Below are 288,358 nucleotides of genomic sequence, written 5' to 3'. Positions count from 1 at the left end.
CTATATACAGACCAATATTACCCCCATAGACTGATCACTGCATAATGACTCTATATACACTATACAGACCAATATTACCACCATAGAGTGACCACTGCATAACGACTCTATATACAGACCAATATTACCGCCATAGAGTGACCACTGCATAACGACTCTATATACAATATACAGACCAATATTACCACCATAGAGTGACCACTGCATAACGACTCTATATACACTATACAGACCAATATTACCGCCATAGACTGACCACCACATAATGACACTATACATTCTATATACAGACCAATATTACTGCCATAGAGTGACCGCCACATAATGACTCTATGTATGCATTATATACAGAACTATATTATGTGGTGGTCAGTCTATGGCAGTAATGACTATATATACACTATATACAGACTAATATTACCACCATACAGTGACCACCACCTAAGGACTGAATACCACCTTATTTTTTTCTCAATAAAACACACCGTATTGCCTTAGTGATGTCATCATACACTATACATAGGAGCTGCAGCCAATCACCGGTCACCTGCAGCAATTACATAGGACGGATGAGGCCGGAGAATGGCTGCAGCTCCTATATACAGTCTATTCACTTCTACACCTCTGCTGGACAGTGGAGTCAGCAGTGCTAATACACACACACTCACTATACAATGTATATATATATATATATATATATATATATATATATATATATATATATATATATACACACTAACACATCCATGAAAACACATACAAATCAAAACCATACAGTCCATACAGTACACAGACATGTAACACACTACATTCATCCCTCACTACACACTACATATACTGTATACTTACTACCACTAGCAGCATGCTGGGAGTAGTGGTGCATCCTCTAATGTCCATGCAGCAGCAGCAGGCTGGGATCCTCACACTGCAGCCTGCAGCCCTCTCCTCCATGTCCCGACTGCTGTAATATTACACCATGTGACACAGAGGAAGTCACAAGGTGCAGTGAAGCTGGAGGGAGGGGGAGGGGAGGAAGCACACTCTGGAGCAGAGCGGGTCCTGCAGCCTCTGTGTGACCCCTGATATCAGCCATCAGCTGTAGCCAGGGATCACTGCCAGAGGCTGCAGGACGCTGTCTGTGCACTCCTGCCCCTGACACATACTGTAACTGGGGCAGGGGGCCCCTGGGGGATGGGGGCCCTAGGCATTTGCCCTGTCTGCCCCCCCCTAACGCCGGCCCTGGTGAGAGGTGCACTATATGAACCCCCTTTTCTTTCCTTTACCTAGACATCTTATTTTTAGGAGCCACATTGAGCTTCATTTATATATTTGCTCAGATTTTATAATTCACTGTTTTTATTCCATTTATTATACCATTAGGGCCCTATGGTAAATGTTTATGTATTTTTTATTGTATTGATTTTGATTACACTGTGCTTTTTTAATTTAACAATATATCCATTTGGGCAAGTACCTTTGAGGATTGGTCATTTCTACGTATTCCTTTATCAGGCAAAAATATCAGATCAAATCATTTTTGAACTGTAACAGTTATAATGTAATATATATTATCAAGTGCATCAATTGTAACATATTGTATGTGGGTGGCACCACACGTAAGCTCAAAAGGCGCGCGTGTGAACACTTACATGACATTGAGCAACCCGGAAATAGGACCGTATCAGGAGCATCTAGACATTTGATTGACGAACACCAGGGCTCCACAAAATACTTCCGTATTTTTGCAATAGAGAAGGTATATACCTCAGTAAGAGAAGGTGATATTCAAAAATTACTCAAGGATAAAGAAGCTTTCTGGATGTTTTGCTTAGACACTTGCTACCCGCAGGGCATGAACTTGAGAAAAGAATTATTGATATATTATTAACATGCTAATTCTGCCTCGAACCAAGGAGATCATCTTATTTCCAATTGTGCTGTGTGTTCTGTGTGAATTGTATCTTGTTTTTCAAGTGCTAAATGCACATAGTAGTTTATTGTGATAATTGCCATGGGGGTTTATGACAGCATTGTTTATGTAATAGTGAGGGATAATAGTGCTTTTTTGTGTTGTTTTTATTAAGTATGATGTTATTAACTACACAGTCTGTTACTTCACGGGTGACCTCATTCATTAGTCTGCAGGTGTCATCTGCAGCCGTCCTCAGTGAGGCGACGGGTGGTACCGATGACGTGCACTGCCGCCTAAGCAGCTATTTAGTGCAGCTTTGCCCTATGGGGTATAGCCATGATTAAGGCTGCAGCTAGCAGCTGAAACGCGTAGGTGTCTTGTTGGGGGCATGCTGCAATGTGTGTACAGGGACGGAGGCCTTCAATAAATCCATTTGCAAGCACTCCGAAGCTGGACTCATTTCTTTGTTGGATTACAAGTGGCACCTGTTGAAGTGAGAGCCGGTGCTAGGAGGCGCAGTGGAGAGGGTAAGCTGGCTCCTTTCTTTTCTACTATTTATTTATGGTAAACTTCAGTTGCTATTTCTCGGCCTCCATCCCTCCAGCTTACTCATATTCCTTTGTTATTATGCTCCTCTGTGTTGATTTGCCCAACCTACAGACCCATATGAATTGTACGTTGCAATGACAGACTTAACTTTTCAATAAAATATGCTGTGAAACCACAAAAAAAATCACTTTAGGGGATTTTGTGTTTACACTGTTTGTCCTATGGTAAAACTGACATGTTATCTATGTTCCTTAAAGGACAATTCCAGCGGGACCTGTAAAAAAACAAAAAAAACACAGACACACACACACACCATACTCACCATCCCTCCGTTGACGATTGCCACTTGAATCGCCCGCCATCCGCGTGTCCGTCACCTCCAGCCGCCGTACTGCGATCTCCCTCACTTCCGGGTTTATGGGAGAGAAAAGGCTGCTGGTGTGCTTGCGCACCGGCAGCCTTTTCATTGGCTTGAGCGCATCACATGGCTTCCGGCAAGCACAGCCAACCCAGGGCTGAGCAAGCTGGAAGCCATGTGACACGCTCCAGCCAATGAAAAGGCTGCTGCCGTGCAAGTGCACCAGCAGCCTTTTCCTTCCACCTTCACTTTACCAGAAGACGCCGAGGAGAGAGAAGACCTGGCCCACCCCCCAGCTCTGACGACATAGTCACAAGATGGCACCCGGGAGAAGAGGACGGGGGTCGACAGTAATTGAGTATGTATATTTTATTTAACTTCTGGGTGGGGCAGTCGGGGGTTGGAAAGTGGGGGAAGGGGGCCAGATAGCTTATTGACACACATTACAAAGTTATATAACTTATATAACTAAAAATTGTGGGAGTTGTCCTTTAAGTCAGTACGATTACAACAGTAGGCAACTTAAAAAAATTCAAACATAAAAAAAAAAACCTTAATTAGTTAAAAAATTCTTCTATTACCATCCCTATAACACTTTTATAGGGATGGTAAGGCAATAATTTAATAGGTCGGGCAATTACATCAACCACGTATTTTTTTGTGTACTCTAAAACAGATGCGTACATAGTTTTTTTCTTCACAAGAACCTGTCTACAGGATAAAAACCTAAAGAGGGGCAACTGCCATGAAGGGGATCTACTGCCTGTCTGCACCTACGGTGACTGAACTTCTCTTCAAGTATTCTCTCAGGAAGTCCTTTAACTGTCCATGACTGCCCTCGGCATAGCAAGACAGTATAATGGATGATAGCCAGACCACCTTTTTAAAAAAAAATGTATCAGTGCAAATTGGATGAGCGGAAGGAGGATGAGGAGCATGAACAGGAGCAGGAAAGTGTTATGGACACTGCAGAGAGTAGCTTCAACACATCTGTTGAGAGTCTTATCTTTCTGGTAAGGACCGTGAATTGTTGCCTGTTGGCAGTCTGGAGCACATGGCAAACTTCTTGTTAGGCTGCCTTACCCATGACCCCCATGTCACAGCCATTTTTGCCAACAAGGATTACTGCCTCTTTACCTTCCTCGACCCCGATATAGGTAGACGTTCACTTATCTTCTTCCCCGAGAGGAGAGAAGTACGTAAGTTCAGCTATGCCGCAAGGCCCTGGTGGAGAAATTGCTCAAAGCCTTTCCATAAGACACTGCTACCGGAAGAGAACTTGTACACACAAAAAATAGCTGTACGCTCATAATGTATCACCATTTAGGGTGTTAAGACCCAAAATTAATATATATCCTACAAATTGATCAACACCACAATCAAGTAGAGAAACAATTCATTTTTATTGCACAAATGTAATAAAATTATTTATATAAAATAACATACATCACTGGTTACTATACAGACAAAGAACCAACAACCAGGGGATACACAGGGTACTGGTAAAAAAAAAAAAAAAAAAGCCAGGCCACACTAGTTAGGCACCAGTATGTGCCATGATAACATAGAAGAGTATTAGATTACATAGTACTCTGGCTCCATCTGCTGGCTACACACAATAACACATATAGAGTAATTAAGGCACTTCATGCATATCTGTGACTACCTATAGCCTTTACACCAACATCATAGAAAGGAGAAAAAAGCAAAAGAAGCACTAAAAAAATCAGGAAAACTCCCAAAGGGTAAAGAAAATTTTTTTTTGCCAAAAAAGAAAACATTTAAGGAAAACACATTATCACTGCTACCTGGCTTCATCAGTATCCATGGGACCCCTGGGACCGCCTGACACGTGTTTCACACTTCCATGCTTCGTCAGGAGCACAGAAGCATGGATGACGAAGCACGGAAGTGTGAAACACGTGTCGGGTGGTCCCAGGGATACTGATGAAATAAGGCAACAGTGATAATGTGTTCCTTAAATATTTTTTTTTTTGCAAAAAATGTACTGCTCTCTCTTTACCTTTTGGGTTTTTCCTGGATTTTTTTGTGCTTCTTTTGCTTTTTTTTCTCCTTTCCGTAATGTCGGTGTAAAGTATCACAGGAACAAGTTTCTCAGCAGAACATCGCCCATGACACTGCCCCCGCCATCTTGTCTTATTCCCATAGTGCATTCTGGTGCCATCTCTTCCCCAGGAACAACTAACCTTTGGTTCATAGAGGGATAGTTGTTCCTGATATATCAGTCCCAATGTTCACTGTGGATGTGCCTTAAGGCCCTATTCCACCAACAGATCTGACGACAGATTATCTGCCAAAGATTTGAAGCCAAACCCAGGAGTGGATTTGAAAAGAGGAGAAATCCAGTCTTTCCTTTGTGACCTGTTCTCTGTTTATAGTCTGTTCCTGGGTTTGGCTTCAAATCTTTGGCAGATAATCTGTTGTCAGATCTGTTGGTGGAATAGGGCCTTTGGTCTGGCCGCGGTGTACAACAGATATACGCAATATAGAGTTGTGCCTATTCACATTGCACAACCAAACCAGGTGAGTGCATTTTGTGGTGGAACACTTCTCTGGTGACTATCTAGTGGTGGTGATACACAATAGGTACCATTCTCCCCCCTTCCCTCTTTTCCTTTCTTCCCCTGGTAAGTGACACCAACACGCACCCGGCCATCCACATGAAGGAGAACGTGAGCTACCAGACCAAAAGCCTTCATCCATTGCTCCAGGCTCTATAGTAGACGCTTTCTGTGGCCAGTCTGTGGGGCCCCATAGACAGCAAGCTGTGATGTCCTAGCCAGCAGGACCTTTTTCAGCACTTTCCTCTTCTGTAGGATCAGCCCAGATAGAATAGCCCCCTATCCTGACACGCACACATGTCCTCGAGACCCTGCCCCTGGTTCCCTGATTGTCTTTCCTTGGACACTTTTGGCATACCAGGAACACTCCACAAGACCAATGTTCTGGAGATGGTCTACTTCCGGCGTCTACACATCACTTTTTGGCTCTTATCACAGTTGCCCTGATCCTTACATTTAACAATTTTTTCTAGTACATCACTTCATAAACCTATCACTTTTATCCAAGTTGGGTTGAAGCATTTTTTATAAATGGCAGCAGTAATGATGGGCCATATACCACCACCACTGTGGTCATCATAATGGGACATTGGGAGGTGGGGATCAAACATCTAAGGGATTATCCGGTGATTTTATCTAATTGAAAAATTCTATAAAGAATATTCTACAATTACACATCGATGTCTCATGTCATTAATTCTTTCTGGAATAATGATGTTTTCCCTCTGTAAATGAGCTCCTGTAATTGGGTGTTCTGGGAAATGGATCCTCCATGGATTCCTACAATAACTTTATTAACCCTTGGTTTAGAATTAGACGCAGATGGTCTATAGGGAAATCCTCTGGTTCCTGTATGTTTTTATAAGACAAGTCCATTCACAGAGATGACTGGATGTGATGCCGGATGTTCTGCAGGTTTTTGTGTTCTTTATACTATGAACCAGATGCTGCACCACAAATACTGACTCCAAAGATGATCAGGAGCTGTAACTAGATGTCTGGTTGTTCATTGCTTCATAGATAACTCATCATTGCTGTTTCCTCCATGTTGTAAAGTGACTTCTGAAGATCTTCTGGTAAATTAATGGGGCTTTAGGCAGCCAAAAATTAATAGTTCTGGAGAAGTAAAGGATTAAGTAGATCACAGATGGACCATGGTTGAGACCAAAGACCTGTGAGTGATTGCCCTGCCATCAAAGAGTACAGAGGATTTCATATTAAAAGTTAGGGATTTGCCTTGCAGGTAAAAATTGATGGAAAAACCAAAACGTTCACACTACAGTGATGTTAGGTTTTGTATGGGATTCGGGTCTGGAGATCGTGCAGGCTGCTCCATGTGAGGTCCCCCAGTCTCCTGCAGCCGCTCCATGTGAGGTCCCCCAGTCTCCAGCAGCCGCTCCATGTGAGGTCCCCCAGTCTCCAGCAGCCGCTCCATGTGAGGTCCCCCAGTCTCCTGCAGCCGCTCCATGTGAGGTCCCCCAGTCTCCAGCAGCCGCTCCATGTGAGGTCCCCCAGTCTCCAGCAGCCGCTCCATGTGAGGTCCCCCAGTCTCCAGCAGCCGCTCCATGTGAGGTCCCCCAGTCTCCAGCAGCCGCTCCATGTGAGGTCCCCCAGTCTCCAGTAGCCGCTCCATGTGAGGTCCCCCAGTCTCCAGCAGCCGCTCCATGTGAGGTTCCCTTAGTCTCCAGCAGCCGCTCCATGTGAGGTCCCCCAGTCTCCAGCAGCCGCTCCATGTGAGGTCCCCCAGTCTCCAGCAGCCGCTCCATGTGAGGTCCCCCAGTCTCCAGCAGCCACTCCATGTGAGGTTCCCGAGTCTCCAGCAGCTGCTCCATGTGAGGTCCCCCAGTCTCCAGCAGCCGTTCCCTAATGATGATGTGACCTGAATGATCTGGAGCATTGTCCTCCATGAAGATGACATTAGGCCTGTGCTGTTCATTCAGAGGCACAATGACTGGATTACTGAAGTTATTCAAGTAGTATGGCCTTGGCTTACAGGGAGAGGGGACCTGCCGCTGTAATGTTCAGCCCGATCACTGTAGTGCAGGGAAAATGGGCTGAAAATAAAATGGAACAGAATAGGGCTTTTTTTAGGGCCGCTCCATCCATGAGGCAGAGTTAAGTGTCTGCCTCAGGCGGTGCTCTGCTGCAACTAAAGAGGGGAGAAGCAAATAAGCCTGCATTACTTCTCCATGTACAGTACATTCATGGTGTATACGTCTGTATAATCACAGTCTAATGTAAATGAATGTGTGTGTGTGTGTGTGTGTGTGTGTGTGTGTGTGTGTGTGTGTTAGTGGTGTATCTGTCTATATGTTTATAGTGCCTTTGTGTTAGTGGTAGGTATGTGTGTGTGTGTGTGTGTGTGTGTGTGCGTCAGTGTTTATCTGAATATATGTTTATGGTGCCTGTGTGTTAGTGGTAGGTGTGTGTGTGTGTGTGTGTGTGTGTGTCAGTGATGTATCTGTATATGTTTATGGTGCCTTTGTGTTAGTGGTGTGTGCGTGTGTGTGTGTATGTCAATGGTGTTTCTGTATATGCTTATAGTGCCTTTGTGTTAATGGTGTGTGTGTGTATGATATTGGTGTTTCTGTATATGTTTATAGTGCCTTTGTGTAAGTGGTATATGTGTGTGTGTGTGTGTGTGTGTGTGCTCAGGAGTTGGTCCTGAGGCCGTAAATAGGGCACTTTAACAAAGGTACTGTATATCTAGGCCATGCTGTGTGATACCAGGGCAAATAACCAGTGTTAAAAAGTCAGAACCTTTTGAACAAACTCTAAAATGTTTGCCCAAAACACTGCAAAGTTGTACATTTTTGAGCACATATAGATGTGCATAGTTTTATATACGCCTGGGTAGGGGAGGAGTGTGGTGGTGTGGTTCACATATGGGGGGGGGGGGCACAGGCACATTTTTTGCACAAGGCCACAATGCAGTCTGTGTCCGCCCCTGAGTATAGGCTTCTAACTGCACCATTCACAAAGTGTAGGGCAGTCCTGAATTGAGTAGACACGCCTGCCCCGTACATTGTAACACCACCACCACCAAAGGCAACAGTGACTGATGCATAGTTCTCTCAATCATGTCTCCAACGGCCATCATTTCTGCTCAGCATGAATCGACCCTTATCAGTAAACGGCACTGAGGCCTACTGGTCCCTTGTCCAGAAGAAGGAGAAAGCTATGCATCAGCCAATGTTGCCTTTAATGGTTGTGTTACAGTGCACAGGGCAGGTGTGTCTAGTGGTGGTGGTGTTACAGTGCACAGGGCAGGTGTGTCTAGTGGTGGTGGTGTTACAGTGCACAGGGCAGGTGTGTGTAGTGGTGGTGGTGGTGTTACAGTGCACAGGGCAGGTGTGTGTAGTGGTGGTGGTGGTGTTACAGTGCACAGGGCAGGTGTGTGTAGTGGTGTTGGTGTTACAGTGCACAGGGCAGGTGTGTGTAGTGGTGTTGGTGTTACAGTGCACAGGGCAGGTGTGTGTAGTGGTGTTGGTGTTACAGTGCACAGGGCAGGTGTGTGTAGTGGTGTTGGTGTTACAGTGTACAGGGCAGGTGTGTGTAGTGGTGTTGGTGTTACAGTATTTAGGGCAGGTGTGTCTAGTGGTGTTGGTATTACAGTGTACAGGGCAGGTGTGTCTAGTGGTATTGGTGTTACAGTGTACAGGGCAGGTGTGTATAGAGCTCATAGCATCATTGGGGAGCGGCTGCTGGAGACTGGGGACCTGACATGGAGCGGCTGCACTTTTTCCAGACCTGAATCCTATAGACAATGTATGGGATCAGTTGAGTCGCCATGTAGAGGCTCGTAACACTGAACCTCAATGACCTGGAGGACGCTCTTCAAGAAAAGTGGGCTGCCATGCCTCAGTACACAATAAGGAGACTTGTGAACAGCATGAAACGTTGTTATCAAGCTGTAATTGATGCTCAAGGTCACATGACAAGTTATATACAAGCCGTATACCAACCACTGGGGGCAGCTTTTGAATTCTGTGAATACAGATGCAGGCGCCAGTAGCGTATTATAATAGGTCCTTTTCGGGCATGTAGCTCGGGGCCCAGAGCTCCAGGGGGGCCCATGGCCACGCAAAAAGACTTTCAATGGTGTATTGTCTCCTGGCTACAGTTCTGCCATGATTTGCAAAAAAATTGCTTCTTTTTTACCGCAATTTTGCACAAATCAGATCATCATGACATTATTTATCCTGTGCTATGGACACTACGCTAGTGCTGTCATAGTTGCAGTGGGGTGGGGGGGCCCAAGCTTGGTCAACAGCCCTGGGCCTCTGGTAAAGTTAATCCGCCCCTGGCAGGCGCACACGGATGCGCCTGCATGCGAATTCAAAGGCAGTAAAGATCATCCGGCCCGTACTGCAGTATGGTCACTATGATCTTTTCTGACACCGGTGACCTGGTCGGTGTCATACAAAGCGGGAACATAGCCTTAATATGTTTGTGTGGCTTTTTGGGGACTCATATATTACAGACCCATAATACTGTGTGATAGGGGCCTTAGTGGTCACATTGAAATCTGCGGGTTATATTTACCTAAAGATAGAAAAAATGAAAATTAGAACTAAATAAAAATTGGTGAGAAATTCCCTTTAAGACTGGGTTCACACACAGTATATATGAGGCAGTATTTGGTCCTCATGTCAGGTCCTCATAGCAACCAAAACCAGGAGTGGACTGAAAACACAGAAAGGCTCTGTCCACACAATGTTGAAATTGAGTGGATGGCCGCCATATAACGGTAAATAACGGCCATTATTTCAATACAACAGGCGTTGTTTTAAAATAACAGCAAATATTTGCCATTATATGGCGGCCATCCACTCAATTACAACATTATGTGAACAGATCCTTTCTGTGTTTTCAATCCACTCCTTGTTTTGGTTGCTATACAGCCTCAAATATAAGTAGTGTGAACATAGCCTAAGGATCCATATTGTACTATGCTAAGGAACATATTTTTTTATCCACAATCATGAAATCTGTCTTCAAATGAAGAAGGGACCCTAACTTTTCCTCATCCCTCTGACCTAGAAGACTTTGTAGAGGTCAAGGGCAAATGGCCTTCCCTTGCCCAAGCTTAAAATTGACCCATCTGCAACCTAGGATGCTGATGAACCAATGGTCACCCACGATTAACAGGAACACGCATAAGGACACCATGCCCTAGGAGTAATAAGATGGGGTCACATCTTCTTCTGATCCCTTATAGACTATTTATAGGGTTTTTTCTGCATTTACACGGCAGCATCTAGTGGCCAGAGTAAAAACCATTATACAACACTCCTGGAACATACTAGTAGGGTAACCGGCTTTCTGTGAAATTGGCCTTTATGTGTTTATGTCTGAGCGAGATTGTGAGCCCCCGCAGGTAGTGGTTCTACGTCTGTGAGGTCTGATGGGTATGCTGGGTGCCATATAAATAACAGGACATTATCTGATATCCCAGTGCCCTCTGATATGTGTGGTCTTCCACTGACTATGTTTTGCCATGTTATATTTTCACAGCTAAATATAAGAGAGGAGACATTGCACCTTACCCCTCCATTGGTTCATTCCACCTATAATGGAGGGGAAGAATGAGACGCATCATGGCTTCATATTAATGGGCTTCTCTGATTTGCCTGACCTTCGTCTTCTTCTCTTCTCCATCTTCACGGGAGCTTACATCATCTGTATTGTAGGAAACCTCTCCATTCTTATACTTATCATATCACAACCTCAACTTAATACCCCCATGTATTTCCTGATGGGGAATTTGGCATTTGTGGATATTTGCTTTACATCTATTACCATTCCACAGGCCTTGTACGGGCTGATCACTGGAGACACCTACATCTCCTTCAACGGCTGTATGCTGCAGCTCTTCTTCTACATGATAGCCGGTAACATGGACAGTTTCCTTCTGGCAATCATGGCCTTTGATCGATACTCTGCAGTCTGTCATCCATTGCGTTACTTAACCATCATGAGTCCGAAGACATGTATCTCAGTGGTGGCCTCTTCATGGTTCTTCCTGATCCTTCACTCAATTATGTTCACGGTCATATCCGCCTCTCTTGCTCACTGTGAGTGGTTTATACATCACTACTTCTGTGACTGTCCTGTGGTATTGTCGTTGTCCTGTTCAGTGCCCTATTACCTTCAAACAATAATGCTCGTTGAAACCAGCATCATAATCCTTGGCCCAGTGTTCTTCATCTTGGTGTCCTACATACTGATCATAATAGCCGTGCTGAAGCTACATAGTTCAAAAGGAAATTGGCAAACCTTCTCCACGTGTTCCTCACACATCATCATGGTCATCATCTTCTACAGTACAGGCATATTTATGTATTGTCGTCCAGGCTACGTCTACACTCCTTTATATGACCGGGTGGTCAGTATAGTGATTTGTCTTTTTATCCCCATGCTTAACCCTTTTATATACAGCCTGAGGAACAAGCAGGTGACATCAGCTGTAAAGAAAGTTTTTCTACAAACTTCAAGCTGAGAAAAGTTAGTAGATCCTTAATCTGGTGGCCATCGGACATTATCATTCTTATTAGGGAAAGATAAATAAAATTACAAAACTTACCAAAATGACAATTTGAACAAGATTTTACAAAGTTTGTGCAATTTTTGTTTTGTTGGGGAAACAAGGGGAACGTGGAGAGAGATGAATTGTGAATGGACACATAGGCCACGGTTTACTATAAAGAATGGGCAAGCAGCATACAGACTCCTAAATGTTACATTAGAGATTTATGTAAGAATTTACATTATCCCTATCCATGTCATCTTTCTTTGGATCATCCTGTGTAAATACAGTAGAGAAGAAGGCATTTAGTAGATTGGCCTTTTTACTCCTCCTCCACCATTACACTATTATTATTATTTCTAAAGGGACCAACAATTTCAGGTTACATTTTTTTAAAATAATTTATGAAGTGTTTTTACTATGTTTAAGATGATTCAGGTTTATTCACAATAAACATAAGTTGCTAGTTCTCTGCCCCATCCCTCCAGCTTCTTCATATTCTTCTATAGTGTGTTATTATTCTCTTTCATGTTTATTTCCATAAGGAACTTAGTGTTTTCTGAAAATATTCAAATTCGACTTTGTAATCTCTTGCAAGATTATTAATATTTTAAAAAAAGATGTCCAGTGCTGACCCAATACCAATATGTGGTAACCCACAGTTTACTGCAACCCTTACAATACTGCCCTCCATGATGCCTCACTAGTAACTGTGCCCCAATCTGAGTATTTTCCATCAACATCCACTTTCTGTTACTAAGCCAGTTGCTTACCCATTAAACACATATATTCCCCTATTTCGAACATCTTTTATTTTACATATGTACCAACTTTTTATGTAGTACGGTATAAAATGCTTTTTAAAAAGTTGAGATACACAAAGTCCACAGTCTCACCCAGGCCAAGTCTAGATACACAACGTCCACAGGCTCACCAATATCCCATCTAAATACACAACATCCACAGTATCCCCCAGGTCCAGCCTTGATACACAACATCCACAGCCTCACCAAGGTCTAGTCTACATACACAATATCCGCAGCCTCCGCCAGGTACAATCTAGAATTGAGCTTCTTATGGGAGCTGTGCAGATTATTTCGATCTCTCGTGAACCCATACTGATACCACGTTACAGGGTTATTTTATTAAGATACTTCAGCAAGGCATCTTCTTAGGAAAACCTCAAATACACTTAGGAACGAGCACTTTGCTTCCTGAAAATCTTTGTGTTTTTTTTTACGAAATTTGAGCTGCTGATCACGAAAATCACCTTGAATATATCACATACTATTTTTCTGAAATCTTCTGTTCTAGGGTTTTGGGGTTTTTTTCCCATATATTCTGGCTTTCCATGTATTGCCCTTAATTTCACTAGTAATCATTCTCTCTGTTTCGTTATGTGTTGGCTTTATTTGTCTATTTATTTTGATCTTACCATAACCTAACACAATCCAGAAGTAGTAAAGGGTCAGCACACCAAAAGTGAGTTGCTTAGTGTTTCAATATTTATTATCTATATCCCAATAGTAGAAAGCTGTGCATATTATATTGAGCGTCAATAAACTTTTTGGTTGTGGTTGCTGTGTAGAGGGCACTCAGTACCCATCCCACCTCTTCCACATTACTTTGCTTGGGTGCAGACACAAAGTAGTTTCCTGTCCACCCACAAACCTTGTCTTGTTTACCTACCCTGAAGAAGGGCAACCACATCCAAAACATTGCTCAAAATCATATGTACAACCTTCTAGTAGTTGGATGTGCATAATAAATATTGAAAGCAAATATACCACTAGGTACATTGCTTTGTGTTTTTTACATGAACAGACTGGCGGCGCGTAGATGTTAGTGCCATGGTCCTTTTTTTGAACCGCTGCCCAATTCCTGTGCATGGTGCCAGTCTATTTCCGAGCACCAGCCATGAAGTATTGGAGAGGGGCCCACCTGCCCCAGTGTGACAAAAAAAAACTCCCTTCTGTGACTTCCATTAGAAGAGGAGGGGAGATAGTCACATTAGGGGTGGGCATACCAATGCGTCATGCCGGGCTGCTGCTCGGGAATAAACCGATACAGTGCACAGAAACCGGGTGGCGGTTCAAAAAAAGGACCATGGCACTGACATCCACGCGCCGCCAGTCTGTTCATGTAAAAAACACAAAGCAATGTACCTAGTGGTACAATGGCTACACTAAGCTACTCACTTCTGCTGTGACAACTATTCACTACTCACCTTTATGTTTGAGTGCCTCTGAGCTGTACCATAGTAGTCTGTCTTTCCTACATTTCTGAACAAGATCAGAGAAGTGCTGCCTGCAGTGTTCAGTATTTTATTGTAACTTTAAAAACATAACTCTCCAAATGTATAAAGAAAATTAAATAAAAATTAAAGAGCGAAAGTTTCCCGCATTGAGACATAAAGATAAAACATTAAAATAATTCACAAAAAAAATCATAAGAACACGAGAAAAAAAGAATACATTGAGTTTTTTTTAGAATTTCTTTTAGAAAATAAAAGGAAATAAAATCATAGAAAAGTCAAAAATAAAAACATTATTAATAAAAATATATATATATATCCATCAGCATCAAGACCAAAATGGCTGTATTCCTATTCAAAGGATATTAACACCTTAGCACTTTAAGGATGTGGCCATTTTGGCCTTGAAGATAAAGCGTACTTTTCTGTTTTGTTTTTCTGTTTTATTTTATTGATTTATTATTTTTATTTCATTTAATTTTCCTCCGGTGGCCAGATGTTTGGATTTGTAATTGGTTTGTGTGGAAAATGCTCGGATTCTCCTGGGTCCTCGCAGATAGACAAGGTTAGTTGATGAAGGAGATGTTTCCCTCCTCTGAGGTTCTGAACACTGTATTAAAAACCTGAAATGGATCATCTGGGGAACTGTGCATCGTAGTATAGATAATATAAACCCTGACTGGTACAGTCATATCACAGACCAAGGAGTCAATGGTGGGCTTAATCTATGACTTATACACAGGTAACAAAGCAAGCTGTCCCGTCATGTTCCCTTATCTTGTATCTCTTTTATCGTTATGTGTTTCTACTTGTGAACATGAAACATTAGAAATTGGATTAAATGTAGTCTACTGGTGACCAGGTTCAGCCCATTTTTAGCCATGCTCTCACAGAGTCTCACAGAGTAGTCACTAGATGTCTAGATTCAGTCCATTAAAGCGACTCTGTACCCACAATCTCACCCCCCCCCCAAACCACTTGTACCTTTGGATAGCTGCTTTTTAATCCAAGATCTGTCCTGGGGTCCGTTCGGCAGGTGATGCAGTTATTGTCATAAAAACAAGTTTTAATCCGGCAGCGCTGTGTCTAACGGCCGGGGCTTACATTTGTATATGCATTAGGCTGGCACACCCTCTCTGTCCTTCCTCCCCACCCTCCTCATCATTAGGAATGCTCCAGGCAGATTGTTTCCTATTCCCCACCTGTGTGTATAATGAACATGGGCTGGATAGTTAATAAACCTGTGCAAAGCTCAAACAGCAGTAATGATGAGGAGGGTGGGGAGGAAGGACGGAGAGGTGGTGCCAGCCTAATGCATATACAAATGTAAGCCCCAGCCGTTAAACACAGCGCTGCAGGATTAAAAGTTGTTTTTAGGACAATAACTGCATCCCCTGCCGAATGGACCCCAGGACAGATCTTGGATTAAAAGCAGCTATCCGAAGGTACAAGTAGTTTGGGGGGGACAGATTGTGGGTACAGAGTCGCTTTAAACTTCGTGGACCGAGCCCGGTTACACTTGGTATAACCCAACATACTGTTACTGTGCCAATATACACTATGGGGGAAATTTATCAAGGCTTTTGCACCCATTTATCGGTGAATAATTGGATTTTTCAAGTTCTATTTATGAACCAGTATTCGACAGGCGAAAATTTTTTAGATGCGACTTTTTTAAAATCTTGTTTTGAGTATTCACCCAAAAATTCGTATAATCCAGGATTAGCGCCCAATTAATTATTTGCGGCTTTTTAAAAAGTCGCACAAACAAGTGCAGGCTTACGTCTGGTCAGTACCAGGTGAATATATTTGCGCAATTTTTGCATATTTGCGACTTTTTACTTAGATAAATTCACAATGGCAGTGCTACATTTTAATGAATCAGTCACAAGCTATCGGAAAACAAAATACACACCAATCCTCATTAGAATAGTCGCACACATTAGACTCCTTAATAAATGCCCCCCTATGGGTGTTGAGTAATTATTAGCAATAAATTTACTCTTACCAGCCTGGATGGGATATTTGCCAAGTTTTGAAGCAGTAAAGGAGATATTGGACCCCCGAACCATCAGAACATGGTTGTTTGTATATTTTCCTCTGATCTATCAATAACCCTCAAATATTTTACCCACCAGAGGTGTTAGACCGACAGGCCTATAGTTTCCTGTCTCACTTATTTCTTGCAGAACTCTGGGGTGGTCGCCATCGGGACCAAGTGATTTGTGTAGACTAGAAGACGGGAACACAGAATTTTTAAGATTTCTTTTACATTGCCCTCGTACACATGGAGTCCAAGAATGAGACTCACCATGGGTTTATTCTTTTGGGTTTCTCAGAGATGCCTCATCTTCGTCTCCAACTAATTTCCTTCTTTTTCACTACGTACATCTTGTGCATTTCAGGAAATTTCTTAATTTTCACGCTCATAGTATCGCAGCACCAGCTTCATGCTCCTATGTATCTATTGCTGGGAAACCTGGCAATGGTAGACATTACTTTTACCTCTATTATCATACCAAGGGCTTTGTACGGGCTCCTGTCAGGAGACACTAACATCTCCTTCCACGGATGTTTTCTGCAACTCTTCTTTTTTCTGGCAGTCGGTAACATGGACAGTTTCCTTTTAGCCATTATGGCTTTGGACAGATATGCTGCAGTCTGTCACCCGTTACGTTATTTAATGATCATGAACAAAAGAACATGTATCTGCCTGGTGGCCTCCTCCTGGGTCGTCGTGAGCCTCCACTCCACCTTGTACACAGTAGTGACGTCCACCCATGACTTATGTGCTTGGGTTGTTCACCACTTCTTTTGTGATCTGCCTGTCATCACCTTGTTGTTCTGTCCAAATACAGTAGACAAAGAACAAATGATTCTCTTTATTGAAGGAACTACAGTCATCTTCAGCCCAGTGCTCTTTATCTTGGTGTCTTATATCCTCATCATCAGTGCCGTGCTAAAGCTAGGTACATCACAGAGAAGGTGGAAAACCTTCTCCACCTGCACCTCACACCTTACTATGGTCACCTTGTTCTATAGTACAGTTATTTTTATGTATTTCCGACCAAACTCCATCTATTCTCCGAGTCATGACCGAGTGATCAGCATAGTATACAGTATTGTTATCCCAATGCTTAACCCCTTTATATACAGTCTGAGGAACAAGGAGGTCAAGGCTGCTGTATGGAGGGTGTTGAAATAGGTATAAGATTAGTGGAAATAAACTTTCACAACTTGGAAGACACTGGAGGACATTCTGCTGCTCTAAATGAGATGAGAATCAGACAATGGGTGCCACAGGTGATGTGCCCACCATTTATTTAGAAAAAAAAATTGTTCATAAAGTCATCGATAGGCGATACTGTAGCTATGCACGCCAATTCACAAATGTTAAATATGTCCCATTTGGTTTCCAATAGGAATGGTCCGAACCGAGTTCGGTTCGGGTTCGCACGAACCCAAACCCTCGGTAATGATTCCAGCTGTCTGCCCGCTCCGCGGAGTGGGCGGATGCAGCGGGAGGACCGCCTGGAAAACTGGGATACAGCCATAGCCATAGGCTGTATCCCAGTTTTCCAGGCGTTCCTCCCGCTGTATCCGCCTGTATCTGCTGCCGAGCATTCAGGTTCATACGAACCCGAACCTCGGCAGGTTCGGACCATCCCTAGTTTCCAACAATGCAATACATTTGCAAAACCATAATTTTCCCTGCTGAACGCATTTTCTGGAGTTCCCATTGTCCGATTTCCTCTCATTTGGAGAATGGCCTACATGAGCCCTTGAGTTTACTTTCACTAAGAGTCCTTTTACACAGACAGATAAATCAGCACTTGTTTAGCGAATGATGATTTTTTTTTTTTAAACAATAGGCGCTTGCTTAGAAAAAGTTGTTAATGCAATTGTAATTACTTTCGTGAATATCATTGTAATCGCTTTAGTATATAGACTGTGAATGATCGCGATTACGTATCTATATACCGTGAACAATGAGTATTTACACAGAGAGAACGATTAACAATGAATTTGAGGTCAGCTCAAAAGATGCGATCAATGACATATGAACAAATTTTAATTTGTTGTTTGATCGTTGTTGTGTTCACACCTGAAGATTATTGTGTAAATTTGAACGATTTAACAATTTTTAGCACAATAATCGGCTTGTGTAAAAGGCCCTTATCCCCCTATATTGTAAGGAGGAGCCATGGTTTATGGTTCAGGTCCTGATTTTTTTTTCTCTACTTTATTGGTTTGTAGATATGTTCTAAGAGCTCATTGAAATAAGGATTTTGTACTTATGTTTTAATGTCTAAATTGCAATGTAACAACCAGATTCTGATTTACAGATCTGTAAGTGGTTCAGTGAAGCTGTAGGCTATCCGCTTATTATACTTGGCACAGGTAGGGAGAAGGGTTAATAAGAAACATAGAATATTATTGGCAGAAAAAGACCACTGGGTCCATCTACTCTGCCCTTTTAGTATTTCCCAGGCAGGTTTACATTCACTTACTGTAGATTTACCAACCACATCTGCTGGAAGTTTGTTCCAAGCATCTACTACTCTTTCAGTGTATTGATATTTTCTCAAGTTGCTTCTGATCTTTCTCCCATTAACCTCTCACCGTGTCCTCTTGTTCTTGAGTTTTTCTTCCCCCCTAAATCGACATTCAATAAAGAATACTTATTGATACCTGATTCATGTTATAATGGTACAAGCAATATTCTATGCCCTTGTAGTTAAATGTTTTAAGCATATAAATTTCATAAAAATTTAAAATGGTCACTAACCTTTTATTCTAGTACAAGCAAATATAAGAAACTATGTAATATATTATTATCATACCAAAATACCTCTTTCTCAACTTAGAGTTCTTTTCTTTGCCACTCCTTCCTTAACTCAAAATTCAATCTGAAAAATGACTAAAATCTATTTGTAGATTTAACAACTCACTGAGGGATCAGATTACAGCTGCCTTTAAAAATCAATGGGTAGAGAGGGAGGGAGACAGGGACAGACATAGATGCCCTGCTGAAATCTCTAGTAAGTTTTATATCTCCCCCAGAACAAGATACCCAGCTTACACTACTCGTTGCTGCTCTATAAGACACATCATGGCGGGTAGTCTACACCCACACTCAGAGACAACACAGAATTAGACATGTATCCCGCAGAGGCAAAACTTGTGAGAAATGTCATACAAGTTATATAATAAAAACTTTTTTTTTTAAACACTAATTTGTAGCCCCCCAGGGGACTGATTGCTCGTAAAGATCAATGCAATACATAAGTACTGCATTGATCTCTGCAATCAGCTCTCCATTAAGTTTTGACAGCAGCACTTTACTGGTTAATAAGCAAGAGCTGCATTTTCCCTGGCTCCTCTCTGTACCCCCTTAAGGACCCCATACAGCTATGTTTTGGGTCCTTAAGGAATTAATGGTGTTGCAATCTTGTGAGTTTCAGGGCCAAGGCAGTGTGGAAAATTCATTGTCATGTTCCTTCAGCCCCTCCCTAGTGCCAACACAGACCTGTTGAGCCCCGAAAGATCACAGATGGGAAGGGCTTTATGTTGTTTACATCAAATGTGGAGCCATCCATCCATGATTCAGCAGAAAGTGGGACACATCACTCCTGAAGACCTTTTACCATTTGCCAATATCCATTGAGGTCATTGATGTGAAATTTTTTCATGGTTCAGGAACAGCCAACAAGTGTGGATGTTTAAGAGATATAGGCACCATACTTCTGGAGCCCAACACCTCTGTAGCTTCTGTGACAGATTTGCTTCTACAGTGTAAAAAAAATACCCACAAAACTCAAGATGGCTGTTTTTGGAGAAAATCATGACAAAAATCTTAAGGCCAAAAAAAAACAAAAAAAAAAACTGCAGAATCCACAGATGTGAAATATTGGAGCGGGCTTTATAGACAGTATATACAGTACATATACACCCACTACTAACGACTGACATCAGCAATCACACAGATGTCAATCACTTTATAATTTAAATGTCACTGTCAAAACGGACAGCATTTAAACAGAAAGGCAGGCAGACACCATTAGTCTAAATTATGTTTGCCTTAAGACTTGCAGTGCTGAAAAAAACCCTTTGATCCACTTGGCAGCTGTAATCTAACTGACCTTCAGATTCTTATTTATTGACTGGTATCGGTATAGCAGACATTGCTGGGTGGAGACAGTGTTGTGAGTTACATCAGTACCTGCCCAGAGCACCTCTCGCTCTTGTGTTTCTATCTCAGGCCCATAGCTTCATATACAGTGGGGCCATTTTCACAGAAGCGACTTGACCCATCGCTATATCTGTAGAGTGCTTTGAGCTTTAGCCATTGGGCTCCCAGGTTGCCTATCTGAACATTATGAAAAGTTTATTATTTTCCACCGTACATAATTTGTGTCAGTGACATCCGGGGGAATTCATCCGCCGCACATAACAAATCCCAGTGTCTGGCTCATTACCTCTCTTGTTGTTTAGGGAAATGCAACTCCGTGGGGGCCACAGCCGCTCCTGTATATAACCTCAGCTTTCTGACTGAAAATTTCTAATAATAAATAATCTTTTTCTTCTCTTCTCCCTGTTTATCCCTTCACCACCTTCTCAAATGAATTATTATATGTGCTATGTCTCCATGTCCCATCCTACGTGTCAACCTCTGGCTGCGCTAACATGACCTTCTGAGCTTCCATCGTCCTCGGACTTCATTTTCTTTAAAATTTAGCAAACTCTCATAATTTTTAGTCTTTATTCTTCAAAGTCTATCGTTTTTGAGATAGTTCATCAAAGACAAAAGGCTTGTCTTGCTCCCATAGTTCATACTTGTGCCATCTCTTCCCCAGGTAATTGATGCACCAGGCTGTCCACATGATGTAGAACGTGGTCCATCAGACCAGACACCTTTTTCCACTGCTCTATGGCACTGATGCCCATTGTAAGGGGGACAGAAGTTAGAATAGGCACAAGCAGCTGCCATGTCCAGTGTGATCTGACTACGTTCCATCATAGTCAGCAGAAAACTTTTCGGCAGTTTGCTCAACAGCAGCTCTTCTGTAGGATCAGGCCAGATAGACCTGCCTTCACCCCTAAACACATCAACGAGCCTTGGGTGCCTACAACCCTGTTGCTTGTTACCCCATCTTAGTCAGTGATTGAGTGGGTGAAAGGAGGAAGCATTGCTCAGAGAAGAATAGGCACCACCAGGGTAGACATAGTGTGGGTTTGGGGGGGTATATTCATTTTATAGCAGCCTGAACCTATAAACAAGCCATTTATTGGGCCAAACATTTGTTTTATCACCATAAAAAAAAAAAAACTTTTGTCCTAGAGTCGTCAAATGTTTTGATTGGTAGACGTCTGAGTGTCAAGATTTTAAGATCACAGCTTAATTATGGATTGAGTAAAAAGTCTACAGGTATTGATTATTTACACTTGATGTCAGTGAATGGAAACATGTACATGTACCTGCAGAGGCTGAACCACCAGCTAAGGGTGTGTTGACAAGCCTCTAGTCCAAGTTTTTTACCTACACTTATACACTGTAACACACAAGGGAGGGATTGGTGGCTCATTTGTTTAGGTTGATCTAGATTAGAAGTATAGTAACCAATTCTTCAATAAGTGATCAGGACTAGGTCAAGAGGGTTTTCAGCTTCAAGAGGTGAACAGAATTGGTCCCATTTATTGACAGCAGAGCGCTTACAAATAGTATCTTCATGTAGAGTTATTATGTTATAGGCAGGTCCTGACATCGTCCTTTTTCCCAGGTCCCTTCTGCGATGTCCATGTCCACTTACAATTCCTCCAATGTGCGGTTTGTCCTCCTGGGTTTCTCAGATGTTCCTCAGCTTCGGTTCTACCTCCTCTTCCTGGTCTTCCTCATGTACCTGGTTGCACTTCTAGGGAACCTGATCATCATCTTCTGTATAGTGTATAACAGATCTCTCCATTCGCCCATGTTCTTTTTCCTCAGTAACCTCTCCATTGTGGACATATGCTTTGTATCAAGCACCATCCCAACTCTTCTCTCCACCCTGATGTCTGATATGAGGTCTTTCGGATTCCCCTCTTGTATTGCCCAAATGTTTAGCTTCATCTCCTTCGGAAACCTGGAAAACAACATTCTGGCCGTCATGGCCTATGACCGATATGTGGCCATCTGCAGCCCACTGAACTACAGTTATAGGATGAGAAATAATTGGTGTATTGCACTAGTGGTCCTGTCCTGGGTGGCCGCCTGTGCTCACTCTCTTCTTCATACCCTTAAGGTGACAACCCTTCAGTATTCGGGAATAAAGCAAGTGAATCATTTCTTCTGTGAAATTGCCCAAGTTTTGTCCGTCTCGGACTCAGACACGTCTTCCAACTTCTCCCTGATCCTCACTGAAGGGGCCGTGTCTGTTGGTGTCCCGTTTCTCTGTATCATCTTGTCTTACACATACATTCTGGCCGCTCTCTTTCGTCTTCATTCCACAGAAAAAATGCAGAAGACCTTCTCTACCTGCTCCTCTCACCTCATCACCGTCTGTCTCTTCTATGGGACTATTGCTTCTGTCTATTTTCGCCCCTCGGCCAGTTCTGTAGGTCTAAGAGAAAGAGCAGCCACCATAGGGTACACGCTACTCACCCCCATGTTAAATCCCATTATATACGGTCTGAGAAATACTGCAATGAGGAAAGTCATGAGAAAGCTTCTTCAGTAACTGTCAGGCGTCTGGTCATCCTCCTCCCGCTGTCACCAGTTTTCTAATAGGTAATTATTAACATTTATTGTGTAAAAAAAAAAAAAAGACATGCTGAATAAACTAAACTTTTTCTATTACAAAACACTACAGATTCATTCCTGTACATAGGAAACAATATTATAACAGTTATATTCTTGTATATAGGAGGCAGTATTATAGTAGTTATATTCCTGTATATAGAGAGCAGTATTATAGTAGTTATATTCCTGTATATAGGGGCAGTATTATAGTAGTTATATTCCTGTATATAGAGAGCAGTATTATAGTAGTTATATTCCTGTATATAGGAGCAGTATTATAGTAGTTATATTCCTGTATATAGAGAGCAGTATTATAGTAGTTATATTCCTGTATATAGAGAGCAGTATTATAGTAGTTATATTCCTGTATATAGAGAGCAGTATTATAGTAGTTATATTCCTGTATATAGAGAGCAGTATTATAGTTAAATTCCTGTATATAGGAGCAGTATTATAGTAGTTATTTTCTTGTATATAGAAGCAGTATTATAGTTATATTCTTGTATATAGGGGGCAGTATTATAATAGTTATATTCCTGTATATAGGAGTAGTATTATAGTAGTTAAATCCAAACGAAAAGAAAAGAGCTTGCACTCACCAAAAATCACTGCAAATCAATCCGTTTATTCAGTCTTGACAGACATGTGTGGGGAGGGGGAGTGAAAGCATAGGCATCCTGATGGCTACAGACTGTTTCCCGTGGCTAACCACGCATCTTCCGGCCTGAGTAGTTATATTGTTGTATAGAGGGGGCAGTATTATAGTAATTATATTCTTATATATAGGAGGCAGTATTATAGTAGTTATGGGCAATTGTAGAAAAGTAGAAGCGGTCACTCACAAATTTTGCTGTAAAATGCTTTATTGATCCGGGGGCGAACACAGCAGGGAAGGTAAATGAACGGGTGCAAGCAGACAAACGTTTTCACACGGTCACACGCTTCGTCAGGTCTGCCAGACCTGACGAAGCGCGTGACCGCGTGAAAATGTTTGTCTGAGTGCACCCGCTCCTCCACCTTCCCCCTTTCCCTGCTGTGTTCGCCCACGGATCAATAAAGCATTTCACGGCGAAACTTGTGGTGAATGACCGCTTCTACTTTTCTACAATTGCCTATGTTGGACTGTATTCTTTAGCGTTGAGCACCTCCACTAGCCGTTGCACTATACGATCCAGGATCTAGCCTACCGCCTTCTGGAGTCGCAGAGTCAGTTGTGGAATCAGTAGTGCCGGCCATCTGACCTTTGCTGACATTATAGTAGTTATATTCTTGTATATAGGAGCAATATTATAGTAGTTATCAAACAATATTGATATAGAGCAAAGACCACAAGGTACTCACCGAATCTGCAGCCTTGAGGCCTTTTTATTTAGCAATGCACATCAGAGAGGGAGGACAGGTGGACTCGCGGGCACATACACCCTTGGGACAGCCGTTTTACTGCTGTGTTATGATCTGAAGGATGTTGTCTTCCCCGATCTGGGTATGAATCCATCCCTGCAGACCGCAAACACCCATACATGCTGTCTACCCAGGGGCTGATGGGATCTTTCAGCAAGACAATGCAACATAAAACTTTCCAGTATTAGGCCTTATTCCCACGCTCCGTAAAATTGTCCATGATTACGGATCAACTTTATTACCCATTGATTTCTACTGCGCTTTTTAACGGATCCGCAAACCATTTTGTGAAAAAATAGGTCCCAGTGCGGATTGTGATAACAGTACAGATTAACCAATAGAAGATAATGGGATCCGGGAAAACCGCAGATCAAATCTAGCCAAACTATTTTTTTTTTTTTTTTTTAACCAGTTCAACATTTTTGCAGATGCAATCACGGACCATTATGACAGTGGAGTCATCATATTAATACGACTCCACTGTATATATAACCTGCAGTAGATGTCAGGCAAGAAGCAGTTTGCTGGTTGTGGCTGTTTATATGACATCCTGCACCCATATAAAATGCTCATTTTTCCTGAAACCCATGGGGCCGCTCACACGTACACACTCATCTGGCTTTATTTCTTTATTTCAGACACCAGAACTATCGACGATTCTATCTTACATACAAGCTCAGAATGTAGGATACAAGGGGGACATTTAGTAGAAATTGATGATGCACATTGGTAGCAAAAATCTCATTCAGCACAGTATTATTACATTAGTGTTGTGGCTTCTTTACCCCTCCTTCATTCACCGATCATTACAAGACGCCATCACTGAGATCGATACTAACACCCAGTGTCTCAAAAAGGGGAAATAAATATATAGATGAAATTCATGTGCCCAGTTATAAGTGGTTGACGTCCCCGGAGCTGCTCCAATCATCATAGGGACACCAGTCATACCCAAGGTATGAAAATTCCCCTTTTTTATTTTCCAAACACAGATAAGAAAAGATCTACCTGGTTTCCATGAGTTTTACTGCCCCTATGATAAACCTGAACTGTCCCAACATGGAGACAAGAAGTAGTGTCATGAGGACAAATGTTCAGAAGTTTTTTTTTTTTTCTCTAATTAACCTTTAAAAGGAATTATCCAGTGCTACATGGCCACTTTCTTACAGAGACAACACGACTCTTGTCTCCAGTTGAGGTGCGGTTTGCAATTAAGCTCCATTCACTTCAATGGAACTGAGCAGCAAAACCCCGCCCAAACTGGAGACAAGAGCGGGGCTGTGTCTGGAGGAAAGTGGCCATGTTTTTGTAGTGCTGGATAACCTCCTTTAAATCTAGAAATAACTAAATTGTATAAACACAGTTGTAGGACTTCCATTTAGATCAGCAATGTCAAACTCTGGCTCACAGTGCCATTATTTATGGCCCGTTGTGGAACCGCTGCGACACATTGGTCCTGGCAGGCGGGAGGAGGTGTCTTACTGCCATATGTACCCATAGGACAATGGTACGTGCAGCAGTGATGCAGATGCTTTGCTCCAGAGAGGAGCCTGATGCAGTGGCGACTGCTTTCGTTGAGACTCAGAAGGGGGGGGGGGGATGTCCTCCTGCGGTGTCCTTCACTTATACCACTTTTCAGGTAAACTCGTATAGGCAGTGACGGCCCATGGACAGGCAGTGACTCAGAGGAACAGCATTGCTGCCAGTAATTGGCTGAGCAGGCTGTCACTGCCAATATGAGTTCATCCTGAAAGTGGCAGCTGCAGTGGTCAGCGGGGGACCCAGAGGCCCAGCAGGAATACAGAGGGCATGTAAAGGTAAGAATAGGCCCTTTATTCTAATCCTTATAACTGCACCAAAATCACTGGATATCCCCTTTAGTTACAGACATGGGGAGGGAACTCTACCTTCCAATCCTATGTTTGTCATGCTATAGCCTTTTATTATATCATTTATTATAGGAAAGCTGAACGCAACTGTGCTTCAATAAATACTCAGTTTGGCCCGCGACTTTAGTCAAATTTTGAGATTTGGCCAACTGTGTATAAGAGTTTGACACCTCTGATATAAACCCTTCTATAGTTCTCACAAACAAAAGGTGAAAATTAAGGAGGTGTAATTTTTAAATCACAAAGTTCCCCACTACCATTATAACGCAGGTGACTAAAGAAAGCTTAGAAGATGAGGACTGGACCCTGAGGATGATGGAAGAAGAAACCTGCAGAATAAGGCTAGACTCGCTTTTAGTGGCAGATTTCCCCTTGTATATTAAGAACGGATCCTAAAGTGATAAAACTAATGAACTTTCCCAAGAAAAGTTAACCTCATATGTTAATAAAGAAATCTTCTTTCCTCCACACACAGAAGATGGCCCTTTTAAGAGACACCATACAGAGTGATGGCCATTCTTTGCAACCAAGCTCAAGAATAGAGGATCCTTCACGATTGTCTTGGCAACACCCAAGAGTATATTCACACACATCAGATTTGTTGCACAACGTTAAAGGACCTGTATCCCCTGATTATAACCAGATACTAAAATATGATTCAAGGTGGTCGGGAAGATCCACAAGACTATACAAAGTTGAGGAGCTCAGGCGCTGATGATAGATGATGGGAGGTGTACTACCACTGAAGCACTTTATTCAATGGACAAAGAGTTTTGAGCATAATTCTGCTTTGTCCACTGACATTAGTAATACTACGCCTCCCATCATGTATGACACTGTATTATTCTATCAATCCAATCAGCGCTTGACCTCCTCAACTTTGTATAGTTTGTGGTTCTTCCAGAGCACCTTGGATCTCATCTTGATACCAGTTTGCCAGAATTGTGGAACAGGCAAGAGACTGTTCTAATTTATACATACTATTGGCAGTGCAGTGGTCAGAGTACGACCTCCGAAGGTAAGCGGCACTACACAAGTGCATTTATTCATTTACCGATTGCTGCAGAATTTCGCTATGTGCGCCCCTCTGATGTTCTTTTGTTTCTTCTTTCATCACAGATATTAAAACATGCTTTTCCTTTGTCTATTGTAATTTTTTTTATTTTATCTTTGTACATTATGGGGGCAGCCATCTTGATTCAGCTATTTTTTTTTTAATAACATTTAGATATATGATTTACAACAAGGCCCCTGGACAACAGACAGGAGCTGTGCTATTGAAATAAATGGCAAAGGTGACTGGGCATGTGCCGTGACCTTTATAAAGGTCATTCCACAGGGAAGGGGAGGCTGAACTGTGATCATCATCTGATGTCTCTCTTCTGGTGTCGACTTATCTGTAATTTCCTACGGCCCAATTTACAGCAGCCTGCTCCTTTGCATCACAGACAGAACAGGAAGTCTGGGCTGTTTTAGGCCTAGTGGTGAGAATGGAATCTACAAGATTATGGGAATTTAAAATAGATAGTAAAAATTATTTAAAAAAAAAAAAATCACCAAAGATTCTTAAAAAATGTACTAAACATAAAAACAATAGGTCATTCTCTGAGACTAAGTAATCGCTCGCATCAGAAATTCCTGCACAGAATCTGCTGTGTGTGAATTGGCCCCAGTAGATTACTTAGACATAAATTACTTTTACTTTTTTATTTTGGACCAGACCAGTAGTGTTCCCCAACCTGTGGCAAAACCACAACGCCTATCGTGCAGAATGGGAGTTGTGATTTTGCAACACCTGGAAAGTCACAGGTAAGGGAACACAGACATAGAGGACTCCACTACGATGTATTGGGCTGTACCAAACGTGCTGTGGTACCCAGGGGTGTTCAGTATATGGCACAAATTTTAAGAAAACTATTCATAGATAATAACTACATTGCAAAACTATGATCTATGCAAAAATCACTCAACAGGGGGCAACAGTGAGTACTGGATAAAATTTCTACAGCATTACACTTTTGCTCTGTCCTGAGGCATGATGGGAGAGGCATTCACAATAGAGAGTATATATAAAAAGGACACTTGATACCTCTGCCATATAACTGCTAATAGACTGGACATAGGGTCAGCAAATCATGGTATAGGTGTCCATCCATTATTATAGTCCCCATCAATACTTACAGTAGACTCCTAACCAACCCCCTAGCCCCTGACATCACCGGTGATGTCACTTCTCAGCGGAGGTGACATAGCATAGGATTATTATTATTGCAGGTAATCAGTGTTACTAACATTCTCTAACCCTGTATGTACAGACACGCATTGACATACATGAGGGCTACATGTGTGTATATTTACACAGAGACCTAAAGCCGTATCTGCTGTCCATACGTTAGAGGCACGCTTCATACCGTGCGGGCCATTATGATGGGAACATGCCGCTGTCATAGATGATGTAGTAATCCAGTGACAAGCTCAGTCCTCCCAAGTGGAGGTCCTATGTAAAACAGTATAAAGACTCTGCAAAAAAAAAAAAAAAAAAACTAAAATAAAAAAAGTAATGTCGTCGATATATCATAATATACCACAATAAAACCAATGTTCCTATAGACCTCCAGCAAGCACAGTCCAGTAGAGGGCAGCACTCAATACACGGCAGTTCTAATGCAGTATCCAGGCTACAATCGTACAGATCTAGGACTACTCTTCTGGTTATTGGGACGTGTTCATTCTTGGAAGGTCGAGAAAACTCAACTAAAGTCAGTCTCTATAACAGAAGGCCCCTGTAGATTTGCCTCTGATGATGGGCTTCTGGGGTTATTTGTAAGTCCAGCAGGCCCCTGCCCATCTCTGTCCTTTACAAACTTCCTTGTGCTTTTGGAAGCAGCTTTCCACCCTGAATTTGCGGCCACAGTCTTCACAAGAGAACAAGTTCCCCCCGTGCGTTTTCATGTGTTCTGTGAGGTGATGCTTGAGTTTGAACTTCTTGTGGCAGACAGAACAGCCAAACGGGCGTAGACTGAAGGTCAGCATAATATGGCGGTCGCGCTTAGGCTTTACGGCAAAACGTTTCCCGCACAAGCACCCAAATTTTTTCCCGTCTGGGGCTGCCACAAGCTTGACGGGAGCATGAACAGTTTGAGCCTGAAGAGCTTGGGATACAATCTCATTTCCATGAAGGTCCACAGGTTTTGAGATTGTGAAAGAGGTCGGTTCTGCCGCACCGTAGAGTTTTTGGGGGATACAGAGGGAAACGTCGGAGGAGGATGGTGATGACGTAGGAGGGATGACAAAGCTTAGCTCTGAAGGATACTCGGCCTGAACTTCAGTGACTTCAAAAGCCTTTAAATAACCTCCATCCTCTTCAGTCCGCTCTTGCTTGATGTAGATGACTTTAGGGCTTTCAGGTGACGAAGATGAAGAAGGGAGAGCATAAGAACAATTGGTTGCTACAGTCTCATCCAGGACATTCATACCGCTCTTTGAGTCCTCCTCCTCCTCCTCCTCTTCTTCTTCCTCTTCTTCTGAAACTCGAACCTTGATCACTTCATCATCATCCGAGCAACCCACTGTGACTGTCGGTGGTGGTGGCGGAGGGTCGTCTCGTGGTAGCTGGAAGCTGCTGCTCGGCGACTGGCTTTCACTGGCACGGCTTGACCAGGTCTGCGGGACATAAGCTTTTCTCTCTTTAAGAATCTCAGAACATCGGTCTACCACTTGCCACATCTGCAGACCACTGGCCACCAGGAGGTGTGAGGGCAACGATTCCATTTCAAGGCAAAGTCTTCCAGAGTAAATAAGTTGCAACAGGTTCTCGAAGGCCTCAGGCTGAATGACACTTGGCAAAACCAGGCAGCTGGTGTCATTCAGAAGCAGCTTGTCATGGAAGTAAGGGGAGGAGGCCGCCAATACGGTCTTGTGGGCTTGGAAGACACGATCCTGCACCTGGACAGAGAGATCGCAGAACTTGCCCTCCAGTCGCTGCTTGTTCAGGGTGTCCAGGAGCACAGAGCTGTAGTGTGGGAAGTCCAGCTGGATGCTCTCGGTCCCAGACATGGTGATGGTCTACAAGACACAATAACAGACAATCAGACATAACATTTGCAACATCACCCCCTCTCAGAGATTTCCCGTACGGTCATTAAAGTTTTCATTAGTGACGGGGCAAAAACTGCTGCATTGCTTATATCAGTCCAGACTTAGGGCTCTATTAAACGGGACGATTATCGTGGAAAAAAAAAAATATATATATTTTTTTTAATCGTTTGTATGTCATTGATCTTTGATTTAGATCTAAACCTAAAAAATCTTGTTTGCGATCGTTTATCATTAGTCGTTAATCGATAAAAATAACTCAGTGTAACAGGACCCTTAGGAGCCAGAGAGCCGCCCACAGGAGAAGTTTAGGTAAATGTCTTGACTAAAGGTGTAACCAAGGAACAGGAGAGTGTCAGCGGTGCTATGGCATTACAACAATCGGTGCAGATGATTAAGGATGGTAAAGGAGTTTTAGGTCAGGTTTACATTCATCGGGTGGCATTTCCCTCCAGCGCAGTAGAAAAGCACTAAAGGGAAACGTATCTTTGAAGTGAACCGATGTATTTCAATGGGACAACTTAAAGGAGAAGTGTGGCGAAAATTTTTACTTAAGTACTGTATTGCCCCCCAAAAGTTATACAAATCACCAATATACATTTATTACGGGAAATGCTTATAAAGTGCTTTTTTCCCTGCACTTACTACTGGATCAAGGCTTCACTTCCTGGATAACATGGTGATGTCACTTCCTGGATAACATGGTGACGTCACTTCCTGGATAACATGGCGATGTCCCGCCCGGACTCCCAGAGCTGTGCGGGCTGTAGCAGCTGGAGAGGATAATGGCAGAGGGACACTGAGGGACAGAGGGCACTGGAGGGACACAGAGCATCCCTCTGCCATCATCCTCTCCAGCAGCCACAGCCCACACAGCTCTGGGAGTCAGGGCGGGACATCACCCTGTTATCCAGGAAGTGAAGCCTTGATCAAGTAGTAAGTGCGGGGAAAAAAGCACTTTATAAGCATTTCCCGTAATAAGTGTATATTTTTTTTGCCGGACTTAGTGCTGCTGGATCATGCTGTCGGATCACCGTACATCAGAACATGACTTGCAACATTCTGAAAAAACATAAATTTATCAGTTTCATTTAATTTAAACCCAGCCTTATTCTACTTTTTAAACAAAACAGGTTTTGGGTTCTAGAACCCCTCTCTCAAGCTTTTGAGAAACCATAAGGGAAGAGGAGTAAGGTTTCTGCGCCATCTAATAATGTCCCACAACAAGTGGATTGAAATCAAGAGCAACAAATTCAACTCAATTTACACTGACGTCTCACAGTTAAAACAAAAAAAGTTTAGTTAGTTGGCGGTAACGTTGAGCGGACCTGTCAAACGTAGGTTTCTGCAACGTTCTACTAACCCAACCGCTCACAATAGGCTATATCCATGTTTTCTGGCAGCCCTAGGGCGGCATCCAACTTCTGCAACCAAGGGAAATCAAATGCCATGGGGTCGGGTTGGGAGAAAGTTGCAGAACCCAAAAAGTTTGATAGGTCCCCTCAACACTAGTCAGCAGTCTCATGTCTCACCATGGGTTCTGCTTCTGAAGAGTCGACAAGTACATTACAGGGGTCTTCTACGGAAATCCCACTAATACCATATGCATACGATAAACCATCAATAGCTGATCAGTGGACCAGCACAGCCAAATTACCAACAATGTATTGTATGGAACAATAAACCTCAGCTCTATGCTTTGTGTAGTCATGGCCACACCTTTTTATGCCTTGCCCCACCCACTTATTCTAAGTAGTGAGTGCAGTGTAAGCTAAAAAGTTGCAGATTCTGGTGCAAAAATTTACTTGATCCTTAATATAAAGGCAGTACTCAATGTGGCACATCTCTGTGTGATATCTGGGGGGCGACACACACCTCATTGTACTACTGAGGAGGAGAAGCAAGTGAGAATGGGCCAAGCAATGTCCTCCATTATAATCTGTAACAGTGTTGTCAAACTTGTACCCCCCCCCAGCTGTTGCAAAACTGCAACTCCCATTTGGCAGTCCAGGCTTCATGGGAATTGTAGTTCTGCAATAAATAGAGGGCCACAGGTTTATACCAGTGTATAGATCGATAGAGTATTATGGAACCAGCTGAATGTGCAGATCTAGGAGAGAGTCAGAACATCACTGCCGGATTACACTTTAGCCGGTGTAATCGCTTATTCTATTTATGCTACTCTTTGGCCTAAAAAAAAAAAAAAAGTTACAAATTTCTGCACAAAGCTCATCTGCACAAAAACCATTAAACTTTTAGCCTCTGCGAAAGATTTTCAGCACATGACAGAAAGCGGAAAGGATTTGTAAATAAAAATAATCTTCATGTGCATTGCACTGGACAGATTTTAAGTAGACATTAAAAAATAAAATAAAATAAAAAAATCAGCAGCAAATAAGCCACAAAATAAATGGTTAGTGTGCAGATTGTGGAACCCGAACAAAAGGTCGATGTGTGTCAGGAAACTAGTGCAGTGTGTGAATCTGAAGAATCTGATGTAGCTGGCTGGTGCTGTAATCCACAGACCTGACTAGTGTGCATTCACCCTCACACTGTAGATCCACCCTGTGCAACACACTAATCACAAGTCTTGATAACACCTTTAGGGTGCCTTCACACGTATGGTATTGCAGCGCATTTCACACTGCGAGTTCTGCAGTGATACTGGGTACTGTAAATTTCTATTGCTTTATATATTCACAGATTTTACATTCTGCTGCGAGAAAGTAATGCCCCTTCCCACTTAACCCACCACTGCCGGGCTAATACATTACCTGTCCCCGTTCCCGCTTGCTTCTCGCTGGCGTTCTGCTCAGCCAATCAGCGGCTGCGGCAGGACAGCGCATTGATTGGCTGAGCGGGACACCAAGGAGCCGGGGAAGCAAGTGGGAGCGCAGACAGGTAACAAATTAGCACTAAGGGTCCTATTCCACGGGCCGATGGGGGCACGATCAACGATGTAGATGAGCGCCGATCTGCTAGATCGGCGCACGTTTACTGGGCCTATTCCACGTCTCCAATGATCGTTAAGCGAGGGCTGCAGGGACATCATTACCGATGTCCTTGCAGCCCTTGCACCATAAATTACCTGTCCGGGCTGCAGCGGGGCTGTCAGAAGTGACAGATCGCTCAGCCAATCACTGGCCGCAGCGGTCCCGGCCAGTGATTGGCTAAGTGGTCTATCATTTCAGACAGCCCCGCTCCGAAGCTGCTGCGCACGGGACCCCGGGAGAAGGAGAAGACCTGCAGCCCGGACAGGTAATGTATGGTGCCTGGTGACTTACCTCCCCGGTTCCAGCGGCGGGTCCCGTATCGTGGCGCCCCGTACCCCCGTCCACTTCCTGGTGTGAGCTGCCACATGAGACGAGACGTGACATCTCAAGGCAGCTCAGCCATTCAGCGGCCAAGGCGGGACGTCACGTCTCATGCAGCAGCTCACACCAATAAGCGGCCGCAAGACGGAGGTACGGGGCGATGCGATCCGGGACCTGGTGCTGGAAACGGGGAGGTAAGTCACCTGCGCCGTTGATAACCACCCCCTCCCCGGCCATTGGTAAAAAATACCCCCGGACCGGAGTACCCCTTTAAGTCCCTTGGGCTGCTTTGGGGTAGCTCATAGTGTCGGATGATGGCTGCTGGTGAAAGTATCCAGGAAACGGGACTCTCCCAGTGCTGGGCCATGGTTTTATGCAGCAGAGAGAAGAAAAAAAAAGGTATCCTGAAGCTGCCAAAAATTCTTTTACAACGAGCGGTGTATAAAAAACAAAATGGCTGATTTATTAGATAAAATCAGTAAAAAAAAAAAAAAAAAAGGACATAAAATTAGGACCCGCCTCTTGTTACTAGGATACCGGACGCCAACTCTCTCCAGCTGCTGCACTAAACTCAAACACACTGTTACTGCTATAAATATTTGTTTATTTAGGTTTTAAATCCCCTTTTCCTGCCAGTTTATGAATGAATACGTCTAACAACTCATGCGTTATATTGTAAACCCCATTCTTTGTTCTTTTGGTCCATCCACACCTCAGACCATTGATGCATGTTACTATTGTTCACTGTTTACTATTGCTTAGCCCCGCCCCCCCAGAGTGGACTGGCGCACTTTTCCGGCTGATATAAACAAGCTGTTTGGCACATGGCATACATGCAATCTGATGAAGAAAAATAGAACTCCAGAAAGGCGTAATTGCTAATTTTATGTACATTTTAACTGATTTTATCTAATAAATCAGCCATTTTATTTTTTATACTTGAGAATTTTTGCCTTCGCCAGGATATCCACCCAGGTACTTTTCCTCTCTTCACAACATATTAGCACGGTAGCAGTGGGTTAAGAGGGGAGGGGCTTTACATTCTAGGTGCAAAAAAAAAATAAAAAATCAGAAGCAAATATGTAAAGCCATAGAAAATAGCAGCACCCAGTAAAATCTGCTGCGATACAGTATGTGTGAAGGAACTCCCATCCACAGCACATGACCCACAGCTCCATTCATTCTCTGTGGAGCCACCTGAAAGATCAGAGAGCGTTGTACGGAGGCCAGACCCCCGCAATCACTTACTTGTCCCCTATCCTTTATTAAATAGGCCAATGAGGTGGGGATACAGTGCACTGTCATTCCTGATTACACCTGAAGCATGTCAGGCTCCTCCCCCTGAAACACAGTGGGTGGAGTTTGGGCAGTCACAAGACTTTATAACCAAGAAGCCAGCGCATGGCATCTATAAGGCACTAGAGATGAGTGAACCTCGAGGATGCTCGAGTCGATCCAAATGATCGGCATTTGATTAGCGGTGGCTGCTGAAGTTGGATAAAGCCCTAAGGCTATGTGGAAATCATGGATATAGTCATTGGCTGTATCCATGTTTTCCAGACAACCTTAGAGCTTTATCCAAGTTCAGCAGCTAATCAAATACCGAACGTTCGGGTTTGGATGGACTCGAACCCGAATCTCTACAAGGCACCCAATACAATGAAAACACTGTCAAGGGCAGCACTATACACTGACCTATAGAGCTATACACACCCAGCTATACATACACTCACCGGCCACTTTATTAGGTACACCATGCTAGTAACGGGTTGGACCCCCTTTTGCCTTCAGAACTGCCTCAATTCTTGGTGGCATAGATACAACAAGGTGCTGAGATTTTGGTCCATATTGACATGATGGCATCACACAGTTGCCGCAGATTTGTCGGCTGCACATCCATGATGCGAATCTCCCGTTCCACCACATCCCAAAGATGCTCTATTGGATTAAGATCTGGTGACTGTGGAGGCCATTGGAGTACAGTGAACTCATGGTCATGTTCAAGAAACCAGTCTGAGATGATTCTAGCTTTATGACATGGCGCATTATCCTGCTGAAAGTAGCCATCAGATGTTGGGTACATTGTGGTCATAAAGGGATGGACATGGTCAGCAACAATACTCAGGTAGGCTGTGGCGTTGCAACCATGCTCAATTGGTACCAAGGGGCCCAAAGAGTGCCAAGAAAATATTCCCCACACCATGACACCACCACCACCAGCCTGAATCATTGATACAAGGCAGGATGGATCCATGCTTTCATGTTGTTGACGCCAAATTCTGACCCTATCATCCGAATGTCGCAGCAGAAATCGAGACTCATCAGACCAGGCAACGTTTTTCCAATCTTCTACTGTCCAATTTCAATGATCTTGTGAAAATTGTAGCCTCAGTTTCCTGTTCTTAGCTGAAAGGAGTGGCACCCGGTGTGGTCTTCTGCTGCTGTAGCCCATCTGCCTCAAAGTTGGACGTACTGTGCATTCAGAGATGCTCTTCTGCCTACCTTGGTTGTAACGGTTGGCTATTTGAGTCACTGTTGCCTTTCTATCAGCTCGAACCGGTCTGCCCATTCTCCTCTGACCTCTGGCATCAACAAGGCATTTCCGCCCACAGAACTGCCGCTCACTGGAAGTTTTTTCTTTTTCGGACCATTCTCTGTAAACCCTAGAGATGGTTGTGCGTGAAAATGCCAGTAGATCAGCAGTTTCTGAAATACCCAGACCAGCCCTTCTGGCACCAACAACCATGCCACGTTCAAAGGCACTCAGATCACCTTTCTTCCCCATACTGATGCTCGGTTTGAACTGCTGGAGATGGTCTTGAGTTGCCGCCATTTGATTGGCTGATTAGAAATTAAGTGGTAACGTGCAGTTGGACAGGTGTACCTAATAAAGTGGCCGGTGAGTGTATATACAGCACACACACAAGGACTCCCTCAGTAATGAATGTATGTGAGTGTGTGTGTGTGTGTGTGTATAATATATATGAGCACGTTTATAGCACTATAACACTAGGGCCTTATCTCCTCTATATAGGGTGCCTATTACGGGACACTTTAATTGATACTCGTATATTCAGTACCCAGGGCTGGAGGGCAGCCCTATGTATACAGGGATCCCCAGGTAATGTGCATGTCCTGCATCTGTATACACACAGCTGCTCTCCGACCCCAGACACTGTATATACAAGAATCAATCACACTGTCTGGTGATGGACACCTTGTATAGAGGGTATATGGCCCCAGGCGTTCCATATATACAATTATAGGGATATATATACACTTCTACACAGGACACCCTGTATAGAGGAGATGTAGGGCCCCGAGCTTGTTATATACAGTATTATAGGGTTATATACATAGCTATATATACACACACACTACACAATACCCATTACATATGTGCTGGGTCTGTATACAGAAATATATATATATATATATATATATATATATATATATATATATATATATATATATATATATATATATATATATATATATATATATATATATATATATATACACACACACGCACATATACATACACACACACACAATTACCCAGGGTCTGTATGCAGATATATATACACAAAGTCAAACTACATACACATTACCTATGGTTCCTTATATGTGCTGGGTCTATATACTGTATATATATATATATATATATATATATATATATATATATATATATATATATATATATATATATATATATATATATACACATACACATACATACATACATACAGTGGTACCTCGGTTCTTGAATATAATTGGTTCTGGAAGGCTGTTCCAGAACCGAGCTGTAAATTCCCATAGGGAACAATGTTAAACTGATTAATTGGTTCTTACCCTCCGTGGGTCAGATGCAGAGCACCCGGCCAACAGAGCGTAAGAACATTTTGATGTTCACAGGAACACTGAGAGGCAGGAGCGGGCGGGTATTTAAACTTGCCGCCGTGCTCCTGCTCCAATCAGCTGCGGGGGACACCCTGTAAAGAAGTGGGGATTCCCCTCATTATGATGGGATTCCCCACTTCTTTACAGGGTGTCCCCGGCAGCTGAGAGGAGCAGGAGCGCGGCGGCAAGTTTAAATAGCCGCCTGCTCCTGCCTCTCACTGCGGGGACGCCCTGAAGCCGGCCGCACTAACCTGTCATTCCACGTCCCCCCTGCCGGCCCGGATCTCTTCCTGTATGGTTCCCCCGCAGCCACACGCATCTGCTGTTCTGCCAGCAGCCCCGCTTAGGCTAGGTTCACACTGCGTTTTCAGCATCCGTTTAACGGATCCGGTTTTTTTAACGTCCAGAAAAATACGGTCAGCAACGTTTTTTTGTCCGTTTTGGTCCGTCAAAAAAAACGGATCCGTTTTTTTTTATAATGGAAGTCAATGGAAAAACGGATGCACACAAATGAATCCGTTTTTTGCAATCCGTTTTTTATGCGTTTTTTTTAAAAAACGGATGCGTTAAACGGATGCTGAAAACGCAGTGTGAACCTAGCCTAATTAGCTCCTTAACTGCTTCCACCCACTGGTCCCCGCCGCGTCTGCAGACTCTCCTTCATCCTGCAGACGTGGCGGGGAGCAGCAGAAGGAAGCGGCTAAGGAGCTGATGAGCGGGGCCGCGGGCAGAACAGCAGATGCGTGCGGCTGCGGGGGAACCATACAGGAAGAGCTCCGGGCCAGCAAGGGGGGGACGTGGAATGACAGGTTAGTGCGGCCGGCTTCAGGGCGTCCCCGCAGTGAGAGGCAGGAGCGGGCAGCTATTTAAACTTGCCGCCGCGCTCCTGCTCGGGAAATCCCCGCTTCTTTACAGGGTGTCCCCTGCAGCTGAGAGGAGCAGCGGCAAGTTTAAATAGCCGCCCGCTCCTGCCTCTCACTGTTCCCGAACACCTCTAACTGTCAGATGAACATCAGTTCAGCTGACAGTTATCCCCCTGATTTTGTTCGGATACCGAGCAAAACTTCAGGGGGAAATTTAGTTTGAAAACCGAGTTTGAATTCTAATATATATATATATATATATATATATATATATATATATATATATACACACACACACACATTACCCAGGGTTCCCTGCATGTGCTGGGTCTGTGTGTGTATATATATATATATATATATATATATATATATATATATATATATATATATATATATATATATATATATATATATAAAAACACACACACACACACACACTACATACACATTACTCAATGTCTGTATACAGTATATATATATATATATATATATATATATATATATATATATACATACACACTACATACACACTACCCAGGGTTTGCTGTATACAGATATCTCTGTATACAGCAAACCCTGGGTAATGTGTATGTAGTGTGTGTATATATAAATATATATACTGTATATCTGTATACAGACACTGAGTAATGTGTATATATATATATACACATACACACACACACAGTACATACACATTACCCAGTGTCTGTATACATATATATACACACACATTACCCAGGGTTCGCTGTATACACAGAGCTGTGCTCCGGCCCCGGGCACTGTATATATAAGTATCAGCTGTGGTGTCGGACACCGTGTATAGAGATATGGGCCCCCGGAATGATTACACACGGCAGGTGAAGAGGCCCCGGGCTCAGGCCACCTCCGGCCCCCGCTTACCTGTCTCTCCCTCCTCACTGATCGGTTCTACACTGCGGCCGCCCCGGGACACGGTCACAAGGACGAACATGAGCTTACCCTGTGAGCGCACACATACAGGCCCGGCCCCTGATCCCCAGTATATCACACACAGCGCTCACCACGGGAAACCAGCGGCAGGGCCGAAAACGACTTACTCCTGGGTTACCCTCGGGTCACATGACCCGTCCTGCTTCCTGTCACGTTACTGCGTGACGTATAAAAATGCCGGAAGGCGGTGCTCTACCACATGAAATAGCCGTTCCCGATCAGAGGAAGAGGAGAGAGCGGTGGGGAGAAATCCTGGGCTGGAGGCTGGGTGTGTGGGGGCCCCGGTCACCGTGTGAGGGCTAGTGAGGTAGATTACTCGTCATGTGATTGGCTGGGAGGCAGCACGTGACTAGCCGAGGGCAGTGACCCCTGTGAGGTAGGATAGGGCGGTGTTCACACGGTGTGTTTTGGTTACAACAGAAAATTTAGTCATGAATTATATCCCGGTCAGGTGTCTGTGACCATGTGACCATCATTTATTATTTGGGTGGTAATTTTTTTTTAAAAAAAGGTATTTTCCAAATTTCAGGTGGCGTTTGTGTCTACGCCATTCACCCAGTGGTAAAACTGACCTGTCATCTATGTTACTCACCTCAGTTTAATTACAACGATGGCAATTTTTAAAACCTTTATTTTGCTACATTAAAAAAAAGTGCTTAAAATTGCTCCATTACTATCCGTATAACTAGAGATGAGGGAATCGGTCAAAAACTCGATGCGGGAATATTCGGTCGGATTCACATCCAAACAAACCGCAATAAAACAGCCGAACCAATGTCGCTACAATAGTGGGACTAATACAGAGGAAGGCTATGGTCACACAACCTATATTTTCATAAAACCACGGCCGTTGTACAATGGCCGTGATTATTACGAGAATATGCGTTACATTGCCTTCTATGGGATCCCGTCCGGAGTGTATACACATGGGGGGACATTTATGAAGTCCGGCGTTTTTTACGCCGGGCTTACAAATGTCCCCTCAGCTCCGGACCTCGGGATTTACGTAGAGGTGCATCGCCTCTTCATAAATCCCAATTGCACGGAGCCCGTCCGTGCAAAAACTTTGAAATCTGGCGGCGTAGAGCTGGCGTTGGTTTTAGTATCATTTTTCCACTGGGAAAAATTATAATTGCAGCGCACGCAGAGGCTGCGCCCCCTCTCCCTTCCCGTAACGCCCCCTCTCTGGACCACTGGCGAAGATGGGGCAGATGCGAAAAAATATTTTTACGCCGATCTGCACCTAAAAAAGGCATTTACGCCTTTTCATAATGTCCCCCATAGCATATGCTCCTGCCGGGATCCCTAGCGGCGCAGCCGCAAACAACTGACATGTCAGTTTTCTGCAGCCGCTATTCATTGAAAAAAACCATGTCGGTGCACACTATGGAGCGAGCGGCTGGCTCCATAGTGGACTGTGGGGAGTTCTGATGCAGGCGCACACGGATGCGCCCACATCAGAAGTCTGCGGCCATAAAGATCAACCGTCCGATACTGCAATACCGGCTGGGATGATCTTTTCAGAGACCGACCATTCCGTGAATGGCTGGTCGCTTATTGTGTGTGAACATAGCCTTAGGCTGGGTTTGCACACAGTATATTTCAGTCAGTATTTTGCATCCTCAACCAGGAGTGGATTGAAAAAAAGGCTATGTTCACACAATGTTGAAATTGAATGGATGGCAGCCATATAACGGTAATTAACAGCCTTTGTTTAAAAATAACAGCAAATATTTGCCATTAAATGACGGCCATCCACTCAATTTCAGCATTGTGTGAACAGAGCCTTTCTGTGTTTTCAATCCACTCCTGGTTGAGGTTGCAAAATACTGACTGAAATATACTGTGTGTGAACCCAGCCTAAGGCTATGTTCACACTGCGTATGAATCCGTCCATAGATCGTACGCCGCCGTACATGTGCGGCTGAAACTACGGGCGTGGGAAAAATAGACATGCAGCCGGATGCGTACAAACCGCGAACATACGCCCGCAGTACAGTTATGCTTCCCTAGCTTGTTTCGAAGCGATCTGAAACAGGTCATTTACTTGGAAATCTTCGCCCAGCCCCGTAAACCACACAGAACCTTTTGGATCGAAAAATCAAGTTCAATTTGGCTGAAATAAGTACTGCGTATTGGACCGCATGGAAATCCACGGCCGTGAGTTTCAACATTTCCGTCCTCAAACAATGGTCTTGTTCATTTTTCATGGCGCCGTATACGATCCGGCCGTAAGTTCCTACGTAGTGTGCACTGTGCGGCCGTATATCGTATACTTTTAAGCGAACGCATCAACCTCAAAACTATGTGCGTATATTCGCGGTTCGCACTACGGACAGATTCATACGCAGTGTGAACATAGCCTTATGTTGGGTTAAACAGCTATTATGACAGTGGCAAAAACTGGAGGGAAAAAAAGTTAATTTTTGCTATCGACAGCAGTGGCTGTAGCTGTTAGTGGATCATCAGCGTAAAAAAAAAATCTATAATCTTTCTAATTATTAATTATTTTGAGAAGTTAATCATTATTTATTTTAAGAATTTAATTTCTTATTTTAATTTCAAAATATACTGTAATCAATATCTGGTGATCATTGAAATAACATCCAGTTTTTGGTGTAGCAGCGCCAAATGGGTGTCACAACACTCTGGCCTCCAAGGTAATTTAGGGACAGTATCCCACATAGAATCTCGGCCCACAGAAATCTTCATCAGGGGGTGAAGATGTATTTGTTCCACCGAGTCAGCGTCAGGGCCCATCCTCAGCTCGTCAGTCCAGAGGCAAAAGGGAAGGGGTAAAGCGTCAGTCACCGTACTGGTGTTCAGAAAGACACAGGAACTCAGGTACCCCAAAGCAGCGGCGGTACTAAACAGTCTAGCAGTGCTCCTGCTACAAACAACTGCCCACTGCGATCAGTGGTGAGGCAGTTTTTTATTGTCAGGGACAAATACCATGACCAAGACCAAGGCGTTTGGGTTTAAACCCAGATACTACTTCTGTGCATCAGCACATGGATTGCCACCACCCAATTGTTTAGAAGAACTGGGACCCCCATGCCACTTTTGCCCATAAAAAACAACAGCTGCAGCTGGCTAAGTTGATTGCCTTGAATTTCTTTTTTTAATTTTTAAAATATATAAATACAATTGAACAATTGTTCAATTAATTTAACAAAATAGTAAAGATTAACACTATGAACCACACCATAAGATAAGGGTAAAACCGGTCCATCTCCACGCTCATACAATCTATATCTACGTTATATCCCAAAATAAATATTAGCTACTGCCATCCATAAAATATTAATGTACTATTAATATAAATGTGCGCTCCCTGGCTCATTTGCATTATGCATAACCTAATATACAGAAGGTTGGCAACTCCATGCGTCTCTGTGTTTAATTGGGTGCACCTCAGCGCGGACATGTGGAGTTCGAACCATGGACAAGGGCAGTATATGTCCATCAGTGCCCACTGGATAAACGTCCTTCTGGGAGAGGTGAAGCTGCAGCATCAACAAATAGAGGTCACACCACTTTTTCCACCTAGTTCCATTCAATTCCATTTTTCATACACCACCCTGTCCCCATGGAGTACTAATGCCGTCAGGCTGTTCTGCACTTGCGCAGCCTTGGAGAACACAGTCTAACTGGGCAGGAATTGCTTTGGATCATTGAGGATGGAATTCCAAACTGGCGCACTTCTTAGCAACTGAAGGTGGGCACTGGAGCAGGGAGGAATGACACACGTTCCATGGCTATGAACCTACTGATGCAAAGGTTCCTATGCACCTTCCCAGGTCTCGAGGAGCTTCTGAAGATGTTGCAGGAAATTTGCACACACTTCAGCCACTCTTATGTGGCAAGTCACGCCCTTCGCCAGATCCAACTCCATTGTGGACTTCAGGAACATTGGCAATGTGTCAACATGGTGGAATTCTGTCCTTTACATGTTGGACCGGCTGTACGAAAATAAATTAGCGGTCTTTAAATTCTTTTTGACGCATTTTGGCAGTTTCACTCTGAACTTCAAATTTCAGGTCCCCCATTGACAGATGATGCGTGATACCTACCAATTTGTGGTCACACCAAACGGCCAGCAGAGGTACCAAATCACAATCCACAGAAAAGTCAAGTCACAATAGCCAATGGTCAGGGGAGCCAGATAACAAGAATATTGGGGGTAAAAACGCCAGGGTCAGAAAACCCAAAAGATAAAGGAACAATCCAGTCAGCCCCACACTGAAGTCTCCCTCCAATAGCAGCTGGTATTATAGGTCGAATCATACTTGGAATCACTCTTGCCCCTAAATATTTTTGACCCAGTGCAGTTCTGGGCAGAGAAGGTCGACATCTGGCCACAGCTTGCAGAGTTTGCTCTGACCCTGCAGTCCTGCCTAGATAGCAGTGTGGTATCTGAGAGGGTGTTTAGTGCTGCAGGGGCCATTGGGAAACCCACAAGGATGAGGCTATCTTGCCTCAGTGTGGAAAGGCTGTCCTTTATCAAATAATGTTCAAGAAATGTTCCCCCTTTACACCCCCTATAATATGATAATCCCCTAGGAAATACACATAGGCAATTTGCTTACATTAAAGTGACTGTATCACCAGGCCCAGGCAGAAGCACTGGAGACGCGTCGACTCACCCTTAGTGGGAGGAAACCCTAGCCCCTCTATGATAGGGTTCCATTGATTGTAATGGAGTCACGTCATGGAGGGGCTGGAGTTTCTTCCCACTAAGGGTGGGTCAGCCCACCTCCAGTGTTTCAGCCTGGGCCTGGTGGTACAGTCACTTTAAAAGGAAAAGTCCTGCCAGTCCTCCCCCCCAAAAAAAATTTATACAAATTACCAATATACACTTATTGTTAGGACTCGAGCCGTGCATTCAGCTCCTGGCATCGCAGATGTGTGCGGCCAAAGCAATGGCGGATTATAATGTAGGCGGTTTGGGCGGCCGCCCGGGGCCCGAGGCTCCGGGGGGGCCCATGCCGTGCCGCCCACATTATAATGCCGCCCGGGAGGCCCCCTCGCCACTGCACTCTTGTGACCGCAAGCATTGTTTCGCTTGCGGTCACAAGAGTCTCCTGCTGCCTCCGGCTGATGCGCGGCTGCCGGGGGTGTCCCGTCCTCTCCCCGGCAGCGCGCGCATCTCACAGCTCCTAGTGCCGCCTGGGGCCCTGACTTCCGGTACTGGGAGCGCACGTACCGGAAGTCAGGGCCCAGGCGGCACTAGGAGCTGTGTGATGCGCGCGCTGCCGGGGAGAGGATGGGACACCCCCGGCAGCCGCGCATCAGCCGGAGGCAGCAGACGGAGAGAGGATCGACGGGGGAACGCAGGGTAGGTGAGTTATATTTTGTTATTTACTGACTGGGGGGGGGGACCATCTATAAAGGGGGGAAAGAGGGGGGGACCATCTATAAAGGGGGAAAGAGGGGGACCATCTATAAAGGGGAAAAGAGGGGGACCATCTATAAGGGGGAAAGAGGGGGACCATCTATAGAGGGTGAAAGAGGGGGACCATCTATAAAGGGGAAAAGAGGGGGACCATCTATAAAGGGGAAAATAGGGGGACCATCTATAAGGGGGAAAGAGGGGGACCATCTATAGAGGGTGAAAGAGGGGGACCATCTATAAGGGGGGAAGAGGGGGACCATCTATAGAGGGTGAAAGAGGGGGACCATCTATAAGGGGGGAAAGAGGGGGACCATCTATAGAGGGTGAAAGAGGGGGACCATCTATAAGGGGGGAAGAGGGGGACCATCTATAAAGGGGGGAAAGAGGGGGACCATCTATAAGGGGGAAAGAGGGGGACCATCTATAAGGGGGGAAAGAGGGGGACCATCTATACGGGGGGAAAGAGGGGGACCATCTATAAGGGGGGAAAGAGGGGGACCATCTATAAGGGGGAAAGAGGGGGACCATCTATAGAGGGTGAAAGAGGGGGACCATCTATAAGGGGGGAAGAGGGGGACCATCTATAAAGGGGGGAAAGAGGGGGACCATCTATAAGGGGGAAAGAGGGGGACCATCTATAAGGGGGGGAAGAGGGGGACCATCTATACGGGGGGAAAGAGGGGGACCATCTATAAGGGGGGAAAGAGGGGGACCATCTTTAAGGGGGAAAGAGGGGGACCATCTATAGAGGGGGAAAGAGGGGGACCATCTATAAGGGGGGAAGAGGGGGACCATCTATAAAGGGGGGAAAGAGGGGGACCATCTATAAGGGGGAAAGAGGGGGACCATCTATAAGGGGGGGAAGAGGGGGACCATCTATACGGGGGGAAAGAGGGGGACCATCTATAAGGGGGGAAAGAGGGGGACCATCTATAAGGGGGAAAGAGGGGGACCATCTATAGAGGGTGAAAGAGGGGGACCATCTATAAGGGGGGAAGAGGGGGACCATCTATAAAGGGGGGAAAGAGGGGGACCATCTATAAGGGGGAAAGAGGGGGACCATCTATAAGGGGGGGAAGAGGGGGACCATCTATACGGGGGGAAAGAGGGGGACCATCTATAAGGGGGGAAAGAGGGGGACCATCTTTAAGGGGGAAAGAGGGGGACCATCTATAGAGGGGGAAAGAGGGGGACCATCTATAAGGGGGGAAGAGGGGGACCATCTATAAAGGGGGGAAAGAGGGGGACCATCTATAAGGGGGAAAGAGGGGGACCATCTATAAGGGGGGGAAGAGGGGGACCATCTATAGAGGGGGAAAGAGGGGGACCATCTATAGAGGGGGAAAGAGGGGGACCATCTATAGAGGGGGAAAGAGGGGGACCATCTATACGGGGGGAAAGAGGGGGACCATCTATAAGGGGGGAAAGAGGGGGACCATCTATAAGGGGGGAAAGGAGGACCAGCTATAAGGGGGGAGAGGGAAGAGGGGGACCATCTATAAGGGGGGAAAGAGGGGGACCATCTATAAGGGGGAAAGAGGGGGACCATCTATAAGGGGGAAAGAGGGGGACCATCTATAAAGGGAAAGAGGGGGACCATCTATAAAGGGGGACTATCTCCTATAGGATTAGCACCCTCCTCTCCTGACATCCTCTGTGCTGCTGGGACCTCCCCTATAGATCAGCACCCTCCTCTGCTGACATCCTCTGTGCTGCTGGGACCTCTCCTATAAGATCAGCACCCTCTTCTCCTGACATCCTCTGTGCTGCTTGGACCTCTCCTATAAGATCAGCACCCTCCTCTCCTGACATCCTCTGTGCTGCTGTGACCTTGGGGGGGGGCAACATCAGGGGACCAGGTGAGGTGGCGATATGTTTATTGGGGGCAGTGGAGGTGGGGTGGGCAATGCTTACTGGGGGTAGCAGCAAGGGACCAAACATTATGTTTATTGGGGCCAGCAGGGAGGGGAGGCAGGCAGGCAGTGTTTATTGGGGACAGGGGGGGGGCGGGGGGGGAGGCGCAGTAGCAGATTATAATGTGGGCGAATTGACTGGGGGGGGGGGCCCAGGTTGGGTGGACAGCCCGGGGCCCAGGGTACATTTAATCCGCCACTGGGCCAAAGCATTCATAACAACCGCTCAGGCCGGTTGCTGTGGGCGCGACAACGGCGTCCATAGCAGCCGGACTGCTTCTCATGTTTTTCACCTACTCTGCTCTGCTATTCCATGTTGTAGCAGAGGCCAGGGTTTCACTCCCCTGGCTGATCAACTTAGGTGTTGTGTGTGTGCTCACTGATTGTTGACTGACAACTGACTCACCAGTAAGCTGTCAGTATCTGTCAGTACCAGCATTTGTATCATGTTCCTGCCTGTGATAGTATCTAGCTCCTAGTTTACTTGACCTAGCGCTTTCCTGCATTTATTATCTGGTTACCTGACTTCGGCTATTAACCCTTTGACTACCCCACTGGACACAATTTTGTATTTCGCTGCTCGGTTGGTTTTGACTTGGACTCCTGACTTTCCCTTTATTGTGTTGTGTATTGTCTTGTTTTGTTCTGTGTTCCACTCAGTGAGATCAGGGACTGCCGTCCAGTTGTCCGCTGCTATTAGAGCATCTGAGGCAAGTAGGTAGGGGCAGTGGGGCGGTTGCCAGCTTCAGGGCTCACCTGTCCTTGTGTTTCCCTGTCCCTATCCTAACACTTATTATGGGAAATGCGCATAAAGTGCTTCTTTTCCCTGTACTTACTACTGCCTGAAGTCTTGTAGTCTTGCTAAAATGGTGATGTCACAACCTGTTGAAACGCCCAGAGCTGTGCAGTGTCTGCTGGAAAGGATGATGACAGGACTGGGCACTGGACCCTACAAATGAGCACTATAGTGACCCAGGCAGCTATGTGCCCAGCAGCTGCTGCTGCCCCTGGCACAGTTGTGTTGCTGGTATCCCTGTCCCCCAGGATAATACTATCACCTGTCTCACGGCAGGGCAGTGTTCCCGTCGGCCTCAGGGGATTCTCTATGTCCCTAAGTGTCCTGGCGCCTCATTTTCTAGCTGCTCCCATGTGCCGCAATAAATACACCGCAGCCTCCTTGATTTTAATGCTGTCCCACTGTCTGCTGTTAGTCCTATCTCTGTTCCCTTCCGTCTCTCTCCGCCGCTGCTGCTGGGCATGCACTGCATATATGCATAATAAAGCCAGCCTGGGCTGGGGATGGAGCAGAGTACCAGCAGAAGAATGTGAGGGGTGGAGTCCTGGCGAGGGAGCGCTCTGATCCCCAGCCCGGGACACTGAGGGACACGGGGTGCCGGAGGGACATTAAGCTTCCGCAGGGGCAGAGGGGAACACTGCACTGCTCTGAGTCGGGCGATAGTATTATCCTGAGGGTCAGGGATACCGGCACCACAACTGTGCCAGGGGTAGCTGCTAGGGACACAGTTGCCCTGGTCACACACTCTAGTATTCAGTTGCAAAGTTCAGTGTCTAGTCCTGCCATCATCCTTTCCAGCAGCCACCGCATAGCTCTGAGCGTTCCAGCGGGTCATGACGTCAACATTTTAGCAAGACTACAAAGATTTAGGCAGTAAGTGCAGGAAAAAAAACACTTTATGTGCTTTTCCCGTAATAAGTGTATATTGGTGATTTGTATAACTTTTGGGAGGCAATACAATACTTTTTCATGAAGTAGAGAAAAGAGTAGTTGCACTCACCATTCTGGTCTTCTTAAATCTTTATTCTTTACATGGAAAAAAATGAAAAAATACAGTGCGGACATACCAGTGAGCAGACGCTAAAATCAGATTTTAGCGTCTGCTCACTGGTATGTCCGCTCTGTATTTTTTCATTTTTTCCATGTAAAGAATAAAGATTTAAGAAGACCAGAATGGTGAGTGCAACTACTCTTTTCTCTACTTCATGATATTATACATATGACTGTGCCGTTATAGTTAGCACCACCAGAGTCTTGCCTCTTGTTCACACCGGGAGCTAGCCTTTCACCATGAATTCACACCGGTAGTGCCATCCACTCTTGCTCATTGCCAATACTTTAATAAAACGTTGTACGTCATATGTCCCCGAGAGGTGTTCAGAGCGGGGCCGCGCGGCGACCCCACTCTGAACCGCCACGGTCCCGGGTGCCGCTTAAAGCCCGGGACCGCGGGTATTAGCAGCCGAAAGCATCTGAGTGCCGATCTCATTGATCTTTGCTGTATAACTATACAGCAAAGATCTCAATGACTTATACTAGAAGTCCCCCAGGGGTAATAACCCTAACCCCAGGGGGGGAATAAACCTAACCCCAATGGGGAATAACCCTAACCCCAGGGGGGAATAACCCTAACCCCAGGGGGAATAACCCCAACCCCAGGGGGCAATAACCCTAACCCCAGGGGGCAATAACCCTAACCCCAGGGGGCAATAACCCTAACCCCAGGGGGAATAACCCTAACCCAGGGGGGGGATAGCCCTAACCCCAGGGGGGAATAACCCTAACCCCAAGGGGGCTTCTAGTATAAGTGTAAAAAAAAAGAAGTTATTATTAGTAAAAAGCCCCCTCCCCTAATAAAAGTCAGAATCACCACACTTTTCCCATGTTTTTCATAAAAGTAAATAAATAAATAAACATGTTTGCTATCGCCGCGTGCGTAATCGCCCGGACTATTAATTGATCACATTACTGATCTCGCACGGTAAATGGCGTAAGCGCAAAAAAATCCCAAAGTGCAAAATTGCACATTCTTGGTTGCATCAAATCCAGAAAAAATGTAATAAAAAGCGATCAAAAAGTCGCATATGCGCAGTCCGATAGAAAGAACACATCATGGCGCAAAAAATGACACCTCAGCCCCATAGCGATATACTTTATGCAAAAATTCAGCCTGTCATTGCAAAGTACAATTAGTGACGCAAAAAATAAGGGATCATGTGGGTTTCTGGGTGAAAAAATGCAAATGCTATGGCCTTTTAAACACAAGGAGGAAAAAACGAAAAGTGGCTCCGTCCTTAAAGTGACTCTGTACCCACAATCTGTCCCCCCCAAACCACTTGTACCTTAGGATAGCTGCTTTTAATGCAAGATCTGTTCTGGGGTCCGTTCGGCAGATGATGCAGTTATTGTTTTAAAAACAACTTTTAAACTTGCAGCGCTGTGTCTAACGGCTGGGGCTTACATTAGTATATGCATTAGGCTAGCACCACCTCTCTGTCCTTCCTCCCACCCTCCTCATCATTAGGAATGCTCCAGGCAGATTGCTTCCTATTCCCCAGCTTTGTGCATAATGAACATGGGCTGGGTCGTTAAGACTCCTGTGCAAAGCTGAAACAGCAGTAAATGTTCCTGGATCATTCCGAATGCTGAGGAGGGAAGGAGAGGTGTGCCAGCCTAATGCATATACAAATGTAAGCCCCGGCCGTTAGACACAGCGCTGCCGGATTAAAAGTCGTTTTTAAAACAATAACTGCATCCCCTGCCGAACGGACCCCAGGACAGATCTTGGATTATAACACCAGCTCAATGCATCGACAAAGTGCACTGTGCACCCCATGCCCCAAGAATAGTATTATCCAGGCATGACTATGTTCCTCAAAGAGGACATTTCCCTTCTTGTTACTTTAGCCATGGGGTTTTTCATCACTGGCACTTGTGCCAAGCATGGTGGACACACATTCTGACTGTTCTTGTTTTGTTATTTTTAGGATATCACAATGGTAGTTAGATGTTGCACAAATGGTTCACAAAAGGGTACTTGTGTGAGGTTTTAACAGCAATCTGTTGCTGAAAGGCCGGTTACCTTGCCTTATTTAGATTGTAGTCACATGTGAATGGTTTTGGTTTATGCGTCCTAAAAACTGCAACTGTCCCACAGCATGATGGGAGTTACAGTTCAACTACTGTGTTTCCCTGAAAATAAGGCATGGTGGAGGATTTGCAGTATAGGCCCCCCCCCCCCCAAATAGGACCCCCACAGCCACCTACCAACGGTGCTACCCTCTGCCACCCTCCACTGCTGCAGGCATACCGCTTCTAGGCCGCAGGTCTCGCTGTCACATCCAGGTCGCAGGTCCCACCATGTCAGAGGTCATGACGCATGTCGGAGGTCATGTTCCGGCAGCACGTCCCACTGCTGATGCTCTGTGCTGGGGTGAGTATTCTGGGGAGGATGTCTAATTTCTCTCCCCCGAGTTGAGAGAAATAAGAGATCCCCCGAAAATAGGAAATTGTGCCCTTTTTTTTTTTTAGATAAAATATAAGGCACTATCATATTTTCGGTGAAACATGGTATGTTTATCACAGAGACACAATGGGCTTTGTGGTTCCCTTATGCATATCTGTGAGAATGAAAGGCGTTAAATAGTTTATTGCACAGGAGTTGGATGGGGATATTTGGGTTGTTTTTTTGTTATTTCTCTCACATGTGATTTGCAGTTCAGTAAATTGACAGTATCCGACTATCCAGTAATCTGACTTTCCACTAATGAGGAACTACAATTTAATCACTCCAGTCCATTAATCCAGAAACCCAGTGCACTAATCAGAAATTGCAGTCTAATCCGGAACTCCAGGCCACTTCACTTCAGAATTTTGTTATCACACTCTGTGTCCAGTACAGTGCTGCACTGTTGTGACCTTCTCCTACAACACACATAAGCTGGCTGCACACTTCCCGGAAGCAGCCTATACAGAGTTGAGGGGGGCGAGGTCAAGGCCGGAAAGTGTGACTAGTGATTGGATGGCTGCAAGCGATTATGGTTAACATGTCGTCTTAAATTTTTGTTTATTGCAAATTGCAAAATGAAACTCAAATATTTGCTGCAAAGTTAATCTCTCAGATTTGCTGCAGATAATGCTCAGCACGAATCACTTTGCGCATCTCTACTTATAACACTTTTATTGTTTGGTCTATGGGGCTGAGCGAGATGTCATTTTTTTGAGTTACAGCAAGCAAATTACCCCCTTCCCCCCACTGAACCACCAAAAAAGGCATTTAAATGGTCACTGTCACTGTTGTTATAACTTTCAAAATCTAAACCAACAGTAGATGTGATATAAAGCAAGTTTGCAATTTACATTCATTATTTATTTTTTAGTTATCATGGAAAACCACTTTCTGTTTTCTGACTTTTTTCCTCAAAAAACAGGAAACAGTCAGAAACATAAAGTCCTGTGTATCCCAGGCCATCTGAGTGCTCACAGAGAGAAGGCAGTCATGTGAATGATGGATACATTGAGCTGTGACTCTCTGTTCTGGCCAGAATTCCTGTGTTTAATCTGTTTTTCAGGAGACTGGACCTGGATACAGTAAGTATAGCTGTTATATAGCAGCCGTCAGGAGACTGGACCTGGAAACAGTAAGTATAGCTGTTATATAGCTGCCTTCAGGAGACTGTACCTGGATACAGTAAGTATAGCTGTTATATAGCTGCCTTCAGGAGACTGGACCTGGATACAGTAAGTATAGCTGTTATATAGCAGCCTTCAGCAGACTGGACCTGGATACACTAAGTATAGCTGTTATATAGCTGCTTTCAGGAGACTGGACCTGGATACAGTAAGTATAGCTGTTATATAGCTGCCTTCAGAAGACTGGACCTGGATACAGTAAGTATAGCTGTTATATAGCTGCCTTCAGAAGACTGGACCTGGATACAGTAAGTATAGCTGTTATATAGCTGCCTTCAGGAGACTGGACCTGGATACAGTAAGTATAGCTGTTATATAGCTGCCTTCAGAAGACTGGACCTGAATACAGTAAGTATAGCTGTTAAATAGCAGCCTTCAGCAGACTGGACCTGGATACAGTAAGCATAGCTGTTATATAGCTGTCTTCAGGAGGCTGGACCTAGATACAGTAAGTATAGCTATTATATCGCAGCCTTCAGGAGATTGGACCTGGATTTCTGGTAAGTTCAGCTTTGTTTTACAGCATGATAACAACAAAAAATAATGAATATATATTGCAAACTTGCTTTATTTCACATCTTTCACATCCATTCCTAATCCATCTGTTTTGCTCGACTTGATACCTGACCTCCTGCCTGACTTTTTGACTACCCGTTTGCTTGCTGATTTTGTACTGCATTGCCTGTTTGGATTTTTTGACCCGGCTTGTTTGACTATTCTTTTGTGTTGTTTGTCCGTCTTGTTCCGTGTGCACGTATTTAGCGCAGGGAATGTCAACGTGGTTGTCCACGGCCGCCTAGGGCCGACTGAGGCAAGCAGGTAGGGACAGTGGGTGGGTTCAGACCTAGGGCCCACTGTCTTGTCGTGTCTGTACCTCCCTGTCCTGACAGAATAACCAGCCCAAACTGCCTTGGGGTCATGGACGCCCTGACAACGATAGTGGACCGTATGCAGCAGCTCAATACCTCGGTCCAGGAGCTTGCTGAACTGGTCCAGGTACAAAAGAAGGTTCCCCGACAAATTACCATTACTTCCCCGGTACCTTCTGAGCCTCCCGTTCAGTTCCCGGAGAAATTCCAGGGGGACAGGAGAAGCTTCCACGCCTTCCGGGAAGGTTGAAAACTATTTTTTAGACTGCGTCCTCGCTCCTCTGGTAACGAGGCTCAGAGAGTGGGTACTGTTATGTCCCTTCTCCTGGGACCCCCTCAGGAGTGGGCTTTTTCTTTGTCACCTTATTTACCTGACTTGCAGACAGTCGACCGGTTCTTCTCTGCATTGGGACTGCTTTATGATGACCCGGACAGTGCAGCCAATGCTGAGCGACGCCTGACTATGCTACGGCAAGGTGACCGACTGGTTGAGGACTACTGCTCGGAGTTCAGGCAGTGGAGCGGTCCTTCCATTTCAAACGACTCTGCCCTCCGGTTCCAATTCCGGGCCGGGTTGAGCGACCGATTTAAAGACATGTTAGTGGCCTACCCGACGCCTGGCACCCTTGAGGAAAGCATGACCCTGGCCATTAGGGTAGACCGACGATTGAGGGACCGACAGCAGGAAAGGGGTACTTCCATACCAGAACCTCCTTCCCTAAACCTTCCCCACCTGTGATACCCACTCTGGGAGAAACCATGCAAGCAGACGCCAAGACCAGACGAGCTCACCGTCTTCTGAGCAACCTCTGCCTATACTGTGGCAAGGCTGGACATCGTGTAAGAGGATGTCCTTCCAGGCCGGTGCCACCACCAAAAAACTCCAGGCGCCTGAGTGACTATTGAGGGGGTCACTCAGGCGCACAGGTAACCTTCACCAAAAAGAACAAGCTCTTATTGCCTATTTCTCTGATGTTGGGGGGAAGATGTATTTCTGGGTATGCCCAGGTCGATTCTGGGTCTTCTACAAATTTTATTAACCCCATTTTCTGGTCAGGTTTAGAGGTATGTCCCCTGCTGCTCAAGTGTCCAGTAAATGTCACTGGAGCAGACTCTGCCCCGTTTGCTCAAGGGAATGTACAGTATGTTACCCCCTGCCTTGAAGTTAAGGTGGGGTCTGTTCATGTTGGAACCCTGGATTTTCTTCTCATGCAAAATCTTTCTTCCGATGTGATTTTAGGTTTACCCTGGCTGGAAGCACATAATCCTGTATTCGATTGGTCCAGCAGGGAACTTGTTCGATGGGGGCCTAAGTGTGCCTCCCATTGCGTTGCTGTGTCTCTTGCAGAATGTTCCCCTGGGGAGGGAGTAATTCCTGAGTTCTTGTCTGATTATGTGGATGTGTTTGATGAAAGTGCAGTGGACGGATTGCCTCCCCACAGACCATATGACTGTTCGATTGATTTAATTCCCGATGCCAAATATCCCAAGGGTCGTATCTTCAATCTGTCTTGTCCTGAGAGGGAGGCCATGCGGGAGTATATTAAGGATAGTCTCCGTAAGGGCCACATTCGCCCATCCTCCTCTCCTCTGGGGGCGGGATTCTTTTTTGTGGGCAAAAAGGATGGTGGGCTTTGGCCCTGTATAGACTACCGGGAGTTGAACAAGATCACTGTTAAGAACCAACACCCGCTACCCCTAATGACTTGTTCAACCAGATAGTGGGTGCTAAATGGTTCTCCAAGATTGACTTGCAGAGAGCATACAACTTGATAAGGATCAAGGAGGGTGATGAATGGAAGACTGCTTTCAATACCCCTGAAGGGCATTTCGAATACCTTGTTATGCCTTTCGACTTATGCAATGCCCCAGCAGTCTTCCAGCATTTCGTAAATTATGTATTCCGAGAGTATCTGGGTCGTTTTTTAGTTGTGTATCTTGATGATATTTTAATTTTTTCTCCCAATTGGTCCTCACACATCCTGCATGTTCGTACAGTCATGGAGCTTCTGAGAGCCAATAACCTTTGTGCGAAGCTGTCGAAATGCCAGTTTGGTATACAGGAAGTCTCATTTCTGGGGTACAAAATAACTTCAAACTCGTTTGGTATGGACCCCCTTAAGGTCATAGCCATCGAAAACTGGGAGCGACCCAATAACCTGAAGGCTCTGCAGAGGTTTTTAGGGTTCGCCAATTATTATAGAAAATTCATTAAGGGGTTTTCGCTTATAGCCAAACCCCTCACTGATTTAACCAGGAAGGGAGCGGATCTGGTAAACTGGACCCCAGACGCTATCAGGGCATTCAACAAATTAAGACAATGTTTCTCAGAGGCTCCAGTACTGGCAAAACCGGACTTTGAGCGTCCTTTTATTGTGGAGGTGGACGCATCTGAGGTGGGGGTAGGAGCAGTCCTTTCTCAAGGGTCAGCTACTCTTACCAACCTCCGACCCATTGCTTTCTTCTCTAGGAAGTTCTCTAAGGCAGAGTGTAACTACGATATTGGGAACAGAGAGTTACTAGCTATAAAAATGGCATTCGACGAATGGAGACACTTCCTAGAGGGGGCAAAACATAAGTTGGTTGTGCTTACCGATCACAAAAATCTAGTATACTTAGATAAAGCTAAACGTCTCACACCAAGGCAGGCCAGATGGGCCCTGTTTTTTACTCGCTTCAACTTTGAGATCACCTATCGGCCTGGCTCCAAAAATGTCAAAGCTGATGCTTTGTCTCGCAGCTTTGACCTTGAGAGCACTCATAGGGACCAGCCCGATACTATTTTGAACCCTGGTGTAGTAGTGGCCATCTTACAACCTGACCTGGTGACTTTGATTGCAGAGTCTCAGTCCCTTGCACCCCAGAATACTCCAGAAACTCTATTGTTTGTACCCCCGAACCTTCGTCTCCTGGTCTTGGAGGAAATTCATGGTTCGGTGTTGGCTGGTCACCCGGGGGTGGCAGGAACTAAGTATTTGCTCGCGCGTTATTACTGGTGGCCTTCCTGGGCCCAAGACGTAAAGTCTTTTGTTGACGCTTGTGAGACCTGTGCTCGGTCTAAGGTTCCCCGTAGGCCACCTGAGGGTCTCTTACGTCCTCTGCCGGTGCCTACGAGACCTTGGACACACATTTCAATGGATTTTATAACTGACCTGCCTCTGTCTAAGGGAAAAACTGTAATTTGGGTTGTTGTGGATAGATTTTTTAAGATGTGCCATCTCATCCCTCTGTGTAAACTGCCTAATGCTCACACCTTAGCTACATTGTTTGTTAGGGTGCGTTCACACCTACAGGATCTGCAGCAGATCTGCAGCAGATTTGATGCTGTGTTCAGTTATTTAAATGAAATCTGCTGCAGAAAATCAGCTGCAGATCCTGTAGGTGTGAACGCACCATTAATCACATTTTGCGCCTTCATGGTTTCCCTGAAAATATTGTGTCTGACCAGGGCGTTCAGTTTGTAGCGAAATTTTGGAGAGAGTTCTGTGGGCGGTTGGGAATCTCCTTGTCCTTCTCGTCAGCCTTCCACCCGCAGACGAATGGGCAGACCGAGAGAATCAACCAGTCTCTAGAGCAATTTCTGAGATGTTTCGTGGCTGATGCCCAAGACAAATGGAGGGACTTTATCTCTTTGGCAGAGTTTGCCTTAGCACCCAAATATATCGGTCCGTATACCTTTGTGGAAGTTATTAATCCTGTGACTTTTAGATTAAAACTGCCTGCATCACTTCGAATTCACAATGTGTTTCATAAGGCTCTCCTAAAAAAGTATGTTCCTCCGGTGTCTCCGTCATCTCCCCCTGCTCCACTCATCATCCAGGGTGAGTTGGAGTATGAGGTGGAGAAGATTCTGAATTCTCGTTGGGTACAAGGTTCATTGCAATATCTAGTCCACTGGAAGGGCTTTGGACCAGAGGAACGAACGTGGGTTTCTGACAAAGACATGCATGCTCCTCGCTTGGTTCGGCGATACCACGTACTAAATCCTTCCAAGCCTGGTCCATTGGATAAGGGTCCTGAGGCCCCTCGTAAGAGGGGGGGGGTACTGTCAGGATTGTGCTTTAACCTGGTGTGAACTGAACCTGTTTTTGCTTTTGTGTGCCACACCCGCTTGCTTCTCAGCTATCTGGCAATGCAGAAGTTAATCTGATTTTCTAGGAGACTTGATCTTTCCAGCTGAGTAGGTCTTTGGACTGACAGGAATCTCTGCCTATCTGGAACCTGGATATCTGAGCGCCGGTCCAATGGGGGATTCGGACTGGGCTCTGGTTCAGTATAAAAAGGAAGCTAAGACAGAGTTCCAGTGCTGGTTATTAGCTTAATACCCTGATCCCAGCTTCCCTTGTCTACTCCTGCGATCCCCACTCCTAATCCCTCTGTTTTGTTTGACTATTCTTTTGTGTTGTTTGTCCGTCTTGTTCCGTGTGCACGTATTTAGCGCAGGGAACGTCAACGTGATTGTCCACGGCCGCCTAGGGCCGACTGAGGCAAGCAGGTAGGGACAGTGGGTGGGTTCAGACCTAGGGCCCACTGTCTTGTCGTGTCTGTACCTCCCTGTCCTGACAGTTTTACAGACTCCTCTCCTGTGAATAGTTGGTGTGGTGCCAAGATAATGTTTGCACCTACACTGGGCACAGATTCACATCTCTGACCCTCACCCACATTGCTGGCTGCCTCTAAAGATAGAACAGAGTTCAAACAGAAAATTATATGTCAAAGAAAGCCCGATCAGAATTAATATTTGGAGTGACCCAACTCCAAACTGTAACTGTATTTACTGTGTGATCAGGGAATGTCACCTGTACACATATGTCATAATCATGGCTCATAGCAACCATGTGATATTAGATATTGGCTGATAACATGGTCCAAGTGCAGTCATGTTTGATATCACATAGTTGCTTGGGATATTTCCAGATGATTGACGGTTATGTCATACTTCTAGGAAGTCTCTAGCCTGAAAACTGGTGATTGTTGTGAGATTTATACACCACGAATCCATTAAAAAGAGGAGTGTCCCTCATTACCATGTGACCGGCCTCCTCTCGGAGACATCACCTGCCAGAATTTTGGAGGGAAAAATTGTGCTTCTAATCTGAGGTTATGGAGGGACCTTTGTCAGTTCATGGAGAATCCATACTGCCCATATTTCTCTGCTGTACCCCACAGCCAGAATAATACTTCTGTTCACCAGTAAGGTTTTATTCTGTTTTTATCCTTTTGTTTTTTTATAACTGTTGCATTGTGTGTATGTATTTTTGTTTTCATATTGCTCTCAGGGCTCCAGACTAAAAAATGTACCTAGGAGCCATTGGCTCCTAACCTGAAAAATTTAGGCGCCAAATAGAATATTTGGTCGCCAGCATTTTAAAACATGTAAAATTAATGTTATGTTAAATGAGACTTACTGTGTGCAGAGGCCACGGCAGCAGAATCCTCCTCCTTTAGATCCTTTCTTTTCTTAGTTTGAAAACGTTCAACATGGAAACTTGCAACTTGACAACCATATACAGTCTGACTCAGTACTTCAGCTTCACTTGGCTAGCCTTTTAATGAGGCTTACTCTTCTGAACTTGAACTTAAAAGCTTGCAACTTGACAACAATATACAGTCCACTAGAATGTGTGAGGTGGTCTACAAGTCAGGTTCTGAGTCAGTGTCACTGACTCCCAGTATGTAAGTGCCCCCTGGCCATCCTTTATATTGTGGCCTTCTCTTCCTCTTTGAGTTGAACCAGCGCTTCACAGAGGGCTCAGGATTGAACAGTTCAAGGGAAGGGCCTTTGGAGCTTATGCGAATTAAGTCCTCCAGTGTTGAAATATGAAGAGAACTCCGGACTTGTGACTTGATTCTGTTTTGGGCAGAAAAACCCCTTTCACATTGTGCAGCTGATATAGGAAGTATTAACATAATGTGAATTAAATGTAAAACATTCCCAAAGTCAGTACAATATGGCTCCTTTGAGATGACCGTTTCCCACAAACTGCTGTAAGAAAGGTCAGCAAACTGCCCTTTAACTAAAAATTTCAATTGCCTCCATTCAGCTTGGATTGCTTCCACTTCGCAGCCATTTTTTAACAAAATGGTTTTATACCATTTTGTTAATGTGTCAATCTCCTCCTCTCCATATGTAACAAGATCATCAGGCCAGGAATCATGACAAAAAACAGAGAAACACTGGATGATGTCTGGACAGCCTGTTCTACCCTCCTTCTCACTACTTAGCATTACTTCAAATCTTCGTTCCAGTTCACCCACTGTTACTTCCACTGTTCTTCTAATGTGGTCATTTAGGTTTTCCATAAACTCCTCCTGTGCATCAAAATCTTTTAGCTGGATATTCTGAAAAGCAATACACCTGGTATGACTCGTCTTGCGCCTTTTAGCCATTTGACTTGCTCTCTGTGTGCCAGTCTGCATTTCCTCTACATTAATTTTTTTATAAAACTCTTGCAATTTGCCATTTCTCAGTGGGACTTCTTTAAAGTTGTTAACTGTCATGATACACGTTTTAATGGCAGCAACTGCTTGGGGAAGGATGAGAGAGTTCTTCTGGAGAGTCAGACTTAACTTTGAGATCTCCCCAAAAAGGTCATGGAGGAAATGACAAAATGCAACAAACATCAGGTTCTCCATTTGCTGCACAATGTGCTTGGCTCTTCCTGAAATGTCACTATTTTTTGAGGATACAGAAAGATGTTCCATATGATGGTGCACAGCGGTGTACTGCCCTTGCCCAGTTTCTTGATCAAACGACAGGAAAACAGAGAGTGCCCGGAAGATATGAGGTAGCCAGCGCTGAGTCTTTACTGCTGAGGGACAGCGGATTTTACAGCCTAACTCTGCACCAATGACTCTCAACTCCCGTTTACTTTTGGGACTAAAGTGATAAGTCTTCCAGACAAGATGCAGAAGATCATATACTTTTTGGACCATAGGTAGACATTTTTGTGTATTTAACATGGCCAGTTCCAAACGATGCGGTAAGCAGTGAAATGAGAGTATATGCTCTCCTATCTCTTTTCTCATTAGGGCACCTATACCACCTGATGCACCCATATTGACACTAGCTCCATCTGCACCAAAAGCACTGAGCTTATGGTGCCACCAATATGGATCACTGTGGTCTGCACTAAAAATATCTCCAATACTTTCTAGTATTCCCCGAGCATGGCTATGCTGAAGTGCACCTAATCCTAGCAGACGGTTCACAGGGACACCTGACAAAATATACCTGCAGTATACTATCACATTATCACTTCCTGATACATCAGTTCCACAGTCTGGTCTGATTGAAATGTAAGTTGCCTTTGCAGCTTCATTTAATGTTTGAGCTTTAAATTCCTCTGCAATGCAACCAATAATCTCTGCACATGCAGCGTCATTGTCATATGTCTTGGATATATCCATTCCATTTTTCTTCATAAGTAAGATTTGAGCCGCATACTTTGTAAATGGTAGCTCTTCACGTGCTATCATGTAGGCCACATTAAATTTAATCTTCATTTCTTTAAAGTCTTTCTCAGCTGTTTTTTCACAAGCATGAGCTACAGCACGAGCTAAAGGTGTCTGTTTTGGGGCACTCCTAGCTATTATACAGTCACAAGCATGAGCTACAGCACGAGCTAAAGGTGTCTGTTTTGGGCCACTCCTAGCTATTATACAGTCACCAGCATTTTTATGCTTCAGACTATCTCCATGTTTTTTTATTGTTTCTTTCTTGAAATGATCTGTTCCTTTAATGAAATCTGTCTTTCCAGCAACATCACCTGCCTTGGAACAAAACTCACAGTACATCACTCCTTTCTCTTTATTGTATTTAAGCCAAGGAAATTCCTGAAGCCACACACTCTTAAAATATCTGGTCCTGTGGACGGAAATTTTTGTTGCACTGCTGGAATTGCTTGCTTGATCTGATGTGCCGTTTTCACTGACTAATGAAAGCGTTTCATCTGAATTATCCATATCTATTATAGTAGACTGGCTGGAGGATGCATGAGCATCCTTGAAAAAATCTGTTATTTTATGTTTCGCCATTGAGCCAATTGCAGTAGCCTGTATCTAACAATAAGGATAATTACCTAATTGTCATGGACAAGTCCATTATATTAGTAATATAAAAGCCCAGGCCCCCCCCCCCCCCTGCTGCCGGTGTGTTCCCTCAGCCAGCTGCCATCTTACCGGCAATGATCTACTATATATATATAGCCCCCGGCAGCCGATGACATATAGCCCCTGTGGCAATGTATATGGGAAGTGGTACTGTGCAGTGTATACATACACACACACTGAGGGAAGTGGTACTGTGCAGTCTATATATACAGACAGAGGGAAGTGGTACTGTGCAGTCTATATATATATATATATATATATATACAGACACTGAGGGAAGTGGTACTGTGCAGTGTATACATACACACACACTGAGGGAAGTGGTACTGTGCAGTCTATATATATATATATATATATATATACAGACACTGAGGGAAGTGGTACTGTGCAGTCTATATATATACAGACACTGAGGGAAGTGGTACTGTGCAGTGTATATACATCCAGACACTGAGGGAAGTGGTACTGTGCAGTCTATATATATACAGACACTGAGGGAAGTGGTACTGTGCAGTGTATATACATCCAGACACTGAGGGAAGTGGTACTGTGCAGTGTATACATACAGACACTGAGGGAAGTGGTACTGTGCAGTCTATATATATACAGACACTGAGGGAAGTGGTACTGTGCAGTGTATATACATCCAGACACTGAGGGAAGTGGTACTGTGCAGTCTATATATATACAGACACTGAGGGAAGTGGTACTGTGCAGTGTATATACATCCAGACACTGAGGGAAGTGGTACTGTGCAGTCTATATATATACAGACACTGAGGGAAGTGGTACTGTGCAGTCTATATACATCCAGACACTGAGGGAAGTGGTACTGTGCAGTGTATATACATACAGACACTGAGGGAAGTGGTACTGTGCAGTGTATATACATACAGACACTGAGGGAAGTGGTACTGTGCAGTGTATATACATCCAGACACTGAGGGAAGTAGTACTGTGCAGTGTATATACATCCAGACACTGAGGGAAGTGGTACTGTGCAGTCTATACATCCCCTACCGCCACCCCCCAACCCCCCCCCCCACCCCAAACCACCCCACCACACCCCACTGACTACCGCACCGGCCGCCATCACAATAGACACACTACCCAGGCCGCGGTCCCCCCCACACACATTACTGGCCTGCCGTCACCCCTGCCGCCCCTCCGGTTATACTCACCCAGTCACCAACAATCTAAGTATGGTGCCGCTGGGGTGAACTTGAGGATCCGCCGGGTGAGGAGAGGCGCTGGATGAGTGTGGCGCCTCTGCGTCCGTCCGTCCAATGAATGACGGACGTGCTAGATGACGTCACTGGAGAAGTGTGTCCCCATTGTGCGGAGACACGCTTCGGTGCAGCGTGCGGAAGGCGGTCACTGTCCTTAAAGAGACAGTGCGCCGCCGCCGGGGCCACTCGCAAATGGCGCCCAGATTAATAAATCTGGGCGCCATTTGCATGATGTCAGTCGCATTGGCGACCATTTTGGTCGCCATCTGGAGCCCTGGCTCTGCACTATTGTGTATTCAATTTAAAAATGAATAAGTTCCTTCCTTGCAGTCTCATAGAACTTATACTTCCAAAGGAAAAGAAAGTTACCATTGTGTTATAGTGAGAATAGCTTGGTTGTTGGGATATAGTGAGATATCCATAATAGGCCCCTGTTCCCTGATAAGTATAGGTGTTGGCAGCAGATAGTTGAATGAGATATTGGGGTGCAGGAAACCTATGTGAGTAATTTAGCATAATACATCAAAAGGGGATTGTACATGGATTTATGTGGTAGACTCAATAGTGTTGATCACCCAGTGACTTGACCTGACAGAAGGGATTGTCACACTTGCTGTTTCAAGAAAGTTTAGAACATCTCCCAGCGTGTGACCCCAAACTTCCTGTAAGTAAGCAAAGAACGATATAAGAGGCCCAATTAAAATCAATGACAAATATCTGACCTGACTGTGACACCAGACTTCCCCTTTACGTTCTGCTCCCAGTGTAATCCATAGTGATTAGAATTATTTTATTTTTATTTTTATTAAAATTTTATTATTTTAATTCTAATGGTTTTGTAGAAATCGGCACGCTTATATGTAGTATGTCTCCACCTGCTGACCCAATGGTGAAGTGCAAAATTCTTGAAAGAGCCTGGTGCCATCTACAGGCAGTTGGGAAAAGCACACCATGGTGTGCTGCCTGCTGCCCTCAGGGGTATCTGTTGAGAAATAAAGATCCAACCCCCGCAACAGTGTCTGATTATTCTGCAATGTGTATACTGCAAACTTTGTAGTGTCCCTCTATACAGAACTTAAATATAGAAGAGGACTTATTCTCTGAGACGGTCCTTATCTTCCTGCATTATTAAGGGAGGACTTTCTTTCTTTACCTTCCTTTAATGGATGTTGCTTTTTAATTTCTGAAGGTTACGTACTGAGTCTGGAAATTCTATATATGATGGATTGTACAGAACTGACGTGGGATATTTTAAGATTGTTATTTGCTCTCCTCCCCTTTAGAGACATACTCTCACCTCATTACTTTGTATATGTTATTAAAAAAAATGCATTTAAGAGGGGAATCCCTCTACTATATTACAGACTTTATCCATGTTTTCCAGGACTCCCTAGGGTGGCATCCAACTTCTCCAGATGTCGGAAGTAAAAAGCTGAGCATTCTGGTTCAGAGAGCGCTGCCAAGCCTGAACAGTTCAGTAAGTCTGCTAAACACTACCTGTGATGATTTGGTCTGGCTCACTGCACAGGCATCTTCTTCCCACATTACTAACAACCCATGTGGCCAAAATCACATCCTCAGGCAAAGTTCCAGCAACATTCGGCAGCTATTGATGAAAATATGGGGGGCACAGTTTAGAACCCTGTCCTGGTTACTCCTGCTCACGTAGGTGCACGGCTCCTTGCGTTGTAGTAGAGATCTCTCACTGCAGCTGTGTGAGTTGGAAATTTCTATTCCGGATAGCATGCAGAAAACCACACTTGCAAACGGACCCCAGGACAGATCTTGGATTAAAAGCAGCTATCTGAAGGTGCAAGTGATTTGGAGGGGGGGGGGTCAGATTGTGGGTACAGAGTCGCTTTAAGGTTGCAGGATTTTTCATTACACAGTCATCCAGTTGCACCTTGTTTAATTTTGTTGGCCATGGGACTATATTGAAGAGAAGGAATAAAATGGTCTTGCTTAGATTCTCTATACCGTGTGAACAATGGCTTACGCTTCCATTATAACTTGTTCTCGTGACTCCTATCTGTTGCGTGGTTGCTATAATTTATTCTCAACCTTGGAAACTATCCATACCATAGTATTCGCTTACATACGTAATAGTCTAATAGTGCATTAGTAGCAGCCATGGGTTACCTATATTCACTAGTGCACAATCTACTCTGGGAAAACAGGAAAAGGTTTTACGAAATTTAACTGGTCAAGTTAAGTGTATTTGTTATTTAGAAAAACTTTTGTCACAGGAATACGTAAAAGGTTTCGAGGTCTTGCCGCTGACATCCCCACAATCTGAAGAACAAGCGAGTGCCGTAGCATTGTTTACTTCTGCACTGTCATGGGCTTTTATGGAGCCGCTCGAAACAGATCACAGTGAGCACAGGAGTGAAATGCGCAACCATGTTCTTCTCCCCACTCATTCTCTGCTCATTTAGACACAAACATAATAGTCCAAAGCATTTATGGGGTTGCGGTAAATATTCACACCTATAAATGGTAAGAATAGGCATACGAGAAGCAAAATGGAAGCTCGGACTTAATGAGAAGAATGATTTGCCTTGTTTACGGTTAAAGAGGTTTTCCACTATAGAACTATTCATAGCCTCACAGAGAATAGGCAGGGGTGCTGAAACCAAGCTTCTGGGTACTGCTACTTCAGCTGCTATTGAAGTGAATAGGAGATAAGGCTGCAGTGAACCCGAACTTACTGTAGTTTTGCTCATCTCCAATTGGAAAAATAAGTAAAGTGTTTTCTATTGCAACAAAAACAGTGAGTATCATGTCTTTAGCACTTGACATGCATGAAAGTATTCTGTTTAGGCTGGTCTCACACAAGCCTATGGAAATACATCTTAATATGACGTATTTCAGTTGAACTATCATCAGTATTCTATCAAAATTTTGTACAGTTAACACTGATCTCTTCTAGATAGGAAACTACAAGGGTTGTTAAAGGACAACTCCCACGGAAAAAATTTTTTGGCTTATTTAACATACTTTACAAAGTTATATAACTTTGTAATGTGGTTAAATGCCCGGTCTGGCCCCCTTCCCCCACTTTCCGACCCCCGACCCACCCCCCCCGGAAGTTAAAGAATGTATACATTACCTATTACGATCGTCACGGTCCTCTTCTCCTGGGCGGCATCTGGTGACGACGACGTCAGAGCCGGGGGGGCGGTCCAAGTCTTCTTCCTTCTTGGCGTCTTCATTGAAAGTGAATGGGACGGAAAAGGCTGCTGGTGCACATGCGCACCAGCAGCCTTTTCATTGGCTGGAGTGCATCACATGGCTTCCAGTTTGCTCAGCCCTGATTGGCTGAGCTTGCTGGAAGCCATGTGATGTGCACAAGCCAATGAAAAGGCTGCCGGTACGCAAGCGCACTGGCAGCCTTTTCTCTCCTATGGACCCGGAAGTAAGAGGCATCGCTGGACAGCGGTGACGGTGAGGCGTACGGCGGGCGAATGGAGTGGCGATCGTCACCGGAGGGATGGTGAGTATGGTGTCTGGGGTTTTTTTTTTGGGGGGGGGGGGGTCCCGCCGAAGTTGTCCTTTAAGGCTTTGGCTTTCTATGTTAACTTTTTTCGCATCAATGAAAGTTATATAATGTGTTACCACAATCTTTGTAATACTTTTTGAGAAAATTTCAGCACAATCTTATGTTCGATTTTTACCTAATCAGTGTTTGAAGATAACATGGTGGAGTATGTAACAGATTTCACTGCCAAGGAGAGCAGGACAGGGAGGAAGTTCCTGTTTCTGAAGGGAATGTCGGCCAAACACATTAAAGGGGTAGTGCACCCAAAAATTTTTTGCTTCAAATCAACTGCTGCCATGAAGTGCCAGAGATTTGTAATTTACTTCTATTAAAAAATCTCAAACCTTCCAGTACTTATCAGCTGCTGTATGCCCAGCAGGAAGTGGTATTATTTCCAGTCTGGAGAGCAGGAGAGGTTTTCTATGGGGATTTGCTCCTTCTCTGGACAGTTCCTGACATGGACAGAGGAGGCAACAGAGAGCACTGTATCAGACAGGAAAGAAAACACCACTTCCTGCTGGGCATACAGCAGCTGATAAGTACTGGAAGGCTTGAGATTTTTTAATAGAAGTAAATTACAAATCTCTGGCACTTCATGGTAGCAGTTGATTTGAAAGAAAATTTTTTTTTGTGCACTACCCCTTTAAGGCTGGGTTCACACTACGTATATTTCAGGCAGTATTTGGTCCTCTTGTCAGGTCCTCATAGCAACCAAAACCAGGAGTGGATTGAAAACACAGAAAGGATCTGTTCACAAAATGTTGAAATTGAGTGGATGGTCGCCATATAACGGTAAATAACGGCCATTATTTCAATATAACAGCCGTTGTTTTAAAATAACAGCACATATTTGCCATTAAATGGCGGCCATCCACTCAATTACAACATTATGTGAACAGAGCCTTTCTGTGTTTTCAATCCACTCCTTGTTTTGGTTGCTATACAGCCTCAAATATACAGCCTCAAATATACGTAGTGTGAACATAGCCTTATAAAGGTGCAAAGATCTGGCTTCCTCAGACTATCTGCTGTTTTCTAATTAGAGAAACACCTTAAGGGAATCAAATTCCCTTTATATAGCTGCAGTTCTTGATGTCTGGTTTGCCGCCAAAGGTATGCTATCTGGATGGGTTTAAAGAAGTTTTACAGATATGTTTACACATAGGAATTAATGAGGAAAGTTTTCTGCTTGAAATTTCCTCTTCTTTAGCTCTGGTGGAATTTGGGCAAAATGCAAGCGGAAATTCAAAGCCCCAATGACCTCTACAGGATTTCTCTAGCGGAACCCGCCCAAAGAATTGTCAAAACATGTATAATTGTATAAATTTATAAATTGTATAAATTTTTATAAAGTACGTATATAATTTCTGTAGACAAAACGCAGACATTGATACTCTTGTGTGAAAGAGGTCTAAATGTCCCCATATACTTTATACTGACAGTCAAACCCCATAGGTAGAAAAAGTGTATGGGAATCTGCTGAGACACCACCGACAATGTTGGTGAATATAGAAGTCGGGCATGAGAAAAATGAGGGATAAACCCCTGCTGAGATTTCCGGAATGTCCATTTGAGACCCCTCTGCTATTCAAATGCTGAAGATCACCCCTCTGCAGTTCCCTGGTTGCTGAGCCTCTGAGTGGCTCTGAACCCCAGAGTCACTGAAAATTTAAATGAAAAAAAAAAAAAAAAGCTTTCAGTGTAAACTCTAGGTAATAATGGCCCCCCCCTCCCCCCAAAAAAAGGCCAATAAAAATGCAAGATGTTATCTAAGAGTCATTAGGGAAATATGAATCGCCATACCCATGATGCTTTTGGGTTTGGGTTTTTTCGAGACAGCAGGCTGGCATTTGGAGTTTTTGTGATTTTTTTTCAAGAAATAATGGCTTTTTTCCTTCCCTAGACATATATATGTTAAGTCAGAAAACCACTATGAGGAAATTCATCAAGGACTTTGCGCCTATTTTTAGGTGAATAATTGGATTTTTTGACCATTTTTTTGCCCAAGTTTTATTTATGAACCAGTATTTAAGTAATTAGAAGACAGGTGAATATTTTTAGATACAATTTTTTAAAAATGTTTGTTTCAAGTATTTGCCCAAAAATTGGCCTGATACGGGATTTGCGCACAATGTATCACCTGCTCATTTTTAAAAAAAATTCGCACAAACTGGTGTCGGCCTACATCCTGTCAGTACCTGGTGAATTTGTTTGCACAATATTCTGCAAATATTTTATTCCCAAATTTATAAATTTTTTGTTAAATTACTCCTAGATAAAAAAAAAAAAAAATGACATGTTTTAGACTTAATAGTAAATGTCCCCCCTTGTTGGGACATATTGCCATTTTTTTCCCAGTTCTCCTGGAGTCACCTGACAAAGAATCACTTGTAATGAAAAACGCAGTGTATAAAACAGCAGTAATAAAAATGCCAATACTTATTTGCTTTGAAATAAAAATATGCCAGAAAAACTGCCAAAAAGCTGAAAAAAATGCTGTTTTATTTTTAAGTCAAGAAAAGAATATGTGAAGGTTTTTTTGGCAAATTTTGTTCCAGTTTTGAATAGTTATACTTTTCTTCATCAATAAAAATATCATAATTCTGCTGGTTGTCCTTGGCAACGACAGCACTTTAGTGCCACTTCGCTGTCAGACATGTAAGGCTGGGTTCACACTGCGTTTTTGGAATCCATTCAATGTATCCGTTTTTAATTGATTACTTTAAACGGACAGAAAAACGTAGTCAACACTACTTTTCTGTACGTTAATAAAAAAAACGCATCCATTTTGATCCATTTTTTTTATAATGGAAGTCAATGGATAACTGATCCAAACGGATGACACACAATTGCATCAGTTTTTGCATCTGTATTTTCCATAAAACGTATACGTTGAACGGATTGCAAAAATGCAGTGTGAACGCAGCCTAACCTAACAGACACAACAATGGTCTTTGGTCTCAGCTTTCTGAGGACAGCAGTATAATTCAGAATTTATCTTTAGATGTGAATGTAGAATAAAACATGTAAATCAGGATCAGTGTAAGTCAAGTATCGAGTATCGAGTATGTGACATTTTGGTAATTAATAGTTGCTGCTGTAAAATTACAACTCCTTGCATGCTGGAGACCACTGCTGTAGGTTTCAAAGGTAATGTTTCCACCCAAATCACACAGATATGTAAAAACACTTTCACAATTCATTTACATATTTAACTTTTTATTTTATTTATTGTTTTAAAAAGTATACACCCAAAAATAAGTTCGGCTTAGTCACCTTCATATAATGTGTATTTTCTCCTGTCACCATAAGGTTTTGATATGCAGCCACTTTTTTTTTGTTTTTTTGTGGTCAAGCAAACTTCCTGCAGAGGGCAGACATTTTGCTTGACCTTGGATCTCATCAGAGGGACCTAGCTGTAAGTTGCTAGAGAAAAAGAATTGATATCACAGTTTAGAAAACACATTGCAAACAGGAATCATCTTTACATAGTAGCATCTGGACGTCGCCAATTGAATCCTGCTTGGCCGCATATCAATATTATGAGAGATCGGGGGCAAATGTCCAAGATCAAAATATCAATCACAAACAGGCACTAAATTACAACCAACTGCATATATGTTATGATCATATAGGAGGGGAAGTAGAATGTCGTCTCTGTGTTGACCTGAAGAACAATGAGAGTCCTGGCCTCAGAGCTAGATGTCTAAGATTGGCCAAGGATAGAGGACAAATCATCCAAGACCCAATGGAGCCGATTAGTTTTGGCTCCTTCGAAAACTGCAAATGGCAAAGGAGAAGGTGAACAACATGCTTCAAACTAGTGGTTTTGCCATATACTGATCTCAGGAGCAAATGTTTTTGGCAAAAAGATCTTATGTGGACAACGACACCTGACTTGGTTTTCTACTTTAGACTAAAATTGACGTGGGCTGAAAATGTAAAATGTGAGACTTGTGCACAGTAATGAGACCTACAAGTTTCCTGGGTCTACACTAAATTGTCTGGAGTGACTCTGGTGTTCTCCATCACAACTGGAATGATTTTTAAAGCACCAACCAACTCTATTAATTTTGGGTTCATACAGACAAAGCCTCCATTGTTTCTTCAGTTCTTCACTATGAGTAAGGGACATTCTACTTCCTCTACAAACACGTCCAACCTCCGGAACGTATCACTTTATTATGAATCACTTTGGTTAATCGAGGATTCTGCATTCAACCACACGTGTGCATTCCTGGCTTATATCATGAGTAAAATGACCTTTAGTGGCATGGTGGTCACCTCTGGAGATCCCTGTGGTGAGATGTGACCGGACTGTCTGATGGGAGTTAGACAATGGACGTCAGCACCTGTTGTCTTGTTCGGTAAATATATAAATATAATAAATAACAGAAATCAGCGGCTGTCTGAGCTCTGGACTCACAGAACGACTCTGAATTCTCTTTTTTTTTCTTTAAATGTTTTATATTTACACAGAACGTCAAAAAGAACCAAGTACAATCAAAATTATCTTTACTGACACATTCATTTCGGGCCCGGCTGCTCCTGTCACCGAGGTGAAGAGGGGCCCTGCAAGTTTTATGGCACCAACCTCTGATATGGGTGAAACTAACGCCCTTCCCACCTCCCTCCCCCCATCCAAACGCAAGTTCCATGCGACCTTTGAGGCCAAGTTATTTATAAACTCCCCGTGTCACAGGAAGTGGAGTTAAGATTGTAAGCTCTTTGGGGCGGGAGACTCAGGTCACTGGTTTTGGCTCCGCGCAGACTGACAGGTTTAGAGAAATAAATAAAGTTCCATAATAATATTTAGAATATTAATAATAAATTATCTCTAGTCTCCCAGAACAGCTGCCCATAATAGGAGGTAAATGCACTATGTCCCCGTGTAACCAACTACAAGAGTCCATCCCCTGGGAGCTCCTCTTGTTTCTAGTTTCTCTATTTTCTATCAATTTTTGGCTTTCTCCAATCCTCAATTTTCCCAACCTCTGATCCTTCACCTCCCTATGCCAACCCTGAATCCTGCATCTCCACTATGACCTCCATCCACACAGCCTTTATCATGAGGCCATCACAACATCCTTAGGTCTCCTTACTTGAGACTCAATTCCCTGTGTGACAGGAGTCACCTCCGCTGGTCGGCTCAGAGTTTTTGCTTGTTTCGCACAGAACAGAGGGGTCAGAGGGGTGAAGGACACAAATGGTGATGGGTATATGAGGGATGAGTAGAGGTATGTGAGAGGGGATGAGCTGAGGGTGAGGGCAGGTGAATGAGATTATGTAGACTGGAGTAATGGTTGGGGAGGTATCCCCTACAGTGCAGATCTGTCAGTGCGAATCCCAGGGCCTCAGACCTGAGACAGAGAGCGGGGGTGGGGGATGGATTGAAGGAAAATTTAAAGGATCAATGAAAGTGGAGAGGTTTACAGGGTGACAGAGAAACTCATAAATTTAGGAGTCTATAGCAAACAAAGGCTTAGGAGATAGGATTCATATGGTGAGGGTCTTAGGATAAGTTCAGTGCGATATCCCCTTCTCTCTCCTCTCCACTTCCCACGTGTGTCCGGGGTCACACAGATTGTCTGCTGCAGGTCTGGACGGCACAGAGGGAGGGTTTCAGAGTCAGGGAGGAAAGGGGGTTTCCAGCCCCCTACCCCGTAGGCTTCTGGATAGACCCCTCAGTGGAGGAATCCCAGTCCCCCTTCCTCCCTCCAGGCTCCTGGACGGACCCCTCAGCTCCGGTTAATGATGGTCACTTGAGTTTAGAAAGTCTCCATTTTCTGTGATTTGGAGTCGAGGAGGCAGAGGTGGAAGGGCCCCATTCCATGGAGTCGCCAGCCTCAGACGCGGGTCTGCTGAACCCACGGAGGGAAACTTCTTCTCCTGTTGTGGGAGAGATAGAGAGAGAGCTTACTTACAAATGTAACAGAAAGACAGTACTGACAATGTAAACGTGTAAATGTCACATAGAGACACACATCGGTCAGCAGAGCTACACCCAGAGGTCACCTACAGCCACGCACATAAAAGCGCAAGACGTCCTGCTCTATACACTGGTGAACAACGAAGAGCGTTGTGCTATCATATCGGGTTACAATACCCAACCACCTTCTGTGGGATTGCCTACAAGAAACGAGACCACGCGGAAAAGCATTGCACATGACACAACATAGTAACATACAGTGACAATCCTTGCCAAATACAATACAAGAGCCTATATACACAGGGGGTGCAGGGACGGGGCATGTGTGGGGCTCCAGTGTACTAATATATATTCTATCAACATTCAGTGCTCGAATCTTGTTCTTGAGGGGTGAGCATTGTAGTCTGCTCTGTATGGATATATGTGGCTGCCTCTATGTATTCCATATATCCCATTTTACAGAGCCAACTGACCAATAATTAGGATGTTTTAAGGTGGAACTGCCCAATATGGAAGAACCAGGAGAAGACCCTTGGCTGGTTGATATGTTGATATTGATGGAATATATACGTTCCTCTTGGGATAGTGGGAGCTTCTTTAAGGAGCCAACTATCATCTGGCGTCTTACCTGGCCTATGCATGTTCTAGTGTATGTGGCAGGGAGGGGATTGAATTTTGCGATGTAAAGCACACCTCCAGACAAACCTGACAGAGCAGATGCAGTTCATCTCAATCCCAACACCTCCCCGCATGTCATACTCACAGGACTCCAGGAAGCAGAGGTATGGGCTGCTGTTTGCTCGGTCATCACACTCGAGAACTCCTTAAACTGTCCTTGTGCCTGCAGAACTGATATGAGGGAGGCAGGTTGTCACCAATGAGTTTCTTTCCCTGACTAACAAAATAATGACCTTGCAGGGTTAAAAAAAAAATCACTTGTTCACTCATTGGTCCTGTAGAGCCATTACTTTGTTACTATGACTTGGGGGAGATATTGGGGCATTGAGCTTAGCACCAGTAAAAGGGGTTTTCCACCAAAAGACACTCATCCCCTGTATGTGTCTAATGGGCAGGGATCCGAACTTTGGGACCTCCAATACCAATAAGAATAGCAGCCCCGTGCCCCCCCCCCCCCCCCCTTTTAAATGGACTGGCAGTTAGATATGCACCAAAGGCCTGGTAAGTATAGCTTAAGTATAGCACTTGGCTATGTTCACCTGCCCAATAGGGTTAAATAGAGTAGAAGTTGCATGTCCAATCGAGGGGGACTCCTAATTGGTAGGGGTTTTAGCAATCAGCTGTTTTTAGGATCCTGGGAATGAGTGTCTTTCATGGAAAAAAATACATAAAATCCAAATTTGTAGGTTTTTGGAGGTGTGCTTTACATATGCCCTTATAGGGTATATGGATTGAGCATCCCCAGTAAGATGCAGCCCATTGATTTAGAGGGCGCTGTGTAATGCTAGCACGTGTCATTGGGTGAGCCATAACATCTGGAAGATCCATTTAAGAAATCTAATTCAGATACAGTGATAGAACTCTCCTAGTGTTGGCTATACCTATTATTACAGATGAGTGCAACTCAAGCATGCTCAAGTCCGATCTTTCGGGATTTGAATATTGGTGGCATGGCTGTATCCATTCAAATGCTGAACGATCGTACTTGAGCATGAACGAGTTGCGTTCATCGATAGGGATTACTGCTGAGTGATTCTCAGAATGTGTGAGGATCCTGGATACAGAGGACTATTTTACTTAAAGTACCAGTCAGACATTTGGACTTTTTCATTCTTAGTTTTTTTTGTGTGTTTTTTTTTTACTTTTCTTCATAATGAAGACATGAGAACTAAGAAGAAATGAAGCTAAGTAGTAAACAAAAAGGTGTTTAACAAGCCAGAATATTCTTTATCACATTATATTATTCTTCATCTTAGCCCCCCTTTTTTGCTTTAATAGCAGCTTTCCGCACTTCATACAGTATATCTTTTCAAAAAGCGTCATGAGGTGGTCACCTGGAATGGTTTGTCAAGCTTTTTATAATGGGTTTAAGATAATCAGACGTGTTATGTAGCTGTATGGATTGGTTTGTACAGTGTTTTACCCTATTCAAGTATTGTTCTAATCTACTTAAGGACAAGACTTACTCAACTAAGTATAGAGATAAAACAGCCCATAATTACTTAAAGGGTACTTATCATTACAACAAATTTTTGACATGTCATAGGTCTGTATTGGTGGGGGTCTAGGTGCTGAGACCCCTGTCAATAACTAGAACGAAGAGATAGATGCGCCTTCTTTTCCGCTCTCACTGGTAGAGTAGCGGTGGACAGAATTATAAAGAAGTCTATGGAACCAGCAATCGCATCTACCAGAAGTTCCATAGACTCCATCCTCAAGTGCAGTCATGAAAACCATCAAACTGACTCTTATGAGGAGACCAAGAGTTGCATCCTCTGCATAGGAGACGTTCCACAGAAACCACAAATTACCAGCACCTCAGGTTATTGCCACAAAAGTACTTCACAGAGATGTACCAGACTCATCTCACCATCAACCGTGCAGAGGAGAGTAAGAATCAGGCCTTTCTGGTCAAACTGCTGCAAAGAAGCCACTACTGACAAACTAGAAGAGGAGAACTGTTGGAGCCCAGAAGAAAGGGACACTAAACGTGTGGGAATCTGTGCTTCGGTCTTTCTGGTTCCAAGTGCCATGACGTTGTGAGATGCAGAGTGGATGATTTTTACATGTGTGGTTCCCACCAAGAAGTTTAGAGGAGGAGGAGGATGTGATGAAGTGGGGGCTTTTCTCGTAAAACTGCTGGGATTTATCTCCAGCCACCCTATCTGGTTAAGCTTAGTCGACTATGATTTGTTTTTCAAACAGGACAATGACCCTGACCATGCCTCCAGGCTGTGCAATGGCTATTTTACCAAAAGGAGAGTGATGGAGTGCTGCATGAAATTCTGTCGCTCAACCCCGCTCAAATCTCCACCCATGCCAGTGACTCTATTCTATGGTCGGGAAAATTCCACCAACATGTCAAGTCTTTTGGTGGACGGGGGGATCCCCCCCCCCCCCGACCATAGAGTGGAGTATATGGCATTGACGGAGATGCACGCAAGCGGGGGCGAACAACGGAATTCACAGCATTTTATCTGCCACTATTCCGTAGTGTGAACCCACCCTCACAAAGTAAAGGTAAAGCAGCCAACAAGGTCTTAGCACCTCTGTGAATTCCTTCAAGATTGTTAGAAAACCATTCCAGGTGACTACCCCTTGAAGCTGATGAGAGAACAGCTAGAGTGTACAAAAGAGCGACTTTGAAGAATCTAAAATAGAAGACATTCTAGATTGTTGTACACATTTTTGTTTACTGTTTCGTTCCATAGTTTTCATGTCTTCAACAGGAAAAAAACATGTCCAACATTATACTGGTGCTGTATAATTATAGAACTTACATACGGAGAAAAACATTTTACCACATTCTTACATCTTTTTTCAAGTTTCTCCAGTTCCTGAAAATATACAGACCTCCTAAAGAGGTACTCCGGGCAAAAGTAAAAAATTCAGGGGGTGGTGGGAACATAATAAAGAAGCTATACTTACCTGTCCCTGTGCCCCTGCAGTCAATCACCCGGTGGGCTCCTTAATCTACAGAAATCCTGTTTTGCCATGGCATCACAGGAACTACCCGCTCAGCCAATCAGTGACTGCAGACATGTCCTGTCTCAGTCTCTGATTGGCCGTGATGTTACAGGACCAGGGGACCGTGAGTGAGGACCCAGGGACAGTTAAGTATAGCCTCTTTATTATGTTCCCGCTGCCCGCCTTGGATTTTTATCTTTGCCCAGAGTACCCTTTAAGAACTATAATGAATTCAGTGGTTTCCAACCTTTGGTTCTCCATCCATTTCAAACTTTAACTCCCAGCATGCCCTATGGGACTTTGGCTGTCTGGGCTTGCTGGGAGTAGTATTCTTGCTACAGCTGGAGAACCAAAGGCCGGAGACTATTTAAGTTTTGGATTGTCTTTTTGGCCCTAAAAACTGAAAAATGATAAATGCACAAAAAGCATCATTAACTTCAGCTGCATGTACTCAAATGGTGGTCACCATGACAGGAAGTCAAGTGGTCGCTAGTGGTTGCAACCGCTTGGTTGCTTATCTCCCACACATGATTGAGGATAAAAGAATAATATATTAAACAGGCAAATAACTTTATGTACAGTAAACTGTATTCGGAAATGTTGAGTTCGGCTTTAGTCTGTGTTGGCATCTGCTACGTGTTTTCTGGTATAGACATTAAGAGCTGGGAATTCTCAATGACTAAATTTAGTCAAGACATTACAGCCATTAGGATGCTCTTGTCTAGATATAGCTGTGGGAAATCAATGTGACGCCATTGAGAGGAAAGCTGACAAGATGATCAGGCAAGATCATTGACCTGTAGTGAATAGCCGCTAACTGCAGTGAACCAGCGGCCAAGTCGTATAAAGTGCGGTCTATCTACGTACGAGTCTGATGCTGTGCCATTTTTATATGGATAAATAATTGCCATGACGTCCTGATCTAACCGGGGAACACTGGATATAGTATCTAAATGCGAACAAGTCGAGTGTCCAATTCGATATGGAAGAGCTTTAGTCGAACAATCTCCACTACCGTATACATTATCAGAATCCAACTTTAAAAGCCAATCACAACTTGGAGGTATCTCAGATCTTCAAAACCTCGTTCTGGTCTATCTATGCCAGGAGGTTCCTTTTGGGTATATGGTAGACTAAGCCATGTCTTGCTATGGTCTTTTTGAATTAGGAAAGCTTTGTTTTTTAGACCCCCTTAGGAGTTACGTGCTCCATGTTTAGCTCTCAGCTTATTCCAGATAACCAGATCTGATTGGCTGCTGTGGGCAACTGCTCTGTTTTTTAGCCCCATGTCACCTCTGTTCATATATTAAAAAGCATATACGAAATACTGGGTTAATGCCGAAATGTTAAAGGATAACTCCACCCAAAGCATGAAAATATGTATTATCATGAAAAACGGTTAGTAAGTAGTGCTCAGATTATTTGGAGAGTTTGGGTCTTGGAATGGTGTAGTAGACCCACACTCCACCATTACCCCCGCCAATAACTGCTCAGGAGAAAAAGGTGGAGTTAGGACATAGTTACTTCCTTCTGAGACAGGTCATTTTATAGACTCCTTTCCTTGTACAACACCCAAATACACAGTAAATATTAGGATGGAGTTACCCTTTATGCTGCCCAAACCATGCATTTTTATAGTACCAACCCAGCAAAAAGAGCAGCTCCACCAATATGATAGGTAGACAAACAATAGAAGGCCCAGGAAAATATCACCATTTTTGGCTAGGAAACCTCCATTACTCTTCTCTTCTGTGTAAGAGAGTGACAACCCCCGTGTCTAAACGCCAGACTGGTTTGTAACTTTTTGACTACATACTGCAATCATAAGCATATGAATTTCCAAGAATGGGTGGAGCTGCTCTTGATAAAATGTTGATATTATAGACAGATTATTTCTTTACATGGTTCCGGCATCTCGTGACTGAACAAGCTATGAATTTACATCTATGAGCGTTCGGCGTGTTATTGTGACTATCGGACGGGGGTGATCATGGGATGACTCAGACAGAAGACAGGTGATATAATGAAATTCGCCCTTCTTACCATCCCTTACTGTCTTCTTCATTAAGTTTTAACCTGCGCACTTTCCCTTCCCATCGTGAGGCACTACTGCGCTGTGGTATAGACTGGCGCTATATAAATAAAGGATAATAATAGTAATAATTCTTCATATTGGCAGTCTTCCTCACCTTCTTTCTCTAATATCTATCTAGTCACATCCTTCTCCCCACTGTGTTGTCATCACTTCCTATGCACTATTGGGGAATATGGACGCCATAGAGAGGTCCACCAGTGGAGACCTACCTCTATGACCTAGAATGAAGAGCCACTCTGTGCGAGCTGAGACATCCTTTTATGGCTGCAATTTAAGGGCCAGTTCACACAAAGTAAAACTGGCGGAATTCCGCCAGCCTCGTCATAACGGCAGTCTATGGGAGGGCTCGCACCTCCTCTCTCCGCACGGAAGAATTGACATGTCAATTCTTCAGAGCGGAGAGAGGAGGCACGCAAGCCCTCCAATAGACTGCCTGTATGACACGGAGGCTGGTGGGATTCTCCACTGCGGAATTCCACCAGTTTTTCTCAGTGTGAACTGGCCCTAATATTACATTTCCCTTGCAGTGGCTAGCCACCTGATCCCCCTCAGGAGCCGCATTCTGAATATCTTAGGGTATCTATACTCAGATCGTCTAGCTTCTCCGCCTTATACAATCCCTACTTATTAGAAGGATCTATAGTAAATAATCTAATCTGATTACAAATTGTTCTCCTGCTGGAACCACCAGCGATTAGCTGTGATCTTTGGAGAATTCAATTTCTAAACAGCACCCCACAGGAGAAATTAAGCATTACAGGTCAAAAGATGAGCATCCTGAACAGCAGACCCCCATATATTAACCAAGAATTTCCTAATTAGATATAAAAGCTTTTTTCCAAACCCTTTCATATTGGGATATCTCGACTTCCTCAATACTATAACAAGACTGACTCACTATTAAGCCTGTATTTTCAGAAGCAGCTTGTTCAGGCCATTGGCCAGCAGGACACAACAACGGTTTCCTGTGCTCTTGTTGGTATCCTGAATACCCACTCACTGAAGACAATGAATGGTGGCAAGTAGTCAAGCATGGTTCTAGCAGGTCCTATCTCAGCTATTGGGAGAACAAAAATGTCATTGGGAACCCTCTTCTATCAGCCAAAGCTATGCACAGAGTGTCTCCACTTTAGGCCCTTAGCCCATTCTACCTAGCACTATCAGGACTTGTCCAGCAACTCTGGAGTGCAGGTGGATCCTGATGTCAGGAGATCTGTGACATGGGAAGGTTTTGTCCAAGCCTGATCTGAAGTTTAACAAGGTGACTTGTGGTTATTTCTCCTGCCATGTGACACATTTCTTATTTTATTCTAAGAACGTGTTCATATCATATTGCAGTAAATAGTTAAGGAACGTCTTTAATATACTTTTATCATAAGAGAGATATATAGTGCAGGTGGACACACGTGGTCAGATGTCCTACAGCCAGTGATGGCCAGATAGGCATCTGTGTGTCCTCAGGCCCCATGGGCATCTCTAGCGCATGGGGACCCAATCCTCCCTTCTCTATAATGAAAGAAGAGGATAGGGTCATCGCACAGAGATTTTCCAGCATGTCAGAGAATCTATGTGTGTGATATCGAGCACTTCCATCCCGTATCTATGGCCGGCTTAACAATCCTTAATATACTGTCACCTGGGGACTATGAACCAATCACATTACATGAAGTCCCTCTTTAATTTTACATCATCGGCTCTTAGTTTCTTGGACTTTTTTGCTAAATCCACAGATTTGGTCTTTGCCCGGTATAAATCTCTGATCCTTAGCCTTTTTGTTGCCCTCCCTTCTCTTTCCCCAGATGACAGACAGGACAGGGTGTGATGGTGATGTCACACACAAAGGCACAATGACATTGTAATTTCCACCTGAGCCTCGATAAGTCTCCTCTTCATATCGATTGGTTCTTGCGTGTGGTCCTTCCGTATCTCCTCCTCCACCAGCATCAACCTGGGGGGGCGTAACAAAAATGGCCGCTGAAAGCACCAAATCCACAAGAACAAGATACTTGGAACCTTCCCAAGAGTCTATGGTCAGTGTCACATGAGGAGATTTCTGTGCCATACGTATAATAATAGAAAGTATTAATATACCAAGTAATTGTGATGAAAACTAGATATCCAGAAATCAACTGAGCATAACCTCACATGTCACTCATCTACGGGTTAATATAAAACCCGAAAGAAGCCAGAGGTCCTCCCCGTGTGACACCACCTTGTGAAGATTACGGAATACCCAGAGGAACATGTGTCTACTATGTAGTTTGGTGTAGTCCATGAATGGGATATCAGTGCAAATGTGGGAAAGTGACTGTAGCAGATTTTCCTACTATTTGTAACCCGTGTGTTGGTTTAACTTCCTGATAGTGAAGGGATGGTATGGCCTATAGGTGCCCATAGACATTAGAAGACTGTGGCCAATAGATGATTTCGGCAGGATCAATGGGTCAGATGTAGAAGACTTCTCAGCAATCTTGATGGTTTTGTACTAGAAACAGTACGTAATAAAATATTTACACCCCAGTCCAATGTACAACAACATAAATTATTTAGACCCATCATGGATGATGTATGGATCTCGCCAGTCCAGACCAGCAGTAGGACTATTATAAATTCTTAACACAGTTGTCATGTCGTGGTGTTTGTGCACTGTTTGTGCACCTGGGGTACTCATGTGATACTGGTTTTGTCCGACAGTGCGGTAGTGGTGTGGTTTGATTGTGTATTACTGGTGTGGGTTGACATGGTAGTGCTGGTGTGATACTGGTATGCTTTAAGGGCATAGTACTGGTGTGGTGTGAGGGTGTGGTTCAGTACTTTGGTACTAGTGTGATTTGGTGTGATAGTGTGTTGCAGTGGCTGGTGTGATGCATTGTGTGACAAAGTGGTGTAATGGTGTAGTATTTGCAAGACACAAGTGTAATGTGATAGTGTGGTACCAGGGTGAAGTTATAGTGTGGCATGACAGTGTGATGTTGGTTTGATGTTTAGTGCCATGGTGTAATAATGTGGTTCCATTGTGTGGTACTGGTGTCTTGTGAAGGTGTGGTACTGATGTGATCATTTATACTTGTGTGATAGTGTTTGACGTTATGGCGCTGGCGCAATATGGTATGATTCAATATGGTACTGGTGCAGTCAGAGTAATCCTTACATAATAGACATGCTGTGACCACAGAACCAGTTACAGCAGGTCACTTGTGACCCGACTATGTGTAGCAGTGGGAGGGCAGGCTAGTATATAGTATATAAGGTATGTGGACAATACACAAGACAATGAAGTCAGTCAGTGGTTCTCCTTTAAGGTGGTCGGCAGTGGTAAACGTGTGCAGCAAAGCTGCTACCGATGAAATGTATTTACATTTTAAATTAAGATTGGAAAATTGTGTCTGTCTACGAGACGGGAGGAGACGATAGAAGAGTCATAAGTGGCTGAGCCCAATTTATAGTGGGAATCCGTCATTGAAAAAGAAGAAAACAAAATATTTTCTCTGGTGCCTGATAAAACCGCTGCAGGGACCATCAAGTTAATAGAATTTCATCAAAATTATACCAAACCACAGGAAAAATGTGATAAAAATATATTACTGGAGACTCGTAAAAATCGAGAAAAAATGGAAAAAACCACAAGTGATGGAAAAGAGATGTTAAAGAAGCATGGAAGAGGCTATACGTGACTATAAAAAATGGCGGCTTCTAACAGAAATTGCACCACTCCTGCCTATGGCATCTGCCTGCGTCTGGCACTGTGGCTCAGCCCTGTCGATCACAATCTCAGCCTATAGACAAGTGCCGCTGTTTCTAGAAGCCGCCATGCTTCATGTAGTCTACAGTCAGATGTAACAAATGCAAAATTACCAGACATATAATTATATGTGTATATTGTGTACTGTATGTTTAATTATATATAAGAATCTATATAACTGTATATTGTGTATGTATATATAACTGTATATGTGTATGTATCTATAATTGTATATGTGTATATTGTGTATGTATATATAATTGTATATATGTGTATATTGTGTATGTATATATAATTGTATATATGTGTATATTGTGTATGTATAATTATATATATATGTATATTGTGTATTTATGCATAATTGTATATGTGTGTATATATATTTGTATATATGTGTATTGTGTATGTATAATTCTATATGTGTATATTGTGTATGTATGTATGTATGTATAATTCTATATGTGTGTGTATATATATATATATATATATATATATATAATTGTATATGTGTGTACGTATGTATATTTTGTTTATGTACTGTATATATAATTGTATAGTATATATTGGTATATTGTGTATGTATGTATAATTTTATATGTGTATATTGTGTATGTATATATAATTATTTATGTGAATATTGTGTATGTATACTTATAACAAACATATCCCTTTCAACTGCGGTCCCCAGGGGCCCCGTCTTGTCTGCCGTCTGTAATGAAATGGACTCAAGCTCTTTGATTGTTACAATTTGCTCCTAAAAACGTTTTCGCTCTTGTCTAATAAAAGACACACAGCAAATTACCCAGCGAGGAGATTAAGTGCGGGGAAGCGACAGGAGAGATGTTATTATCCAGGCTGGAACACATCGTACGTTACACTCTCCTTCCGATTCGAGGAATACGAATTCCCTGAAAACTGCCATATTGTGCACAATAGAACTTCAGGGAGGGCCGGATCTTAGAGGAGTGTGAGTTAATGCATAGGAAAGAGCTTGGAAAATCAGACCAAATAAAGCGCGTGCCAGGAGATAGAGGATAGAGATGTATATATGTGTATTTGGTAAACCCCCCCATACAATGTAATTGAATGGTTATTAGCAGGAGCCCTGGTATTTCTGTATAGGCTAGTTGTATGTTATATGTGATCTTATTTGTATGTTTTCTCTGGATATTACAGTTAGAGGGGATCCCAGTTCCAGAGGATCCCCTCTCCCACCTCCCCCCGATCCCCAGAAGTAAATAATAGAGTATTTACCATTTCTAACCTGTTTAAGATGCTCTTGATTTGCGTGTCCTTCTCCATCTGCTGCATCCGCAGCCTCTTCTCGCTCTGCTCCAGGCGGGACTGATATTGCTGCAGCATTTTACTTGTTTGCTCCTCCTGGGAGAGGAGACGGCGCTCATATTCCTCCAGCTTCCGATTGGACATCATGAGTCGCTCTTTTAGAGAGTAGATCTCCTCCTCATATTCTTTCACCTAAGAGGATTGGTCAGACAGGGAGAAGAAGGAGAGAGAAGGAAAAATGGAGGGAAAGAGACAGAGCAATGAAGGACCTTGAGAAGTAAGGAAAGACACTGAGAAAGAGGAAAAAATAGAAGAACATCAGTTTGCAGGAAAAAGGATAGATTATAGTGGAAGTCATAAAACAAAAGGGTAGATCACTGAAGAAGTTATTAAAAGAAATGATAGATATCGAAGAGAAGAATAAACCATCAACAAAGTAATGAAACTGAAAGCTAAACCATGGAAAAAATTATCCGAAGGATAAACCTCTGAAGAAGTCATAAAACAGTAGGCTAGATCATGGAAGAAGTCATAAAACAGTAAAATAGACCATGGAGGAATCCATAAAACAAGAGAGATAGACCAAACTGAAAAATAGATCATGGAAGAAATCATCAAATGGAAGGATAGACCATGGAAGAAGTCATCAAACGGAGGGATAGATCATGGAAGAAGTAAAAAAAACAGTAAAATAGACCATGGAGGAATCCATAAAATAGAGACCAACCATGTAGGCACTTACAAAACCGAAGGATAAACCATGGAAAAAATTATAAAACAGAAGGATTGACCATGAAAGAAGTCATCAAAAGAGAAGAAAAGTGTCAGGGTGGTGCAGGAGGTAATGAGAGACCAATGTGTAATGTAAGACAATGGAAAGACAAGGATGACTGGACAGAAGGATTTAACAGAAGGATAGATAGACCATAGAGGACATCCTCAACAAAGTGATGAGCTACAGGAGAGGTAGTCATGAAACAAATGAAAATTATCAAACAGAATGATAAACCTCTGAAGAAGTCATCAAACAGTAGGCTAGATCATGGAGGAAGTCATAAAACAGAAAGAGAGACCATGGAAGAAGTAATCTAACAAAATAGACCATGGAAGAAGTTATCTAACAGGAGGATAGATCATGGACGAAGTTACAAAACAGAAGGATAGACCATGCAAGAAGTCATCTAACAGGAGGATAGATCATGGACGAAATCATCAAACAGAAGGATAGACCGTGAAAGAAGTCATCAAACAGAATCATAGACCATAGAGGAAGTTATCAAATAGAAGGATAGACCATGGAAGAAGTCATCAAACGGAGGGATAGATCATGGAAGAAGTCAAAAAAACAGTAAAATAGACCATGGAGGAATCCATAAAATAGAGACCAACCATGTAGGCACTTACAAAACCGAAGGATAAACCATGGAAAAAATTATAAAACAGAAGGATTGACCATGAAAGAAGTCATCAAAAGAGAAGAAAAGTGTCAGGGTGGTGCAGGAGGTAATGAGAGACCAATGTGTAATGTAAGACAATGGAAAGACAAGGATGACTGGAGATGTCCTCACCCTCTCGAGGCGACTTTCATCCATGGACTTGGAGTATTCTTTTAGTTTGTATTCTTCCCTTTCTATGTGTGCGCTCTCGATGTCGGCTGAAAGGTGAGGCATGTTTGACACCCAGGCAACTGTGCGTTCCGAGGCTGGAGTGACCGGGTTTAATGTGGACTGTTGATGTGAGTGCTGTGGGGAAACAGGACCATGTTATCCAGGACAGAGTTAGAGGAACAGGTGTAAAGTACAGGCCTGACCCCGACTCAGTGACATACCTGCTTGGTTATGCTGGGTTTTAACCCTCCTGCATCTTTTTCCACCGATTGCTGCCTAATTCTGGCCGCTCCGTACATTGGTTCCGGGCTCTGCAAGAGATTACCGCTGCTTGGTCGGGGTTTATGGGCGGCCTGCACCGTCAGTTGCTGGGATTTGCCCCTGTGTAGGGGAGGCGGCTGTGAGTCTTGCCTCCGCGGTACCCCAGGGCCAATGGTGATTTGTGGAGGTGAGAGCATGTGTTGCAGATTGTCTTGGAGGGAAAGCTGCCTCTTGCTGCAAAAGCAAAAAAGTTCTAATGAGCTAAACCTGATATAGAAGACATAAGGCCGCTGTCTAAATATGCCACAACCATGTAACGAACACCCAAAAACACAACACGAACACCATACACAAGCAGAAACGGGCCACCTGTGACTACAGGGCTGAGAGATGACACCAGATTAGGATTCCAGGATGTCTATAGATGGTAGTTGTACTATAATTCAGCCATCCCCCCATTTATAGTGCAGCCATTAATGATGTGGGGTGATGTCAGAGGTGTGCTATGTGTGATGAACCAGATGTCTTCCTTTAACCTCCCTCGTGCAGCTTTACACCATATAATTTCAGATGTATCCCCCTCCCCCCGTTTTATCTTTCCAGTTTTAGGCCATGTTCATACAGCGTATCTATTGCATAAATCACAACAGTTGTTGCAATTTGCAACAATGGCAGTGATTTATGCAGAAGATACGTTGTATGTGAATGTGATCCTGGCCGGAGGGTATACACATAGTATACGCTCTGGCCGGGATTCCATCCGGCCACATGAAAAACTGACATGTCAGTTTTGAGCGGCCGCTATTTATTTAATAGTTGCCGCAGAGAACCTGTCAGTTCACACAATGAAGCGTGCAGCGGTGAATTTGGATGCGGGTGCACACGGGTGCGGCTTTGTTCCGGTCCCGCAGCGCCGCTCAAATCCGGCACACGCTCACTTCACCCGCTGCTGTGACTTCTCTTCTGTGTCCTGTGTACGCCGGAAGTCACGCGCTTCCATAAAGAATGCATTGAAGAGCGTGAGTTGTGGCATACAATCACAGAAGAGGAGTCACAGCAGAGTCTGACGTAAGTGCGCGCCAGATTTGAACGGCGTTCCAGGACACCGATCAGCTGTGGTTAGTATACGAGCCTAGAGGGGGGGGGGAATAATTATATTAAAAATAAAATAATTTGTGAACTGCTTCTTTAAATTGAATGGAGCTTAGTTGTAAGACCACACACAACCTGGAGGTAGGGCCGGACTGGGACTAAAAAGCAGCCCTGACACCTAAAGCTCCAGTCAGCCCACATAAAGTATCAAGCCCCCTCACATGTAGGTAATCACCGACAGTAAGAAATCCCCCTGTAGGCAATTCTTCCCCCTCCCTCATAGGCAATCTCCCTATATGTAATCCTTCCTGTAGGCAATGACCGACCCCCCTGTAGGCAAACCCCTCTTTAAGCAATCCTTCTGTAGGCAATTCTTTCCCAGTAGACAATCCCCCTGTGGGCAATCATCCCCCCCAGTACATATCCCCCCTGTTGAATAACTCCACCGTGTAGACATCTAGACATCCCCCCAATTGGTAAAATGTGGTAATTTCCCTGGGGAGCTGGGGGAGGGAGCAGCCTCTTGCGGCCGTAGGCTGACAAAGTGGGAGCCAATGGCAGTGTACAGCTTTTAACTATATGCGTTCATTAGGAGTGTGTATAGTTAAAGGCGCCGGTGCCACTCCGCTCCTGGCGATGTGCAAGGAAATAGCACATCACCAGCCCAACCAAGGGCCCCGGCCTATCTGGCATTTGCCTATAATGCCAGATGGCCAGTCCCTATGACCTGAGGACAGGGGTGATGATGTTCTTGCAAGAAAATGTTTTTTTTAAAGCCTTTAATACCAATGATAATGAAATGACACAAATCATAGCTCTTTGCAACAGTTGTAAAATGAGATGTTCTTCACCAGAGATGTGTGCTGTGGTGACATCTAGTGGCCAATATAAAAAACAATATTTTATAATTGAGTTTTATATTCAGAATCAGATGACAATGTCTGTGGAGTCTCCTGGCTTCTTCACCTCTTCTCTTCCGTCAAAGACAACCCGCTTCTGCCCGCACACAACACATAGTCATCCATGCTGAATGTCCCCCTTGGGCTCAGACCGATGAGTTGGTTATGTTGCAAGGGAAACTTGCCAAGTTACTTGATTCAGCCCCATGATGTGTTCTATTTCGGATGCGGCTCTAGGTTTGGCCGAGGGCTCTCAGCTCACAATGCAAGTGATGGCTGCATTACATTGACTTGCATTGTGACTCCCCAGTAACTCACCACCCACCTCTTTATATTAGCACCTACAACAGGAAAGCAGCTCTGCAATGCAGCAGCTCACAAAGGGCTGAATCAGACCAAAGAAGAGGATGTGTTCATACAAGAACAACACCCCCGTCTATGTTGTGTTATGTGTTAAGTATTGGACACGGACGTGTGACACAGATATGGAATAACTATATATAAATATATAGTGATATATACATATAGTATTATATATGTATATAAAGGGATGTGCTATACCACCTCTCTACTCTTCCCACCTCAGCCCCAATCTTGCGCCCCCTAGCGGGGCTGGTACCTGAACTCTGACCCCTGCCGGCTGAACTCGTCGCTGTAGCTGTGACTGTGCAGCATGTGCTTTCCGGAGCTTAGGTCCTCACTCTTGCTGTAGCCATGGAATGGGGCAAAGGCGTCAGCTCCTGGGTCCGGCCGATGAGGAGCCGGGTGAGAGGGTGGTGCAGCTGGCCCATCGGGGGCCATGTGGAAGAGCGGGTTCTGGAAGGACAAGGGAATGCGCAGCTGCTGAGCCGAAAGCCCATCGGTGGTGACTCCCATCTGACTGAGCCGCAGACCAGCCGCAATGCTAGACCCACTGCCCTGGGAGAGCCGGCCCCCTGGGCGAAGTCCCCCAGATATGGAGGCCTGGCTGGAGTTGAGCAGGTCCCCCACAGCTTGCAGGTTGGACACACTGTTCATGCGGCTATCCTGCAAGTCTAACATGGAAACACTTTTGTTCACGCTCAGCATCTTCTGGTCTGGCTCGGTGATGTCTGAGCTGCTGGTGCAATAGGCAGGTGAAGAACGGGTGAGTGGGCGGCGCGACACAAAGAACATATCCTTGGAGGACTTGTCCTTGGTGGGTGAGGGTAGTCGGGTCATGTCAATGGAGCTGAGGGGAGAGAAAAGTGAAAATGAGGATAACCAGTAAAGTAACAGAACTGTATGAGGAGAAACTGATGCATAAGATGCAATGATGGGATTGTCTTGTTCCTGTAATCCTCAGAATCACCCAGGACAGAGTCATACACCACGCTGTACTATAGATATAACCCATCATCCTGATGTCATAGCCGTGTGGGTTAGCCCTATATAGTGCAGGTCCATTTTACCAGGATGATAATATAGAACATGAGCGGCATCTGTACTTACCTGTTGAGGTCTCGCACCAGGTAGCTCTGGAGCTCCGCTGATGGCCCCCTCAGGACAACAGGTTTTGGAGGTGGCAGCCGTTCTTGATGACTTGGTTGCCGCTGGATGTGGGGGTTCCTGAGCGCTAGGCTGATGTCGTTGAGAAGGCGAGGGAGGGGCCCCAACTTTATAAGAGCATCCTGCTCCAATAGTTGGAAAAACAGAAATCAGTGAGATCAGGCCATCACAGAACAACTATATAAACAGTATAACAACAATATATACAACTATATATATATCCCAGACATAGGGAAGGTGCTTGTATAGTACAGTATACTATATAGTATACAGAACAGAAAAATACGGTATAGTAAACCACATAGCATACAGTGTAGTACTATACTAATAGCAGTGAATGGTCAGTATAGTATATAGCATAAAATATCATATAGTACAGTATACCCGCTAGTATGACGTATAGACTAGTAAGGAACTGTATAGTAAATTACATAGCATAGTATAGTACAGGATTTCACTATGTATATAGATTAGTATGGCAATATTACATCATGTATAGTATAGTACAGTACAGTATACTATATGGTATATAGCTTAGCATAGTATTAATACATAGCATATAGCACAGAATAATATTACATAGAATATAGCATAGAGTAGTACACTACAAATTGTATAGCACAGAATAGTACAGTACAGTATACACCATGGCATATAGTATATATATTATTTCACACAGCGTATTGTATAGAATAATATAGTATGTTTATTACAGTTTACCAACCTGTTGCCCTCTAAAAGGGTATGTGCAGACTATGTAATACACGTGAAGACTTCCACCCATCCGATAGACTCAATGATATTCGCCAGCGACTTCCGCCGTCCACCCAAAGAATTGACATGTCTATGGGATGGGTGGAACTTCAAGCGGAGGCCACGCTTCTCTGGGCGTATTTTGCAGTGTGCACATACCCTAACTGTTGCAAAACTCCTATCATATCACACCATCCTTCCTTTCGGCTGTTATGGCATGCTGGGAGTTGTAGCTTTGCAGGTGTGGAAGCGCAGATTGGGGGATACCGTTATACTACATTGCACACACCATCAATAAGAATTCTGATCCTGATCCTTACTTTGCTCAGCTGGGGAATCACTTCCCATAGCAGGGCGTGCAGTGTACTCAGCTCCCGCCCCAGATCGATGTAGCCCTCGAAGTTGCTGCTGTTGGTCAGCGCATCCATGTTGGAGATCTCATACAGGAAATTCTGCATATTGGCCAACTCCGTCTCCAGGAACTCATTCATGAAGGACATGTGCTCTTCCTTACTGCTGAATCTGATGAGAGTGGCATCTCAGTATTGATCTATTTGCACAAAACTACTTCCTGCCCGTTGACCCAATGGACCGGTCTTCATACCCCAAAGCAACCACCACCCCTGATTCCGTCAGCTTGCTGTCCCTTCTGTGCGACCCATGTGTGTCATCATGCAGCTTTATATGTCTCAGTAATGAAGGTGAAGTCAGCAGGTTCCCTACGTAGTCCCTTGAGGTTGTCACTGTGTCACCCCAATGCATGGGCCGGTCTAGGCTCCCCTCTCTCTCCCTGTGCCACTCCCCACCCCTGCCCCTACTCTCACTTGAAGTTGAAGTTGGCCAGGTTCTGGATGACCTTAGCGATGAGTGTGAGGGTCCTTGATGTTTGCTCATCAGGATATTCCTGCATCAGGCCGAAGAGGCTGGGGGACATGATGGCCGGACACAGGAAGCGGAGGAAGAGAGAGGCACTGATGAGTCGATCTGCTATGTCTTCACGGCCGCGCTCCGCACAGCGCATCCTCCATGAAGCAAAGACTTCTTTTAACTCCCGAGGAAACACACTAAGAGTGGTAGAAAGAAGGAAGCAAGTAGATATAGTAGTAGAGTGTTAGAAGCCATGACGTAACAAGCACTTAAAGTGTACCTTTCCACTACAGACAGTGAAGGCTAGCCCAATAGCCAATGGCCTGGTGAACGGGCGCCTCCATTGTATGTACCAGGTACACTTTAAATGTGAGACAAAAAGGAGTAGGAGCACAGAAAGACCAACGAAGAGAAGGAAAAGAGTTGTGAAGGTGAGCGTCATAGAATACAAGGATGGGAAATACAGAAAGGAACAAAGGACATTGTCAGAACACGAAAAGGGAAGGGGGGGGGGAAGAGTCAAATGTAATGGAGAATGACTAACATATAATGTCTTATTCTTTTCCTGGAAATGACATCACATGACCAGACACTGACCAATGGGAGTTGAAGACTTTGCAAAGCGCAAGTTCGCAGCACATCCTGAGATTGGCCTGGTGATCGGGCAGGGCAGAAGGCGGACAACGCATGGGGTCAACCTCGCAGTCCTCCTCTGATTCATACAGTGCCCGAATAAACTCACCTGCCGAGAGGGAGAAGGATCAACATTAAGAGACAAAGGTCGACAATATATAAAGACAGAACTAAGTAATCACTGTATGTCCACTGTATATATTGGAAGAAAGGACAAGGTCCGTAAGAAAAAAGAAGCATCTTACCAATGGCTTCCTTGAGGTATCTCTGTCCTATCAGTTTCAGATACTCCTCTATGGCTTTAGTTGCAAGTGTGTTCTCACGGAGAATAAGGTGCTCTCTATCAAGGAAGCGATCGACCTCTGTCATAGCCATATCCGAGAGGAAGTCCTGAGAAGAAAGACACGAACCATGGACGATAAGCTATAAAACATCATAGTCACTAAGGGTGAGAATATAATACTGAGCCCCTCCGCTTTAGATACAGCCCATACACATTACACCCCATACACATCAGAAAAAAGTCAGATGAACCCAACAATTGTGGTGGAACTGGCTGATTTTATAATGTGTATGGCAGCTTCTCGACTCTAACCCGACAGTTGATGTTGGAGAAGACAACGATTGATACATTTTTCTGGATGGTCAGGGTCTAGGAGTTGAAATCCCCATCGACCTTCAGTTATAGCCAAGTGGGTGGTTGAGTGCTTCACGCCCCAGCTCCCTACAATCTCCTCGCTGCACAAGATGAGCTCCATATCCTTAGGCCATTAGTAGATTATAAGGGGTTCAGTTGTCCTCAATTTGTGTTTGGCTCCATTAAAGTGAACAGAACCCAGATGTAATCCCACACACAACCTGAGGACAATGGAGGCGTTGTTTTGGTAGAAAGCAGCCATGCTTTTTCTAGAAAACCTCTTTTGTTTATTGTTTGAGCAGAGAGCAGACGCGCAAGAGAAATTTCAGGCAGAACTTCAGCCACGCAGATCAGCCTCTTTTACTCAGTGTGCAAGGGCCCTAATAGATAAAAACGCAACCGCTTCAATCCAGGATTTCCCGATTGGAGGAGTTGTTGGACATTCATGTTGTACCTAAAGACATGACATTGTTAGCAGGTCCAGCCAATCTTGCCAATTAGGGTCCAATTAATGCAACCCAGGTTATCAAAGTCAATGAATCTTCAGATTCCTGATATTACCAGGGCTCTAAGAACTTTAGACGTCTCTATTGTGAAGCTCCCACCAGCAGTCCAGCAGTTTGCAGATTACATGCTATCTATAGGAGTCTATGAAGAAGGGAACGGAGGAAGAGGGTGGCTTAAAAAGGCACTGTCACCAAATATTTTTTAAAGAAATCGTTTTTTGCAATATACTCTTAATTATTTTTTTTTTGTTTTCTATGTTTACACATATGGCCACCAGGTGAGACACTTCCTGTCAAACTGTGCTCCATGCTCCATCTGTGCCAATATTTGGTCTTTTCACGGTTTAAAAAAAAAAAAAAAAGAGAGACAAGAAATCGCAGTCTATTGCAAGCTCACACACTTGGCTTGGTATTGATTGACAGCCATTCGTGAGCATGCGGAGCAGGACAAGTCCTCACATGTGTACCGCTGCTGCATGTCCACATTCAGTAGCAGAGAATCCTGCGCTTGCATTGTACGGTCAGCTCTCCTGTCACTCAGCACCAATCCTCTGTAACCACACAGTAACATTATACTGACTGCATAACAAAGAGTATTGTCTCCTGGTAAGCTGCATAGCTGATAATATTATTAGCAAAAGTTAATAATATACTTAGCCCTCAGTCGATAGACAACCTGCATGATGAGTAGGGGTCTTTGCTTGTGTGAGTGCACAAAGGATGGTGACTTCCTGTGTTTGGTCTCTTTTTTTGAACAGAGAAAAGACCAAATATCGGCAAGTAGGAAGCATGTGCATAACATTGATTTAAAAACATAGAAAGCATTAAAAAAGTGAGTATATTGCACAACCGCTGTTGATTTCCACAAAAAAAAAAAAATCGTGACAGGTACATTTTAATCATAAAAAAAATAATCATCTACTTATACCATGGCCTCTCTTGCCTTGCTGACGCTTTTCCTCTTTCCCTCCACTTTCTCCGTATCATAGCAGCTAATCTACACCCACTAGAGATGAAGCCCGCAGAGGGAAAAACTGGTGAAAAATACCATATGGATGTTATATAATGGCCAGAAATAGTGCCGCTCCCCATGTGCACACACAGGACAGCTCATCCTGACACAACATTGACGATTTAAATGATAGATTTCTGATACATACGTGATACATGTATAACGTGAGAAAAAAAACCTTGGAGCGTGTGGAGAGACCCAGGTCTACAGCTCCATACTACATAGACATAGTAGCGGACAGTAGTACAGTGGTAAGAACTGTAATAAAGAATCCAAAGAAAATTTTACGTCTTTATGATGTCTGAGGCATATGGAGGTCAAGCATAGCCATGTACATGAGGCTACCGTCTGATCACCAGTTTTGTATATGTTGCAGTGAAATGATAGACTCCAGGGATTTGATGAAATCCCGGGAAATGATGGGATGACCGCGCTGGTCCATTATTTCCCTAGGGATTCCCTTTCAGGGAAATGACGGAATGAACAATCGAGGAGTCGCCCGGCTCTACGTTTGGCGGTGGAGGCCGACAGGGAAGCAGAGCGGCACACCTCCCCGGCAGACATATGTCGGCGGGGGGCGGATGGGAACTCCCGGCAGCCATACGGAGGCAGACAGGGGGGGAGCAGAGCGGCACACCTCCCCGGCAGGCAAATGGCGGAGGGGGGCGGATGGGAACTCCCGGCAGCCATACGGAGGCAGACAGGGGGGAGCAGAGCGGCACACCTCCCCGGCAGGCATATGGCGACGGGATGGACGGGGGAGCGGAGCGGCACACCTCCCAGCAGGCATACGGTGTTGGGGCGGACGGGGAGCAGAGCGGAAGGCATGTTGCAGGACGGGGCGGACAGGACCAGAGGTGGACGAGGAGCAGAGCGGCACACCTCCCGACAGGCGTACGGTGGTGGGGACAGACGGGGAGCGAAACGGACAGGCCGGGGGAGCAGAAGGCGTGTAGCAGGGGAAATGAGCGGAACGGGGAGCAGAGAGGCAGACGGTGAGCAGAGCGGACAGCCCAGGGGGGAGCGGAGAGGCGATACGGTAAGCGAATTCTATGTCGCAGGGAGAAACTATAGAGTTCATTACATCATTTCCCTGAAAGGGGTCAGTGATTTGGGTCAATTCCCTAGGGAAATAATTGAACGGCGCGGTCATTCCATCATTTCTCGGGATTTGATCAAATCCCTGATTCCATCATTTCACTGCAACATATATAAGCACTGGACACTTCACGTTCCGGTCTTCACCACATTCACACTAATTTTGTTTGATCATCCAAAAATTTATTACAAGTAATTTAAAAAAACCTAAAGAGCTTTCAAAATCCTCACAAAGTTATTATATCAGCGGAGATCTTCGCATCTCAAAAAAATCAGCGCATGGAGATAAGCACAGAAAGCAATATCTCTGCGGCTAACCAAAAAGATCCAAAGCCGGGGGTCAATGGAGGGGTTCAATGTGTCACCGAAACTTCAGTCAACACTTGGAAAACTTCCCCGATGTAGCAGCTTTAATGTGACAGAAGACGACGGATGAATGCCGGCCCTTATCTCAAAGAGTCTACTTGAAAGACACAGAAAGACTCCACAGACTACCGAGCTAAATCTACGACCTATACCAGCCCAACTGGTTTCTAGAGGCAGACACTGTGCAAATGTGTGACATGAGGAGAGTAAAAACAAAAATTGGGAAAGACACAAAGGCACAACAACAAAATAAAATTACTAAACACTAAAGATGAGTGCAACTTGAGCATGCGCTGTTCATCCTAGACTGAGTGTTCGGTATTTGATTACCGGTGGCTGAAGTTGTTGAATGTAGCCCTAGAGAGTCCTAGAAAGCATGGACACAGCCATAGGCCATAGGCATGTTTTTCAGGATTCCCTAGTAGAGATGAGCAAATCGAGCTTCATTTAGCTTCGTACGAAGCTAAATGATCGGCTTTTGAATCCCAAAGGCTGTATCTAAGTTTCCCATGTGGTCCTCGGGCTATCTCCACCTTCTCCACAGAGCTGGCAGACAGCTGGATTCAAAAGTTTCGTGTGAAGCTAAATGAGTCCCACTTCCCTCATCTCTAATCTCTAGATCCAACGTCTGCATCCAATTTCTTCAGTCACCGGTAATCAAATGCCGAATGCTCAGGCTTGGACACGCCCAGACCATGCTCGAGTTGCGCTAATCTCTACTAAACTCTTAAAGGGATGAAAAAGAAGGACAGGGGGGCCTCCTGGTGTAATATTATCAGACAAGCAGGACTTCAATTAGGACAGGTTAACCTTTATAAAGCGCACTTTTTCTACCATGCCTGTAATACTTGAAACAGGCCCCCTAGAATGTGGAGGGCCGAAAAGCGTTGTTTTATAAGCAAATAAATATCCCTTTACGCATTTGTGGATGACACCAATCCCTTTGTGACTGCGTGGGAGTCTATAGGTATCTGCGCCCCCAGTGTGCCGTCTCTCGGTCCAGTGCCCCCTCTTGGGTCACATTGTGCAAACTCTTAAAAGGGATATTCCCATCCTAAAGGGGTTAAACATAGTTGCTTTATTCCAGAAACAGTGCCACCCTTGTCTCCAGGATTGGGTGAGGATTTGCAACTCAGTTCCATTGGAGTGAATGGAACTCAATTGCAAAATGACACATAAGCTGGAGACAAGAGTCATGCTGTTTCTGAAGAAAGCCGAAGATAACCCCTTTAATAATATATAGCACAATAAGCCATAAAAGCGTTATTCCATCTCGATTGACCCACAAATAAGAGGAAAACAGTGACCCAATGGCCAAGTATGGTCAGACCACCCATCATCTTGAGTAGGGAAGAGCGAAGCAGATTTGTTTTGCTTCATACAAAGCAAAGCCAATCGGCATTTGAATCCCGCGGGGTGGCGACTCCGTAAAGGGGGTGGATACGGTTTGAGGACCGCCTGCAAAATGCATGGAAAGCATGGATAAAGCTCTGGCTGTATTCATATTTTCCAGGTGGTCCTTGGGCTCTATCCACCCTCTTTACGGAGTCACCAAATGCCGATCAACTTTGCTCATCTCTAATCTTCAGAATGGAGGCCCGAGTCCCCTACTATTAGAATAAAGCATGCGCACAGCCAATCTATTTATTCTCTATGGAAGTGACGGAAAAAGAACGTCAGACTTCCCACAATCTTAAGAACGGGAACCCTAGTCTTCTGTCAGCATGCGCTCAGCCACTCCATTTATTCTCTATAGGAGCTGCGGTAACAGATGAGTAAAGTGTTCAACTGTTTCCAGCAGCTTCCATAGAAAATAAATGGAATGACAGCAGGCATGCTGAAAGAAGACTGGGGTTCTGTGCTCAAGATTGCTGAGGGCCCCCCCAAGGATTCTTTGTTTATGAATGGAGCTGTTGATCAGTGCCTGACCCGCAGCTCCATTCATTCTACAGTACTCGGCTCTTTTCAGAGGCTCCACAGAGAATGAATAGAGCTGCGGGTCACACACTGAATTGGAGCTCCATTCTAAACAAAGGAGTCGGAGAACCAATCTAGAGGTCGGAGGTCAGACTTGCCACAATTTCATACTTGCTCCCTTAGGCTATGTTCACACTGCGTATGAATCCGTCCGTAGATCGTACACCGCCGTACATGTGCGGCTGAAACTACGGCCATGGGAAAAATAGACATACGGCCGGATGCGTACGAACCGCGAACATCTGCCCGTAGTACAGTTCTGCTTCCCTAGCTTGTTTCGAAGCGATCTGAAGCAGGACATTTACTTGGAAATCTTCGCCCAGCCCAATAAAACACACAGAACCTTTTAGATCAAAAAATCAAGTTCAATTTGGCTGAAATAAGTACTGCGTACGGGACCGCATGGAAATCCACGGCCGTGAGTTTCAACATTTCCGTCCTCAAACAATGGTTGTGTTCATTTTTCACGGCGCCGTATACGATCCGGCCGTAAGCTCATACGTAGTGTGCACTGTGCGGGCGTATATCGTATACTTTCAAGCGAACACATCAACCTCAAAACTATGTGCGTATATTCGCGGTTCGCACTACGGACGTATTCATACGCAGTGTGAACATAGCCTTATCCTGTAAATTGGGGACAAGTAAGGGTAAATAAACACAAAAGTCTGGTGGTTCCTCGGTCTGACACTGCATCTCCTATTTGTAGCAGCCATGATAATGAAATCTGACAGGTTTCGAGTGGGTACCTCTTAGTCGTAGCATCCTGGATTATTATTATAAGTGAAAAGTCCAGTGGTTCCTCATTTTGACGCATTTGGAGCCAGTAGCTCTCGGTGGTGGTGAGCAGGATAATGAAATCTGACACATTTCAAGCAGGTACCTCTTCGTTGTAGCGACCAGGATTTATATTATACATTAAACGTCCAGTCGTTTGTCAGTCGAGTAGGCAGCGCTTAGTCACGGCAGCCAGAATAATGAAATAAAAATACTTACAAACAAGTTTCTACACATTTTATTTCATGGTCCTGGGTGCTACAACTAAAAGCTTCCTGCTAGAAACGCGTCACCAGTGTCATTGATATCATGTATTAATGGGGAGTAGCGATAGGGGGCGCTGAGGGTGCGGAAGTCTACCCTTCCCCTGTGAGTAGGCCAGTACTATAAATGAGGCATTATAATTAAGGGGCCCTGTGACAGATTCTGCACAGGGGACCGGTGGCTTCTCCATCTAGCATCTCTTAAAAGGGTTGTTCACAAAAAAAATTCCTTTAAAACAACTGGTGTCAGATAGTGCCAGAGATTTGTAATTTACTTCTATTAAAAATCCCCATTCTTCCAGTACTTATCATCTGTTGTATGTCCTGCAGGAAGTGGTGTATTCTTTACAGTATGACACAGCGCTCTCTGCTGCCACCTCTGTCCATGTCAGGAACTGTCCAGCACAGTAGCAAATCCCCATAGAAAACCTAACTGCTCTCCTGCTCTTCCTGCTGGACATCCAGCAGCTGATAAGTACTGGAAGACTGGAGTTTTTTTTTTTTTAGATGTAAATTACAAATCTCTGGCACCAGCTCATTTAAAAGAACTTTTTTTGTGAACTACCCCTTTATGATGGGAATTAGGAGACTAGTGAACACCCTAAGGCCTTCCGTTCCACTACTTCTAGAAGGTGAACTTGGTCATCTGTTTAAGTACAGAAGTATCGCAGTATAGTGTGACAGCCATGTTCACCTCCCACTGGAAGACAAAAGAGTAAAGTTTTTTTTTAAATAAAAATAAAATATTGTTTTGAAGAAAATTAATAAAAATACTAAAAAATGTAAGAAAAAAAAACCTCACACATTGCTGTTTTTTGTCACCTTGCCATAACAAAAACCAGAATAAAAAGCTCCATATAGCAAACCATTACTGGATAAAAGATGATGGGTGTCAGAGTATGGGGATATAAAGTCAATAAATATGGTATCACTCCGACTATACATGTAACAGATAACATGTCAGCGATACCACCCGGTGACATTGGAAGGAGAGGATGGAAAAAACTGAAAATGCCATCACTAAAAATAGCTAAATAGCTTCGCTGAGAAGGAATTAAACTTCTGAACCTTATGATGCCCTATATAAATAGATAGAAATGTCTACTAGATATAATAAATCTCACCTAGTCAGCAATCTGTGCCGTGTCAGTATGACTTTTAGAAGCAGGCGATTTAAAATTAAAAATATATATATTTAAATTTTCTAAAAAGAATAAACATATCAAATAAAATTCACCACTGAAACACATCACAGAAAATCATTCCGGTGTAAGTGCAGTTAGAAAGTTACATACAGGACAGGACATACAGCAGCTGATAAGTACTAGAAGTAAAGTAAAAATCTTTTTTACTGGAGCTCCCCTTTAAGGATGTCTAAGCGTTAATATATAGCTCTTTAGTGCCACTACTGGTGGGTTGCATATGTAAAGAAAGCATGGAGTTTGGGTCACATGACCCTTTCTTAGATCAGCTTGTCTGGCCTAAATTACAAAACTACGCTTTTGTACCCTAGATGCCGGTACCAGCTCTGGGACCCGAACTTATCTTCAGATAGAATGCTCGCTTACCCCGAGCTTCTCGGCTTCTGGAGGTGGTCGGCAGAATGAACGCAAATTATGTAACTCCCATTGACTTATATAGGAGTTGCACAAACCTTGCCTGAGTTATACTGGTTGCATAACTCCCATAATAGTCAATGAAAGTTATGCAAATTGCATAATTCACTGGCCACAGGGGGATATACAGGGTTATCCAGCCACAAAGCCATCTCTGACCACCTGACCAGCTATCCTCAGCTGCCCTGGACTACTCCACCCATGTCCCTTGTGGCACCACATAAGTAAAGGCCTTACGTTACGTTACGTGAACAGAAGTGCTAGTGGTCCATGTTGTTTCCTGTGCCCGGAGGGGCAGGGGGACTGGAGGCTGAAAAGTCGCTGATGTATTGGAGGGCAGGACACATGGCAGATGTGGGGCTGATCGGGAGGGTCAGTCTCCACAGGAAGTATGGCAGAAAGTGGACGGTGAACTAGTGAAGTGACTACTCCTACAATCCTTGGGTTGGATAGACGGTCTGTGGATGTGGATAACTTGCAGTTTGCTGTGTAGGGCGCTGCTGAAAAAGTGTAAGACATGTGCATTGGGTATCTAGTTCTGTGCTGTCTGCTTTGGCCATGGGAACAATGTTAGCCCAGTATGGAGGCTGAGAGAAAATCCCTAGTCCTGGTGGGCTGGTAGACAGTTGAAGTGTGAAATAGATGCCAGGTGGGCCTGTAAGTGCAGTCTAGATTATGGGGCCTTGGTAGTAGGCCTTTTAGGGGCAGCTAGGTTTAAGAAACATGGTAAAGGTATTACAGTTGGTTCCCTAAGAGTGGAGTTCGTTAGGAGTTAGGTGTTAGGAGGAGAAATGAAGGTAGCCACAATGAGGCCTAATGGAACCAACAGAAGGAAGAAGCCTATTGGGTAACAATTCAGTTAGAAACCATAAGAGGGTTAGTGCCCGTGATGGCAGCTAGTCATAGACAGGGGAAGAAGAAACAGACCAGGTACTGTGTAAAGTTACAGAGATCAGGGACGGTCTCCTGCGAAGAGAACTGGTTCCTAAGACTAAATTGAAAGCTAAAGCGACTCTGCCCCTCCAAAACCCATCTGTCCTGGGGTCCGTTCGGCAGGTGATGCAGTTATTGTCCTAAAAAACAACTTTTAAACTTGCAGCTCTGTGTCAAATTGGCGCAGCCTAGAGTACCCATGTCCTAGGCCTGCAACGCCTCTCTGTCCCTTCACCATTAGGAATGCCCCAGGCAGGATTTCTCCTATACACAACTTCTCTGAACACTGCACATGAGCTGGATCGTTAACACCCATGTGCAGTGTTCAGACAAGTGGTTATTAGCAGAAATCCTGCCTGGGGCATTCCTAATGGTGAAGGGGGCGGGGAGGAGGGACAGAGAGGCGGTGCAGGCCTAGGTCACAGATTCTCCAGGCCACGCCAATTTGACACAGGGCTGAAAGTTTAAAAGTAGTTTTTTAAGACAATAACTGCATCACCTGCCGAAAGTACCCCAGGACAGATCTTGGATTAAAAGCAGCTATCCGACAGTACAAGCAGATTGTGGGTACAGAGTCACTTTAAAATATTGTATTCCTGTTACCACTGCAATATGTGAAACATAAGGAAGTCCCAAGAAACTTAAAAATGACATTGCAGCAGATAGAGCTTCTGCAGGCCGGTGTCAGGGTGATAACAGGAAGGTATTGCTGCGAGGGCACGAAGATGGGTAAGTATAGTAGGAGGTAAGTATACTTTCTTTCCCCTATACTTTTCTTTATGTTCCTCTGCCTGGATGTGATTTTTTTTTAATCATGAGACTTTTTCAGCAAAACCTCATACAAATGTAACCGTAAAGCTTCTGTGCCTCAAACAACAACTGTAACTATCAAGATCACTATACCTACACCATGTGAGAACGGTCGATAACTGTTAGTTTGAATCACATTGATCTCTCAGTCCAATAACCAATAATAGCTACAAAAGCATAAAGTCCATGTTAGTTTCCCGCCACCACAACCTATACTGCTAATCTGTGTCAATCGTCCTCTATTCACATGGCGTCATCCTATTCACAGCGCAGATACCAGGATCAATGCTTCTATTCTGTTTCTGGGGAAATCTCCATAATTTCTAAGAAGTGAGCGATATCGCCCTCCATTGATAAAAAACGAAGGCCGTGCAAGAGAAAGACGCCATGAAGACCCTTCAGTGTATGGGATCTGGAGGACTTTGATGTATGGAGGAGCATTGTGCGACACAAGACAGATGGTAATGTTTCACATCGGAAGAAGAAAGAGAAGCGTCTCGGCGGATCATTGATGGAGGGCTGTGATGTTGGTCTATGGCCGGATTCTTTAGATTGCGCAGTACAAAGAGCTAATAATCTCAGATCCGGTTAGAAAGAATTTACCAATGACTACTCCACCCCCGACCCTGAATGGAGGTTCCTCAGGGAGTTGTCTCTGGGGGAGCCAAGTATCAAAGCCTGAGAGGTACAAAGTGGTGGCCTGCTGGGAAACGTCTGTAGACTATGTCGTCCTAAGAGAAAACTGAGACATGGAGGGGATTGGTGAACACAGGAGCCTAGGAATACACTGGGGACAACCAAGAGACCCCACATTTGCTCCAGATCCTTTATACAATTTGCCAAAACAATCATTTAGGTCAAAGCCACCATTTCTATTTTTTGGACACAATCAGCAACTTTTCCCAGTCTTAGCAAAGTGGGACAGCATAACCAATGGTCCTAATGTAAGTGTGATATAAAGGTTTAAAGGGGAACTCTGGATAAGAAAAACGTTTAAAAAATTTTTAAAAGTACATTTAAAGTTATGGTATGTTAACACCTCGTTTTCGGTCCCACGTCGGGCCACATTGACTTAAAGGAGCAGGACGGAGTCATTATGTAACTCTGTTCTGCTCATTTGCGGGACGTACACGGCTTTTGTGCAGGACTCAAAACCGTAGTCGACCACGCTTTTGAGTCCTGCACAAAAGCCGTGTACGTCCCACAAATGAGCAGAACACAGTCACATAATGACACAGTCACTCCGTCCTGCTCATTTAAGTCAATGTGGCCGTCGAGCTGCACGTCCGCATCCTTTTTTCACTGATTCCTGATGTGCAGCCCGACGTGGGAACGAAAACGAGGTGTGAACATACCCTTATATAGATGTGTCTATACAATGTATTACTGTATCTGTACGGTTCTGCCACACTGGTAGCTGATAGACATCCAGGAAGTGAAGAAAAATGGCCTCTGTGCAAATTCACATTGTCTCCTGCTCCTTCCGCTCTCCCACCTTAGGAGACAAATATTCCATGCCAATGTCTCACATTGTGTGTGTTTGCTGAGCACAGGCTGATGATGCAGATAGGGAGCAGGGTGTGATGTCACAGGAGGCGGGGCTGGATCCCCCAATCCCCTGAGTGATTCACCATCTCTGACCGGCCAGAAGCAGGTGCAGCACTAATTTTACTGATTGTGAATTGTGGGGGACTGTGATCATCAGCTGAAGAAAAAGCATTGCATTCTGGGAACTGCTTCACCAGGAAGGACAGAAACACAATACAGAACAACCCCCCCCCCCCCCCCAAAAAAAAAACAAATGGATTTTTGGTAGTTTCAAAACTAGGATGGACAGGTAAGTAATGCAACAAAATATAAGACAGCGCTCCATAGCGTAACTCAGACAGGGCTGAAGTGGTGAAAGTAAGCACATAGTACTCTCACCTGAGTAGGTTGTGCTGATGTAAGGCACAACTCTTACTGATAACATGTGAATGAACCGCAGCCACTCCCGACTAATCCCCACAGGGATTAAAGACAGTCAGTATCCTCCTCCACTCCAAGGCGGGTAAAACAGGCGCAGGTCCAAGAGGTAATATTGATATAAAATATCATAAAATTTATTTAAAGAATTATGCCAGCGACACAACGCGTTTCGAGACTGGTTCGGTCTCGAAGCGCGTTGTGTCGCTGGCATAATTCTTTTAATAAATTTTATGATATTTTATATCACTATTACCTCTTGGACCTGCGCCTGTTTTACCCGCCTTGGAGTGGAGGAGGATACTGAAGGTAAGTAATGCGTTATGCTTCTGCAGAAGTTTCATTTTTTTAACCTCTACCTGGAGTTCCCCTTTAATCGGTCATGTCTTGACCCCCATCAATCTTATCAGTTACAATGAAAACTCACTGCAAAAAAAATACTTCTGATGGCTTTATACAATAAATTACATTAGAGTGGGCACATACACACATACCTGCAATGACTTATGGCCACTCCTGCCAACTAGTTAAAAGATTTGCTTTTGCTTAACATGTTTACACAAAGATTAAAAGGGGTACTCCAGAGATTTTTCTTCTTCACATCAAATGGTGTAAGAAAGTTATACAGATTTGTAATTTACTTCTATTTAAAAAGCGCCAGTCTTCTAGTACTTATCAGCTGCTGTATGTCCTGCAGGAAGTGGTGTTTTCTTGCCAGTCTGACACAGTGCTCTCTGCTGACACCGCTGTCCATGTCCGGAACTGTCCACAGCAGTAGCAGATATCCTTCTCCCCAGACTGAAAATAATACACTTCTTACAGGACATACAGCATCTGATAAATACTGGAAGACTTGAGATTTTTTAATAGAAATAAATTAAAAATCTCTGGCACCAGTTGATTTAAAAGAAAAAAAAATGGGTGAACAACCTCTTTAATAACCTCTTCCCCTCATGTATGACCATCAGTGCTCGGCCCTCTTAAAACTTTAACACCCCTTGTGAAATATCAGAACCAATGCAAGGTGTAAATCTACGTACCTTGGCCTTCCCCGTGCTTTGTAATATATGTACCAGCGCACAGGCCACCTCCTCTTTGCTCTTTACGCTCAGCACCGGCTCCAGCACAGCGCACAACATCCGGTAGTTGTTGGTCACATACTCTGCAAACTCCTTATACAACTCCATGGGGAGGATGCTCATAGTTTGGTATCGGGACTTTAGGCGGATGGACGGACAGCTGCTCTTCCCCTTGTAGGATGTGGGCTGGGAAACTGGGTACCACTGCTCTACAAAATGGCGCCCGCTGATGCTGGCGATGGGCACGTTCACCATGCCCACGTAGTTGCTCTTCTCCTTGCGCCTCTTTTTATCTGTGTCCTTGTACAGGTGGAGGCGAAGGTTCCGAACAGCTGGCAGGTTGTTAAACTCAAAATGCTCCCCCCAGAAAACGGTCTCACCCCGGGCTTTGCTGGTGGTACGGGCGTACAAAATGTCATCCAGACAGAGCTCGCAGTAATAGCGCTTCTTGGGGGGAAGGTCGCGAGCTTCAATGATCCAAAGCTTGAGGACGTTGTCCACTCTTCGACTGTTATCCTACGAGAAGGACAGAAGAACGAAAACTGAGAACAGATGGGAACCATCGGACAACTCAATGGACTTTTAACAGAGCTCCAATGGCTACATGGTTGGAAGTGACACATGCATCCATCTAACCCACCAGGATGTAACATCCTCCCCCCCCCCTTGAAGATCCTATAAACTCGTGTCTATGTTCACACTGTTTTTTTAGTTTTATGGCTTAAAGAGGTTATCCAGCGCTACAAAAACATGGCCACTTGTGCCCCACTCTTGTCTCCAGGTTAGGTGTGGTTTGCAATTAAAGGGGTTATCCAGCGCTACAAATACATGGCCACTTTTCCCCCTACTGTTGTCTCCAGTTCAGGTGTGGTTTGCAATTAAGCTCCATTTACTTCAATGGAACTGAGTTTCAAAACCCCACCCAAACTGGAGACAACAGTAGGGGGAAAGTGGCCATGTTTTTGTTGCGCTGGATAACCCCTTTAAAAACCAAGAGGGACATATTGAGGAAGATTTATCAAACATGGTGTAAAGTGAAACTGGCCCAGTTGCCCCTAGCAACCAATCAGATTCCACCTTTCATTCCTCACAGACTCTTTGGAAAATCAAAGGTGGAATCTGATTGGTTGCTAGGGGCAACTGAGCCAGTTTCACTTTACAACATGTTTGATAAATCTCCCCCATTGAGCCTAAAAAATTCTCAGATTAGCCAAAAAAAAAAAATTACCAAAAATATTCACCTGGTACTGACCAGACTTTTAAAAAAAAACAGTTGCAAATGATAAATTTGGGGCAAATCCCATATTATGTGAATTTGTAGGTAAATACTTCTCCCCAGAAGAGGCAGATAAAAAAAAAAAAATTTCACCTAAAAAACATTCGCCCGTTGAATACTGTTGAAAAAAATCAGAAAAAAAAAAGGACCCACCATTTATGGCCGTTATTTTATAATGAAGGCCGTAGGTTGTACAGTAACGTCCGTTATTATATAATAACAGCCATTATTTGGCCTCGAACGACCAAAAAAAGACCAAAATACAACAGAACAATATAAACGAGACATTTTGACCCTAACGCTACACATCAAGTTTTAGTTTCCCAAACCGATAGAATTATTAACATGTCTGATGACTGGCGAGTTTATCACATGACAAACCCGACCTTCCAGCCACACTAGAGATGGCTGATTTTTCTAATGGAAAATCCATAAAAAAAACCTCAGTTTGTTCGATAAATATGTCGGTTGTGGCCGGTTTTATAAGGACACACCCACTTTTCGGCGTTACATAGAAAGGCAGAAAAAGACGACTTGGTCAATCTGGTCTGCCCAGTTAAACCACAAAATGACAGATCTGTAGTTTTTTTAGAGAGGTTTTTTTTTTTGCGGACGACGTTGGTAAATGTGGTGAAACAAGAAACCAACAGGAGAAACCATAAGACTATGTTCACACAATGGGATAGTGACAATGGTCTTTCTCGATGAGTGTCATTTTTCAGCGCCAAAAGACAGCCATCTATTGATGATCACGTGCATTATCTGCGGCCGTCATTATGGCTGTCTTTGGGCCCTAAAATTACGTAAATCCAAAAAGATGGCTGTCATTTCCCAGTTGTGGGAAGATAGTCTGAAATTGACATTTAATATGTGTTGTATAGCTCCGAAACAGGCAAAAAGAAGCGTGTGTGAATACAGCCTGGGTGGAAGCATGGCCATAGGCGTATAGACGTTTAGGCGCCCCATCACTATCGGACCGTCCGTGTTAGTGTTCAGGGACTCTAATCCCACTCATCAGGTCTCTATCCTCCTCCAGCTCTAGGAGAAGATCGTCACGCCTCACACATATGTGTCAGCAGCAGGTATAGCGGCATTGTAGATCTCACATACATTTAGCCGTAGCTGATCTTTGTATGTGCCGTATAATTACACTTATATACTGTTACTTAGCAACTCCGCAGAGCTTTGTGTAATACCCGCGCATCTACTCGTTTTCCATCTTTCGAGAAGAAATAAGACAATTCACTAATCTGGTCGTGTAAAGAAGATTTTCAGCCGAAATAAAACTGTGATTCACACCCGATCCCATCTCTATACAACATTTCTATACATCACCTGATCCTATACACTATGTGTATATAACATCTGAGCCTATACATCATCTCTATACATCACCCAATCCTATACACCATCTCTATATACCTCTGGGCAATATACACCATCTCTATACATCACCGGATCCTATATATCATATGTATATATCACCTGCCATATCTATACATCACCTGACCCCTATATACAATCTCTATACATCACTGCCCTATACAGCATCTCTATATATCACCTGATCCTATACATCATCTGTATATAATACCTGCCATATACAGCATCTCCATACATTACATCTCTATACTTCACATGTCTATATACATCACCTCCCTATACACCCTCTATATACATCACCTGCCCTATATATCATCTGCATATATCACCTCCCTATACAGCATCTCTATATATCACCTGTATACACCATCTCTATACATCACATCTCTATACATTACCTGTATACACCATCTCTATACATCACCTCCCTATACACCATCTCTATACATCACCTGTATACACCATCTCTATACATCACCTCCCTATACACCATCTCTATACATCACCTGTATACACCATCTCTATACATCACCTGTATACGCCATCTCTATACATCACCTCCCTATACACCATCTCTATACATCACCTGTATACACCATCTCTATACATCACCTGTATACACCATCTCTATATATCACCTCCCTATACACCATCTCTATACATCATCTCTATACATCACCTCCCTATACACCATCTCTATACATCACCTCCCTATACACCATCTCTATATATCACCTCCCTATACACCATCTCTATACATCACCTCCCTATACACCATCTCTATATATCACCTCCCTATACACCATCTCTATACATCACCTCCCTATACACCATCTCTATATATCACCTCCCTATACACCATCTCTATATATCACCTCCCTATACACCATCTCTATACATCACCTGTATACACCATCTCTATATATCACCTCTCTATACACCATCTCTATACATCACCTCCCTATACACCATCTCTATATATCACCTCCCTATACACCATCTCTATACATCATCTCTATACATCACCTCCCTATACACCATCTCTATACATCACCTCCCTATACACCATCTCTATATATCACCTCCCTATACACCATCTCTATATATCACCTCCCTATACACCATCTCTATACATCACCTGTATACACCATCTCTATACATCACCTGTATACACCATCTCTATACATCACCTGTATACACCATCTCTATACATCACCTCCCTATACACCATCTCTATACATCACCTGTATACACCATCTCTATACATCACCTCCCTATACACCATCTCTATACATCACCTGTATACTCCATCTCTATATATCACCTCCCTATACACCATCTCTATACATCACCTGTATACTCCATCTCTATATATCACCTCCCTATACACCATCTCTATACATCACCTCCCTATACACCATCTCTATACATCACCTCCCTATACACCATCTCTATATATCACCTGTATACACCATCTCTATACATCACCTGTATACACCATCTCTATACATCACCTCCCTATACACCATCTCTATACATCACCTCCCTATACACCATCTCTATACATCACCTGTATACTCCATCTCTATATATCACCTCCCTATACACCATCTCTATACATCACCTGTATACACCATCTCTATACATCACCTCCCTATACACCATCTCTATACATCACCTCCCTATACACCATCTCTATACATCACCTGTATACTCCATCTCTATATATCACCTCCCGATACACCATCTCTATACATCACCTGTATACACCATCTCTATACATCACCTCCCTATACACCATCTCTATACATCACCTCCCTATACACCATCTCTATACATCACCTCCCTATACACCATCTCTATACATCACCTGTATACACCATCTCTATACATCACCTCCCTATACACCATCTCTATACATCACCTGTATACACCATCTCTATACATCACCTGTATACACCATCTCTATATATCACCTCCCTATACACCATCTCTATACATTACCTTCCTATACAACACCTCATCCTATACAGGATCTGTCTATGCGGCCCTGGTCCCTATAATATTCCAGCACATAGCGGATAGTGGGGTATCCTATAATTGATGGAACGGATCAGTGACATGTAGTAATGGAGACACGCTGTAGACGTAAATGATTCATGAGCGCTGTCAGATTTAATAAACTGTATAAGACACAACAACTATCCCGTACTGTGGAGCGGCGTTCCCAGCGAGCGGACATTCCCATTGACTGCTCTTTAGCGTCTATGATGTAGTCAGCCCTAATCGTGTTACTCTGGGGTCAGGATACAGTCCTGGTCTGGGCTCCGCTACGGCCAAACTGAGCAAGAATGACGTGATGACCTGATAGACCTTGTGAGCGCCTCCCTGGGCATGAACATACAGCTCCATGTTGGGTACAGTGATGGGATGGCGACTGATCATATATCTCCAGGCAGGTAGATTTAGGCTCGGGCTACTGTGGGCTGACACAAGATTTACTGTCCGTTTAGGAGTGGAGTTTTCGCCAGGAGATCTGGAGCTTTACCTCACATATGTGATCTGTACCATCACAGAGATCTCTGTTATCTTCTAGGCCGCAGCTGAACACTGTGGTGACCCTACCAATATGGCAGCCGATAAGCTGGGAGTCACCCTAGGAAACTGCAGAATAGAGCATTACATAAGAAACCAGATGGCTCCTACTTGGTGGTGGGCTACCATGAGGATTTTGTGATGGCTCCTTTAAAAGGGGTTGTTCAAGGAGGAGAAGATGGCTGAAGCCTTCTGCTCCCTTGTGTTCACCTCCTGTAATTCCCCTTTAAAGGGGTTATCCAGCGCTACAAAAACATGGCCACTTTTCCCCCTACTGTTGTCTCCAGTTCAGGTGCTGTTTGCAGTTGAGCTCCATTTACTTCTATGGAACCGAGTTTCAAAACCGCACCCAATCTGAAGACAACAGTAGGGGGAAAGTGGCCATGTTTCTGTAGTGTTTGATAACCCCTTTAATAACTGATTTACTATGATGGACCTTTAAAGTTTCTTAATTTTAGTAACAATGCGATGACACTGGACTGCACTAGTAGCCAGGTAGCCCATGTGGCCAGATCTTTTCTGGTGCCACCATACTTGGGTTATATTCTATAGGTATACTACTACTACTACTACAGTAATTTGGTTACTCCCAGCGTAACAATGGCCATACTCATCATACACAAGCTGAAATGCGTACAGACACTGAATGGAGGTCAGCCATCTCCCATGCGCCTCCCGAGTACTCTGGTGGTGGTATCAGGCATACTGAAGTTTAACACATACATCTAGCATCAGGAGTCGCGTATCCCCCTCCCCCCTGAATAGAGCGATTGGTTATACACAACCACCAGCACTTCTAGATGGCGCTTGGGGCTGGTACTGGGCTTCTAATCCATAGGGTGAGGAGGAGCAGTGGACAGTGCGGGACTAGGAGGGTCAGTGGACAGTGCGGGACTAGGAGGGGCAGTGGACAGTGCGGGACTTGCAGGGGCAGTGGACAGTGCGGGACTTGCAGGGGCAGTGGACAGCGCGGGACTTGCAGGGGCAGTGGACAGTGCGGGACTTGCAGGGGCAGTGGACAGTGCGGGACTTGCAGGGGCAGTGGACAGTGTGGGACTTGCAGGGGCAGTGGACAGTGTGGGACTTGCAGGGGCAGTGGACAGTGCGGGACTTGCAGGGGCAGTGGACAGCGCGGGACTTGCAGGGGCAGTGGACAGCGCGGGACTTGCAGGGGCAGTGGACAGTGCGGGTCCTGGAGGGGCAGTGGACAGTGTGGGACTTGCAGGGGCAGTGGACAGTGCGGGACCTGGAGGGGCAGTGGACAGTGTGGGACCTGGAGGAGCAGTGGACAGTGCGGGACTTGCAGGGGCAGTGGACAGCGCGGGACTTGGAGGGGCAGTGGACAGCGCGGGACTTGGAGGGGCAGTGGACAGCGCGGGACTTGCAGTCACTCAGATGGTCGGAGCCGTTTACAAGGAACCACTAAAACTAAGCACCAGCTTCTTATGTCCATTAATAGAATAAAAGGGCCGAGAATATTTACTGTAAAGGGGAAATGATGATATTGTCCATATTCCAGGGAGCGGGAAGGCGCATTGTTCACTCTCACAATTAGATGACAATTATATTTCACCTTCATGTAAGGAGTCCTAAATGGGACTTTTCATTACATGTAATAAGCCGGAAGAATCTATAAGACAATTGCTGCATCAATTAGATGTGAGTTGTCACCTTCAAACGACTTTAACATCCTTGTTTATAATACAATAGAGCGGTGTGCCCACCTCTCACATGACCTCAGCTGACTAGAGAAGATGTAAAACACTACGGCCTGGATCACATCTATGTCAGGGGCTCCGGCCCAGATTGACATAACCAAATCAATGACCAGTCGCAAATGTGACAGACCCCATTAAAGTCAATGGGATTTGTTGGGCTCTACTGGTGTTTGGGGTGAAGCGCACCATTTTCTGCTTCTGCATGAGAGTCTATGACGGGATGGGACTCTTTTCTTGGTTATCTTGGACTGTTAGGAAGCGTTCACACACAGTGTGCCGGACCATTTATAGCTGTACTTTGCTGAAATAACTGAGAAAAGATTGTAAGTTTTTTTCAAAGGTTTTTTCCCCCTTATTTTCAAGCCTTTCCAAGGTTTCTAGAGTGTTTTTACACTTTGTATTTTGTTTTACCGTGAGATTTTCGTAGCCTGTTTGTGCTTATTTTTGTGTTTGCACATTTTACAGGCGCCAGATGCAAAACAGGTCCTCAAACAGTGTTATAAAACCGGCGCTGCCATCGTGTGATACCGTTGTATTAGGTCCAATATAAGTGACACATGCTGCTTCTTATGGCCGTAATAAGAAAACATGTGAGGGATAAAGTGTCAAATGTTTTTCCATCAAATTCAATGGAAGAAAAATAAGACAAGTGTTTGTATTTTAAGTAGAGATGAGCGAATTTACAGTACTAGCAAAGTGAAGCGCTTCACCAGGCCCGGCGGTCGGCTTGTCAGACGCCTTCCTTTAAATTCTGTGCCTCACCGTGCCTGGAAAAGCTGGATCCAGTCCTGGAAAACATCTTACAGTTTCCCAGGACTGGATCCAACTTTCCCAGGCACCCAGAGTGGAGCGGCACAGTGTTTAAAGGCAGCCGCCTGACAAGCGCTTCACTTTGCTAGTACTGTAAATTCACTCATCCCCAATTGTGAGGCATTAAAGTATCTAACCTGCTGCTATGTCCCCACACAGGGTGCTGAGGATGGCGGTAAGCCTCTTCCCTTCCCGTCCGCAGCGCCATTTTCGTGTACGCTGTAGTTCATATGCTAATGAGGCAGTTTTGTGCACTGGAGGCGGGACTACCACCCTCAGTGCCCCTTTTAATAAATATTGGGGCGGTGCCCCGCAGTGATGTCACTCCGGCTCTCACCATTGCAGAGCACTGGATGAATATTCAATAGAGGGGGCAGATCTGTGCACTGGGGGCAGTAGCCCAGCCCCCAGTGCGCCCAAATGCCTCATTAGCATATAAACGACAAAGTATACGGAAATGGCGCCGAGGATGAAGGGAGGAAACTATGTGCTATAAGAACATATCAGCAGGTTGATGCTTCCTACCTGCTTATAGTTTCCCTTGAAAGTGCTGTTTTTAAAAATTTTGGGGGACCAGCGTACTTGCACATCGGTCTTAAATTAGGCCACGCCCCCAACTGCCCCATTTATAAATCTCGGCTCAATGGGGAAGATTTATCAAACATGGTGTAAAGTGAAACTGGCTCAGTTGCCCCTAGCAACCAATTAGATTCCACCTCTCATTTTCCAAAGAGTCTGTGAGGAATGAAAGGTGGAATCTGATTGGTTGCTAGGGGCAACTGAGTCAGGTTTACTTTACACCATGTCTGATAAATCTCCCCCTGTGTGTCCAGTAGGCGGGGCTAATCCATGACTAATAGCTATCTCTTTATAAACACGTTCACTTTGAGGGCCGTCAGTTACCAGTAAGACCGCCCAATGGACTTCACTCAATAGGTTACATGTTATACTGAATCCTCCCTCCAAACGCTGTATATCAGGCAGATACTTCACCCCTATAACATAATGCTGGCAGGTCAGAAGCCATGGTCAACATTGAACAGCTGGAAAATATGTCATGGCAGGAAGCCAGGTTTCTGGTTCATCTGTATATAGACACCTGATGGAGGACCTATACAGTATGTCACTGGGGTCAATGAATGTCGCTGCCCAGTCTGTACAACAATACTTTATTGTAGGTATAACGGTATAAATGTATAAGGTGCATGCAAACACAACAAACCAATTTTGGACAGCAGTGGCCTGCAGTGCCAGCACAGTCCACAAGGGGCATTATAAGGATTGGATGGATAAGTATGTCCGTTCTCCTGCCCTCTAAGCCCACGCCTGATATGCAAGTATGGCAGACAAGGAAGACTTATTACACAGCAATACAGTATATGACTCTAGTCACAGAGCTAGAAGTGCATGGCTGAGAGCTTCTCCCTCTTTGCATGAGAAGAGAACCATAGGCCTATAATGACAGGGACTGTTCTAGCCTCCTGGTCCATGATTCCACCTATATACCATCCCAAACCTACCACACCGCCGTTGTATAATATGATAGACGGAGCAGTCACATATCCAGGCCTGTTGGCGGCTCAGTATAACAGGCACGTTATTACGTTACACCCATTACCGCTTCCTCACCTTGTTGGGCTTCACAGCTCTCTGAAGGTTTTCTATCCACTTGTCCCTTTCAGCAGCTGAGCGGCAGGCGAAGCACTTGGTCCCCGATGCTGTCGTCACCTAAAGAGACGCGGAAAACACGTCAGGCCTTGTGCGCACAGGGTCATGTCATAAAACACTTATAGATTTCAATGGAGCCAGCAAAAAAAAAAATATATATCTTTCAAATCAACTTTCCAATCAATTTATTTCTTATTAAATTTCTTTTAAAATATGTCAAGTCTTCCAGTACTTATCAGCTGATGTATGTTCTGCAGGAAGTGGTGTATTCTTTCCAGGCTGGAGAGCAGGATAGGTTTTCTATTGTGATTTGCTGCTGCTCTGGGCAGTTCCTGACGTGGACAGAGGTGGCAGCAGAGAGCACCGTGTCAGACTGGAGCAAATACACCACTTCCTGCAGGACATATAGAAGCTGGTAAGTACTGGAAGACTGGAGATTTTTTTAAATAGAAGTAAACTACAAATCTCTGACACTTTCTGGCACCAGTTCATTTGAAAGAAAAACATTTGCGCTGGAGTACCCCAGGAAAAAGCGACGTCCATCTGGTACATCTCCCATAGGAAAGAGAGGCTTAAAGGTGGAACCATGTGACTGTTGATGCAGAAATCGGTGCTGTTTCTTTGCCCATGTGAACAAGGCCTAAAGGCCTAAATGTTGTGGAACCTTTCATCTATTTCACGCTGCGGGCTTGTTGCCATCCCTGCGGGGACTGACTGACAGAGAGAGCTCTATGTTACAGAATCAGTGCTGGAAACCTCCGCTGCAGGTGTGAACAATGCCTTAGAACAGAGATGGGAACCTTCAGCCCTCCAGCAGGTGCAAAACTACAAAGCTAATCGGCTCTGAGGGCATGATGGGAATTGTAGTTTTGCAACAGCTGGAGGGCTGAAGGTTCCCTATCCCCTGTGTTAGGACAACCTCCCCCCTTTATCCACCTTCATGGTTCATCACTTCCAGGGAATACAGATGTGTCCTGGTCATGTGATCCCCACACACATGCCGTACAGTCTGCGGCCTGTGATGGAGTAGTGATCATTGGGCCAGGCCGCCCCCCTCACCTCAAAGCAAAACTCCTGTCCCAGGATGCTGCTGTGCACGGGTTTCACCACCGAATCCTCATCCAGGTTCAGATCCAAAGCCTCCGCCGCGCTGCTGGGACTGAGCAAGGACTCGTGGGAGTGCGACTCCTTGAAGGCCTGCATGAGACGTGCTCTGTGGATGGGGGAGACATGAAGAAGACATGATAAAACATCGGACATGGAATTATTCATAAGGAACAACGTACAGGTGCAACCACGTACCAATACAAGTGTAGTTTACTGAATAGTGATGTTCCTGATGATGTAACCCCTAAAAGGGGTTGTTCACTGTTTTTTGTTTTTTTTTCTCTTTAAAATCAACTGGTGCCAGAGATTTGTAATTTACTTCTATAAAAAAAATCTCCAGTCTTTCAGTACGTATCAGCTGCTGTATGTCCTGCAGGTAGTGGTGTATTCTCTCCAGTCTGACACAGTGCTCTCTGCTGCCACCTCTGTCCATGTCAGGAACTGTCCAGAGCAGGAGAGGTTTTCTATGGGGATTTGCTTGGACATGGACAGAGGTGGCAGCAGAGAGCGCTGTGTCAGACTGGAGAAAATACACCACCCCCTGCAGGACATACAGCAGCTGATAAGTACTGGACGACGGGAGATTATAATTTTTTTATAATAGAAGTAAATTACAAGTCTTTGGCACTTTCTGGTACCAGTTGATTTGAAAGAAAAAAAAATACTGGTGAACAATCCCTTTAAGTATTTCGTCAGTTTAAATCACGCTTATTTCTGTAATGTGGACCAAAGACATTGGGTCAGAGCCCCAGAGTAACATAAGTTGGTGATCCCACGAAGATGAGATGACAGCTTACCTGTCATGGTCAGCGCTCCGGAACCGTGGAAGGATCTGCCGGAAGCTGCTGGTTCGGTCTAGCTTGGGCTGACTCTTTGTCCTCTTTATGGAGCTCTTCAGGCGCCGGCTCAGGAATCCCTGCTGCATGGAGACACAAGAAACATTGGCGGTCAGAGAGTCCAGCACCATCAGTCGCTCCACCACATCTACACAAGAAACATGGACGGTCAGAGAGTCTGAAAATGCCAGACGCTCCAAGACATCTACATAAGTAACATGGACACGAAGAGAGTCCGGCACCATCAGACGCTCCACCACATCTGCACAAGAAACATGGACGGTCAGAGAGTCTGGCACCATCAGGCGCTCCGCCACATCTACACAAGAAACATGGACGGTCAGAGAGTCCGGCACCATCAGGCGCTCCGCCACATCTACACAAGACACATGGACGGCCAGAGAGTCCAGCACCATCAGGTGCTCTACCACATCTACACAAGAAGCGTGGACGGCCAGAGAGCCTGGAAATGGCAGGCGCTCCGCCACATCTACACAAGAATCATGGAGAGTCTGGAAATGCCAGGTGCTCCACGACATCTACATAAGTAACATGGACAGTAAGAGAGTCCGGCAACATCAGGCGCTCCACCACATCTACACAAGAAACATGGACGGTCAGAGAGTCTGGAAATTCCAGACGCTCCACGACATCTACATAAGTAACATGGACACGAAGAGAGTCCGGCACCATCAGACGCTCCACCACATCTACACAAGAATCATGGATGGTCAGGGAGTCCAGCAACATCAGGTGCTCCACCACATCTACACAAGAATCATGGATGGTCAGGGAGTCCGGCAACATCAGGCGCTCCACCACATCTATATTTATAGTGGCTTCCCAGAATCCACTCATTACTATTCAAGCCACCTAGGGCTCCATACAAACAGTGCATTTATATCCTACCATGATGTTTGTGCTGTCAATGACAATAGGGTTAACGCACACGACTCTTAGGTCTATACATTGAGTCCTACACATTACAAGGAGAATGTTCCAGGTCAAGGAGGAATTCGCAAAGCCTAAACCCTGACTCACTTGCTTAAAGGGTTTATCCAGCGCTACAAAAACATGGCCACTTTCTTCCCGAGACAACACCGCTCTTGTGTCCAGTTCAGGTGTGGTTAGCAATTAAGCTCCATTAAATTCAATGGAACTGTGTTACAAAACTCCACCCAAACTGAAGACAAGAGTAGTGCTGTCTCTGGAAGTAAGTAGCCATGTTTCTGTAGTGCTGGATAACCCCTTTAAAGTGACTGTACCACCAGGCCCAGGCTGAAGCACTGGAGGCGGGATGACCACCCTTAGTGGGAAGAAAACCCAGCCCCTCCATGACGTGACTCCATTAGAATCAATGGAACCCTATCATAGAGGGGCTAGGGTTTCCTCCCACTAAGGGTGGGTCGGCCAGTGCTTCAGCCTGGGCCTGGTGGTACAGTCACTTTAATGTCCTGGAGTTCACCCCAGTCCTAATCTACAATCAGAGAATGAACAAGGAAGCATAAGTGTGGGGAGATGTTCTACAAGGACCCCATAGACAATAGGACCTTTCAGGGCTTTGTTCCAGGTCTAGGCAATATGGCTTCTACATCACAAAGCCTAGACAAAGGCAAGCACCAAGCATATAGCAGATACAGACAGGACATGCTGACCCCATGCCTCTGAGCTCACCATATCTGCTACCACATCCAACCCTTCTTCAGTAATAGATCCCCCGACACCGACACCGCGCCATGTGGATTCTTCAAGTAAAAAAATTATTGCAGCTGCCTTACAATCCTCCAGTGTCTTCCTGCCCCATCCTGGACCCCCACACCATCAGGGCAACATATTTACTATGTAAACTAATTGTGCCAAAGACAATTGTGAAGGACCGTAACAAGACTGTGGAACCCCCGATCCCATCCGCCACACAAGGGGGTCCTGTCAGTATCACCTGTGCTTCCCTCTGGGCTGCTGCAACTGTCCTCCAGGATGGGGCATGTGCACTCGGTATAGCAGCCCCCACCCATCACAACTGTCCACCAGGATAAGGCCTGTGCACCCGGTATAGCGGCCCCCACCCATCACAACTGTCCACCAGGATAAGGCCTGTGCACCCGGTATAGCAGCCCCCACCCATCACAACTGTCCACCAGGATAAGGCCTGCGCACCCGGTCTAGCTGCCCCCAACCATTACAGTCTTACTATAACACCACTGTCCTCCAGGATGGGGCATGTGCACTTGGTATAGCTGCCCCCACCTATCACAACTATCCACCAGGATAAGGCTTGTGCCCCCGGTATAGCTGCCCCCACCAATAAAAAATTTTACTATAGTACCACAGTCCTCCAGGATGGGGCAAGTGCCCCCGGTATAGCTACCCCACCCATCACAAGTCTTACTATAACACCATTGTCCTCCAGGATGGGGCATGTGCACTCTGTATAGCTGCCCCCACCTATCACAACTGTCCACCAGGATGGGGCATGTGCACCCGGTATAGCTGTCCCCACCAATAACAAATCTTACTATAACACCACTGTCCTCCAGGATGGGGCAAGTGCCCCCGGTATAGCTGCCCCCACCCATCAAAACTGTCCACCAGGATAAGGCCTGTGCACCCGGTATAGCTGCCCCCACCCATCACAAGTCTTACTATAACACCATTGTCCTCCCGGATGGGGCATGTGCACCCGGTATAGCTGCCCCCACCCATTACAACTGTCCACCAGGATAAGGCCTGTGCACCTGGTATAGCTGCCCCCACCATTCACAAGTCTTACTATAACACCATTGTCCTCCAGGATGGGCCATGTGCACCCGGTATAGCTGCCCCCACCCATCACAAGCCTTACTATAGTACCACAGTCCTCCAGGATGGGGCATGTGCACCCGGTATAGCTGCCCCCACCCATCACAAGCCTTACTATAGTACCACAGTCCTCCAGGATGGGGCAAGTGCCCCCGGTATAGCTGCCCCCACCCATCACAACTGTCCACCAGGATAAGGCCTGTGCACCCGGTATAGCTGCCCCCACCAATCACAAGTCTTACTATAACGCCACTGTCCTCCAGTATAGGGCATGTGCACTCTGTATAGCTGCCCCCACCTATCACAAGTCTTACTATAACCCCACTGTCCTCCAGTATAGGGTATGTGCACCCGGTATAGCTGCCCCCACCCATCACAAGTCTTACTATAACATCATTGTCCTCCAGGATGGGGCATGTGCACCCGGTATAGCTGCCCCAACCCATCACAAGTCTTACTATAGTACCACAGTCCTCCAGGATGGGCCATGTACACCCAGTATAGCTGCCCCCACCCATCACAAGTCTTACTATAACACCACAGTCCTCCAGGATGGGGCATGTGCACCCGGTATAGCTGCCCCCACCCATCACAAGTCTTACTATAACACCATTGTCCTCCAGGATGGGGCATGTGCACCCGGTATAGCTGCCCCCACCCATCACAACTCTTACTACAACACCACAGTCCTCCAGGATGGGGTATGTACACCCAGTATAGCTGCCCCCACCCATCACAAGTCTTACTATAGTACCACAGTCCTCCAGGATGGGGCATGTGCACCCGGTATAGCTGCCCCCACCCATCACAAGTCTTACTATAGTACCACAGTCCTCCAGGATGGGGTATGTACACCCGGTATAGCTTGCACCTGACACACTGTACAAACTGTATCACATAACAACAGGAGGTGTTTCCATCCTCCATAATGTTTCCCTGTTTTGACAGTCAGCAGAAGCCCTGATAATGGTGATTAATTGCGGTGCATGGTATATTCCAGTGTTATGTAAGCTGGCAGCGATTAGGCGGCATCTATGTAACAATGGGCTTCCCCCTGCTCAGGATTCCTGAAATCCCCTGCCATCTTAGTACAGGCTGGATCTTCTGTTAGGGGCGCTCCCCGATGAGGACGTCATCTGTGTAATGTGAGATAAGTAGATCCCATTCATCTATTTCACGTGGTGCCTCCTATGGGACTGCATGTATGTAATTCTGAGCCGGAGCGGTAATTATAGTAACTGGGTCAACTAATTTGGTGGAGTCCCATGTATAGCGGAAGACAAAGCACTAATGTGACCACACACAGGTGTACGGGGGCCACACACACGGCATGCATCTTGGCCATTGAGTCGGCGGATCTCAGTATGCCAATCTCACTCCCTTATCCACCTCATCTCGGTCGGGACCACAAAGCTATCACCATTTAAAGGGGTACTCCGGTAAGAATATTTTTCTTTCAAATCAACTGGTTTCAGGAAGTTATATAGATTTGTAATTTACTTCTATTTAAAAATGTCAAGTTTTCCCAAACTTATTAGCTGCTGTATGTCCTGCAGGAAGTGGTGTACTCTTTTGAGTCTGACACAGTGCTCTCTGCTGCCACCTCTGTCCATGTCAGAAACTGTCCAGAGCAGCAGTAAATCCCCATAGAAAACCTCTTCTGCTCTGGACCGTTCCTGACATGGACAGAGGTGGCAGCAGAGAGCACTGTGTCAGACTGGAAAGAATACACAACTTCCTGCAGGGCATACAGCAGCTGATAAGTACTGGAAGACTGAAAATTTTAAATAGAAGTAAGTTACAAATCAATATACCTTTTTGAAACCAGTTGATTTAAAAGAAAAAAAATCGCTGGAGTACCCCTTTAAAGTCATACTGTCTCTCATCGGAGTCTGGTTGTTCAGATCATCACTGATTGCTAGAAAGAGAAGCACATGGCTGAGCACTTCTCTCCCTGGCCCAAAAGAGACTAGAGATGTCTCCGAACCCGAGCATGCGGCATTTAAATAATGGTGACTGAAGAAGTCTGGGAGTCCGGGAAGACATGTACTGTATACCTTACACGTACAGCCTTAGGGCTGCATCCAACTTCTTCAGCCACCAGAATTCTGCATGCTTGGGGTCGGACGAACAACCAGGGGGTGATACTGCAAACAATTTATTTTCATGTAAACTAAAGGTGAGGGTATGTCCACACTACGGAATCCTGCAGCGGATTCCACAGCTCGCCGCCGCGCGAAAGAATACCACTCATTCTTCGGGCAGACGGCAGAATCTGCACACCCATAGAATGATGTCTATGGGACCAGCATGTGGCGACGAGCGGGGGCGAGCTGCGGAACCCACGGAGGGTGATCCACCAGGATTCCGTAGTATGGACATACCCTAACACTGATCCAAACAACCGTTCATACCTCATTGCTCCAGAGCAAAAAGATGGGGCTGGACTAGTCAAAAAAGATTTACTATCTACAAATTCGCTGGACCAGTTGTCACCATATACCGAACAGGTCACCATTTTGGGTTACCAGACTCCAACCCCTGGATGGGGATGTATTACAATGGTATACGGGGCCCGGACACAACCTCACAATGGGCAAAACGCAGCAACATTGAACTGAACGATAAGATTCACGACTTCTCACAGCATCAATGTAAAGAACCATTGACAGTATAAATAATCTATGTGTTACTTACCGACGGTCGGAACGGGGCGGTGGGAGGGGCGTCCATGCTGTGCTGTTTCCCCCCTGGGACGCTTTTCCTCCGGGAACGGGCAATATGATAATCTACAGAGGATACAAGAGATAGAAGGAAAGAAGGTATGAGAGATGAGGTATATAGGGACATCAGAACGTCACAGACCACCATAACTCCTCCTGAGGCCGAGGACTTTCCTTCTGGTCTCTCCAGGGTTCCTCATACAGTCTCTATAGGAATCCTTACAGTTATTCTATCAAATCTTAAAGGAGAAGTCCGGCCAAAATTTTTATTAAAGTATTGTATTGCCCCCCAAAAGTTAAACAAATCTCCAATATACACTTATTACGGGAAATGCTTATAAAATGTTTTTTTCCTGCACTTACTACTGCATCAAGGCTTCACTTCCTGGATAACATGGTGATGTCACGACCCGACTCCCAGAGCTGTGTGGGCTGTGGCTGCTGGAGAGAATGATGGCAGGGGGACACTGATGGACACAGGGCACTGGAGGGACACTGAGCATCCCTCTGCCATCATCCTCTCCGGCAGCCACAGCCCGCACAGCTCTGGGAGTCGGGTCGTGACATCACCATTTTATCCAGGAAGTGACATCACCATGTTATCCAGGAAGTAAAGCCTTGATGCAGTAGTAAGTGCAGGGAAATAAGCATTTTATAAGCATTTCCCGTAATGTGTGTATATTGGAGATTTGTTTAACTTTTGGGGGGCAATACAATACTATAATAAAAATTTCCGCTGGAGTTGTCATTTAAGCTACAAAGTAGATGGGATGGCCTTTTCTTTATAGCAAGACTTAGGTCTCTTTCACACATCCAAATCAAGATCTATTCTTTTCTATAGGCATACACACCCCAAACATGTTACGGGTTTGTATTGGGGCCCGGATCAATGCTGCGAAACAAAACAGGCAATCCATTATACGGCCTGTTCGTAGCTGAGGGAAAGACTTCAGACTTGTGATTTAGGCCTTAGTAGGCTCCTCCTTGTGGCTGTAAAGTCATTGCTGAAAGTAATTTCCAATTCAGAATGGAAAAGTCCATTTTGTTTCAAGTTTTTTTTTTGTTTTTTTTTGTGTGTTTAGAGTTTTGAGTTGAGTTCCGTTTGAGTATTGATTGGATTTTTAGAGTCTTGGTTTGAGTTTTGTTGAATTGTTACCATCGTGGTCAAATTATAGTGGGATTTAAGGAGTTTTTAGCCAGTGTTGCACTCATTGAGGTTCCCTGGTAAATGAACAGAAGAACTTTCTTCATCAAGGAGCTATGGAAGTGACTTTTACACATTACTGAGAATGGATAGATCTGCTGGCTGGACTAGATTGCTGAACCTCACAGATAACCATTATAGAATAGACCATCATTTTCAGTTGACCACAATGGTCATCAGAGTAAGTTCCTATTGGAATAGGACTCCAATGCCACCAATTGGCTATGTTTAAACATAGTATTTCCATCAGTCTTTTGGTAATTTTTGGTCAACTCCTGGTTTTGGCCGACTGATCATAAGACTGACGGAAATACTATGTGTGAACATAGCCATACAATGAAACTTCTCCAAAAGACCATCTCTTTAGGAAGGCCACTCCTTATCTATGACACAGATGTACTGCAGTTCCACCATATATTAGGTAGGCTGACCATCTTCTTCAAGACCACCCCAGGAAGACTTTTTAATGCAGTCTTGGATGGAAATCTTAAAGGGGTAATCTCAATAATAAATATTATCCCCTATTCACAGGTTTTGGGATAAATAGTCTATAAGCGGAGGGTAGGGGGGGGGGAGACAAAAAAAAACAGAGGTCGGTTGCCTCCTAATGAATGGAATGGCGGCGTGCATGTTTAGTCAACGCTACATTCACTGTCTATGGGATTTCTGAATATTCAATGTTCAGGAGTTCCATAGACGTTGAATAAGGCAGTGGTCAACCATGTAAAATGGTCGGACCTTCACCAATAAGCTGGTTATCCTCTCTCCTGTCAATAAGGAATAGCCCCTATAACATGGTTTCACTGTATTTGGAAATCTAAACACTCAACCCAAAGCTGGGCATGTATTTGTGGAGTTTCCCTTTAACACACAAGATATACAGAAATATAAAATGCCTCTAAAACAACCAGAGTGCGTCCCGAGTCCTTAAAGATGGCGGAGGGGGAGGATACATCAAGGGTCGAGGGATCACCTATGTGATTCCTGACCTGTGGTTCACCCCGTCCTGTACTATAATAACCTATAATGATCCCCATTGCAAGTATGACAGTGGGGCAGGAGAAGTTCCCGCCGGTACTACTTCATGCTAGAAATGCAAATGAATAGAAATGGAGTTTATGCATTCTGGACCATTACATTTTAATGAAGGTCAAAGATTTCTGAACATTTATCTTTTCCCCAGTCATTTCTTATGCCGCCTGGTAAATGTGGCGGCGTTGGCCTGTACATCCAAAAGCCTTGGTGCATACAGATTCATCGGAGAGGGAGAAAAACAGCAAAGTAGTGTCTGGCAATGCACATCCCCGAATTATTATTAGACACACATGCACATCGGTGCGCGGAGAACGGCATGCACACCCGTGCGAGCAGATCCCAGGAGAAGAGGGAAAGATGAGGAATCTCAGCACGAAACGGCATAAGACACACGCGGTAACACACAGGAACACACACAAAGCTGTATATAAAACACACAGAGCTCTGTGCAGACGCCCACACAGACACATTGAAATGCGCCGGCTCACAGCAGTGAAATCATTCTATACAAGTATATAATCCACCCACACACAGTCATGCAGCCTGCAGAACATACAGGTACTGTATAGAGAGGCACAGGCCACGTATGCACACCGAGACAAGACACACGCAACGCCGCATCCACATGTATGGAGAGAGCGTGCACACACAAGTATACACCGATGCCTTTGCACGCTCCAAGTCCTCAATCTGTTCAGTCCCATATGTCACTGGATCCATGGTAATCTCGCTGCATGTTGTAATACAAGCCTTGCCGCCCCAGGTACCCCTGTATACATCTACAGGGGGGCACTAGAAGTTCCCAGATAACATACAGATGTAAATACACATAGAGGCACTACTGGCGGCGGGGATGGGGGGGGGGGGGGACACATGTGTGCACACTCAGGTACAACGCACCAGGCTTCTCTCTCACCTCAAGACTCAGCGAATCTTTCAGTTGCCATCAAATTTCATGTTCAAGACCTTGAGTAGGCCCAAGCTGTGGATGATGAACCCCAAACACGAGTGAGGACGGTGCCCCGGGGTGATGGGGGTGATGGGGGCGAAGGGTGAGGGGATAGGGGGGTGCAGAGCAATGGGGGGGGTAGGTGCAGAGCATGCAGAGCTGAGTGCAGAGATGAGTGTCCACTACAGGTTGGACGGTGCAACATGAGCAGGGTGGGATGGTCTGCAGTGTAAAGTAAGGCACTGCAGGGCATGCAAGGCAGGATGGTGAAGGCATGCAGGGCAGCGGGTGCAGGTCATGCGGTGCAGCAGAGCCAGCCGTGCAGGTGAAGCAGAGCAGAGTGCGGAGCGGTGTGTGCAGGGTAAGAGGCCTCCACGTTACCCAGCTCCCAGGACCAGCGAGCGCTGCATCCTTCCGTATTCACAGGGATGTCACTGTGAGCGTGGTAACCAGGCAACTGTGTGCACGCCCCCTCCTATCACAGGGACACGCACGGGGGGATCGCTTAACTACTTCACAGACAGCAAGGGAGAAAATGGTGACGGCAAGGAAGGAAACGCAACACAGCCCGATGGAGAGGGGGAAAAAGAGAACGGAAACGGGGAGAGAGAGAGAGAGATGTAGGAAAAGAGAGAGACGAGAGGGACAAGTGGAGGGGCAGGGGGGCGGCCGAGATGGAGAGGAGATGAGGAGGAGGATGGCTGAAGGGATGGACAGGTAGAGCGGAAGAGAGCAGGAAAATAAAGAAGGAAAAAATGAGAGATTTGGAGAGAGAAGAGAGTTGAGCTGAGCGAGAAACGTCTCTGTTACTAAGCAACTGTGCGCGTACCCTGTCCTATCACAGGGAGACCTCTTAACTCCTTCTACTCACTACACAGCGAGAGGGGAGAGAGACCCGCACACCGAGGAGAGACATACGGGAGGCACGAGAGACATACACACCGAGGAGAGACATACGGGAGGCACGAGAGACATACAGGAGGCATGAAAGACCCACACACCGAGGAGAGACATACGGGAGGCACAAGAGACATACGGGAGGCACGAGAGACATACACACAGAGGAGAGACATACGGGAGGCACGAGAGACATACACACAGAGGAGAGACATACGGGAGGCACGAGAGACATACACACCGAGGAGAGACATACGGGAGGCACGAGAGACATACACACCGAGGAGAGACATACGGGAGGCCCGAGAGACATACAGGAGGCATGAGAGATCCACACACCGAGGAGAGACATACGGGAGGCACGAGAGACATACACACAGAGGAGAGACATACGGGAGGCACGAGAGACATACACACCGAGGAGAGACATACGGGAGGCCCGAGAGACATACAGGAGGCATGAGAGACCCACACACCGAGGAAAGACATACGGGAGGCACGAGAGACATACACACCGAGGAGAGACATACGGGAGGCACGAGAGACATACGGGAGGCATGAGAGACCCACACACCGAGGAGAGACATACGGGAGGCACGAGAGACATACGGGAGGCACGAGAGACATACACACCGAGGAGAGACATACCAGAAGCACGAGAGACCCCACACACCGAGGAGAGACATACGGGAGGCACGAGAGACATACACACCGAGGAGAGACATACGGGAGGCACGAGAGACATACACACCGAGGAGAGACATACGGGAGGCACGAGAGACATACAGGAGGCATGAGAGACCCACACACCGAGGAGAGACATACGGGAGGCACGAGAGACATACACACCGAGGAGAGACATACGGGAGGCACGAGAGACATACACACCAAGGAGAGACATACGGAAGGCACGAGAGACATACACACCGAGGAGAGACATACGGGAGGCACGAGAGACATACACACCGAGGAGAGACATACGGGAGGCACGAGAGACATACACAGCAAGGAGAGACATACGGGAAGCACGAGAGACATACACACCGAGGAGAGACATACGGGAGGCACGAGAGACATACAGGAGGCATGAGAGACCCACACACCGAGGAGAGACATACGGGAGGCACGAGAGACACACACCGAGGAGAGACATACGGGAGGCACGAGAGACACACACCGAGGAGAGATACGGAAGGCACGAGAGACATACACACCAAGGAGAGACATACAGGAGGCACAAAAGACATACAGGAGGCATGAGAGACCCCACACACCGAGGAGAGACATATGGGAGGCACGAGAGACATACACACCGAGGAGAGACATACAGGAGGCACAAGAGACATACAGGAGGCATGAGAGACCCCACACACCGAGGAGAGACATACGGGAGGCACGAGAGACATACACACCGAGGAGAGACATACGGGAATCACGAGAGACATACACACCGAGGAGAGACATACGGAAGGCACGAGAGACATACACACCGAGGAGAGACATACGGGAGGCACGAGAGACATACACACCGAGGAGAGACATACGGGAGGCACGAGAGACATACGGGAGGCATGAGAGACCCACACACCGAGGAGAGACATACGGGAGGCACGAGAGACATACGGGAGGCACGAGAGACATACACACCGAGGAGAGACATACCAGAAGCACGAGAGACATACACACCGAGGAGAGACATACAGGAGGCATGAGAGACCCAAACACAGAGGAGAGACATACAGGAGGCACGAGAGACATACACACCAAGGAGAGACATACGGGAGGCATGAGAGACATACACACCGAGGAGAGACATACGGGAGGCACGAGAGACATACACACCGAGGAGAGACATACGGGAGGCATGAGAGACATACACACCGAGGAGAGACATACGGGAGGCACGAGAGACATACACACCAAGGAGAGACATACGGGAGGCATGAGAGACATACACACCGAGGAGAGACATACGGGAGGCACGAGAGACATACACACCGAGGAGAGACATACGGGAGGCACGAGAGACATACACACCGAGGAGAGACATACACACTGAGGAGAGACATACAGTACGGGAGGCACGAGAGACATACACACTAAGGAGAGACATACGGGAGGCACGAGAGACATACAGGAGGCATGAGAGACCCACACACCGAGGAGAGACATACGGGAGGCGCAAGAGACATACACACCGAGGGGGAGGCACGAGAGACATACACACCGAGGAGAGACATACGGGAGGAACGAGAGACATACACACCGAGGAGAGACATACGGGAGGCACGAGAGACATACACACCGAGGAGAGACATACGGGAGGCATGAGAAACCCACACACCGAGGAGAGACATACACACCGAGGAGAGACATACGGGAGGCACAAGAGACATACACACCGAGGAGAGACATACAGGAGACAGAGAGACATACACACCGAGGAGAGACATACAGGAGACAGAGAGACATACAGGGTGCAAGAGAGACATACGGGAGGCATGAGAGACCCACACACACAGAAAAGACATACGGGAGGCACGAGAGACATACAGGAGGCACGAGAGACCCACACACCCAGGAGAGACATACAGGAGGCACGAGAGACATATAGGGTACATGAGAGACCCACACACACAGGAAAGACATACAGGAGGAACGAGAGACCCGCACACAACCAGGAGAGACATAGAGGAGGCAGAGAGACATACACACCGAGGAGAGACATACAGGGTGAACGAGAGACATACTGGAGGCACGTGAGACCCACACACCCAGGAGAGACATACAGGAGGCACAAGAGACATATAGGGTACATAAGAGACCCACACACCGAGGAGAGACATACAAGAGGCACGAGAGACCCGACACATCCAGAAGAGACATACAGGAGGCACGAGAGACCCACACACAATCAGGAGAGACATAGAGGAGGCAGAGAGACATACAGGGTGCATGAGAGATCAGCACACACAGGAGAGACATACGGGAGGCACGGGAGACATTCAGGGTGCAAGAGAGAAATACAGGAGGCAGAGAGACCCACACACCCAGGAGAGACATACAGGGTGCATAAAAGACCCACACACCGAGGAGAGACATACAGGAGGCACGAGAGACATACAGGGTGCAAGAGAGACCCGCACACCCAGGAGAGACATACAGGAGGCAACGAGACATAGAGGGTGCATGAGAGACCTGCACACCCAGGAGAGACAAACAGGGTACATGAGAGATCCACACACCCCAGAGAGACATACAGGTTGCATGAGAGACCCACACACCCAGGAGAGACATACAGGAGGTAGAGAGACATACTGGGTACATGAGAGACCCAAACACCCAGGAGAGACATACAGGAGGCATGAGAGACCCACACACCTGGAAGAGACATACAGGAGGCATGAGAGACATACAGGGTACATGAAAGACCCGCACATCAAGGAGAGACATACAGGAGACAGAAAGACATACAGGGTACATAAGAAACCCACACACCCAGGAGAGATATACTAGAGGCAGAGAGACACACAGGAGGCATGAGACCCACACACCCAGGAGAGACATACAGGAGGCATGAGAGACCCACACACCCAGGAGAGACATACAGGAGGCATGAGAGACCCACACACCTGGAAGAGACATACAGGAGGCATGAGAGACCCACACACCTGGAAGAGACATACAGGAGGCATGAAAGACCCACACACCTGGAAGAGACATACAGGAGGCATGAGAGACCCACAAACTCAGGAGAGACATACAGGAGGCAGAGAGACATACAGGAGGCATGAGACCCGTATACTAAAGAGAGAGACATACACACCAAGAAGAGACATACAGGAGGCATAAGAGACCCGCACACTGAGAAGAGACATACAGGAGGCAGAGAGACATACACACCAAGGAGACATCCACACATACAGAAGAGACATACAGGGTACACAAGAGACCCGCACACCCAAGTTAGAGACATACAGGAGGCAGAGAGCCCCACACACTCAGTAGAGAGACAGACAGGAGTCAGAGAGACTGACACGTGGAGGAGAGACCAATATATAGATGAAAGACAGGGACATAAGAGGTGAACAGAGCAAAAACCTGTGAGGCCCACTACAAAATGTATAGAGACATCTAATGAATGAAAAGAGACACCTAAAGAATGAACAGAGACACCTACAGAATGTATAAAGACACATAAATTACATAAATTGTAGAGATACACCCACAGAATGCACAGAGATCCCTCGCAGAGAGGATACAGACAGGTAGAGATAAATAAAGACACATAGAGCTGGAATAGATACCGTACAGAATGTATACAGATCCCCCATAAAGAATCTATAGTGACCCCTTACATATTGTATTCAGAAGGCGCCTATAGAATCAATACCGATTCCCTATATAAAGTATAAAGCCTTACAGAAGGTATAGAAGCTCAAACAATATATAAAGATTACCTACTGAATATAAACCCTAAGAAAAACACCTATAAAATGTATAGAGACCCCCAAGTAACTCCTTCTCACCTCCACATGCCACCTAGTAATATACTGTGTAAATCATCAGCACAATGCAACCTGTTTAGTCTCATGGCATGACAGAAAGGAGTATCTGCTGCCATTGGCCAGAGGTGTAAGGGAAAGAAAGTCCTTTATGAGTACTACTGGCAAACAGCCCAGCTCTGGTCCTGCACTATGAACTGGAGAGAATGAGGAATGGCTAAGGGGAATCTCAGGGGCTTAAAGGGGTATTCCACTCAAACATAACTTTTGATATGTTGCTGCCCATAGTGAGAATAACAATTTCTTCCATAGTTGTTATTATCTATTCAGTCTCCTTCCCCCAGTTCTCAGCTGCCGCTTTCTGCTGAAAACAGAAATATCTGTGTGTGAGTTTTTCTTTCTCTCCATCTCCCCCCTCCCTTCTGAGACAGATGAACAAAGTCCCTGGCATCCCTTATCTGAAACATTGTAGCTTCTTTGTAAAGCTGAGAGGGTTATTCTGAGGTCAAGTTGCTAATGAACTCACTGTAATTAATCCTCCCAGCATGACAAAGATAATAAAATAATGCAGATACAGCCTGCCAGGGACTTGTGTACATCATCTGTCTCAGAAGGGAGGGGGAGGAGGGGGAGATGGAGAGAAAAGCTCACACACAGATTTTTGTGTTTTCAGCAGAAAGCAGCAGCTGAGAACTGGGGGAAGGAGGCTGAATAGATAATAACAAGTATAGAAGGAATTGTTAGTCTCACCAGAAGCGTCAACATATGAAAAGTTATGATTAAGCGGAGGACCCCTTTAATAACAGCAGTGACATCACTAACATCAACTGTCAACACTCTGGCAGGTTAATGTGACAAAATCAGACAGGTGTTTAGAAACCTTTTGAAACGACAGGTAAATCCCATACTGATGCTGAAATGATACATCCTGTAATATACTCCAGAGCTGAAATCTTCCAGCAGTTCCTTAGGGCCCTATTCCACCGGACGATTATTGTTTGCATAATCGTTAACGATTAACGATCTCAAACGACCGCTATTGCGAAAGACCTGAAAACGTTCACCCATTTCCATGGAATGATAATCGTTACTTATGATCGTAATTGCGATCGTTTTTCTTCACTATTTATTCTCTATTGCGTTCGTATCTACTGCAAACGACCGAACGATGTCTTATTCAATGCGAACGATTTGCGAACGTTTTGCGAACGATCAACGATAAAAATAGGTCCAGGTCTTATAAAGCGATCAACGATTTCTCACTCGGTCTTTAATCGTTAACTACATTTCAACCGAACGATTATCGTTTAGATTCGAACGATTTAACGATAATCTGAACGATAATAGTCCAGTGGAATAGGGCCCTTAGAGTACATGACAACCAGGAATACATGGAACTAGGGATGAACCCTGATGAGATGATTCATACGAAACTCTTAGAAATCTGTGGGATTTGGGACAGTGCCCCCTGGGGGAGGGACCATTCATTGATATGAGGCTAAACAGCCCCAAATTAGCCCCGACTGGAGACTGCTCCAACAATGACATATTTGTGTCAGTGGTGGATATCGCTCTACCGGGATGGAAAATTCTCACAGCGGGTGAAGGACACGACCTGTGCGCCCTAGAAAAGAATAAAAGCCTCTGATAAAGGAGGTAATACTGCGACTCTCTATAGAGCGGGATACAGACACGTCTGAGAATCCACCATCATCGTGACCAGGTACAAAAAAAAAATCACCCAAATGATAATTTTTCAAATAATTGATCCACATTATGCTAGAAGATCCAGGAAATCTGTGGATCCATCTTCTTCCCACACCTTGACCTTTTATGCCCTTCCAAAGATCCATAAAAAAGGGCTATCCTGAAGGGAAGCGACTGTTTCATGCATAGCATAGTATACTTGTGGTGTCCCACCACTGGTGGTGCTATTGGTTACACCCTTTGCAAAAGTCTGTACTTAAAAGTGTAAGTGGTAATGTGGCAGTACCAAAGGATTATCACTAGATGTCATTGTTATAAGTATTTATGTCCAGATATTGCACAGCTGTAGGAACTAAGGGGTTATTGTTTCTTATGTATCACATGGGTCTATACACCAATGAGAGTTCTTTCCTTTTCTAACCTATTATCTCTCTCTTTACTTCTTACACACGCACTCCTCACCCACTCACAGCACAGTTTACACATGGTGTAGGAAGGAAGAATGACATGGGTAAAGGAAGTGTGAGGTCTTCCTTGGATTTTGTAGTGGAAGGACGCAAGAATGGACGCTCCTTACAATAGTCAAGTTGGGGCCTGGCTCCTGCCAGGTCCCCAGTCCAAGTTCTGGTCTAGATGTTGAGCAGAGCACATGTACCTAGACACAGTTTTCCCTCAAGTAACCTTACTACACACTATGCAGTTAAGTCACCACTAGAGAGGACAAGTCAGGGATCATCCTAACCCACGCCATGGACAAGAGGAACACAGTGCAGGATGGTATCCACAAAAAGGAAAGGTACTGATCCGGATAGAGCAAAGTTGCTAGAACTCTATCTTGCAGCGCTGGTGTAATCAGAGAACTCTGACCACGCTGCTCATCCCTAGGTCTGGGGCTTGTGTCACTCTCTAGGACAGGTCACCCAACACTGGTGGGCAATAGATGGTGCAAAGACCAAATAGTCAAAACACGGGCACAAGTATTCTTTCTACTTTTAAGTATTCTACTTATTCTTCCTCTAAAGTTCTGGCAGAGCACAGTACTACTTAAGTTGGGACTCTCTCGACATCCCCCTCTCTACTTTTCTAAACCTTTTCTACCTCTCAGCACACAACTCAGTCAGCACGGCTGTATCACTTTTTCAACTCTCAGTACAGATCTGGTTTATCAAGTCTAAAGTAACTTATCAAGACGAAAGTATATTGTATTCTCCTGTATCAAGTATCTTCACAGTAAAAGACAACAATCACTGAACTCAGGGAGAACAGTGAAAAATTCCAATGAAGTACTCATTTACGAGTCTCCATTGATTGTCCCATACAAAATTTGAATATGCAAAAAAGGGGTCCGTGGAGCCTCAGTTAGGAGTCTCAAAACATGGGAATAGCCAGACAATTACAATTATATCAGTTTGTTCTTCACTATGAGATCCAGGAGTCCAAGACTAAGTTTCTAAGCCTTAAGATCCTAAAAAAGGTGTAGGGGAATATCACCAGAACAATATTCAGAAAGTCTGTCTAATCTAGAAGCCTGATATCATGACACAGCCATCATCCCATAGAGACGCATATTTAAGGGCCTGTACCTTATCAGTACTGCTCTATAATGTGCTCCATGATGCTGCTGCTTCTAAGGGTGTGCTATAGAGATGTAGGGCACTAAGCGTGTTCGGAATTTCCATATAGAATCGAAGAAGCACTGTTTGTGCATGTGTGCTGCCACTCGCTTTGTCTGGGGGATATATGACCTCCGTTCTCAGGATTGGTGAGGGTCCCAGTGGTTGTACCTCCCTCAAACAGCTAGTTTAATTATATAGTGAATAGGAGTCCCATACACCCTCTGGGTGAATGGAGCAATGGTTCATACATATAAATTTGGTTTCATGGCGCCCATTACATGTCCGGTCATTGACAGCAATCTCCATTGCCTTCATACGCAGTGATGTCGTGAAAAAGAAACCAGGACAGCTATAGACTGGAGCTGCATCGTCTGTAGGGATTTCATGGGACATCATGGTGAGTGCCTCAATCCTACCTGTGCTGGGGAGCAACACACTGCCCCCTGCTGTTGTGATGATGTGGGCAGGAAACACTGACCCCTGCTGGCGTGATAATGTGTGGAGGACACAATGCCCCCTGCTGGTGTGGGGAGTACACAATGCCCCCTGCTGGTGTGGGGAGGACACAATGCCCCCTGCTGGTGTGATAATGTGGGGAGGACACATTGCTCTTTGCTGGTGTGATGATGCATGGAGAACACACTGCCCCCTGCTGGTGTGATGATATGGGGAGGACACACTGCCCTCTGCTGGTGTGATGATATGGGGAGGACACACTGCCCTCTGCTGGTGTGATGATGTGGAGGACACACTGCCCCCTGCTGGTGTGATGATATGGGGAGGACACACTGCCCCCTGCTGGTTTGATGATGTGGAGGACACACTGCCCCCTGCTGGTGTGATGATATGGGGAGGACACACTGCCCCCTGCTGGTTTGATGATGTGGAGGACATACTGCCCCCTGCTGGTGTGATGATATGGGGAGGACACACTGCCCCCTGCTGGTGTGATGATGTGGAGGACATACTGCCCCCTGTGGGTGTGATGATGTGGACAGAACCCACTGCCCCCTGCTGGTGTGAGGATGTAGGGGCCATCACATAAGACATTGGTCACCCTTAGTAGTGATACAAGGACACTAACAGCTCAGTGATATGTACAGGGCATGCAGTTTATAGCTTCCAGCTGCAGGATAATGCTCCACGCACACACACGCACACACGCACACACACACAAGTGTTTCCAGGAATATCTCCACAGAATGTAACGTCTCCAGATTTACCACTGACCGAGCATTTATGATGAGCAGCATCACAACCTACAGTGTACAGGATACAGGATACACAGGCCCAGCTGTAACGTGTGGGCAAAAGTGCTGCAGGACGCCACACAGGCCCTGTATCCCCCATGTCCAACCGTATCTCATCTTGTATCCAGGCTAGGGGTCCCCTACTGTATCTCATCTTGTATCGAGGTTAGAGGTACCCAACTGTATCTCATCTTGTATCCAGGCTACAGGTGCCTAACAGGATCTCAGCCTATATCCAGGCTACAGGTGCCCAACTGTATCTCATCTTATGTATCTATTGTATGTATCTCATTACATCATACATACATCATTACATCATACATACATCATCATTAGAGATAAACAAATTTACAGTATTAACAAAGCGCTTTATTAGCTCGGCATTTGGCTTATCAGCCTTTGAACTCCTTGCCGCTCCACTCTGGGTGCCTGGAAAAGCTGGATCCAGTCCTGTCTATAGTCCTCCCTGTCTTAGCTGTAAATATACATATATAGCATATACACTGCCAATCTGATCACAATACATGGGAGGAGATCACACACGATGTCAAAATCCTTTATTTCCTTACGTCTGGAGGAAGTAACAGATCGTTTTCTGCTGTGTGATGATTGATGTAACATATACATACTGTGAAAATAAGGACAAGAGCAGTACATACATAAATAACATACATATCACACATACATACATACACAACATACATACACACCACACATACATAACAAACAAACGTACAAAACAAACAAACATACATAATATACACACCACACATACATAAACAAGATACATAACATACATGCATAGATACATACCACACATACATAACATACATACATACATACATAGATACATACGTACATACATACCACACATACATACATACATTACTTACATACATACATACCAAACACACATATGTACATACATAACACACATGCATAAATACCATCCATACATACTATACTTATATACATCCATCCATCCATACATACTATACTTATATACATCCATCTATGGGGCTTAGTGGCTATTACAGTTCTCTAGCAGAGTCCGGTGGATCTGCACCTCCTGCAGTAATAATTCCTTCTGTGGTGCAGCAATCTGTTACTCTAGTAGTATTACAGTCCGTGCACTAATAAAAGTTATATCCTACCCAGGGACCTAAGATAGGACAGCCCCCCCCTAACATCACCCACCTCACTGCCATCAGTCCTGTCCTCAGCACAGGGAGACGCTGAGAAGTCACAGAGACCTCAGAGTCCTCAGTAAGGACCGACTATCATCCGGCTGCTCCAGGAGTTATGGGGTTACATGGAATCCTATTTACATCTCGGGGGAATTACATTTTAATGGTGTAATCCTATAGAAGGACAATGGCGGCGTGCATTATTTATGGGCCGCACAGAGTGACCGGCCGCACAGTCATGGCTCTGCTTCCTGCGTCCTAGGGGAGGCGCCGACATTCAGAAACCATTTCCTTCAGTATAATAAGCCGGCTGGGCCTCTCCTGTCATCTGTCGTGTGTTTGGACTTGTGGTCTGCAAGAAAAACCTAAGCGACAGATTTGCTAAAATCTCAACTTTTAGAGATCATACTAAACAATGGAAATGGGCACCGATTCCCCGGAACCCTCGGCTGTACTGCTGTACTGCCAAAACCACGTCCGTACTGCTGATTGTGCATTTTATATATGTGTGTGGAAAATAAACCATACATACAAAAATCCATTGCAGGAAAATCCATGTCAGTTCTGCTACATGTAGCCCTACTGTCACCTCCAGAGCTACAATCAAACTGCTGCTGGATCCCACTGACTAAAACAACACATAGACACCCTAATAATGGAGCTGGTATCATAAGTGGGAGCGGGTTCCATTCCCCAAGTTCTGACCCCATTCCCTTGCAGAGAGATCCTGCAGTAATCGGTGCAGCACTGGGATCAGATGCACAGGGCAGCACTGGGATCAGGTGCACAGGGCAGCACTGGGATCAGGTGCACAGGGCAGCACTGGGATCAGGTGCACAGGGCAGCACTGGGATCAGGTGCACAGGGCAGCACTGGGATCAGGTGCACAGGGCAGCACTGGGATCAGGTGCACAGGGCAGCACTGAGATCAGGTGCACAGGGCAGCACTGGGATCAGGTGCACAGGGCAGCACTAAGGCATGTACAGAGTTAATAGCTGCAGTCTGTGTTGCACGGCTGATCCGTCAATGCCACCAGGATCCCGATTTATTTCAGGCTTGTTTTCCCTGCACCCGCAGCAGCAGTAAGAGGGGTCAGCTGAGGGAAAGCATCAAGGGTGTAGTGCGGTACCTGCCAGGTACCACCTACTTGAGCAGGCCAGGACCCCCATCACAGAGCAGAGGTCACCTGTACCACTGCACCAAGGAGGAAGGTAAGATACATACCATCCTTCTGACCGCTCTGCGTGAATTAGATTAGTCTAACCTGCTGATAGTTCCCCTTTAAAGGGGTTATCCAATGCTACAAAAACATGGCCACTTTCTTCAGTTCAGGTGTGGTTTGCAGTTAAAGGACAAGTGCCATGAAAAACCTTTTCCCAGTAATTGAAGCACATTACAAAGTTATATAACTCTGTAATGTGCTTCAATCACCTATCTGCCTCCCTTCCCTGTCTTTTCCCCCCTCCACCCCCCACCAGGAAGTGTCCTGACTCACACAGACCTGATTACTGTCGTTACCGTCACCAAGCTCTTCTCTCAGCTCCTTCTCCTGTTACACTAGCCTCCCCCCTCCCCTGCCTTGTCAGGTGACAGGCTTGCTCAGCTCCCATTGGCTGAACAACTGCAAGCCATCACTTGGACTGGGGAGGGGGAGGCTGCTGTAACAGGAGCTACAGCAGCCCTCCTGCTCATGACTCATCCTCACAAGAAGGAGCTGCCTGGTGACGGTGACGACAGTCATTAGGTCTGTGTGAGGTAGGACACTTCCTGGTGGGGGGTGGAGGGGGGAAAAGACAGGGAAGGGAGGCAGATAGGTGATTGAAGCACATTACAGAGTTATATAACTTTGTAATGTGCTTCAATTACTACGAAAAAGTTTTTCATGGCACTTGTCCTTTAAGCTCCATTCACTTCAATGCAACTGAGTTACAAAACCTGCACCCAAACTGGAGACAAGAGCGGTGCTGTAGCGTTGAATAATCCCTTTAAAGTTTAGAAGATAAGCTCTGATCTAGTATGGGCAAACATGGCCAGACCTTTCTATTAGGTGATATCCAAGTACAGTAAATAGCTGCCACTGGGCACCAGTGGGACTGGCTAGCTGCCAGACTGTAAAATCAATGGGACCTGTTAGTTGCCGGATTGTAAGTAGAGATGAGCCTAGAAAACTAGGATACAGGCTGTATCCCAGTTTTCCAGACGGTCCTCCGGCTGTATCCACCCTCTTTACGGAGCCTGCAGACAGCGGGAATCAGACGCCGAGAGTTCAGGTTCATACGAACCTGAACCTCGGCAGGTTCGCTCATCTCTAATTGTAAGACCAATGGATCCCATTAGCTTCCTGATTGTAAAATCCATGGATCCCATTAGTTGCCGGATTGTAAGACCCATGGATCCCATCAGTTGCCTGATTGTAAAATCCATGGATTCCATTAGTTGCCAGATTGTAAGACTCATGGATCCCATTAGTTGCCGGATTGTAAGACCCATAGATCCAATTAGTTGCCGGATTGTAAAACCAATGGATCCCATTAGTTGCCGGATTGTGAGACCCATAGATCCCATTTGTTGCCGGATTGTAAGACCCATGGATCCCATTAGTTGCCGGATTGTAAGACCCATGGATCCCATTAGTTGCCGGCATGTAAGACCCATGGATCCCATTAGTTGCCAGCGTGTTAGACCTATGGATCCCATTAGTTGCCGGATTGTAAGACCCATGGATACCATTAGTTGCCGGATTGTAAAACCCATGGATCCCATTAGTTGCCGGATTGTAAAACCCATGGATACTATTAGTTGCCGGATTGTAAAAGCCATGGATCTCATTTGTTGCTGGATTGTAAATGCCAATGGATCCCATTCGTTGCCATTATTCTTTGTTACTGAATGAAAGTAAAGAAAAAGGATAAAAAATCCCGCTCCAGTTTGGTGTCCAAAAACAATTGCTGGATTATCAGATTCCATATGACTGAACGTATGGATTGGCCATAAAACAATAAGATGCAACAAACATCTCATGTCCAGGTAACGGTGCAAAAACATTGGCAGCCTAACATACAGAGCGAGATGTTATAGTGTAAGGATCCTGATGGCCGGATAGGGCAGTCAGCGTCATCACTTACATCCAGACGTCACCTAATTGGAGAATATTATTATTTGTATCCTAGTTGGTCATCAAAGGGAATGTTATAATGAGCCTACAATTAAACAGCGCACCCAGAGGCCAAAGCTATTACTGCAGATAGCAGAATATATATTTTGTCTCCTGTACAGAGAAGCTGGGCACTACTAGTAAGGAGCGGTGTGGAGTTGGGGGGGGGGGGGAGGTTTGCTGGCATGACCCCAGTAGCCGTTCATTTATTCATGGGCTTATGTTGGCTCTGATACCTTATCTACAAGCCAATCGATGATACCATGTGCTCACCAATTCTGGGTATGAGGCCTCATTATAATATGCAGCTGTTCCATAGTTATAGATCACACAGATCAAACTGACGCTCTCCGACCATTACAAAATTACAACTCTTAGCATGATGGGAGTTGTGGTTTTACAACCCTGGAGAGCCACAGGTTGTGGGACACCGCCACAGAGCCATGCACCTATCCCGTACAGGTCACCAGGAAAGCTGCGTCGGCTGTCGCTGCTGGACACTGTATCGCTTGTCACCCAACTTTCCCAATAGACTCCAGTAAATAAATTATACAGAGGCCGCTGATATCTCGCCGGATTGGAATAGTCTTTCATGTCTGATTTTTATGCAATATTCCTCATTAAAAGGTTCAGGAACACATTAAAAAAACGTAAAATCTCGTCCTGACGGCACCTAATAAAAACCGTCAGGAGAGACACCCCCCCCCCCCCCCCCCCCCAATACGCCTGAGAACTAGGAATATATTTGATATTGGCGCGGCAGACATAAAATGCTATTTAATTTCATTCACTATTACAGTGCTGGGGGCAAAAACTAAAGAAGTGTGTGTGTGTGTGGGGGGGGGGGGGGGATGGGAATACTGTCAGCCCTGGGAGTGGGGAGTCTACCGGAGCTGGAAACGCGTCTCTTCAGAGACTATTCACATCATCCTGCTTTGATCTCTTTTCACTGGGCGTCTGGTGTCATGTAAAATGGATGAAATACATTAAACAATGTGATGTGGCGGTGGCGGCGTTCACACATAGAAGCGTTCCCGTGGAGGGGATTGGGGGGGGGGCTGCGTCCAGACCTGCCATACGCTCTCTAGTAGAACCTTCACCTAATGGGTTAAGTACAGAAGGATTGGACGGAGCGTAAACCATTCACTTCCTGCTCGCTCTCGGTCTGTCGCTCCATTCTGCCTTTGAAATCTGGTTCCTATTAATACGGCGTGCGGCTGCGGCACGAGTACAATGTATGAAAGCGTATTATTACACCCATTGTATCACTATGTATAGTATGGGTGCTGAGACCGCCTCACATCCACCATTAACAACTACAGTCATATATAGTACATCCAAGCTGCAAACAGCGGTGACTACTGCCTCTGCTCCCCTATAGCTGCTCCCGGAGTGCATATAGTGTGCGTAGAGCTCAGCGCTTACCAGGGAAGATGCCACAGATGCATCGGGTGTTGGCTCCTTAAGGGGAAGGGTTAGTCTAGAGTTGGTGGGCTAAGAGGAAGAAGCACCAGAGGTAATGTGCTCAGAGAGAAAGCCAGAGTTCCAGTAGAGTCAAGTCAGGCCGGATGTCCTCAACTCCAGAATGTGTCACTGACCTCAAAGCAATGGCCATCCAGTCCGCAAGTTTGAGAGAATACGCCAGTGTTTGAGGGAGCTGCAGACCCTAAAAAGCAGTCAGGAGGCAGGACACAAGTCCCATCCAGTAACAGAGAAGGCGGCAGGTGGCAGAGCTTGGCCCAAGTGTGGGCCACTGTCTAGACTACCTGGTCTATGTGATGGATGGAACAAATCAGCACCAGCAAAATCTTGGTTTTCACTCTTTTAGGTTCACCTATACCTGTACTAAAAATTGAAGCTGGAATATGTTTAGTTGTGGTAGGTGACTGTCAGAAACTTACCTGACCTGGATCCAGCGCCGTCCTCAGCCTCCGGGCCGCAGCGCCGCCTCCCGACGTCCTCCAGACGTCCTCCCGAGTGACGTCACGGATACCCGACAGCGTCCCTGGTAACCAGGGACGCTGCGGGCTCCGCTCACTCGGCCGCTCAGCTGAGCGGTGTTTAGCACTCAGAGTGAGTGGCAGACGCCGCTGCCACTCGCTCTGCAGTGCTACAGATGTACTAGATGAAGACTCAGGAGTCCGGACCAATGATGTTCTGGTCCGGGCTCCTGGTCTAGTACTTAAAGAGCCAGCGGTCATTTACTGATCGCTGGCTATTAGGTTAATTCCTGGTCCCAGCTCTCCCTTGTCTATACCCGCGTTCCCCGTCCTAATCCCTTCTGACTGCTCGACACGTTATTCTGACCTCCCACCTGACCTGTGACTACTCTTTGTATTACTGATATTGTACTGCGTTGTCCGTGTGGTTTGACCTGGCTTGTTCACTTCGCTTTATTGTGTTGGTCTGTCCGTCTGTTTTGTGTTCCATGTGCCTAGTATAGGGAACGTCATCATGGTTGTCCGCGACCGCCTAGGGTCGACTGAGGCAATTAGGCAGGGACAGTGGGTGGTTTCAGAGCAGGGCCCACTGTCTGGTTGTGTGTGTCCCATTCTGACAGAATAGCCAGCCCAAAAGCTGCCGTTTGTCACATGGACAACTGAACTGAATGAGATTCAGAGAGTGGGCATTATCATGTCCCTTCTCCAAGGGCCACCACAGGAATGGGCATCCTCCCTGTCATCAGACTCCCCTGACCTTCAGACCACTGACCGATTTTTTACAGCATTAGGGTTGCTATATGATAATCCCGATGCGGCTAATGCTGAACGTCAGCTGACGGGGTTGAGACAGGGCAGACATCCAGTGGAGGAGTACTGCTCGAAGTTTAGGCAGTGGAGTGGTCTCTTTCAATGAAACGACTCTGCCCTCAGATTTCAGTTTCGGGTGGGCCTTAATGACAGACTCAAGGACATGTTGGTGGCGTATCCTACTCCTGACTCTGTTGAGGTGAGTATGAGACGACAGACAACTGAGGGACAGACAACATGAGAGGGGTACCCCAGACCGTCCTAGAACCTCTATCTCACCTGTCTCACTCCCTAAACCTTCCCTTTCTGTCTTACCCACACCCGATGAGCCTATGCAGGTAGACGCCACTGATGCCAAAGCCCGACGAGCCCATCGCCTGCAAAATAATCTATGTTTCTACTATGGGAAGACTGGACACCAGGTTCGGCAATGCCCTTCTAAACCGGCACCACCGTCGGAAAACTTCAGCGCCTGAGAGATTGTCGAGGGGGTCTCTCAGGCGCACAGGTAACCTTCAAAAATAAACTGTTGTTGCCAATTTCTTTGGTTTTGGGAGATAAAAGTATTTATGGGTATGCCCAGGTAGATTCTGGGTCATCCACAAACTTTATTAATCCTATGTTTTTTTTCTGGTCTGGAGGTATGTCCCCTTCGGCTCAGGTGCCCAGTGAATGTCACTGGGGCCGATTCTGCGCCCTTTGCCCAAGGGGACGTACAATATATAACCCCTCATCTGGAAGTCAAGGTGGGGTCTGTCCATGTTGAAAATCTCAATTTTCTCCTTATGCATAATTTGTCGTCTGATGTGATTTTGGGATTACCCTGGTTGGAGGCACATAATCCCGTCTTCGACTGGGCCAACAGGGAACTGGTAAGATGGGGATCTGAATGTGTTCGCCATTGCATTGCCATATCTCTTGTAGAAAGCCCTTCCAAGGATCACGAGATACCTGAGTTTTTGTTGGATTATGCTGATGTATAGGCCGTATGACTGTGCCATTGATATAGTTCCTGGTGCCAAATACCCTTGAGGTCTTATATTTAATTTGTCCTGTCCTGAGAGGGAAGCCATGCGGGACTACATAAAGGACAGTCTGCATAAGGGCCACATTCGTCCGCCCTCTTCTCCTATGGGGGCGGGGTTCTTTTTTTGTGGGCAAAAAAGACGGGGGTCTCCGGCCCTGCATTGATTATTGGGAACTGAACAAGATTACTGTTAAAAATCAGCACCCGTTGCCTTTAATTCCTGACCTGTTGAACCAAATTGTGGGAGCTTCTGTAAATGGTTTTCCAAGGTGGACTTGTGGGGGGCATATAATTTAGTCAGAATTAGAGAAGGTGACAAGTGGAAGACCACCTTCAGTAGCCCAGAGGGACACTTCGAATACCTTGTAATGCCCTTTGGGTTGTGTAATGCACCGGCGGTCTTCCAACATTTTGTAAATGACATCTTTCGTGAACACCTTGGACGTTTCCTTGTTGTCTACCTTGATGATATTTAGATTTTTTCCCCAGATTGGTCGTCTCACCTGATGCATGTTCGTTTGGTGATGGAGCTTCTGAGACAAAACAGTCTTTGTGCCAAGTTGTCGAAATGTCAGTTCGGTATACAGGAGGTGTCATGTTTGGGTTATAACATTACTCCCAATTCCTTTAGTATGGATCCACTCAAAGTAGCAGCCATCGAAAAATGGGAACGTCCCAACAACCTAAAGGCCTTACAAAGGTTTTTAGACTTTGCTAATTATTATAGAAAATTCATTAAAGGGTTTTCAATCGTAGCCAAACCCCTCACGGATTTGACCAAGAAGGGGCGGATCTGGTAAACTGGTCCACTGACGCGATCAGGGCATTCGACACACTTCGGCACTGTTTCTCAGAGGCTCCAGTACTGGCACAACCAGACTTCGAGCAACCGTTTGTAGTTGAGGTTGACGCATCCGAGGTGAGGGTGAGAGTAGTCCTATCCCAGGGGTCGGACACTCTTACCCACCTTCGGCCTATTGTGTACTTTTCGAGAAAGTTCTCTCAAGCTGAACGCAATTATGACATTGGGAATAGAGAACTGTTGGGTATTAAGATGGCGTTCGATGAGTTTCAGTGTCGAAGACACCCCCGAGAAGCAGTTTGATACGATTTTAAAACCCGGGGTGGTGGTGTCTGTCCTGCAACCGGATCTGGTGAAACTGGTCGCGGAGTCTCAGAGTCTGGCCCCCCATAACACTCCTGAGTCTCTCCTATTTGTGCCGCCGAACCTTCGCCTCCGGGTTTTGGAGGAAACTCATAGTTCTGTCTTGGCAGGACACCCAGGGATAGCGGGTACTAAATATCTGCTCTCACACTATTTCTGGTGGCCAACCTGTGTCCGAGACGTTAAGTCATTTGTTGAAGCTTGTGAGGTCTGTGCTAGGTCCAAGGTTCCTCGTAGACCACCGGAGGGCCTCTTACATCCCCTGCCGGTCCCTACGAGACCTTGGACACACCTATCAATGGATTTCATTACCGACTTACCACTGTCTAAGGGAAAAACTGTCATATGGGTAGTGGTGGATAGATTTTCCAAGATGTGTCATCTTATCCCATTGCGTTAACTCCCTAGTGCTCGCCTACTAGCCACATGTTTTGTCAAGAGAACATTGAACATTGTCTTGGACAGAGGTGTCCAGTTTGTGGCTAGATTTTGGAGGGAGTTTTGTGGTAAGCTGGGCATCTCCTTGTCCTTCACATCTGCCTTCCACCCCCAGTCGAATGGGCAGACTGAGAGGGTCAATCAGACGTTAGAGCAATTCTTGAGATGTTTTGTGGCTGATACTCAGGACAGATGGCGAGATTTTATTTCTCTGGCTGAATTTGCTATTAACAACCATGAGCAACGTTCCACTAAGATGTCGCCATTTTTCTGTAATTATGGTTTCAATCCTAGGTATTCGTCCATTCACTCCGCCGAATCTGTAAATCCCTCAGCCGAGACTATGTTTTCGAAACTGTGCACAGTTTTGGCCCAAGCTCATCATAGCTTAGTCAAAGCCCAAGAACCTTAACAAAAATATGCCAACAAAAGACGCATATCTGGCCATCAATATGTAATAGGCGATAAGGTCTGGCTCTCTACCAGAAATTTGAAACTGAGAGTACAATCAGGGAAGCTGGCGCCCAAATACATTGGGCCATATACTATTGTGGAGGTCATTAATCCTGTTACGTTCAGACTCAAACTACCTACGTCTTTAAGAATTCATTCTGTATTTCATAAATCTCTACTGAAAAAATATGTACTGCCAGTGTCTCCATCGCCTCCTCCTGCCCCACTTGTCATTCAGGGTGAGTTGGAATATGAGGTGGAAAGGATTCTGAACTTCCGTTGGGTACAGGGCTCGTTACAATATCTGGTCCACTGGAAGGGCTTCGAACCAGAAGAGCGTACATGGATGGCGGTTAATGACCTGCATGCTCCTCATTTGGTCCGATGTTACCATGATCAGAACCCGTCTAAGCCTGGTCCAGTGGATAAGGGTCCTGAGGCCCCTCGTAGGAGGGGGGGGTAATGTCAGGAACTTACCTGACTGGGATCCAGCGCCGTCCTCAGCCGCAGCGCCGCCTCCCGACATTCTCCCGAGTGACGTCACGGATACCCAACAGCGTCCCTGGTAACCAGGGACGCCGCGGGCTCCGCTCACTCGGCCGCTCAGCTGAGCGGTGTTTAGCATTCAGAGTGAGTGACAGACGCGGCTGCCACTCGCTCTGCAGTGCTACAGAGATGTACTAGATGAAGACTAAGGAGTCCGGACCAATGATGTTCTGGTCCGGGCTCCTGGTCTAGTACTTAAAGAGCCAGCGGTCATTTACTGATCGCTGGCTCTTAGGCTAATTCCTGGTCCCAGCTCTCCCTTGTCTATACCTGCGTTCCCCATCCTAATCCCTCCTGACTGCTCGACTCGTTATTCTGACCTCCCGCCTGACCTGTGACTACTCTTTGTACTACTGATATTGTACTGCGTTGTCCATGTGGTTTGACCTGGCTTGTTCACTTCGCTTTATTGTGTTTGTCTGTCCGTCTGTTGTCTGTTCCACGTACCTAGTGTAGGGAACGTCATCGTGGTTGTCCGCGACCGCCTAGGGTCGACTGAGGCAATTAGGCAGGGACAGTGGGTGGTTTCAGAGCAGGGCCCACTGTCTGGTTGTGTGTGTCCCATTCTGACAGCGATATTATTTTTATTGCATGGTTTTCATTGCATGGTACAGTCTGGCTTTCAGGGGCTTTACCACACGGGGACCAAACTGTTTCTTGCATGAAACAACCAAACGGGTGTTTCTTGCATGAAACCTGTCGCAAAAGCCCTTAACTCAATAGTCAGGTGGTGATGAAGGTATTTATTGGTTTCACCACCAGATGTCAGTGTATATTACACAGCTGTAGTGAACACAGGGTTTGTTGTTCAATGGAGATACCTCTTTTTCTTCTGCCTCTCCCTATTCTTCTCTCTTTGCACACTTTCTTTCCACCACTCACAGGGGCTCTTACATACCCTTGTAGGAAGTAGTCACTTGGTGGGAGGAGACAGTCCAGCTGTGAAGTCAGTCAAGACACACGTGTATGGAGCAACTAGATACTCTCCACTTCTTCCATCTACTATTCTAACTATGCAGTGCTAGACGCTACAAGGATGACAAGTCAGGGAATAACCCAGCCCACGCCAAAAAAGTTTTTAAAAAGTGCAGGGCAGTATCCTAGTACAGGGGAAATGACCTGGATAGAGCAAAGCAACCGCAACGAAGCAGCGTAGATGACACCGGATAATTTAGGACACTTAGCTACACCCAGGTAACCAGGACTGGGGCTTGTGTCACCCTAGAAGGGTGACTCTTCACTGCTCAACTCTAAGCTACATCTACCTCTATTGTATCAGCACTCTCAAGTATCTCCCAGCACAGATCTAGTGAACACAAGCCTGTATGTCGATCAGTCACTTGCTGCCAAAGTGTTTTTTATTCTAAGAGACTGTTCAGTAAAGCCATTATATTTATTTTACTGGGACTCAGTCATCATTGTACCTGCCCCAGCACCTATACACCTCCGCTATACACCTTGGGTCATTTTCCCCTTTCAGTGGGTGGCAGTACCGATAGTCCGGGTGGGTCATCTCTTCACTACCTTGACAGGAACCCAAGGGATCCATCACAGTTGGTCAGGTCACAGACCATTGGGGAACAGTACAAACCAGCCATACATAAAACATAAAACGTTACCTAGAGCGCTAGGTACTGTTTTGTGCATCTAATACTCCTTGCCTAGGGGGCTAGGTACCACTTTGGGTGTGTGATGCTCATTGCCTAGGGGGCTAGTTACTGCTCAGGGTGTATAAGGCTCGTTGCCTAGGGGGCTAGGTACTGTTTTAGGTGTGTAATGCTCGTTGCCTAGGGGGCTAGGTACTGCTCTGGGTGTGTAATACTCATTGCCTAGGGGGCTAGGTACTGCTCTGGGTGTGTAATACTCATTGCCTAGGGGGCTAGGTACTGCTCTGGGTGTGTAATACTCATTGCCTAGGGGGCTAGGTACTGCTCTGGGTGTGTAATACTCGTGGCCTAGGGGGCTAGGTACTGCTCTGGGTGTGTAATACTCGTGGCCTAGGGGGCTAGGTACTGCTCTGGGTGTGTAATACTCGTGGCCTAGGGGGCTAGGTACTGCTCTGGGTGTGTAATGCTCATTGCCTAGGGGGCTAGGTACTGCTCTGGGTGTGTAATGCTCATTGCCTAGGGAGCTAGGTACGGCTTTGGGGTGGTGGGTGGTGGAAATATAGGGGTGCTGGATTGCATAAGGAGCCTACAATGCTCAGAGTCGATTATCGTTGGTTTAATGAATATTCTATGTTATATTTGGCTGAATATGTGGCAATGTATTTCTGGAATTGTATTGTCTGCAAATACCCTTACTTGGTTGTTTGTACTAAACTTTTTTTTATTGAAAAAGATGAAGAAAATAAAAGGAATTTTAAAAAAACTGAAATCATTCACCATATTGCACAGAACGATAGTTGTTAGTTCTGAGCGTTACTACAATCATGTACTCCAAAAGAATGAGCAATGTGGGATAATGTGCGATAATCGTTGTCAGGAGAATTTTCTTTGTCTATCAACCACGGGACACGGATGATCTGAATTAAGGGTAAGGTTTATTACTTGTTAACAAGGGCAAGTGTTTTCACCAAGTGCAAAGAATTACAACGTCCCTTCAGCTTATATACAGGAAATGTGCAGTTAAGACCGAAGTTTCAGTGGAAAACAAAAACAGAAGTGAACTAGAGGTACAGGGCGTTAAGCCTCCTGTCTAGAGGTACAAAGAGAGGTCAACCAGGCATTTCAGCTTTATTTCCACATGTCTGCACCTCTTACAATCTTACTTTTCTAAACATCTTTAAAGGACAACTCCGGCGGGACCCCCCCCCCAAAAAAAACACAGACACACACAGACACCATACTCACCATCCCTCCGGTGACGATCGCCACTCCATTCGCCCGCCGTCCGCCTCACCGTCACCTGCCTCCGCCGTCCAGCGATGTCTCTTGCTTCCGGGTCCATGAGAGAGAAAAGGCTGCCAGTGCGCTTGCGCACCGGCAGCCTTTTCATTGGCTGGAGCGCATCACATGGCTTCCAGCAAGCTTAGCCAATCAGGGCTGAGCAAGCTGGAAGCCATGTGATGCGCTCCAGCCAATGAAAAGGCTGCTGGTGCGCATGTGCACCAGCAGCCTTTTCTCTCCCATTCACTCTCAATGAAGACGCCGAGGAGGAGGAAGACCCGGACTGCCCCCCAGCTCTGACATCACCCGACACCAGAGAAGAGGACCGTGACGACCGTAATAGGTAATGTATATATTCTTTAACTTCCGGGGTGGGGGGTCAGGGGTCGGAAAGTGGGGGAAGGGGGCCAGACCGGGTATTTAACCACATTACAAAGTTATATAACTTTGTAATGTGTGTTAAATAAGCCAAAAAATTTTTTCGCCGGAGTTGTCCTTTAAAGTTCAACACTTAACTCATTATATACCTCTTCAGTAACACAGTATATATGTTAATTATATATATTGCCTCTATAAGCTTCTCAATACTTAGGATTGGGCGCAATAACTTAAGTTTCATTAGTGCATAACTATTCTATGAATATATTTTAGTATGATTAACCTATCAAATATACTGGCGATAAGAAAATGAGTACAGATATAGAATTTTTCTAACAATCGTCGAGTGTAATAGGCTCGTTGCCTAGGAGGTTAGGTACTGCTCTGGGTGTGTAAGGCTCATGGCCTAGGGGGCTAGGTACTGCTCTGGGTGTGTAAGGGTTGTTGCCTAGAGGGCTAGGTACTGCTCTAAGTGTGGAAGGCTCGTGGCCTAGGGGGCTAGGTATTGCTCTGGGTGTGTAAGGCTCGTTGCCTAGGGGGCTAGGTACTGCTCTGGGTGTGTAGGGGTTGTTGCCTAGGGGGCTAGGTACTGCTCTGGGTGTGTAAGGGTTGTTGCCTAGGGGGCTAGGTACTGCTCTGGGTGTGTAAGGGTTGTTGCCTAGGGGGCTAGGTTCTGCTCTGAGTGTGGAAAGCTGGTGGCCTAGGGGGCTAGGTATTGCTCTGGGTGTGTAAGGCTCGTTGCCTAGGGGGCTAGGTACTGCTCTGGGTGTGTAAGGGTTGTTGCCTAGGGGGCTAGGTACTGCTCTGGGTGTGTAAGGGTCGTTGCGTAGGGGGCTAGGTACTGTTCTGGGTGTGTAAGGGTTGTTGCCTAGGGGGCTAGGTACTGCTCTGGGTGTGTAAGGGTTGTTGCCTAGGGGGCTAGGTTCTGCTCTGAGTGTGGAAGGCTGGTGGCCTAGGGGGCTAGGTATTGCTCTGGGTGTGTAAGGCTCGTTGCCTAGGGGGCTAGGTACTGCTCTGGGTGTGTAAGGGTTGTTGCCTAGGGGGCTAGGTACTGCTCTGGGTGTGTAAGGGTCATTGCGTAGGGGGCTAGGTACTGCTCTGGGTGTGTAAGGGTTGTTGCCTAGGGGGCTAGGTACTGCTCTGAGTGTGGAAGGCTCGTGGCCTAGGGGGCTAGGTATTGCTCTGGGTGTGTAAGGCTCGTTGCCTAGGGGGCTAGGTACTGCTCTGAGTGTGGAAGGCTCGTGGCCTAGGGGGCTAGGTATTGCTCTGGGTGTGTAAGGCTCGTTGCCTAGGGGGCTAGGTACTGCTCTGGGTGTGTAAGGGTTGTTGCCTAGGGGGCTAGGTACTGCTCTGGGTGTGGAAGGCTCGTGGCCTAGGGGGCTAGGTACTGCTCTGGGTGTGTAAGGGTTGTTGCCTAGGGGGCTAGGTACTGCTCTGAGTGTGGAAGGCTCGTGGCCTAGGGGGCTAGGTATTGCTCTGGGTGTGTAAGGCTCGTTGCCTAGGGGGCTAGGTACTGCTCTGGGTGTGTAAGGGTTGTTGCCTAGGGGGCTAGGTACTGCTCTGGGTGTGTAAGGGTTGTTGCCTAGGGGGCTAGGTACTGCTCTGGGTGTGTAAGGCTCGTTGCCTAGGGGGCTAGGTACTGCTCTGGGTGTGTAATGCTCGTTGCCTAGGGGGCTAGGTACTGCTCTGGGTGTGTAAGTGTTGTTGCCTAGGGGGCTAGGTACTGCTCTGGGTGTGTAATGCTCGTTGCCTAGGGGGCTAGGTACTGCTCTGGGTGTGTAAGTGTTGTTGCCTAGGGGGCTAGGTACTGCTCTGAATGTGGAAGGCTCGTGGCCTAGGGGGCTAGGTATTGCTCTGGGTGTGTAAGGCTCGTTGCCTAGGGGGCTAGGTACTGCTCTGGGTGTGTAAGGGTTGTTGCCTAGGGGGCTAGGTACTGCTCTGGGTGTGTAAGGGTTGTTGCCTAGGGGACTAGGTACTGCTCTGAGTGTGGAAGGCTCGTGGCCTAGGGGGCTAGGTACTGCTCTGGGTTTGTAAGGCTCGTTGCCTAGGGGGCTAGGTACTGCTCTGGGTGTGTAAGGGTTGTTGCCTAGGGGGCAAGGTACTGCTCTGGGTGTGTAAGGCTCGTTGCCTAGGGGGCTAGGTACTGCTCTGGGTGTGTAAGGCTCGTTGCCTAGGGGGCTAGGTACTGCTCTGGGTGTGTAAGGCTCGTGGCCTAGGGGGCTAGGTACTGCTCTGGGTGTGTAAGTGTTGTTGCCTAGGGGGCTAGGTACTGCTCTGAATGTGGAAGGCTCGTGGCCTAGGGGGCTAGGTATTGCTCTGGGTGTGTAAGGCTCGTTGCCTAGGGGGCTAGGTACTGCTCTGGGTGTGTAAGGGTTGTTGCCTAGAGGGCTAGGTACTGCTCTGGGTGTGTAAGGCTCGTGGCCTAGGGGGCTAGGTACTGCTCTGGGTGTGTAAGTGTTGTTGCCTAGGGGGCTAGGTACTGCTCTGAATGTGGAAGGCTCGTGGCCTAGGGGGCTAGGTATTGCTCTGGGTGTGTAAGGCTCGTTGCCTAGGGGGCTAGGTACTGCTCTGGGTGTGTAAGGGTTGTTGCCTAGGGGGCTAGGTTCTGCTCTGAGTGTGGAAAGCTCGTGGCCTAGGGGGCTAGGTATTGCTCTGGGTGTGTAAGGCTCGTTGCCTAGGGGGCTAGGTACTGCTCTGGGTGTGTAAGGGTTGTTGCCTAGGGGGCTAGGTACTGCTCTGGGTGTGTAAGGGTCGTTGCGTAGGGGGCTAGGTACTGCTCTGGGTGTGTAAGGGTTGTTGCCTAGGGGGCTAGGTACTGCTCTGGGTGTGTAAGGGTTGTTGCCTAGGGGGCTAGGTTCTGCTCTGAGTGTGGAAGGCTCGTGGCCTAGGGGGCTAGGTATTGCTCTGGGTGTGTAAGGCTCGTTGCCTAGGGGGCTAGGTACTGCTCTGGGTGTGTAAGGGTTGTTGCCTAGGGGGCTAGGTACTGCTCTGGGTGTGTAAGGGTCAATGCGTAGGGGGCTAGGTACTGCTCTGGGTGTGTAAGGGTTGTTGCCTAGGGGGCTAGGTACTGCTCTGAGTGTGGAAGGCTCGTGGCCTAGGGGGCTAGGTATTGCTCTGGGTGTGTAAGGCTCGTTGCCTAGGGGGCTAGGTACTGCTCTGGGTGTGTAAGGCTCGTTGCCTAGGGGGCTAGGTACTGCTCTGGGTGTGTAAGGCTCGTTGCCTAGGGGGCTAGGTACTGCTCTGAGTGTGTAAGGCTCGTGGCCTAGGGGGCTAGGTACTGCTCTGGGTGTGTAAGGCTCGTTGCCTAGGGGGCTAGATACTGCTCTGGGTGTGTAAGGGTTGTTGCCTAGGGGGCTAGGTACTGCTCTGAGTGTGTAAGGCTCATTGCCTAGGGGGCTAGGTACTGCTCTGGGTGTGTAAGGCTCGTTGCCTAGGGGGCTAGGTACTGCTCTGAGTGTGTAAGGCTCGTTGCCTAGGGGGCTAGGTACTGCTCTGAGTGTGTAAGGCTCATTGCATTGGGGGCTAGGTACTGCTCTGAGTGTGTAAGGCTTGTGGCCTAGGGGGCTAGGTACTGCTCTGGGTGTGTAATGCTCATTGCCTAGGGGGTAGGTACTGCTCTGAGTGTGTAAGGCTCGTTGCCTAGGGGGCTAGGTACTGCTCTGGGTGTGTAAGGGTCGTTGCCTAGGGGGCTAGGTACTGCTCTGGGTGTGTAAGGCTCGTTGCCTAGGGGGCTAGATACTGCTCTGAGTGTGTAAGGGTCGTTGCCTAGGGGGCTAGGTACTGCTCTGGGTGTGTAAGGCTCGTTGCCTAGGGGGCTAGATACTGCTCTGAGTGTGTAAGGCTCGTTGCCTAGGGGGCTAGGTACTGCTCTGAGTGTGTAAGGCTCGTGGCCTAGGGGGCTAGGTACTGCTCTGAGTGTGTAAGGGTCGTTGCCTAGGGGGCTAGGTACTGCTCTGAGTGTGTAAGGGTCGTTGCCTAGGGGGCTAGGTACTGCTCTGGGTGTGTAAGGCTCGTTGCCTAGGGGGCTAGATACTGCTCTGAGTGTGTAAGGCTCGTTGCCTAGGGGGCTAGGTACTGCTCTGAGTGTGTAAGGCTCGTGGCCTAGGGGGCTAGGTACTGCTCTGAGTGTGTAAGGCTCGTGGCCTAGGGGGCTAGGTACTGCTCTGAGTGTGTAAAGCTCGTTACCTACAAAGTCGCACTTCCAATAGACCAGCCTATTCTTGCCATAGCAGAAATCGACCACACACAGAAAAATTCCGCTGATAAATCTCCCCCTTTATGCGTTTTTCCAGCAATTTTCCCACAGTCGCAGCATAACCATAAAGCGTGACTACAACCGTGCAATAAAAAGCCAGAACATGGCTACTAACCATGAAATCCCACGAGGGACGCATAACCAGTCCTATAAGGTATAGCGAGCCTCGTGCAGCAGCGTTACCCTGCATAATACTGTGACTGAGCGATATGGCGGTCAGGGAAGATACAGCCGTAGTTACCTAGCAACCAGGATGCTGGACTCCATAGAGTAACACAAGTGAAAGAGAGGTGACAGATAAATATATGGGCGGTAAAAGCAGCAGTTAACTCTCTACATCTTCCACAATGCACCGCAGCAGGGCAGGCTCTATGCAGACACTGAACCAGCAGGGGACAGCAGGGAGCTGGGAGTTCATGAAGTTCACGAGAAGGCGGCAGAAATCAGATTGCAGCTCTGGCTGTGAATGGAGGTGGGATGGAGCTCAGGATCAGTAAAGTGTTTGCAGAGTTTCTCTGACACAGATGTGGCTGGATGTGAAGCTCCGCGCTCTGCTCTCTGGCTACAGAGCCGGGGGCAATGGCAGAAGGCATTCATGTATGAGGCGTCTTCATAGGGCTCCACTTTAGGTTAATGCTCAGCTTAGTCTGATTTTCACCTGAGCTCAGATGAGTTGTTGGAGCAGAAAGAACGCTGTGCGCAGGGTAATGGCGCTGTGTAATCTGCAATGATCCAGCCATGGCGGAAAGAGCTGGAAACGCAGCCGAGCAAAGAAGCCCCAGGTGCTACCCCTCCCGGCACACTGCTCCTCATACCGCCACAGGAGCAGTGCATGCTGGGAAGTCTCTACATACATGTGCATGTGTAAGAAAGAACATAACTAGGACAGCGGCCCAGTGACCCAGAACATGACTGGGGGGGAGGCTGGGGATACAGATTGCAGGATTGCCCCCCATCCTATATACAGACCCCCACTGTGTAGTCTTACTACAAGGCCCAAAACAAGGCTTGTCATATAAGATATATGATACAGGGAGGGTACCACAGGTACCCCCAAATATTGCCCCAGGTACAGACGTCCCCACAATGACACAGACACCCCCTATCAGTACCTGCTGTAAACACCCTCAAAATGATGTGCCAACTAGATACTCCCTAACATGGCCAGCTATAGACCTTCCCAGACATAGAAGCCCCATAACACTGCCACAAACAGCTGTTACATTAACAATGTGCCAGCAAAAACTACCCCCAATAACAATGCCAGCAAAACTACCTCCATAACACTGCCAGACATAACTACCTCCATAACACTGCCAGCCATAACTATCCCATAACACTGCCACAAACAGCTGTCCCAATACCAATGTGCCAGACAAAACTATCCCCATAACACTGCTAGCCATAACTATCCCATAACACTGCCAGACATAACTACCTCCATAACACTGCCAGCCATAACTACCTCCATAACACTGCCAGCCATAACTATCCCATAACACTGCCATAAACAGCTGTCCCAATACCAATGTGCCAGCCAAAACTAATCCAATCATAATGCCAGCAAAAACTACCCCATAACACTGCCATCCATAACTACCTCGATAACACTGCCAACCATAACTACCTCCATAACACTGCCATCCATAACTACCTCGATAACACTGCCAGCCATAACTACCTCCATAACACTGCCATCCATAACTACTTCGATAACACTGCCAGCCATAACTACCTCCATAACACTGCCATCCATAACTACCCCCATAACACTGCCAGCCATAACTACCTCCATAACACTGCCATCCACAACTACCCCCATAACACTGCCAGCCATAACTACCTCCATAACACTGCTAGCCATAACTACCCCCATAACACTGCCAGCCATAACTACCTCCATAACACTGCCATCCATAACTACCCCCATAACACTGCCAGCCATAACTACCCCTATAACACTGCCAGCCATAACTACCTCCATAACACTGCTAGCCATAACGACCCCCATAACACTGCCAGCCATAACTACCTCCATAACACTGCCAGCCATAACTACCCCCATAACACTGCCAGCCATAACTTTTCCTATAACACTGCCAGCCACAACTGTCCCATAAAACCACCAGCCATAACTACCCCCATAACACTGCCATCCATAACTACCCCCATAACACTGCCATCCATAACTACCCCCATAACAGTGCCTGCCATAACTACCCCATAACACTGCCAGCCATAACTACTCCCATAACACTGCCAGCCATAACTGCCCCCATACACTGCCAGCCATAACTACCCCCATAACACTGCCAGCCATAGCTACCTCCATACACTGCCATCCATAACTACCCCCATAACACTGCCAGCAATAACTACCCCCATAACACTGCCATCCATAACTACCCCATAACACTGCCAGCAATAACTACCCCCATAACACTGCCATCCATAGCTACCCCATAACACTTCCATCCATAACACTGCCATCCATAACTACCCCCATAACACTGCCATCCATAACTACCCCCATAACACTGCCAGCAATAACTACCCCCATAACACTGCCAGCCATAACTACCCCCATAACACTGCCATCCATAACTACCTCCATACACTGCCAGCCATAACTACCCCCATAACACTGCCATCCATAACTACCCCCATAACACTGTCAGCCATAACTACCCCCATAACACTGTCAGCCATAACTACGCCAACGTTTCAGTCCTCTTGAGCTAGAAGCTTTCATCAATGCTGATGTATAGTATAGTTATATTTATTGTAAGTAGTTAATATTAAATGTTTTATTTGAAATAATGATATGTTTTCTTCTTGTGTCATTTACTGCACAGGGGTCATAAGCCGAGTGACAAGGGAAGGAAGTGCAGCGCCTCCGCAGAGCGCAGCGCAGCATGTATACAGCTGCAGAGCACAATCCCATATAACAGATCAGCGGCGTCCGGTGTCATCACACTGCTGGCAGAGCCACACCTGAGAATCTGCAGCCAGGAATATCACTCCTACCCGGCAGGACGCCTGCTACCTCCTGACCTCCCCATTGCCACATATTGACTAATCCTGTGGAAATCTGAAGACGCTCCGACTGTAAGGATCAAAGTATAGAATAAAGACTCCGGAGCATCCGAACATCTGTGTAAATTTCTAGACATATTTATCATGAAAGCTAAAATGAAAAAAACATCTCAAGGCGGCAAGATGTAAGGAGGTTGTATCGTAAAGCACTAAGTGCCATACAGTGCCATTATGCCGCACTATCCACCACTGAGCGCCATTCTACAGCCTGTATATAGAATGGAAATAGCTGAGTCACTTATCGTATACTGATCCTGAGTTACATCCTGTATTATACTCCAGAGCTGCACTCACTATTCTGCTGCTGGGGTCACTGTGTACATATATTACATTACTGATCCTGTACTGATCCTGAGTTACATCCTATATTATACTCCAGAGCTGCACTCACTATTCTGCTGGTGGGGTCACTGTGTACATACTGTACATTACATTACCAATCCTCTGTAGCATAAAAGGGTGGTTAGAGCAGGCCTAGTCAGTCAGTGTCTCCTGTCTTCATGCCAATATTTGTTCCAGAGTTCCTGTGTATGTGAGTGCAGCCATATCCAGAGCCAGAGCATAGTCTTCCAGGGGCCTGGCCATTGGCCAGTGCTTGTGCCTGTGCTTCTTTAATCCTGTTTGCTGTAATCCTGCTTGCCTAAGCATGGATTGCAAAACCACCAGAGGTGTGACTAGCAACACAGGTATTCAGTCTGCCCAAGCTAAGAGGGTGATCATTTACAAGTCTCAAGTCTTGCATTCTGCAGTGTGTCAAGTCTAGTCAGAGGATGGAGAAGCTGCATATTGCCGAAGTGCCCCTCTGCTCCTGCCAAGTCCTGTTTTCTAGATAATGCCAAGGATGGCCCAGGTCAGCTAATACGCTAGTGCCAAATACTCCTGGATGTGCCTCTCCACATGCTCATCACAGCAAGGTCCTAAAGTAACCGCAACCTAACCAAAGTTGTCAGGACTCTCATGAGCAGAGTATGTCACCCTGTCACCACTGCTAAACCTCTCCCAAGTAACCTAACCAGAGACTGCCTATCCCGAAGTCTAAAGTCTACCAAAAAACCTCAGTATACCCGCTAAAGCAGAAGCGTAAACTCTTAAAGGGGAACTACCCAAGAGATCTGCTCCCAGGCTAAACTCAAGAAAGATTGCATTTGGTGAACTATTGTCTGCCATTCTGTGTTGTGCGGTTAAGAATTAAGTTATCGTTCTGAAGTGATGGTGATGCCCTACACTGTAATCTCTGAGGTGATGCCCTGTACTGTAATCTCTGAGGTGATGCCCTGTACTGTAATCTCTGAGGTGATGCCCTGTACTGTAATCTCTGAGGTGATGCCCTGTACTGTAATACCCGAGGTGATGCCCTGTACTGTAATCTCTGAGGTGACGCCCTGTACTGTATTACCAGAGGTGACGCCCTACTGTAATCTCTGAGGTGATGCCCTGTACTGTAATACCCGTGGTAATGCCCTGTACTGTAATCTCCGAGGTGATGCCCTGTACTGTAATACCCGTGGTAATGCCCTGTACTGTAATCTCCGAGGTGATGCCCTGTACTGTAATCTCTGAGGTGATGCCCTGTACTGTAATACCTGTGGTGATGCCCTGTACTGTAATACCCGAGGTGACGCCCTGTACTGTAAAATCCATGGTGACGCCCTGTACTGTAATATCCGTGGTGACGCCCTGTACTGTAATATCCGTAGTAATGCCTCGTACTGTAATATCCGTGGTGACGCCCTGTACTGTAATATCCGTGGTGATGCCCTGTACTGTAATACCAGAGGTGATGCCCTGTACTGTAATACCAGAGGTGATGCCCTGTACTGTAATATCCGTGGTGACACCCTGTACTGTAATATCCGTGGTGACGCCCTGTACTGTAATATCCGAGGTGACGCCCTGTACTGTAATATCCGTGGTGACGCCCTGTACTGTAATATCCGTGGTGATGCCCTGTACTGTAATACCCGAGGTGACGCCCTGTACTGTAATATCCATGGTGATGCCCTGTACTGTAATACCAGAGGTGATGCCCTGTACTGTAATACCAGAGGTGACGCCCTGTACTGTAATATCCATGGTGATGCCCTGTACTGTAATACCCGTGGTGATGCCCTGTACTGTAATATCCGTGGTGACGCCCTGTACTGTAATCTCTGAGGTGATGCCCTATACTGTAATACCAGAGGTGATGCCCTGTACTGTAATACCTGTGGTGACGCCCTGTACTGTATTATCCGTGGTGATGACCTGTACTGTATTATCCGTGGTGACGCCCTGTACTGTAATACCCGAGGTGACGCCCTGTACTGTAATATCCGTGGTGATGCCCTGTACTGTAATATCCGTGGTGATGCCCTGTACTGTAATATCCGTGGTATTGCCCTGTACTGTAATCTCTGAGGTGACGCCCTGTACTGTAATATCCGAGGTGATGCCCTGTACTGTAATACCTGTGGTGACGCCCTGTACTGTAATATCCGTGGTGATGCCCTGTACATTAATATCCATGGTGACGCCCTGTACTGTAATACCCGAGGTGATGCCCTATTATAGGTCACTTCGAGTCAGAACCCCTGAGCTAGCGGCCATATAGTACAGGAAGCGTCTGTTATCTGCTCGCCACATTATTTATTTACAGCTCTTAATAGTATGTACAGAACGCGCGCCGCTTCCATTTATTCTGCGCGCTTCCCCAGAGATTGTCTAGAGGGAAACTCCAATGGACGAACTTGGCTTGAACTGGTAAACAAGCCTCTGCTATAGTGTTCAGAGGGGTTTTCTGCTCCCACCCCCCCACCCCCCCCCCCACCACCACCACCACCACTCCCTTTCCTTCTCTATTAGCAAGGACCATGGAGAAGCTTCAGAAGTGTGGATTTCAGCTCTGGAGGAGAAAAGCCTTTTGGTGAGTTGTCATATATATATTGGTGAACTTCTCTTCCTATGCTCTACAAGCAGCAGCAGTGCGATACTGAGCTTATAGGACTGATCTGTCAGCAGACTACAGGCTGCTGTATAAGGCAGGACACGTAGGCTGCGGATAGGATAGCCAGAGATTACATGGACTCCCAGTGCTCCCCTCATCTCATCGCTCACATGGGGGGCGATTGTTTTGTGCAGCTGATCCAGAGATATCCTCCTGAATAACATGGACAATAAGTAGTCCTCTCTATTTTGTGCATGAGCTCAGTAGTCCTGGATATTCATGAGAAGTGGAAAACTCCACCCATCAGCTGCTGATTGGCAGTTATCTATCTATGCTGTGTATAGGTAGCCAACTGTCAATCAGCAGTTGTAGGACGGGGGAGGGGTGTGGCAACAATCCTATTTTCCTGCATATTAGGACACTGGCTGAACAGAACGATGAACGTAATACACCGATCTGTTCAGCGGTCCTGCCTAGATTATGCTGCCCTCATTTAAGACAGTATAATCCTAATGACAGATTCCCTTTAAAGGGGTAGTGCGGCGCTAAACATTTATTCACAAAATAAAAAAACGCTCTATCCGTCCCTCATGCCGGCCCCCCTCTGCAGCGTCATCATTCCACTGATTCCATTCCACCTTTCAGTAAAGATTACAGCTCAGTGCTGGGGGAATCACTAGTGTCGAGCAAACTTGCCAAAAGTTTCCGAACCTGAACACTCAGTATTTGACTCCCGGCAGCTGGAGAACTTGGACGCAGCCCTAGGAAGTCCTGGGGAACATAGCTGCAGCCATAGGTCATAGGCTGTATCCATGTTTTGTTAGAAGCCCTGGGGCAGCATCCAGCTTCTCCAGCGGCCAGGAGTCAAATGCCGAGTGTTCAGGTTTGGAAACTTTTGGCAAGTTTGCTCGACACTAGTGATCAGTCTTAATCCAACCAGATGGGAATATCTGAGGGCAACCCCTCAGAGGTCAGGAGGCATTGGCTTAGTGCCCCACTGTTCACCCTGGTAGACTACAGCTCACCTTGGGGCTGGAGAACGCCCCCTGGGTATTAGCAGTTAGTTTGCATACTTCGGGAAGAGCCATTTTAATGGCACAGGAGCGCAGGATCAACAAGTGGAAGGTACGAATGTAGGGCAGTGGCCCACCCAATCCAGAGGGGTTTATATAAGTTGCCATGTAATTTGTAGATCGCTGCTTACATATACTTTCCAGAGTACACTACACCAATATTGTAGCATGCCGAGAAACCGATTGGTGCTCCACTGATGTGTTTGGTGGCTGTTACATCTGTGTTACTGTAGGCCCGCTCCTAAGCCCTGTAAGGTCAGCAGCTTTGGTGCCTATTAGGTCCCCATAGTTGTCCCATTCATTTTGAAAAAAACTTTTTTATTAGTGTCTGGTTGGCTCAATAGCCATGCAACAATGTAATATGGAAGCAACCCAGTTTTTGCAAAGTGACAACCACCTCATTATAAGGTGTAGCCAGTGCGGTTGTCACCTCTTATTAGCCGCCCATACTATAGGCATGACAATGAATATATAAGATATATCTGTTCTCTACCCTGAAGCCTGATAGGAGTCATGGGCTGATAATATAAAGTTTTCTGGTTGTGAGTGGAGTTCCCCTTTAAGGCACTGCTGCTGAGGGTAGTCTCCTGATGGCTGCCTGGCTGCCTCACCTCAGGCACTCACTGACCTGGATTCACAGGTGACACTGGATTTCCATGAGGAATGTCGCTTAAAACCCTGGAGGATTTTATTTTACTTGAGGAGGGAAAGCAGCGCTGTGTGTACAGGCGGCAGCCACCGCTGTAAATCTAGGGCAGAGGATCACTGGTTATATCACATCCCGGTAATTACCAGTATACGGCTCCGGGGGGCTGCTGGCGACTTGACCATAATAACACGTACACAAGAAGTTCCCTCATCCACCCCCTCATTGTCTTCTACAGCCAATGTACAGGAGCCGGATACATCACATCACTCCAAAGGCTGCATCAGGACTACACAGATAGAGAGGGGGATCAAAGGATACTACAGGGAGGGGAGAGATAGATGGGGGGATAGATAGATAGATAGATAGATAGATAGATAGATAGATAGATAGATAGATAGATAGGAGATAGATAGATAGATAGATAGATAGATAGATAGATAGATAGATAGATAGATAGATAGGAGATAGATAGATAGATAGATAGATAGATAGGAGATAGATAGATAGATAGATAGATAGATAGATAGATAGATAGGAGATAGATAGATAGATAGATAGATAGATAGATAGATAGGAGATAGATAGATAGATAGATAGATAGATAGATAGATAGATAGATAATAGATAGGAGATAGATAGATAGATAGATAGATAGATAGATAGATAGATAGATAGATAGGAGATAGGAGATAGATGAATAGATAGATAGATAGATAAATAGATAGATAATAGATAGGAGATAGATAGATAGATAGATAATTTATCAATGTTTTACTAAAATAAAGATTTTGTTCCCTAACTTTCCTGTAACTCCCGAGGAGGTGGCTGCTGGGGGATCAGATAGCGGAGCTTCAGCTGCAGATATATATATATATATACAGGAGGGGATATCTATAGCCATGCAGCGTGTGGATGTGCGTAACACACACATATAAAGGGGTCTCCTGACATTTCGTGGGGATGTTCTAGGAGAGAGGCGGTCGGGAGACTAAAAATATTTTAATTAATATCTGTGCAAAGAATTCTCCCCGTCAGCTAAGAAAATGTGTCACCGGCTCCCTCCTCCTACCTGAAATCCCTCATCGCCCTCTCCTCTCCTCCTCTCTCTATTGCTCATTCCCTCCATCCTTCCTCCGTGCTGCAGCTCTCCCTCCTCGCTCCGGCATTCACTTCTTTGTGTCATATTTAATTGCGGAACTGAGCCTTAATCTCTATATATAGCACTAGAGGCAGGGTAGAGATCAGGCCGCTATTACTACACAAGAGCACATACACAGTGCGCACACAGGATACACAAGTGCACCAAGCATACAGGTACACAGAACACACAGGATACACAAGTGCACCAAGCATACAGGTACACAGAACACACACAGGATACACAAGTGCACCAAGCATACAGGTACACAGAGCACAGATACACAAGTGCACCAAGCATACAGGTACACAGAGCACAGATACACAAGTGCACCAAGCATACAGGTACACAGAGCGTACAGAATACAGAAGTGCACCAAGCATACAGGTACACAGAGCACACAGGATACACAAGTGCACCAAGCATACAGGTACACAGAGCACACAGGATACACAAGTGCACCAAGCATACAGGTACACAGAGCACACATGACATGGGAAAGCTGATCCCTCCATTACCTCTACCCCCTCCCCCCTTCCAACATACCCCCCCCCCCCCCCCATCCCTCCCAAAAATGAAGACAAAGACCTGGCTCTTTGGAAAAGTTTTGGCCACAGCAGCCAAATTTTATTAACAAACGTACAAAAAACATAAACATTATGCAAAAATGATACTGCCACTACTACCCCCCCCCCCAGCTATCTAAAACCCAGAACGGGAAGGAGGTCCTTGAGGCTAAAACTATAACCGGCCACCCATAACTGTGCCACAAAATATCTGTCTATTACCACTCATTTCCGACCCCCAGCCGGTTCCCCCAGGCTCAGGAGCCCTACCGCAAGTCCAATGGCACTGGCCGATTATCCACAAACCATTACTCCCCGGGACACCACCCAGTCAGGAGCCCAGCCTCCTCCAAGTCCCCCGATAATCCTTAATAAAATGAGGGGGAATGGGGGTGCACCTCACCTCGTGTACCCCCCTTATACTCAATTTTTTCCAACCCCAAGGACCCCCTAACCCGCCAGCAGCTGCTATGACAAAATGACAATCCAACCCTCAACCCGAACTAACCCAACCACGACCCATACAGTCCTGCTGTCCACTACTAAGGGAGGGAGGGCGGGACTCTTCACTGCTGCTCCGCATGTGCTGACCAGATACAGGAAGAGCCAGTAATATATATACCCTCCCCTGACTCCCTTACCCCTCCCCTTAGCAACTCCCGCTCAGCCAGCCAGTTCTCAAGTTAACCCCTTCCGTGCCAGCTCCCCTGTCATGCTGGCCTCCCTTAACTCCGTCGCGTCCGGCCTTCTCTGGATACACAAGTGCACCAAGCATACAGGTACACAGAGCACACAGGATACACAAGTGCACCAAGCATACAGGTACACAGAGCACACAGGATACACAAGTGCACCAAGCATACAGGTACACAGAGCACACAGGATACACAAGTGCACCAAGCACACAGGTACACAGAGCACACAGGATACACAAGTGCACCAAGCACACAGGTACACAGAGCACACAGGATACACAAGTGCACCAAGCATACAGGTACACAGAACACACACAGGATACACAAGTGCACCAAGCATACAGGTACACAGAGCACACAGGATACACAAGTGCACCAAGCATACAGGTACACAGAACACACAGGATACACAAGTGCACCAAGCATACAGGTACACAGAGCACAGATACACAAGTGCACCAAGCATACAGGTACACAGAGCGTACAGAATACAGAAGTGCACCAAGCGTACAGGTACACAGAGCACACAGGATACACAAGTACACCAAGCATACAGGTACACAGAGCACACAGGATACACAAGTACACCAAGCATACAGGTACACAGAACACACACAGGATACACAAGTGCACCAAGCATACAGGTACACAGAGCACACAGGATACACAAGTGCACCAAGCATACAGGTACACAGAGCACACAGGATACACAAGTGCACCAAGCATACAGGTACACAGAGCACACACAGGATACACAAGTGCACCAAGCATACAGGTACACAGAGCACACACAGGATACACAAGTGCACCAAGCATACAGGTACACAGAGCACACACAGGATACACAAGTTCACCAAGCATACAGGTACACAGAACATACACAGGATACACAAGTACACCAAGCATACAGGTACACAGACTATACAGGATACACAAGTGCACCAAGCATACAGGTACACAGAGCAGACAGGATACACAAATGCACCAAGCATACAGTATACATAGGTGTGTGCTGTGTGCACCTGTATGCCTGGTGCACTTGTGCATTCTGTGTTTGCACCTAGGGGGACATCTATCAAGACTGGCGTATGCCTCTTAGTAAAGCTGTCCGGCCCTGTGCCCAACGCAGGCATTGCGGAACAAATCTACACCTGCTCTGGAGCAGGTGTAGCTTTGAATCATGATTTATGCCCGCTGCAACTGGGAATTTTGTGTACCTGTATGCTCGGTCCACTTGTGTATCCTGTGTGCTCTCTATACCTGTATACTTGGTGCATTTGTGTATCCTGTGTGCTCTCTATACCTGTATACTTGGTGCACTTGTGTATCCTGTGTGCTCTGTGTACCTATATGCTTGGTGCACTTGTGTATCCTGTGTGAGTTCTGTTTACCTGTACGCTTGGCGCACTTGTGTATTCTGTGTGCGCTTGGTGCACACAGGATACTCAAGTGCACCAAGCATACAGGTACACAGAACACAGAGGATACACAAGTGCACCAAGTGTAAAGGTACACAGAGCACACAGGATACACAAGTGCACCAAGCATACAGGTACACAGATTGCACACAGGATACACAAGTGCACCAAGCATACAGGTACACAGAGCACACACAGGATACACAAGTGCACCAAGCATATAGGTAAACAGAGCACACACAGGATACACAAGTGCACCAAGCATACAGGTACATATAGCACACAGGATACACAAGTGCACCAAGCGTACAGGTACACAGAACACAGAGGATACACAAGTGCACCAAGTGTAAAGGTACACAGAGCACACAGGATACACAAGTGCACCAAGCGTACAGGTACACAGAACACAGAGGATACACAAGTGCACCAAGTGTAAAGGTACACAGAGCACACAGGATACACAAGTGCACCAAGCATACAGGTACACAGATTGCACACAGGATACACAAGTGCACCAAGCATACAGGTACACAGAGCGTACAGAATACAGAAGTGCACCAAGCATACAGGTACACAGAGCACACACAGGATACACAAGTGCACCAAGCATATAGGTAAACAGAGCACACACAGGATACACAAGAGCACCAAGCATACAGGTACATATAGCACACAGGATACACAAGTGCACCAAGCGTACAGGTACACAGAACACAGAGGATACACAAGTGCACCAAGTGTAAAGGTACACAGAGCACACAGGATACACAAGTGCACCAAGCATACAGGTACACAGAGCACACACAGGATACATAAGTGCACCAAGCATACAGGTACACAGAACACACAGAATACACAAGTGCACCAAGCATACAGGTACACAGAGCACACACAGGATACACAAGTACACCAAGCATACAGGTGCACAGAACACACACAGGATACACAAGTGCACCAAGCATAAAGGTGCACAGAGCACACAGGATACACAAGTGCACCAAGCATACAGGTACACAGAGCACACACAGGATACACAAGTGCACCAAGCATTCAGGTACACAGAACACACACAGGATACACAAGTGCACCAAGCATACAGGTGCACAGAGCACACAGGATACACAAGTGCACCAAGCATACAGGTACACAGAGCACACACAGGATACACAAGTGCACCAAGCATACAGGTACACAGAGCACACACAGGATACACAAGTTCACCAAGCATACAGGTACACAGAACACACAGGATACACAAGTGCACCCAGCATACAGGTACACAGAGCACACACAGGATACACAAGTGCACCAAGCATACAGGTACACAGAACACACAGGATACACAAGTACACCAAGCATACAGGTACACAGAGCACACAGGATACACAAGTGCACCAAGCATACAGGTACACAGAGCACACACAGGATACACAAGTGCACCAAGCATACAGGTACACAGAGCACACAGGATACACAAGTGCACCAAGCGTACAGGTACACAGAGCACACAGGATACACAAGTGCACCAAGCATACAGGTACACAGAACACACAGGATACACAAGTGCACCAAGCATACAGGTACACAGAGCACACAGGATACACAAGTGCACCAAGCATACAGGTACACAGAGTGCACACAGGATACACAAGTGCACCCAGCATATAGGTACACAGAGTGCACACAGGATACACAAGTGCACCCAGCATATAGGTACACAGAGTGCACACAGGATACACAAGTGCACCAAGCATACAGGTACACAGAGTGCACACAGGATACACAAGTGCACCCAGCATATAGGTACACAGAGTGCACACAGGATACACAAGTGCACCAAGCATACAGGTGCACAGAGCACACAGGATACACAAGTTCACCAAGCGTACAGGTGCACAGAACACACACAGGATACACAAGTACACCAAGCATACAGGTACACAGAGCACACAGGATACACAAGTGCACCAAGCATACAGATACACAGAGCACACACAGGATACACAAGTGCACCAAGCGTACAGGTGCACAGAACACACACAGGATACACAAGTACACCAAGCATACAGGTACACAGAGCACACAGGATACACAAGTGCACCAAGCATACAGGTACACAGAACACACAGGATACACAAGTGCACCAAGCATACAAGTACACAGAACACACACAGGATACACAAGTGCACCAAGCATACAAGTACACAGAACACACACAGGATACACAAGTGCACCCAGCATATAGGTACACAGAGTGCACACAGGATACACAAGTGCACCAAGCATACAGGTGCACAGAGCACACAGGATACACAAGTTCACCAAGCGTACAGGTGCACAGAACACACACAGGATACACAAGTACACCAAGCATACAGGTACACAGAGCACACAGGATACACAAGTGCACCAAGCATACAGATACACAGAGCACACACAGGATACACAAGTGCACCAAGCGTACAGGTGCACAGAACACACACAGGATACACAAGTACACCAAGCATACAGGTACACAGAGCACACAGGATACACAAGTGCACCAAGCATACAGGTACACAGAACACACAGGATACACAAGTGCACCAAGCATACAAGTACACAGAACACACACAGGATACACAAGTGCACCAAGCATACAGGTACACAGGATAGTACACAGTGCACACATATATGTGATACATCTATGTAATGACCACTAGGACAGCTGGGTGACCACCCCTGTGATTGTGACCACACACGCACATCTTTTAGCACGTCTGGGATATAAACCTGCGATCCTCCATTAGACACATATACTACATGAAGTTGTGCGCAGTGCTGTCCGCTGCCATTCATCTGCTCAGCACCAAGCCAAATCAATGGTAAATTTGGGCAATGAGCATCTGGTGTAATGGGGGGCGGAGGAGACCTCGCTGCTCCCTGGAATTAGGATAAGGAGTTGTAATAAGAATTATTTACTTTTGTGTCTTGCTCATTGTTCCCATGGAAACATTTAACAGGAACTCTCCCATACAATTTATTATCATCCAGAGTGAATTAAAGAGGGGAAGCTGCCATCGCGTTAACCCCTTCATCTTCAGATTATTGATCATGGTGGATGATGGATATGAGGAATAGGAGGATATGGGTAGTCCTGTAGTCCTGCAGATAACTTATAGCAGTGCGAGGGCCTGGCCGATAGGAAGACCCATTGACCCTAAGAATAGGATAGAGTTGATGCCCAAGTTCTATACCAAGGATGAGAAACCAAACCCAGAGCTTTCCCCACCCTGCTCGGCACCATTGTTGACCAACCTGTAGCTCTTCAACTTTTAAAAAACTCTCATCATGCCCCGATTGTGGCTGGAAATGATAGGTTGCAAAGGGTTGGTTTCATGGGCACCTACCCACCTAATGGGGACAACTACCTTCCCACCAAATGGGGTGATCTACCCACCTTATGAGGAACTACCAACCCATTGGCGCCTGTCTACATACTGTGGGTACCTGGCTACCTTCTGCCTAAGGAAACAACCTACCTATCTAATGGGGGAAGCTATCTACCTACTGAGAGGCCATTCTAGCAGCTAGGGGCATCTACCCACCTAAAGGTTGAAACTAGGGAAACCTTACTACTGGGGGAACCTATCTACTTTTTGATCAGGCCTACTAAGGGCTATCCCCCCCCCCCAACCCTTCCCGCCCATCCCAGAACTTATATCCTCACCGCCCCAGACCTCAGTACTGAGACGTTCTCCTTACAGTCACCTCTTATGTAATCTGCAGTTTAGACATGAAGCATAAGGAGAAGTGAGATGATAGAGGATGGAGGAGGAAGCCAGATGATCCAGAGATCTGTATGTTCTGTATAGAGAGAGGTGGACAGTGAGGAGCAGGGGAATAGAGGATGAGGAAGATGAGTAATAGGAGGAAGGGAGAAATGAAATAGAGAAAAAAAGTGAGTGGGAGGAAGAGAAAGAAAGAGAGGAGCTGAATGAAGCAAGATACAGCGAGATGGGAGGGGGGAGTGAGTCAGGAGAAGTGTGAGCGTGTGTGTGTGTGTGTGTGTGTGTGTATGTGTGTTCATCAAAGTGTGCGTATATATGTCTGTGTATATATGTCAATTTACATAAGTGTGCATGTTGGTGTATGTATGTATGGTGGGTGTGTATGTATGTATATATGTGTGGTGTGTATGTGTGTGCATCATATGCGTGTGTGTGTATAAATATATACTGTATATGTGTGTGCATCATTTGCATGTGTGTATACACACTGTGTATATATATATATATATATATATATATATATATATATGTGTGTGTGTGTGTGTGTGTGTCCATTATATGCGTGTGTGTGTGTGTGTGTGTATATATATATATGTATATTTACACACTGTATATGTGTGTGCATCATATAAATGTGTGTATATATATATATATATATATATATACACTGTATATGTGTATGTGTGTGTGTGTCACTGTGTGTATATGTGCATCAGTTTATATATGTGTACATCAAGGTGTGCTTGTATGCATCAGTGTGTATGTATATGTATGTGTTTTATATGTATATGTATGTATGTTTAGGAGAGTGCACATTTTTGCATACATGAATATCCCTCCTGTCTATCCATATGTGTGTCAGTGTGTGTGTACAGTATATGTAGTGTATGTAGGTGTTAGTGTATAAGCCGGTACGTATGTTTAACTACATCAAAGTATATAAGTTTTAAATGCTTAAATGTGGCTCCAAGTCAATGACTCCTCTGTGAAACCAACCTCTCCAGTTATAAAGCATCACTGGTTGTGAATCCATTTTTCCTGCTGTTGTGCAAATGGAACAGACGACAGGTAGAAATGATCGGCAATAAACCAGACAATCCCTGTATAGGATGGTTCTGCAGCTGGTGACCACACACTGTTTCTCTGTTCTCATCCTTTTTGGCTGTTGTTTCAGTCATTTTTGCATTTTGTCACTGCTTTCACCCGTAGAGGTAACATAAGGCGGTGTCTACAACCCACAGAAGTGTCTCAGGTAGTGCAGCTCATCCAGGATGGCACATCAATGTGAGCTGTGCAAGAAGGTTCACTATGTCTGTCAGCATATGAGGTGTCCCACCACAGGGTTACCGGTCTTTACACCCCTCGCAAAAGCCTGTACTTCAAAGTAGAAGTAGTAATGAAGTAGTACCTAAGTTTTGCCACTAGATTTCGCTAGTATATATATTGTATGCTTAAGTATCGCACAGCTGTGGGTAACTAAAGGGTTATTGCTTCTGTGATTTGTGTACCAATAAGAGCTCTTTCTCTTGTCTACCTATCTCCTTTCTCCTCTTTCTCTTCTCACCCACTCACAGCACATATTACATATGCTGTAGGAAGTTGTCACATAGGGAGAGGAAGTGTAGCCACACCTTTAGGGAGTCTTACTCTGGTTTCTGTAGAGGAAGGACGGAAGCCAGAACGGTCCCTGCAGCAGCCAAGTTGGGCCCTGGCTTATGCCAAGTCCCCTGTTAGAGGACAAGTCCAGTGTAGAGAACAGACACACATGGGCACCAGTTTCTTGAAAGCAGCACTTCTACATACTATGCAGTGCTAAACGTTCACAGAGAGGACAAGTCAAGGATCATCCCAGCCCATGCCACGAACAAGTCTAAAGGTGCAGGACAGTATTCTGAAGAAAGAGGAACTGATCCGGATAGAGCAAAGTTGCAAGAAGCCAACGTACAACGTAATCTTGCAGAGCGGGTGTAATCAGAGAACTCTGACCACTCTGCTCAACCTAGGTAACAAGGTCTGGGGCTTGTGTCACCCTCATAGGACGGGTCACCCGACACTGGGGGGCAATAGGTGGTGCAAAGACCAAAAAGTCAAAACACGGGCGCAAGTATTCTATCTACTCTCAAGTATTTTACTTATTCTACTTCTAAAGTTCCGGCAGAGCACAGTACTACATTGGGTTGGGACTCTCTCGACGTCCTCCTTTCTACTTCTCTGAACCTCTTCTACCTCTTACCATGCAACTCAGCCAGCACGGCTGCACTACTTTACAAGCTCCCAGCACAGATCCTGTCACTAAAATCTAAACTGTATTGACAAGACAGAAGTCTTTTGTATATCACTGTATCAAGTATTTCTAAAGTAAAAAAAGAAGTAATTTATTTTAACTGGACTTAGTGGTTATTGTCTAAGCACCTACACAGCTATTGCATCTTCCTTGGGTCATCTCCCCTTTCTGTGGGTGGCGGTACTGATAGTCCGGGTGGGTCACAACTCCACTCCGGACCACCGTGATAAGTGCACAAGGGACCCCACAACAGCCCGGCAGGTTACTGACCACAGATGAAAGGGTATAGCCAGCCTCACGCAAATAAAAGCAGGTGTGCCAGCATACCTGTGTGCCCAACCAGCACTGCAGCACTGGCAGCACGACAAGCTAACATCTGGCTGAGCTATTCCCCGACCAACCACTACTGCAGTGGAGTCACACTTCACCATCTGGCAAGTGACCAGTCGTCCACCACACTGGTGGTGCACCACACATAGTGTCCAGAGCATGGAGCAGATACCAGGAGACACAGGGGAGGGCACAGTGTCCAAACCATGGAGCAGATACCAGGAGACACGGAGGAGGGCACAGTGTCCACAGCACGGAGCAGATACCAGGACACACGGAGGAGGGCAAAGTGGCACTTACAGCCAAACACCATGCAGAGCCATTGGCATTTGCCAGAGAACCCCAAGATTGGCAGAATGGACATTGGCGTCCAGTGCTCCTCACAGATGACACTGCAGTCTGGAGACGCTGTGGAGAGTGATCTGATGCCCCCAACATCCTCCAGAATGACCAAACCAGCAGTGAGTCAGTAATGGTGTGGGGTGGCATTTCTTTGGAGATCCGCACAGCCGTCCATGTGCTCGCCAGAGATAGCCTGACTGCCATTAGGAAGCGGGATGGGGTCCTTAGACCCATTGTGTGAACATATGCTGATGCAGTGGGCCCTGGTTTCCTTCTGATGCAGGACAATGCTAGGCCTCATGTGTGTCACCAGTTCCTGCCTGATAGAGGCATTGATGCTATGGACTGGCTGCCTGTCCCCCAGACCTGAAACCAATCCAGCACATCTGGGACATCATGTCTTGCTCCATCCACCAATGTATGTCACGTTGCGAAAAAAGACTGTCCAGGAGTTGCCGGATGCTTTAGTCCAGGTCTGGGAGGAGTTCCCTCAGAAGACCATCAGCCACCTCATTAGGATCATGCCTGGACCTTGTAGGGAGGTCATACAGCCACTTCATCAGGAGCATGCCCGGGCCTTGTAGGGAGGTCATACAGCCACCTCATCAGGAGCATGCCCGGGCCTTGTAGGGAGGTCATACAGCCACCTCATCAGGAGCATGCCCGGGACTTGTAGGGAGGTCATACAGCCACCTCATCAGGAGCATGCCCGGGCCTTGTAGGGAGGTCATACAGACACCTCATCAGGAGCATGCCCGGGCCTTGTAGGGAGGTCATACAGACACCTCATCAGCTGCATGCCCGGGCCTTGTAGGGAGGTCATACAGACACCTCATCAGGAGCATGCCCGGGCCTTGAAGGGAGGTCATACAGCCACCTCATCAGGAGCATGCTCGGACCTTGTAGGGAGGTCATACAGCCACTTCATCAGGAGCATGCCCGGGCCTTGAAGGGAGGTCATACAGCCACCTCATCAGGAGCATGCCCGGGCCTTGTAGGGAGGTCATACAGCCACTTCATCAGGAGCATGCCCGGGCCTTAAAGGGAGGTCATACAGCCACCTCATCAGGAGCATGCCCGGACCTTGTAGTGAGGTCATACAGCCACTTCATCAGGAGCATGCCCGGGTAGTGTAGGGAGGTCATACAGCCACCTCATCAGGAGCATGCCCGAGCCTTGTAGGGAGGTCATACAGCCACCTCATCAGGAGCAAGGCCGGGCCTTGTAGGGAGGTCATACAGCCACCTCATCAGGAGCATGCCCGGGCCTTGTAGGGAGGTCATACAGACACCTCATCAGGAGCATGCCCGGGCCTTGTAGGGAGGTCATACTGACACCTCATCAGGAGCATGCCTGGGCCTTGTAGGGAGGTCATACAGACACCTCATCAGGAGCATGCCCGGGGCCTTGTAGGGAGGTCATACTGACACCTCATCAGGATCATGCCCAGGCCTTGTAGGGAGGTCATACAGCCACCTCATCAGGAGCATGCCCGGGCCTTGTAGGGAGGTCATACAGCCACCTCATCAGGATCATGCCCAGGCCTTGTAGGGAGGTCATACAGCCACCTCATTAGGAGCATGCCCGGGCCTTGTAGGGAGGCCATACAGCCACCTCATCAGGAGCATGCCCGGGCCTTGTAGGGAGGTCATACAGCCACCTCATCAGGATCATGCCCGGGCCTTGTAGGGAGGTCATACAGCCACCTCATCAGGAGCATGCCTGGGCCTTGTAGGGAGGTCATACACCACCTCATCAGGAGCATGCCCGGCCTTGTAGGGAGGTCATACAGCCACCTCATCAGGAGCATGCCCGGGCCTTGTAGGGAGGTCATACACATCATCAGGAGCATGCCCAGGCCTTGTAGGGAGGTCATACAGCCACCTCATCAGAAGCATGCCCGGGCCTTGTAGGGAGGTCATACAGACACCTCATCAGGAGCATGCCCAGGCCTTGTAGGGAGGTCATACACCTCATCAGGAGCCTGCCCGGGCCTTGTAGGGAGGTCATACAGACACCTCATCAGGAGCATGCCCGGGCCTTGTAGGGAGGTCATACAGCCACCTCATCAGGAGCATGCCCGGGCCTTGTAGGGAGGTCATACAGACACCTCATCAGGAGCCTGCCCGGGCCTTGTAGGGAGGTCATACAGCCTCCTCATCAGGAGCATGCCCGGGCCTTGTAGGGAGGTCATACAGCCTCCTCATCAGGAGCATGCCCGGGCCTTGTAGGGAGGTCATACAGGCACGTGGAGGCCACACACAATGCTCAGCCACATTTTCTTGTCTTGAGCCATTTCCACTGGAGTTGGATGAGCCTGTAATGGGATTTTCCACTTAGATTTTAAATTCAAACCTCCATGGGATATTCATTGTGTGTTACATTGATCATTTTTAGGTTTTATTGTTCTCAATGCATTCCTCTATGTAATGAATAAAGATTTACAACTGGAATATTTAATTCATTGAGATCTAGGATGTGGTCTTTTAGTGTTCCCTTTATTTTTTGAGCAGGATATATACAGTGTATATATATATATATATATATATATATATATATATATATATATATATATATATATATATATTTATCACAATACAAATAAGGCACATAAATACTCAGACAGGAAGCCAGTGGGGGTGTTGGAGCTGCTTGTCCATATGAAGAGATGCATGAAGTGCGGCTGTGGATGGGGGTGCAGCCCCCCGGGATAGACCAGGGATCTCCTACCTCCCTCACAGCCCATGTAATAATTAGCTGTCATTAGACTGCAGTAGATGTGTGGGAGCAGGAGAAGGACAGAGAGAAGGATGAGGCGACACATCGATCTGTTCATTAGACCCTTATTTTGGGATCTTCAGTCTGTACATCTGCTCCTCATTCTTGTATCATCCCATCTGTCTCTAGTAAAATCACAGGCTGCTTGCACAGGCCCAGCACTGGAAGCACTCCCATCCCTGCTCCGCTGTCACCGACTCTGGATCAGACTGATCAGGAGATCACACACAGGCCCAGCACTGGAAGCATTGGGTAATGTGATAGATGATAGACAGAATATATGAGATAGGAGATAGATATGAGATAGTCGGCAGTGTCCATGTATATAGCGTGTGCCCCTGTCGCTTTGTATATCTGTATTATTTCCGCTGACACATAACATCATGTGTATGGAGATAATGGAGCACAGTTCTGTGGTGTGGCCCCAGGCTCGGCCTCCGTCAGGAGACGCTAACTCCATGTGACAGTGTGCGGCCCTCACATAGACCCGGTCTGTGGATAGTAACATTATTAATCTGTGGTCACACTGTGCAGTGTTGGCATCCTTCAGCGATCCTGCCACCATCGAGCCACGTAAGAGAGAAACCTGAGGGTAAAGTTTACACTTGTCCTGGCCTCTGTACTCTCTGTACTCTGTGCCCTCTGTACTCTGTACCCTCTGTACCCTCAGTCCTCTGTGCCCTCTGTACTCTGTGCCCTCTGTACTTTCTGCCCTATGTGCCCTCTGTACCCTATATGTACTCTGTACCCTCAGTCCTCTTTGGCCTCTGTACTCTGTGCCCTCTGTACTCTGTACCCTCTGTACCCTCAGTCCTCTGTGCCCTCTGTACTCTGTGCCCTCTGTACTTTCTGCCCTATGTGCCCTCTGTACCCTATATGTACTCTGTACCCTCAGTCCTCTTTGGCCTCTGTACTCTGTGCCCTCTGTACCCTCTGTACTCTCTGTACTTTGTGCCCTCTGTACCCTATGTACTCTGTACCCTCGGTCCTCTTTGCCCTCTGTACTCTGTGCCCTCTGTACTTTCTGCCCTATGTGCCCTCTGTACTCTGTACTGCCACTTACAAGGCATATTGGGTGGGACTGTGGGGTCTGTACAGGTTCTCAGGTTCTCAATGTTGCATTTACTGACAGCAAACAGAGATCTTGAAAATAATGAAGAATAAAGAACAATAGAAGGAACGATCTTCTTCTATCGTCCGCCTGTGGTGCTCGTATTATCTGACAACATCTTTACCTTAAGACTCAGACCTTGCGGCTACAGATAATTCCCATGACCACGTTCTGCTGAGCTGATGCATCCAAGCACATTGTGCGCGCATCGTCCCGCAGACCCCCGAGGACTACAAGGACCATCATCAAAATTTTATTCACCCCCTATTTAAAGAGCTATTATAGAAGAATGACCTCTAACCTGCGCTCCCCCAGCTGGAACTTTGTATGGCCCCTCCCTGCAGCCTGAGCCCAGCCTTACATATAGACTCACTGAGTGAGTCCACAAGGATATTAAGAATAATGTATAAGACATATATAGAGATCCCAGCGATATGTACGGTGATGTGACTGCAAGAACCTGATCACATCAGTGTCAACATCCTTCCACTGTTCCTGGCATATGAAAGACCTGAGGCTATAGGGCCCCTGAGGAGGGATAAGAGGGTCCCAGGCTGGACATGGGGAATGTAGATGACGCATCCACTTTGTATCAACAATGTGATATAATCCGGTCCATCGGCCAAAGTGTTAAACATCACATCAAAAAAGCACAGGCGTAGAGTCAGGAGGAAGATGGAGACGCGCGACACCCGATACATCAGCACTTATCTACAGATACATCACATTAGATAAGAGATTAGATAATGGCTTCAAGGGCTTCTCCATCTTGGAAAGCCTTTACCCATATACCCTAATAAAGAATACAATATGCCATTTATGAGACATAATATGCACTGTAAGTAAATATTCGGAGGACACCTTACAGGAGGAACCACTGGGGGATGCGCATAGTGGACAGCCCCATTGTTCCAGGCTGATGTTGCAGTTCTACATTATGGCACATGACCTTGTTTTCTTCCACCCCAAAAGCTTACACCTGGCCTTTCATTTCTGAGATTCCAAGTCTCACAAGTGAAGTCCCATTCTCAAAGTAGCTTATTTATATCAGATCTAGAGATTGAAGAAGACCAGATTATGTTGATTATGTTAACAAGACTGTAAAACGTGTTATTTCCCCTTATTGCCATAAAAATTATGATCCATGTCTGGGGTGGTAACAGCCTGGTGTTATTAGGCGCTGGGGAAGGCCTATGCCAATGGGAGTGCCAGGCTGTTACTGCTTGGTTTGCAGCTGTATGATTATAGAAAAGAGAAGTTTTAAAAAAATGCAGTTTGCAGATTGCTGTGGGTTTACAGATTACAGTAGTGGGCAAAATAATGAGACTTCACAAATTTTATCTGCACACCAAAGAAATGTTTAATGATAAAAACCGACCTACAGTGTGCATTGTAAAAGATACAGAATTTTTTCTTCTTCTGGATTTCACTCCTTTTATAATGTAAAAAGGGGAAATTAGCCCCAAAATCAGATATTTTTTAAACAGTCTAATATACTTTATATGATCATATAAAGGAGATAAGTCGCTGCCAAAAAAAACACTGATCAACCTATATCTATGGAATGTGTACGTCTTCCAAAGCAGAGAACTCCTGTAACGATTGGGGGTGTATGGAGCCAAATTCTCTTTACCAATTTACTGTACATCCCAGCCATGAGTATTATCAAAAAGCAATAATCGTATATGAAAATCCATCATTTAGTCCATAGAAGGCGGTGTTGAATGTGAACACACTACACATAAAGAATGATTAAAAAACAAACAAACGCAGGGCTCGTTACAATGTATCAGAGGTCGACATCGCCCCTTATGTATGCTTGTTGCATCACAATGTCTCCACGCTGCCCCCTAGTGTCTGATTATTTTCCAGCACAGACTGGATTTCACCCATGTAAGGTTATTTCATTGCTGTTATTCTAGGTCAGTTTAATATTCTGCTCCCATCCATCTTACACGTGTCCTCAGCGTATCTCCGCATCTCCACAATATGTCATCACTTTACATCTATAAGTCCAGCAGCCGGCGAGACGCCTTCATCCATACATCACGGAATATTTGGCTGCTGTCGGGACCTTTCATCACTGCTTGTTCTCGTGTCTTCTGGGTATCAGGCCACTCCATCACTATCTGTCCTTACATCACAGTATTTTCTATCATCACTGTATGCTTACATCATCTATATATCTGCTGGTAGGGGTTTCACCATCGTATAAAGGGAGGACATAGGGCTAGGACCAGCAATAGCTTTATGATTGGTGGGGTCTGACCTCTGGAACCACCAATGGTGGAGGAGTTATTTTACACATTGATCCTTGGTCACCTGGCTGTGCAAACCACTGCAGCCGGACCTGTTCACTATACTGGTGCACTATTATGGTGTGCTACACAACTGGAGTGGTCAGGGGGCGCCATTGTGCAAGCAAAGGAGGTATATATATATATATATATATATATATATATATATATATATATATAAATACCTACAATTGTGTGGGTGGATAAGAGTCCCAGAGGTCATACAGTGATGACATATCCACAGCTGACAGGCCAGACACGTGTTAGTTGGAGAGTTGGAGCCATATCTATTTACATGTGACCGCTATGCTAGTGGATTATAGTAAAGTGGATGGTTCATGGATTATAACAGTGGATAATAAAGGTTACGTGGACGGTCCATTTGCTTTGACTATCCAAACCATATGTCATCATTTTATAAGAGGGGAATATCCTTTTATCCTCTCTATATCATGTGGTTACTATTGCTTACTACCGGGATGCAGACTACCATGGCAATACCACAACATATATATATAAATATATATATATATGTATATATATATTTGGAGGGACAGTGAAAGTCCTGCTGATCCCGACCACATACCCTGATTGACAGCTTCAGCTGTATCCACCCTCTTCACGGAGAGGACAGAAAGCGGCAGTCAGAAACCGAGAGTTCAGGTTCATACGAACCTGAACCTCGGCAGGTTCGCTCATCTCTAAACATAACTTTTGATATGTTGCTGCCCATAGTGAGACTAACAATTCCTTCCATACTTGTTATTATGTATTCCGTTTCCTTCCCTTAGTTCTGAGCTGCTGCTTTCTGCAGAAAACACAAAGATCTGTGTGTGAGCTTTTCTCTCTGTCTCCCCCTCCCCCCCTTCTGATGTAAACAAGTCCCTGACTGGCTTTATCTGCAACATTATGACTTCTTTGTAATACTGAGAAGATTAATCATAGAGAGGTCTTTAGCAACTTGACCTCAGATTAACCCTCCCAGCATTACAAAGAAGCTACAATGTTGCATATAAAGCCAGTCAGGGACTTGTTTACATCAGCGTCTCAGGCGGGAGTGGGAGAAGGGGGAGACAAAGAGAAAAGCTCACACACAGATTTTTGTGTTTTCAGCAGAAAGCAGCAGCTCAGAACTGGGGGAAAGAGACTGAATAGATAATAACAAGTATGAAAGGAATTGTTAGTCTCATCATGGGCAGCAACATATCAAAAGTTATGTTTGAGTGGAGTACCCCTTTAATGTCAACCCCCTGTGACACTTGATCACGGCGCCCAGCCCTTTGCTGTCTCTTGTGTTTTGCAATCATTCTAGCAGTTCTCATGTTATGGGATCATTACAATTCAGTGGCTCGATGGCGCGATATTCTGCGGCGCCCGGCTTCACCACAGGATCAATAAGCTGATTATCTGACTGTAATACTATAACACATATACATAATATAATCCATCATCCCGGATTAGGCACCATTATTGCATTGTATTCCTATGTCACCACATTTGCATGTTATATATGATGAGAGATAGCGGAGGTTTGTCAGTACCGTGTTCGTCAGGATGTTTCCCCTCCACGGGGACGCTGACTGTGCGCCTCAAGAATTTGGTTCTGGTAGGATCGCTTCTCCTCTCACGTACTAACAGCGGGTGAACCTGAAAATGAAAGGAATATATTACAGAGAATATAAATGGCTGAACCCAGATTCTGTGCCACCAATACCAAATAATAGTAAAAAAAAATCCAAAAGGCACAAGAATAAGAGAGCACAGATAATAGGGATCCATGGGAGGAAATCCTGATCCACCACCATGTTATGTCTAGTATAGAGTCTGAGGGGGTGAAGCATGACGGAGGGATTCAAAGAACACCAAAGGGACAAACCATCATGCGTCATCCTCCACAGCCCCTGCACTACTGGAGGTATTATATGAGGATCATAAATAAGAACAGAAAAAAAGATTTATATGAGGGGGTAGACTTGAGCCGTCCTTGTATTACATGATTGGTTACTATATTTCCCTCTGCTGATTTCTCTACAAATCCAGCAGAAATTTTAAAAGGGGTTGTCTACTATAATACTGCCACCAGTTATACACATATAACTACCAAAATATAATACTGCCCCCTAGTTATACAACTACAGTATAACTACCAAAATACTGCTCCTATGTACAAGAATATAACTACTATAATACTGCCGCTATATACAGAAATATAACTACTATAATACTGCTCCTATATACAAGCATATAACTACTATAATACTGATCCCTATATACAAGAATATAACTACTATAATACTGCTCCTATATACAAGAATATAACTACTATAATACTGCTCCTATATACAAGAATATAACTACTATAATACTGCCCCCTATATACAAGAATATAACTACTATAATACTGCTCCTATATACAAGAATATAACTACTATAATACTGCCCCCTATATACAGGAATATAACTACTATAATACAAACATAAAGAGTAAAGAGACGTGCACTCACCAATGTGGTATGCCGCTGGGGTGCTTTATTAGAGGTTACTTCCACATATGCATGGAGGGGGAGGTGGAGGCAGGTGTATTCTCAGGAGTAGACAACGATCGTTTCACGTGTTCCCACGCTTCTTCCGGTCTACGGAATTCCGTAGACCGGAAGAAGCGTGGGAACACGTGAAACGATCGTTGTCTACTCCTGAGAATACACCTGCCTCCACCTCCCCCTCCCTGCATATGTGGAAGTAACCTCTAATAAAGCACCCCAGCGGCATACCACATTGGTGAGTGCACGTCTCTTTACTCTTTATGTTTGTATCATACTCATCTGCTTAGACGGAGCACCCCGAACTAGGTAGCCGCAGCTGGGGCACCCCTGTTTGGTCCTATCCCACTGTATCCAGTGACCGGAGATTGCGAGGGCGGTGCGATCCACCTCTCCCCTACTGTGATAACTACTATAATACTGCTCCTATATACAGGAATATAACTACTATAATACTGCTCCTATATACAAGAATATAACTACTATAATACTGCTCCTATATACAAGAATATAACTACTATAATACTGCCCCCTATATACAGGAATATAACTACTATAATACTGCTCCCTATATACAGGAATATAACTACTATAATACTACTCCTATGTACAGGAAAATAACTACTATAATACTGCTCCTATATACAGGAATATAACTACTATAATACTGCTCCTATATACAAGAATATAACTACTATAATACTGCTCCTATATACAAGAATATAACTACTATAATACTGCTTCTATATACAAGAATATAACTACTATAATACTGCTCCTATATACAAGAATATAACTACTATAATACTGCTCCTATATACAAGAATATAACTACTATAATAATGCTTCTATATACAAGAATATAACTACTATAATACTGCTCCCTATATACAAGAATATAACTACTAAAATACTGCTTCTATATACAGGAATATAACTACTATAATACTGCTCCCTATATACAAGAATATAACTACTATAATACTGCTCCTATATACAAGAATATAACTACTATAATACTGCTCCCCTATATACAAGAATATAACTACTATAATACTGCTCCTATATACAAGAATATAACTACTATAATACTGCTCCTATGTACAAGAATATAACTACTATAATACTGCTCCTATATACAAGAATATAACTACTATAATACTGCTCCCCTATATACAAGAATATAACTACTATAATACTGCTCCCTACATACAGGAATATAACTACTATAATACTGCTCCTATATACAAGAATATAACTACTATAATACTGCTCCTATATACAAGAATATAACTACTATAATACTGCTCCCTATATACAGGAATATAACTACTATAATACTGTTCCTTTCTTATAGGATGAGCTCATGGATGTACTGTATATAAGCAGCACAGATCTGTACAATACAATTGCATTCTATGGCCACTTGCTGACAATCTTTACATTTTGTGCCCCTTTAAGTGCGAGTGTTTCAGTCAGAGTGTGCGGTGACTTCATACACATCTCTCAATGAATGCAGATGGCTGTATGATAGAGGATTGCATAAGATGCGTGTGCTCTGGGGGTGGAGTCCGGAGCTGTTACAGGTTACGGCAGGCATGGCAGGTAGCGCGGCTTCCTCTGCGTGGCACTCATGCCCCCGTGTGGGGGTCTTGCACTGCTCCACAGTCTCTATACCTGTGCTGCCTCCTCCTCCTCCTCTTTCCTTCCAGCTCTCACTGTCAGCTTCACCAGCTGTTACACAACTACAACTCCCATCATGCCTTCAGCTGTCAGGGCATGATGGGAATTGTAGTTGTGCAGCAGCTGGAAGGCCAGTGGTTGGGGAACCCCCCTGACTGTCCCTATGTGCCCCGCCGCCGGTGTCAGATCAGCACACCAGTGGTTAATGCCGATGGCTTTGTTCTCTGCCTCCCATTGGTGGAACGGATCGGGACTTTCGGCTGACGGGTTAATTACAATAATTATCCTGTACAAGTAAAAGCAGCGGCTGTGACTATAGCGCCATACTGCTTTATTCTAGCTATTCCGCTCCCTCACCCACTCCATCTATGTGTCTACCCGCTGCACCACCCCGCTCCCCCCTCCTGTACCCCGATTGGGGTGTCTAATCCCCCATATAGACCCCCTAATACTTGGAATACTGCCATCTCCTCCTCGCCATCCGCCCATTTGCTGATGATTTAACCCCTAGCCCCCCAGCTGTGCCTGTCCGTCCCCATCACCCCCGTTTCTCCCCATCCTGGTTTTGTCTGCAGTTCCCTCTTTTTAACCCATCCCTCCATCTGTGCTCCCCATCGCTTCCCTGTCTCTATCTCTCTCCCACTCTCTCCCTCTAATGCTCTGAGTTCCTTGCAGTAACAATGACAGGACAGGATCTGGGAGAGCAGCTTGTAATCCTCCCACATACCCCCCGTCCATCAGCTGCCTCATTCAGCTTCTGTGTGGGGAGGGGGAAGAGAGGCGGCTGCTGCTACCACCACCGCCGAATCACCTCGCCTCCCCTCGTACTGCCTGAACCCCTGGCTGTGTGGCCTCTCGTCCTGCCAGGACCACACCAGACGGACAGACAGAACCTGCGGAGGTGGTCCAGACTGTGTGTGTGGCAGACAGTGCTGCAGAGGTGGCAATTGCAGCTGGGCCCATACAGCTCAGGACCTCAGGGCCCTAATGCAGTATGACTGCTTCATGTTACATGGGCTTTCCTCATTCTGCCTGACCCGTTACTGTGCAGCCGTTTGTCCTGCCGGGACCACAGCAGATGGACAGACCATATAGAGGTAATCCAGACTAGACAGTGCTGCAGAGGTTGCAATGACAACTGGGCCCCTAAACCTCAGGGCCCTTAGGCAATGTGAAAGCATCATGCTATGTGGGCTCTCCTCAAACTGCCCGACCCATGACCGCATGGCCTCTTGTCCTGCCGGGACCACAGAAGATGGACAGACCATGTAGAGGTAATCCAGACTAGACAGTGCTGCAGAGGTTGCAATGACAACTGGGCCCCTATACCTCAGGGCCCTTATGACTGCATCATGCTACACTGGCTGGCCTTATACTGCCTGATCCCCTGGCTCTGCAGCCCCCTGTCCTGTCAGGACTATACCAGACAGAACCATGTAGAGATAATCCAGACTAGACACAATGACAACTGCAGAGGCTGCAATGACAAGTGGGCCCCTATATCTCAGGGCCCTTATGTAATATGACTACATCATGCCACATGGGCTCCCCCCGTACTGCCTGACCCCTGACTTTGTGGCCCCTGGCGTTGCCAGGACTATACCAGACAGAACCATGTAGAGGTGACCCAGACCAGTGCTGCGGAGGCTGTAATGACATCTGGGCCCCTATACCTCCTGAAATATGAGTAAATGCAAAGATATAAGATGCTAGCTACACAATGATCGTAGCACATTAAGCAGGTGTAGTTCGGGCATATAGAAATGTATCGACCCTACTGTATCTCTGTATGAATCCAATTATATCTGGAGGCAGAAGCAAAGGCAGATGCTGAAGATGTCACCATGATGTCATGATGTCACCATGATAGATGGAGCGGGAGCATCACCGACCTATAGAAGTCTATGGACCTTCTTATACCGCCACATCTGGAAATCTATGGACCCCATTATAATGCCACATCTGGAAATCTACGGACCCCATTATAACGCCACATCTGGAAATCAATGGACCCTATAATACCGCCACATCTGGACATCGATGGACCCTACTATACCGCCACATCTGGAAATCGATGGACCCTACTATACCGCCACATCTGGAAATCAATGGACTTTATAATACCACCACATCTGGAAATCTATGGAGCCTATTATACCGCCACATCTGGACATCTATGGACCCTACCTATTATACCACCACATCTGGAAATCGATGGACCCTACTATACTGCCACATCTGGACTTCTATGGACTCTATTATACCGCTACATCTGGAAATCTATGGACCTTACTATACTGCCACATCTGGACTTCTATGGACTCTATTATACCGCCACATCTGGAAATCTATGGACCCTACTATACTGCCACATCTGTACTTCTATGGACCCTATTATACCACCATATCTAAACATCTATGGACCCTATTATACCGCTGCATATGGATATTGATGGACCCTTTTATACCGCCACATCTGAACATCTATGGACCCTATTATACCGCTGCATCTGGAAATCTATGGACCCTATTATACCACCACATCTGGAAATCGATGGACCCTACTATACTGCCACATCTGGAAATCAATGGACTCTAGTATACAGACACATCTGGAAGTCGATGGACCCTATTATACTGGCATATGTGGAAATCTATGGGCCCTATTATACCACCAAATGATGAAATCGATGGACCCTAATATACCGCCAGATGCAAAGATATATGACGCTACATGCACATTGATGTATTTGTGGTGTCGGGATGGATCGGGGGCATTTCAGTGCTATATAACTCTATCAGCCCTGGATGTAACGTCTTAGAGGGTGTTTATTCATGTCGTGTTCCATTAGATGTGATATTCCCGAGCATTGCCTCTATGGGAGAAGAGGAAGCAGTATGAAGGTGTCTTGTAATACGGGACCATATGGACCACATGGACAACACCGCTGAGGCTTGCTAACATTTTCCCTCCTATCCCCGTCTGTGGCTGAGCTGAGCAGATGAGACCCGTACATGCTAGTGAAGCCAGTAGAAAACCGTACTAAACATATGTCACCGCAATCTGGGCAACTCTGCAATGGCTGACATTAATGGTTATCATGCAGCTTCTGTTTCTTGTGTAGCAGGCTTAAAGCCGGCCGTGGAAATCCGAGATCACGTACACGGCCATGTTTATACAAGTACAACAGGGCTCCCAAAGAGGTGTATGTCGCCCTTAGTGTACCTCTGTGTGTCTCCATACCATGTACCTCTATGTACCTCTGTGTGTCTCCATACCATGTACCTCTATGTACCTCTGTGTGTCTCCATACCATGCACCTCTATGTACCTCTGTGTGTCTCCATACCATGCACCTCTATGTACCTCTGTGTGTCTCCATACCATGTACCTCTATGTACCTCTGTGTGTCTCCATACCATGCACCTCTATGTACCTCTGTGTGTCTCTATACCATGTACCTCTATGTACCTCTGCTGTCTCCATACCATGTACCTCTATGTACCTCTGCTGTCTCCATACCATGTACCTCTATGTACCTCTGTGTGTCTCCATACCATGTACCTCTATGTACCTCTGTGTGTCTCCATACCATGTACCTCTATGTACCTCTGCTGTCTCCATACCATGTACCTCTATGTACCTCTGCTGTCTCCATACCATGTACCTCTATGTACCTCTGCTGTCTCCATACCATGTACCTCCATGTACCTCTGTGTGTCTCCATACCATGTACCTCTGTGTGTCTCCATACCATGTACAGTGGTGCCTTGGATTACAAGCATAATTGGTTCCGGGACTGCGCTTGTAATCCAAATCCACTCTTAAACCAAAGCAAATTTTCCCATAAGAAATTATAGAAATGCAGACAATTGGTTCCACACCCCAAAAATAATGATTTATTATTCTGAAAAAAATGTAAAAATAATGAAGCAAACATTTAGAAACAGCAGAACATGTGATATTATAAGTTACAGCTATGAAGAGATTACCTCCACAGTCCTGTCCCCTTATGTAAGCCCCAGCCTGAAGTGGATCTACCATGATTTGGAAGGTGAGGGAGACCTCCTGGGTCAGAGTACAGTGCTGTAGACCGCGCTATGCAGACCATGCCCCTCCCCCATTCTCCCTCCCACCCAGTACAGGGAGCTCTTAAACCAAAGCAGTGCTCTTATACCAAGTTACAATTTTGAAAAACTGTGAGCTCTTAAACCAAAACGCTCTTAAACCAAGTTACTCTTAAACCAAGGTACCACTGTACTTCTATGTACCTCTGCTGTCTCCATACCATGTACTTCTATGTACCTCTGGGTGTCTCCATACCATGTACCTCTATGTACCTCTGTGTGTCTCCATACCATGTACATCTATGTACCTCTGTGTGTCTCCATACCATGTACCTCTATGTACCTCTATACCATGTACCTCTATGTACCTCTGCTGCCTCCATACCATGTACCTCTATGTACCTCTATACCATGTACCTCTATACCATGTACCTCTATGTACCTCTGTGTGTCTCCATACCATGTACATCTATGTACCTCTGTGTGTCTCCATACCATGTACCTCTATGTACCTCTATACCATGTACCTCTATGTACCTCTATACCACGTACCTCTATGTACCTCTGTGTGTCTCCATACCATGTACCTCTATGTACCTCTATACCATGTACCTCTATGTACCTCTGTGTGTCTCAATACCATGTACATCTATGTACCTCTGTGTGTCTCCACACCATGTACCTCTATGTACCTCTATGTACCTCTGCTGCCTCCATACCATGTACCTCTATGTACCTCTGCTGCCTCCATACCATGTACCTCTATGTACCTCTGTGTGTCTCCATACCATGCACCTCTATGTACCTCTGCTGCCTCCATACCATGTACCTCTGTGTGTCTCCATACCATGTACCTCTATGTACCTCTATTTACCTCTGCTGCCTCCATACCATGTACCTCTGTGTGTCTCCATACCATGTACCTTTATGTACCTCTATGCACCTCTATGTACTTCTGCATGCCTCCATACCATGTACCTTTATGTACCTCTATACCATGTACCTCTGTGTGTTTCCATACCATGTACCTCTATGCACCTCTATGTACCTCTATGCACCTCTATGTACCTCTATGTACCTCTGCATGCCTCCATACCATGTACCTCTATGTACCTCTGCTGCCTCCATACCCTATACCTCTATGTACCTCTGCATGCCTCTATACCATGTACCTCTATGTACCTCTGCTGTCTCCATACCATGTACCTCTATGTACCTCTATGTACCTCTGCTGTCTCCATACCATGTACCTCTATGCACCTCTATGTACCTCTGCTGCCTCCATACCATGTACCTCTATGTACCTCTTTGTGTCTCCATACCATGTACCTCTATGTACCTCTATGTACTTCTGCATGCCTCCATACCATGTACCTCTATGTACCTCTGCTGCCTCCATACCATGTACCTCTATACCATGTACCTCTATGTACCTCTGTGTGTCTCCATACCATGTACCTCTATGCACCTCTATGCACCTCTATGTACCTCTATGTACCTCTGCTGCCTCCATACCATGTACCTCTATGTACCTCTGTGTGTCTCCATACCATGTACCTCTATGTACCTCTGTGTGTCTCCATACCATGTACCTCTATGCACCTCTATGTACCTCCATGCACCTCTATGTACCTCTGCTGCCTCCATACCATGTACCTCTATGTACCTCTGTGTGTCTCCATACCATGTACCTCTATGCACCTCTATGTACCTCTATGCACCTCTATGTACCTCTATGTACCTCTGCATGCCTCCATACCATGTACCTCTATGTACCTCTGCTGCCTCCATACCATGTACCTCTATGTACCTCTGCTGTCTCCATACCATGTACCTCTATGTACCTCTGTGTGTCTCCATACCATGTACCTCTATGTACCTCTATGTACCTCTGCTGCCTCCATACCATGTACCTCTATGTACCTCTGCTGCCTCCATACCCAATATACCTCTATGTACCTCTGTGTGTCTCCATACCATGTACCTCTATGCACCTCTATGTACCTCTATGTACCTCTGCTGCCTCCATACCATGTACCTCTATGTACCTCTGCTGCCTCCATACCCAATACCTCTATGCACCTCTATGTACCTCTGCATGCCTCTATACCATGTACCTCTATGTACCTCTGCTGTCTCCATACCATGTACCTCTTTGTACCTCTGTGTGTCTCCATACCATGTACCTCTATGTACCTCTGCTGCCTCCATACCATGTACCTCTATGTACCTCTGTGTCTCCATACCATGTACCTCTATGTACCTCTGCTGCCTCCATACCATGTACCTCTATGTACCTCTGTGTCTCCATACCATGTACCTCTATGCACCTCTATGTACCTCTATGTACCTCTATGCACCTCTATGTACCTCTATGTACCTCTGCATGCCTCCATACCATGTACCTCTATGTACCTCTGTGTGTCTCTATACCATGTACCTCTATGCACCTCTATGTACCTCTGCTGTCTCCATACCATGTACCTCTTTGTACCTCTGCATGCCTCCATACCATGTACCTCTGTGTGTCTCCATACCATGTACCTCTATGTACCTCTGCTGTCTCCATACCATGTACCTCTATGTACCTCTGCATGCCTCCATACCATGTACCTCTATGCACCTCTATGTACCTCTGCTGTCTCCATACCATGTACCTCTTTGTACCTCTGCTGCCTCCATACCATGTACCTCTATGTACCTCTGCATGTCTCAATACCATGTACCTCTAGGTACCTCTGCATGCCTCCATACCATGTACCTCTATGTACCTCTGCATGTCTCAATACCATGTACGTCAATGTACCTCTGCATGCCTCCATACCATGTACCTCTATGTACCTCTGCTGCCTCCATACCATGTACCTCTATGTACCTCTATGCACCTCTATGTACCTCTGCATGCCTCCATACCATGTACCTCTATGTACCTCTGCATGTCTCAATACCATGTACCTCTATGTACCTCTATGCACCTCTATGTACCTCTGCTGCCTCCATACCATGTACCTCTATGTACCTCTGCATGCCTCCATACCATGTACCTCTATGTACCTCTGCATGTCTCAATACTATGTACCTCTATGCACCTCTATGTACCTCTGCATGCCTCCATACTATGTATCTCTTTGTACCTCTGCTGCCTCCATACCATGTACCTCTATGTACCTCTGCATGTCTCTATACCATGTACCTCTATGTACCTCTGCTGCCTCCATACCATGTACCTCTATGTACCTCTGCTGCCTCCATAACATGTACCTCTATGTACCTCTGTGTGTCTCCATACCATGTACCTCTATGTACCTCTATGTACCTCTGCTGCCTCCATACCATGTACCTCTATGTACCTCTGCATGCCTCCATACCATGTACCTCTATGTACCTCTATGTACCTCTGTGTGTCTCCATACCATGTACCTCTATGTACCTCTATACCATGTACCTCTATGTACCTCTATACCACGTACTTCTATGTACCTCTGTGTGTCTCCATACCATGTACCTCTATGTACCTCTGCTGCCTCCATACCATGTACCTCTATGTACCTCTGCATGTCTCCATACAAGTTCCAAACCAAAAGACATTGTGGAGGTCTCAGAGCTCATGGTGCCTCTATCTCCATAGTACGGCACCCAACATAACCTATACAATGTGGCAAATCGGTCGGTCGGACATTCCTAAAACTAAGGGCTTCGCAGTGCAGCAATACAATGAGGTCACGTCTAGGTCCAGGTAAAAGTCTGAGAGTGAGGATTGACCAACAATCTACATGGTGTGGGGACAGTGGAGTCAGCCATGTTGGTTTTCACCATGTCCGTCCTTTCCTTTTTTGCCAGTGGCTTTATGCGCTTTTCACTGTTAACTGAAAATAGAATAAGAGTATGGCTGACAGCTACATCATGTATGGCCGACTAGATGCTGGAAGACTCCTTTAAGGCTGGAAAAGTATAAAGCTTTGCACATATTCAGACATATTGATTTAGTGTAGGGATGGTCCAAACCGAGTTCGGTTCGGGTTTGTACGAACCCGAACCCTCGGTAATGATTCCCGCTGTCTGCCTGCTCTGTGGAGCGTGCGGATCCAGCGGGAGGACCGCCTGGAAAACTGGGATACAGCCATAGCTATAGGCTGTATCCCAGTTTTGAGGGCGTTACTCCCGCTGGATCCGCCCGCTCCACGGATATTAACCCCGAACCTCGGCAGGTTCGGACCATCCCTAATTTAGAGTCATCTTGTTCTTAGAGGCAAAAGCCACTGATCAGTCATATCATTAAAAAGCCTTGTCTAATATTGTGTAGGTCATGCTCTCCTAGGCTTGATCAGTAATAGATGCTGTAAGGTGTGGGGTGCTGCCTCCATTATCCCTGTGGTGCCCCCTGTGGGATCAGTATCAGATCCTGTAAGGTATGGGGTGCTGCCTCCATTATCCCTGTGGTGCCCCCTGTGGGATCAGTATCAGATCCTGTAAGGTGTGAGGTGCTGCCTCCATTATCCCTGTGGTGCCCCCTGTGGGATCAGTATCAGATCCTGTACGTCCTGTAAGGTGTGGGGTGCTGCCTCCATTATCCCTGTGGTGCCCCCTGTGGGATCAGTAATAGATCCTGTAAGGTGTGGGGTGCTGCCTCCATTATCCCTGTGGTGCCCCCTGTGGGATCAGTATCAGATCCTGTAAGGTGTGGGGTGCTGCCTCCATTATCCCTGTGGTGCCCCCTGTGGGATCAGTATCAGATCCTGTACGTCCTGTAAGGTGTGGGGTGCTGCCTCCATTATCCCTGTGGTGCCCCCTGTGGGATCAGTATCAGATCCTGTACGTCCTGTAAGGTGTGGGGTGCTGCCTCCATTATCCCTGTGGTGCCCCCTGTGGGATCATTATCAGATCCTGTAAGGTGTGAGGTGCTGCCTCCATTATCCCTGTGGTGCCCCCTGTGGGATCAGTATCAGATCCTGTAAGGTATGGGGTGCTGCCTCCATTATCCCTGTGGTGCTCCCTGTGGGATCAGTATCAGATCCTGTAAGGTGTGGGGTGCTGCCTCCATTATCCCTGTGGTGCCCCCTGTGGGATCAGTATCAGATCCTGTAAGGTATGGGGTGCTGCCTCCATTATCCCTGTGGTGCTCCCTGTGGGATCAGTATCAGATCCTGTAAGGTGTGGGGTGCTGCCTCCATTATCCCTGTGGTGCTCCCTGTGGGATCAGTATCAGATCCTGTACGTCCTGTAAGGTGTGGGGTGCTGCCTCCATTATCCCTGTGGTGCCCCCTGTGGGATCAGTATCAGATCCTGTAAGGTGTGAGGTGCTGCCTCCATTATCCCTGTGGTGCCCCCTGTGGGATCAGTATCAGATCCTGTAAGGTGTGAGGTGCTGCCTCCATTATCCCTGTGGTGCCCCCTGTGGGATCAGTATCAGATCCTGTAAGGTGTGGGGTGCTGCCTCCATTATCCCTGTGGTGCCCCCTGTGGGATCAGCATCAGATCCTGTAAGGTGTGAGGTGCTGCCTCCATTATCCCTGTGGTGCCCCCTGTGGGATCAGTATCAGATCCTGTAAGGTGTGAGGTGCTGCCTCCATTATCCCTGTGGTGCCCCCTGTGGGATCAGTATCAGATCCTGTAAGGTGATGGGTGCGGTCTCCATGCATAGGACGTTTCTCAAGCACATCCCACAGATGATCGATCGGATTGAGATCTGGAGAATCTGGAGACTGAACAATTTCTGCAGTGTAGCCCTTGGGGCTTTACCTGCTGCCATTAGGGGGTCCTCCTGCCATGAAGGGCAGGGCCTTGGTGTGTACAATGGCTAGGTAGGTAGTATGTGTAACAGTAACATCCATATGATGCCAGGGCACAAGGTTTCCAGCAGAACAGTACCCACCACCTTGTCGCCGCCATCTTGTCTCTTTCCCATTGTGCATCCTGGTGCCATCTTTCCCCAGGTAATTAAGGCCCACGTACCCGGCCATTCACGTGATATAGAACGTAATCCAGACACCTTCTTCCTTCATTGCTCCATGCTCCACCAGTTCTGAGCTCACTTGCCCATTGTACACACTTTCAGTCTGACCGGTCTGCAGGGCCCCATACACAACAAGCTGCCATGTCCTGTGTGATCTGACTCTTTTCTATCATAGTCAGCAGAATGTTTGCTCTACAGCAGCTCTTGTGTGGAATCAGACATGACGGGCTAGACTTTACTAAGTATGGCAAACTATTCCTCTCCATTATTTGCATGTGCTCAGTAGTCCTGGATATTCATGAGAAGCAGAAAACTCTGCCCACCAGCTGCTGATTGGCAGTTGTCTATTTATACTGTACATAGGCAGACAGCTGTCAATTCACATCTGTAGGGGTCGGAAGAAGTGGCGCAGCACAAAGCCTATTCTCCTGCATATTAGGAGAACAGCTGAACAGAATAATGTAAGTAATACACCGATCTGTACAGCATTTCTGTTTATATAGTTTATATAGTGTTTTACTACTTTTGTACAATAAAACACCTTTTTTTTTACATTTTTTTTTTTGATTCAACAAAATTCCAGAATTGGTATTGATTGACAGCCATTCCTGGGCGCGCACAGAGCAGAACAAGTCCTCGATGCGCATGTGTACAGCTGGTGCGCATCCACATTCAGTAGCAGAGAATCCTGGGGGTGCTCACATTGTATGGTCAGCTCTCCTGTCACACAGCACCAAAACCTCTGTAACCACACAGTGACATTATACTGACTGAAATGTTACATAACAAAGAGCATTGTCTCCTGGTAGAGCTGGTAATATAATTAGCCTAAGTTAATTGCCCTCAGCTGATATACAACCTGCATGATGGACAGGTGTCTTTCCTTGTGTCAGTGTACAAAGAACGGGGACTTCCTGTGTTTGGTCTTTTTTTTTTTTAACAGAGAAAAGACCACAGTTTGGCATTACGTATAACGTTAAAAAAAAAAAAACAACATAAAAAATAAAATAATAAAATAAAGAGTAATAAAATATAGAGTAGATATCACAACCCCTGTAGATTTTTTTTTTTAAATAATTTTGTATATGTATGATGTATGAGGATGTATGAGGGCTTGTTTTTTTGAGGGATGACTCAGTATGTCCTGCAGGAAGTGGTATTATTTCCAGTCTGGACAGCAGGAGAGGTTTTCTATGGGGATTTGCTCCAACTCTGGACATTACCTGACATGGACAAAGGTGGCAGCTGTGTCAGAATGGAGAGAATACACCACTTCCTGCAGGACATACAGCAGCTGATAAGTGCTAGAAAACGTAAGATTTTTAAATAGAAGTGATTTGGAAGATTTTATTATTTTTTTGCATAACTATCCCTTTAAGGCGAAGAAATGAAAAGAAAACAGCTATTCTAGCATCATATTTTATCTAGGTTTTTAAGGATATGGCAATATTAGTTACATGGGCCGATTTTTACCGTTTTAAGATTACAGTTGGAATCCTAGTGTAACCTGATGGAGATCCTTTAGTTGTAGCTCCCCCTGCTGTCACACTGCTGCCTCAGCTCTGGATAAGCTGCGCCGTCCCTTCCTCACAGACCAAGCACAGCACAGGATAAACTACTAAGGGTTTTCTCACCCAGAACATTTACTATCTACCCACATCCGCCTTATATATAACCAGGCTACTCACCTGTGGTAAATGTACTTTATGCATTAAAGGAGAAGTCCCACAAAAGTACAAAAAATGGCAGGCAGGCTGGTGGGGGCAGGGATATGACAAACAACTGACCTCACCTGTCTCCGTGCCTCCGATATGCCGTTCACGGGTCCCGTTCATATCAGGCCAGGTCCTGCAGCTCTGCTAGCTGCAATATCACACCCTCGGCTGCCCGCCCAGCCAATCAGTGACTGAGGAGGGACACCGCCCCAGACACTGACTGGCTGAGCAGGCTATCACTCGGCCACGCCATGACCTTTCAGCTGGAGAAGCCGGGTATATGACACACGGGATGTTAACGGGACCCAGTAGCGGCTTATCGGAAACACGAAGACAAGTGAGCTCAGTTGTTTATTATTTTCCTGCCCCCACAAGCCTGCCTGCAGTTTTTGTACTTCAATAGGACTTCTCCTTTAGGCTATGTTCACACCACGTAAAAGTACGGCCGTTGTTGCTGATGCCAACAACGGACGTACTTTTACCGCAGTGGAACAATGCCTGTTGTTCTATGGCATCCCGGCCGGAGCGTACACACATCGTGTGCGCTCCGGCCGGGATCCCATACGCCGCCGCAAACAACTGACATGTCAGTTTTCTGCGGCCGGAATTCAGTGAATTCCGGCCGCAGAAAGACCTGTCAGTTCACACAGTGAAGCGAGCGGCTCAGGCCACTTGCTTCACTGTGGGCTAAGGGAAGCTCTGATACGGGCGCGCGCTGATGCGCCCGCATCAGAGCTCTGTGGCCAGAAGGATGATCCGGTGGGGGTCACGGAACGGCCGGTCTCTTACGTAGTGTGAATATAGCCTAAGGCTATGTTCACACAACGTACTATTTTTGAAAAGAACCGTTGTTGTTCTCCATTCATACTGCAATGAAATGCATTGAAGTCAATGGAACAACAGCCATTGTTGTCACACAATGCATTAAACAACGGCCGTTCTTTTCAACAATAGTACGTTGTGTGAACCTAGCTTCAACATTAGTCTCCCCTCTTGAATGACTTTCCTAGTAGCTTTTAGGCACCCAAAGAGCCGACTAATATTCTCGACATCAATAATTGATAAAATTCACGTAGGAAAGCTCCTATAATGGATTGGTGCGAGCACACTCACACACGCCTGAGATCACTATGCACAATGCCAGGCACTGACCTGTAAAGTCAAATGTGACTGTAGGAGCGGCATTCTCTGTAGTAAGATATAACACCTTACTGCCTGGGGATGAATCTAGGTTTGGATGATGCAACGTTTTCTATTTTTTTTTTTTTGTGCTGTTGTTTTAGGCTATTTTGTGGCTACCACCCCAGGGACCAGTTTGGGAAAGTTCCTCCATCATGCCATTGCCCATGTGCAAAAAGTGAGGTCTAGGAGGAAGAACTGAGCAGAGCCCTGACCCGACCCATCAAACACCTATCGTTGGTTCATTGACCGACCTTGCCGATGCTTGCAGAATGACAGACATTGAGCGTAGTGGGTGATATGACCACACCAGACCGTTTACATATGTCGGTGTGATAGAAACTTGTTGGGAGCTCTTACCTCCTCCTCATCGAGCATAAGAAGCTGATTTCCAGAGATGACACAGTATCGTGGGTTCCAAGCTGGGCGGTCATACGGAGAGGTGACGTAGGGCATCCGATGCATGGGAGGTCCACGAGCATCTAAGAGACAAATACAGAAACGGTTCCATCAATCCCTCATCCAAACATTGCGGGAACATTTACACTTCTCCATCCCTGGAACAGCAAAGCATGCACCAGCCAAAAGGGTCGACACCTCAATGCAACCTAATGGACGCCATTATACGTCAGCGGGATCTATCGGGCGTGCGCGGTGTCCTCAGGTGGTGAAGAGAGCCTTACTGCTGCCATTTATTGCAACGCTCGACCTTCTGCGTCTCAATGAAGGGTTATGGTGGATGAATGACGAATTCGCATACGCCCCCGAAAAGAGGAAATAACTACAGTTAGTCAGAGAAGAGCTGGGAAAGTTTTTGCAATGAGAAGGATTCACATTTAGGGTTCTTCAGGGTGCGGATGGACTCTCTGACTGTAAAACCCTCTCCCCATAGCAGGTGTTGTCCATCTCCCCCCGCAGCAGTATAATTCCTAATATCTCGCGCCATGTAAGCGTCACGAGACTCGCACCTCCAGAAGTCTCACTCTCCCTATATAACAGTCTATCTCCATCACGGTCACACCTTCATAATTAAAAAAGCAAGTTTCCGCTGTATTACCTCGTCTGCTTTATGATCTCATTCATCCGGCCGCCTTCAGGTTCATCTTTTTAGCGGTAAACCTCATTGCCTACATCTTTATTTTCCTCACTCTTCTATACGGTCTGTTTTTAAACATCATGTGTTGTATCCTGATCAGTTTATACAGCTCATCCATTGGTTGTATGCGTCGTCTATGTAACCTCTGCAGTTCTGTGTCCACCCCCACTTTATGTGCTTATTCTGCTTGGATAGACAGCACTAAATATCCACATATAGGGCGTACACGGAGCAGAGGAGGCCTATAGCACACAGCACAATGAAGCCCCCTAGCGATGTGTACAGCATTGATGCTTGTATCATTGACATGCTCTGCATCCAGCCCATACAACGCGTGCCCCCCATACAGTGTATAGGAGCAGGGACTTTGACAGGAGTTTGCACTCTGCACTTGGCTGGCCCACTGCAACTCCCCTCCAAAAAAAAATCATATATATAAAAAAATTACAATGAAATAAAATAATTCTAAATTGGTTTGCTCATCTATATTCATAGAGAAAGCCTGTATGTCCTGCTTCCCCCATTCACATATAGAGAAAGCCTGTGAGTCCTGCTTCTCCCATTCACATATAGAGAAAGCCTGTGAGTCCTGCTTCCTCCACCAACATATAGAGAACGCCTGAGAGTCCTGCTTCCTTACCCACACATAGAGAACGCCTGAGAGTCCTGCTTCTCCCATTCACATATAGAGAAAGCCTGAGAGTCCTGCTTCTCCCATTCACATATAGAGAACGCCTGAGAGTCCTGCTTCCTTACCCACACATAGAGAAAGCCTGTGAGTCCTGCTTCTCCCATTCACATATGGAGAAAGCCTGAGAGTCCTGCTTCTCCCATTCACATATAGAGAAAGCCTGAGAGTCCTGCTTCTCCCATTCACATATAGAGAACGCCTGAGAGTCCTGCTTCCCCCACCCATCCATAGAGAAAGCCTGTGAGTCCTGCTTCCCCCACCCACATTTAGAGAAAGCCTGTGAGTCCTGCTTCCCCCACCAGGGACAGGGACAGGAGTCACATACTCTCTAAGGGAGGGCAAGGGCGACAGAACTCACAGAATCTCTAGGAGGGGCCAGGGGCAACTGGACACACAGGCTCTTTAACAGAGGGCAACTCACAGGCTTTCTACATGGGTGGGCTTGGAGAGCAAAGCTTTCTCTAAGATTGAGGGTGAGGAAACAGGACTCACAGGCTTTCTCTACAAGCTCTGGTGCGTCACACTCGATCCTCATATAAGACGCCTGACAGAACCACTTTAATGCATATATCCACTTCTGTAATCTGGACACTAGCCCATCTATGAGATCAACATTTCATTTGCACATTTCTGGATCCATATTACAGACCCAAGTCACATATAAATGTGCGAGTATTCTCCTGCCTGACACCAGTCTACAACAAACTCTGAGGGTGAGCGCATAACCTGAAACAAAAGTCCCGCCAAGCAACCCCGCTCCTTACATAGTGGGACCCCCAACATGGTGAGACAACTCTGCATCCTAATGATATTATTATACCAGACGGCCATCAAATCTTCATCTGATCCAATCACTAACTGATAACGCTCTGGTTCTCCTCTCTCCACGCAATACCTTGGTGTCCTGGTCTTTGTGTGCACTTGTCTCAGTGACTAACAAAACGCCTTGTCTACGGATAGCCCAGGGTTCCCCAACCGGTAAAACTACCACTCGAATCATGATGGGCCCCAAGTTGGAACTAGCAGTTCTCCAGTCCACCCAAAGGCCTAAAAAAACATCCTTCCAGGACTTCTTGGCCCTTCTCTCACCTGACGGGTCATCCAAGACAGACTGGTTCCCATTACGAAAACTCTAGTGACCACTGGAACCCCCTTTGATTACCGCTCTTCTATTACCACTAGAGACAAGACTGCGGATAGGAGTTTGCATGGAATGGTGGTTGGCCACACGACTACTCCACCACCGCTCCATTCATTCACCTCCCAGGTCCATCTTAGGGCTGGTGGAAATGAGAGACCCTAGTCCACTATTATGGCTATGGGTGAGGGTCCCAAGATTCACATACAACTTGGCACCACCTTCTTGACATCCTATACAGCTGACAGATTACCTTTAACTAATAGGAAAAAGGAAATTATTCTAATCATAGGGTAATAAACAATTAATATTGTACAAAACAACTCAGGTCACATGATCAGTAACCAACAATACAGTATGGTTAAAATAGTAGACACAGACCGTAGACTCTGCCCATCCAGTAGGCCAGACCTTAACTTATATATAGGTTAAAACAGGGGATAACCAGCTACTCGGTGGGGTGTCACCCACTAGAACCCACACCGATTATGAGAACAGAGGTCCCTTGCCCCCCCAAGTGAATGGAGGGACAGTGCACATGCTCAACCACCGCCCCATCCACTGTCTATGGCAGGTCCAAACATAACACAGCGGTGTACTCAACTATGCTTGGAAAAGTCATAGCTGCTGTTCCATACAAATGGGGGCCCCTGTTCTTGTGATCAAATTGGGGGACAAGGGGCCCCTGTTCTTATGATCAGTGGAGATGCCAGTGGTCCGACCCCCCAATCAGCTGTGGATAGGGGATAACGTCTCATCTTGGGAGTAACCCCTTTAATGCTACCTTCAGCAGATGCCCTTCCCTAGATGCCCCCATAGGCATGGGCCTACAATTCCATATAGATAAATCCATCCTTGACCAAACGATGGTCCATACAGAAATACACTGGACGCATGACGATCATATACGACATAACATAGGCCACACTTATACACGTTATGCAATCCCCCCAAATCATCAAATCACCCATCTACATGTATTATGGCCGCATATTGGTCAGTGACCGGGGAAACACAATGCCCACAACCACAATAGTAACAGGTTGACCAACAGTAGGTGGACATAGGATGATACCATGACGAGAAATACAGAAGGACACTTATCGGATATGGTGAGAACATACGGGGAGCGAAGCGGAGATCAGAAATGATTCTATCACAACAAGATCTGGAGATCAGTTTATTACAAGACGGAAAAAAAACATTGTATTGCATAAGGGAGCAGTGGATGTGAGATGTCTGTATATATTGTTGTGCGTGTGTCTATAGACAGAAAATTGGTAGATATCTATATGTATAGTGATGATAGATAGATAGATAGATAGATAGATAGATAGATAGATAGATAGATAGATAGATAGATAGATAGAAGATAGATAGGAGATAGATAGATAGATAGATAGATAGATAGATAGATAGATAGGAGATAGATAGGAGATAGATAGATAGATAGATAGATAGATAGATAGATAGGAGATAGATAGATAGATAGATAGATAGATAGATAGATAGATAGATAGATAGATAGATAGATAGGAGATAGATAGATGATAGATAGATAGATAGGAGATAGATAGATGATAGATAGATAGATAGATAGATAGATAGATAGATAGATAGATAGATAGTAGATAGATAGATAGATAGATAGTAGATAGATAGATAGATAGATAGATAGATAGATAGATAGATAGGAGATAGATAGATAGATAGATAGATAGATAGATAGATAGATAGATAGGAGATAGATAGATAGATAGATAGATAGATAGATAGATAGATAGATAGATAGGAGATAGATAGATAGATAGATAGATAGATGATAGATAGATAGATAGATAGATAGATAGATAGATAGATAGATAGATAGAATGGTGTATTATATGCAGAATAACAATCATCCGTACACACATAGACATGTATATATATATCTCGGATGCATCTTACAGAGAGGACAGGGTTAAGACAGGCACCGGCGTTACGTGTGGCTGTAACATATATACATACGTGTGCGCCTATGTGTGTATTGGAAAAGAGAAGCAAACAGGATAGGGAAGAGGCGAGATGGCAACGAGGGGAAGGAGGGGGAGAAGGAAGGAGAAAGTGTGGGAAGATGGGGAGATATGAGGGGGGTAGAGAGAGAGGGAAAGGAAGGGAAGATAGACTGTAAGAGAAGGGTGGGGGGCGAGAGGACTGCTGCAGGGACATGGGGGTAAGAGAGAGAGAAGCTGGGGAGAGGGAAGGGGACAGACAGAAAACAGGGGGTTAAAATATAATACAAAAGAGGGCTTGAAATCGACACATCTGGAGTTAATCGAGAGACAGTACGACTGCTGGAGACATACTGGGGTGAGAGAGACAGCAGGATGTAAGGAGACATACAGGGGCGTCTCACCCTTGTCACCCTGAGAGAGCGCTCATTCTGCATTGTAAGAGACCGTCGTGTGATAAAAACTTCAACCTTATTCTGAAAACCCCTAAATATAGGAATTAAAGCAGCGACAGTTACCTAGCAACCAGCAGCACTGACACAACCAACCACACACAGACACACAATGACACACACACTGCCATGTATGGGCCTGTGCTTCCTGCGGCACACACAGCAGCATGGACGATGCCGGGACACAATCACACACTGGGGACGCTGACAGCAGGTGTATGGACACAAGTATAAAGTGTGCGACACGCTGCAGGGACACAATCACACACCGAGACCCTGATAGCAGGTGTATGGACACAAGTATAAAGTGTGCGACACGCTGCAGGGACACAATCACACACCGGGGACGCTGATAGCAGGTGTATGGACACAAGTATAAAGTGTGCGACACGCTGCAGGGACACAATCACACACCGGGGACGCTGACAGCAGGTGTATGGACACAAGTATAAAGTGTGCGACACGCTGCAGGGACACAATCACACCGGGACGCTGATAGCAGGTGTATGGACACAAGTATAAAGTGTGCGACACGCTGTAGGGACACAATCACACACCGGGGACGCTGATAGCAGGTGTATGGACACAAGTATAAAGTGTGCGACACGCTGTAGGGACACAATAACACACCGGGGACGCTGATAGCAGGTGTATGGACACAAGTATAAAGTGTTCGACACGCTGCAGGGACACAATCACACACCGGGGACGCTGATAGCAGGTGTATGGACACAAGTATAAAGTGTGCGACACGCTGCAGGGACACAATCACACACTGGGGACGCTGATAGCAGGTGTATGGACACAAGTATAAAGTGTGCGACACGCTGCAGGGACACAATCACACACCGGGGACGCTGACAGCAGGTGTATGGACACAAGTATAAAGTGTGCGACACGCTGCAGGGACACAATCACACACCGGGGATGCTGACAGCAGGTGTATGGACACAAGTATAAAGTGTGCGACACGCTGCAGGGACACAATCACACACCGGGGACACTGATAGCAGATGTATGGACACAAGTATAAAGTGTTCGACAAGCTGTAGGGACACAATAACACACCGGGGACGCTGATAGCAGGTGTATGGACACAAGTATAAAGTGTGTGACATGCTGCAGGGACACAATCACACACCGGGGACACTGATAGCAGGTGTATGGACACAAGTATAAAGTGTGCGACACGCTGCAGGGATACAATCACATATCGGGGACACTGATAGCAGGTGTATGGACACAAGTGCACAGTGTGCAACATGCTGCAGGGACACAATCACACACCAGGGACACTGATAGCAGGTGTATGGACACAAGTATAAAGTGTGTGACATGCTGCAGGGACACAATCACACACTGGGGACACTGATAGCAGGTGTATGGACACAAGTGCACAGTGTGCAACATGCTGCAGGGACACAATCACACACCGGGGATGCTGATAGCAGATGTATGGACACAAGTATAAAGTGTGCGACACGCTGCAGGGACACAATCACACATCGGGGACACTGATAGCAGGTGTATGGACACAAGTGCAGAGTGTGCGACATGCTGCAGGGACACAATCACACATCGGGGACACTGATAGCAGGTGTATGGACACAAGTGCAGAGTGTGCGACACGCTGAAGGGACACAATCACACACCGGGGACACTGACAGCAGGTGTATGGACACAAGTATTAAGTGTGTGACACGCTGCAGGGACACAATCACACACCGGGGACACTGATAGCAGGTGTATGGACACATGTGCAGAGTGTGCGACACGCTGCAGGGACACAATCACACACTGGGGACACTGATAGCAGGTGTATGGACACAAGTATACAGTATGCGACACGCTGCATTAATACAATCATACACCGGGGCCGCTGATAGCAGGTTTATGGACACAAGTGCACAGTGTTTGACACGCTGCAGGGACACAATCACACACCGGGGACGCTGATAGCAGGTGTATACACACAAGTATAAAGTGTGCGACACGCTGCAGGGACACAATCACACATCGGGGACACTGATAGCAGGTGTATGGACACAAGTATAAAGTGTGCGACACGCTTCAGGGACACAATCACACACCGGGACGCTGATAGCAGGTGTATGGACACAAGTGCACAGTGTGTGACACGCTGCAAGGACACAATCACACACCGGGGAAGCTGATAGCAGGTGTATGGACACAAGTATACAATGTGTGCCACGCTGCAGGGATACAATCACATTGGGGACACTGACAGCAGGTGTAGAGAGTAGGACACAAGTATAAAGTGTGTGACACGCTGCAGGGACACAATCATTCACCGGGGACACTGATAGGAGGTGTATGGACACAAGTATACAATGTGTGACACGCTGCAAGGGCACAATCACACCAGGGACACCGATAGCAGGTGTATGGACACAAGTAAACAAAAAAAAAAAAAAAAAAAAGACAAATTTGGTCAGCTCTTCTAGAACACCATTCACACTAGGCAGGAGCACGTTGCTATGGCTGAAGTTGCAAACACACAAAAACACAGAAAAATGCAACAGCTCACCGCAATGGCAAGATACAGACCCACTACAGACATGAAAATAGTTAAAAGCTGCCCAACCCCCCCCCCCCCCCCCCCCAACTGCCAAAAAAAACTTCCATAAAAATAATAAGGCTCTTGGTTTGGTTACCACTTGAAAATGGTATAAATTGTATATATAAGTATACAATGTGGGACATGCTACAGGAATACAATTACACACTAGGGACACTGAGAGCAGGTGTATGGACAGAAATATACAATGTGCGACACACTGCAAGGAAGCAATCACATTGGGGACACTGATAGCAGGTGTATGGACACAAGTGTGTAATGTGCGACACTCTGCAGGGGCACAATCACACCGGGGACACTGATAGCTGGTGTATGAACACAAGTATACAATGTGTGACACAGCACACACTCACACATTTTTTTGATTGCCTCGATTTATACAGGATCTATAACATATACAATGCATCTTTATTATACAGTTACTATTTTCATTTTGTTTTGCTTTTTGTTACGTCATTATGTCATACAATTCTGATCCACTTCCTGATACACACAGAATTAGTATGGAGAATCCAGCAGCAGATTCACCCATTACACTGACAGCCCATCATCTGAATGCACTCCTGTGTAACGACTCACTCTGCCTGTGGCGGCGCTGTGGTCCAGGATCAGGTGGTGTGTGGTATTACAAGTATGCTTCATTTACTGCAACTAAGCTGCAATACCACACACAACCTGAGGACAAGCGTAGTGCTTTTTGTGGAAGAAAGTGGCCATGTCTACACGACCCAATACAGTTACAGGCAGGATTGACAACCACATACAAGAAGGGCCTGACATCACTACTCAGGTAGGTTTATGGCTTGTTACAGAGCTCCCTCCTGAGTGACCAGGTTTGGTTGTCACTCACTGACAGCAAGCACAGGTCTTACAAAAGAAGCAATTGAAGCACAAAGAATACTAAAAAGCTGCAGAAATATAATTTAACCCCTCATCCACCGCAGTCCATTAGAAGGAGCCACAGGATGCCGCCATAATGCATCATCGATTACACTTCTCCTACTATCTAATAGTCGTATGATTGAAACGACCCCCCCCCCCCCCATTATCAATGACTCCTGCGCTGGGTCCAGACATTGAGTGAAATGTTATTATATTAAACATCCAGCGTCACTCGGAAGCGCTCATGTTTTTTGGTGGCGATTATACGGTTTAATTAGCGGAAAACATGTTCTCCGCTCCGTCCATTACGGCGTACAAGCCCATCCGTCAGCCCTGCCGCGCCGGGGAAATCTCTGCAGTATATTTGTAAATTACTTTCAAAAGTATTTTACCTGTTTATGTTCATGTTCCTGATCCCACCTGGGAATCTCCGACCAAGAGCATTTGCTACTTGGTCAAGATGGCTGCTTCATTCTAGGAGTCAGTGATGGCCCCAATAAGGTGTTCCCTCCATTCTAGGAGTTAGTGATGGTCCTAGTATGGTGGTCCCTTCATTCTAGGAGTCAGTGATGGCCCCAATAAGGTGGTCCCTCCATTCTAGGAGTTAGTGATGGTCCTAGTATGGTGGTCCCTTCATTCTAGGAGTCAGTGATGGCCCCAATAAGGTGGTCCCTCCATTCTAGGAGTTAGTGATGGTCCTAGTATGGTGGTACCTTCATTCTAAGAGTCAGTGATGGCCCCAATAAGGTGGTCCCTCCATTCTAGGAGTTAGTGATGGTCCTAGTATGGTGGTCCCTTCATTCTAGGAGTCAGTGATGGCCCCAATAAGGTGGTCCCTTCATTCTAGGAGTTAGTGATGGTCCTAGTATGGTGGTCCCTTCATTCTAGGAGTCAGTGATGGCCCCAATAAGGTGGTCCCTCCATTCTAGGAGTTAGTGATGGTCCTAGTATGGTGGTACCTTCATTCTAGGAGTCAGTGATGGCCCCAATAAGGTGGTCCCTCCATTCTAGGAGTCGGTGATGGTACTAGTAAGGTGTCCCCTCCATTCAGTCAGTGATGGTCCCAAAAAGGTGGCTTCTCCATTCTGGGAGTCAGTGATGGTCCCAATAAGGCGGCCCTCCTCTCTAGGAGTCAGTGATGGTCCCAATAAGGTTGCCTCTCCATTCTAGGAGTCAGTGATGGTCCTAGTATGGTGGTCCCTTCATTCTAGGAGTCAGTGATGGTCCCAATAAGGTGGTCCTCCATTCTAGGGGTCAGTGATGGTCCCAATAAGGTGGCCCTACATTCTAGGAGTCAGTGATGGTCCCAATAAGGTGGCCCTCTATTCTAGGAGTCAGTGATGGTCCCAATAAGGTGGTCCCTCCATTCTAGGAGTCAGTGATGGTCCTCGTATGGTGGTCCCTTCATTCTAGGAGTCAGTGATGGCCCCAATAAGGTGGTCCCTCCATTCTAGGAGTCAGTGATGGTCCTAGTATGGTGGTCCCTTCATTCTAAGAGTCAGTGATGGCCCCAATAAGGTGGCTCATTCATTCTAGGAGTCAGTGATGGTACTAGTAAGGTGTCCCCTCCATTCTAGGAGTCAGTGATGGTCCCAATAAGGTGGCCCTCTATTCTAGCAGTCAGTGATGGTCCCAATAAGGTGGCCCTCTATTCTAGGAATCAGTGATGATCCTAGTATGGTGGCCAATTCATTCTAGGAGACAGTGATGGTCCCAAAAAGGTGGCTTCTCCATTCTGGGAGTCAGTGATGGTCCCAATAAGGTGGCCCTCCATTCTAGGAGTCGGTGATGGTCCCAATAAGGCGGCCCCCCTCCCTAGGAATCAGTGATGGTCCCAATAAGGTGGCCTCTCCATTCTAGGAGTCAATGATGGTCCTAGTATGGTGGTGCCTTCATTCTAGGAGTCAGTGATGGTCCCAATAGGGTGGTCCTCCATTCTAGGGGTCAGTGATGGTCCCAATAAGGTGGCCCTACATTCTAGGAGTCAGTGATGGTCCGAATAAGGTGGCCCTCTATTCTAGGAGTCAGTGATGGTCCCAAAAAGGTGGCCCTCTATTCTAGGAGTCAGTGGTGGCCCCAATAAGCTGGTCCCTCCATTCTAAGAGTCAGTGATGGTCCTAGTATGGTGGTCCCTCCATTCTAGGAGTCAGTGATGGTCCTAGTATGGTGGTCCCTTCATTCTAGGAGTCAGTGATGGCCCCAATAAGGTGGTCCCTCCATTCTAGGAGTTAGTGATGGTCCTAGTATGGTGGTCCCTTCATTCTAAGAGTCAGTGATGGCACTAGTAAGGTGTACCCTCCATTCTAGGAGTCAGTGATGGTACTAGTAAGGTGTCCCCTCCATTCTAGGAGTCAGTGATGGTCCCAATAAGGTGGCCCTCTATTCTAGGAGTCAGTGATGGTCCCAATAAGGTGGCCCTCTTTTCTTGGAATCAGTGATGATCCTAGTATGGTGGCCAATTCATTCTAGGAGACAGTGATGGTCCCAAAAAGGTGGCTTCTCCATTCTGGGAGTCAGTGATGGTCCCAATAAGGTGGCCCTCCATTCTAGGAGTCGGTGATGGTCCCAATAAGGCGGCCCCCCTCCCTAGAAGTCAGTGATGGTCCCAATAAGGTGGCCTCTCCATTCTAGGAGTCAGTGATGGTCCTAGTATGGTGGTGCCTTCATTCTAGGAGTCAGTGATGGTCCCAATAAGGTAGTCCTCCATTCTAGGGGTCAGTGATGGTCCCAATAAGGTGGCCCTACATTCTAGGAGTTAGTGATGGTCCCAATAAGGTGGCCCTCTATTCTAGGAGTCAGTGGTGGCCCCAATAAGGTGGTCCCTCCATTCTAAGAGTCAGTGATGGTCCTAGTATGGTGGTCCCTTCATTCTAGGAGTTAGTGATGGTCCCAATAAGGTGGTCCCTCTATTCTAGGAGTCAGTGATGGTCCCAATAAGGTGGTCCCTTCATTCTAGGAGTCAGTGATGGTCCTAGTATGGTGGCCAATTCATTTTAGGAGTCAGTGATGGTCCCAAAAAGGTGGCCTCTCCATTCTGGGAGTCACTGATGGTCCTAATAAGGTGGCCCTCTATTCTAGGAGTCAGTGATGTTCCCAATTAGAAGGCCCTCCATTCTAGGAGTCAGTGATGGTCCCAATAAGGTGGCCTCTCCATTCGAGGAGTCAGTGAAGGTCCTAGTATGGTGGTCCCTTCGTTCTAGGAGTCAGTGATGGTCCCAATAAGGTGGCCCTCCATTCTAGGAGTCAGTGATGGTCCCAATAAGGTGGCCCTCAATTCTAGGAGTCAGTGATGGTCTCAATAAGGTGGCCCCTTCAATCTAGGAGTCAGTAATGGTCCCAATAAGGTGGCCCATTCACTCTAGGAGTCAGTGATTGTCCCAATAAGGTGGCCCCTCCATTCTAGGAAAGGTGTTGTGCTCTCAGTACAACCCCACCAGGTGAGCACATTCCTCTCCACCTTCTCTATATTTCATTGTGATACTGATTCACCCAGGGAGCGCCTATTGTTTTGTGTTTCCAGCACTCGTTACATTCCTCCATTCTAGGAGTCAGTAATGGTCCTAGTATGGTGGCCTATTCATGCTAGGAGTCAGTGATGGTCCTAGTATGGTGGCCTATTCATTCTAGGAGTCAGTGATGGTCCTAGTATGGTGGCCTATTCATTCTAGGAGTCAGTGATGGTCCTAGTATGGTGGCCTATTCATTCTAGGAGTCAGTGATGGTCCTAGTATGGTGGCCTATTCATTCTAGGAGTCAGTGATGGTCCTAATAAGGTGGCCCTCTATTCTAGGAGTCAGTGATGGTCCTAGTATGGTGGCCCTCTATTCTAGGAGTCAGTGATGATCCCAATAAGGTGGCTCATTCATTCTAGGAGTCAGTGATGGTCCTAATAAGGTGGCCCTCTATTCTAGGAGTCAGTGATGATCCCAATAAGGTGGCCCTCTATTCTAGGAGTCAGTGATGATCCCAATAAGGTGGCTCATTCATTCTAGGAGTCAGTGATGGTCCTAATAAGGTGGCCCTCTATTCTAGGAGTCAGTGATGATCCCAATAAGGTGGCTCATTCATTCTAGGAGTCAGTGATGGTCCTAATAAGGTGGCCCCCTATTCTAGGATGACTTGGTGATGTCATTGTCTCCCTTAATCATATTACTTTTAAAGGGTAGTTCACCCCCAAAAAAATCTTTAATATCAACTGGTGCCAGAAAGTGCCAGAGATTTCTTACTTTATTTTTATCAAAAAATCTCAAGCCTTCCAGTACTTATCAGCTGTTGTATGTCCTGCAAAAAGTGGTGTATTCTTTCTAGTCCGACACAGTGCTCTCTGCTGCCACCTCTTTCCATGTCAGGAACTCTCCAGAGCAGCAGCAAATCCCAGACTGGAAAGAATGAATCATTTCCTGTAGGACAATCAGCAGCTGATAAGTACTGGAAGACTTGACATTTTTCAATACAAGTAGTCTAATCCTGATGAAGGTAACCATCACGTCACCGGGGAGTCTGTACTGCTACCAGGTGCTGATGTCATCACCAATGCCATTTTAAGGTGATTCTCCATTAAAGTAAATGGGAGCTATATTAACTGCTGAGTCCATAAAGTTCCCTTATCATCAAGAGATATGGAGCCTGTCACATAGAACATCATAAGTTGTCAACGACTACTCCGAATCATCAAATAAAATGGGATAAAAGTCACTTTAGCGAACTTGAAAATGAGATCAAATAGCTTAATGTCAGCAATTTAAAGAACCACCGACTGGTGACAGGCGGGTATACCCCGGAGTAGAGACCAAAGGGAATTCATGGCGTTAGAACGTCCCTTTAGAGAAGAATGAAAGCAGACGTTGCTCTTGAATCTTTCTAAGCAGTGTCTCTCCTGATAGCTGGTGCGTGTGTCCACAATACTTCAGATGGGGCCGATTCCTGTCACCCAGAGGATCCTCCTCTCTCTTTGGGTCTATCTGGCAGTCAGTGACAATGATAGCAGCCTGTCCTTCCCATCGCTCTGTAAGGTAACTGATTCGCCAATATCACAGGCAGCTGAGGCTATGTTCGTGCCCTACATGCCGGCAAAATGCTCCCCCAGTGCATATGCAGTTTCCATAGACCCCTATGGGCCTGAAATAAGCCAAATGTTTGTTCTGGACAGTTCCTGACATGGACAGAGGTGGCAGCAGAGAGCACTTCCTACAGGACATACAGCAGCTGATAAGTACTGGAAGTCTGGTGATTTTTAAATAGAAGTACATTACAAATCTATATAACTTTCTAAAAACCGGTGGATTGGAAAGAAACAATTTTATCACTGGAGTAACCCTTTAATATGTCATATACTGCAAAAACTAAAAACCATAGAACAAACCAAAAAATGCAGAACTGGTTTATTCTCTTCTTCTGGCCAGCCAGATAGTTTTTAATGGTCTGATATGCAAATGATAGTCTAACAGTCAACAGGGAGGAGTTTCAGGTTAACACCCCTTTCACAGCCCCAAAATATATTGATTGTGTTGTAGTCTATGAATCGTCGAGGGGGCAGTTAACAGATCCGCAGCAGAAAATCCCCTGCGATATGGTGTGTGTGAAGCTACCCTTAGGGTGCGTTCACACGTACAGGATCTGAAGCAGATTTCATGGCCCAAAACTGATTTGCTTTGATACTGTAAGTGTGTACGCACTCTAAGGCTATGTTCACATTTTGTAACAGACTGGACGTTCACAGAACGGCTCAGAGAAGATCATCCTGGCCGGTACTGCAGTACCGCCATTGAGTTCTGATGCGGGCACATCCATGCGCGCCCGCATCAGAACTCCCCACTGCACACAATGGAGCGTGCGGCCGGACCCGCTCGCTCCATTGTGTGAACTGACAGGGTTTTCTGCAGCCGCTATTCATTGAATAGCAGCAGCTGAAAACTGGCGGCACCGCTAGGGATCCCGGCCAGAGTGTATACACTCCGGCCGGGATTCCCTCTGCCTTCGGCACAACGTAAGTTCTGTACTAATCACGGCCGCTGCAACAATGGCCGTGATTACTGTGGCACTTACGTTGTGTGAACATGGCCTAAAGAAGTTTTTGGTGGAATCAAAAAGTACAAATTGTCCTGTAAAAAAATAAGCCCTCACGCAACTACAACACCAGAAAAAAAGGGCCCCAAAAAGTGAAAAGAGTCATAGTAAAAAAAAAAATCGGCCATGTCAGTAAGAAGCTATAGAGAGAAGAATTCCTCCAGCAGTTTCCATGCGGGTCTCCGAGTCCTCACCGTTCCTTCCTGTAGTCACGTAACAATCTTCTCCTAATTGTGGGAAACAGCGGCAGGAGAGCAGATGAGGTGAAAGGTGACATCACTTCTCCACACTCTCTCCTGTCTGCCAATACAAACTCTGTGACCTTAGACATATTGCCCTATATACTGTATACAGTATTCCTACAGTCATCCACCATAATAAAGAACAAAAGTCAGATAATAGGAACCTTTAAAACACAAACTATTAATATGACAACTAGTAAAGTTCTGTATTTTGGGGGAGAGATCATCAAGCCCTTGAAGACAAGCCCATTTTTAGGTTTTTCCCTTTCCACCATTAAAGGGGGATTCCACTCAAACATAACTTTTGATTGTTGCTGCTCATGGTGAGACTAACAATTCCTTCTATACTTTTTATTATCTATTCAGTCTCCTTCCCCCAGTTCTCAGTTGCTGCTTTCTGCTGAAGACACAAACATCTGTGTGTGAGCTTTTCTCTCCGTCTCCCCCTCCTCCCCCCTCCCTTCTGAGACAGCTGATGTAAACAAGTCCCTGGCAGGCTTTATCTGCAACATTGTAGCTTCTTTGTAATGCTGGGAGGGTTAATTATAATGAGTTCATCAGCAACGTGACCTCAGATTAACCCTCCCAGCATTACAAAGAAGCTACAAAGTTGCAGATAAAGCTTGTCACAGACTTGTTAACAATTGTTGTCTCAGAAGGGAGGAGGGGGAGATGGAGAGAAAAGCCCACACACAGATTTTTGTGTCTTCATCAGAAAGCAGCAGCTGTGAACTGGGGGAAGGAGATTTGCTGCTGCTCTGGACAGTTCCTGACATGGACAGAGGTGGTATCAGAGAGCACTGTGTCAGACTGGAAAGAATACACCACTTCCTGCAGGACATACGGCAGCTGATAAGTACTGGAAGATGGGTGATATATTTTTTTTAAATAGAAGTAAATTACAAATCTATTTAACTTTTTAAAACCAGTTAATTTGAAAGAAAAGTATTTTCAGCAGAGTACCCCTTTTAAAAAAAATGTAACATTATATATATATATATATATATATATATATATTTTTTTTTTTTATATATATATATATATATATATATATATATATATATTTATTTATTTTTTACTTATTTATTTTTTTAACCTTTGCTTTCTCCTTGCCAGATGGGAATTGTAGTTTTGCAACAGCTAGAGGGCTAAAGGGTTCCCTATTCCTGATTTACGTGAGCAGGACAGCAGTACCAAGTACAGCCACTACAGTGTGTATGGCGCTGTGGCTGGAAAAAAGTGAAGTGGATTTTGCCTCCTCCATCAGTCGATCAGTGCTGAGATCCCCCGCTGATCTGATACTGATGACCTATGCTGAAGGAACAATACTGCTCATGCTGAAATCTGAATGAAATCCCTGTTAAAACACTGCAGATTTTTCCGCATAGATTTAAAAGCTACGTAGAGACAAAAGAAAGCGATGTCACTCTCTGAGGGGGATTTCACCCAGAGAAGCTGTCGGCCTTTAGACTGGAGCCTTTGAATGGACTGTATCATAGGATACATCAGAGTTCAGCTCTGGAGCAGCAGATTCTGCACGGGACTTCTCTACCTTAAAAAAAAAAAAAAAAAAAAACAGCGCACCACCGTGTCAGCATTAGGGAGAGACGTATTTGTTGCATGAGAAATCTGGTGATGTCACGGTGCGATGTTACCAGAAATCCTCCACATTATAGAGATCTGGGGGGAGATTTATCAAACATGGAGTAAAGTGAAACTGGCTCAGTTGCCCTTAGCAACCAATCAGATTCCACCTTTCATTTTCCAAAGAGTCTGTGAGGAATGAAAGCTGGAATCTGATTGGTTGCTAGGGGCAACTGAGCCAGTTTCACTTTACACCCCTCTGGGGTAGGCCTGAATCGGCCGGCCTGTCAGTTACTATCAGCGCATGGCTGGCGGCTGCCCTCATTTCCAGGGACGCGGCTACGCTTTATAGAGATTTCGACTCTGCAGAACCATCCCTCCTGGTCTGCGGCTGACACTGTCATTGCTCAGCAGGGGGCACCACTGAGCACGGGACACAGTGACTGTCAGCGACACAGTCCCAGATTCCTAGCGCTGTCCCAGAATGCAATGCTTCCTTACAGACTGACACAGTGCTAAATCTGTGCCTGTAGAGACAGAAACTATTACATTCACAGGAGCAGCCTTCACCCCAAGTATCTGCCGCAGGACCGAAAGTTACTTACATGGCCGACATATGACCTATTCAGGGGCCCGGAGGGGCTAGGAGACACACTCAGGCCACAGGGACTTTTACAAAAACTACCAACTTCTCTCATCCCTTAGGCCTTACTGGCTACCAAACCTCTAGAGGCTCAATAGTGACCCCCTTCCATACATTACTCTAGACCACCAGGGATAATACACCTCATGACTACGCAAGCATAGACTGCCAGGGATCTTACACCCCTTCACTACATTACCTTACCCTAGACTACCAGGGACAATAAACTTCATGACTACATTACCCTAGACTACAAGGGATGTTACACCCCTTCACTACACTATTCTAGACCACCAGGGACAATAAACTTCATCACTACATTACTTTAGACTGCCAGGGATCTTACACCCCTTCACTACATTACCCTAGACTACCAGGGACAATAAACTTCATGACTACATTACCCTAGACTACAAGGGATGTTACACCCCTTTACTACACTATTCTAGACCACCAGGGACAATAAACTTCATCACTACATTACTTTAGACTGCCAGGGATCTTACCAGGGGCGTAGCTAGGATTCAAGGGGCCCCCCTCCGCTACACACAACACAAAGCACTGCGTATATATCTGCTTTACTGCTGGTGCACTGATAGCCCCTGACCTCTGCATGGAGCTCCCACATATTTTCCTTTCCTACTTAATTGCAGCTCAGAGGTCAGAGGTTATCAGAGCAGTGAAGCAGAGATCTCTGTCTTCTGCTTGTTAACCCTTTGTCTTGCAGCATGTAAGTAAACATTGGGTCACTTACACACTGCAGTACATAAGGGTTTAAGCAGAAGGACACACTCTTACTTTCTCCCCCAGGCCCCCCTCCTGTACGGGTCCCATAGCAGCTGCCTACCCTGCCTCTATGGTAGCTACGCCACTGGATCTTACACTCTCTTACCACACTGTCTTAGACTAAGGGTAGGGAAACTTGGCCCTCCAGCTGTTGCATAACTACAACTCCCATCATGCCTGGACAGCCAAAGCTAAAGCTAAAGCTTTGGCTGTCCAGGCATGATGGAAGTTGTAGTTTTGCAACAGCTGAAGAGCCAAGGTTCCCTACCAATCCCCTAGACTACAAGGGATGTTACACCCCTTCACTACATTATTCTAGACCACCAGGGACAATAAGGATCATCATGACCACATTACTTTAGACTGCCAGGGATCTTACCCTCCTTCCCTATACTGCCTTATAGGTTAATGACGGGTGGCAGCACGATCACTGTGGCCAGTCAGTAACAGAGGGTGAAGAGTGAGGTGAGCTCAGGAGCCCCCAGACCCTTACGTCATAGGTGCTTAACCCCTTCATGTCCAGGTTTACTTTGACGTCTGCATTTTGTTTTTTTTTTTCTTTCTCGCCTCATTAATCCCAGAACTCGATTTTTCTATTTTGATCTCTTTTTTGGATCTCTTTTCATGAACTTTTTCCTGCAACCAAAAATCAGCGAAAGAAAAAAAAAATTTCCACTCCTAGACGAACTAGGACATACATGTACGCTCTGGGTGTCTAATGTGCTATGAAGCGCACTCTGCAGCGGAGCGAGCTTCATAGCAGCCGGGTCCTCACTGTTAATGACAGGCTGCACTGATCGCTTAAAGTATCACTGTCGTTAAATTTTTATTGCAGAAATTAATAGTCCAGGCGATTTTAAGAAACTTTGTAATTGGGTTTATTAGCCGAAAAATGAATTTTTATAATAAAAAAGTAGTTTGAAGCTCTCCCCCCTGTCTTTATGGTTTTCCTATGGAGAGAGAAAGTAAAAGCAGCAAAACAGGACAACAAAGAGTTATTTACATTCACATCCTGGGCTCTCTCCTCTGACAGTCACCACTGACCTCTCTGACCTCTGAGTAAGGCTCTGAATAGCTCCCCCACTGAGCAATCCTTTGTTCTTGTCTCTCAGATGCCAGCTAATCTCCCTCCTTTCCCCTCCCCCCTCCCCCCTTCATAGACCAGACAGGATCCGACTGATGAAAAAACAGCCGAGATTTCCTGATTCTGAGCAGTGGATGACAGAAAGGAGAGGAGGGGAGAACCTGGGAAAAGGCTTTTTACATGCAGATAATGGCATATTTGGCTAATAAACCCAATTACAAAGTTTCTTAAAATCGCCTGGACTATTGACTCTTTAAATGCAGTGATCGCAGCATTTAAGTGTAAGTGACAGGAGCAGCTCCTGTCACTTATCGATTGGGAACCGATCTCTTACCTTCCTCCGTGCGATCCGATCTGCACTCTTCTCATTGAGTCTGCCACAGGCCACAGGCAGGCACAATGAGCAGAGCGCCTATTACACTGATTAATGCTATGCCTATTGGTCCATTTACTCAAAGCGATAATTCACCCAATCGATTGTTTAACGATTTTGAAGCAACGATTTGGTTTTATAATGATCAGCGTTTAGACGAATAAATCGATAGAACAATAGTTATTGCGAACGTTTTTAAGATCGCTTAAGCCCATCTCACACATAGGGTGAATCTTTGAAAGACTGTTTACATGAAGCGATCGGCGAATTTTTAGCGAGCGACGATTTGAGAACATGTTGAAAGAGCACAATGAATGAATTCTCGCTCGTTGCTTGGTCATTCGCTGTGTTTACACGGAACGATTATCGCTCAAGTGTGACTATCGCACGATTGACTTAAAAAGTGTTCGGGAAAAAAAAGTCAAAATGTATTTAAAAATACCCCAAAGCCCCTCCCCCAATAAAGATTCAAATAACCCCCCCTTGTGTGTGTGATTGTCCGATCAATTAAAATATAACAATCATGATCCCGCACAGCGAACGGCGTAAACGTAAAGAGGGAAAAAGCGCCAGGAGTGCAGATTTTTTTGTTACACTATATATATGTCACAATAGGGACATTTTATTTATATATTATAAAAAGGATTTAATAAGAAAAAATATATAACATTAGAGAATCTGTGTAACCTGCATATGGTTGTGTTCGGACTGACCTATAGAGTAATAGTATCATGTCGCTGTTACCATATAGTGTATTACGTAGACACAGGAACCCCCCAAACGTTACCATATTGCATTCTTTTTTACGATTTCACCCATTTATATCTTCATAAATAATAACTTAGGGATTCCGTCATACATGATATGGTAGAATGGAAGATGCCATTAAAAATGAAAATTGGCGCGGTCCACTTGGTCATTTTGGGCTTGGTCCTCAAGGGGTTGAAGAAACCCTTCATAAGCATGTGTCTGCTACACATAGTAACCAACTCCTGATGTCTATGGAGTGGGCCAACTTATGTATACATATTGCAGGCACAAAGGTGTTGAAGGGTTAATAAAGTTATTTAACATGTAAATATATATATATATTTGTACATTTTTACACTGAGTAACTAAGGTATGAAATGGCTGCGATCAAAACTGCAGGGCTGCACAATCCCTGGCCCCAGCACAGTTACAGATCACTGGCATTGCTGCATGTAGGTCCTGAGCCTCCCCTGCATATTAATATTAGAATGGACATTACACTAGGGGAAGCTGTCTGTGTCAGCAGTGCTGCAGCCACCGCACAGTGTAAATAGAGGAAGCAGTGAACGACAGCTAATACCGCTTGCTCTGTTACACTGTGCGATGGCTACAACGCTACGGACAAGGACAGCTCCCCCAGTGTAATATTTATTCTATTACTAACATGTATTATATAGACATCAGGGGAGGATACAGCACTAGTGACACAGACAGCTCACCCACTGTAATATCTATTCTAATGGTAACATGTATTATATAGACATCAGGGGAGGCTACAGCAATAGTGACATACGGCTCCCCCAGGACAATGTATATTCTAACGGTATCATTTATTATTATCAGGGGAGTCTACAGCACTAATGACACAGACAGCTACCCCCAGTGCAATGTCTATTCTAATGGTAACATGTATTATATAGACATCAGAGGAGGCTGCAGCACTAGTGATACAGACAGCTTCCCCCAGTGCAATGTCTATTCTAATGGTAACATGTATTATATAGACATCAGAGGAGGCTGCAGCACTAGTGACACAGACAGCTTCCCCAGTGTAATGTCTATTCTAATGTGAACATGTAAGGGTCCATTTGCACAGAAAGATTATCTGACAGATTATCTGCCAAAGATTTGAAGCCAAGGCCAGAAACAGACTATAAACAGAGATCAGGTCATAAAGGAAAGCTTGAGATTTCTCCTCTTTTCAAATCCATTCGTGGCTTTTGCTTCAAATCTTTGGCAGATAATCTGTCAGATAATCTTTCTGTGTAAACGCACCCTATATATAGACATCAGGGGAGGCTGCAGCACTAGTGACACAGACAGCTTCCCCAGTGTAATGTCTCTTCTAATGGTAACATGTACTATACAGACATGGTGGGAGGCTGTAGCACTAGTGACACAGACAGCTCCCCCCCAGTGTGATGTGTATTCTAATACTAATAAGCAGGGAGGCTTTGTATCTGCATGCAGCAATGCTGGCAATATGTAACTGTATCTGGACCAAGGCTTGAGCAGCCCTGCAATCCCTCACACAGCCATAAGTGACAGGGTGACCATGTTGCATTAGACATAAAAAAATGAAGGTTTATTTTTTTTAACCCCTTCAGGACTGGACTAATTTCCGTTTTTGCGCCTTCATTTTTTCCTCCTTGTGTTTAAAAGGCCACAGCGCTTGCATTTTTTCACCTACAGACCCACATGAGCCCTTATTTTTTGCGTCACTAAATGTACTTTGCAATGACAGGCTGAATTTTTGCATAAAGTACACTGCAAAACCAGAAAAAAATGAATTAAAAATTAAATGTGTGATGAAATTAGGGAGGTTTTGTATTTACGCCGTTTGCCCTAGGTTAAAACTGACTTGTTATATATGTTCCTCAAGTTACTAGATATGTAACTGGATTTAATGCAACCAAAAATGCGCAATTTTGCACTTTGGAATTTTTTTGGCGCTTACGCCATTTACCGTGCGAGATCAGGAATGTGATTAATTAATAGTTTGGGCAATTATGCACGTGGCGATATCTAATATGTTTATATATTTTTATGTATGAAGTGAGGAAAGGGGGGTGATTCTTACTTTTATTAGGCGAGGGGATTTTTTTATTGATAATTTTTTTTTTTACACACATACTAGAAGTCCCCCTGGGGTTAGGATTATTCCCCCTGGGGTTAGGGTTATTCCCCCTCAGGGACTTCTAGTATAAGTACACTGATCTCTCATTGAGATTTGTGCAGTATAGATATATAGATATAGTATAGATATACAGCATAGATCAATGAGATACGCATTCTATTGCTTTCAGCTGTTGTAGGCGAAAGCAATAGAATACCGAGCCGGGATCAGCGCCATTACAGCTCAGACCCTGGCTGGTAACAGATGCGGGGATCGCTCCTCAGGAGGGGTATCCCCCCCAGTAAACACCAGGGAAGGGGCAAAGCAGCATTATAAATCAGCTGCATTTGAAAGGCTAACTAGCAGGCACGGCCGTCGCTAATAGCCATGGTCTCGGTCTCTCTCTGAACGTGCCCACCTGCATGAGGACATACAGTTACGCCCTCATGCGGGAAGGGGTTAATAAATTATATTTCAAAGATAGAAAACTTTCTTAAAAGGGAACTCCGGATAAGAAACACTTGTTTTCTATTAAAAGTTAAATATATGTGTCTATACAATGTATTACCATATCTGTACGGTTCTGCAACACTGGTAGCTGATAGACATCCAGGAAGTAAAAAAAAATGGCATCCACATTGTCTCCTGCTCCCTCTGCTCTCCCACCTTAGGAGACAAATCTTCCATGCCTCTGTCTCACATTGTGTGTTTGCTGAGCACAGGCTGATGATGCAGACAGGGGGCAGGGTGGGATGTCACAGGAGGCAAGGCTGGATAACCCAATCCCCTAAGTGATTCACCATCTCTGACCAGCCAGAAGCAGCTGCTGCACTGATTTCTCTGATTGTGCAGAAGTGTGCAGGGAAATTTGGGCTGTGCTCACACATGTTGGAGTGTCATTGCAGTACTGCAGGGTATTCACAAAAATGATGCAGTAACACAAGTAAATGATGCTAAACGACAGAGAGAATCAGAGCCTTATTGTGGGGCTCAACTTCAAAGATAACAGATGCTTGATCCTAATATGTGCGTGGAAATGAAAAGAAAAAAAAATTCAAAAAGTTCTTTACTTTATTCCAATATCAGCGTTACAGGTAGAGAATACAGTGTGCTGTGTGGTGTAACAGGTAGAGAATACAGCGTGCTGTGTGGTGTTACAGGTAGAGAATACAGTGCTGTGTAGTGTTACAGGTAGAGAATACAGTGCTGTGTGGTGTTACAGGTAGAGAATACAGTGCGCTGTGTGGTGTTACAGGTAGAGAATACAGTGTGCTGTGTGGTGTTACAGGTAGAGAATACAGTGCTGTGTGGTGTTACAGGTAGAGAATACAGTGTGCTGTGTGGTGTTACAGGTAGAGAATACAGTGTGCTGTGTAGTGTTACAGGTAGAGAATACAGCGTTCTGTGTGGTGTTACAGGTAGAGAATACAGTGTGCTGTGTGATGTTACAGGTAGAGAATACAGCGTGCTGTGTGGTGTTACAGGTAGAGAATACAGTGCTGTGTGGTGTTACAGGTAGAGAATACAGCGTGCTGTGTGGTGTTGCAGGTAGAGAATACAGCGCTGTGTGGTGTTATAGGTAGAGAATACAGTGCTGTGTGGTGTTACAGGTAGAGAATACAGTGCTGTGTGGTGTTACAGGTAGAGAATAGAGCGTGCTGTGTGGTGTTACAGGTAGAGAATACAGCGTGCTGTGTGGTGTTACAGGTAGAGAATACAGTGCTGTGTGGTGTTATAGGTAGAGAATACAGCGTGCTGTGTGGTGTTACAGGTAGAGAATACAGTGCTGTGTGGTGTTACAGGTAGAGAATAGAGCGTGCTGTGTGGTGTTACAGGTAGAGAATAGTGCAGTGTGGTGTTACAGGTAGAGAATAGAGCGTGCTGTGTGGTGTTACAGGTAGAGAATAGAGTGCAGTGTGGTGTTACAGGTAGAGAATAGAGTGCAGTGTGGTGTTACAGGTAGAGAATACAGCGTGCTGTGTGGTGTTACAGGTAGAGAATACAGCGTGCTGTGTGGTGTTACAGGTAGAGAATACAGTGTGCTGTGTGGTGTTACAGGTAGAGAATACAGTGTGCTGTGTGGTGTTACAGGTAGAGAATACAGTGCTGTGTGGTGTTACAGGTAGAGAATACAGCATGCTGTGTGGTGTTACAGGTAGAGAATACAACGTGCTGTGTGGTGTGTGTTGTTACAGGTAGAGAATACAGCGTGCTGTGTGGTGTGTGTTGTTACAGGTAGAGAATACAGTGCTGTGTGGTGTTACAGGTAGAGAATACAGTGTGCTGTGTGAGTGAGACAACAATGAAATTATAAAGTAATGCAAATTATTCAGTAACACAATGAAACAGCAATGTGTGAACACAGCCTAGATGTTCTGCAATAGATTTGGGCGGGGAATAGGCAGGGTGGAGGACTGTGATGAACAGCTGAGGGAAAGCATTGCATTCTGGAACCTGTAGTACTGTGTACAACTGATAAACCAGGAAGTGCGGAAACACAAAACAGAACAAAAACCCCCAAAACAAATGGATTTTTGGTAGTTTCAAAAATGGAATAGATAGGTAAGTAATGCTTTATGCGTCTGCAGAAGTTTCATTTTTTTAACCTCTACCTGGAGTTCCCCTTTAAAGAATTTAAGGCAAAAAAATATGCCAGAATACCCCTTTAACCTTGAGTAAGGCTGACCGGAAAAGAGGGGAATGATTTTTGCTATTGTCTATACCAGTAACTGACAACTAAGGCCTCTCCAGCTGTTGACTAACTACAACCCCCAGCATGCTCCGACAGCCTTCAGCTAGAGATTGGACGTCATTGGTCTGGTGCCTATAAAATATAGATCAGTAATGGAAACCTGAGCGAGTATGTAATCAGGAGCTCCGGCAGACGGTGCGGCTCTTATCACATACAGGGGTTTTACTACCATTTCCACCCAGCGAGTACATTGTCATTTATAAGGCCCATAAAGAGTGTAAACTTATGGCTGATACACTCGCCATTATGTTTACTCTCCTTCCCGCACATCCAGTCACGGGGAGAATCCTATAAAAGCTTCATAGACTCCATCAAATCAGGACGCCATAAACTCCCCATCTGGACTCCTGCCTCCCTTTACCTTATCTGACCTTACAAACCATCATCATCCCGAGACAAAGCAAATAACCCCGTCCACTCCGGACGTTCATCATATGATCTGTCAGGGAGGTCCGGTAATTTCTAGTCAATGGGAGCATCATGGCTGGTCAGGGGTCAAAGACAACTTATGTCCATTGCTCGGGGTGTCTCACTTATTGGCAGTTAGGGTAGGTTCACTTTACGGAACCCAAGCAGAGAATTTCCAACGGATTCCGTAGCTCGTATCCGTGTACGGCCGCGCGCCATAGACACCATTCTATGCACGTGCATATTCCGCATGCCGCCAAAAGAATTGACATGTCAATTCTTTCGGCAGATAGTGGAATCGGCCGCCCATAGAATGGTGTCTATGGAGCCGGCGGAAAGGCACGCGGCCGTGAACGGGTACGAGCTACGGAATCCGTCGAAAATTCTCTGCTCGGGTTCCTTAGTGTGAACCTACCCTTATTTATTACCAGATTTCTGCCACTATTTTGGTGGGAAGATTTTGGTGCATGACTAAGGGTCCTTTTACATGGCCGTGCAAAATCAGCGCTCATTTACATTGCCTTTCAGAACACGACGGCCGTTCATGTGGCCATTGAAATATACTGTAATCGGCCGCACATCCCTTGTTTACACAGAGACGCGTGATAAATTTTACCACCTACACAAAAGATTGGATCGCCCAACGGTCGCGCGTTTACCCGATCCTCAGCTTTTACAAGATGATTATTGACTGAAGGAAAGTTTCTAGTAACTCTCCTTGCTGATAATCTGCCAGTGTAAAAGGGCCTTAATAAATTCACTATATACTTTACGAGAACTAAAGATGAGATTTACGACAGGTCATGCTCCAAATGTATTAAGAGGCGTGCACCTCAATGTATGTGGCATAGGCGTATCTAACGTTCAGGCTATGTTCCCACACAGTATTTTTGCTTAGTATTTTGCAACCAAAACCAGGAGTGGATTGGAAACACAGAAAGGCTCTGTTCATACACTTGAAATTAAGTGGATGGCCGCCATTTAATGGCAAATAACCAAGGTTATTTCAAAACAAAGGCCGTTCTTTTAAGATATCAGCAATTATTTGCCTAAATTTCAACAGGGTGTGAGCATAGCCTTTCTGTGTTTTCAATCCACTCCAGGTTTTAGTGGCAAAATACTGTGTGGGAGCATAGCCTTATATTGAAAATATGGCTGTATTTTTAGCTCAAAATTAGCCATATTTTTCTTTTATTTTAGGCTTATTCACACATTCAGTAGTTTTTCAGGACCATACATTACGTCCACAATCTGCGAAAAATTTGTCCGTAGCACACGCATAATCCGTATTTCTTGTTGATCCCTAAAAGTTGAAAATACAATAGGGTGGAAATGGCGGACGTTATGGATGTTACTCCAGTAATGTCTGCAAATTACAGCGACTACCATTGACTTCTATGGGTGAATCTGGCCCATGATTTGTCAGTTATTTTTTTTGCTCAGATTACGAGCCAATTCTCAATGGAAATAAAATTATTGGGCCCTAAATTTGTTATTAATTGCGGATCCGTAGTCATGGACAAACTTATGAAACTCAAGCCTGGCGTATGAAACATTCATCCTAATATATCCACCTCCTGAATTTAGAGAAAAATTGTGTGAAATAAAGTGTGCTAGTCTCTGCTCTTTTATTTGTGGCAATTTTCCTCACTTTTGGCAATTTTCTTTAAAAAGTACCTGTCATATTAGAAAAAAAAAACTTTTGACACGCCGAAAGCTTTCATTGGTGGAGGTCTCGGGAGCAATCCCGTCCATCCAGGCTGCCCCATAGACTTATAATAGAGTTGTCTGGATGGAGATCGCTGCCAGTCCGAGAATGAAATGTATTACCTTGTTCTTCTTCCAACTCATTCTCCTGATCAGTGAAGGTCTTAGCACTGAGACCAATCAGAACGTCTGACATGTCCCCGTGTCGAGTCAAAGGTATTTTTTAGTTTATTTTTTTTTTTACAGTGACCATTTAGAAAGCAGCATGCTCCGGGCTTGGCTTTATTTCTCCACATGTGTTTCCATAGGATTCACCATAGGGCTAGAAAAAGCACCAAGCAACAAAAACACGTCTAAAAAACATTGTAAATAATATAAAATCATGATGTTATTGTTTGCAAGTAAAAAGCCACAAATAATGTGTACAAGTGTGTAAACGGGGGCTCAAAGGTGTATTCTGGTATCAGAAAATAGTTTTGACATAAAACTACCCCCTCAAGATACACTGGGTGCAGAAAGTATTCAGATCCCTTTACATTTTTCACTCTGTTTCATTGCAGCCATTTGGTAAGTTCCAAAAAGTAATTTTTTGGCTCATTACTGTACACTCTGCACCCCCCTAGTACTGTGCACTCTGCACCCCCCTAGTACTGTACACTCTGCACCCCCCTAGTACTGTACACTTTGCACCCCCCTAGTACTGTACACTCTGCACCCCCCCCCCCCCCCCGGGGTGCAGCGATATATGACTTTGTGGAACTTTCTCCCATCTCTGGAGCTCCGCCACAGTGGGGTTCTTCTTTACCTGTCACCAAGGCTCTTCTCCCACGATTGCTTAATTTGGCTAGACGGCCAGGTCGAGGATGAGTTGTGGTCATCCCAAACTTCTTTCATTTAAGGATTCTGGAACCACTGTGCTCTTAGGTACATTGAGTACTGCAGAAATTCTTTTGTAACCTTGGCCAGATCTGTAGCTTGTCACAATTCTGTCTCTGAGCTCCTTGGGCAGATCTGTACCTTGCCACAACTGTCTCTGAGCTCCTAGGACAGATCTGTGCCTTGCCACTACTGTCTCTAAGCTCCTAGGGCAGATCTGTGCCTTGCCACAATTCTGTCTCTGAGCACCTTGGGCAGATCTGTGCCTTGCCTCAACTCTGTCTCTGTCTCTCTTGTGTGGTGTCCCAACACGGGTGTTGCTATTGGTTACACCCTTCGCAAAAGCCTGTACTTATTGTAAGTGGTGATGTAGTAGTGATAAAGTTTTGCCACTAGATGTCACTATTATAGGTACATGTAGTTGCTGCACAGCTGAAGTATGGAAAGGGTTATTGTTTGCTTATATGTCACATGGATCTGTGAACCTATGGGAGTATCATCTTCTGTCCTATCATCTCTTAATTTACTTATTCTTTATGCACTCTTCACCCATTCACAGCACACCTTACAGGGAGCTGTAGATAGGAAATCAAGGCGGTAGAGGAAGTGTAGAGGTCTTTTGTGTTGGACGTTGTAAGGGAAGGACGCAAGCTAGTATGCTCACTACAGTGGTTCCTTTGGGCCCTGACACTCTGCCAGGTCCCCAGCCTTCGTATGAGGTCTTTGGTCACTAGACTTTGTAGAGCTAGGACGCACCTAACAGTTTCTCTTCAAGCAACCGAACTAAGCACTATGCAATGTTAAACCACTCACTGGAGAGGACACGTCAGAGATTATCTCAACCCACGCTGTGGACTAGTAGAGTCACAATGCAGGACAGTATCCACGACAGCAAACAGCTAGGAACTGATCCGGATAGAGCAAAGTTGCTAGAAGCCTATGAACTCTATCTCACAGTGCGGGTGTCAGCAAGTAACCCTCAGCATTCCGCTCATCCCAGGTAACAGGGTCTGAGGCTTGTCTCCCCCTCTAGGACGGATCCCCCGACACTGGTAGGGCAACAGGTGGTTCATTCTTACCAATGTCGATGCACGGGCACAAGGATTCCCTCTTAAGTATTCTTATATCTCTACCTCATCCTCCAACAACCCGACAAAGCACATTACTACTTGGGTTGGGGCTCTCACAACATCCTCCTCTCTGCTTCTCTGATTCTTCTACGTATTTCTCAGCACGCAACCCAGTCAGCACGACTGTACTCCTCACTATACTCCTATCACAGATATGGATCCTGTTTTCTTCGCCCCGCACCAACACAGTATACTCACACTCCTTGGGACATTTCCCCTTTCTGTGGGTGGCAGTGCCAATAATCCGAGAGGGTCACTACACCACTCCTGCCCACCGTGATATCATCCCAAGGGACCCCGTAGCAACCCGGCAGGACACTGTCCACAGGGGAACAAGGTGTATCCAGCCCTCAAAAATAAAAGCAGGTGTGCCACCATACCTGTGTGCCCAATCGGTAATGGCGTCACTACATAACACACTAGGGTCCGGCTACATCTCTGCCAACCACCACAGGAGTGGCGTCACACTCTACCATCTGACAAGTGACCGGGCGTACCTCCGCCATAGCACCATGGGGGCTCACCACAATTGGGCAGATCTGTGCCTTGCCACAATTCTGTCTCTGAGCTTCTTTAGCAGTTCCCTAGACCTCCTGATTCGCATGTGCTCGGACATGCACTGTTAGGTGTGAGGCCTTACTGTATATATATACCCTAATCAGTGTAATTAAACGCAGCTGGACTCCAATGAAGGAGTAGAACCATCTCAGGTAGGATCAGAAGATAATGGACAGCCTGTTACATATGAATGTCACAGCAAAGGGTCTGAATATTTATGACCATGTGATATTTCAGTTTTTCTTGTTTAATAAATTTGCAAAAATATCTACATTTGGGTATTTTTCTGTCAAGATGGGGGGGGGGTGCAGAGTGTACATTAAAAAGCAAAGAAATTCACTTTTTTGGACTTTCCAAATGGCTGCAATGAAACAAAGAGTAAAAAAATTTAAAGGGGTCTGAATACTTTCCGTACTCACTGTATATTTAACCAACAGGAAGTTCAAGTACACAATGTGCATTGTCTCCAGCTCCCTGGCTCCTCCCTCATCCTATGATGTAACAGGAGGCTTGGCTGGATCTTGTCCATGAGCTCTAGCTCCACCCCCTAAGTGATGTCAGCTTCTCTGACCTCCCTGTCATATACACAGATACATATAGATCTTTATTGGGACATAGAAGAGGAGGAGGTGTATTTCCAGCACGCTGCCTTGTGATGAATGATGCCACAGAAACAGAAATCCCCACAGAATAGAACTATAGGCCACAACTGTATTCATTCTCTATGTAGCTGCGTCACACACACGTAGCCCGTAGCTCTATTCTGTGGGGATTTTGGGAGTCCTTATTCTCAAGATCAGTGATATATATACCCTGAATATCAGTGTGTATGTGTTTGTGTATATATATATATATATATATATATATATATATATATATATATATATATACATACATACACACACACACACATACACAGTGGTACCTTGGTTTAAGAGTAAATTAAGAGCGTTTTGGTTTAAAAGCTCACAGTTTTTTTTAATTGTAACTTGGTTTAAGAGCATTGCTTTGGTGTAAGAGCTTCCTGTACTGGGTGGGAGGGAGAGTGGGGGAGGGGCATGGTCTGCATAGCAGGGTCTACAGCTCTGTACTCTGACCCAGGAAGTCTCCCTCAAGTTCCAAATCATAGCAGATCCACTTCAGGCTGGGGCTTACATCAGGGGACAGGACTGTGGAGGTAATCTCTGCATAGCTGTAACCCCTCTCTCCCTGGACAGAGAGTGCTGCTATAATGTGCTTACCCTATACCCTGCTCATTCCTTTCTGCAGTCTCTGTCATCCCTTGTGTTTCCCATTCTCTCCATTCCTGCTATAACGTGCCTGCACTTACACTCAGCTATACACACTGCTGCTAAAATGTGCCTGCATTCACAAGTTTCTATCCCTGTCCTCCTGCACAGCTCTGTGATTCTCACTTCCTGATTGGTCCATGCTGAACACACTCCCCTTCCCCATTGCTGTCATGTGACCACACAGACCTCTGACAGCAGCCCTGCTTCTCTATTTTAGCCTGTGGTACTACACTACTGCATTATGGGGATCTCTTCCTTCCTGTATCTACAAACTGCTGCTGTGTTATCAGGTTTATGCAGTTACTATACATTATACTCCACATGCTGATTGTTATACTCTACAGTAATTTATAATGTGACATATCCAGATTTCTAGATGTTTCTTTCATTTGTTTTACATGTTACTCAGAAAAAAAAATATATTTAATTTTGGGGTGGGGAACCAATTGTCTGCATTTCAATGATTTCTTATGGAAAATTTCCTTTGGTTTTAGGCTGGGTTCACACACAGTATATTTCAGGCAGTATTTGGTCCTCATAGCAACCAAAACCTGGAGTGGATTGAAAACACAGTAAGGCTATCATCACATAATGTTGTAATTGAGTGGATGGCCGTCATTTAATGGCAAATATTTGCTGTTATCTTAAAACAGCTGCTGTATTGAAATAATGGCCGTTATTTACTGTTATATGGCGGACATCCACTCAATTTCAACACTGTGTGAACAGAGCCTTTCTGTGCTTTCAATCCACTCGTGGTTTTGGTTGCTATGAGGACCTGACATGAGGACCAAATACTGCCTGAAATATACTGTGTGTGAACCTAGGCTTAGAGTGGATTTGGATTAAAAGTATGGTCCCGGAACAAATTATGCTCGTAATCCAAGGTACCACTATATATATATATATATATATATATATATATATATTTATTTATTATTTATTTATTTTTAACCTGAATTTCGTAGGGGAAAATAGAATTGCCATAAGACTATAATAGAAAGAACAGCACCTTTTCTGCAATTTGGTCCTGCTTCACAGTAGAGCGAAGATTTAAAGATAATCTGTCAGCACCCGGGCCCTACCAAAGGTGCTAAAAGTCAGCTGTAACTGGCAGTTCCCATGCCGATGCAGTGGATTATGTACAGTCCCCTACTGTAATAAAGAGTCAAAGAGGAGTTGTGGCTCAGTGTTTGTGCTCTCTGGCCGCCTCATCATCCTCCTCCCTCTTCTTCATGAGTAATTAATGCTGCCTGGCCTTCTGTTCACTCACCTGTCAGTCAGTCTCTGAACGGTAGCTGAGTCTGCTAACCTGTGTTGGAGCTGTGGTCTAGGGGTAAATCATATAATAATCAGCAATATTTTTTCCCCCTTGGCTGGATCCCCCTATGGAAATGAAAGTTTTTTTTTTCTTTTTTTCTCATTGTTGTTTTTAAAAGTGCAAAGAATTTCCAATCTGGTCCAAATAATTTTTAAAATTTGTGTTTTTTTTTAATACAATGATGAAAAACATAAAAAACTATATTTTATTTTCATTACGGAAATCAAACCCAGAAAATAAAGTGCTATAGGCTTCTAGTCAATTGATTTATCCCTGGACCAGAGCACCAACACAGCTAGGACAGGATATTCGACTATATCTGATTATTTCTTTCAGACATAAACTGACTAGAGAGAACTGGTCTGCAATCAGAGACACTGGTTCATAGCTGGTCGAGCAGGGTTAATTATTCATGAATAGGGAAGAGAAAGGAGTGGTGAGGTGTGCCAGAGTGCGGCACAAACTCTGAGCCACAACTCTTCTTTGACTCTTCCTTACAGTAGCAGACCTAAGATTGTGCATAATGCACTTCATGGACAAATTACCAAAAGGTACCATGCTCTCTAGGGGACTGCCAGCTACAGCACACAGTGAGCACCCTGAGAGCTGACAGATTCCCTTTAACCAGTTAATTATAAATGATAATCCTAGGCATTTCAAAGTCCAGTCCACATGACATTGTCTGTATATATGGACCATGCACGGAACGTGGCAATAAGGCCTAAAGCTGCTCATCTGCTGCATAGTAGTATGCAGGTGATTTATTAGGGGGAGTAGGCTGCTTAATAAATGAAGTCCATCCATGGCTTTCTATGTGTCACAGAGTGAGAACTACGGCAGCTAGGAGCTAGTGTAGAGTTCAGCCACAATTTATATCAATTCTATTATGCAAGTTATAAACTGGTGTAAAAAAAAAAAAAAAAAAAAAAAAAAGCCACCTATATTTTTTTTCCCACTAACCAAGGGCTTAACCCTAATTCTGGGAGTGAACCCAACCAATGGCACATACTCCCTTGCTGCTCCTGGTAATGCAGATAGTCCTATTCAGTACCAGACACAGCCAAGCTCCCCATGTAAGTGGTGTGTCCCCTCCATTGTGGTCACAAGCAGAGATGCCGGAGGCCGCACTCCCAGTGATCCAAACATATACTAAGAAATCATCCATTCTGTATTCTCTGCTTCCAGTACAGGAAGGGTTTTCTATGGGAATTTGCTGCTGCTCTGGACAGTTCCTGACATGGACAGAGGAGGCAGCAGAGAGCACTGTGTCAGACTGGAAAGAACACATCACTTCCTGCAGGACATAGTTTAAGAAAAGGAAGAAAATTACAAGCGGGACTTACACCTGGTGTACACCACGGAATATGTAAAAATCTGTGACTTCTCCATAGCGTATGCTAGGGCGCACATTGATAAGTGTGCCCCAAGATGTCTACCTGTCTCCCCACCTGTGGTATAGTCCACAGTACATACAGACATAGTAAACAGTATAAAGTCCACAGTCTATAGCCAGGCCGTGTGTCTCCGCACTCCTGTTTGTATGTATTTTGGACACTGAAGAAATATGAAGTTTTATGGTGAAAGCCGCTGGACAATATCTTTCTTATAAAGTAATACAGTTGGATACCAGTTCACCACTTGCAGTGTCGGACTGGCCCAGCAGAGGAGCGGAGGATCCTCCGGCGGGCCCCCAGCTTTAGAACCTGCACTAACACTGACTTACATGCAGTTTCTCACTGGCTCTTCATTGGTGGGCCCCCAGGATCATGTCCTCTGGTGGGCCCCAGATACCCCAGTCCAACACTGATAACTTGTGTTCTACAATGGCTCCTGGGGAGAAAATTAGGAAAATGTCAGGAGTTAAAAAGAATGTAAAAAAAAAAAAAAAGTATATGGTTCGCGGCAGATATGTATGCCAGTCATAAGGTGATGTAAGAAAGAAATGTGTCTACCAAGCCTTGGAAAATCCAACAAATCAGAAATGTGGTGCGGTGTGCAGACTGATAAATATGGCCGTCCTATAAACACATATATATATGGAGCCCGAGAGACCTGTCCACAGCCATGAGGTACTCGAAACCCCAAACCAAGGTTACTGCTGCGTATCCCAGTCTGTTAAGTTGTAAGCTGCCTGTGATCTTCACTCCCGGGCTGGCCGCCCCATCTGATTTATTATACATCTATGGAGCCCGACTTCTGTAATCAGTCATATTGGGATGGCAGGGAGTGAAGCTCACAACCAGGCTCTTCACCCAGCTATAACAACCTATAAATGAGACCAGTGCCATATACACTTTTGGCCTGTTTGGATGTGTTAGTGTTTCTACAAATGAGACTGTGCTGTAAAGCACGCCTGACATTTCAGGTCACTTCTCAGGATAAGCTGCTGTGTGAGTACATGAGGAGTAATACTATTTCTAGTCTTTATATATCTATATGTATATGGTATTTTTCACCTGTTCCTGAGTTAGTGGGTGGTGGGTTGGAACTATGATATCTGCTATTCACTGCAAATACACGGAGGAGGAGATCCTGCATCTCTATAGAATACCCTCAAGAGGACATTATAGAGCAGTAATGAGCAGGGTATAGCATGAATGCAGCACTGGGGTAAGATCTAATACTCACTATGCACTCTGCAGTCTGTCAGCCTCAGGGCTTCTCCTGCCACTCCCCCTCTATAGACTTGTATACACAGCATGCCATTTGATCCCTCAGTGAACTGACAGCTCTAATTATTCAGGATGGAATTAAAGGGGTTATCCAGCCCCACTTTCTTCCAGAGACAGCACCACTCTTGTCTCCTATTCAGGTGTAGTTTGCAATTAAGCTTCATCCGCTACAAGGCAACTGAGTTACAAAACCTGCACCCAAACTGGAGACGAGTGGTGCTGTCTCTGGAAGAAAGTGGCCATGTTTTTGTAGTGCTGGATAACCTTTTCTTTTTTTCAAAGTGAATGAAGAGCTTGGCAGGTAAAAGAGGGAAGGAAGTGAGCCTGATATGATGATTTTTTTTTACTGCTATGCTATATTACATTATAATTTTTGTGTGGACTATTGATTTAAAGCGAATGTACCATTTCCCTAATATTTTATACAACCTGGTTGGAAAAAGCATACTCATGTGCCCTGATCCCGACTGTGCCATCCGGATCACTCCTGACCTACAGCGATCAGCTTCTCCCAGCTTTTTATGAAGCGTCAATACAGCAGGAACAGCCACTAAGCCAATCATTGGTGGCAGTGGTGACCCTGGAAGCAGGAAGATGAGTGCACCAAAGATTGGCAATGGTGGGGGAACAGGGCAGGTGAGTATGCATTATTTTTTGTAGCACCCAGAGGCCCTTGGTAAAAAAAAAAAAACAAAAAAAAAAACATCCAGTCCCCAAGCAAATGCTTTGACATTCAGTTGTGTGAAGAGGCTGCAATGCTGCCATCAGTGCCTCATCCGCTCACGGTTTACCGGGCACATCTTTATACTTCTAGAAGCGGCTTAAAGCCTGTATCTGTAATGCATGTGCCTGTATTTGATGCAATTTTCGCCAAAGTGACAGCAAGATACCTATCTTGTGGTAGCATAAGAAAACCTTAAAGTGTCACTGTCGTGTTTTTTGTTGTTGTTGCAGAAATCAATAGTCCAGGCGATTTTCAGAAACTTTGTAATTGGGTTTATTAGGCAAATTTGCCATCATCTGCATTCAAAAAGACTTTCCCCAGGTCCCCCCCCCCCTTCTCGCTTATTCACTGCTCATTATCAGAAAATCTCGACTCTTTTACATCAGTCGTGCCCTGTCTAACCTATGGAGAGGGGAGGGGGAAGGAGGGAGATTAGACACCAGCAGAGAACAAAGGATTGCACAGCGGGACCTTGTGAAAGCCGGTATTCAGAGTTCAGAGAAGTCAGTGCTGACTTCAGAGGAGATAGCCTGGTGATGTAGATGTAAATTAACTGTTTGTTGTACTGTTTTGGTGCCTCATCTCCCTCCACATAGAAAACCATGAAGACAGGGGGGGAGAGCTTCAAACTGCTTTTTCATGATAAATATGCCTTTTTTTGGCTAATAAACACAATTACAAAGTTTCTTAAAATCGCTTGTACTATTGATTTCTGCAAAAAAACTACACTGCAATTTGAACAACATTGACACTTTAAGAAAAATCTTGTGTGAAAAAGCCTAAGGAGGTCTGGAAGCAGGAGGGCAGTGGGGATCAGGGGCGAAGACTTACAATGAGGAGTATATTACTGTTCTATGTAAACCAGAGCTGCAGGTAGGTCAGTATAGGGGCAGATATTACTGTACCGTAAGAAATAATGAACCCCCCACTGTGATATATGAGGACGCACAGATACACATTTATATACAAGATATCAGCATGGGACGCCTCAGCGGGTTCTTATATCACACCGCACCATAGGAGGTACATTATCCAGTACATACATTATATCAGCGATAACACTCCGATAAGATTTACAGAGGCCGCAGCTGCACATTCAGCATCTCCCCAAATGAATTCATCTCACGTGTACAGCGCTGCTCATCCAGCTCTCCCTGGTTCATTCACACAATTCCAGGAGAGCATAGGTAATGCCGTCACACAGCACTGCACATTCACTGCAATTCATGCTGTCTGGACAGCTGAGTGACAGCCTACATGAGCGTGTAATGGAGGCCTATAGGGCTATTCTGGTAAGCGCATGGCTAGGATGTGCCGTCACTCGCTGATCGGCGGGGTGCTGATTGCGCGAATTCTACTGATCCGAAGAGGAAAAGGTAGTTTTAGCATTTCTTTACACAATCCTGTTACACTATACAGCAAGTCTGGGTGCCGCATTTAGTAAGCTGCGGAGCTGTGCTCAGAAATTCAGCTGGATTTTAGGGATCTATCATTCAGTCATGTCCTGGCTCACACTCTGAACATGGTGTGAACAGCAGCTAATGTTCTCACATACCCAGATGTGTCTTCTAGTACAGGTGCCAGCATAATCTGGCTGCTGCTCAGCATACGGAGAAAGACGTGTTTCATAGCCGATCTGCAGTGGTAAATCCACACCCAGGCCAGCAGGATTTTGGTGTAGATTGATTGCTGTGGATTTCAGAGCAGATAATATAAATAAATAAATAAATAAAAAATTTATAACAGTAAAAATCTGTTGCAGATTTGACATCGGAAGTCAGGATAGAAAATCTGCAACGTACGATCTGCAGCTGATGTCAAAGCGGTGGGTTGGTTTCCATGCAGGTTTACATTATGGCTATAGTAACACACTGCAGCCTAAGGCTATGTTCACATTTGGTATGCAACCGGCCGTTCCATGACCCGGCCAGGTCACGGAACGGCCGGTCTCAGAAAAGATCATCCCGGCTGGTACTGCAGTACCGGCCGGATGATCTTTTGTGCCACTGAGTTCTGATGCAGACACATTTGTGCACACCAGCATCAGAACTCCCCACAGCACACAATGGAGCGTGCGGCTGGAGCTGCTCACTCCATTGTGCACTGAGAGGGTTTTCTGCGCCCGCTATTCAGTGAATAGCGGCCACAGAAAACTGACATGTCAGTTTTTTACAGTGCAGCTAGGGATCCCGGCCGCAGTGTATACTATGTGTATGTAGATATGTACTATGTGTATACATTCCGGCCGGGATTCCCTCAGTCTGCAGCACAACGTACGTTCCATACCAATCACATACCATACCAATTGCAACAACGGCCCGTGATTAGTACGGAACTTACATTGTGTGAACATAGCCTAAGGCCTCATTCACACGTTCCGTAAATTTGCAGACAAATTTAGGGCTATTCACACTATCTGTAGTTTGAGGCCCCATTCACATGTCAGTATTTTTCATCAGTATTTGGTGATCTGCAAATGTCCTGTAAATTTGCAGATCAGCAACATAAAAATAAATAGGACAGGGTGCAATGCGGTCCACATTTGCGGTACTGACACTCCAATAGAAGTCTATGGGAGCCTCTGCAAAACCATCTGCAATTCTGTGACATCACCATTTAAGCTCCTCCCAGCTGGTTGGAACAGCTAGTGACATCATTGTATGCAATTTATTTTTTTATTTTTTTATTGCGGAGCAGAATAGGGATGCACTTGAGGATTGTAAAGGAAAAAAGGCTGATCACGAATTTTCATCCTTGAAAATATACTGACGTGGTAATGTAGCCTAAGGCCTCGTTACATTCCGTAAATTTGCAGATCCACAATTACGGGCAAATTTAGGGCCCACTGATTTCTATTAGGTTATTCACACTATCCGTAGTTTAGCCAATAGAAGCCTATGGGAGCCAGATTTTTGTGGATTTTGCGTCTGTAACCTTGCGGATTGCGCAAAAAATATGGATTGCGGATGCACTACTATTTCTCTTTTTTTGCAGATTGCGGAGACATAATACACGGTCCGAAAAAAATAAATAAATAAATAATAAAAATAAATAAATTAAAAAAAAAAAAAATCGCTGAATGTGTGAATGAGGAGGCCTCATTTACACGTCCGCAAAATTTGTCAGGAATTGCTGATCCACAATTAAAGATAAGTTTAGATCACATTGGTTTCTATGTGCCTATTCACATGTCCGCAATTTTCTTTACATAAAACCTGTCCTAGTGCGGACCGTTATTGCGGAGCGGACACGCCAATACAAAGCATCAGCATTTTTTTGCGGCTGTTATGGACTACAAGGATCTGCAAAAGTATACTGGCGTGTGAATGAAGCCCAAGGCTATGTTCCAACACAGTATTTTTACTCAGTATTTTTCAACCAAAACCAGGAGTGGATTGGAAACACAGAAAGGCTATGTTCATACATTAATATAATTTAGTAAATGGCCGTCATTTACCGGTAAATTACAGCAATTATTTGCCATTAAATGACGGCCATTTACTAAATTATATTAATGTGTGAACATAGCCTTTCTGTGTTTCCAATCCACTCCTGGTTTTGGTTGAAAAATACTGAGTAAAAATACATAGGGGGAGATTTATCAAAAGATTCCACCTTTCATTTTCCAAAGAGTCTGTGTGGAATCTGATCGGTTGCTAGGGGCAAATCCACAGCTCGATGCAAATAAAAATAAGCAGATTTTCCCACCCGTGAGGATTTACGTGCAGTTTTCTCTTTCGCATCACCTCCTGTTTGGCTCTGGCTTGAAAGATGTTGCCGCTAGATGTTACACAAAAGATTTAGAAACAAGGCATTTTTTTGGATGCTCTAGGTAGGTCCCCCATCCCCCACAGCTTCTCTTTAGAATTCATAACGTATTTTACAAGAGGAAAAAAAATACAGTGTGTATGAAGGAGGCGAAAAGTCTATCTACACTTTTGCGACCATTTGTAGCAGTTACTTCAATGAATTTAACATAAAACATGAATCGGCTCGGCAAATAGTTTGTATACAATTACAGTGCAGACTTATGTGTCTCCACGGTTACAGACTACAAACACACCCTGCGTAGTCTGATCCTACCGTCATGATTAGTGTTGAGCACAGTTGGCGAACTCTTTAGGTTCAACAATGTTCAACCTGAACACTCTGCATTTGACTCCCAGTGTCAGGAGAAGTAGGCTTGTTATATATGTTCCTCAAGTCGTTACGATTAAAACGATATATAACATGTATAACTTTTATATTATCTGATGGCCTGTAAAAAATTCAAACCATTGTTAACAAATATATGTTTCTTAACATCGCTCCATTCCCAGGCTTATAGCGCTTTTATCCTTTGGCCTATGGGGCTGTGTGAAGTGTCAGTTTTTGCGCCATGATATGTTCTTTCTATCGGTAAATTGATTGCGCATATACGACTTTTTGATCGCTTTTTATTACATTTTTTCTGGATTTGATGCAACCAAAAATGCACAATTTTGCACCTTGGGATTTTTTTGCACTTACGCCGTTTACCGTGAGAGATCAGGAATGTGATTAATTAATAGTTCGGGCGATTACGCACGCGGCGATAGCAAACATGTTTATTTACTTTTATTTAAAACCTGGGAAAAGGGGGGTGATTCAAACTTTTATTAGGGGAGGGGGCTTTTTACTAATAACAATGTTTTTTTTTTTTTACACATATACTAGAAGCCCCCCTGGGGTTAGGGTTATTCCCCCCCCCCCCTGGGGTTAGGGTTATTCCCCCCCCCCCCTGGGGTTAGGGTTATTCCCCCCCTGGGGGACTTATAGTATATACACTTTGATCTCTCATTGAGATCTTTGCTGTATACTTACACAGCAAAGATCAATGAGATTGGCACTCGTTTGCTTTCGGCTGCTGCAGACGAAAACAAACAAGTGCCGAGCCGGGATCAGCGCCATCTTGGAGCGGACCCCAGCCGGCACCACACACGAAGATCACTCCTCCGGGACGTCCCGGAGGAGCGATTTCCCCCACTAGACACCAGGGAATGGCTGCTTCCGGTAATCAGAGGCAGCTGTCAACTTTGACAGCTGCCTCCGATTACCTTATTAGCGGGCACGGCGATCGGACAGAGGCCGCTAATAGCCGCGGTCCCAGGCTACACGCGGCACCCGGGATCAGAGCGGTTCAGAGCGGGGTCGCCACGTGGCCCCGCTCTGAACAACTCCTGGGGACATATCACTTACGGGTACGTCATATGTCCTTAAGAGGTTAAAGGGGTTATCCAGCGCTACAAAAACACGGCCACTTTTCCCCCTACTGTTGTCTCCAGTTCAGGTGCGGTTTGCAATTAAGCTCCATTTACTTCAATGGAACTGAGTTTCAAAACCTGCACCCAATCTGGAGACAAGAGAGAGGGAAAAGTGGCCATGTTTTTGTAGCGCTGGATAACCCCTTTAGGGTTGCATCCAACTTCACATCTCCAGACGCTGGGAGTCAAATGCTGAGCGTACGGCGTCTGAGAACATTGCTAAAACTGAACAGTTCGGCAACTCTGCTCAACACTAGCCATGACTTATGCGTCTGCACATAAGATTTTGCTTCAGTACAGTTTAAGATCCGATACACAAAAGAGGATTAAAGCCCAGCTGAAATATGGAGATACTGTAAACAGGAGCGCAGAACTGCTCTGTCCACATTTATTCCTTTATCCGCACTTACCACAAATGTAGAGGGTAAATACAGACCGAACCGCAAATCAACACCTGCTACTGCTACATAAGATCCACCATGTGTACAGCAATGAAAGATGGCCGTTCTTAAACCAACACCATAGCTGTGAGGCTCTGTTCACATCTGCATTGGAGGCTTCATTTCAGATTTTGTCAGCACAATGCAGATGGCTCTGCTTTCCCTGTGAAATCCATAGACACCTTCTCAGAACCTGATGGACCCTTCCAAAGTCGATACATCAGGTGCCAAGTGATTTATTACGCGCCCCAGACCCCGCGGGGCTATTGTGGCTTCTATTATCAATGGACGCTACGAACAGGACCAAAGTCAGAATTTCTACTAAAAATTTGCATTGCAATTCCAAACAAAATTGTGAGCATATTGTACAGGGAAAAAAAAGATTTTAAAATCTAAAAATTGCACGTGGCTAGAAATCTTACGGTAATCCACAGCAATATGGTCGCTTGTAGATTATATTGCTGATTTTGACTTTCTCACTGAAGTCAATGGAGATGAAATGCAAAAACTGTGGACATAACTAGATGTGAGAATCTGTAGCATGTGTAGCAGATCCCATGCATTCTACCCATACTGTAATACAGCAAAGCTTCCCCATAGACCGGGTTCAGATGAATGGATATGGATTTTTTGCACTCATATGTACTATACTTACAGTAGGTATCATTACACCTGGCTAGGACTTGTGTCTTTATTAAGCTCTGATACCCTGCAACAAACGCTGCATCTGTGTGAACTGAACCTGAGAAGTAAAGGCTTTCTGGATGTTCTCTGACAACATGTGTCTCTCCTCCCAGCATGCTGACAGTCTCCTATTACACATCAGATCTGCTGTGTCCGACCTATGGCTTCCTGGATCATCACAGATCAGCCAAGAATCTCAGGACTAGCTGATCAGGGTGAAACATATGTGACCTTCCAATTCACTGCCACCTAGTGCTCAGTGCACCATGAAATACACTGTTAACATGGGCAAGTCTGTATACAGGCACATAATACTGCATCCTTACACAAGTTACACAAGCTCTGACACCGATCCCACATCCCACTGTTTTCAATGGGAATCACCGACCGTGTGCACACTTGGCTTTCTGACGCAGGTTTACCATGTGAATTCTTGATGCACGTTCCCCCCCCCTGTTTAGGAACAGTGGATTGAATCCACACCAAATTTAAAGTCTGCTTGTTTCCGGGTGGATTTTTTAGTGAAATTCCACAACCCATTTTCTAAACAGTTGATGGGGAATCTTCGACCCTCCAGCTGTTGCAAAACTACAATTCCCATCGTGCTTTGGCTGTCCAGGCACAATGGGAATTGTAGTTTTGCAAAAGCCGAAGGGCCGAAGGTTCCCCATCCCTGGCCTAAAGCACTATCACCATCATATACACAGTGTCACCAAGAGAGCGAGAAAATACAGGGACGGAGGAGGATGGCGAGGACCAGGAGCAAGTCTGACTATATGGTGGTATCTCAATCCGTACCTTTAAAGACATCAATAGACAATAGGCCACATTGGTTACCTGGCTCTGGGGAATAGTCCAACCCTGATGATGAGGAAGATGACGATGGATACAGAATTTTCTACAGTAGGAAACCCAAGACTTTCCCTGTAAAAATTAGTCATCCTCCTCCTCCATTATCTATCACAGTGTTGGGTCCCCGCATTCTCCTCCATGAACCCTAAGTGGTTTCCAACCTGTGGCTCCACCAAGTGTTGCCCACATACAACTCCCAGCATGCTCTGACAATCACTGTCTATGCAAGAATCTGTGACCTTTAACCTGTAGCTCCAAGCACAATGCGAGTTGTAGTTTTGCAGCAGATACACAGCATCACACACTTTCTACAAAACACGGCTTTCCAGTTGTTGCCAAACTACAACTCCCAGCATTCTCCTCTGTCATAGATAACAGTGATCCCCAACCCGTGGCTCTTCTGCCTTTGCAAAACTACAACTCCCAGCATGCCCTGATGGCTGCAGACTATGAAAAAACAGCGGTCTCTACCTCGTGGCTGTTGTAAACTACAACTCTCACCGTGTTCTGACGGCCGCAGGCTACGCCACAATAGGCCTGTAGCTGTCAGGGCATGCTTGGAGTTGTAGTTTTGCAACAGCTGGAGATACACAGGTTGGAAATCACTACTGGAGATAATGGTTGATAGAACGGGCGAACAACCGAGCGCAAAATCATCAAAACCCGGAGGAGCAGAACAAGTAACGGAGAGTCTGGCGAGTGCCAGGCGGGCGACACGGGAAGAGAAAGTTTCAGAAAGACAGCAACACAGACCAATAGACTGGCACAGAACCGGAGAGAAGGGGAGGCAAGTTTACAGTTTTCGGAGGTCAGATTTTGGAGGGGAGGGAAGGGGGGGGGGATAAGGGGACATGGCAGGCAATGTTTACCTCTGAAGGGAGCATAGAACATCATTCCACAGCTAAGACGTAAATCTGGACATGGAAAGTCCCCCGGAGAAGACACACCGGGAGGAGGTAAGAAGTCTGATCACATTGAGGAGAGGAGGGTTCACCGCAGGAGAAGGACAGATGGAGACAGGAGGGAAGAAGATGGATGGAAGGAGGATGCCGTGGAGGATGGAGGGAAGAAGAGGCGGCAGAGACGGCAGGGCAAATTCAAGAAAAGGGAAGAAGAAGAAGACGGGGGAGAGAAGAAAGGGGGAAGAGGGGAGGAGAAGAGGAGATATTGTCTTAAAAAAAAGAAAAAAAAAAAGGGAAAAAAAAAAAAGAAAAAAAAAAGGGAAAAAAAAAAAAGAAAAAAAAAATCCCGGGCCGTCAGGTTTTTGCAGCTGGAAATGTAAAAGAGAGGGAGGGGGGGGAAGAAGAAGAGGAGGGAAACGGGAGAGATGGAGAGAGAGAGAGAGCGGAGGAGGAGGAGGAGGAGGAGGAGGGGGGGGGGGGGGAAGGATGAGGAGAGAGATGCTGCATCAGATAGAGGAGGAGGAGAGACGATGGAGGGCCGGGGGCCGCCGCAGGGACCCAACCTCATCTGCATCCATTAGTTGTGCATCACTGAGCCCAAGAGCTGACCATCTACAGCCGACACAGCGCTGCCTGCCAATGAGGGGGTCTCTGCAGCCGGCCCCCCAACATCATGTCACACAGTCATATACAGATGATAGATAGAGGAGGCTCCATGACATCACTGTATACATATATACACCGGTGTGTGCAGAATATAGACAGGGGGTCTCTGCAGCTGGCCCCCCATAACACACAGTCATAGATAGATGATAGATAGAGGAGGCTCCATGACATCACTGTATACATATATACACCTCTGTGTCCAGGGGTATTTACAAGGGGTCTCTGCAGCCCCCCACATCATAATACACAGTCTCTCTCATATATATATGTGCTATATACAGGGGGTCCCTGCAACCCCAATATCATATCACACAGTGCAATATAAATCATAGAGATCACTGTATACATATATACACCTGGGTGTGCAGGATATAGACAGGGGGTGCCCCCCCCCCCCATTACATACAGTCCAATATAAATCACAGATAGAAGAGGCTCCATGACATCACAGTATACATATATACACCTCTGTGTGCAGGGTATATACACAGGGTCCCTGCAGCCTGCCCCCCATATCACACAGTCCAATACAGCTGATAGCGGAGGCTCCATGACATCACTGCTCTCTGTATACATATATACAGCATACATGACACATGCGCACACAGTATATAGCTATATCCATAGAGCCCCGCATTCTGCATGCACCCCCGCCACCCCGGACATGTATGTGATGATGGCTGCGGCGCCCGCCATGGCTCTGCAGCATTACGGGATGAGCGGACGCTATACGGACACGGACGGCACGTACACACGGATGGGGTGCTGGGTATAGCATGTAAATATACACACATGAAGCGTCACCCCGGGATACAACTCCCATGGTGCACCGTTGCCTTGGGCTGCAGCCTCTGTCTCTGCGTCAGTGACCTCAATAAAGTTGCGCGGGGAAGACAGAGTACTCGTTCCTATAGAAACGTTGCGGGCGCCATACTGTGAGGGGCGGAAGTAGCCAACCGGAAGTGGGGGTGGAAGGCAGTGTCTAGTGCGACGGGAGGCGCCATGTTTGTTGTGGCAAAATGTAAAAAAAATGTAAAATGTGGAGTTGTTATTAATAAGAACATCCGGGTGAGAGGTCAGGGGCTGTCTGCGGCTGCTGCACGGTAACTGTGAGCATGGCAGGGGCTGGGGGAGGACTGCAGGGGATGCGAGCAGGCTGGGACATGTAGTTCTCCAAATAGAGATCCACTAGGAGTTGTAGGGATGCACTGGTATGCTGAGAGTTGTAGTTCTTAGAAATAACCCTAATTAAAGGCTCTGGAGAGTGTGAAGCTTATTGCAGGGAGCAGGAGGTTATGGCTTTTCCCTTTAAGCCAGTGCAAATACAACTACAACTCCCAGCATGCCCTCATAATATTGTTCTCTTGCTTTGGTGAAACTACAACCTGGGGCTCTCCAGGTATTGCAGAACTACAACTCCCATCATGCATTGCAGCAGCTGGGGAGTCATAGGTTGGGGTGGCACCTTTTTTTGTTTAACCCTTTACAAGCGCTCATTCCCTCGTGTTGCTTACTACGATGGGTGAAGATTTATGGGGCTTTCTGACCTTTAGGCCCCTCAGATTCACTTCAGAACTGGTCTGGCCCCTAAAAAAAAATAAAAAATTCTAGAAAATGTGAAAAATAACTTCTAAGGCCGGGGTCACACCTGCACCTGAGGATCCTTTTGGGGCAGTGCGGGGATGAGACCCATTAGTGGCCTCATCCCCACACTGCACACTGAGAGAGCAGTGACTAGTCACACCAGGCTCACCTCCTAGATCACTAGTAGCCGCCCCTCTCCCGGCCTCGCATGGCAGAATCCTGCAGATTGCTTCCCTTTAAAGTGAGTGTACCACCAGGCCCAGGCTGAACCACTGGGGCGGCCGACCCACCCTTAGTGGAAGGAAACCCCCGCCCCTCTATGATAGGGTTCCATTGATTCTAATGGAGTCACATCCTGGAGGGGCTGGAGTTTCTTCCCACTAAGGGTGGGTCAGCCACCTCCAGTGCTTCAGCCTGGGCCTGGTGTTACAGTCACTTTAAGGGTACAAACACAATGGACATCCCACTGTGAGTATGTATGTATCCCCCCCCCCCGCCGCCAGAGCATATACCTTCTCCACGCTCCGGCTTTGGGGGTTCCCGGAACGTCCCGCTCAGCCAATCAGTGCGCTGCCCTGCTGCAGCGCACTGATTGGCTGAGCGGGACATGATGGAGCGGCGGCGCTGGGGAGGCAGCAGGGGGCGGGAGAAGACCGGGAGTGTGGGAAGGTTTTGTAGAAGATTTTAGGGCAAGAGCTGCACGGACATCGGCAACAATATATATATATGCGTGGATGTTTGTATACTACCGTTCAAAAGTTTGGGGGTCACCCAAACAATTTTGTGTTTTCCATGAAAAGTCACACTTCTTCACCACCAAACTTTGTGAAATGAATAGAAAATAGAGACAAGACATTGACAAGGTTAGAAATAATGATTTGTATGTGAAATAACATTGTTCTTACATCACACTTCGCTTTCGTCACAGAATCCACCTTTTGCAGCAATTCCAGCATTGCACACCTTTGGCATTCTAGCTATTAATCTGTTGGGGTAAGCTGGAGAAATTGCCCCCCACGCTTCTAGAAGCAGCTCCCACATGTTGGATTGGTTGGATGGGCACTTCTGGTGTACCATACGGTCCAGCTGCTCCCACAACAGCTCAATGGGGTTCAGATCTGGTGACTGCGCTGGCCACTCCATTACCGATAGAATACCAGCTGCTGCTTCTGCTGGAAATAGTTCTTGCACAATTTGGAGGTGTGTTTAGGGTCATTGTCCTGTTGTAGGATGAAATTGGCTCCAATCAGGCGCTGCCCACTGGGTATGGCATGGCGGTGCAGAGTGATAGAATTCCTTATTCACAATCCCTTTTACCCTGTACAAATCTCCCACCTTACCAGCACCAACCCCAGACCATCACATGACCTCCACCATGTATAACAGATGGCGTCAGGCATTCTTCCAGCATCTTCTCATTTCTTCTGCGTCTCACAAACGTTCTTCTTTGTCATCCAAACACCTCAAACTTGGATTCATCCGTCCACAACACTTTTTTCCAGTCTTCCTCTGTCCAATGTCTGTGTTCTTTTGCCCATCTTAATCTTTTTCTTTTATTGGCCAGTCTCAGATATGGCTTTTTCTTTGCCACTCTGCCCTGAAGCCCAAAATCCGGCAGCCGCCTCTTCCCTGTAGATGGTGACACTGGTGTTTTGCGGGTACTATATAATGAAGATGCCAGTTGGGGACTTGTGAGGCGTCTGTTTCTCAAACTAGAGACTCTAATGTGCTTATCTTCTTGCTTAGTTGTGCAACGCGGCCTCCCACTTCTTTTTCTACTTCTACTTTTTCTTCTTTTAGAGCCTGTTTGTGTTGTCCCCTGAAGGGAGTAGTACACACCGTTGTAGGAAATCTTCAATTTCTTAGCAATTTCTCGCATGGAATAGCCTTCATTTCTAAGCACAAGAATAGACTGTCGAGTTTCAGATGAAAGTTCTCTTTTTCTGGCCATTTTGAACGTTTAATTGACCCCACAAATGTGATGCTCCAGAAACTTAATCTGCTCAAAGGAAGGTCAGTTTTGTAGCTTCTGTAACGGGCTACACTGTTTTCAGATGTGTGAACATGATTGCACAAGGGTTTTCTAATCATCAATTAGCCTTCTGAGCCAATGAGCAAACACATTGTACCATTAGAACACTGGAGTGATAGTTGCTGGAAATGGGCCTCTATACACCTCTGTAGATATTGCACCAAAAACCAGACATTTGCAGCTAGAATAGTCATTTACCACATTAGCAATGTATAGAGTGTATTTGTTTAAAGTTAGGACTAGTTTAAAGTTATCTTCATTGAAAAGTACAGTGCTCTTCCTTCAAAAATAAGGACATTTATATATACACACACAGACCTTGCTAAGCGATCGTCGAGTGTAGTAGGCCCAGTAAATGAACACTGGTCTAGCAGATCGGCACTTGTTTACATTATTGATGGGGCCACCATCGCCTCTTCTATTATGGCCCTTGCAGGTGTGTGTGTCGCTGCTGCTAGTCACACTAATATTACAGGATACACATAACACATTAAATCCTACTACATTCAGTGTACAGGCGCCATCCCCTGCCCGGCCACATAGACTGCTCTCTGCTATACTGCACGCAGACTGCACAAGTCTACACTGGAGGCCCCTGATGCAGATGTGAATGTCACCTGAGCAGCAGTTTGTTTTTTCTTTTTTGTCAAATTTTTTAAGATTTTTTTTATTGGGGGGGGGAGGGTTACAGTCCTAAGGCAGATCTGAGCAAATCCCCATAATCCACGCATAGTAAGATCTGCGCTCCTCATAGCGACTAGGACACTGAGGAAAGTTATTAACATTTTATTTATTTTTAATATTTAAAAGAAATGAAGGCAAGAAGTGGAGGCGGAATTTAAAGTGTTTCTGTCGTCATGAAAAACTTTTCACATGTCAAGAGAGACTTTTGATTGGTCGGGGTCTGAGTGTTCACACCCTGAACAATTGTAAGAATGAGCGTGGAGAGGGCGGACTGATCACATGACACACAGAGCCTGGAGAGGAATACGCTGAGCGCTGTCTCCTCCAGACTCATTCTAACAATCAGTACGGGTGTGAACAGTCAGAGCTGGATCAATCAAAAATTTTGACAAGACAAAAGTTTTTTCCTAAAGACAATGACTTTAGAGAGAACGTGTCAGGTCTCCAGGTCCTCACACACCGGTCAGGACAATAGCATTCTGCTGCTGTTCTCCTGAGCGCTCTGTGATTCAGCACAATGGATAAAATAAGGTTTATTTACAGCAAACATGACTATGTTACCCACTGACAGCGAGCGATCAGCCACAATACCACGCCCCCTCCCATCATGAGCAGTCACAATACCACGCCCCCTCCCATCATGAGCAGTCACAATACCACGCCCCCTCCCATCATGAGCAGTCACAATAACACCCCCCCTCTCCCATCATGAGCGATCAGTCACAATACCACGCCCCGCCCATCATCAGCGATCAGTCACAATGCCACGCCCCCTCCCATCATGAGCGGTCAGTCACAATACCACGCCCCGCCCATCATGAGCGATCAGTCACAATGCCACGCCCCCTCCTATCATGAGCGATCAGTCACAATGCCACGCCCCCTCCCATCATGAGCGATCAGTCACAATGCCACACCCCCTCCTATCATGAGCTATCAGTCACAATGCCACGTCCCGCCCATCATGAGCGATCGGTCACAATGCCACGCCCCCTCCTATCATGAGCGATCAGTCACAATGTTACGCACCCTCCCATCATGAACGATCAGTCACAATACCACGCCCCGCCCATTATGAGCGATCGGTCACAATGCCACGCCCCCTCCCATCATGAGCGCTTAGTCACAATGCCACGCCCCCTCCCATCATGAGCGATTAGTCACAATGCCACACCCCTCCCATTCTGAGTGATTAGTTACAATGCCATGCCTCCTCCTGTCCTGAGTGATTAGTTACAATGCCACGCCCCTCCTGTCCTGAGCTATTAGTTACAATGCCCCGCCCCCTCCTGTCCTGAGCCATTAGTTACAATGCCCCGCCCCTCCTGTCCTGAGCCATTAGTTACAATGCCCCGCCCCCTCCTGTCCTGAGTAATTAGTTACAATGCCCCGCCCCCTCCTGTCCTGAGTGATTACAGTTACAATGCCCCGCCCCCTCCTGTCGTGAGTGATTAGTTACAATGCCCCGCCCCCTCCTATCCTGAGCCATTACAGTTACAATGCCCTGCCCCCTCCTGTCCTGAGCCATTACACTTACAATGCCCCGCCCCCTCCTGTCCTGAGCCATTATACTTACAATGCCCCGCCCCCTCCTGTCCTGAGCCGTTACAACCTTTTTATTAGGGTGTATTTGAGAAAAAATGATAAATGATAACCCACAGATGCCATGACAGTGCCTAATATCTTGTACAACAGTAAAAAGATAACGCCCCCTATCTGCTACGACAGGATAAGTTATGTAATATATGTACACAGTGATATAATTTAGAGGTGGGCACACCCCTTAAAGGGGTTGTCTTGGTGGCATAAAACATTATAGAGATATTATTGCACCAGACAATCCCTTTAAAGGGGTTATTTAGGTTTTCATCCCAAACACTGCCACCCTTTACCTCAGCCTATGAGCGGTATTACAACTTGGCTCCATTAACTTCATTTGCCCTGTCTGTAGTACTATATACAACCTGGGCTAATGCTGCTGCCTCTAGAAGCTCATGTGTCTTGTCCCGTAGGTCTGTGTATGTATCCGGTTTCTTCCTCTCTAAAACTTGGGGCGCTGCTAATAGCGGGATTTGTAAGTATTACTCTAAGACTTTTGCAATTATGAAAAAAAAACATTTTTTATGTTTTATTTGTTTCCATAGTCTATGCCTGGTATTACAACTAAGTCCCATTCCAATAAATGCAGTACCAGAGACACTCTCGTGAACAGGAGGGGCGCTGTTCTAGGAGAAATCTAGATACTTCTATGGCTTCTATGCCTTTTTTCTTTTATATTTTCTGTTTGTGAGATCACAGAATCAAAACCTGAAGGCGATCTACTATGGTGTCCCTATGACAACACTGTCTGTCCTCTAGGGCCTTATCACACAGGACGATTATCATGCGAATTATTGTTTGTCGGTCAAATTTAAATGATAATTATTCTGTGTTAATGCAGCAACGATCAAACGACCATCGAGAAATTGATCATTGTTATGCTGCAATTTGCACGATAATGATTGAATTCGAACGATAATCGTACGTGTAAACGCAGTGAACGATCAAGCAACGAGCGAGAAATCGTTCGTTTTGATCTTTGAACATGTTTGCAAATCGTCGTTGGTCATTCGCAAAAAATTAGCAATAAACAGTCGTTCGCTGATTTAACCTATATGCGAGATAGACTTAAGCGATCGCAAAACAATTTTTCCGTGCGATATATAAAAATTATTTTAAAAAATCGTTACTTCGAATTTGTTAATCGTATGAACGGCGAATTATCGCTACGTGTAAACCCAGCATTAGCTTGGCGCTGACACCAAAACCAGTTAATTGTTCGCTGTAATCCGAAGTTTGTTCACTAATCGTTCAGTGTAAGGGTCCATTTACACAGAAAGATTATCTGACAGATTATCTGCCAAAGATTTGAAGCCAAAGCCAGAAACAGACTATAAACAGAGATCAGGTCATAAAGGAAAGCCTGAGGTTTCTCCTCTTTTCAAATCCATTCCTGGCTTTGGCTTCAAATCTTTGGCAGATAATCTGTCAGATAATCTTTCTGTGTAAATGGACCCTAATTCCACATCGTTCCTTCATTTACTGCGATCAGATGGAATAGACGATGGTAGTAACAATCGTAACTAACAACTCTCGATCTGCGTAATATGGGGGACTCGTAAACAATGCCGTTAATCGTTAAAAATCCCTTTGTCTAAAAGGACCCTGACTTTGACGGCGTTCAGCTTTGCCATAGGATCAAGAAGCTCAATGTCCCCAAGGGCAGATGCATCGTGTGCGCAATTTTTTGAGCAGGTGGTACTTTTTATGGGTTACGGTTGTTGCGCCAAAATTATCATTAGACGCAAGTGCATTGATAAATCTAGTGCTAAAAAAAAGTGGAGTACTGCTACACAAACATAGAAATCACACATAATGGGGGAGATTTATCAGACATGGTGTAAAGTGAAACTGGCTCAGTTGCCCCCGGCAACCAATCAGATTCCACCTTTCATTTTCCAAAGAGTCTGTGAGGAATGAAAGGTGGAATCTGATTGGTTGCTAGGGACAACTGGGCCAGTTTCACTTTACACCATGTTTGATAAATCTCCCCCAATAAATTTCGCTAACAACATAGCTAATAAGGAACCACACCCCCTTCGAGGGTAGAAAATGAGAAATGGCGCAAACTCCTCAAAAACAGCACAAACACCTTTATAAATCTAGCACAATTTGGTACGCTATGCGCAAAAGCTTGTTATTATCCAAAATTGTAGCGCAAACACAATGATGCATCTGTCCATACATCTCTAGACTGTGTGACAGGAAGTTTTATCATGGGACGGCTGTGTTCCTCAGCTTGGCCATTCTGTGATCCTGGTCCTGCGATTATAACGACACAGCCTGCGCTGAGACGATGTAGTGCGGTGTAGTCCTGTCTTAGACGTCATATACTTCTATTGCCGGTATCCCCTCACTGCCCCTCCCCTTACAGGCTGCCGTGCTATATATGAGCCCTCCGCTGCTGAGGACTGTAGGACTGCGAGCGTTCTTAATGGCGTCAGAAGCGTATAAATCAGGAACCGTCTCCGCCGCCTATGTCAGCTGTCCTGATGTCACCGTCGCCAAAAAGATAGCCAGGTAAGATTGACAGTATACAGAGGAGATGGACGTTACATCACCTCTATTCATATAAATGAGGTAGAGCCGGTAGTTGTCTCCCCAGTCATCATGCACCGGGTCCTGTCATCAGTCCACGCAAGAAATACAACTTATTGCTGTTGGATTTTACAAAACATAATATTGTTTTTGTAATTTTTTTTATATACACTCCCTGGGGGAGATTTATCAAACATGGTGTAAAGTGAAACTGGCCCAGTCGCCCCTAGCAACCAATCAGATTCCACTTTTCATTCCTCACAGACTCTTTGGAAAATGAAAGGTGGAATCTGATTGGTTGCTGGGGGCAACTGAACCAGTTTCACTTTACACCATGTTTGATAAATCTCCCCCCTTATGTCTAGACATTGCGGTTACATACATTCTATGGCGCCCCTTGCTGTTATTCCTTGCAGTATCCCCTTCCTCCTGGGTTTACTCCGCTACTATGTACAAAATGATCCAGAGAGGGCAACGGAGCATGTGCGACCACCAACACTGACTAGGTGGACGTTCTGTAGGGAATGCAATAAACAGCAGGGGGAGCCATAACAAGTATGTAGCAGTAAACCTTCTCGGTAAATGAATATTTAGAGGACAGATGCCCTTGATTTCCCTGTAGTGATAGTGTAGGGTTCCTATAAAATATATATATTACCAATCTCTCTTGTGTCCTCACCATTGTCTTTCTTGTGGGCAGCCATGATGTTCATTGTGAATTTCTGTACATCTTATTTCTGCACAGGGGTCTGGTGGAGCGGAAGCTGGCGGCCTGTGTGAACATCATCCCAAAGATCACCTCCATGTGAGCTATGAGACCAGCCATGGTGTGTCCGGCCTGCACCCATATCCCTGTTACCCGCATGCTCCTCTATGTGTATCTCATTGTGTGTCTGTCATCGCCATGTTTAAAGGGGTTATACAGCGGGGGGAATTATTTCAAATCAACTGGTGTCACAAAGTTATACTGATATATACTGATATAAATATCTCCAGTCTTCCAGTACTTACCAGCTGCTGTACGTCCTGCAGGAAGTGGTGTATTCTGTCCAGTCTGACACAGTGCTCTCTGCTGCCGCCTCTGTCTATGTCAGGAACTGTCCAGATCAGTAGCAAATCCCCATAGAAAACCTCTTCTGCTCTGCACAGTTCCTGACATGGACAGAGGTGGCAGCAGAGAGCACTGTGTCAGACTGGAGAGAATACACCACTTCCTGCAGGGCACACAGCAGCTGATAAGTACTGGAAGACTAGAGATTTTTAAATAGAAGTAAATTACAAATCTATATAACTTTCTGACACCAGTTGATTTTATAGAAAAATTTTTAGAGTTCCCCTTTAATTGTCCCGCTGGGAGTTGTAGTTCTAGGGAAGCTGTGGCTTTGTATTCCACTAACACTGTCTCTTTTCTGTCTCCACCAGATATGAATGGAAAGGCAAGATTGAAGAGGATGATGAGACATTGCTGGTGAGCCGTCCTCCATGTTATAGGCCACAGACCCTGCAGACAGCTCCCCATATCCCGGCTTCAGGAGAGCTGTGATAGATATATCGATGTCTATAGGGGTGGGGGGCTCCATTACTGCAGTATGTCCCATAACTCCTGGATATCGGTCATTCTCAGTAATGGAAGTCATCAGGTTACACAGCACCTGTCTCCATCTCGGAGCCTCCGCTAACACTTTGTGTCACCTTCCTGAGATCAATAATCACCGTCTTGTAAGTCATTTGCACCTCCTTGTTCCCTGTCTCGTTACAGATGATTAAGACCAGATCCTCCAAGGTCCCAGCGCTAACGGAATATGTCAGGTGAGAAGAGCCGGGGCCCTGTGTCACCGCTCTGTGTGTGTCCTCAACGTGACTGACCGGGGGGGGGGCTCTCAAAGCTGTTTATGGAGACGATACTGGTTCACCATTTAAGGGGTACTCTGGATGGGAGAGGTTTTTTAACTATAGCCGGGTAGGGGTGGATCAAAGCGACGTTGTGACGTGTCAAGCCGCTCAGCCGGGAAGGATGTGTCACGCCCACTCAGGAAGTGGTGTATTCTTTCCAGTTTGACCCAGTGCTCTCTGCTGCCACCTCTGTCCATGTCAGGAACTGTCCAGAGCAGCAGCAAATCCCCCAAATCTCTCCTGCTCTGGACAGAGGTGGCATCAAAGAGCACTGGGTCAAACTGAAGAGAATACACCACTTCCTGCAGCAGGACATACAGCAGCTGATAAGTCCTCAGAGACTTTAGATTTTTAAATAGAAGTAAATTACAAAACTATATAACTTTTTGAAACCAGTTGATTTGAAAGAAAAACATTTTCGCTGGAGTACCCCTTTAACTAATGGTAGATGACTTCTTTCAAGACGTCAATTTGCTTTCCTGTTGGCTCCAGTTCACAAAAAAAATCCTATCGTTTTGTGGGTATGTAATCCGTCCCTACCATCTCTTCACAACTCCCTGGTTCAGCAGTTGCTGAGTACTACAATTTATAGAATGTATTGCTTTCCCTCCGCTCTCCACAGTCCTCCCACCCTGTTCATTCCCCTCCCACAGCACTCCTGCCAGTTCCCAGAACTGTTGTAGAACATTTTAGTACACAGCAGACTGTTGCTCTGCAGGCACTAAATCCGCAGCACCTACTGTATTCACTCTGCCTGCTCCTCTGCCTGCGGCAGCATGTTGTGATCACACCTCATTCTTTCCTAAATGTCCCAGTTAAGATATATATGTATCTTTATGACAGGAAGATGGTGATATCAGAGGTAGGGACTTACATCTTCATGTCTTGTTTTTCCAGGTCAGTTCATCCATATGAAGTCTGTGAGGTGATCAGTGTCCCCGTAGAGCAGGGCAACCCTCCTTACCTGACCTGGGTTACAGACAACGTCCCGGAGTGAGGCCTTACGCTGCCTGACAGCACGGTCACTGTGAGACGGGGAAATAAGGATGTCACATTAGAAATAAAAACTTTTTGTGGATGAATAATTTTGTTTGTTTTTTCCCCATTCTTAAATAATAATCATAATCCCATCTGGCTGTGTTTACACTGATGTACATAGGATCTTGCGGCACGTTGTCAGCCTTACTGGTTCAATTTTTTTGGATATATGAATTAGTGTTCCCCTTAAAATTCTGTAAGAAGATGATAAGTTTAACTTTTAATTTTGTCCAGACTTTATGAAGCCAGACACTCCCCAGGATAGGATGGTTCCAGATTAGAGTTAGCAGCTGCAGTTCTGCTTACAAATTAAAATCACAGACACAGACAGCTGATGTACGTATCGGTAACATAAGTTTAGGAAGCGCCCCCTTTATTGTTTTGTGTTAACTTTAATAGACAGAATATGGGGCGGTACTACTCATGTGCCGTGTATTCACATGAAATATATAAACTTTCATTACAGGCGGGGTTTCAAGTCACAAGACACATACATATCACCCTCTGATAGGTCAATCCATAGATGGTCAGGAGTTTCCTGTCCTGCGCAGTCAGGCTGGTACAACGTGTTGTTTACCATAAATTGTTTATATAACAGTGTCTCTCTCTTGCGTCTGTATTGTGGCTGCAATGTAAGTTCAAGGTGCTGTGGTCATTGGCCTGCTGCCAGCATTCCTTTCCTTCTTCCTGACCATCACGCTCTGATCACGTTCTGATTCAGAGACCTGTCTATATAGGTGTAGTCCCACAGGTACGGTGTAAGCAGAGAAAATCAAATCACCTAGCCTTATCAGGAGATCACAAAAAAAGAAAGAACTGCAATCACGATTCACCTGGAGTTGTCAATTTAAAGGAATTGTCCTAAAAAAACATTGAAAACTGAAAGACGGATTGAATGAGTGTGCAGACCCCAGGTACAAATCCCATCGCCCATAGCTAACAAGTAGACATGAGGAAATCTGCAGTAATTTCGGGTTCGCAACCTTTCTCCACTAGAAAGTAATACAAGAAGAGAGGCCATTGCACAGTGACGTCATAATATATACTCCTCATAAGGTGCCAGGATCTCTTTGTATACATGAATGAAATGTGGTGGGAGACAATTCATGAAAATTGATCATAAAGTAATACATGGCTGTAGCTGGCAATCACAATAGACACCATTGCACCCTAAATGGTAACAGAAATACGTACAGTCGTATCACCAATTATGATTGGCCCTGTCGCCACCCCATGGCCATTGTTAATAATAATAATAATAATGCTTTTATTTGTAAAGTGGCAACTGATTCCGCAGCACTTCACATAGTTTGTCGAGTCTGTATGTTTTTTTGGGTGTGTGAAGAAACCTACACAAACACGGAGAGGACATACAAACTCTTTGCTGATGTTGCCCTCTGATTTGAACCCAGGACCCCAGCACTGCAAGGCTACAGTGCTGACCGTACAGTTCTTACAGAAATAGCTGCAGGGTGTTTATTCTCGGATATTTCTCCCCTGACACGTCAATGTCCATCCGATTAATGAAGCAGAAGATGTGACTCATCGGAGAAGACAACCTTTATCAACTAGCAGAGAAGACAACCCTTTACCAACTATCAATGAAGCCAATCCTTTACCAACTAGCAGAGAAGACAACCCTTTACCAACTATCAATGAAGCCAATCCTTTACCAACTATAAGAGAAGACAACCCTTTACCAACTATCAAAAAAGACAACCCTTACCGATCAGAGGAGAAGCCAATCCTTTACCAACTATCAGAGAAGCCAATTCTTTACCAGCCAGCAGAGAAGGCAACCCTTTACCGATCAGTGGAGAATACAACACTTTACCAACCAGCAGAGAAGACAACCCTTTACCAATTATCAGAGAAGACAACCCTTTGCCAATTATCAAAGAAGAAATACCCTTCACCAGCCAGCAGGGAGGACAACCCTTTACCGACCTGCAGAGAAGACAACCCTTACCGATCAGTGGAGAAGCCAATCCTTTACCAACTATCAGAGAAGCCAGTCCTTTACCAACCAGCAGAGAAGACAACCCTTACCAGCCAGCAGGGAGGAAAACCCTTTAAAAACCAGCAGAGAAGCAACTCCTTTACCGATAATGGAAGAAGACAACCTTTTACCAACCAGCAGAGAAAACAACTGATCAGCGGAGTCCGTTCCTAACGCTGCCAGGAATACTGAAGCCTTTTCTGCAGATACAACTTGGTTATGAGAGGTGCAGTGACCATCCATCTGTTCAGGAGCCCCATATACAGTAGGGATCATTGATCTGTTGTGTTGCGTGTCTGGTAGCCACCTGGGCCATTGTGGCGGTGAGCTGCTCCACTGTAGTGTCATCCGCTCTCTGCACCTTCATGTCACTTATCCACAATGACGCCATTTGTCCACTCGCCATACACAGTGTGTATAAGGTCACAAACTGCGCAGTGTCAAGAATACACCACCCTTGGCCTGAAAGCCAATACCCATCTCTTACTGCTACTCTGTGAAATCTCCCCTTTTACCTATGACAGCAGTGAGGGATCATTGTGCAGACTATCTCACCAAGCTGCTCACCACATGTGACTCCTCCATGGGCTTCACACAGCGGACTGTTTATATTGTAGTCTATGGCTACTAACATTTTAAAAGGATGAATATTATAATTCCACTAGAGAAATGACTTGGTGAGATCTTGAGTCATGTCTGAGCCATTGTGTAGACCTGCCGTCACCCCTGTGACCTCCGGTGAGTAGGATTACAGAGGCGGTGGTGCTGAGCGGAGTTGTCGCTCACAGCTTTGTTCCCTCTCATGGCTGCAGATCTGATGGAGCGTGCCAGCTCTCGGGGTCTGGGGGAAGAACGACCCATCTTCTCTGTTACTGCTTCAAAACTGAAGACTCAGCGGGAGCCACTTAATATGGAATCGCTTCCTCCACTGAGGCCGGGTCTGGAGATTGTCTGCAGATTATTACAGTACGATACAAGGAGATGGGTCACCACTCCCCCCGCATGCAATGAAACAATTCTGCAAGGGAAGCAGAATGTGCTGCAGACTTCCATCACTGCTGCAGTAATGATATGGACTTTATGCTTTGCAATGTATAAACCTGAAAAAAAAATCTACATGTCACATTCAGGATTTGGAGATTTTTTGCAGTGGACTCGCAACACTGTTTACTAGACTGAACTTGGCCTAAGGAAAAGCCCCCATACACACTGGTGCAAAGTCACAGAGCCCGACGATTTGTTACCATCCAATGTCTAAGGGGTATGGAGGCCTTCCGACTCTTTCTCAATGTTGGTGGGCAGAAAAATCGGGCAGGTTTCAACCTAATCCTTTAGATTTTGGGGGGGGGGGGGGAATATCCGGCAGTGACTTATCTTCACTTATAGAATATGATGAGGAACAGTCATGTGTAATGGGGTGAACAGGAGACATGGTGGATTTATATTTGGTATTGGTCCATAATCCTGTACGCTGAGCAGTGAGGTACACACTGTACAACTCATTGTCTAATGAATATGATTATAAAGAAGCAACAATCCATACAGCATCACCACTTACCTCTGAGCAGCCATACAGCATCACCACTTACCTCTGAGCAGCCATACAGCATCACCAGTTACCTCTGAGCAGCCATACAGCATCACCACTTACCTCTGAGCAGCCATACAGCATCACCACTTACCTCAGCAGCCATACAGCATCACCACTTACCTCTGAGCAGCCATACAGCATCACCACTTACCTCTAAGCCATGCAGAATCTCCTCTTACCTCTGAGCAGCAATACAGCATCTCCACTTACCTCTGAGCAGCAATACAGCATCACCACTTACCTCTGAGCAGCCATACAGCATCACCACTTACCTCTGAGCCGCCATACAGCATCACCACTTACCCCTGAGCAGCCATACAGCATCACCAGTTACCTCTGAGCAGCCATACAGCATCACCATTTACCCCTGAGCAGTCATACAGCGTCACCACTTACCTCTGAGCAGTCATACAGCTTCATTGCTTACCTCCGAGCAGCAATACAGCATCACCACTTACCTCTATGTAGCAATGCAGCATCACCACTTACCTCTGAGCAGCAATACAGCATCACTACTTACCTATGAGCGCGAAAACAGCATCACCACTTACCTCCGAGCAGCCATACAGCATCACCACTTACCTCCGAGCACATATACATAATCTCCACTTACCTCTAAGCAGCCACATTTAATTCAGAAATTAAAGGGAACTTTGGACAAATCGAAAAATCCAGGGAAGGCAGGGAGTGGGCGGAACATGAAAATGAATCTATACATACCCAGGTCCCCGCAGCACTGTAACACTGCGCTGCGGGGTCCTGAGACAGGTAAGTATAGATTCTTTATTATGTCCCCCCCCCCCCCATTCCCTGCCCTCTCTGGATTTTTAGAGTCATACAGAGTTCTCCTTTAATCGCTGATCCTGATTTATTTCTTCTTTTACTTCACACAAATGTGTTCACTGAACAAGAATAGCAATCATAGATGGATGCCACAAAGGAAACCGCTACTGTGCAAAATACATTGTGGTCCATAAAATATTTTATGGACAAAAATACAAGTACTGCCTTTAGGCCTGCCCCTGAAATTACCAAAAACCTTTTGTGTATTTGCGGGTCTCTTCCTACGTCAGTCAACCATTGTGCTTCCGGGTTGAGCAGAATATATTGCTTTCTCTTAGCTCTCTATTGCAGCCCTCTTACCCTGCCTACTCCCCTCCCCCAGCACTGCTGCAGAACAATGCTCTACACAGCAGACTATCTTTAAACATAAAAAGTCTGTAAAAGCTTCTGTATTCACTGCCTGCTCCTCAGCCTGTGGCATTGTTCAGCACAAGGCAGCATACTGTAAACATACATCATTCTTCCCAATAAAGCTTTTTATGTATCTGACAGGGAGATGAAGCCTGGAGGGACTGATCAGAGATGGTGACATAGATACAATCAGAGCAGATTTTATTACTTTAAAGGGCTGAGTAGTTACGCGTAACCTTGCGTTCCACAGAATTCATCTCTTACTGTAGTCACTAGATGGCGCTGTTGCTATGCCAATACTCATTCCATCTCATACTAAGGTTATGTCTCTGATTTGCAGCTACTTATAAAAATCACTTATTAACCCCTTATGGACAAAGCCAAATTTCCTTTTAGCTGCTCGATTTCTAAGAGCCACAATATTTCAACAAGAAACAAAAGGACCTTTTTTTTTTTTTTTTTTGCTGGATAATTTTTAGGTACTTTTTAATCATCAATGAGATTTTTACCTAGAATGCAATGGGGGGATGGAATTGAATTTTTTTTTTATTAAATTCTGCTAATTTTCAGGGGATTTACACCATTCACTGTGCAGTTCTCAGTCACCACCCACCACATATAGTGAGCTGGGCTGCTGAGCTCACACTCCATATATCCTCATCTGGTATACACCCAGTCACCATAGGGTTAATTTTAGGACAGTATGGTCCCAGCTTAATCCTGCTGGGATGTCCATCCACTTCTCACCAGTGTGCGCCCCCTAGCTGTTGGTAAAGCTGCCCCTTTTATGGCTGCATCAGAGCGGACTCCTTTTATATTGAGTATAAGATTGAAATAAACATTTTACATAATCATTCATTTCGCCCATAGAGGATGAAGCCCAGGAATCCCCTTGGTCTTGTCTATGGTGCCCTGGTATATAAAGTATATACAAGGTATGAGCGGCCCCGGTGTTTCTCCATCATGTCTATGTGCTGTTACCTTTTTTGCATTATAATTTACAAGAATATGCAGCTAAAAATAACTGCAGGCGGCTGCATAGCAACAGCGCACGTGACACCAGAGAAAGCCAGGAATTATTCACCGTTTAAAGGGGAGCGGTGAGGCCCAGTTCACGTCTGTCGACCTGGCGAGATCCGGCCCCACTATGGTGTGGTGGAGGATACATAAAGATAAAGCATAAAGGTTGTGTCTGATGTTCCCATCTGTGGTGGCTCAGGATTGCCACCCGGTCGACGAAGGGTTAATCCTATATGTTATAAAGAGAGCAGAGAAGACCGTGCATTCATTCTCTATGGGCCTGCTGCAGTGCTCACTGACAATAGGAAAGCCCATACAGACTGAGGGGAGTAGCGGCCAGTGGCGGTAACACTGCAGCAGCCATTTACCGCCACATATGACGCACTCAGGTTCTTTGGGTTTCTGGCGGTAGTATGACCTGACCAATGGCGTCCAAACCACAAACACATTATCATCCACGGCAAGAAGCAGTCAGACAGCAGCAGCTGCATATAGCGCAGGCCGGGTCACATGATCTCCACTGCAGCGAAAACCTGGTCCAATTGGAAAGTGACGCCACATTATGCTACTATACCCACCGAGTTCTAACTGCTGGTTCCATTACTTGTGTCGTCCTGCCTCCCATGTGACTGAGCTGCAGCTGAGTGGTCGGATGCATCGCGGAGGACGAGCATCAGAGACGTAGGTGGATATTGCAGTGTCGGATGGTCCACCGACTTAACTTATGGTCCATTTACACGGAGCGATAATTCGCCCAATCCATTAAGGATTTTGAAGCAACTATTTGGTTTTTATAACAATCAGCGTTTACACAAATAAATCATAAGAAAAATTGTTAGAAAATTCATTAGAAAAATCGTTATTGTGATCGTTTTTTAGATCGCTTAAGCCCATCTCACACATAGGATGAATCATTGAAAGACTGTTTACATGAAGCGATCTGCGAATTTTTAGCGAACGACCAATGACGATTTGAGAACATGTTGAAAGATCACAATGAATGATTTCTCGCTCGTCGCTTGATCGTTCAGTGTGTTTACATGAGCCGATTATAGCTCAAATGTGATCGTTATTGGGAAAGTTCTAACGATAATCGTTTCATGTAAACGCACCATTAAACAAAACTCCAGCCTGACAATGGATTATCCAGCGCTACAAAAACATGGCCCCTTTCTTCCAGAGACAGCCCCGCTCTTGTCTCCAGCTTGGGTGGGGTTCTGCAACTCCGTTCCATTGAAGTGAATGGAGGTAAAAGGTATTCCAGGAAAAAAAAAAATTTTCCCCTATCCACAGCTCCTCGACCTCTGTACCTCCCAGCGTTCTCTGTATCGGTCCCCGGCTTCTTTGTAATAGAGTCGTGGGTACGGCATGTGACCCGTGGCTCTATTTGTGCCTATAGAGCTGACGAAAAGAGCTGAGTACAGCGATCTTCTCGCATACTCAACTCTTTTCCTCGCTCCATAGCAATGAATGGAGCTACGAGTCATGTGCCGTATGCGCGGCTCTATTCATAATACAGAAACCGGGACCAAATACAGACATCAGAAGGGGGTACAGAGGTCGGACTCCCCGTAATCTCTTACTTTTCCTCTATCCTGTGGATAGGGGAAAAGGTTTTTTTTCCTGGACAACCCCTTTAATTGCAAACCACATCTGAACTGGAGACAAGAGTGGTGCTGTGTCTGGAAGAAAGTGGCCATGTTTTTGTAGCGCTGGATAACCCCTTTAACCACCTACATGCTGTGCCATCTTGAGGCTGCTTCCAGTCCCCAGTCACTTTCAGTCCCCAATCTATCCCCAACAACTCCTGCAATGCTATTGGGTAATTGGGTGCTGGCTGGTTTTCATGCCTTGGCCTTAGGCCATAAGCAGATCAGTAGTGCTAAATATAGACACAAGGAGGAGGGTCAGGTTGTGTGAACTGCCCAGGGTACAACTCTTTCACCACTAGGACAAACTACTACTCTTGATAGCCAGACTGCCATTGTATAGGAAAGACTATTGACGTGCGCCATGCCGACCTCTGACCTCATGGGTTGCTCCCCAGTCTCCGCTACACGTCCTTGTTACCCGTCCTGGGACCTTATTTTAGCCTCTCATATAAAATTTACAATTCTAAAGAAAATCTGAATCATTTTGACCCAATGTGGCCAGACGCCTGAGCCGTGTATCCCGCGATCTATTAAAGCAGAGCCGGAGAACTTGTGTCACTTTTTTAATAATCCTGGACAGACATGGATGTGTTTTTTTTTTTCATGAAGATTCTAATAGACAAGAACCTGTGCAATTATTCAACAAACAGACACCATCGTAAACCGGAGCCTAGAACTGACAGAACATCGGACCTGCAATCCCACATCGTAAATTAAGAAATACAAATAAAAAATAAAGCTCAGATTTCCTTCATGTCATCGATCTGTCCATGTGTAATGTGATGCAGCCTCCGTGAGCTGACACTGTATAAACACGTGACAGGACGAGAATCACAAGCAGCGCTATGTACACGCGTGTACAGAGAGTTCAGGATTAGCCTTAGAGAACCGTATGTACAAGAAGCCAAGATCATGGGATCTTCGCAGGTAGCACATGGTAGAGTAGAGCGCGTGATCCGTGTGCGGATTTCCATCACAGCCGGCCATCAGAAGATCCCACCTTCTTCCCTTTCCACCAAATACTCAATGGATCCCTCTGGGGTGACTCTCCGAGCGAGCACCCTGGTGCCCTCCTCTGGTGACCCCGACCACTCACAGTTATCTGAGGAGGAGGAGGATGGAGATGCGGGAGCAGGGGAAGGGTCTGGAGCTGGGGCTGATGGCTCCACCACCTCAGGAGGAAGAGGAGACACTTCTGAGACTGCAGAAGACACCTCACTGTAATAGAAAGAGAAGAGGACTGTCACGTGGGAAATAAGCATTGCACTGACTGTATGTTATGTTACTGAAAGGGAAGCGGGAAGTGTATTGAGTAGGAGGCAGATTTATTATCCTTTCTTTTATAGTTTCTGTTGTTTTACAACTCACTTTTAATTTTGGCCTAAAGGGAATGTGTCGCTGGGTTTATTCCGCCTTAAAAGAGGCAGCATAAACTAGTGACAGAAATGTTAAAGCGATCGGTGTATTACTTACATCATTCTGTTCAGCCGTTCTCCTAATATGCAGGAGAATAGGATTCTTGCCACACCCCTCCCCCCGCCCTCCAGCTGCTGAGTGGCAGTTTACTGCCTATACACAGCATGGATAGATAACTGCCAATCAGCAGCTGGTGGGTGGAGTTTCTTGCTTCTCATGAATATTGAGGACTATTGAGCTCATGCACATAATGGGGAGGACTACTTATTGTCCATGTTATTCAGGAGGAGATCTCTGAAACAGCTACACAGAACAATGTAAGTGATACATCATTCTGTTCAGCTTCTCTGTCACTAGTTCATGCTACTCTGCGATACGACACAATAAACCTACTGACAGAGTCTCTTTAAAGTGACACTGTCACCGCCTTTTGTGCATTCTGACATCTCTACACAGGTGTAAGGGGTAAATTTAGAGGCTTTCATACCTTATTTCATATCATACGTCATGGTGTTTGTTCAAGTAAAAAGTCATCTTTTATCAACTGCAGATTGTATTAAGTGGGCGTGGCCTCGTGGCATTAGCGCCACTTAGCCCCGCCCACAACGGCACAGTTGGCCCCGCCTCCTCGCCGACTATTTGAACAGGCTGGCCGAAATGGGCGTCAAGGGGGCGGGGCCAACGGTGCCACTTTTTACTTGAACAAACACCATGACGTATGATATGAAATAAGATATGAAAAACGCAAAATTTACCCTTTACACCTGTGTAGAGATGTCAGAATGCACAACTTTAAAAACAGCAGCAGCAGCAAAAAAACACCTTTCAACCTCATAAAATAGTGTTGTGTACTTGTTTTACACTTTTTTTGTGGATGTGTAAAAATACTTGAAAATTGAAAGTGCCCCAAAACACAAAAAAGTAAAAACATATAGGGATTGTACATAAAGACTTCCCATAATTCCCCTGATACACATCCGTCTGGGGGGAGGACCGGTCCTGTATCTGTAATAGTAGTGAAATTGTACAAGTCCCGCCTGCAGCGGGATAGTGACCATACGTACCTGGACTGGAGAGAAGCGGCCACAGTCCCAGAAGTGTTTGCTGATGGGTGGTAGGAGGCGAACATCCTAATCGGAGGGCTGGAAGGAGAAGATTATGAATGGATATATGGTTAGTAGTATGTTTCCCTCAATCACTAACCCTATCCCAAATGGAAAGCTGACATACTGGCTGCTGAATCTGGTTACAGAGGTGGGCACAGTCCACACAGGGTTAATGCTATCTATTCAGGGGCATCACTTACCTCTGTAGGCAGCGCGCTCCAGTGCGCCGGAAGTTGTAGGCGCTACTGCGGTATCCCAGGTACTCCTGGTTGCAACTAAATGGATTTTGTACCACATCCTGGGAGGATAAGAGATGAGCTGTGAGTCTTAGAGCACATCTATCACCCGGCCAGCACCTTACACCCCTCTAAATCACCTGTGTAAGAGCTCTCTGCAGCTTCTGCTTCTCCTTCCGTGTCCGTTTCTGTACACTTGGTGTCTTTGTTTTGTGTGGGGGGCTTCTCAGGACCCCCATCCTCCCTAAAAGGGAACTGCAAGAGATCTTTATATCCGCTCGCTGCGGAGGTGAAGGGAGACACGGAATGCAACATGATATATACAAAGTGATGTTTAAAGGGATTTTCTGGGACTTTTTGATTGACGGCCTCTCCCCAGGACAAGCTATTAATATCTGATGGGTGGGGGTCTGACAGAGCCATGGTGCCCACATATACAGTAAGAAGGGGGGAGAGAGGGCTCTGTACACTTTGTGGTGGCCGTGCTGGACTACTACAGCTAAGCTTCTATTCTCTTCAATGGAAGCTGACCTCTAGTAACCAGGCACAACCACTACATTACATATGGAGGTGTCTGGTTTTGTCCCTTCTTACTTAGTATGGCTCTGACAAACAGATGATAGATGGGGGATCCAAGGGTGGCACCCCCACCCAGTGGGAGCTGAACTACATAACCCAGTATGGCCATTACATAATGCACAGAGTTTGTTTCTGTCTCTTTTCACAGAGTATGCAGCTAACAGCCGATTGTCAGGGTTCCAGGTGTCGGACCCCCACCAATCAGAAACTGATGGCCTATCCTAAGGACAGGCCATCAATCTAAAAGTCCTGAAAAACCCCCTTTAATGTGAGCATTGCATGGAGTACCAGATCAGCCGGCAGGTCGGGGTCCCTCACCTTACACAAGGAGTGGAGCCTCTCACGTCTGTCTCCTGTAGCCTCAGCTCAGTCACCGTCGTCTGTGGGGCGGGAGGGGGGACGCGGCTCTGGAGTCCAAATAGACACTTCTTCTTCTTAATCTCCTTCCCAGAGATAAACCTGTGAGAAGGGAGGACATGTTATTGGCAAGAAGTATAGAGTAAGATATCTACAGCAATGGCTCCAAACAGGGGATGCCTACCTGTCTTTCTCAGCTGTCAGGGCGTGAAGCAGATGAGAGTACCTGTCCGACCGAGGGGTATCTGTAAGCTGAAGATCACTCGTGGTTATGTACGGGTATATATTGTACCATTATAGCTGGGGTATTTTTATCTCTAGAATATTCCATCACTTTATGATGGTGAGAGGGTCTGATCTCTGGGACCCCCTCCAATCTTATGAAAGGTTATAAAGTGGTGGTGTATCCTACTCATATGCCATCCTGTGTATGGGAAGGACAGGTGGGATAACTGATGGCTGAACGATTGTTCGGCCATCAGTTATTGAAGGTGTATGGCCACTTGTATACAGAGAAGTGTTGGAGAACCATCTGGAAAAGAAGTAAGGGCTGTTTTACATGGCTCAGTATTCTATATAATGATCAGTCGATGATCGGGTCCTTGACTAATCGTCATTTTTATTACACAAGGAGATATAGTCCTGATCTTATGATTGGCCTAATAGGGCCCTAAGTCCATCACTTACCTCTCCCAGCAGTAGACTCTCCCAGTTCTCATTGACAAAAGACAAGATTTCCCGTTCAAAATCAAAATATTTCTTCTTACAACAAATACTGAGGTGATAGAGGACGAGGTGCGACACATCCACCCTGCGGAGACAAGACGTCCTATTACACTCCGACACCTCCATACATCCATTATTTCTAGGCTGAAGTGGTAAAAGAGTATTTAAAGGGACAATAGTAAAAACAACGGGAAAACATATCAGTCTGTGGATAAAACAGATTGAAGTCCAAAAGAATGACTCCTAACCTAATAATACTTCAGTACAGGCTGGTGTGCAGGACCCCAGTTATACTTAGTGAATGTAGAATAAGCTATAAGATATCACTGACAACTGGATGTGATATATGCAGGTAAGTATGTAAGTAACTATGGTCAGTCTCATTCCTCCTGGCATCTCCATTCACATGTGCAGCAGGGGGCGACAGTGAGCACAGGAGGAGATTATGACGTGTGTGCTTCATCCTGAGCTGTTGATGGGAGGAACATTATATAAACCAGGGATGGGGAACCTTCGGCCCTCCAGCTGTTGCAAAACTACAATTCCCATCATGCCTGGACAGCCAAAGCCAAAGGCTTTGGCTGTCCAGGCATGATAGGAATTGTAGTTTTGCAACAGCTGGTGGGCGGAAGGTTCCCTACCCCTGATATAAACCTTCTTTTTTTTTACGATAAATTACTGCCACGTTCCACGGATGAAGGAACATAACACTCACCATCCCAGAGGAAGTCTCCAGGCGTTTTCCGGACCTCTTGTACAGACCGAGCACTCAAAAACATAAAACCTATAGAAAATAAAATAGAGGAATATTCATACGGTGAAACCCCATTAAACTCAACATCACACCTCTGTCTGCCTGAGTCGCCCCTTATTCTGGTTTCTGTTTTAAGGTCTTGGCTCACACTTAGGGCCCTATTCCACCGGGCAATTATCGTTCGTATAATCATTAACGATTAACGATCTCAAACGATCGCTATTGCCAAAGACCTGAAAACTTTCACTCATTTCCATGGAACGATAATCGTTACTTATGATCGTATTTGCGATAGTTTTTTCTTCGTTATTGCGTTCGTATCTACTGCAAGCGACCGAATGACGTCTTATTCAATGCGAACGTTTTGCGAACGAGCAACGATAAAAATAGGTCCAGGTCTTATAAACCGATCAACGATTTCTCGTTCGGTCGTTAATCGTTAAATGCATTTCAACCGAACGATTATCGTTGAGATTTGAACGATTTAACGATAATCTGAACGATAATCGTCCGGTGGAATAGGGCCCTTAGTCTCTGGCCTGTGTCTCCATAATCTTCTGTAACACTACAACCTCCATGCTAGGAGGGCTGGAGACCATTGCTTTCATATTGGTTCATATCTTTTTCATACATGGCCTATTCCCAGATCTGCTTTGAGATGGCATAAGCACCAGCTGGCATCCGGGTGCTGCCAGGTGATGACGCTGGCCCTTCATAACTCCTTATTAGGAGCGCATACAGTTAAATGCGGTGCTGTAACTGATCGGGCCAGGAGCCATTGACTGGAGCCTGTCAATCACTCTCGCATCATTCCTCCAGCAACAAGAGGCCACTGCCTCCCCCCCACCGTTGCGGTGCATGAGTGACGTCACACTGCATGCCGCACCAGAACACAGAGGAAGAAGGCGGAGGAGGACACCCCTGCAGCAGGTGACTTTTTTTTTTCACTGTGCCGTTTTGCATCCAGCTAATGCTCATCAGTGTTTCCTGACTGTAAAAACAGCCACGGACGTGTGAAGGGGGCCTGATGGTCTCCTGATCGTAAAAATATGTAAGACATAACACTGATCGTAAAGATGAATCTAACCTTAGGCTGGGTTCACACGGCGTTTTTTGCAATCCGTTTAACGTATAAATTTTATGGAAAAAACAGATGCAATTGTGTGTCATCCATTTGGATCTGTTTTTCCATTGACTTCCATTGTAAAAGAAAAACGGATCAAAACGGATGTTTTTTTTTTCTAACGGACACAAAAGTAGTGTTGACTCTGTTTTTTGGTTCGTTAAAAGTAACCAATTAAAAACGGATACGTTGAACGGATTGCAAAAACGTGGTGTGAACCCAGCCTTATATGTCTCTATATTGCACAGAAGACGCAGAGGAGGAAGGTATGTCTCTTACCATCATACTCGCCACCGTTCCCATGCAAGTTAGTAGCTTGCTCCATGGTCCGGTGAAACTGTTAGAAGCCCTGCCCGTCCTGATAGCGGGGATCCAGGGCGATCAGTACTATGCGTCTCACCGGACCATGGAGCAAACTACTAACTGCACGGGAACGGTGCCGAGTATGAAGGTAAGAGACATACCTTCCTCCTCAGCGTCTCCTGTGCAATAGGGACATATCAGCAGGTTAGATTCGTCGAACCTGCTGATAGTTCCTGTTAACACGGACACATGAAGGGGACCTTTTGCTAGAGGCAATGGTTGGCTTCCATCACACTTGATGGCTTCACACTCACCTGTCTCCGTATAAAAGAGGTTTGCTCAGACACTGTGTACAAGCTTCATGAAACCACTGGAGACAGCGACAGCACTGAAGCATCTTCATGTTCCATCTGCAGGGACAGAGATCTGTGTATATATTGATATACCCTTCCGATGCCCCCGGCCCTATGTACACATGTCATACTTACTCTGCTGGACCCACCCACTCCAGCTGCTGACCCCACCCCATCCCTTTGGATACCGCCCCCCATCATTTTTTACTTACGCCATACTTACTCTCCAGGCCCCCCGCAGTAGCAGTAACATTGCTGCTTATTGGTTAAGTGCAGTGGGTCCCACTCTAAAGACTTTAGCTGATAGGGCAAAGACAGCTTCATCTGCAGCATAGAGCGCGCAAAGGGGCCCTTCTTGAGCGCGCCACCCCTCTGCCAAAATAAAAGAAAAAGACGCTAGAAGGGGAGGGGATCCATAGTGAAAATGGCAGGACGACCGAGGGCGGCACTCACCTTGGTAGCCACCGCAAAGACGCATTGTCTGCACATCCAGGAACTCCCTGCACTATCTGTATCGCATGGCACGCTGGGCACATGACATTCCTGATGATAAGCTGGAAAAAGAGAGAAAGAGGGCAGAGCTCACGTACAACATCAAAGTCATGTATACAGCGTTCACATTGTCCTCACTCACCGTGCTTACACTTCCCACAATGCACCAGCTTATTGTCGGGGGTGCACGCTTGTGAGTTGCACACGCAGCACAGCTGCTCCTTTCCGGGCACGGCGGCTAAGGGAAACGAAGAACATGGTAAGTTCAGCTGCCGGGCAAGATGTGGTGTTCATTCATAAATCATTCATAAGGAAAAGAATGAGATCCTCACGAGGGAAGATGTCCTTCCAGAGAACCGAGAACTGGGAATTGTCTTCAAAGCGAACTAAGCACGTCTCCTGTGCGCTGTCCACCTGCTCGTGAACCAGAGAAAAGAGAACGGGAGCCGAGATAAAGTACATGGAAGACAATCCAAGTCATATACTTGTAACATATATATATATATATATATATATATATATATATATATATATAAATATATATACACATCATTCTTCTCTCCCCAACGTGGGGGACAGATGGGAAGTCACCATATACATAAGATGAAGGGTGGCAAACTCGCGGCCCTCCCTTTGCAAAACTACAAATGAGTATTATAGTTTGCACCAGCGAGCCTGACACCCTTGCATTAGACAGTTAAGCAAAACCACCGAAATTGTTAATCTAATGAGTTTAATCATCCGGCAGAGCAGCACTAGGAGTGCAGCTGTGAAGCCCCATTCACATTTAGACACCTAATGCTGCGTTTACACGGAACGATTATCGTGCGAATTTGCACAATAACGATCGAATTTGTGTAAACGCAGCGAACGATCAAGCGAGAAATCGTTCATTTTGATCTTACAACATGTTCTAAAATCGTCATTCGTAAATGATTCGCAGGTCGTTCCATGTAAACAGTCGTTCACTGATTTTTCCTATGTGCGAGATAGGCTTAAGCGATCGCAAAACGATCGCAAAAGAATTTTCCGTACGATATATTGTTCCGTCTAAACGCTGATCGTTATAAAAAAAAAAAATTGTTACTTCAAATCGTTAATCGTACGATCGGGCGAATTATCGTTCCTTGTAAACGCAGCATAAGAGTCAGTAACGGCGACCCGCGGCCTCACAGATATACTGTTTTGGCCGAATGTCATCAATTCAATACGTGTTAATGCAGCAATAAATCTCCTCCTCTGAGATGGCTGTAGATGTAAAGGAAAAGCTCCGTCTGGTATCCAAGGGAGACAATATACGTGTCTATAAAATGATGGGTGAGGCTGTGGATTATACGCTGCATTATCGTGTATGGTGACATGTGAAAACAATCACAGGGCAGCGAAGGACCTGTGTGTACAGCTGTCAATCACACGTCAGCCCCGCCCGCAATGGGTCCGATACCTTGTTAAAATTAAAATTCACCTTTTTGATGATGCCTAGATACAGGAGTCCATCCGTCCATCGGGCTAAAACATCCTGACCCTCCCAAAATCGTGCCAGGGTCTGGAAGCGCGGGCGTTTCACCAAAGCTGGGGTCACCCTCGGGCTGGCAGGTGTGGTACGGCTAGGTCGGGTCGAGGGCTCCCGCCCCTCCATCACATTTTAAAAAGAACCTGAAGGGACAGAGAAATGAATAAGGATGAGGATTGTGACAGAGAGTTATGGAGAAACATGTCGTGAGCATGTATACACAACACGGGCGGTAACCTTCAACCACAACAGACAGCCTGCTATGGATACAGAACAAGAGGAGAGCAGGCAAGGAAGGCAGATCTCAGGAGAAGGGCTGAGGGCGGCTCACAGGTTAGCAGGATCTCCTGGCGCTCTGGGTTCAAATCTCACCAGGGTAACATCTGCACGGACACTAAGGAGGACATTTATGGTCTTAAATAAAGCCCTGCCCCCTTTTTCCTGGCTGAATGTACTAAGAGGTGTATGCTGTCCGGCCCTGCGCCACGTCTCCTCCCCTCTTTGTTTTCGTACCCCCCCCCCCCCCCGGCCAATCAGGGGATACAGCAGGTGTACGGTGTATGCCAGGGGGCAAATCTGCGTCTCCTGTATAGCGTACACCCAGAACGCCCCCCTGTATGTTCCATCACCATGTTATCCAGGAAGTGACATCACCATGTTATCCAGGAAGTAACATCACCATGTTATCCAGGAAGTGACATCACCATGTTATCCAGGAAGTAACATCACCATGTTATCCAGGAAGTGACATCACCATGTTATCCAGGAAGTGACATCACCGTGTTATTCAGGAAGTGACATCACCATGTTATCCAGGAAGTAACATCACCATGTTATCCAGGAAGTGACATCACCATGTTATCCAGGAAGTAACATCACCATGTTATCCAGGAAGTGACATCACCATGTTATCCAGGAAGTGACATCACCATGTTATTCAGGAAGTGAAGCCTTGATGCAGTAGTAAGTGCAGAGAAAAAAAATCACTTTATTAGCATTTCCCCTAATAAGTGTATATTGGTGATTTGTATAACTTTTGGGGGGCAATACAATGCTTTAATAAAAAATTTTTGCTGAACTTCTCCTTTAAGTTTACAACCATTTATCTATTAACAGAATTGTCAGATAAACTATTTTAGGAATGGGAGAAGGTATAAAAAAAACTGACATGTGAGAAAAGGACATCCTGGTAATGATACTGCCTAGGGATGAGCAAAGTTACAGTACTGGTAAAGTGTTCTCCTTGGCTGCCTTTGAACTCCATGCTGCTCCGGGTGCCTGGAAGAGCTGGATCCAGTCCTAGAGGTCGTTATTAAAGGGGTCCTATAGGTCTATTATGGAAGGGGTTGCACTCTTTGCCTCACATGACATTCTCACCACGTCCACTTTTTGTCTTGATAACCAGACAGATCTCTCCAAACTACTAAGTTGTAAGTTACGGCTGATCTTCTACTATCAGGGTTTTAGGGGCTCCAGTAGAGGAAAAGGTGAGCAAAGCAAAATAATCCAGACAGACTAGCAGGCCTGCAAAATGCAGACAGAATGTGGACCCGTTCAATTTTATGGCCCCATACACACCCTGGTAGTTACAGATTTGCGTTGAGGCCAGGATCCGTGCCGCTGAAAAAAAGGCCAAGCCAGTAATTGCAACCCGAATCAATTATTCTGAATAAAGAAAAAGCAGACCGTTGCAGATGCACATCTTTAGCCCTGCAGGTCCGCAGCTACCGAGGACTACGGAAGTGTGCATGAAGACTTGATGGCATCCAGCAGTGTGGCGCCCCTTATTATAGGAGTGTATCCACACGGTGCAGTAAGCTGCCAGTCCATACTGCTGGTGGCACACCCCTGTACAAGTGGGTATAATTCTGGCATGCTGCAGCCAGGAGCAGAGTCAGGGGCACCACAAAGCTAACAGAGCCATAGCTCCTGGCTCTTTCATCATCAAGAGGGGCACTGGCTGACGTGGGGGTTCATAGCCGTCATATTTACAGGACAATATTGTGTGGCGGTCATTGTAATCACAGGGGTCTGTGGCAGCTATTTTATTTCAGTCACTAGGTGGCAACTTTTTGTTCTCATAGGAATAACATTAGAACTCCCATCATGCCACAAAGTATCACCGCTAAGCCTGCATTTGAAAGGGGTTGTCCAAGTTTAGAAAAACGAGAAATAGCGCCTGTTGTACCATGCACAACCTGAAAAGGCAGGGTGGCGCTGTTTTTTTTTCGTTACCCTGATTAACCTCTTTAAGGGTGCGTTCACACCTGCAGGATCTGCAGCAGATTTGATGCTGTGTTCAGTTATTTAAATGAAATCTGCTGCAGATCCAGTAAGGATCCGGTAAGTGTGAACATACCCTAAGACAATTTTCCTGAAAGGAAATGTGCTCCATCTCCATCTCTGCATCCTAGGGCCATGTAACAGAAATGAAATGTCAAAGAAACTTCTGCTCCCTCTTCAGCTTCCATGAGGTCAGTGCAACGAGGATGAACCACAGTCTATATTTTCAGCCCATAAAAAACTATCCTTCCATTTACATGCATAAAACGGGTAAAAATGTAAATCCCTTTTCAACCATTTAATACATTTTTTGCAGATTGCAATTTTTTGGGGGGAAGAAAACAGTTCAAAGTGTGGAAAACTTTTTTTCAACTGTAAATTGCAATAAAAAAAGGACTTTGCACTTTACAGCTGTGAAGATTTCCTGAATGGGAATCACAGGCTGTTCAATAGAAATAGTCAAAAAACATGTATTCCAGCCAGAAATACAGCGTGTGAACAGACCCTTATTTCTAATAGGGTAATCTAGTGTGCTATTGGTAATATATGCCTATGCACTGTATACGTCCGGGGCATCCGTAGTGTGAATATTAAAGAGGATGTACCATCAGGATGTACCCACGGATAAAACGGTGCCGTCACGGGGAAGCCGGTGCCGTGGTCCGTTTTTTGAACAATACTAGCAAAATACTAAAATCTGTCATTAAAGAGGCTGTCCAGGGAAAATTAACGTGTCCCCTATCGTCTGACCTCAGAATCAGGCCCCCGGCTTCTTTGTTATGAATAAAGTTGCGGGTACAACAGGCCATTCATTCCTACGGAGCCACCAGAAAGAGCCAAGCCGGAGGAGTGCTTACTCGGCTTTTTCTGGCAGCTCCATAGGAATGAATAGCCTGTTGTACCTGCACCTCTATTCATTACAAAGAAGCCGGGGGCCTGATACCGAGATAGGCGGGGTATGGAGGTCAGACCCCCGTAATCTCTTACTTGTCCCCTATCCGATGATTAGCTAATTTTGTCTCTATTACATGGTGCGATAATCCACCGTACCCATACCTTGTAGATTGAAAGCCCTCGCGGGCAGGGTCCTCTATCCCTATATGCCACTCTGCCTTATTCATGTAATATTTTGTGATTTTGTAATGTTCTGTTTGTCACCCCTACCGCTCTGGAATGAAGGGAGCTTTAAAAAAATAAAATAAAATAATACCTGTATGATCTATTAACCTTTCTGTGAAGGGGTCCTGCCTGCAGAGCTGCGCTCTAACCAATAGCCAAGACTAGATGAAGCTGCACTGGGCTCTTTCTTTCCTAGGGCCCTATAGCTGCAGGTGTCTTCTATGATATCTTACTGTGACTGAGCCTTGTGTCACCTTTCCCATTCTACTTTTAAAGCACAAAAACTGATTATTCAGACCTGACTAGGGATGGTCCGAACCTGCGTGCGAACCCGAACCCTCGGTAATGATTCCTGCTGTCTGCTCGCTCCGTGCAGGGGGTGGATACAGCGGGAGGACCGCCTGGAAAACTGGGATACAGCCATAACCATAGGCTGTATCCCAGTTTTCCAGGTGGTCCTCCCGTTGTATCCACCCCCTGCACGGAGCGGGCAAACAGGAATCTGATGCCGAGCGTTTGGGTTCATACGAACCCTTACCTCGGCAGGTTCGGACCATCCCTAGACCTGACCAATGCCGAAAGGGGACTCCTGTGCACCTGCACAGTCACTGTTTATTACAGGGACGTACTATATATACACCTGTTGTTGCATGGAAAGACATAAACATATCAAAAAAACAGTGCAGACACGCATTACTGCCTTCTGGAGAGATGTTACTAAAGACCGAACGTTCTGGAACTTGGTTCAGCTGTTTGCACAGTGGATGGAACCCTGTTCTGTTTACACAATTGTAGAGCCAGGTAACGGACAGAACACCATAACCTGGAGATACACCGGACCTTCTGCCACAACAGGAACGACAAGAAATCATGATCTGTTGTTTTCTTCCATATAACACACTTCCAGTACGGGTGACTACACCTTGGGACAAGCATAATAACGGACACGATTTTGCCTCTATATTACTGCCCATCCGCTGGTCTAATGACCCAAACAGAAAGCCACATATACCGCGGATAATCCGTCAGGCCTGGAATCACAGCCATAATATGGATTCTTACACTGTACAGCTCTGCGGTGTACTCTGAGGCCATAACCAGGAGTAAATCTCGAGGAGTTATATATTATAAAGAACAGAGGCGGCTTCTACAGTTTTTTTATCCATCCTCTGTTACTTATATTATTTAATTAATATTAATCTAAAGGGAAAAAAAGGTTTTACCACCAGCACAGACAGGGATTCTTTACTGTAAAAGCTGTTGTCATGGCCGATTCATTAAAGGAGAAGTCCAGTGAAAATTTTTTATTAAAGTATTGTATTGCCCTGCAAAAGTTATACAAATCCCCAATATAGACTTATTACGGGAAATGCTTATAAAGTGCTTTTTTCCCTGCACTTACTACTGCATCAAGGCTTCACTTCCTGGATAACATGGTGATGTCACTTCTTGGATAATATGGTGATGTCACGACTCCCTGAGCTGTGCGGGCTGTGGCTGCTGGAGAGAATGATGGCAGGGGGACACTGAGGGACACAGGGCACTGGAGGGACACTGAGCATCCCCCTGCCATCATCCTCTCCAGCAGCCACAGCCCGCACAGCTCTGGGAGTCGGGTCGTGACATCACCATGTTATCCAGGAAGTGACATCACCATGTTATCCAGGAAGTGAAGCCTTGATGCAGTAGTAAGTGCAGAAAAAAAGCCCTTTATAAGCATTTCCTGTAATAAGTGTATATTGGTGAGTTGTATAACTTTTGGGGGCAATACAATACTTTAATAAAAATTTTCACCGGACTTCTCCTTTAAGTTCAAGGGAGGCCTGGATGCTTTTCTGGATAAATATATTACAGGTTATGGACACTAGATTACTTGTGATCTAGGGATTTATTCTGATTGACAAACTGGGCTATGTTCACACGTCATTTCCTCTCCATTTCTGAAAAGAGAAAAACGACGACCGTCATTTCGCCGCCTGTCAGTGCAATGACGGCTGCTGGTACATTATTCTAGTTTAGTCGGACTGACTGCCCCTTGGATGTGTCTTTAATTGAAAAGTCCATTGAATTTAATAGTAAAAACGTTGAAAGGACGGTGAAAAAGTAAGACTGTGTACAAACAACTAAAAAGCAACGTCCGCTGTTTGCAAAAGACTTCTGAAAATAATAAGCATAATCATTATTATATGGTCAGTGCAGACAAGGGGGGACATTTACGAAAGGTACGCCTGAGGAGGCGTACGCCAGAGAGGTGTACATTCCTTCTCTCTGACCACTTTTCCCCTACTGTTGCCTCCAGTTCAGGTGCAGTTTGCAATTAAGCTCCATTTACTTCAATGGAACGGAGTTTCAAAACCCCACCCAATCTGGAGACAACAGTAGGGGGAAAGTGGCCATGTTTTTGTAGCGCTGGATAACCCCTTTAATAACTATGTAACTTTGTAATATTATTCACACCTAGTTTTGGTTTCAGAACTGCACCACAAAACCTAAGCAAAATGGTAAGAACGCATTCACACTGCAATAATGGAAAAAACCTAAAATCATCGGTCATCCACCGTGCATCGCTTCGTGGAATAGTGGTGCGCGGCGGGCGACCGACGATTTGAGAAGCAGCATACATTACCTAGCAGGGCTTCTCCTCCGCTCAGTCTTTCTTCCCGGGTCCCGCGGCGCAGCATCAGCTTCGGTGCGGCATGACTGAGCTGTCAGACCGCTCAGCCAGTCACAGGCCGGGACCGCCGCGGGACCCGGGAAGAAAGACAGAGCGGAGGAGAAGCCCTGCTAGGTAATGTATGCTGCAAGGAGATCGGTAACGATGTCCCTGCAGCCCTCGATAAACGATCATCAGGCCGTGGAATAGGCCCAGTAAACAAGCGCCGATCTAGCAGATCGGCGCTCGTTTACATTGTTGATCAGGCCCTGCTCGACCCATGGAATAGGGCCCTAAGGGTGCGTTCACATGTACAGGATCTGCAGCAGATTTGGTGGCGCAGATTTAAAGTTGCAGATTCAAGCCAAATCCAAACTGTACCATCAATTCTGCTGCAGATCCTATACACGTGAACGCACCCTTAGGCTATGTTCACACTACGTATATTTCAGGCAGTATTTGGTCCTCATAGTAACCAAAACCAGGAGCGGATTGAAAACACAGAAAGTCTCTGTTCACACAATGTTGAAATTGAGTGGATGGCCGCCATTTAATGGCAAATATTTGCTGTTATTTTAAAACAACGGCTGTTATATTGAAATAATGGCCGTTATTTACTGTTATATGGCGGCCATCCACTCAATTTCAACATTGTATGGACAGATCCTTTCTGTGTTTTCAATCCGCTCCTGGTTTTGGTTGCTATGAGGACCTGACATGAGGACCAAATACTGTCTGAAATATACGTAGTGTGAACCCAGCCTCAGGGTTTGACCCATCTGTTGATGATTTTCTGTTCCCCTCACCTCAATCAGAAATACGGAACCTTCCACATATAAATGGTACAGACATTAGTTTCTTTGTGTAAAAAATTCACATGTGGAGGATGGGCTGCAGATCTTTCATCAGGACTCAGTGGCAGCAACAGATCCCATCCATGCGCAGCAGAACATTTCCACATGGCCGCCCTGCAGTGTGGATTTATAGGTCAGCAATAGAGATGTGTGAACTTACAGTAAGTTCAGGTTTGTGCAAACCTATTCACTTGGCAGCCTATGGCTACATCCATCCTCTCCTGGCTGCAGGCCTTAAATGCCGAGCGATCAGGTTTGTGCAAACCCAAACATACTGTAAGTTCCCTCATCTCTAATTATATTCTGACTACATTCACCTTCCTAATCCTTTCCTTAGTGAAGCGTTGCCAGCTAGAATCATGTGATGTGTTGCAGATTTCCCTGGGGATTTGTTGCAGGAAACCACATGATCCTGCCTTATACCACCATCTGGGTGACAAGTAAAGAGGACCTGTCATGAAAAATAAGTCACTGGTCACAGCGGTTGTCACTGCTGAGAACCACAGCGATCAGGAGATACAGCCGGGGGGGGGGGGGGGCAGCAGAGAATCCTGGGGGGGCTTGCACTGTATGGTCAGCTCTCCTGTCACACAGCACCAAAACCTCTGTAACCACACAGTGACATTATATTGTCTCTTGGTAAGCATGCATGCCTGATAATATAATTAACAAAAGTTAATAATATAATTAGCCTACGTTATGGTGCGTTTACACAGAAAGATTTATCTGACAGATTTTGGAAGCCAAAGCCAGGAATGGACTTAAAAGAGGATAGATCCCAGTCTTTCCTTTATGACCTGATCACTGTTTATAGTCTGTTCCTGGTTTTGGCTTCAAAGATCTGTCAGAGAAATCTGTCTGTGTAAACACACCATTAATTGCCCTCAGATTATATACAACCTGCATGATGGGCAGGCGTCTTTTCCTGCTTGAGTGCACAAAGGACGGGGACTTCCTGTGTCAGGTCTATTTTTTGAACAGGTAAAAGATACCAGTTCTGCAATATGTATAATGTTGACTTAGGGTACTTTTACACGGGCTGATGGGGGCCCGATAATAACAGTAAAGGAGTAAAAGGCTGCATGGACATCGTTACCCATGTCCTTGCTAAACTGGTATACATGACCTCTACCGGGTCCAGGGCTCCTCCTGCTCCTCTTCTCCCCGGGTCCCGCACGCAGCAGCTCCAGAGCAGCCTTAGCGGGGCTCCCGGCCTGTGATTGGCTGAGTGGCCTGTCAGCTAAGACAGTCCGCTCTGGAGCTGCAGTGTGCCGGACCCGGGAAGAAGAGGCGCAGGAGGAGCCCTGGACCCGGGAATGTATTTCTTTTGCAAATCGTCAGCCGGGCATCGGTATTACACGTAGCGGTGCGCGGTCGGTGGACAACAATTATAGGTCAGAACCTATATCAGCGAGCAGCCGATGACAACGATCATCGGCTGATCGTTGTGTTTATCACACGGAACGATAATAGGCCGGATAGGGCCGATTATCGTTCCGTGTAATAGTACCCTACAACATAGGAAGCTTAAACAAAATAAAGACAGAGTATATAGCAAAATCTGCTTGCCATCAACCCCTGATGATTTCCTTAAAAAAATATTGGCGACAGGTACACTTTAAACATCTCAGAATAAGGGCCCTTTTACACCAAAAGATGTCTGACAGATTATATGAGAGATTTTTCCAGCCAAGCCCAGGAACGGACTATAAACAGAGAACAGGTCATAAAGAGAAGACTGAGATTTCTCCCTTTTTTTCAAATCCATTCCTGGCTTTGGCTGCAAAAAATCTGTAAAATAATCTGTGAGACATCTTTTGGTGTAATAGGGCCTTAAGTTTTCAGCCTGTTCCATTCACTTACAATACCTGTGAGATAAAGTAACACAAAGAATAGCAGAAAGTTGTGGAATACATGTCTGGAGTCTCCTCTATCTCTGAGCATTTCCTTTCCTGATCTCCAGACAATCTCTTTCTGAGCAGTAAATGAGATCACTTGACGAATTACACGACATTAGTGACAATTCATTAAGTCTTAAGATGAATGCAGCACAATGACGTCCGGAGGATATGTGCAGAGTGTGGAGCCGCATGCGGTGATGGATGTGTCTCCGGCCGCGTACCGTGGGATCGTCACATACACAATGTCCGCTATTAAAGGTGCAACCGTCAAGAGAGAAACGCACACAACACATCACAAGCGTTTATTCACATTGACGTGCCACGATGGGTACACGTCCACCAACATCCATGTCCGCACATGCCCTATACAGGACAGTGGGATCAATGGATGACATCGCAAGGATTGCACCTTTAATATTTAACCAGGTCAAGTCGGATATGAAAAAGCTTTATGTAAAAATGTCAAACAGACGACACAATGATCATAGGATGGAGAAGCACACAGTACAAAACAGTGACACAGCAAAAAGAGGAAGAGCAGAGGCCACGCTTCTTCAGGACTAGCTCTGTTCCCACCAGCTTCTCTATGTCCCTTCTACATAGGTGTAAACTAAATTTTAGTTGTCAAGTACAACCCCCCAAGGTTATAGTAGTGGTCATGCCCCATGGGAGTTTATGGAAAATGCTAAATCCCTGATATCATCATAAGTGTTCAGTGCTATTAAGTGATAATTGTGCCGGTCCCCCTGTATCCCTTAGGGCCTTACTACACAAAAAGATTACTGTGCGGGAAAAAAAATGTATCTTTCGAAGTCGAGCTGGAAAAAGTCGAAAAATTAATTTCTTCGTTCATATGTGGTCGATCGCATTTTTTCAGTTGACCATAAAAACCTTCCCAAATCTTTTGGTGTATATACGCATGGTTCGTTCCGTTCACTACAATCAGCAGTATACGAACTCTATAACTCACGACTATTGTTCCATGTACCATAGTGGACGATTTCAAAATCATTTGCAAAAGCCATCGTTTATCGGTGCTTTGTATAATAGGCCCCTTATTTACCCTGCCCCGTCGCACACTCACTTTGTAGGTTTTTGTTAGTAGCCGGCTTTAAAAACTTTGTCCATTTCGGTCTTTGGATATTGTGGATTGACATGGCAGGCACAGAGTTTCAAACCTTTCGACTGATACGTCCATTGCCCATGCCAGTCACAAATGGCCAATCTACCAACTTCTACCTTACTACGGTCAACACTAGTCTTCAGGTCCTCCTTAAAAGATCCCTTGCCCAAAGGACACGTATTGGGATCCTCTTCCACCTAGACGGCATGAACCCTTATTGGGGACATAGGTCACTCGTAACCTTGTGTAGAAGGTTATGTTCTCCCCTACTAAACAATGGATAGGTCATATCCAGCGGGAGGACAGGGCACTGTTTCACTATATTACCTATGTTTCTCATGACCCTGTTCACGTCAAATTATCAGGGCTCCACCAATGGGATACCCATGAAAACACATACGGCCCCTCCTTCCGGAGAACTCGAGCCGCCCATACATTATACATCTGACCTTTAATCTGAATGGCTCCCATATAAAGATAACCTAAAGTCTGGGATCTGATTTAGTCAAATCCTCCATAAGATAGGCCTAGGACTCTAGACAACCCCTTTAATAAGACAACATACCCCTAACCTGTGTGGTGTTAGGTTCCCTTATTCTTCTTCTGGTCACTATAAATGGCGTCCATTTGCCGGCTAAATTCTGTAGCATTCAGATTATTTTCGAATCGATCATCTTAGCTTTACCGCCATCTAACACTACATTTTCTCCATAGCGGCCGCAGCTAAATCACCTGATCCCCCCGAAGCGGAACCTGAGGCGGTCAGCTGATTCCAGTCTCTGATACTTTGAATGCTAAAAGAAAAACTCACGATATCTGTTGCCTGGATGGAAACCCATCAATCCTGACGAAGGATCTGTATCGGTCATTTGGGGTCAGTGTGGCGAGAACGAGTCCTAAAAACCTCAAAACTTCTCCGTACGGCGGCAAAAAAAAAAAAAAAAAGCATCACGTGATCACACTGACGGCTGAAAGGGTAAAATAATTTACTAGGGATCCATGATGGCTCCCCTGGGTCTAGACGGAGGCCGTGACCTCTGTGAGGGGTCTCTCCCCCACCCTACACATCATCCTCCTCCCACAATGCAGCTCCATGACACCTCAGTGATCCCCACAGCCCCCTCCATCACCTGCAGCCGGCTCATTTGCATACGCCTGCTGATTTGCATACATTTGCATAACGTCCTGTTAGAAAAGTGCGCGCTGTCCTGTCAGTGTCCCCACACGAGTCTGCTCGGCGTCCCCGCTTAACCCCTTCCCGCCCGGCCGGAATCCAGTCAGGAGCGGACACCATGGCCGCATCCCCAGCCCAGGCTCCGTCTAACGGGGATTATTTTTTCTTCTCTCTCTCTCCCCCGGCCTCTCGTGCTCCCGCCCCCCTGTCCTGATAATTGGCCTCTGCTATTCCTCTCACACGGTGCTCCCCTCACCCCGGGGTCCCCTCAGATTCCTCCCCCGGCTCCTCCTCTTCTTCTTCCCTTCACAGTGGCTCGGTGTCTTCCTCCCCCGCCTCTCCCGGGGGGGTCCGGGCAGGAGCGCGTCCTCCTCCTTCTTATCCTCGGGCCGCACCTCGGCCCGAGTGACGCAGCAGCCTAAAGGCAGGAGGAGCCAGGCAACGACCCCGGCGACGTCACCACACCCACCCCCGGAGCCAGCCAATCGGAACCGTTCGATAAAAGAATAGGCAGATCTCTTTTGCAGCAATTTTTTTCCCTAGAAATGGGCGGGGCTTGGTGGACGTCAGTCACGTTCGGCTGCAGCCAATCAGAGAGCGGCATTAGAAAGCGGGAAAACCCTGAGGTACATGGGAGCCAATTAGTGTGAGGGGATCAAACTGATTCTGTGGTAGTTGATAGGCTGATTACTATGAGGAATCTAGGCGGGAAAACCAACAGCCAATCACATGACTGTGTGGAATTATTCTAATAAATTTCTTCAGGGAAGGATGATTAATTAGTGTGAATTGGGGTCTGTGAGGGAATAGATGTGGTACTATAGCAGGTCTAGTTGTGGCCATGTTCTGACACAGAATTGACCTTTTTTTTTACATATTTGCAGTTGAAAATGCTTTTTTTTCCATTGTTATCCTTTATATATAATCAATTTTGGGTAATAAAATTCCTGATATAAGAAATGTGACTGTAAAATGCTAAAAAAATTAGTCATTATTTCAGCAGCTGTAAGGTTAGGTCCAGTTCACACGGAGTAAAAGTCTCCGCCAGCCTCCGTGTCAGTCTATAGGATGGCTGGCGCGCCTCCTCTCTCCACATGGATGAATGGACATGTCAATTGTTCTGAGCGTAGAGGCATGGAGAGAGGAGGCGCGCGAGCCTCCCATAGACTGCCAATATGACACTGGGATTCCGCCAGTTGTACTCCGTGTGAACTGGCCCTAATTTCTACGTCCTAAATTACAAAAGGTAGAAATATTAAAAGTGACAATAAAACTGTAAAAAATTTGGGGTAAAAAATTACTAGAATAATAGAATCAATCATATTTCCATTGAAAAATCTCCAGTCTTCCATACTTATCAGCTGCTGTATGTCCTGCAGGAAGTGGTATATTCTTTCCAGTCTGACACAGTGCTCTCTGCTGCCATCTCTGTCCTTGTCAGGAACTGTCCAGAGCAGCAGCAAATCCCCATAGAAAACCTCTCCTGCTCTCCAGACTGGAAAGAATACACCACTTCCTGCAGGACATACAGCAGCTGATAAGTACTGGGATGCTTGTTTTTTTTTGTTTTGTTTTTTTTTTAAACAGAAATGAATTACAAATCTATGGCACTTTCTCGCATTAATTTATTTGAAAGAATTTTTTTTGTGCGTGAACTCCTCCTTTAAGTTAATTTGTGTGTCCTTTATTTTATGGTCATTTGGGGCAAAATTATAAAATTGACCTTTAGCAGGCATTAATTGGCATTTTAAAAATAACTAACAGTTTAAAAACTTTAGAATTCACCTTTTTATAAAATGATGCATAGGAGAAAAATATCTATTGATTTAAATGGGAAATTCCACACCGTGCTGAAAAATCAGCGATTATAATAAAAAGTGCCATGCTGTTTTTCTATGGCGCGTGGATTGTTCCATTATTGGGAGCTTTTACATCAGACCTGTCAGCAGCTTTCGGCTGACTACAGTACAGGCAGTGTACAATATGGCTTCTTACCCTCAATCAGGAGATGTCACTCTTTTTTTCAATCATTTGGTCCAGCGCTGAGACATAAGCTTTAGAAGAGATAGATGCCCCCGGGGCGTCTCCTGGTCTGAAGAAGCTGAGACTAAGGGTGGTATTACACGGAACGATTATCGTTCGAAAAATCGTTAAATCGTTCGGATTTGAACGATAATCATTTCGTGTAATAGCAGCAACGATTAAACGACCAACAAGAAATCGTTGATCGTTTAATAGGATCCGGACCTATTTTTATCGTTTGATCGTTCGCATATCGTTCGGTGGAATAAGAATTCACAGCTGAAACGTACGCAATATCGACGACTAAACGACCGCAAGAACGATCATAAATAACGATCATCGTTTCGTGTACTTGGGCGAACGATTTCTGGTCGTTTGCTTTAGCGGTCGTTTAAGATCGTTTATCGTTAGTCGTCGGAAAATTGCTTGGTGTAATAGTACCCTTAGGGCCATATTCCACGGCCTGACATTTAATGTAAGTGAGTTATCTGCTAGATCGGCCTTACTTACTGAGCTTATTAGACAGCTCGGTGATCGCGTAGCCCTTGCTGTATATACTAAAAAATAAATTATATACTTTACCTCTTCATACTCCCTGCATTGTGAAGCCATCTCTGAAGTGACAGGCCGGTCAACCAATCACTGACGAGACTGCAAAGAAAGCTTCAGACATGGCAGTGACGGCTGCGGTGGGTGAGGAGAAGCAAAAGGACACCGGGAAGCGTGGACAGGTAAGTATAAAGTTTATTATTTTACTTTCACACATTCTTCGGCCGTCGGCAGGCCAATGATTTTAAGTCAATGATCAGCTGATGATTGTTTCTTCGGCTGATCGTTGTCTTTATCATGGTCCGTTTACACGAAGCGAAAATTTGCCCAATCGATCGTTTAACGTTTTTGAAGCAACGATTTGGTTTTTATATACCGATCAGCGTTTAGACGAATAAATCGTTAGAAAAATCGTTATTGCGATCATTTTTAAGATCGCTTTAGCCCATCTCACACATAGGGTGAATCTTTGAAAGACTGTTTACACGAAACAATCTGCGAAATTTTTGCGAACGACCAACCATGATTAGAGAACATGTTGAAAGATCAAAATGAACGATTTTTCGCTCATCACGTCATCGTTTAAACGAGCCAATTATCGCTCAAATGCGATTGCTATAGCAAAAATTAGAACGATAATTGTTCAGTGTAAACGCACCGTTAGACAGAGCGATTATAGATTATCGTTTCTTGTATAGGGCCCTAACAGCTCTATGTCTGCATATAGATGCCAACTCTGTACACATTGCTGGGCTTCAGCAGTGAGGGGAGGGATCCCGGGGCTCAAGGCTCGCTCATCTCCAGTCCTGAGTGCTCCTGGTAGAATGTACTAGAGGTCAAGGACCCTATGGGACCACCAACGATTACCCAAAACATCGCATGGCTATCTGTACAATCCAATGTCACAGCGCAGGTTTTCCCAAAATACCAGTCTTTATTCTTGTATCCAGAGATAAAAAAAAGTCACATTTAGGTAACACATGTTGCGGCAAGTTTCAACTTTATCACATAATCCGACTCCCCGCACCTGCACAAATTGGATCCCAGCAGATATTTGCATGAATATGGTAGAGCAGTAGATCTGATTCTTGGAAGGTTCGCTATGGCTAGGTTCACACTGAGTTTTTGCTGTCTATTAAATGTATCCTTTTTCTGGAAGAAAAAAAACAGATGGTACATAAGGATGCAGTCATATGCCAGCCGCAAGGATCCGTTTTCAATTGACTTACATTATTTTTTTTTTAAATGAATCGAAACAGATCAGTTTGTTTTTTTTGTTTTTTTTTAACTGTAGTGTACACAAAACGGATCCAATAAACAGACAGCAAAAACGAAGTGGCTGACCGCGCTTTTCTTTATTTATGTTTATAATTTATGTTATAATTAAACGGACTGAACTCATACAGTGAAACAGATGCAATAATGCAGTGTGAACTCTATTACACTGAACGATTATCGGCCTTACTTGACCGATTACAGACTGCTCTGGCAGTTTACACAGATAGATTTTACACAGATAGATTTATCTGATCTTTGAAGCCAAAGCCAGGAATGGACTATAAACAGGGATAAGGTCATAAAGGAAAGACTGGGATCTATCCTGTTTTCATTCCATTCCTGGCTTTGGCTTTCAAAATCTGTCAGATAGGATCATAGCCCCTTTGCTGCTCCCCGATCGTTGTTTGTGCATGTAGTAGCACAGTGCAGCAAACCGAGACCTGTCAGGTCGACGCTCGCTTCCCCCAGAACATCAGGCCATGTAATATGGCTTTGAAGGGGTTGTCCAGCGAAAATCTTTTTCTTTCAAATCAACTGGTATCAGAAAGTTATATAGATTTGTAATTTTTCAATAGAAGTAAATTACAAATCTATATAACTTTCTGATCAGCTGCTGTATGTCCTGCAGGAAATGTTTTATTGTCAGTCTGACACAGTGCTCTCTGCTGACATCTCTGGCCGAGACAGGAACTCTGTCTCGGTTTTCTATGAATCCCCATAGAAAACCTCTCCTGCTCTGGACAGTTCCTGTCTCCCCCCGGCCTTGCCATTAACTCTCTCCCTTCAGCTCTCTCCCCCCCGCCTCCCCCTTGCATACTCACCAACGTTCTGTAGAAGTGCAGGAGAGTGGGACGTCAGGACGTGCAGATGGACATGGGGGCCATGGACCAGTGTGCCTGTGATGCCGGCTGTCAAGGTCCATGAGGGGATTAGGTGAATTGAGGAGGGCTGGATCTGGTCGATGGTTAGCGGTCTTACTTTTGGCAGGTGCCTTACTTTCAGGGGGTGCCTTATTTTTTGGGATGCCTTAAGCTAGTTAGTAGGCTATCTGGGGTGTCTTATTTTAGGAGAATGTCTTATTTTCAGGGAAATACGGTAGTTCTCATTACAGGGGGAAAAAACCTAGGGGTCCATTCACATGCACAGGATCTGCAGCAGGCTTGGTGCTGCAGGCTTTATGCCGTGTTCCATCATTCAGTTATATTGATATCTGCAGAATAAAATCTGTGACATCAAATCTGCATGAGATCCTGTAGATGTGATTGGATTCTGCCACAACATCTGTGTAAGCTGTGAGTCACATGTAGAAGATCGTATGTCGCCACCTAGTGGCTGGAAATCATATTACTGCTGGTAATCTTGTTCATTGCGCCTGTCAGTATTGGGAATAAGGTTTGTGTTATTAGACAAATCGATTTTTCGTTTACACCAAACGCAATCTACCAATAGCAATTACGATCATACTTTAGTATACGAACAATTGTAATTATGAACAAACAATTTGTACCTACACCGAATCGCATCCTAATTCAGCTGCAGTAAAGATCATCTGGCCGGGTCACGGAATGATCGATGTCTTACTAAGTGGGAACATAGCCTTAGGCTATGTTCACACAACGTATATTTTCGTACGTAACGTATATTTTGTACAACGGCCGTGATTATTACGAAAATATAAGTTACCTTTCTTTCTATGGGATCCCAGACGAAGCATATACACATAGTATACGCTCCGGACGGGATCTCTTGCGGCACCGCAAACAACTGACATGTCAGTTTGATGCGGCTGCTATTAATTGAATAGCGGCCGTAAAAATCCATGTCAGTTCACACTATGGAGCGGGCAGCCGAAAAGATCACCCGGCTGGTACTGCAGTACCGGCTTGGATGATCTTTTCAGAGACCGGCCGGGTCACGGAACGGCCGGTCTCATACATTGTATGAACGAGACCGGCCGGGTCACGGAACGGCCGGTCTCATACATTGTATGAACATAGCTCTAATCTGTATTTGATCAGCCAAAAAAAAAAAAGGGGGGTTGAGAGGTGAAAGTTAAATAAGTGGAATGGCTTAAAATGATTACTCGTATTTACAGACAAGACTGTGGAAATCTCGAGGAGGCGTAACAAAGTGGGGGTTATTATTGCGGCGAGTCTGGGTGCATATATATATATATATATATATGATCACTGGTTGGTGCTCACTTTCCTGAGAAAAAAAAAGTGTATCAATAAACATTTAAAAAGTTGAAGAAGTAGGAAAGGGCACTAACCCTTAGTTGTGATCTTCTTTATTTCGGTACTCAATAAAAAACACAGGACATACTGAGCTGTTTTTCAGAACACCAAGCACTTAGATGAACCGAGGTAACAGCTGGTTTGAGCGCACGCGTGCTTCTTCAGACCCTGATGTGGCATTCGCGCGAACCAGCTGCTGCCTCAGTTCATTTAAGTGCTTGCCGTTCTGAAAAACAGCCCAGTATGTCCTGTGTTTTTTATTGAGCACCAAAATAAAGAAGATCACAGTTAAGGGTGAGTGCCCTCTCCTACTTCTTCTACTTTTTGACTGTATTAATTTCAGTTATAGCTAAGTGATCCTTCACGGCCACTACACAATGTATGGAGCTGTGTGTCTCCAGTGTATATGCACATAAGGCTGGGTTCACACTTCCATCACAAGTTCTGTTTATTTAGCAGAATCCGAGCAGGCAATAAAATACTGCAAACAGTCTGCTCAAATCCTGCAAAATAAGGCGGCACCAGATGGACACTCAGTGGACCCTATTGAAGTCTGTGGGATCTATCAGGTATCTATCTGCATTGGTTAGTGTCCGTTCTTGAGCGGAGCCCCAGTGGAAGTGTGAACAGTTTTATATATTTTGTGGCACATTGGCGCTGGAGCTGCAGGTTTTGTGTGTGCGGCGTAGTAAATGTTCTACTAACGGAGAAGGTCTGTTTGTCTCTGGACGCCTGGTGAAGGTTACAGTCTTAGTGGAAAGTGTCATCAGTGGGTGAGGGGAATCTGCACAGATGCACAAACTCCCAGGAGCCAGGAGTGGAAACATCTTCCATTATACGCAGCAGGTGAGAATATAGAACAGGAATACACAGGAGGAAAAATGAAGTCCAAGTCCATTCACTGTTTATAGTAAGCAGGGTCGCGGACTTGGTAATAGCAGGTATGGTACCTACACACACACACAAACACACATGTATATACAGCGGTACCTCGGTTCTCAAACTTAAAGAAAACCTGTCACCCCCCCGTGCCAGGGCAGAGCCTGGCCGACCCCCCGGTGCAGACCCATATACTTACCGCTTCCACGAAGTCCCGCTCCTGGCCGCCTGTCACCAGACGACCCTGGTTGTACCCGTACGTTCTGAGTTGTTTATGTGCTATGAAGCGACCTCCGGAGTGGAGCGCGCTTCATAGGAGGTAAGGGCCAGCTACAGTCAGTAGCCGGGCCCTCACCGTTAATGACAGGCTGCAGCAATCACACTGCAGGCTGTTATTAATACCTTAAATGCCGCGATCATGACACGATTGCTGCGTTTAAGTGTAAGTGACAGAAGCAGTCTCTTACCTTCCTCCGTGCGGTCCACTCATTGAGTCTGCCACAGGTCATATGAGCAGAGCGCCTATTACACTGATCAATGCTATGCAGTTCAATGTATGCAATTTAAAGTGTCACTGTCGCGTTTAATTTGTTTTTTCAGAAATCAATAGTACAAACGATTTTAAGAAACTTTGTAATTGGGTTTATTGCATTTTTATCATGAAAAAACAGTTTGAAGCTCTCCCCCCTGTCTTCATGGCTTGCTTATGGAGAGGGGAGGGGTGGAGAGAGATGAGGCACCAAAACAGGACAACAAAGAGTTAATCTACAATTAATCACCCAGCTATCTCCTCTGACAGTCAGCACTGACCTCTCAGACCTCTGAATACCACTGTCATCCACCTCCTCTCTGCTCTCTGCTGCCAGTTAACTCCCCCCTTCCTCTCTATAGTACAGACGAGGTTGTGTCTGATGCAACAAGTCACAATTTCCTGATATTTTGCAGTGAATGAAAAAGAAGAGGGAGGGGGAGACCTGGGAAAAGGCTTTTTGAATGCAGATAATGGTATATTTGCCTAATGAACCAAATTACAAAGTTTCTTAACCCTTTGAAGACCGGGCCAATTGCAATTTTTGCGTTTTCGTTTTTTCCTCCTTGTGCTTAAAAGGCCATAAAACTTGCATTTTTTCACCTAGAAACCCACATGAGCCCTTATTTTTTGTGTCACTAATTGTACTTTGCAATGACAGACTGATTTATTTCATAAAGTACACTGCAAAACCAGGAAAAAATTCAATGTGTGGTGAAATTGAAAAAAAAAACAACGCATTTCTTTTATTTGGAGGGTATTTTTTTACGCCGTTCGCCCTGGGGTGAAACGAACTTGTTATATATGTTCCTCAAGTCGTTACGATTAAAATGATATATAACATGTATAACTTTTATATTATCTGATGACTTGTAAAAAATTCAAACCATTGTTAACAAATATATGTTCCTTAACATCGCTCCATTCCCAGGCTTATAGCGCTTTTATCCTTGGGTCTATGGGGCTGTGTGAGGTGTCATTTTTTGCGCCATGATGTGTTCTTTCTATTGGTACCTTGATTGCGCATATGCAACTTTTTGATCGCTTTTTATTACAATTTTTCTGGATTTGATGCGACCAAAAATGCACAATTTTGCAGTTTGGGATTTTTTTGGCGCTTGCGCCATTTACCGTGCGAGATCAGAAATGTGATTAATTATTAGTTCGGGTGATTATGCACGCGGCGATAGCAAACATGTTTATTTATTTATTTATTATTATTTATAACATAGGAAAAGGGGGGTGATTCACACTTTTATTAGGGCAGGTTTTTTTTTTCATTATTAATGACACTTTATTTATTCATTTTACACTTATACTAGAAGCCCCCCTGGGGTTAGGGTTATTCCCCCTGGGGTTAGGGTTATTCCCCCTGGGGGACTTATAGTATAAGCACTCTGATCTCTCATTGAGATCTATGCTGCATAGTAATACAGCATAAATCAATGAGATAGGCACTCGATTGCTTCCGGGTGCTGCAGCCGGAAGCAACCGAGTGCTGAGCCGGGATCAGCGCCCTTACGGTGCAGACCCTGGCCCGAGCCGGACATGTGGATCGCTCCTCCGGGACGTTGTCCACCCCACTAGACACCATGGAACGGCTGCATCAGGTAATCGGATTCAGCTGTCATCTTTGACAGCTGCATCTGATTACCTTATTAGCGGGCACGGCGATCGGACCGTGCCCACTAATAGCCGCTACATGCGGCACACGGGACCGCGGCGGTTCAGAGCATGGCAAAGTCAAAATGTTTTTATAATGAAAATCACCCCCCCATGCCATTATACAAATAAAACATGTAAAAATAAATAAACATATTATATACCGTAGTGCGCATAATTGTCCGATCTATTAAAATATAACAATCGCCATCCCGTACGGTGAACGGCGTAAATGAAACGTGGGGAAATAGTGCCAGAATTGCTAATTTTTTGTTAAATTATACATATAAAAAAATTCTATTGAAGTGCCTATGCTAGCAATTACATTCAGTTTGCTTGACCTTAGCTTAGTTTCCTTGACTTCCCCCCTGCTTTCTGATTTAGTTCCTCGACATCCGACTGTTTCTTTTTTTTAAATTCTTTATTTTCACAAGAGCACGAGGCGGTAAAGCCACAGGCCAACCAGCCCCCACAGGGAACAGCAAATAAAACAGCAATAATGAACATAGAACATCCATTGTCAATATGAGAAAACAATCTGCATAGTAAACGAATCCCAGTATACCCCGTGTGGAAGCTGCCGGGCCGCGCCACACCACCCCGGCCCTCCGGTAAATTTTGGTAAGGAAGAGAATCCTCCAAAGTGGAGGTAGACAGTACACATGACGGAACTAAAATAACAGTGGGAGAAGGGGGAGAGAGAGGGAAGGGAAAAGGAAGGGCACATATAGGCAGGGAATAGAGAAAGAAGGGTGGGGAGGGGGGGGGGATAGAGAGGGAGGGGAGAGGGTAGGAACGCCACCAATGCTGATACAGCCCCATACCACCTGGTGGCCAACCCGCTCTCCAGTCTAAGATGTAGCACACCACGGGGCTCCAACAGGAACATACCTCTTACTACCCATCTTCCGAACCCCTCAGGAGGGAGCGGTATTCTGGCGTATCTTGAAATAACAACCATGCAAGCCACGTGTTCCGAAATTTTTCATTTGAATTGTGAATGGAAGAAGTCATGTCTTCCATCAACATGAGGTCGTTCACCTTTGAAGCCCACAAGGAGAGTGGTGGGGCCATCGTCTTTTTCCAATACAAGGGGATGCAAGCCCTCGCTGCCATGATCAAGAATCGAAGAAGAGATTTCTTGTATTTAGGGAGTGAAAGAGCACAATGCTGAAGGAGGAATAGGGCCGGTGTGAGGTCTTCAGCACATGTAGTGACCTGTCGGACGACTCTCTTCACGCCCTCCCAAAAGGGGGCCAGTACAGGGCATGACCAGAAGATATGGAGATGTGTCCCGTCCTCTGTACCGCATCTCCAGCACACCGGCTCTACATGTGGCCAGATTGCATGTAGTCTGGTGGGTACTCTATACCACCGGGTCAGAATCTTGTACCCTGTCTCCTGAAAGCTGGAACAGATGGACGACTTATGAGCAAGAGTAAGAATTTTCTCCTGTTGCGGAGGAGAGAGAGACAGATTCAAGTCCGTCTCCCACTTCAGTAAGAAGTCTGGGGGGGGTTGATCAGGTGGTGACTGCAATGCGGCATAAGTCAGAGAAAGTGAATGGCGTAGGTGGCCCTCGTCCAGGCATAAAGCCTCAAAATGTGTTCTGGCGGTGCTATATGAGGAAGGAAGAGGTAAAGTACCGAGGAAGTGTCTCAGTTGTGAGATCCTCCAGGGGCCCAAAGGTATAGGTTCCAAAATCCCCATCAACTCATCCCGTGACACCCATCCAGATTCCGACCGAAAGGTGTCTATCCTGAATTTATTCGCCTTTACCCACGTTCTGAAGACCGGGTCTTGTAGGCTGGAAGGGAAAGCTGGATTCCCCAGAACTGGACAGCACAAGGATCTGTGTGTTAACATGTGGGAGCGACTGTTTGCAGAGGCACAGGTCTGAATGGTCGGACCAATGGTAGGGTGTGTTCGCAGCCTTCCCAAAAGCGAGGGGTGAAGCCAGGGGATGCAATCGAGGGGGATCTCTGTAAAAGATTGTTCTATTCTGACCCATGGCTTAATTTCCCCATGTCGATACCAATCAATCACCCTTGTCAACAGAGCAGCGGCATGGTACTGACGGACATCAGGCAGGCCCAGGCCTCCCTTAGATTTCGGCCTACACAGCGTTTGTCTCTTAAGGCGAGGGGCTTTGTTGTTCCATATAAACTTAAGCTGTGTGGTAGTCACTGCCTTAAAAAAGGACGGAGGAATACGGACTGGGACGCACTGGAAGGAATAGAGCAACTTGGGAAGGATCGTCATCTTAAAGATGGAGCATCTCCCTAGCCAGGAGAAATATCCCCGTGTCCAACC

The 288,358-nt window shown here is 45.6% G+C and overlaps 7 protein-coding genes across 31 annotated transcripts; 4 read left to right on the top strand and 3 right to left on the bottom strand.

The window, feature by feature from the left end:
• The first annotated feature begins 10,976 nt into the window (after nt 1-10,976).
• On the top strand, nt 10,977-16,406 carry LOC138766585 (olfactory receptor 1L4-like). The gene is made up of 3 exons (XM_069944176.1): nt 10,977-11,789; nt 11,843-11,908; nt 16,374-16,406. Exons 1-3 carry the CDS (start codon nt 10,977-10,979, stop codon nt 16,404-16,406), a joined length of 912 nt encoding a protein of 303 aa, XP_069800277.1.
• Nucleotides 16,407-16,471: 65 nt separating this feature from the next.
• On the top strand, nt 16,472-19,852 carry LOC138766584 (olfactory receptor-like protein DTMT). The gene is made up of 3 exons (XM_069944175.1): nt 16,472-17,153; nt 18,517-18,585; nt 19,650-19,852. The coding sequence occupies exons 1-3, from the start codon at nt 16,472-16,474 to the stop codon at nt 19,850-19,852; spliced, it is 954 nt and encodes a 317-aa protein (XP_069800276.1).
• Nucleotides 19,853-21,977: 2,125 nt separating this feature from the next.
• On the top strand, nt 21,978-22,901 carry LOC138766583 (olfactory receptor 1f45-like). Its single transcript, XM_069944174.1, has one exon. The coding sequence runs from the start codon at nt 21,978-21,980 to the stop codon at nt 22,899-22,901; it is 924 nt and encodes a 307-aa protein (XP_069800275.1).
• A 5,417-nt stretch (nt 22,902-28,318) lies between these two features.
• On the bottom strand, nt 28,319-39,663 carry ZBTB9 (zinc finger and BTB domain containing 9). 4 transcript variants are annotated; one of them, XM_069985486.1, is made up of 2 exons: nt 39,466-39,663; nt 28,319-30,318 (listed from the first exon to the last, which is right to left on the bottom strand). In XM_069985486.1, exon 2 carries the CDS (start codon nt 30,307-30,309, stop codon nt 29,071-29,073), a length of 1,239 nt encoding a protein of 412 aa, XP_069841587.1. In that variant the 5' UTR covers nt 30,310-30,318; nt 39,466-39,663; the 3' UTR covers nt 28,319-29,070. The 4 variants fall into 4 exon arrangements, with proteins under 4 accessions (XP_069841587.1, XP_069841589.1, XP_069841588.1 ...); XM_069985488.1 differs by having other exon boundaries at nt 39,502-39,663; XM_069985487.1 differs by lacking the exon at nt 39,466-39,663 and adding an exon at nt 39,404-39,444.
• Nucleotides 39,664-69,176: 29,513 nt separating this feature from the next.
• Nucleotides 69,177-238,883, bottom strand: SYNGAP1 (synaptic Ras GTPase activating protein 1). Of its 16 annotated transcripts, none has more exons than XM_069985465.1 (20): nt 238,793-238,883; nt 193,602-193,723; nt 177,646-177,751; nt 120,201-120,292; nt 114,666-114,787; nt 113,821-113,974; nt 112,723-112,821; nt 103,273-103,827; nt 90,518-90,662; nt 90,237-90,381; nt 89,597-89,836; nt 89,093-89,294; nt 87,963-88,144; nt 87,112-87,702; nt 84,462-84,735; nt 84,202-84,375; nt 82,604-82,825; nt 79,474-79,555; nt 72,631-72,716; nt 69,177-71,827 (listed from the first exon to the last, which is right to left on the bottom strand). In XM_069985465.1, exons 1-20 carry the CDS (start codon nt 238,821-238,823, stop codon nt 71,687-71,689), a joined length of 3,765 nt encoding a protein of 1,254 aa, XP_069841566.1. In that variant the 5' UTR covers nt 238,824-238,883; the 3' UTR covers nt 69,177-71,686. The 16 variants fall into 16 exon arrangements, 15 of the variants coding, with proteins under 15 accessions (XP_069841566.1, XP_069841569.1, XP_069841567.1 ...); XM_069985468.1 differs by having other exon boundaries at nt 87,124-87,702; XM_069985466.1 differs by having other exon boundaries at nt 87,963-88,141.
• Nucleotides 238,884-239,023: 140 nt separating this feature from the next.
• Nucleotides 239,024-249,415, top strand: CUTA (cutA divalent cation tolerance homolog). 3 transcript variants are annotated; one of them, XM_069985482.1, is made up of 7 exons: nt 239,024-239,103; nt 244,313-244,374; nt 246,274-246,419; nt 247,183-247,242; nt 247,860-247,905; nt 248,197-248,246; nt 249,228-249,415. In XM_069985482.1, the coding sequence occupies exons 2-7, from the start codon at nt 244,321-244,323 to the stop codon at nt 249,325-249,327; spliced, it is 456 nt and encodes a 151-aa protein (XP_069841583.1). In that variant the 5' UTR covers nt 239,024-239,103; nt 244,313-244,320; the 3' UTR covers nt 249,328-249,415. The 3 variants fall into 3 exon arrangements, with proteins under 3 accessions (XP_069841583.1, XP_069841584.1, XP_069841585.1); XM_069985483.1 differs by having other exon boundaries at nt 239,038-239,109; XM_069985484.1 differs by lacking the exon at nt 239,024-239,103 and adding an exon at nt 240,261-240,447.
• A 7,959-nt stretch (nt 249,416-257,374) lies between these two features.
• PHF1 (PHD finger protein 1) lies at nt 257,375-277,349 on the bottom strand. 5 transcript variants are annotated; one of them, XM_069985452.1, is made up of 15 exons: nt 277,146-277,349; nt 265,736-265,925; nt 264,602-264,696; nt 264,412-264,507; nt 264,231-264,331; nt 264,001-264,149; nt 263,739-263,834; nt 261,960-262,028; nt 261,206-261,329; nt 260,703-260,770; nt 260,480-260,620; nt 259,723-259,837; nt 259,547-259,644; nt 259,349-259,382; nt 257,375-258,023 (listed from the first exon to the last, which is right to left on the bottom strand). In XM_069985452.1, exons 2-15 carry the CDS (start codon nt 265,906-265,908, stop codon nt 257,811-257,813), a joined length of 1,572 nt encoding a protein of 523 aa, XP_069841553.1. In that variant the 5' UTR covers nt 265,909-265,925; nt 277,146-277,349; the 3' UTR covers nt 257,375-257,810. The 5 variants fall into 5 exon arrangements, with proteins under 5 accessions (XP_069841553.1, XP_069841551.1, XP_069841552.1 ...); XM_069985450.1 differs by having other exon boundaries at nt 257,375-258,042; nt 259,305-259,382; nt 264,602-264,686; nt 265,735-265,925; nt 277,146-277,348; XM_069985451.1 differs by having other exon boundaries at nt 257,375-258,042; nt 259,305-259,382; nt 264,602-264,683; nt 265,735-265,925; nt 277,146-277,348.
• Nucleotides 277,350-288,358: the final 11,009 nt, after the last annotated feature.

This window comes from Dendropsophus ebraccatus, chromosome 10, assembly GCF_027789765.1.
Source record: "Dendropsophus ebraccatus isolate aDenEbr1 chromosome 10, aDenEbr1.pat, whole genome shotgun sequence".
Taxonomy (NCBI): Eukaryota; Metazoa; Chordata; class Amphibia; order Anura; family Hylidae; genus Dendropsophus; species Dendropsophus ebraccatus.
The sequence above is the reverse complement of the archived record's forward strand: the minus strand, read 5'-3'. Positions and strand labels throughout refer to the sequence as shown.

What these genes read in the sequence shown, in the direction of transcription:
- CUTA (XM_069985482.1), top strand. Translation starts at nt 244,321, where the DNA reads ATGTATCCGGTTTCTTCCTCTCTAAAACTTGGGGCGCTGCTAATAGCG. An exon ending in CGCTGCTAATAGCGGGATTT is followed by an intron (nt 244,375 to 246,273) that starts GTAAGTATTACT and finishes CTCCCCTTACAG; the next exon opens with GCTGCCGTGCTATATATGAG. An exon ending in GCGCTAACGGAATATGTCAG is followed by an intron (nt 248,247 to 249,227) that starts GTGAGAAGAGCC and finishes TTGTTTTTCCAG; the next exon opens with GTCAGTTCATCCATATGAAG.
- LOC138766585 (XM_069944176.1), top strand. Translation starts at nt 10,977, where the DNA reads ATGGAGGGGAAGAATGAGACGCATCATGGCTTCATATTAATGGGCTTC. An exon ending in CTCCTTTATATGACCGGGTG is followed by an intron (nt 11,790 to 11,842) that starts GTCAGTATAGTG and finishes TTTTATATACAG; the next exon opens with CCTGAGGAACAAGCAGGTGA. An exon ending in CAAACTTCAAGCTGAGAAAA is followed by an intron (nt 11,909 to 16,373) that starts GTTAGTAGATCC and finishes TATTTCTTGCAG; the next exon opens with AACTCTGGGGTGGTCGCCAT.
- SYNGAP1 (XM_069985465.1), bottom strand. Translation starts at nt 238,823, where the DNA reads ATGGGAGTTGTATCCCGGGGTGACGCTTCAT. An exon ending in AAAGCACGGGGAAGGCCAAG is followed by an intron (nt 90,663 to 103,272) that starts GTACGTAGATTT and finishes CTTTCTTCTCAG; the next exon opens with GACTTCCTCTCGGATATGGC. An exon ending in TCTTAAACAGGTTAGAAATG is followed by an intron (nt 79,556 to 82,603) that starts GTAAATACTCTA and finishes ACGCCCCCCCAG; the next exon opens with GTTGATGCTGGTGGAGGAGG.
- ZBTB9 (XM_069985486.1), bottom strand. Translation starts at nt 30,309, where the DNA reads ATGTCTGGGACCGAGAGCATCCAGCTGGACTTCCCACACTACAGCTCT.
- PHF1 (XM_069985448.1), bottom strand. Translation starts at nt 265,908, where the DNA reads ATGGAGGGGCGGGAGCCCTCGACCCGACCTAGCCGTACCACACCTGCC. An exon ending in TGCAGAGAGCTCTTACACAG is followed by an intron (nt 259,645 to 259,722) that starts GTGATTTAGAGG and finishes TTATCCTCCCAG; the next exon opens with GATGTGGTACAAAATCCATT. An exon ending in GGAGCGCGCTGCCTACAGAG is followed by an intron (nt 259,383 to 259,546) that starts GTAAGTGATGCC and finishes TTCTCCTTCCAG; the next exon opens with CCCTCCGATTAGGATGTTCG.
- LOC138766583 (XM_069944174.1), top strand. Translation starts at nt 21,978, where the DNA reads ATGTCCATGTCCACTTACAATTCCTCCAATGTGCGGTTTGTCCTCCTG.
- LOC138766584 (XM_069944175.1), top strand. Translation starts at nt 16,472, where the DNA reads ATGGAGTCCAAGAATGAGACTCACCATGGGTTTATTCTTTTGGGTTTC. An exon ending in CAGTGCCGTGCTAAAGCTAG is followed by an intron (nt 17,154 to 18,516) that starts GTACATCACAGA and finishes TGTAACAACCAG; the next exon opens with ATTCTGATTTACAGATCTGT. An exon ending in GCTTATTATACTTGGCACAG is followed by an intron (nt 18,586 to 19,649) that starts GTAGGGAGAAGG and finishes TGTGAGTTTCAG; the next exon opens with GGCCAAGGCAGTGTGGAAAA.